The following is a 288,358-nucleotide window of genomic DNA, read 5'->3' on the forward strand; positions in this document are numbered from 1 at the left end:
TGATGCAAAAGCTATGAGTTCAAATCCTTTACAAACTTTTTCAGAAATAGAGCCTAAACTTAATTTAAATATATATATATATATATATATATATATATATACAGTTGTGTTCCAAATTATTCAACCCCCAATGCTGTAAAGGGTTTTAGGAAATTTAGTGTACATTTGTAATTGTGTTCAGAATGAAATCTTACAAGGACTTTTTAAAGAACCAAATGCAACTAAAATGACATCAATTGTTTTTGTAATACAGTATTAAATGTTTTTTTTGTGATTTCTTCATTGACACAATTATTCAACCCCTTAAAGACTACCACTCTTAAGAACAGAGGTTCATTCAAGTGTTTTCGATCAGGTATTGAAAACACCTGTGGATGTCAAGGAGCAGCAATCAAGCATAATAAGCACCAATTAGGCAGATTTAAAAGGACTGTGATACTCAGCTCCTTCTAGACATTTACTGGTGTGTTTACAAACATGGTGAAGTCAAGAGAATGGTCCAGGAAGACAAGAGAAGAGGTGATTTCTCTTCACAGGAAGGGCAATGGCTATAAGAAGATTGCAAATATGTTAAACATACCAAGAGACACCATAGGAAGCATCATTCGCAAATTCAAGGCAAAGGGCACTGTTGAAACGCTACCTGGTCGTGGCAGAAAGAAGATGCTGACTTCGACTGCTGTGCGCTACCTGAAGCGCAAAGTGCAGAAAAGTCCCCGTGTGATTGCTGAGGAACTGAAAAAAGATTTGTCAGATGTGGGTACTGAAGTTTCAGCTCAGACAATAAGGCGCACACTGCGTAATGAAGGCCTCCATGCCAGAACTCCCAGGCACACCCCCTTGCTGTCTCCAAAGAATAAGAAGAGTCGACTGCAGTATGCCAAAAGTCATGTGGACAAACCACAAAAGTTTTGGGATAGTGTTCTGTGGACTGATGAAACAAAATTAGAACTGTTTGGGCCCATGGATCAACGCTATGTTTGGAGGAGGAAGAACAAGGCCTATGAAGAAAAGAACACCTTGCCTACTGTGAAGCATGGTGGGGGGTCAATCATGCTTTGGGGCTGTTTTGCTTCTACAGGTACAGGGAAGCTTCAGCGTGTGCAAGGTACCATTAATTCTCTTCAGTACCAGGAGATATTGGATGAAAATGTGATTCAGTCCGTCACAAACCTGAGGCTTGGGAGACGTTGGACCTTTCAACAGGACAATGATCCCAAGCATACCTCCAAGTCCACTAGAGCATGGTTGCAGATTAAAGGCTGAAACATTTTGAAGTGGCCATCGCAGTCACCAGACTTAAATCCGATTGAGAACCTCTGGTGGGACTTAAAGAAAGCAGTTGCAGCGCGCAAGCCTAAGAATGTGACTGAACTGGAGGCTTTTGCCCATGAAGAATGGGCGAAGATACCCGTAGATCGCTGCAAGACACTTGTGTCAAGCTATGCTTCACGTTTAAAAGCTGTTATAACTGGAAAAGGATGTTGTACTAAGTACTAAGATTGAATGTCACTTGGGGGTTGAATAAAACTGATAATGATGTGAGCACAGAAAAGACATTTGTGGTTATTTCATTATAAATGTTATGTTATATTTGTCTGACTTACAAGTGCCTCTTTGATTTAATTGTAAACAAGATGACTGAAATGATCAAAATCAATGTCAAACTGGCCAAAACACTCAATTTCAGTGGGGGTTGAATAATTTTGAAAACAACTGTATATACACTGCTCCAAAAAATAAAGGGAACACTTAAACAACACAATGTAACTCCAAGTCAATCACACTTCTGTGAAATCAAACTGTCCACTTAGGAAGCAACACTGAGTGACAATCAATTTCACATGCTGTTGTGCAAATGGGATAGACAACAGGTGGAAATTATAGGCAATTAGCAAGACACCCCCAATAAAGGAGTGGTTCTGCAGGTGGTTACAACAGACCACTTCTCAGTTCCTATGCTTCCTGGCTGATGTTTTGGTCACTTTTGAATGCTGGCAGTGCTTTCACTCTAGTGGTAGCATGAGACGGAGTCTACAACCCACACAAGTGGCTCAGGTAGTGCAGCTTATCCAGGATGGCACATCAATGCGAGCTGTGGCAAGAAGGTTTGCTGTGTCTGTCAGCGTAGTGTCCAGAGCATGGAGGCGCTACCAAGAGACAGGCCAGTACATCAGGAGACGTGGAGGAGGCCGTAGGAGGGCAACAACCCAGCAGCAGGACCGCTACCTCCGCCTTTGTGCAAGGAGGAACAGGAGGAGCACTGCCAGAGCCCTGCAAAATGACCTCCAGCAGGCCACAAATGTGCATGTGTCTGCTCAAACGGTCAGAAACAAACTCCATGAGGGTGATATGAGGGCCTGACGTCCACAGGTGGGAGTTGTGCTTACAGCCCAACACTGTGCAGGACGTTTGGCATTTGCCAGAGAAAACCAAGATTGGCAAATTTGCCACTGGTGCCCTGTGCTCTTCACAGATGAAAGCAGGTTCACACTGAGCATATGTAACAGACGTGACAGAGTCTGGAGACGCCGTTGAGAACGTTCTGCTGCCTGCAACATCCTCCAGCATGACCGGTTTGGCATTGGGTCAGTAATGGTGTGCGGTGGCATTTCTTTGGAGGACCGCACAGCCCTCCATGTGCTCGCCAGAGGTAGCCTGACTGCCATTAGGTACGGAGATGAGATCCTCAGACCCCTTGTGAGACCATATGCTGGTGCGGTTGGCCCTGGGTTCCTCCTAATGCAAGACAATGCTAGACCTCATGTGGCTGGAGTGTGTCAGCAGTTCCTGCAAGACGAAGGCATTGATGCCATGGACTGGCCCGCCCGTTCCCCAGACCTGAATCCAATTGAGCACATCTGGGACATCATGTCTCGCTCTATCCACCAACGTTACGTTGAACCACATACTGTCCAGGAGTTGGCAGATGCTTTAGTCCAGGTCTGGGAGGAGATCCCTCAGGAGACCGTCCGCCACCTTATCAGGAGCATGCACAGGCATTGTAGGGAGGTCATACAGGCACGTGGAGGCCACACACACTACTGAGCCTCATTTTGACTTGTTTTAAGGACATTACATCAAAGTTGGATCAGCCTGTAGTGTGTTTTTCCACTTTAATTTTGAGTGTGACTCCAAATCCAGACCTCCATGGGTTGAAAAATTTGATTTCCATTTTTTTACTTTTGTGTGATTCTGTTGTCAGCACATTCAACTATGTAAAGAACAAAGTATTTCAGAAGAATATTTAATTAACTCAGATCTAGGATGTGTTATTTTTGTGTTCCCTTTATTTTTTTGAGCAGTGTATATATATATATATATATATACACTCACCTAAAGAATTATTAGGAACACCTGTTCTATTTCTCATTAATGCAATTATCTAGTCAACCAATCACATGGCAGTTGCTTCAATGCATTTAGGGGTGTGGTCCTGGTCAAGACAATCTCCTGAACTCCAAACTGAATGTCAGAATGGGAAAGAAAGGTGATTTAAGCAATTTTGAGTGTGGCATGGTTGTTGGTGCCAGACGGGCCGGTCTGAGTATTTCACAATCTGCTCAGTTACTGAGATTTTCACGCACAACCATTTCTAGGGTTTACAAAGAATGGTGTGAAAAGGGAAAAACATCCAGTATGCGGCAGTCCTGTGGGCAAAAATGCCTTGTGGATGCTAGAGGTCAGAGGAGAATGGGCCGACTGATTCAAGCTGATAGAAGAGCAACATTGACTAAAATAACCACTCGTTACAACCGAGGTATGCAGCAAAGCATTTGTGAAGCCAAAACACGCACAACCTTGAGGCGGATGGGCTACAACAGCAGAAGACCCCACCGGGTACCACTCATCTCCACTACAAATAGGAAAAAGAGGCTATAATTTGCACGAGCTCACCAAAATTGGACTGTTGAAGACTGGAAAAATGTTGCCTGGTCTGATGAGTCTCGATTTCTGTTGAGACATTCAAATGGTAGAGTCCGAATTTGGCGTAAACAGAATGAGAACATGTATCCATCCTCTAATGACTACTTCCAGCAGGATAATGCACAAAGCTCGAATCATTTCAAATTGGTTTCTTGAACATGACAATGAGTTCACTGTACTAAAATGGCCCCCACAGTCACCAGATCTCAACCCAATAGAGCATCTTTGGGATGTGGTGGAACGGGAGCTTCGTGCCCTGGATGTGCATCCCTCAAATCTCCATCAACTGCAAGATGCTATCCTATCAATATGGGCCAACATTTCTAAAGAATGCTAACAGCACCTTGTTGAATCAATGCCACGTAGAATTAAGGCAGTTCTGAAGGCAAAAGGGGGTCCAACACCATATTAGTATGGTGTTCCTAATAATTCTTTAGGTGAGTGTATATATATATATATATATATATATATATATATATATGTGTTTTTAGCCATAATATATTTACACATATTATTATATATTTAGAATTTACAATTACTGAAAAAAATATAAAATATATAAATCTAATTTCTGACGGGATTTGAACTCACAGCTTCTGCATCACAGTCCTGAACTTTAACCACTACATGATATAGCTGCATAGCCAGTCACAAAGAAATAATAATAATATGAGACTTCTACTGTATAGGTCTCAGTAGAAGTACAGTACAGTAAAGGTCGGCATATTTCTGTACACTCAGCCTATATATAACACTTTTGTGTACCCAGCTAGCACTAGGCACCTTATAGCAACAACAAAAACATCAATCACACAGAATTCCAACAATTAAAGAGGATCCTCCACCTTTGTTTTAACCTCCATTTTTTTACACCAATTGTATATTTTAAATAACATATCCAATAAGATTTTTAATATTTAACAAATAAAAACACATTTTATTACAATTGTACCCTACTTATTCTGTGCAGCAATAAGTGAGAGTATGCCTTTCATACTTACCTATAAGAACATTTTTCAATAATGGCTTTCCCCAGTTTTGTTTTGGACTCATTAGGCATTAGGAACAGTGAAAGATAATTCATTCAAACAATGGCCCATGTACATGGGCATAAAGCCTCATGCACACAACCGTTCCGTTTTTTGTGGTCCACAAACCGCAGATCCGCAAAAAATGGAAGTCGCCCGTGTGCCTTCCGCAATTTGCGGAACGGAACGGGCGGCCGTCAATATAAATGCCTATTCTTGTCCGCAAAGTGCGGACAAGAATAGGACATATTATATTTTTTTAGCGGGGCCGCGGAACGGAGCAACGGATGCGGACAGCACACGGAGTGCTGTCCGCATCTTTTGCGGCACCATTGAAGTGAATGGGTCCGCATCCGAGCCTCCAAAATGGCGGCTCGGATGCGACCCAAACAACGGCCGTGTGCATGAGGCCTAACTATAACAGCTGCTATGGTGCAGAGATGATGTCTCAAAATTAGTTTCAGAACCAGTTCGTCAAAAAAGACTCAGAGGACAAATATGAATCCTTTGGGAGCCCCTAATATGCTTCTCTGGGTTTTATAGAAACATATATATATGTGTTATCAGGTAGATAGTCTTTCTCATTATGGAAAGCACATAATATTTGTGAGACATATTGTAGGCCAGCTAATGTAGCATAGACATCCAAAATTCAATCTTGACCCTTTAAGCAAGCCTTCAAGCATAACTAGGATATCCCTTTATCAGAGCATAGCAGATGGCATTGTCTTTTTTTTTTACCTGAGATGCCTTGGTTCTGCAAATCATCTCTCCAGCAGAAGTAAGATATGCTAATTTGAATGTATTGTTCCCAGAAAGCAAGAGCATCATTGCCTGGCCTACTATACTCCACATGCATACTAGATGCTCTCCATAGTTAGAGAGAATAACCACCTCTCTCTAATCATATTTTTCTTTTCAAATTTGTGATGAATTCTAAATTGATTTGCTAATGTCTACTATGTTGGGGGGCTCTATCAGGTGCAGGAACATTTTTGTGAGGAATAGCAATATGGTGGTGTTTAGCCATTGTGTGGGTTTTCTGATATATGGTGATATATACATATTTTAATTATTGGTACTTATGCTGCTGTTTACATTTTTTATGCCAGATGGAGGAGGCCCCATGTTATGTTGCTTTGGGGCCCTATTAGTTATGGTTACACCCTTGTCCATGAGAGGTGAATAGTAAGAGAGTAGCAATTGTCATTTTTCAAAATGTGTCTATTGTAGTGACTTGTAAATTTATGACACATTGATAAGTCTCCTCTGTAGTTTTACAAGATCTATAGTATTGTTAAGTATATATATAAAAAAAAAAGTTTCTGACTTACAGAGCCATGTTTGTGTTAAAGACCACAGAAATGTTCTGTTGTAAGTAAAAAAAATTATATAATACTCTATACACTGACTGGCTGGGCAGAAAGTCCTATTTATAAAAGGTGTACAGCCATTACAATACATAAGTATCTACCGAACAACAGGATCATTATGTAAAGAAAGTCAAGAAAAACAAACCCACCTACACAAGTCTCAATAAAATATTTTATCAGTTTGAAAATGTCATGTTTTTGTGATAAATAGCTGCTTCATATAAACATGCTGTTTTTATGTAAATACTATACAGGCCCACATTGTGAAAAGTATGTGAACTTCATTATACCGGACTTACATGACCCACAGATCCCTGGCTGTGGCAAACAGGTCATTTATTTCAGTGTAGAATTCATAGAAACAATTATACTATACAAAATAGTCAGAGTTTTGATTACTGTAGATTCGGTTGGGCGATAAAATACCAAGGTTAGCTGTTTTCTCTTCCACCATTAAAAACCTATGTGGTTAGACGGGAATTTGATTATTTAACTAAAATAAAACGTGTTACTGTAACTGGTTTTATTAAATTGTAAGCCGTCAAATGGTGCATTCAAATTGCTTATGCCAATCCTTCTGGAAAATGTATACATTACATTCCCACACTGCCTTATACTTTTATCCGTTGCCAAAGCTCCAGCAGGCTCAAACTTTGTAGTTAGTCCTTTTTGTATATTATGAGTATTGACAGTTTATATAGTGATATGTAGCACCGATTTAAGGTTAGGTTCACAAACAACACCTCCATATACCTCCTGTGCATAACTATAGAGCCATCCATTGGCAAATGTTTGCCACTAGTGATGGCAGGCGAACCTGAAAAACCTTCAGGTCATACTTGCAGCCACCAAATATTTACTAGAAGTGCACAAATAGTCCCACAACATGGACAGTCCTTATTGAGTATTTGCTGGAAGCTGGTATATCAAACTTTTTAATCAATATTTGGTGGAAGCTGATATATCGCAGGCCTCAATCAATATTTGGTGGAAGCCGGTATATCAATCTACTCTATCAGTATTTTGTGTAAACAGGTAAAAAAACAAAAACCTTAATAAGTATTTGCTGGAAGCTTGTATATCAAAACCCTTAATCAATATTTGGTGGAAGCCGGTGTATCGCAGGCCTCAATCAATTTTTGGTGGAAGCCGGTATATCAATCCCCTCTATCTGTATTTTTTGGAAACAGGTATATAGAACCCCTTATTGAGTATTTGCTGGAAGCTGGTATATCAAACCCTTTAATCAATATTTGTTGCAATCCGGTGTATCGGAGGGCTCAATCAATATTTGGTTGTAGCCGGTATATCTATCTCCTCTATCAGTATTTTGTGGAAACAGGTATATAGAACCCCTTAATGAGTATTTGATGGAAGCTGGTATATCAAACACCTTAATCAATATTTGGTGGAAGCTGGTGTATCGCAGGCCTCAATCCACATTTTGTGGAAGTCGTTGTATCACTGCCCCATAATCAGTATTTTGTGGAAGCTGGTATATCAAACCCCTTAATCAGTATTTTGTGGAAGCAGGTATATCGCACCCCGTAATAAATTTTTTGGGGGGGGCAACAGGCATATCACACCAGTTGCAATTAGTTATTCCAATAGCGTTTGTCCCTCTATCTAGCTGCGGAATCTCAGCAAAACCGCACACAACTGCTGCATAATACAAATGCACTATATTATACTTTTTATGTTAGAAGGTATTCTATAGGCATATCATACCCCTCAATCATTTTTTTTTGGGGGGGCAACAGGTATATCACACCAGTTGCATTTAGTTATTCCAATAGCGTTTGTCCTTCTATCTAGCTGCGGTATCTCAGCAGAACAACACACAGCTGCTGCAAATTACAAATGCACTATAATATACTTTCTATGTTAGAAGGTATATTATAGGCATATCACACCCCTCAATCAGTTTTTTTTGGCCGGGCAACAGGTATATCACACCAGTTGCAATAAGTTATTCTAATAGCGTTTGTTCCTCTATCTGCAGTATCTCAGCAGAAACGCACACAACTTCTGCACAATACAAATGCACTATAATATACTTTCTATGTATATTATAAGTATATCACACCCCTCAATATGTCACACCTATCGATAGCACACCTATACCAGTCCTTAAAAGGACTTTTGTGACCCTATTAGCTAGCGTTTGGTGTCCCTAACAGTCTGTCCCTGCTCCACACAGCAACCTCTTCCTACACTGGCAAAAAACTGAATGTAAAATGGCTGCCAGATCAGGTTTATTTATAGGGTACGGGGTGTGTCCATGTGCTGGAACGTCTCAATTGGCTGTTCTGTCCCACCTGATGGATGTGTCATGGGTCAAAGTTCGGCACAATGCAAAAGAATATGGCGCTGGCGGACATCGCCATATGTTCGCTTGTTTGGCGAGCCACAAACTAGCAAAGTTTACCGTGAAACGACCGCCGAGCGAACCGCAAGGCCATCTCTATTGGCCACTGGACACTATGGATTGCCCATTGTATAGCAAATAACAGTCTACTGTTCTTTCCTATTCAGTAAAACTCTCTTGGCAGCCATTAGGTGAATCACTATAGATATTTTACTGTCATATATGTTAAATGTGCTCGCCAAATACAATATTTTATTTTAGAAAAATAAGAGCAATCTATCACCATGAGAATGCAGTACAATTTGCAGCCATTATGTTATAGAGCAGGAGGAGCTGGGTAGGTGGATATAATCTGGGGTCTTAATAACTGATTGACAGCTATTTCTGAATGCTTAGGCCTGCATTACACCAACAGATTATCTGACAGATTTTCTGACCAATTATTGGTCAGATGGCCGTTTACACACACAGATCTTTTGTTAAACACACCAACTATTGGTTTGATTGGACAGATATTGGTCAGATAGTCTGTTGGTTTAATATAGGCCTTAGTCACAGATATAGAGTTAGCTACTGATCGGTGAGCTGGCTTCTAAGAAAGGGTAGCAATTTACATGTAGAAATTACAAGTTTTAATAAATATTTTTCCATGTCTACTGTATATATCAATCTTCTCAGCTCCTCCTACTCTATAATATGCTGCCTGCATACTGTACTGCATTTTTATGGTGACAGCTTCCCTTAAAATTCTTCACAGATCTATTCATTAAAGGGGTTGTTCAGTTTAGAAACTCAATTTTCAAATACCTTATTAGGGAATTATGGCTTAAAGAAACTTTCAATGTAATTATGTAATTAAAAAAATAAATAAAAATGGGTGCATTTTTTTTTGAATATAATTTACTGAAGTCACTACTTCCTGTCCTGGCTTTTTACCTTCCTCTTTGTTTGGACTTTTAGCATGGCAAACAACATTGTTTGACTTTCTCAGTCACACCATTCACTCTGACCAGAGAGAGAAGGGGATGAGAGCATCACACATCACACTGCACAAAGTGTAATGTTCTTCTGTAGACATCTTTATCTACTAAAAACGTCTATCAAGAGAACAACACAGCTGTCATATTATTATCCCAATTATGCTAATCTACTATAAAACTAGCCGATAACTTCCCTTCACAGTAGCAGTGAAATAATAATGAGTTAACGATCTATATAGGAGTTTTATCTCCCTGTGCTGACTACTGCAGAAGGAAAATATTTTGTATTTAATTTTTAATAGCATAGTACTGGCAAAATGGGAAAGAAAAATTGCCATTCTTTAAAAATTTGTTTTCTATGAAGTGTCCATTTAATAGAGGAGGATTTCTATTCAGGATTCTCATTTCTTGGTTAAAGTGGAGAATGGTTAAAAAAGCCTCCCTATCTCTGGAGGTTGTATTCTGTCCTGCATTACAGAGAACATGATCTGAATAGGAACTGTGTTATCCTTAATTTCCCCTTTAACGGCACTGAAGGAAGATGGAAAGCGACTCACCCGTGCGTGCTGCAGCTGAATCTCCACTATCGCATGCTGCTGCTCTCACAGTCTATCCAGCATGTGAAAGGTGGAGTTCTACCTTGTGGGCATGACGCATATCAGGCTGTGAGCGAGAAGGCCGAATTTACGCTGCAGCGCAGACCGGCGAGCGGCAGCAGGGTGAGAATGCCGAAAGTGCGCACAGACGGACCGCACTGCAGCAGTTCTGACATATCAGGGTTATTTTTCAGGAATCTCTGCATTACCAAATTCAGCACATGCGCCAGGCAAGGGATGTGCGTCAAACTGGCTAGGCCCAGAGCTGCTACGAGTGTTAGCCCATTATTGCACACCACCAAGCTGGGCTTGAGGCTCACTGGCACCAACCACTCATCGGTCTGTTGTTCCATGCCCGTCCACAGCTCCTGCGCAATTTGGGTTTTTTCCCCCAAACAGATGAGTTTCAAAACAGCCTGCTTTATTTTCCCCCTGGCTGTGCTGAAGTTGTTACGCTGAAGGTGTTACGCTGACCTGATGAGGAGGCAGGGAGGCAGTAGAGGAGGAAGCGGAGTAGGAGAAGGAGGCAACAGGAGGTAAAGAGAAATTCCCTGCAATCCTTGGTGGTGGAAGGACATGAGCCAAACTGCTATCCGCCTCAGGCTCAGCTACTACTGCATTTACCCAGTGTGCAGTTAGGGAGCTATAACTTCCCTGCCCGTGCTTACTGGTCCACATATCGGTGGTTATGTGGACCTTGCCACAGATGGCATTGCACAGTGCACACCTAATTTTGTCCGCCACTTGGTTGTGCAGGGCAGGGATCACTCGCCTGGAAAAGTACTGGAGCCTGGGAACCACGTAAAGTGGAACAGCCACCACCATAAGTTTTATTAAAGTCTCCGTCTTCACCAGATGGAATGACAGCTTTTTTAAAGGCCAGGGATTTGAAATGCTGGCATTTAGGGCCCGGGACCGCGGATGGGTAGTGGGCACTTCCTCTTTCTCTCCAGTGTTTGCGAGATGGACAGCTGAACGCTTTCATGGGACATTGTGGAGATGCTAGGTTGTGGTGACGGACGTGGTGGCATTGCTGCCACATCCTCTGTTTGCGGGGTGGCAGGTGCCACTGTCACTCCAGAGGGGAAGGACGAGGCCAAGACTGCAGCGTAAAAGGGACCAGGAGGAGCCTGAGAACGTACTTTGCATTTAGATGCCTGGTCATGTAGGTGGTGCTCAGGTTTAGAACATTTATGCCTCGCTTCAGGCTCTGATTGCACAATGTGCAAACCACTCACATTTTATCGTCAGCACATTGTCTGAAAAACTGCCACGCCAGGGAACTCCTTGGAGCTGGCTTTGGTAAGCTCAGTCCCTGGGTGCGGTGGGCAGTAGCAGGCGTACTGGTTAGGGGATGGCCACTATGCTTTTGCACACTGCTCCCTCTTTTGCTGTGCAGCTGGTGCTGTGGGACCACCACTTCTTCCTCTGCACTGCACACATCACTCGCATGACCTTGATTCCATGTTGTGTCTAGGACCTCAACATCCTCCACATCATCTTCCACGCACTCTTCACCCCTGCCCTCCTTGCCGGTTTGCAAACTGCAGAAAGCCACAGCACTTGGCACCTCTGTTTCGTCATCATCAGAGATGTGTTGCGGTGGTCCTCCCATGTCCACATCCTGAAAGATAAGTGATTGGGCATCAGTGCACTCAATCGCTTCCACTTCTGGAGCTGTTCTATGTGGATGGCCCTCGGAAACCCTGACAGCAGAGCAATCAAAAAGCATAAGAGACTGCTGCATGACTTGGGGCTAAGACTGCTTGGCTGATTTGCAAGGGGGTGAGGAGAAAGACAGATGCCCATGGGCTGCAAGTGCCAATTCTGCGCTTTCAGCAGGGGACCGGGTGGGAGACAATGTGAAGGAACCGGAGGCATTGTCAGCCACCCAATCTACTACTGCCTCTACTTGTTCTGGCCTCACCATTCATACACCGGTATTCGGGCTGACAAAATAATGCTGAATGTTCTGTCACCTGTGTGCACCTGAGGAAGGTGCTTCATTTGGGCGTGTAGCTAGCACAGATCGTCCACGTCCTCTCCCTGCAACAGGAGCTCCACTAGCACCAGCAGCACCACGACCAGGGCCGCATCCCTTATTTGATGCTCTCCTCATTCTTTGAGGTCAGCCACTGAACTAACAGACAGATTAACTATATTATTTTCCCTGTCACTTATGCAGTGCAGGTGTACCTCACACCAAAAATGGACATATGTCACCCACCGATCTAACAGACAGATTAACTATATCAATTTCCCTGTCACATTTGCAGTGCAGGTGTACTTCACGCAATAAATGGATATATGACGTGCACCTAACTAACAGACGGATTAACTATTATATTTGTGTGTCAGGGGTACAAAGAACAATGTTGCATTGCACCCAAAATCGCTGTAGGTCACCCACAGAATTAACAGCCAGATTAATGATTATCTTTCTGTGTCAGGGGTGCAAAAATTGTGTATTTGCACCCACAAAAAATTGCACTAACACTGTCCCTCACTTCAGCTGCCTGCTTTCTGTCCCTTCACTACTGAGCTGATGGACGGTGCTACACGTGATCCAGCTTATATAGAGGCTGGGTCACATGATGCACCGGCCAGTCACAGCCATTCCATTAGTAGGCATGGCTGTGATGGCTACTAAGGGCACACAGCTTAAAAGCTTGTTGATTGGTTGTCATGCAGCCTTTCAACAAGCTTTATTAAATGCCCGAACACCGAACTCGAACCCAAACTTTTCCAGGAAACTTTTACAGTTCGGATTCGTTCAACACTAGTATTGACTAATTCCAATATCAATAATATTTTTATTTTTTCGTTGACAGAGTAATGCCAAGGCTTGTTTTTTTTTAATGGAATGAGCTGTGGCTATACTTCAGTACCATTAAATGTTGTTGAACTTGTGAAAATATCAATTCAACGCTATTATTTTGCTTTATTTTCTATTTGGACACCTGACCATGAAATACAATGATACAATACAGAGCATTACTTCTGTATTGCAGTTTTGTGTCAGTGATATTTATTAGGCTCTGACTGACATGGAATCTCACTAGCACCCTAAGATTGCGTTGTTGGATTGTGGATGGGGGTGACTGCTTTGATGCTATGGTCACTATTGCATGCGGCATCTTAAGGGTTAAGCAGTCATGATGTAGATCTGAAGCTTCAGTTACATTACATGGTAATAGCAATATCTGTAAATCTATGTACTGTACATAACAATTCAAGCAATTATCGATATACATCTTATAGCTAAGTCATCAAATCAAAAACAAAAACAAATTCCAGCAAAAATAACAGCCCTTAAAATTAAATACACTTTATTTTACCTTGCTAAAAAATCCCCAAGATATAATTCAAGTGATGGTCAATAGTCCATTTATTCTATAATATGACATATAAACAGATAAGCATATACTCCAGATAATACTCAATTATAATGCAGGTACAGATCTAGGTGTAGGATAGGGAATTATTTCCTTAAGATTTCCCTATAATCTAACTCAGCCCAGAGACGACCCCTAATGGTGGGGACTCCCTGTCCTTGTGCCTGGGCTATCACACCCTAGATGGCCCTAATGGGTTCTCGTACCCCAACACACCCTCACTAACCCTAACCGGGTCCTCATACCCCAACGTGTTTCCCCCAAGCAATGGGTTCCTCAGGGGGTCAATATAGTGGGTGGATCACATATAGACAAAAATAGATATAGATACATAGACGTATAGATATAAAGATAAGGTCAGACAGAGATGAAGAAGGATAATCCAGATGTAACAAGAGCGGTCACTTCAAATCAGAGAGACTAATCAGTGTACAATCATATCTAGCATGGCTTATATAGGCTTAAGATAACCAGATACCAGTCCCATACAGAAGGTCCGGAAGACAGGGAGGGCTCAACATGAATATAGGCGATAGCCAGTTGTGTAATGGTTAGTCAAGTCCATCAAACATATACAGACATGGAAAATGGAACAATTAAACCAGATGCCGCCAGAACAGTGGAGCAAGGATCATTGTATATTCAAGCCAGGATAAAACATCCACACTCCATTATCATTGAGTATTATCTGGAGTATATACATATCTGTTAGACAATTTATATGTCATATTATAGAATAAATGGACTATTGACCATCACTTGAATTATATTTGGGGATTTTTTAGCAAGGTAAAATAAAGTGTATTTAATTTTAAGGGTTATGTACTGTACATACATTGCTAAGCAATTTCACTCAACAAGACAACTACTGTCTATATATTTACTACTAAATAATTGCAATTAAAATTGTGCATTCAAGTTAATTCCATCTTAACTCATATAATAAAACTATGGCAAATTAATGTATGACCATTTAAGCTTCAGTTACTGTCACTGGTAGAGGCACTAACTGTGTTTTATAAATTAAAACAATACATCTTCTATGGTTCTATGCTAAGACACCGTTGAAGACTAAGCTTATTATAAATGAAAATAATTCCTCCTTTAGGCATTAGTGTAATGTAATCTAATAGGCCTTTATGTTTTACATCACTAGTAATACCGTTCTTGGATATAGAAGCAAATTCCTATGCATTGATTGCATTATGGCTGGATAAGTCATGCATACTTAAAATATTTTCTCAGATTTATTTGCCTATATTATGTTTATGCTCAAGTACCTAGTTGCTTTGTGAAAATTTTAAACTCCTATTTTAATGTAAGCTCTGTTGGGATTTAATACCAGTTGTCTAAAATCTGCATAAAACTGTTTCATTCTAGCTGTATCATGCATTTACAATGTAAATCAGCTCATTTTTTTTAAAATGATCCTACTATTTTATGTACTAAATTTCTATTACCTAGATTCACATCTTTCAATTCCCTCACTCTATTACACACACAGTATGCAGCTGAAAATTTTAATGGATTTCTCCCCTCAATATTTACCAGTTTCCTGAATGAATATTAAAATGACTTAGGAGGAGGTTAAATGTTCTATATATATATATATATATATATATATATATATATATATATATATATATAGTAGATAAAACCCCTAAAACATTGCTCTTGACAGACTAATGGACTGTAGCATTGTCAGTAAATTGGTATTGTTCATACTTAAAGGCAATATCATTTACATTTAGATGTGATGCTACGTTTTGTAAATTATGACATTATGAATTGTCATTATTGAAAATGGAAATATAATTTATAACAGTTATTGTGCAGGATAAAAAAAACTTTATCCATGTTATTGTTATAACTAGTGTTGACTGAAGTTATGAAAAATTCGATTCAGCTGCTTCGCCGAATTTCACAAAGAAATTTGACTCGTGACGAATTACTTCATCATAAAGTGCATTCCTTTGTATGTAGAGGACATAATGACGGGGAACGGAAATAGCACCCCTCCCCCCGACATTGAACCCCTCAGATGCCGCATTCATCGCTGATCACAGCATCTGATGCTACAATTAAGGCCTTTCAGGGGTTTAAAAAAAATACCTTATCCATTTGCTCACTTAGAGGCTGTCACGGCCATCTTGATTGAGGACACTGCACGAAATCTTGCGCAGTGACACTGATGACATCACCGCGCCTGGCCAGCGTGCTGGCGTGGTATGTCACATGGCACCCTGCGTGAGATTTCTCGCGGTATCTTCAATCAAGATGGCTGCGATTGTCTCTCCGCGAGAAAATGGATGAGGTGATTATGTTTTTATTTTTTAACCGCCATTTCAGGAAAAAATTATTTATTACCATGAAGCACGAGGAAATTTGGCTTTGTGGCTAATCAAATTTTTCCTGAAATTTGGATCAAAGTCAATTTTTGGCTTTGATTCATTCAACACTAGTTATAACACATATTGCACCTTAGTAATGAATAAAAAAAGGACTGTCCCATGAAGAAAATCCCTATTTGCATAGAAGCATGTAGCATACAACCTTATAGGGGCTTGGCCCTTATCTGTTAATCAGTCTCAAACTATATGTGCTAAACCTAATGTATAAAAACAAGTAACACATCAGAGTCAGTTGTCAAAATCAGATGACAAGGTCAAATATTGGACTCAATTGTCAGAGTGAGGTGTCGGAGTCAGAACCTAGTGGCAGCAGTCAGAATCAGGTGTAGGAGTTAGGTTTCACTTTTTGAAGTCAGGTATCACAGGCTCGGTTGTTAGATGTTAGATAGATTTGCTGCTCTGTAGCATGTGTAGCAAATCTACCAGATGGTTTTAGCATTACAAACGCATATTTTTTCCAAGTTTTTTTTTGAGACTGAGAGACTTTCTGTTCCCTTTTTAATTGCATGTTGCTGATTTTTTTCTACCTAAAGATGAAATTGATTTTTTTTCAATGTGAAATACATAGCTCTTAGTAGGGAAACATTTATAAAAGGGGACTAGAGTATAGTACTGTAAAGCTGGCCATATATTTGAGACAATTATTGGTCGCATTGCAGCCGATCAGTGACTTTTCACCAGCAACATGCCAGACTAAACTGGCTGACAGGGTAGTCAGCTTTTAAACAATGGTAAATTAACTGCCTAACATTGCCATGTGTGGTCAATTACATTTTTGCGGCCAGACAAAAGTCTGGCATCGGACATCAAGAACGATCATTCATGATAGTGTCTCAAATAACAGTCATGCAAAATGGCCATTCTGCCCAACTTTTATCTCATGTGTATGCCCGGCATAATACTATGTTCACACACTGTCTTAGTCACACAGAAGAACAAGTTACTTCAGAACACTGAGGTAAATAGCTGCCTCATCCCCCTCTCTGCTCTGCTTGTCAGGGATTATGATCCTGAATACAGCAAATAGAATCTTCAGCTGAATCTCTGCAGGAAGGGAGTCCATGAGGAGACATGAAGTACAGATGGGAGGGTGGGGATGTGGTTAATGAGCAGCAGCACTTGTATAAAGTCTCCATTACCACAGTCACACATTACCACAGTCTGTCCTGTTTGTCCTCTCTGTGCTTCAGGTTTCCTCACAAACTCCATTCCTACAGAGATTCAGCTGAAGATCGTATCATGTGTATTCATAATCCCTGACAAGCAAAACATAGAGGAGGATGAGGCAGATATTTAGCTCAGTGAAGTAACTTGTCCTCCTGTGTGGTTAGGGCAGGTTTCTTACGCACTAATAGTCATTTTATTTCTCCTAATGATTGCTCCCCAGACAAAATGACTCATTACAACTATTGAAAGGTATTTGGGAATATAGTTACAATAAAGCAACATTTACCGGTAAGTATTTTCATTTTCTTAATTCTTGGAGCAGCCTTTTTACAGAATCTACTGACATCAGCAATGCCTTTATGCTAGGGATTTTAAAATCCACAACATGCTTATTAATATACAGCACATACTAGAGTTTGCATAGAATAATAGGGGATTTGCTCTAATGAATTAAAGTGGGGTTACCTCCTTCCCCCCATGGATCTGCTGGCTTATCCAAAGCAAAAAAAAAAAAACTTTTCAGTGGATTTCTAAAAAATCCATGTCTGATATGACTATGACAAATCTGTTTTATGGGAACATAGGCTTAGTTTCATCATATACTTGTATATGTATGTATGTTGACTTTGCTTTACCATGCAGTAAAAAATAAGTCATCCTCATTGAAGGGCACTTTTTGAGCTTCTCAGCACTTTTCTAAATGGCAATTTTGTCCAGTTGACAGAATTTGAGAGGGGGGTGTTATGAGGTGTTTGGAGCAGTGGTTATACACACATAACAAACATGCTCCAGATGGCCCAGAGAGACTACCAGTAGAGATGATTGTTCAATCTGCCGACAAGCATAAGCAGCTCCCACAGTTTTGTTGTCCACCCTCTAGAAACAAGTGGCACCTTTATATTACACTCCTGTCTCTGCCCGGGCCATTTCAAGGTGCTTAGCACATTTTCCATTGACAGCCAACCACAATCGCATTTGATTTTAGTGATGTCATGAACGAGAAACCTGGACTGCTAGGGGCTAGAATGTGATGACTCTAGGTTCTTTTTGGTTTGGAATCTGACCTGATTTGAGGATGGAGGTGGTGTAATAATCTAGGGAACCATCGCATACGACAGTGTCACGGCCTTTTGTTTGCGCTGTGACACTTTTGCCACACTTGCAGTTGCCCGCGGCAACGTGTTGCTGTGAGAGCATGCAGTGGCAGTGTCTCAGCCTTCTGGGTGATTGTCGTGACATGGTTGCCACGCATGTGGCTTAGTTTGCCTATGTGTGCACTTCCCTTTTAAGTGGCTTCCTTCCTCTGTCTGGTGTTGGAAGGGTTAACTCCCTTCCTAGTGTTTTGTGAACACTGAGTTTATGTGTGTGTGGGTGGGTGCTGCTTGGGCTATTTAGTCTCTGCTGGATGCTTGAAGCTCAGTGTTCTACTCCAGCCTTGGTGTGTGCTGGAGTTAAGCTCCTTGTCTGGTTATTCCATCTTTCCAGTGAGGGCCACCCTTGTGGTCATAGATGTTCAATGTTATCCCGGTGTCTCCTTCCCTTCCTGTCTTTATTTGTATGGAGTGGGTGATGTTCAGGGTGTTTGTATTTCTTGTTTGGCGTTACATGTCTGGTGGTATTTGGTGTCCAGTATGTTTATTAGTCATTCCCCTGCCTCAAGTTATTGCAGCTATGGGAGTCCTGGGTTCCTGTGTGGTTTGTGGTGTGTGCTGTGTCCTTTAATGTTGGTGTGGACAGCAGCACTAGTGCACGGGTTCCAGTCAGTGTCTCTGTGGCAGGTAAGTGTGTTTTTGGTTTCTCTTACCTGCCATCTCCATATGCTGTATGTGTTCCCCTCTCCTTGCAGCCTGGCCTCAGACTCCTGTTCCTCCATGACTGGGATGAATAGGTCGTCTCTCCCCTGCTCCTAAGTGAGGGATTTCCAGGGCGACTCAGGATATTAGGTATCCAGGGTATGAGCCGTCCCACCATCAGGGTCCGCGCATAAGATGAGGAGTCAGGGAGAGGATTAGGGATGTAAATAGGAGGTGACCTGCTCCCTTATTACTCCTTTTTGGCCTGGCTGATCCCCTTTTATCTTCCCCCACTCCCCGGCGTGACAGACAGTCAGTCACCCCTACTAGTGATATGAGGGAAATTAACAGCTTAGCGATCTGTGCAGGACATCCTGCGGCCACATGTGTTGCCTAGAATGGCAGGGCTTCCAACTGACATTTTTCAGCAGGATAATGCTTGCACACACATAGCAAGGGTTCCTAAGAATGTTTCCCCCAGATTGTAACATTTAGTTTTCCTGACCAGTCGCCATAGTTATTGCACATAGAACATTTATGGGACCAGCTTGGATGTCAGCTTCAGCAAACTATGAGTGTGCAGGGTCTGCAGGCCCAGCTGCTTCATCTGTGGGCAAATTTTTCTCAAACTACCATACAGAACCTGTATTCCTCCATGCCCAACTATATCTAATCTTGTATCCAGGCTAGATGTGGCCCAACAGGGTACTAGAGCCTCCTTTCAGTTGTGTAGTTTTTCCCAATAAAAGTATTCTTTCATTCTAATCATGTAATTTTATACATATATGATCATTACATTCACAGATAGAAAGTTTAATTCGATTCCAACAACTCCATCTTGGTTTGTTATTTTTTTTGTCAATTGCTATATATGGTTATGGTAACTAATGGTAGTAGGTGGTAACAGATGGTTTGAAAACACACGCATTATTGGAGTTTTTTTAACTAAAATAACAAATTATTCCTTTTTGGTAGATGATGCCATCTTCTCTTGTCTTCTGAACTATAAAACAGCGGTCACCATTTTGTATAATTTGTGTGCGACTAACCCCCAAAAATTCAGCTTAGCTAGCCCTACAAGTCATTGTGCCTGGTTTACCAGTGAATTTCCTGTTGATGGACTGTCTTTAAGTAAAAGCAACATGTAAAAGACGCCAAAAATTGGTAAAGGTTACAATATAGAATATAATTGTAAAAAAAACTCTCTAATGAATTCAAAGCAAATAGATAAAAAATACATAGTTGCCATAGTAACTGAACATTATAATTATTATAGAACCAAGCTAACCAACCCTGGCATGGAGCCAAAGGGGTCACTATCTACATCTACTGTTGGTAAAATGAGCCATAGATACACATTTTTGAATAATTAAAATACTGGATCAGTGTAGACAGTAAAATCTCTACAACTGAACAGTTGCACATTGAACACATAAGAAATCATAGACATGGTGTTACAAATGTTCATTCCTAATAATATGCCTATCTAATAGTGCAGCCGATCACCTGATGAATAAGTGTTTCACTCGCGTGAAATTATTGTTCATGCAGGCAAGTTAATTATTATTTCTGGGTAACAGATTGTGGTCTCTAAATACTGTGGAGGTGATCGCAGCACTTCGCCCCCACTGAACAAGCAGCCAGTTGTTCAGAATGAACACCTTCTTCCTTATAATTGGCTGCTCCTTTGAGTGTGTAAACCCACCTTAAGATACACAAATTATAAATAGAAGAGATCAGCAAATGTTAAGATAAGCAAAATGCTACTAATTGAAAAAATTGTTGGGAATGACCAACCCCTTACACTAAAACAACAAACTGTTGCAAGGTTTATTCAAGATTTATTCTATAATTACAGATTACAAACAAACCCTGTGCAGTGTGATCCTTCAGCCTTTCAGTCTCATCATGCTAAGAAGAGGGGGAAGAGTAGGGCGTAAAGTCACATTTACATATGTAGCTTTGCATTTGAGAAGTATAAGAGATAATGTACACAGAAACCTAAAATAGCATATTTGGACCCTATTGCATGACCCTTGTTCAATATAGTATTAGGCCAGCCCATTCACAACTGAATAGTTCATGTATATAAAAAGAAAATATATTCAATATTAAATATGGTATTTTCATGGCATTATTATATGACATTAAAACAGGTTATCTGGTCTGTATATTTAAGATACTTGTAGCAAGAATTGGTCAGAGATTCATGGTTCTACAGATATGAATTTAGATAATTTAACATTCTGCTATGCAAGTAGAAGGCAATACCTCTAGAGATGAGTCAACGCTGACCTAATCTCCAGATAAGTGGAAGTCCTGGAAGTGGAAATGCCACCTATCAGACATTTTTAGAATATACCATACAAAATATACATAAATATCTCAGACAGTAATAGTCCTTCAAGTTTTATTGCAGCTTTTGGGATTGGGTCAATGTAACAGAAAAGATTGTGAACCCCTGATATATATATATATATATATATATATATATATATATATATATAAATATATTATTATTATTTTTGTTCTTGGCAGCTCTATATGCGATTCATGGAAACATTGTTTTGGGCTTCTTACCATTATGCAAGGTTCGTGGAAACATGGTCTTAGGTTTCTTGACATTATATAGGGTTGATGTAAACAATGTCACGAGCTTCTTAACACTATATGAGGTTCATGGAAACAATGTTTTGGCCTATTTACCACTAAAAAAGATTCATGGAAACAATTACATGGGCTTCTTACAATGAGGCTGAACACTGAACACAATGGGAAATAGATATGATTAAGCATGTAGATATTAGGGAGACTTCCAAGATAGTATGAGGTGATGGGATAGAAACCTGGTAATAATATCCTACAGAGCCTTTATTAAACATAAATACCATCATCAGTTTTATGGTTGCATCCACTCTTGAAAATGGAGCTTATGGGAGGTAAATGGTAAATTTAAGAGGATGTCATTTTTATCGCAATAGCTAATATGCCAGTCTATTGAAACAGTAATGCCGGATTTACATGGGTCAATTATTGGTCAAATTACCAGGAACAAATGTTAGTAGTATGAATACTCGTTCCCTATAATCAGACAATGTAAAGGTGTTGCAGATCATCGTTGATTCAGACACCAAAATGATCATTTCTGGGAAGCAGATCTGCTGCAAGAAACAATGAATCTATAAAGGGATGAGCCATTGCAGTAGCCATCACTTGTCAACATACAATAAAGGTGATTGCTGTATGTAAGTGCTGCTCTTTACCTCCGCTGATGAGCAGGTAATTATTGGGAAGGAACTGTTCCTTTCTGATAATTGCCTGCTCAGTTGGCACATGTAAATGATAGCGTTGTTCGAGCACCAAAGTGCTCGGGTGCTCTGGTGCTCTGGCTGAACACATCGGGATGCTCGGGTGCTGTACCGAGCACCCGAGTATAATGGAAGTCAATGGGAGAAATAGAGCATTAAACAAGGCACCCCCTGCTTTGAAGAGGGGAGGGTGCCTGGTTCATAGGAAAAGGTCAGAAAATGATGGAAACACCTCTTAAATGGCTCAGGAACAGCAGGGGGATGATGTCTGGATGTATCTTGGACTCCCAGGTCGCTGCTAGGAATGATGTTGTCCGAGTAGTACGCCACTGTTACAGACTGACAATAATGCACGTGGATAATTCGGAGGTGGAAGTGGAGGAGGAGGCGGAGCAGGAGAAGTGGGGGTTGGAGCCACTAACGTAGGTGCTGGCGGAAACCCTGATGGATGTAGGGCCCTCAATCCTTGGCGTCAGTAGCACCTGTGCCATCCCAGGGTACGACTAGCTCCTGGCCTGCACAACATTCACCCACTGTGCCGTCAGGGAAATGTAGCATCCCTGGCCAAATGCACTTGTCCATGTGTCTGTGGTTAAGTGGACCTTCCTAGTAACCGCGTTGGTCAGGGCACATGTGATGTTACGGGACACATGTTGGTGTAAGGCGGGCATGGCACACCTTAAAAAATTGTGGGGGCTGGGGACTGCGTAACGCGGGATGGCTGCCGACATCAGGCTGCGGAAAGGCCTCAGTGTCCACAAGCCTAAATGGCAACATTTCCAGGGCCAGTAATTTTGAAAGCTGCGCATTTAGTGCTATGGCCTGTGGGTGGGTGGCTGGGTATTTTCGCTTGCATTCAAAAGCCTGGGGTAAGGACATTTGGATGCTGCGCTGGGACACGGAAGTGGATGTGGTCGCTGATGGTGCTTGCGAAGGTCCAGGTGCAGGGCAGGAGGCATCCGGGCCTGCGCCTTCGACAGGGGATTAACCAGCACGTAACATAGGGGAAGAGGAGGCAGTGGTGTAACCCGCAGACACAGATTATGGACCCAGGCGTTCGTCCAACTTATTATGGTGCTTGGATGCCATTTGGCGGATCATGCTGGTGGTGGTGAGGTTGCTAGTGTTCACGCACCGGCTCATTTTCATATGGCACAGGTTGCAAAGTACTATTCTTTTGTCGTTCGAACTTTCCTCAAAAACGCGCCATACTGCAGAACATCTACCCCTTTGGCAAGGGAGATTTCCGCAAAAGGATTCTCCATGGAACAGTTGCAGGCCTGTTTAGTGTGGCCCGCCTTCTCCCTTTTGACACCCCACTGCCTCTTTCGGGCCCCATTCACTTTAATGGCAGGCGAACCTGAAAGACCTTCAGGTCATATTTGCAGCCACCAAATACTTACTATAAGTGCACAAATCATCCCACAACATGTACAGTGACATACCAGAGGGGGATCACAGGCACAAATTCCCACAAAAAATTATGTATTTTAATCAGGGGTCATTTTTATGCGTCTTAAAGGGAAACTCTCAAAAATGTGGCCGGCTGGAGACTAGAAAAAAATTATTTTAGGCCACGGGAGTACAGGCCCCAAACATTAGGCATTCACTGGACAGAAAACATCAAGTGATTATGTGGCTGAAAGTATGATTAGACGCTCATTGGATATCAATTTTATTGCAGGCCAGTGGAGTACAGGCCTCAAACATTAGGCATTTACCAGACAGAAAATATCAAGTGATTATGTGGCTGGAGGTACATTAGGCTGTCACGGTATAACAATTTTACTGTTGACCAGTTAGATTATAGGCCCCAAAAATTATGCATTCACCGTACATAAAAGATCAAGTGATTATGTGGCTGGAGGTATATTAGACGGTCAATGGATATAAATTTTACTGCAGGCTAGTGTACTATAGGACCAAGAAATTAATTATTCACTGGACAGAAAATATCAAGTGATTATGTGGCTGGATGTATATTAGACAGTCATTGGATATAAATTTTACTGCAGGCCAGTACAAATATATGTCAAATACATATGTTTATAAGAACTAAAAATATACAATTGGATTAAAAACGAAATCCCCCCTCTTGAATAAACCCCAAATGATAATAGGTGAAATTTGATAACACGTGGTCGTCATAGGTGTTGAATTCCTCTGAGGCCTCAACAATTAGGCATTCACCATACAGAAAATATCAAGTGATTATATTATTATTCATTCACCGGACAGAAAAGAACAAGTTATTATGTGGATGAAGGTATATTAGACCGATATTGGATATTAATTTCACTGTAGGCCAGTGGACTACAGGCCCCAAAAATTATTTATTCACTGTACAGAAAAGAACAATTGATAATGTTTCTGGAGCTACATTAGGCGGTCACCGTATAACAATTTTACTTTTGGCCAGTAAGATTACAGGCCCCAAAAATTATGCATTTACCGTACAGAAAAGATCAAGTGATTATGTGGCTGGAGATTCATTAGGCGGTCACCAGCTTACAATTTTACTGTTGGCCAGTTAGATTACGGGCCCCAAAAATTATTAATTCACCGGACAGAAAAGATCAAGTGATTATGTGGCTGGAGGTATATTAGACAGTCATTGGATATCAATTTTACTGCAGGCCAGTGGAATACAGGCCCAAAACATTAGGCATTCACCGGATAGAAAACATCACGTGATTATGTGGCTGGAGGTACATTAGGCGGTCACCGTATAACTATTTTACTATTGGCCAGTTACATTAAAGGCCCTAAAATGTATGCATTCAACATACAGAAGAGATCAAGTCATTATGTGGCTGGAGGTACATTAGGCGGTCACCATATAACAATTTTACTGTTGGCCAACTACATTAAAGACCCCAAAAATTATGCATTCACCGTACAGAGAAGATCAAGTCATTATGTGGCTGGAGGTATATTAGACGGTCAATGGATATTAATTTTACTGCAAGCCAGTGGAGTACAGGCCCCAAACATTAGGCATTCACCGTACAGAAAGCATCAAGTGATTATGTGGCTGTTTAAACGAACTAAATATATAAAATTGGATTAAAAACATGGCTAATGAAATCCCTCCTCTTGAAAAAAAAAACAATGGTAATAGGTAAAATTCAATTAAATGTGATCGTCACAGGTGTTGAATTCCTCCGAGATCAATGCCTCATTCATTTTTAAAAATGTGAGGTAGTCCACAGTGTCGTGAGCTAAACGAGTGCGCTTATCGGTCACGATCCCCCCTGCTGCGCTGAATGTCCTTTCGGACAGGACACTCGACAAGGGGCAAGCAAAGAGTTGCAAGGCAAATTGTGCCAGTTCTGGCCACAGATCAAGCCTGCACACTCAGTAGTCAAGGGGTTCCTCACTTCTAAGAGCATCCACATTGGCTGTTAACCCAATGTAGTCGGACACCTGTCGGTCTAGGCGTTACCTGAGGCTTGATCCGGAGGACTGCTGGTGATGGGTTGGATGCAATAATGATCTCATATCCGAAGTGACCAACACATCATTAAACCGCCCTCTTCTTACATGCACGGTAAGAAATGGTACCCGCAACTGTTTCTCTGTGGGTGGACATTCCTCTGCCAGCGCCCGCAATTTCAGAATGCAGCATCTCTCGAAGCAAGGCATGGAAATGCTGCATTCTGACAGCCCTCTGTGATCCTGGTAACATGTCTGCCATTTTGAGTTTGTACCAGGACTCTAAGTACGTTTCCACACCAGTACTGGTCCTTGCACTTTATGCTTTTTATACGTGGGTCCCTCTTCAAACACTGGAGCATTTGCACTAAATTGGAAGCGGTGGAGCACCCTGGCTCCTGCTCATCGCCCAGGAGAATGTCGTCCTCGGTCTCTTCCCCCCATCCACAGACACCAGGGATCCCAGAAAAGTTTAAAGCCTGCTCTTCTTGCTCCTCCTCCTCCCCCCAGGCACCATCCTCCTCTGACTTCTCTTCAGACTTCTGCTGACTTGTCTCAGATGGAGTAGCCCCCCTGGGAATTCATTTAGCATTGCAACTTCCTCATCTTCCAGCTCCTGCTCCTTGACGACTTGATTAATTACACAACGCAATGAACGCTCCAGAAAGAAGGCGTAAGCTACGATGTCACTTATAGCGCCCTGGCTGACCAGTTTTTTTATGTCATCAAATATCTGTAGAAGTCTGCATGTGTTAGCATGAGCAGCCATTGGCGTGGTGAAAAAAAAACAAGCTCCCAGAACCTGTCCTGCCGCAGCGTTCATACAGGGAGTCGTTATTGGCACATTTATGCTGGAGCAACCTATCAAGCATATACAAGGTGGAGTTCCAGCACGTTGGGCAGTCACAAACCAGACGTCTGACGGGCAAGTGGTGTCGCCGCTAAACATCAGCAAGGCGAGCCATGGCCATGCAAGATCTTCTAAAATGGCCAGAGATTTTCCTGGCCTGCTTTAAGATATCCTGGATCCCAGGGTGGCTGCACGACTAAGTTCAGGACGTGTGCCATGCACGGCACGTGTGTCATTTTGCCCTGTTTCAGCGTGCTCAGCAGATGGGCACTGTTGTCGCACACCACTTTACCAACTGTCAAATTGAGCGGTGTTAGCCACTGATCGGCCTGTGACTGCAAAGCTGAAAGGAGTGCAGGACCGGTGTGGCTCTTGGCTTCCAGGCACAACAGCCACAGCACAGCATGGCAACGTCTCACCTGGCACGTTGAATAGGTTCTGGGGAGCTGGGGGGGTGCAAGGGAAGAAGCGGTAGCAGTGGAAAAAGAGGAGTCAGCCGAGGAAGGGGATGGAGAATGGAGTAGGAGGGGTTCTGACAGTGTTGCTCCCATTGGGCTCAGTGATGGGAGGCCAGGTGCCTTCTTAAAGCGGTCGTCCCTGCAGATGGCAACACTATTGTCAGCAGCGGACACGTTGAAAAAAGCCCACACTGCGGAGCCATGTGCCGGCATCCTGGGAGTGCTAGATGTGATCGTTCATGGTGGATGGCTTGCTCCAGATACATTTTCAGTCTGATTTTTGCCTCCTGTGCACTGCAAGTTCTGTCAGCTTCTCCTACTTCTATCCCCTATCTGCTGCTCTGTCTCTCCCTCTGAACTCCCCTCCTCTTCCTCTCTTGTGGGCACCCAAGTAACATCCATCAACACGTCATCATCGTCACCTTAACCACCACTGATATTAGAGATCTCGGAGTAGGCAGCAAAAGCGGGGACCTTCGTCCTTGGGCTGATCTGGGTACTGTCGTCAGACCGCTGGGTTTTGGCCGTTGCTACCTCCTCTTCCTTATCCAATGCCAAGAATGGCTGCGCATCGGTATGGTCTGGGAATGGATGGGAAAATAATTCCTCTGACTCGAGTGGAGGGGCTATGGTGGTGGTGGTAGTGTATTTGGGGGTGCACACAGCAGAGATTGAGGAGGGTGCAGATACAGAGGATGAGGAGGGTGCAGAAGCGGAAGGCACAGTGAGCCACTCTGGTGCGTCCTTTGACATAATCGCATGCACCTTCTCCAACTTCCCACTTAGGTTCCAGCCTGGTGCACCTGCCCGACCTCTACCACCCCTGCGGAACGGCCTGCCTCTTCCTCTGCCTGTCATTTTCAAAATGACCCTGTGACAAAGTCCCTATAGAAGAGCAGTATTTGTGGAAGCAGATATATAGAACCCCTTAATGATTATTTGCTAAAAACAGGTATATCAAACCCCTTAATCTGTTTTTTGGGGGCAACAGGTATATTACACTAGTTGCAATTAGTTGTTCCAATAGAGTTTGTCTCTCTTTATAGCTGCAATATCATAGCAGAAGCACACATATCTGCTGCACAATATAAATGCACTATATAGAAAGTATATTATAGGTATATCACACCCCTGCCTCAATTAGTTATTTTTTTGGGGTAAATGGTATATCACACCAGTTGCAATAAGCTGTTCCAATAGCGTTTGTCCCTCTGTATAGCTGCGGTATCTCAGCAGAACTGCACACAACTGCTGAACAATACAAATGCACTATATAGAAAGTATATTACAGGTATATCACACCCCTACCTCAATCAGATTTTTGGGGGGCAACTGGTATATCACACCAGTTGTAATTAGTTGTTCCAATAGCGTTTGTCTCTCTGTATAGCTATGGTATCTCAGCAGAAGCAGCATATGTTCGCTGAACCGCGAATGAGCAAAGTTTGCCGCAAAAACGACCACAAAGGCCATCTCTACTCTTGTCCCTCTTCAATCGTGCTTAGCGAGAGGGCCAAATAAATAAGTAATGGCGATGAAAAGAGGTTCTCGGAATATCCGAAAGTGGGATCATTTGCTTGGCCAGACTCTACATGGTGGGAGGAAGGAGGATCAGGGTGAGGATTGTATTGACCAGATTTCTGGCTACTGAGACTGGACTTGGTGGAAGACAGGGTGGTGCTTAACCGACTCGAAGCATTATCTGCTTCAATCCAACCGACCACCTTCTCGCACTGGGCTGACTTTGAGCATTTTCCTGCACCGCCCTGCAAACTGGGACATGAAGCTAGGTATCGTGGATGATTGTTGTTCTTGTGCTCTGGCAGCAGGCACAGTTTCTCCGTGCCCAGTGCCACGGCTTCTGTGTGCACCATCAGCATCACGGCCACTGCCCCGTCCCTTACTGCTCGCCCTCTTTATAATAAATGTGATATATGCTTGAAAGTATGTCACACGTACAGTAGCGTAGGATTTGGAAGTGTATGCGCCAAAAAATTTACAAAGGTATTTGTGATGAGGAAACGTTTTACAGGGCAGGTACCACAGGTAATGTCACTGTTCGCAGTGTCTACGGAAAAATTACACTGGATGTCACTGATATTTTTGGGATCTGCACACTTTAAACAGGAGATGCGACGCAGATAATTTAACTGTCCACAGCAGACACCATCTACGGAAGAAGTACACTGGATGTCACTGATATTTTAGGGATGCGCAAACTTTACACAGGAAATGTGGAGCGAATAATTTAACTGTCCGCAGCGGCCTATTACACGGTATTTAGCGCAGGATGCGCTAAAAATATATATTGCTGCTGTCACACACAATAGTCCTTAAAAGGACTTTTGGATTTCTGAAAAGTTTTTTGTATAAAAATCTTCCTATATTACACTCCCTACACTGTCTTTACGTTCCTATGCACAGCTCTCTCTAACACTGAGCAATTTAGCGCACGTTGCACTAGAAACATACACTCACCTAAAGAATTATTAGGAACACCATACTAATACGGTGTTGGACCTCCTTTTGCCTTCTGAACTGCCTTAATTCTACGTGGCATTGATTCAACAAGGTGCTGATAGCATTCTTTAGAAATGTTGGCCCATATTGATAGGATAGCATCTTGCAGTTGATGGAGATTTGAGGGATGCACATCCAGGGCACAAAGCTCCCGTTCCACCACATCCCAAAGATGCTCTATTGGGTTGAGATCTGGTGACTGTGGGGCCATTTTAGTACAGTGAACTCATTGTCATGTTCAAGAAAGCAATTTGAAATTATTCAAGCTTTGTGACATGGTGCATTATCCTGCTGGAAGTAGCCATCAGAGGATGGATACATGTTCTCATTCTGTTTACGCCAAATTCGGACTCTACCATTTAAATTTTTCTCAACAGAAATCGAGACTCATCAGACCGGACAACATTTTTCCAGTCTTCAACAGTCCAATTTTGGTGAGCTCCTGCAAATTGTAGCCTCTTTTTTCTATTTGTAGTGGAGATGAGAGGTACCCGGTGGGGTCTTCTGCTGTTGTAGCCCATCCGCCTCAAGGTTGTGCGTGTTGTGGCTTCACAAATGCTTTGCTGCATACCTCGGTTGTAACGAGTGGTTATTTCAGTCAATGTTGCTCTTCTATCAGCTTGAATCAGTCGGCCCATTCTCCTCTGACCTCTAGCATCCACAAGGCATTTTTGCCCACAGGACTGCCGCATACTGGATGTTTTTCCCTTTTCACACCATTCTTTGTAAACCCTAGAAATGGTTGTGCGTGAAAATCCCAGTAACTGAGCAGATTGTGAAATACTCAGACCGGCCTGTCTGGCACCAACAACCATGCCACGCTCAAAATTGCTTAAATCACCTTTCTTTCCCATTCTGACATTCAGTTGGGAGTTCAGGAGATTGTCTTGACCAGAACCACACCCCTAAATGCATTGAAGCAACTGCCATGTGATTGGTTGACTAGATAATTGCATTAATGAGAAATAGAACAGGTGTTCCTAATAATTCTTTAGGTGAGTGTATATTGCTGCTGTCATGCACAATAATCCTTACAAGGACTTTTGGGTCTGTGAAACGTTTTTTGTACAAAAAAATTATTCAATTACACTCCCTACACTCTCTGTCCCTTCCTTTGCTCAGCTCTCCCTGACTACAAATGAGTCGAACATGCGTCATTGGGTGCTATATAGCACCCGATGATGCGTTCCGGCCAGCCAATCACTGTAATGCCAGTAGCCAACATGGCTACTGGCATTACTGTGAGAGCAGTACCTACCTGCACGTTTATTGGCTACGTAGCAGCCAAGAAATGTTCAGGGAGGAGACTCGAGCATGGCGCGAGTACCAGCATGTGCTGAGCATGCTCAATCAACACTAGCAAATGCACCTTAACAATTAAGATGCCATTAGGACAAATAAGTGATTAGGAAGAACTTTGAGGTATGAACAGTACAACTGACTACATAGATTGGGTGAAATACAGATGTAGCAGGGTTAGGACTCAAACTCTTAACTCAAATTTCTTAAATCATCGTGTTATCTTGAAACAAAAGCCATTGAAAAGCAATTGAAGGTGTTTGCTTAGTTTAGATAACAGATCTCAGAAATCTCAGAAAGCATGCGTGTTAACTCTACTACATTGGTAACTTCAAAACCAGAAGTGGAGAATTATTCATTTCCTAACTGCTGCATAAACCTAAATTTGCACGCTATAAACCCACAATCTCAATTTATCATAGATTCTACTATAAACGCAAAATCTTCATTTTCTATATTTTGCCCACATACTCTATAGCAGGGCTGGCCAACCTGTGGCTCTCCAGCTGTTGCAAAACTACAACTCCCAGCATGCCCAGACAGCCTACGGCTATCAGCCTACAGCAGGGCATGGTGGGACTTGTAGTTTTACAACAGCTGGAGAGCCACAGGTTGGCTAGCCCTGCTCTATAGAATAGTAGTAATGAAATGCATGGGACTTTAAATACATCGCAAATGCCATAAAGGTGCAGTAAACATCTAATATGGGACATAATAGACCAACAGAAATTTAACATGGAAACTCATGATGTCATTGCCATTCCCTGATTAAACATTTGATATATTACATATTAATATCAATACTGACTACAAATAAATCTTACATTGATAATAATACTATGAATTAAAATAATACAAACCACTTTTTTATTTTACTTTTGAGATACAGGAAAAAATAAATATAATAATCATCCAGAGCCCTTTCGTCTTTCTTGTCTGCCTGTGAAGCCAATTTCTTTGATTGCAGTGATGTGAGCATGCTGAAATGACTTGCCCTTGCTTGTGAGGCAAATGGAACATGCTAATAGAACTCATCGCATTACCCGATGCACAAGTGCCATAGCTCATTACCTTAAGATAAAAGGATATCATTGCAGACGGCAAGCAGAATTGACTTTCTGAGGCCCGACTTGATGATGATTTAATCAACTGCTCTCTTTCACTTCTCATCCCTGGGCCTGTCTGTTTCACAGGTGCTTTTGAATGAGACACTCCGAAAGTGAGCGAGGAGTAAGAAATTGCTGTCATTACTTTTCAAGAAAGAAGGTATGCAAATATGCGACAGAAAGATTGTGTTCATAATTGGCCCGCTAAGATACAACGATCATGCTTGACAGGTGAGGGCAAGTCATTTGTATGTCCTTAGAGTGAGGCAACCATTCTTATTTATGAATGCCGAACACAATAAGAAAATAAAGGAATTTAGAGGAGAAAAAGCACACTGTTCACCCCGACACTGCATCCATATACTGTACCATGGATGAATGTCAACAATATGATGCATAGGCTGTTTAAATGCACTCTATATTCACACACCATTATCTAATAAATCACATCTGCCGAATGCGACACCTTTATGTTAATTAGAAATGAATCTCCTTGAAGCAAAAATGAAAAGCTCATTTGTATCTGATGTTTGACTTCCCCAACATTTTTATTCCGCAAATCTCCCTTATAGAAGATACCCTGATTAAATTTAGATTATGGTTGGGATTAGAAGGCTTAGTTCTAATAAATTTAAAACATGATTTCATATTGGAATTAACTTGCGTTGAGCCAGTCAGACAGAGTCACAAGTAGGACCGCATCACACCACAGGTAGGATGTGGCCCTGGCTTTCACTTTCATAGGCCTCAGGCGTCAAGGCCTGAAGCCTATGAGGCAGTATAGCGCTCAGGTGGTCATCGCAACCTCCTGAGTGGGATTTTAGGCAGCACAATTACATCACATCTGCCTGCATCCTAGAGCAGGTGGACATGATGATATCATCGTGCCACTGAGACCCAGGATAGGAAGTCACAATGATCTCATAACACATGCACTGGGCACCAGGGAACTGAGGCTGCAGAATGAAGCAGTGAGTACTTTGTTTTAGTTTTTTTATTTCCTAGTAAAACTGTGGGCAATACAGAGGATTGGGAGGGGCATTATAAATGCTGGTGACTCTGCAGTGGGGAATTATAATACATGGGACATGACTGGTGGACATTAAATAGGCTAGGGTCATTATAAATACTGGTGGCTATATGGGGATGGGGGCATTAAACATACTGGAGGCACTACTGGGGTTTTATGAATACTGTGGGCACTAAGGGGGGGCTAAAACATACTGGGGGTAGTACGGAGGTCATTATAAACACTGGGGGTACTACAAAGGGTTATTATACATAATGGGGCACTGCGGGGGGCCATAAACACTATTATTGGGCACAATAAGAAGGGCACTACTACTAATAGGGACACTCTTGAGGACTATTATCATTGTAGGGGACACTATTACTAATGAGGTCACTCTGGGAGTGAATTATTACTATTGGTGGGATTTTTGAGAAAACTTTGGAGAGTATCTGTATGTCACTGTTATTTCATATTTCAAGTATAGCATTTGGGGGTATTGGAGAGCATGATGAACACAGTATTGTTGGTAGCAACAGTATGTAGCACTGTTGTGGCATCAGGAGAATGGAAAAGTGAGCAATCTTAAGATGTCTATGTGGCAAACTGTGCAGAGATGAGACGTGACTGAAATAATTTGGCATGGTGGTCTCCTTCGAATGGAGAAGATGAGGAAAGAGAATTTCTGCATCAGAGGAGACATCACTGCATGTAAGTGGTATGTAGTACTGTGTGTAATGTCCAAATCAAATATCCCTTTACTAGTAGGACAGGGGTGAGGATTGAATAAAAAAACTGGCATGGGGGGGCTACTACTTCAATTTTCACCTCAGGCAGCAGAAAGGCAGAATCTGCCCTAGCCACAATTTTCAACTGTATCTGTGTCCTAAGGATGCGGATACAGTTGTGGACAAACAGGGAACCTTTTCTGGAATTAGTGATTCCTGGATGGCTATCCTCATAACTTTGCTTGGGGCCCCAGAAATGTCAAGCCTGTCCCTGTAGGTAAGTCACGTTTGTATCTCTAATTTTCTATTTAGCATATTTCGGAAATTTCATATTTCTGACTTCAATTATCGGTACATAATAATAACTTTATATTGTAATGCACATAACTTTTGCTTTAAATATTGAGATTGTCTTCGTAAGAAAACTCAGTCACTGTGGAGCACCAATGTTTTCATGTCTCCAAAAATGCATATGGGGGTAATCATAGATAACATGCAGCTGCCGGCACACAGAATGTCTCTCCTGACTACAAGGGTGAATAAAAGAGACTCTTCTGAAAATGAAAGAGAATTCTAGACTTAATCATTTCTTTCAAAAGCCAACAGAACAATGGTTTGCTTAGCTGGCATCCACACAAAGAAGCCATCTGTGCCAATAAAAACGAAACTATCTAATCATTCACCTCTGTATGTATAACCTTCCAAGTGTAATCAGGGACCCAGCTTTAAAGTGCCGCAGAATGGCAGAACAAGATGGTAAACGTGACTCACATCTCATTAATGTCTATCGTGGTATATTTCATGTTATTGCATGCAGAGGGCTGTTTTCTTTGCTTCTTCCCCTGTATTTGCACACCCTGTTGCGTTAAATGACTGCCATCCCGCTCATCTATGTAGATGTATTTTTTTTTCTTTGTTACTAATGTATAGAAATACCAGTGCTTGATACATTGTTTTATATCTACCCTATTTTGCTATCTCTGCTTGCTGCAGGTGGCACTTTTTATGTAAGCACTTGGCTTATGTGATCATGCTAATTAGATTTTCATTTTACTCCACCCATCACTGAATTTTATGCCTGAGGTGTAACTATCATGCTTGTTATCTCATTTTACTGGGTAAACATCACTTTCTCCACCACACAGCAAGTCTTTATGAAGAACCAGGAGACAGAATTATATACTGTGCAATGAGGCTAAACCTAAAGAAAAGCCAATTTAAGATACATAATCCTAGCTGTTACTTTATTAGATTATTACTGATTCACTTAAAAAGCCTTTTAAAATGTTGACTTTGTGGAAATTGGGCTATCTATTGTCATGGGAGGGGAATCTAACCTTAAAAATTGTATTTTTCATTGATTCTACCAAAATGTCATCTCTAAGATTCACTGCAAACCCTGGAAAACAGATCCTCTAGTACCTATTATATTTCAATAACTTTATTTTATGGAATGTGAGAAATGACCACCAAAAAGCACTTAACGTTGCAGTGATCTTTTTTTATTTATAGGCAGATTGTAGATCCATCTTGAATAATGAGTTGATGGGTTATGCATGGTGTTTACACACTGTATAGCATCTACTAAACCATGGAACCTGGACCAGGAGTTCATGGCACCACTCAGTAGGTGGTATTTCACCCACTAACATTTTTAGGCCAGGTTCACATCTGACTAATATGGCTGCATTCGTGTGCAAGCCCTGACCTGACCACAAGCCTGAATTGAACTGGCTAGAGAATTTTTGAGTAATATACAAAGCAAGTTGACTGGACCAAAACATGTGCTTTTGTTGCTGTTGTACCTCAGCCAGGTGGGTATCTGGATGATTAACGCATTATAAAAAACCTGCAGAGCGAGAGCAGGACACTACACTCTGGACAAACTAACACGATACAAGAACACAACCCTTGCATGCTAAATAATTGTATTATTTGATTGTCATCTTATATACAGAAAGACACCAGGTCTGGAATCATTTGTTATAATAATATTCTGTATATATATATATATATATATATATATATACTTTTGAATGGATATGTGAATTTATATAAAAATAGCTTTTTTTTAATTTACATTTAAATTTGCCTTTGGATATTGAAAGCAATGAATATTGCATATTGTCAAGAAAATGTGCCTAATGCCTATCCATCTTTCTCCACACACACATGCATTTCAAGATATCCTTTCACAATGTACCTGCTGATAAATGTTACATTTACCAGTTGAGCATGTGCCCCTTGGGATGGTATGAACCACGGCTGCCATTTCCACAGTTAAAATCTAAACAGTGCCAATTTGATGTACTGCCATCAAGGACTTTCTAAGAGCTGAACACCCTGATGGTTTTGAGATGCAAAAATCTCATTGTAAAATGGGTTTCCTCTCCCCCTGCTTCTGCTTCCATCTGCTGCTGGGCCGAGGCACAGCCGGCTGCCTGCCTGTCACAGCATGTATTAAAATTAGCTGGGGAGGAGGTACTCAGTTGTGCTAATTACATTTTAATCATTGGAAATGTGTTGGCAAATCAAGCCTTGATTGCCATCTCCGAGTCTGCCTCTTCCAGCAGAGTGAAGGGGCTGTCTGCATTAGCTAAGACCTGCTGGGCTTTCTACTTTCATAGAAGATAGAATATGGTGCCTGCTGGCTCACCACAGAGACTGCTTTGGCACATTATTAAAAAGCCACAAGGCTTGTTGCAAATCAGCCCTGTGTGAGATCTGCTCATTCTCAAATCCCCAGGTATCGGAAGCCATTTGGAGCTTTTAACTATATATTTAGTACGCTGGTTTAACTTGTGGTCTTGTAGCATACAATATAAATGAATCAGCGTTTGAGGACATTGGGAGGAAAGTGGGAGGAAACATTTGTTAAAGCAATTAATAGGGGTATAACTCTCCTAATGCACCGCATGAAGGACAGCTTTTAACAGCAGGTGGGGGCTTTGTATTTTATGATAATGCTTTATACGATTGTTCCAGTTTAATAGGCTAAAATATAAGCTATCCATTTTGGGTTAATATTCATTTGATTGGGGCATGTTTTAAAATGTATAATACTATATCCTTTTTATATGTTATCAGACATCAAAGAGTGAAAAACGTTACAAAAATATAACCTGGCACAAAACAGATTCTGATACTTTCCATGCTGTGTTAGGTATGCATTATGGTTGAAATATTGCTTAGTTTTTTTTAACATGCAAGGTATAAAATGTTTTTATGCAATGCACATGTTCAGTGCATGATTACATAACAATTATGTTACGCATATGAACAAATAAAACGCAGCAGTGAGGTGTTCTCAAATGGCAAATGACAGCTGGGCCTCTGTGGTCACATATCACATGGGGGACATCACTACTGAGGCCAGTGAATGACTTCAGAGCTACATGTGATCATGGATGGGACGTCATGAGACTGGAAAGAGTGGGGAAGGGAGCCTTGCAGTGAGTGGCAGTGAATAGTTGAGTGGCTTTTGTCTTTATGATAAACTCATTACCAGCCCTAACTAAAATTGGTTTTGGGGTCAGACAACTTCTTTAAGCTTTAACTGTTTAGCAATATGCTTTATCTACATGGGAGGCTGCTACCACAAGCATAGAGAAGCACTTTTACGTTTTGAAGGTTACAATGCAAATTAAAAATTGTTGGTTTTGATATTTTTACATTATAGGGGAGATGTGTGTATCTAAATATTTCATAACATTGCATTGGTCTAAATTGGCTCTTCGATGTGATCTCCATATGTTGATTTATTTTATGTTATTTAATTTGGCTTTATTTTTTGTATTATTTCTATTATTTTCATTGCCTACTTCTCATCATATTCCACTTGGATGTAATGATACCTGCTATACATATAGGTCATGCTTATCATGGTGCATTTTATTCATGTACCATTGTATGTATTTTATGTGATGTGCACAATTACATTCATTTTGAATAAAATACTTTAAAACTAAAAATTTTTGGTTTATATTGACTATTTTCCAACAATTCTCAAGAAAAAGCCCAGTCATTTATTTGAACTACGCCGTAGAGTCACATACCAGCTAATATCCAGAGTAAATGCCATGTGCAGCATGGCCAACAGCAATTGGAGCCATGCTGACTGCAGTGCATCCCACAGCTCCTGGAGGGTGCATGGGGGAGGATCCATAGAGAGAATATGATAGTTGAGGTGCACAGATGCTCAACTGGGTTCAAGTCTGGGGAATTAGGGGGTAAGGTTAGTACTTGGAAATCTTGGTAATGGTCTTCCAACCAGTGTTGGCCATGTGACATTCCATCTGCCCCAGTGAAGACTATCAGCATGTATGGGTGTACAGGATCTGCAAGGATGTATTCATACCAAAATCAGTTGAGAATGCTTTCCACATGGATGAGTGGCCCCAGAGAATGCAATGAAAACATTCCATAGACCATAAGGTTCCAACCACTAGCTTGTGTTCTTCCAGCAATGGTTGTGGGGTGTTTGTTCTCTCACCTGGTGCAGAATCAGGAAACATGACTCATCAGAGAAGGCAACCCTTTGTCAATCTGTTGAGGTGCCACGAAATTGAAGTTTTTTCTGTCGATGGTGCATTGACCATCCATCTGATTTGGAGCCCTATAAGCAGTATGGTTCACTGAACTACTGTTTTAGACACATGGTGTGGTGAGCTGCTCCACTGTAGCTTGTCAGTCCACCCTCATAAACACTATGTAGCTGACTTTCACCTCTCATGACACGTGGTGCTCCAAAGTTTCCACATGGCTTATCCACAATGGTGTCATTTGTATACTGATAAAACACTTTCACCACGGCAGCATGCGAACAGTTCACAAACTGTGCCATTTCATAAATATTGACACCATTGGCTCGAAAGCCATCCCTCCATTTTTCTAACTCTGATAAATCACCCCTTTTACCCATGACAGCAACAAGGGATATGTGTGCAGACAGCCTATCACACAGTTTATATATCCACCAAGCCAACTCACAACATAGGACTTTCTTTAGTCGGGGGAACATTAGCAAGCTACTTTGCCTTGGCCATGAGATTTAAAGTGTGAGGGCGGTGAACTAAGCCTTTGAAGGAAAGTCTAGCTACAGGTATGCCTTATTACCACTATTTTGTCTACAACTTTGAGTTTATGATAATGTTTATAATACACTGCTCAAAAAAATAAAGGGAACACTTAAACAACACAATGTAACTCCAAGTCAATCACACTTCTGTGAAATCAAACTGTCCACTTAGGAAACAACACTGAGTGACAATCAATTTCACATGCTGTTGTGCAAATGGGAAGGACAACAGGTGGAAGTTATAGGCAATTAGCAAGACACCCCCAGTAAAGGAGTGGTTCTGCAGGTGGTAACCACAGACCAGTTCTCAGTTCCTATGCTTCCTGGCTGATGTTTTGGTCACTTTTGAATGCTGGCGGTGCTTTCACTCTAGTGGTAGCATGAGACGGAGTCTACAACCCACACAAGTGGCTCAGGTAGTGCAGCTTATTCAGGATGGCACATCAATGCGAGCGGTGGCAAGAAGGTTTGTTGTGTCTGTCAGCGTAGTGTTCAGAGCATGGAGGCGCTACCAGGAGACAGGCCAGTACATCAGGAAACGTGGAGGAGGCCGTAGGAGGGCAACAACCCAGCAGCAGGACCGCTACCTCCGCCATTGTGTAAGGAGGAACAGGAGGAGCACTGCCAGAGCCCTGCAAAATGACCTCCAGCAGGCCACAAATGTGCATGTGTCTGCTCAAATGGTCAGAAACAGACTCCATGAGGGTGGTATGAGGGCCCGACGTCCACAGGTGGGGGTTGTGCTTACAGCCCAACACCGTGCAGGACGTTTGGCATTTGCCAGAGAACACCAAGATTGGCAAATTCGCCACTGGCGCCCTGTGCTCTTCACAGATAAAAGCAGGTTCACACTGAGCACATGTGACAGACGTGACAGAGTCTGGAGACGCCGTGGAGAACGCTCTGCTGCCTGCAACATCCTCCAGCATGACCGGTTTGGCATTGGGTCAGTAATGGTGTGGGGTGGCATTTCTTTGGAGGGCCGCACAGCCCTCCATGTGCTCGCCAGAGGTCGCCTGACTGCCATTAGGTACCGAGATGAGATCCTCAGACCCCTTGTGAGACCATATGCTGGTGCGGTTGGCCCTGGGTTCCTCCTAATGCAAGACAATGCTAGACCTCATGTGGCTGGAGTGTGTCAGCAGTTCCTGCAAGACGAAGGCATTGATGCTATGGACTGGCCCGCCCATTCCCCAGACCTGAATCCAATTGAGCACATCTGGGACATCATGTCTCACTCTATCCACCAACGTCACGTTGCACCACAGACTGTCCAGGAGTTGGCAGATGCTTTAGTCCAGGTCTGGGAGGAGATACCTCAGGAGACCGTCCGCCACCTCATCAGGAGCATGCACAGGCATTGTAGGGAGGTCATACAGGCACGTGGAGGCCACACACACTACTGAGCCTCATTTTGACTTGTTTTAAGGACATTACATCAAAGTTGGATCAGCCTGTAGTGTGTTTTCCACTTTAATTTTGAGTGTGACTCCAAATCCAGACCTCCATGGGTTAAAAAATTTGTTGTCAGCACATTCAACTATGTAAAGAACAAAGTATTTCAGAAGAATATTTAATTAATTCAGATCTAGGATGTGTTATTTTTGTGTTCCCTTTATTTTTTTGAGCAGTGTACATTGTACCCATCACCATTAATTACATTACCATGGCATATCTTCTTAATCACAAAGGAATATACCGTACTATTGCACTCGTTCAGAGGTATGTACCATATTCAGCTCTGCCAAATCTAAGCACTCAGTAGTACAGTGTTCACAGCCAAACAAGAAATGATGTATGCTATTTCCATCATAGTAAGCTAATATTTTCATGTTACAGTCTCTGACTAAAATCTATGACCTATGTTTACAATAGCCAATGGTGCATACTGGACATAATCTAGTATTGTCCAGAAGGAATCTTGGCCTCCCCAGCTGGCGGTGGTTCAAAATATGTCTGTGCACTAGTGGGGCAAGGCATAATGTAGCATTCCTAGAACTAGATCCTTAAATAAAAGCTGTATCATTTGCAGTTAATACTAATAGAATAGTGATACTATTTTCTCCTGTCTTTAAAGGGGTTTCTGGGAGTTAAATATTTGTGACCTATCCTTATAATAGCTTATCAATATCTGATGGGTGGGGTTTCGACCGGCACCCCCAACCAATCGGTTGCTTGAAGGGACCACATCACCTCTTCATAGTATATGAAGCAACGTACATTGTATAGGGGTGGTGCTTGCTATAGCAGATCAATTCCATTTATTTGGGACTGAGCTGCACAAAATCTATTTGATTAATGGAAGTGACATGACAGGCCAAAAAAGAGGCCCCAGGGCTCACCCAAGTGCTATAGCCCTTTTCAATAGCTGATCGGCAGAGTTGAACCTTCACCTATCCTGAGGATAGGTCATCATTTTTTAAGCCCCAGAAAACCCCTTTAGATGATTTAGAAAATTCCCATGAATACAGGAAATAGTTTTTAAAAATATGATTTACATAATAATGATAATGGTTAATAACAATAATCTAATCACTAGAATTAAATTTTTTTGTGCTAATTGGTTAAATGTTGAATGACAAATTTTCTGATGGAATGCAAGTCTAAATGTCATACCTTCTGTGACTATTTTCACTGAGCACAATGGGAAATTGGCACAATGTGGTGTTATTTCCTTGATATCAGAGCAACACAGTGCTTATGACACACAACATATTCTCCAATTCCTGGTTTAAACAGGCCAGTTGGAAGAATCATGACATGCATGAGAATGAGTAGATCGGCTAATCTGGAGAGAATTTCCTGTCTGTCTCCAGGTGATTCAGAAAAATATGCCCACAGCACTTCCATGAATCATAAATCTGTCCAGGTTGGTTCTGACCATGTTGCAGAAGTAATTTCTACTGGCACATCTGATGAAAGAACAGATTTGAAAACAGTAGTGTGTGGAACCCTAGAGGGTTTTTTTTCTTGGCTAATATTCCATGCACCTTATGGCACTAGCTTATATCTCTGAACATTGCAAAAAAAGAAGTCATGACATGAGAATGTGGTTTGAAATGAACTAATAACATTTTCGGTGCTGTATCCAATCAAATAGACTAGCTACATTATTTTGATTCAAAAACACATATACGCATTTCTTTTGATAAGAAAATTTTGCTGCTTTAGTGCAATGTAAGTATCATTACTAAAGTAATTAAATGATGATCATGGTATTGTGATGATGAAGTTGAATAAAATGCAAGCCATCATTATGTTTTTAACTAGGGATTGTATGAGATTTAAAAACTAAAAGTAGCACCCCTTGTGTTCCTAGGTTGTATTTGGTATTTCAAACCCTTTTCATAATCTCATAAATCTCTTTAAAGGGGTTTTGCTGGCTAACAATATTGACCTATCATCAGAATAGATTATCAACAGGATCAGACTGGCACACCAGATCACCAGAGGATCCTCCAGTGGGCCTGAACACTGACAATAATGGACCCTTTTAAAAAAGGCCCTTAAGAGAGGGTTAGCCCTCAGAATAATTTCTTCTGTTAGGCCCAAGGGACTTCAGTCTGACGCTGATTATGAATATCAGATCGGTGAGGGTCCAACTACCAACACACTACCTATGAGCTGTTACCTTCAGCTGTTGGCACTGGGACTACCACTGAGACAGAAAGAGGAAGCACCGCTCCATTCCGTGTAGTGGCCATGTCAAATGACTGCAGCTCAGCTCTCATTAAAATGGAAGGAAACAAAGCTGCAGTAACCCAGTAAGGCTACTACACAAATCTGTGTTTTGACCCTCCATTCTCAGTGGTAGTTCAAGCATTGGCAGTTGCAGGTAACAGCTGATCAGTAGGGTGCTGGGAGTCGGCGCCCCACCAATCTGATTTTGATGACCTATGCTGAGGACAGGTCAGCAGCATTGTTAGCTTGGAAAATCCCTCTAATGGTCTAGTGATGAGGAAATCAAAAAATTTGATTCTGGTCCGATTCTACTGAATTGGATGTCTGATGTGATCTGAATAAATTGTACCGAAAATTGAAGTGTTATGAATACCTGGAGTACTCTCTCTAACTAACTTTCCCTTTTAATATCTTTCTCTCTTTGCAATTCTCCCTAATTGAATCACACAAAACTCTAGTTCATTAGAATCCGAACCTTTTAAAGCATTATCCTTGAATTTTAGAATCAAATTTGTTCATCTCTAATTATGACCATACATTTTTTTTATTATTAATGGAAGGGTTGTGGCTATGAACAAAAGTCTGACTATAGCCAACAAATTTCACTGTGAAATTGGGCAACTATTGCACATAATATATGAAAATTAGGTCAAATGAAAACAGTGGTCCTGCCCATTGCAATTGATCAAGTCTAAAAGCTTACCTTCTTGTAAGGCAGGATAGAAAATTGAAGCATTGACCTGACTGATTGCTAAGGGCATGCCTTTCATTGAACACATTTTTCAATATGACATTAAGGTAATATCCTATATAAAATGTAAGGGCAGATTGGTTGGCACAAAATTCTTAAATGGAAATTCTGTTTATTGGAATCAAATGACCTAATATAGCTTGTAGGTGTCACTATTGATTGAATTCATTATTCATTTCCCATTTTTTATACAGTACTGACAAACTACTCGGCTCTTGACAGACAGTGCTCTGAGCTCATACTCTATCTCCACTGTCTCACACAAAGGTAAAGTCCATTGGAAACCAATTAGCCAATCAATATGTTTTCAGAAGGTGTGAGGAAACTGGAGTAATTGGAGAAAATTTGTGCTAGCACTGGGAAAATATAAAGACTCCAAGCAGATGTTGCCATGGTCAGAATTATGCCCAATGACCCAGTGCTGTGAGTCAGCATGCATAACCACTGAGCCACCAATCAACGTCTTAAAAAAATTACATTAAATGGAAATAAGTGGATAATGTTTGGCAGATCTTGACATTTTTATGTAAAATGTGCAATTATATGTTCCTACACTCATTCAAAGAATATTATATTGCCAGTCTTATAACGTAAGCTATGTCAGTTCTCCTTTCACATAATCCTCATGTGACACACCATGTCATAAAAAGTCATGGAAGTAAACATGAGTTAATCCTGTGACTTTCTGCAGCCTTGTGAAGTAAATGATAAAGATGAATGCCTTTTATTGAGGCCAGGCTGCTATTGTACAGCAATTGTAATGTGATCACAATGAAGGCCTTCAGTGTCTAATAGTTTCCAGATACTGAATATGATCTTGAGGCTTTTATTGAATCTTTTGGGTTATTCTCCTGTTTCTATAGAAACTTCATTGGTACCTCAAGTAAATGCAGCACATGATTCCCAGGAGGACTCAATTCATACAATGGAGATGGGGAAATGAAAATCTAAATAGGGAACCAAGAGGCAAGGTGCTTTTTAATTTGAGTCAGATGTGATTCATAGTTAAACATCTGCGATAAAACATGTCTGACCTTGTAAACAGTGCCATTCACCTCCAGCTATGGTAATGCTTTCTTAATGCTCACTGTACTACAGGGTATCCAGTGTCGGTACAAATTAAAACCATTACCATATATTTTAAATGCTGCTAAGTTGACATTTTGATCTTGAAGCAATTGGTGTACGTGAAATAAATCATTCTAAAACATTAAAGGAACTTTAAAAAATATACTTAGCAACATACTTATAATATCCTCATTTTCATTCATCCCATCCTGGCCCATAAAGTATTGAAAGCATTGAAAATAATTCTGCATCTCTTTCAAGATATATCCATGTCTACAGTAGAGATGAACAAATTTCCTGACATTTGTTTTGGGTCCGATCCTAACCAATTGGTCGAATCAGGCGCAAATAAATTCCACTCAAATAAAAATAGAAGAATAATAAAGCATGATTCAGGACTCAATGTGATAGTTAGCCAGCTTCCCTCTAATTAGCTACCAAAACACAGCTTTATTAGTTCACATTAAAATAAAGAGCGTCAAGTCTAATAGAAAAAAAGTGCCTTAAAAGGGTACGAATCTGCACCCTACAGGTATGAGAGGCTTGCCTTAGTATCTATCTGTCTAGTATTTTATATATTAAAACTGGGTTCTGGATATCCACTTAATTACATTGTTTAGGGTGCTGTGGACAAACCCTACTCTCCGCACGACATGTTTCGCTGCTTAAGCAGCGTTATCAGGGGACTACAGACAAACACAAGATTGACGAGTAGAGATGGGCATATTTCATTCACTGAAATTCATTTCAGGTCCGATCCTAACAAATCGTTTGGCAGATTTGAATCGGGCACAAATGCATTTTACTCAAATCGAAAATGCTGCAATTACCCTAAAAGTTGCGTATAGCATTCTGAGGTCTCCCAGTAATATATGCAGCCCCTTTCAAGCAATATAATTCCAAGACAGCACTAGATTTTGAAGACTGTTTATAGATTATAGAACATAGTGTTAAAGAGTTAAAGGAGTTATCAATTTGATATTGATGGGCTATCCACAGAATAGGTTGTGAATGTCTGATTGGCGGAACCACCGCCATTTAGCTGTTTGAAGAGTCAACTGCACTTACCAGTGCTCCAGTGAGCTCTGCAGTCTCTTCATAGTTTACCAAGTACAGCACCTTACATAGCAGCTGTGCTTGATATTGTAGTTCAGCCCAATACACTTGAATTGGACTGAGCTGCGTCTAAGGCTATATGACTGATGTATTGTGATGTCACTGATCTAGGAAGAGGCCTAAGCGCTCACAGAGTTCTGTGGCCTCTTTGAACACCTGATTGGCAGGGGTCCCGGGAGTTACCACCAATCTGGCATTGATGACCTATCAAATTCCCGGATAACCCCTTTAATTACTACAACCCCCCAATGGAAATCAACATTTTAGGTTCTGTATATAACTCCAATAGTAAATGACTTCAGGGCTACTCTTAGTTTTTTGTATTTGTGGGAGAAAGAACAGCACAGCCTGCAAAGCTATGTATGACTTATTACACTGAGTGATACAGTATATTGACCTTCCTCCTATTCTACAACCTCCTTTTTACAACCTTTATATATTAAATTCCCTGCCTACTTTTACTCATCATTACTCTACTATCATTACATTAAAGTACACAGCTTGGCAATTTTGTATATAGTTTGTGCATATATTATTTACTTTATACTATTACTGTATATCTCATTCTGCCTGTACCAAATAAGAGATATAAGATCTCTGTGCCTAAAAATAAATTAACTCTCTGTTACACTACTCTGTATGATGCCTCTCCTTAAAGGGGTTGTGTCACCAAACATAGTCTCTGTTTTTCAAACCAGCACCAGGATCTGAATACTTTTATAATTGCATTTAATTTTAAAAAAATGCATATCCACTGAGTTATTCAATAAAATGTATCTGCATAGCGCCACCTGCTTTTTGTTCTTCTCCTTATTTTTTGTCCATCTCACTGAGCTGGTCAAACATGCTCAGTTTAAATCTTCAACTGTCACCAGCCATTTATTCTGTTATAGCTATAGCAGTTACAGGGAAAGATCTGCAGCAGACAGGCAATTTCCCCAAGTTGCCAGGCTATAGAGAATCTAGCAGAGCAATTAGAGCAATGAATGTGGAGATCTCTGGAACCATGTGTGGTAGAGGGTTTTAGCTTTGTTAGAAAGGTATTGTCATATACTATATGATGTCTGATTTTCATTTTGTACATCAATCATGGCATAACCCCTTTATTATTTACAATAATGAGATCTGGAGAACTGACTGAAAACCTACAAACCCTAATAAAAACAATAAATTCCGTTGGTGATTGTTTGGATCTGTCATAAAGCAGAAGCCATTACACTAGTGTAGACATAACCTTCCAACAGAGATGGGACCTACACCTTTCTCTAGAACGTGGGTCCCCTGACCCCTCTCACAGCTACTTGCATACACAGCCACTTTTTAATTCATGGGATTGGGGTTTGGGGACCCCTGTTCTTAATAAAGTTGCAGGTCCTACCACTGTTGTACATTTATGGATATCCTGTAGCAATCCTACTAATTACACAAGGTTGAGAAAAGTATTAAAAAGTGAAATTTTCACTTTATGCTGTTTGCTTTTGACATTTTTCCACAACTTATTGTTTTCAGAGATTTATTTTGTTTCCTGGTACTTGAAGACGTTAACATGTGATCCTCCTGTGATACCTCTCCCTGCCGCAAGCAAGGTGACAACTTAATAAATTAGTAGCTGTTGGCTACTTATGGACTAAATGGGAATGCACCAGCTGCTTGTCTTACTGGATGGAATGCATGATTAATTTATTTGTTTTAACATACGGCGCAGAGGAGGTTTGGCTCCCACAGTTTTGCTATCCTAGCAAGAGTTATGAGATATCAGCCATTGGTTGATTAATGTGAAATGCTCTTAACTGTGTGAGCACACACCACACATGGATTTGTCCATGTTCTGCAAGGTAAATACAAAAAAATTGTCATGCTTTACTCATTTCAACATTACCCTCACCTGCTGTTTTTATGACCTGTACTAATGTACCACAAAGGCATTTTCTTAACCAAATGTTATAAATTGCAAAATTTACAATGGTTACACATTATTATCATTGGTAATAGTAGTAGTGGCAGTAATAGGAACCATATAGTTTAAGGGGATCTGTCACCAGTAGCCTCCCTATCCAACTATATGCATAGACACATAGCTGTAGTTCACCTGATTAAAACACTGATTTTCTATGGCCATTTGGTACAATGAGGGTATCCCCATTGATTTTGTTTTACCCGAACTCTACTACTTTCTATGATCATCCCCTCCCTTGCAGATTTGATTGAAATAGAACATGCTAATGGTCCCTGTGAGGTAAGAGTTGCACAAAATTTTAGACTTCAGTGTTCATTCTTTCATTCATTTTCAGAAACTGATATACAGTTTGCAAACATCTCCAGGCTTTGCTGTGGATGTGTCCCTCCCAGTATTTCATGATGAATATGAGGTCTGTGTATCTAGGATGCTGCAGTATTTACTAGCTCTCATGTATATGCACAACTTAATTTCTGCACTGATTTCTCATTGTGAAGCTCATATAGGATCTGTTATCACTTGTAGTGACATACACTGATGCTAAGAAGTAGTTTTGAATAAATCAAAGTTAATGAGTTGGACTTCGATCTGAACTTCAGCAAATGTTTTATTCACCACAAAGCCAAATTTCCTCACGCTTCATGGTAACAATTTTTTTTTTTCTAAAAGTGCAGTTAAAAAAACAAAACTCAAAGGGCATACTCAGCCATCTTGATTGTAGAAATCACTCAAAATGTTGCGTGGGGTGACATATGACGCACCATGCCGGCACGCTGGCTGGGCATAGTAACATCATCAGCATGGCCAGCATGATGACGTCTTCAGTCAAGATGGCTGCAATGGCCTCTACACGAGCAAATGGATAAGGTGATAATTATATATATTTTTTTGCCCTGATTAACTCCTGAAAGACCTAAATTGTAGTCCCAGATGTCACAATCAGAGATGAACATGGCATCTGAGGGGGTCAATGACAGGGGGGGCAGGGCAGCACAATCGACATTCCCCGTCACTGCACCCACTTGTCAGGAATAAGCGGGAGTGAACCCACTGTGCCACGTGTCCTAACTCCTCTAAGGGCATTGTCTAAGTGAACCCCTGGACCTTCACAGTACTCCTGATGCTGGGATAGACTTTCCCAAGGGGAACAACAGGTCGTTACCTCTTGAGAAGGATAGGCACACGAGGCAGCTGGTCTAGGCGGACCAGAAGGTACCTGAGAAAAGTACCAGAGGTGCAGGACCAAAGGATGAGGCAGAGGCATAGTCAGACAGGCAAAAAGTCAGGGCAGGTGGCACAGGTACAGGTCAGGCAATCCAGGTCGGCAACAGGAGAGTCAAGGCAAGCAGATAGGGTAGTAGCAGAGTCCAGGAATACAGATACGAGTCAGGAACGCTGTAACACTAGTGGAAACCAGGAACCTTAGCAGGACACAAAGACCTTGACACTGAGGCATCTGGGAATTGGGATGAGCCACTTATATATGCGCAAGAGGGCTAGGATAGGTCAGCAAGGTCACATGACCTAACCTATAAAGCCCAGGAAGTGACGTGCGCCGGCCATTAAGGAAGTGCTGCAGGAAACAAGCAGCAAGCATGCTGTGGCCAGGGCTGAGAGCAAACTGTGGAGGGGATCCCAGAACAACAGCACCCACACAGATAGAGGCCAAGACTGCAGCGGTGAATGGGAATCACCGGCCGCAGATAACCGCTGAACACGGTACCAGGGACCGCGGCGGTAAGCAAGGAAACAGCGGCGCCTAGCAGCCACTGTTAGACCACCACATACAAAGGAATGCGCTTTGTGACAAAGTAATTTGCCATGAATCTAAGGCTACTTTCACACTGGTGTTTCTGTGTCCGCTTGTGAGATCCGTTTCAGGGCTCTCACAAGCGGCCAAAATGGATCAGTTCAGCCCCAATACATTCTAAATGGATAAGGATCCGTTCAGAATGCATCAGTTTGGCTGCATTTGGTATCAGTTCCGCTTTTGATGCGGATGGTGTCCGCCTGACGATGCGGAGCCAAACGGATCCATCCTGACTTACAATGTAAGTCAATGGGGACGGATCCATTTTCACTGACACAATATGTTGCAATTGAAAAATGATCAGTTTTGACTTAGACTTTTTTTTTGCAAGAATAATGCAAACTGATCCGTTCTGAACGGATACAAGCGTTTGCATTATCGATGCGGATCCGTCTGTGCAGATACAAGATGGATCCGCACCGAACGCAGGTGTGAAAGTAGTCTAACTTCTTTGCGATATTCGGCAAAACAGCCAAATCAAATTTTTCATAACTTTGCTTATCATGTATATAATTCCCCACTGAGTCTACGATACTCTCCTCTTTCACACAACCTATTTGATCTCTCCACCTGCAGACTGTCTTGTGTGTTTTTATCCTTATATACACTTATACAGCATGGTCTGTGTTGTGGTCTGTATCATCTGCCCACTCTCAAGATTTGGACGCATTTATCCTCTCCACAATGTGATCTGCCATGCTCAACCTGTCTCACTGAGAAAGTCAGTTGGATGACTAGCAAAAGTTCCAGTTGCTCTGACTTATTATTTCTTATCTACCTTGACCTGGATGAATGAGGACCTTCATAAACATATGTTATGCACAACCTCATTCTTCTAACATCGAGAAAAGGAAGGAGTAGAGCAGAACGATCAAGCATACCCACAAGCAGTGTGCTGTCAGTTATAAGCAGCAGGACAACCCGCTATGTGAAGGAGTTACACAGACTCTATGCAGCAAAATTATTGATTTTATTTTTTTTCCCAAGGAAAACGACACAGAAAGTAAAGGCTACACTCTACGCAACCAATGCTTTCTGCCAGCACACTACAAGAGCATAAACCTTTCAGAGGTTTGATTAAATAATTTAAATGATTGTTTTTATTGTAAAATATATATTTTCAGTTGAATAAAAGTAACCTACCATTCTAGGACTTACAGATCCATTAGGTACTTTTCTGTAATATGACTCTCAAACTGTAGATACCTACAAGCCTTTACCTTTGTGTGCCTTCACTTTATATGGAGAAGTATTAACATAGAAGGGGCCCCTTGTGCCAATTCCCCACTTGCTTGTTTGCTAACTGATAAAGATGGCAAATAACATGGAATCAACCAGGGATGGTGCTTTTGACTTCTAAAGGGACTCATAGTGATATCATGTACTTTCTCTTTGGTACATACTAGAGATGAGTGTATTTTTTAAAAATTCGATTTGATCTGAATTTATTTGCTGTGAATTGCGTTAAAAAATGGCTATTTCCGGGCTGCAGAGAGCCTTTGTAGGGGTGTAGAACACTTTGCCTTGCAGTAACATGCATAGGGAGTCTGCTGTGGTAGTAAAACAATACTGTGAATCAGTATGACAAGCACATGACAGGCGTCGCTCTTAGAATTACTGCATACTTCACTTATTTGGGCAGTCACAGGGCCAAAACTGACCAAATAACTCAAGTATCAACTCAGCCTTACAGGTCGATGTTAGCGTCAAGAAGAAGCGCACTCCTTTTACACCGTTGTCAGCTGATTCCGCATAGATGCTACAGACCCTGTTCTATAAAATGCTAATAAATGCAGAGCCCCCCCGGACAGAGTGGAGAGGGTGTCAACAGTAATTTGTGTTGAACTCACTGATTATTTTTCCCTTCCTCTGATCCGTCAGAACAATAACCTCCCAAAAAACAAATCTTGCCTATGGAGCATCTGCCTTCACTCGGTCAGCGTTTAGTCAGTAATCCATCAGTATTGCTAAAGCCCAAAAAAACAGGAGTGGATCTAAAACAGGGGTGACAAGTGAACCGAATATTTGCATGTCTTCTGTGTTTTCTACCCATTCCTGCTTTGGCTACCAATTCATAAGCCAATTCTGATGGGACTATATAGGCCTTAAAGCTGCTACACAGACAGGATCCATTGTGTGTCTCATTTTTCCTTCCTTCTGACAGATCATAAGAAGTGTCAAATAAATGATGATGTCAGCCAGGCCGAAAGCCAAAATAGTGGACCAGTCATGAAGTGGGGAAGCGTGGGAACAGCATGAGAAGTCCACAGAGGGGACCTTTGACATAGTGGTGAGGTGGAAGCAGCATGAGGAGACCACAGAGTGGCACAATAACAGAGTCTGGAGGTGGCAGCAGCATGAGTAGGCCACAGAATGGCACAATGACCAAGTCTGGAGGTGGCAGCAGCATGAGTAGGCCACAGAGTGGCACAATGACCGAGTCTGGAGGTGGCAGCAGCAGCATCAGGAGGAGGCCACCGAGTGGCACAATGACCGAGTCTGGAGGTGGCAGCAGCAGCATCAGCAAGAGACCACAGAGCGGCACAATGACAGAGTCTGGAGGTGGCAGCAGAATCAGGAGGCCACAGAATGGCACAATTACAGAGTGTGGAGGTAGCGGCAGCATGAGGAAGCCACAGAATGGCACAATGGCAAAGTTTGGAGGTGGAGTGTTGATCGACCAAGGTACTTCTGGGGGATCCTACCTGGCATGAACAGGCCTCTAGTAGCTACACACAATGACAAGACAAAGCGTCAATATAGCTTTGAGCCTGGAAGAGTCGCGAAGTTCATCAAGATACGTCACTAAAGATTTTACTGCATATAACCGCAGTGCTGACCAATGAATTAATTTAGTTTTTCGACCGACATACTTCAATAAAGATTTTACCACATATTACTACAGCGCTGAATAAAATTAGTTTTTCCACTGAAATAAGTCACAAAAGATTTTACCGCATATAACTGCAACGCTGAACGCAGATTAAAATGAGTTTTTCAACCAAAATATATCACAAAAGATTTTATCGCATTTTACTACAGCGCTGAATGCTGAATAAGATTTGTTTTTCTACCAAAATACGTCACTAAAGATTTTACCTCATATAACCGCAGTGCTAACAGCAGAATAAACTTTGTTTTTCAACCGACATAATTCAATAAAGATTTTACCGCATATAACCGCAGCGCTGACCACTGTATTAATTTTGTTTTTCGACTGACATACTTCAATAAAGATTTTACCACATATTACTGCAGCGCTGAACGCTGAATAAAATTAGTTTTTCCACTGAAATAAGTAACAAAAGATTTTACCGCATATAACTGCAACGCTGAACGTGGATTAAAATGAGTTTTTCCACCAAAATATATCACAAAAGATTTTACCGCATTTTACTACAGCGCTGAACGCTGAATAAGATTTGTTTTTCCACCGAAATCCGTCACTAAAGATTTTACCGCATATATCTGCAACGCTGATTAAAATTAGTTTTTCCACCAAAATATATCACAAAATATTTTACCGCATTTTACTACAGCGCTGAACGCTGAATAAGATTTTTTTTTTTCACCGAAATACGTCACTAAAGATTTTACCGCATATAACCGCAGTGCTGACAGCAGAATAAATTTTGTTTTTCGACCAAAATACTTCAATAAAAGATTTTACCGCATATAACCGCAGTGCTGACCACTGAATTCATTTTGTTTTTCGACCGATATACTTCAATAAAGATTTTACCACATATAACCGCAGTGCTGACCACTGAATTCATTTTGTTTTTCGACCGACATACTTCAATAAAGATTTTACCACATATTACTACAGCACTGAACGTGGATTAAAATGAGTTTTTCCACCAAAATATATCACAAAAGATTTTACCGCATTTTACTACAGCGCTGAGAATATATTTTTCTTTTTCTACTCAAAAAGGCCACTAAACACTTACATAGTGTCAAGACATACAGTATAACCTGTGATACTGCGCTTTGGGACATATTAAGATTAATATTAATATACAGGTATCACAGATGAGCTCTATTTAGCACATGGGTATATATATTAGTGTACAAGTATTTAGCTGGCTTAACCAGTATACCTGCAATGAAGACTCCTATTCGTGCGCTGATGCTCCTGCTCGTGCTCCCGTACTTGGTGTAGAAGTTTTACTTTCCTGCAATTAGTCCATTAGATGCGTGTTGCTCACCGGATCCTCAATGCTGGAGTTCAGAATCAGTCCAGGTGTTGAACACTCCCTGAGGAAGAACAGCGTCTGTTCGAAACGCTTTGGAGAAGAGATACCTGGTACCGGTGGTCATTGATGACCGCTGCAGTGACGTCACTCACAGCTCCGAGCGAGCGCTAATCACTTTTTGTGTATACCTCCACCTGCTGCAGCAGCGCGCCACGGGCCGGGGCGCGAGGCAGCACGCCAAGCTACACAACACCTGGACTGATTCTGAACTCCAGCATTGAGGATCCGGTGAGCAACACGCATCTAATGGACTAATTGCAGGAAAGTAAAACTTCTACACCAAGTACGGGAGCACGAGCAGGAGCATCAGCGCACGAATAGGAGTCTTCATTGCAGGTATACTGGTTAAGCCAGCTAAATACTTGTACACTGATATATACCCATGTGCTAAATAGAGCTCATCTGTGATACCTGTATATTAATATTAATCTTAATATGTCCCAAAGAGCAGTATCACAGTATTCAATACAATACATTGCCTCCTCTTGTGCGGCAGACTTTGTGGTTCTGCCGCGATACCGCTGCTGTTACACATAGCATTTACGGAGCGCCTCTGAAGCAATTCTTTACATACATACAGTATAACCGCCGCCGACATGAACTGAGAATGTATTTTTCTTTTAGTACTGAAATAGGCCACTAAATTCTTTAACACATAAAACCGTCAGCGACGTGAACTGAGAATGTATTTTTCTGTTTGTACTGAAATAGGCCACTAAAAGCTTTCAACAAATACACTGCTCAAAAAAATAAAGGGAACACAAAAATAACACATCCTAGATCTGAGTAAATTAAATATTCTTCTGAAATACTTTGTTCTTTACATAGTTGAATGTGCTGACAACAAAATCACACAAAAATAAAAGAAATGGAAATCAAATTTTTCAACCCATGGAGGTCTGGATTTGGAGTTACACTCAAAATTAAAGTGGAAAAACACACTACAGGCTGATCCAACTTTGATGTAATGTCCTTAAAACAAGTCAAAATGAGGCTCAGTAGTGTGTGGTGCAACGTGACGTTGGTGGATAGAGCGAGACATGATGTCCCAGATGTGTGCAATTGGATTCAGGTCTGGGGAACGGGCGGGCCAGTCCATAGCATCAATGCCTTCATCTTGCAGGAACTGCTGACACACTCCAGCCACATGAGGTCTAGCATTGTCTTGCATTAGGAGGAACCCAGGGCCAACCGCACCAGCATATGGTCTGACAAGGGGTCTGAGGATCTCATCTCGGTTCCTAATGGCAGTCAGGCTACCTCTGGCGAGCACATGGAGGGCTGTGCGGCCCTCCAAAGAAATGCCACCCAACACCATTACTGACCCAATGCCAAACCGGTCATGCTGGAGGATGTTGCAGGCAGCAAAATGTTCTCCACGGCGTCTCCAGACTCTGTCACGTCTGTCACATGTGCTCAGTGTGAACCTGCTTTCATCTGTGAAGAGCACAGGGCGCCAGTGGCGAATTTGCCAATCTTGGTGTTCTCTGGCAAATGCCAAACGTCCTGCACGGTGTTGGGCTGTAAGCACAACCCCCACCTGTGGACGTCGGGCCCTCATATCACCCTCATGGAGTCTGTTTCTGACTGTTTGAGCAGACACATGCACATTTGTGGCCTGCTGGAGGTCATTTTGCAGGGCTCTGGCAGTGCTCCTCCTGTTCCTCCTTGCACAAAGGCAGAGGTAGCGGTCCTGCTGCTGGGTTGTTGCCCTCCTACGGCCTCCTCCACATCTCCTGATGTACTGGCCTGTCTCCTGGTAGCGCCTCCATGCTCTGGACACTACGCTGACAGACACAGCAAACCTTCTTGCCACAGCTCGCATTGATGTGCCATCCTGGATAAGCTGCACTACCTGATCCACTTGTGTGGGTTGTAGACTCCGTCTCATGCTACCACTAGAGTGAAAGCACCGCCAGCCTTCAAAAGTGACCAAAACATCAGCCAGGAAGCATAGGAACTGAGAAGTGGTCTGCGGTCACCACCTGCAGAACCACTCTTTTATTGGGGGTGTCTTGCTAATTGCCTATAATTTCCACCTGTTGTCTATCCCATTTGCACAACAGCATGTGAAATTGATTGTCACTCAGTGTTGCTTCCTAAGTGGACAGTTTGATTTCACAGAAGTGTGATTGACTTGGAGTTACATTGTGTTGTTTAAGTGTTCCCTTTATTTTTTTGAGCAGTGTATAACCGACGCCGATGTAAACTGAGAATGTATTTTTCTGTTTGTACTGAAATAGGCCACTAAGCACTTTCAACACATACCGTATAACTGCCGCCGACTTGAACTGAGAATTGATTTTTCTTTTTGTACTGAAATTCAAAAAAACACATATAACCGCTGCACTGACTGACTGCTACCGCCACTACTTCTGTGGACCCCTGCACCACTACTTCCCGGGTAGGTAGACTGCTGCGAAACAGGTGGTCTACCCCAAGCACGTTTGGCTCCCGCCCTCCCACTGCTGTCACCCTACTGACTCCCAGCCATGCTTTCAACACATATAACCGCCAACGTGAACTGAGAATATATTTTTCTTTTTGTACTGAATTAGGCCAATAAACGCTTTCAGCAGAATCCAATGCACCAGTGAAGTGCATATATATTTTTATTTCTGTACTGAATTAGACCATAGAACATTTTTGCCACAAATAAGTGCACCAGTGAAGTGCGTATGTTTTTTTCTTTCTGTACTGAAATAGTCCATTAAACCCTTTTGCCACAAATACCTGCACCAGTGAAGTGCGTATATTTTTTTCTTTCTATAATAAAATAGGCCACTGAACGCTTTTGAAATAAGAATATATTTTTCTTGTTGGACTGAAATAGGCCACTATACGCTTTCACCAGAAATAACTGCAATTGTGCAGTGTGCATATTTTTTTATTGTTGTACTGAAATACACCCCTATACGCTTTCAACAGAAATAACTGCAGAAGTGAAATGCGTATATATTTTTCTTGTCGTATTGAATAAGATACTAAAATATAAGCCACTAAAGGCTTTTCAACATAACACTTGCAGCCCAATAACAAAAAGCTGGAATGACAGAGCTGTCTAATGACTATTTGGATCCCCAAATAATTGTTCCCAACACTTGTAAATCACTTTCCTACCAATGTCCTTACTGCCTTCTGATGTCTCTCCCTGCACTTATAAATTGTTTTTTTCTGTCTTTTTTTCCCACAATTGTTTTTCCTTTTGCTGTCCCTTGCGCCTTCACACGTCTGTCCCTGCACTCTGAACGCTGGAAAATGGCAGAATCTAAAATGGCTGCCGTATTTATAGGGGTGTGACATCACAGGGCTGGCTGGGTGATCCCGCCTTCCCAGAGTTCCTTGCCCCATGTCCTCAGTCATCACATGTGTAGCCGCCATTTTAGGAAAATTGTGATTCGTAAGCACAAGGAAATTCTGAATTTTTCCTGAAATTCAGATCAAATTCCACTTCCAGATTCGCTCATCTCTAGTACATACACTACTGCAGAGGTACAATAAGATCTTGCTTATGAATAGTGTATAGATTTTTGAGAAAAATCATGGCATCAATTGAAAACCAAATCATTGGAACTTTGAAGTAAAATTGTCACATTTAAAATTCTGTTTGATCAGGAGCCATCATGATATAAAGTAAGAAATTCTAAGCAGATTGATATGTCAGTAATTGACAGCCTTGCCTTATGTGCATACAGAGATAGCTGTAAATTACCTAGTAGGACCGCCCAAAGGACTGCTAAGCATAAAGTAAGCAGACATTTAATTGAATAACTTACAAGTTATACAGAATTTTTTCCCACAATATTATTCTATTAATTTCTGAAATTCTTTAAAGCCCAACCCTGTTCCACCTAGGAATACCTCCTAAAGGACGGTTGGCAACTATGGTTTCGCCTGATCCCATAATCACATAAAAGTACAGTAGTACACATTTCTTACATATTTGACAAGGATATGAATGGCAATATAGCAAAATAGTAAATTGTGGTTCTCCTCCTAAAACATTCTCTTCATTTTCCTCACCCTCACTTGTCATCAGGTAGCTGCTTTTCAAAAATTCCTTAACACATGTCACATGCGTTCTCATCTGCCCTCAATGACATGTCTTGACAATGACTATGGCATCGCCACTGGTGTTGCTCTGTTGCAATGGTAACCAGATGATAGATCTATAAGAGAGCAAGGGCGCTAGACCAATCAGGCTAATTTCTGCAACACATGCTTCCTGAAGGCAAGCACAGTTGCCTGTTATTCCTTCCTCATTAGCTAGTTTTCAGTTTGTTTCTCTGCATCGCTGACCCTTTGCCTATTTCTCAGACTTTGCCCCTTTATATAGATTTGCCTCTGATGTGACCTCCTGGTATTTGACTCTGCCTGTTATTTGACCTTGCTTTATGTTGGACATTGTTTGGTATTTATTTGACTCTGCTAGTTTGTGACGTTTCCTTTACCTGATGATCTTGTCTCTGATGTTATCTCCCGGTTCCCTCTGCTTTGTATTTGTATCAGATTTTGCATTCTGATCCGGTCCTGGTTTTGCCTGTCTGAATTTCACCTCCTTCTGTCTGACTACATTTTTACCATTCAGGTTTAGGCCCCTGCATTTAGTCAAGTCAGAGACTGTTGCCAAGTTGTGGGCCGCTATTTAGGTCAGATCATGCAAGTAGTTAGCAAACTGCAGTTCAGGGTTGCATTGTTCCCTACCCTTTCATGACAATGCAAATAACACTGTAGCTGTATACCAACCGATGTGGTTGTGGTGATGTCACTGTATAGAATACCCTTCTAAAGAATGCCCTTCTATATTGATGCACAAACCATCTTTCCTCTAGATGTACAGGATGTCCCCTTGTCATGGCCAAAGTCCTTGATATAAATAGATAATGAGAGAGATATCTGTACTGACCCCTGATATATTTAAGCAGGGCTATTAAATCTTCCCTTAGCCATCTTTTTTTGTAATCTAAATAACCCTCATTTTGATACTGTAGTCTACATCTTCCATAAAGTACTGTGTAGTTTTATTTTGTGGATAAAAATAATGCTGAGTTGGGATCCAGAGCATGCGCTCTTGTTCTCTTCCATATGTACTGCTTTCCATATGTATGTATGTATGTATAGATAGATAGATCATGTTCCAATATGACACAGCTTCCATAGAGAATGCAAACTATCTTTCTCTCAAGGTGAGGTTTGATAGACTGAATAGGATTAACTATACATTGGGAATATGTAGGAATATGTTTGAAGCAAATGCTTTGTTTTGCTTAGCTGTAAGAGGGAATTAAAATGAATAATTTACCAGTTTACTTTGTGATTTGGTTGTTGCTCACAAAGGGAGCAAGTATTAGGTGAAAAGCAGGAATAGGAAGATTGCCTTGGAATGCCTAGTGAATAAGCTGCTTTTTGTAGATGCGAAGACGATGTCTAATGTGGATTCTGGCAGAAACAGATGGTACCGCAGGGCAGCTTTCTGTAGCTGTGCTCCTGGGGGTTAGGCAAGGAAAGATAGAGGAAGGTACAAGGATAGAATAGGGATTATTTTTGTGCTGTTCCTTTCATATTGAATTTCTGCACTGTATTATTTCTTGTTTTTACCTATGTTGTTTAAATCTATTGTTCTCTGCTGCCATCTGCTGGCCGGAATTTGTATGCTGCACGCTTCGTTCGTTGTCTATAAAGTTTTCTCTGGGCGTGGTTTTAGCAGCCTTGGGCCTGGTCACTTCCTGTAGCCTTTTTCAGTGCTGCATCCTTTGTGACTGGAGACACACACCTCGGCTTGTGAAGGCATCAGTTTTTGACCAGCAGTTGCCTCAGCAGTTGCCTCAGCAGTTAGCCTCAGAAAAGACATCCACATCACAGCATCTACTGTATTGCATCACTGTATGTCACTGCTCTGGATCAAATAAACCCACGTTTGATTGCATCCTCATGTCTACGTCTGGATCCATCTAACCTGAGCATCTGCCGGTCCGGTCTGCTCCACTGCTTGGATACGAAGGTAGGACAGTCACAAAGTCATTATCAGTTACACCTTCATTCGCCTTCATGTGGGGACAGAACAGTCAAAAACTGCCTTAAAGCCTTATACCTCAGTCAATATCCGTCTGAATGTCCAATGCCCGGCTACAGGTTCCCTCAGAGCCCAGCGCCACACTCAGGAACCTCCCCTGCAACAGGCCCACTCCCAGCAAATCTGCCCAGCAACAGTGCACGTCCCATAAGCCTAAGGGGAAGCACGGCGTGTCTGCAGTAGATATACTCTCGCCTGGAAGTCCTCCACTACTCGCCAAGCCACTTTCTACATCCTATATTAACCCTTGCTCGCATGATATAAGAACTGTTCACGCACGCGGGGCCTCCCTTATACCAAAACCCCGCAATTCACTCAAAACACCTTGGGAAACTCATCGGGGTGCCTCATCTGAGCCGCACTGCAATTTTCAGCCCCCAATTCAAAAGTTTGATTTCTTAAAGAGACAGCGCACCTTAAATCAAAATGTCCGAAAAGGACCTTGTACAGTTCCCCAGCGATGAAACAAAGCAAATGCAACCTGATACTGATCATTATGAAGAGCTGGAGGTAGAACCCACACTTCCAGCAGACCAAGTCACGCGACCAAGGCGCTCTCTCAAACCAACTATAAAGGTCACGGAAAACTATCACACCAGGAAAGACGAGCTATGTGACAACCTGGAAGAGCTATGGGAACGAGTTTCCTCCCTCATATCAGGACTTAAGTCCTCCTCAGGCGATGCCACCAGCTTACTAGTTGCCGTCGGGCGGCTGAACGCAGCCCATGAAAGATACAAGAGACTGTCCACAAGGTATATAACCTTTCTAAAAGACTCTAATATTGAAGAAGCCCCGTCAGAATTGTGCAAGGCAGAATCAATAGACAGACAAAGAGACGCCATGGTGCTGGATGCTAAAGATAAAGTGGAACTCCGTATCTCTCATTTGCAAGAAACTAGATCACACAGATCGCATTCATCCAAACATTCCTCGCGGTCCTACAGATCATCATGCTCTAGAAGCTCCACCCTGAGCGAAAGATTACTAGAGGCCCGCATAAATGCAGAGCAATCCAAAGTGAGGCGTTCCTTCACCGAAAAAGAAGTCCTTGCGAGGGCAGAGGCACAGACGGCGGCCAAGAGGGCTGAAGCGGAGGCAGAAGCCAAGAGGGCAGAAGCAGAGGCGGCGGCCAAGAGGGCTGAAGCGGAGGCAGAAGCCAAGAGGGCAGAAGCAGAGGCTCGAATAAAGATCCTTGAATCAGAGAGGGAAGAGGAAATTGCATTAGCAAAAGTAAGACTACTTGAGCAAGCATTGAGCCAAGGCCTTGATTCAGTCTGCTTACCACCAGAGGAGATAGACGATCCAGCTGATCGCACCAGCGACTACATACTGAAACAGTTATCTGCACCACCCCCAGTGTGCAGTACTGTCCAAGCCAACAACACTGAAACCTCCAAGTCAGCTCTACCTGCAGGGCCAGTGACACCCACAGCACCCGAGCAATCCAATAACAGTTGCCCAGACGCGCTCTCTCAAGGGCAGTTATTACAGCAAGATGGCTACCAGGTGTTTCCTGGCCTACCTCCACAGCTCAAGCAGCAGTCATCAGAATCTACAGGGCCTGGACCACAGCTCAACCCTGCAGCAACATCATTCTACCCGGAAGCATCTCACCCTTTCACGCCACGCAGCCTATACGCCCCAGGGGCATCACAAGTTGTCATGGCAACAAGCAGTGAGAAATCAGATATGTCTGAGTTTGCCAGGTTTATGGTGAGCAGAGAGCTAATTAACACCAGTCTCTCAAAATTTGATGACCGTGCAGAGAGCTACAGAGCCTGGAAGGCAACCTTCAAAGCCGCCATCGCCAACCTCAACCTAACTGCAGAGCAGGAGCTCGACCTCTTGATCAACTGGCTGGGCCCAGGCTCCACAAATCGGATCAAGAGCCTTAGAACTGTCTATGTGGGACAAGCAGAAGCAGGTCTCGCTGCAGCCTGGCAGAGACTCGAACGCACCTTTGGCAGCGCAGAAGCAATAGAGAAGGCACTATTCAGGAGACTGCAGAACGTCCCCAAGATCAGTCTCAAGGATGTCCATAAGCTTCAGGATTTAAGTGATTTGCTCATGGAACTGGAGCTCGCCAAAAGAGACCCTCGTCTGTCTGGGCTGTGCTACCTGGATACAGCCCATGGGGTGAACCCAATTGTCGTGAAGCTACCATACAGCCTGCAAGAGAAGTGGGCGGCATCAGTCTCAAGGTACAAAAGAGTGCATGACGTCACCTTTCCCCCATTTATTCATTTCTGTAGATTCATCGATGAACAGTCCCAGATGAGGAATGACCCCAGCCTCGACTTCCTGGAGTTCAATACTACAGCCTCAGTGACACCATCATCAAGGTATGAAAGTATTGTACATAAACACAGAGACTTTAAGAGCAGCGTGAATGTTAGAAAGACTAACCTACCATCATCTGCAGTACCCACTGGTAGACAGTACCCTACCTCATCAGGAGACAAGGCCTTCAATCGTGAATGTCCCATTCATAAAAAACCACACTCACTGAACAAATGCAGAGGATTTAGATCCAAAACCATACAGGAGCGCAAGAAAGTCCTGACCGAGCTTGGGGTATGTTTCAAGTGCTGCGCTTCATTGGAGCACATGGCTAAGGACTGCAAATCCATTATCAAGTGTGAGGAGTGTCATAGTGATAGACATGCCTCAGCTATGCACCCAACTCCACTCACAAGGGATTCACCTGCTGCCGTCACCACCAGTCCTGCTCAAAGTCATGGCGGGGAGCCCCAGAACCACGCTAACACAGCCACTGCTGTTTCCTGCTCATGCTTGGACGTATGTGGGGAGGGCCAGAGTGAGAAATGTTGTGCCCGCATATGCCTAATCAAGGTCTACCCGGAGGGGCTACCAGAAAAGGCAGTAAAAATGTATGCCATCATTGACGACCAAAGCAACCGCTCCCTAGCAGGACCTAAATTCTTTGAAGCCTTTGGAATAAAGGGACCGTCAGAACCCTACATCTTAAACACCTGCTCGGGTCGCATAGAGACTAGCGGCAGGAGGGCACAAGGATTCATCGCTTGTTCCGTCAGTGGAAATACAGAAATACCTCTACCGACGCTGATCGAATGCGATCAAATACCCAACCATAGGGATGAAATTCCTACCCCGGAAGCTGCATTTCACCATCCACACCTAAGGCACCTAGCCAACGTTATCCCACCTATGGACAACAACGCCGAGATTCTACTCCTGCTTGGCAGAGACAATCTAAGGGTACACAAGGTGCGTCAACAGTGTAATGGTCCCGACTATGCACCATACGCCCAGAGACTGGACTTGGGATGGGTAGTCATAGGAAATGTATGCTTGGATCAACCAAAAATCCGCTCATTCAAAACGTACGTGCGTGGAGATGGACGCACAACTTGCATTAAGCCTTGCCCTCATCACTATGAGGTGAAAGAGAAGCCTCCAGACCTCATACAACCACCTGACGACATTCCTCCCTTTGCTGACAACTTGGGAAGATTAGTCTTTCACACAAGCAAGGACGATGATAAAGTAGCTTTGTCAGTAGAGGACAGAGAATTTATCAAGATAATGGACAATGAGTTCCTTAAAGACGAAACCAATCACTGGGTTTCTCCATTACCCTTCCGAGCTACCAGGGTGAGACTCCCGAACAATAGGGAACAAGCTCTGTCTAGATTTAACTCTCTTCAGCGTACCATGAACAGTAAGCCTGAGATGAGAGAACACATCGTTGCCTTTATCGACAAAATATTCCGCAACAACCATGCAGAACCAGCTCCATCCTTAGGGAAGAACGACGAGTGCTGGTACTTGCCTTCATTTGGAGTGTATCACCCACGGAAACCTAATCAAATTAGGGTTGTTTTCGACTCAAGTGCCAAACATCAAGGTGTATCTCTTAATGATGTCCTTCTCACAGGTCCTAATCTGACGAATAACCTAGTTGGAGTGCTGATGAGGTTCAGAAAAGAGCTCGTTGCCATCACCGCTGACATTGAACAGATGTTCCACTGTTTCGTAGTCAGAGAGGACCACCGGAATTTCCTCAGGTTTCTGTGGTACAAGAATAACGACACCAACGCAGAGATGGCAGAATATCGTATGAGGGTACACGTATTTGGAAACAGCCCTTCACCTGCCGTGGCAACTTACGGCCTTCGGCGAACTGCCTTAGAGGGAGAATCCGAGTACGGTAAAGACGCCAGAGACTTTGTAGAAAAGGACTTCTACGTAGACGATGGACTCAAATCACTACCCACTGAAGAAGCGGCTATCGATCTGCTCAAAAGGACTCAAAGTATGTTGTACCAAGCTAAACTTAGACTACACAAAATTGCTTCAAACAGCCTGGCCGTTATGAGGGCCTTCGAATCAGGCGATCATGCACCAGGATTCAAGGACATTAACTTGGGACTGGACAGTCCACCTGTGCAGAGGAGCTTGGGCCTCAGATGGGATCTCTCGGCTGACTCCTTCGGTTTTCAGATAAGTTGTGCAGACAAGCCATTCACAAAACGAGGCGTCCTATCAGTGGTAAACAGCCTATTTGATCCGCTGGGATTTGTAGCGCCCATCACCATACAAGGTAAATCTTTACTGAGACAGTTTTCTGAAACAGTCAAGGATTGGGATACCCCACTTCCCTCCGTGAAAGAGCAACAAACCGAAAGGATTGACTGGCCTATCGGACTAATTTCAAAGGTTTTCCCTAGCAAGGATGGCAAGGTCCGGAAGGTGGAGTTGAAGATCTTCAGGAAAGGCGAGCTCAAAACGTTCTCAAGACCAATCAACGAACTCATTTTAATATTGCCCATCGAGAACGTCCCTGCAGGGTGAACAGGACTGTATCAAGCTTCGCAGATCTTCTCCATTCCAAGTTGGAAAACAGGACTAATCTTTTTTGCATTCTAACATGTTTTTCTTTTACAGGTTGTTTATATTTTATGGACATTCGTCATAGTGAAATCCCCAAAGTGAATTTCAGACGGGGAGTGTGCTGTTCCTTTCATATTGAATTTCTGCACTGTATTATTTCTTGTTTTTACCTATGTTGTTTAAATCTATTGTTCTCTGCTGCCATCTGCTGGCCGGAATTTGTATGCTGCACGCTTCGTTCGTTGTCTATAAAGTTTTCTCTGGGCGTGGTTTTAGCAGCCTTGGGCCTGGTCACTTCCTGTAGCCTTTTTCAGTGCTGCATCCTTTGTGACTGGAGACACACACCTCGGCTTGTGAAGGCATCAGTTTTTGACCAGCAGTTGCCTCAGCAGTTGCCTCAGCAGTTAGCCTCAGAAAAGACATCCACATCACAGCATCTACTGTATTGCATCACTGTATGTCACTGCTCTGGATCAAATAAACCCACGTTTGATTGCATCCTCATGTCTACGTCTGGATCCATCTAACCTGAGCATCTGCCGGTCCGGTCTGCTCCACTGCTTGGATACGAAGGTAGGACAGTCACAAAGTCATTATCAGTTACACCTTCATTCGCCTTCATGTGGGGACAGAACAATTTTATAGTAGCAGGTAAAACCCATTTGTCATAGCAGCTCCAACTGGGCTTTCAGCACAAAAGTTAATATTTGAAACCAATGAGGCATTCCGCCCTATGATTTTAGAAAGGGAAGAAAAGAAAGATACAGCTCTGAGCGATCTTTCTTGTCTTTAAGAGGAAAACATGGCAGGCTTTGCTCTTCTGTGAAGAGCTTTGCTTCTTATTTTTGCTTTCTATTCTACTTTCATACATAAAGGACTAGTTATGGAGCAAATAGCACTTAATGGTATAAAACCTTGAGGGAATGAATAAGGAAACACAAAGAAAATAAATGCATTCTTATTCTGTTTTCCACAGAGAAACCTCACTAACATCAAAAGGCAATTCATATTATGCACTTACTTTCTGTCTTTTGACACATATTTCTCCTTCCCCTCCTAGTTTCAATGTGAAAGTATATAACAACTTTTCTAAGTTTTCTAATGTTTTAAGTAAGTCTGTGTCTTTTTCTGTAAGGCAACCATGAGGGCTAGAGACAAACACACAATTTAAAGATAGAAATTGTTTACTTGTAAAAGAGAAAAACAAAACTCAAAATTGAAATGTTAAAAAGATACAATTTATTGTTCATTCAACTGCAGAGATATTAAAAAGTCTATATTCCAAATAAAGGGTTAATTGTTATCATAATATTGCTGTTCTGCTGCATGAAATATCATGATTTACCATAATAGGATTGAAATTATAAATCCTACGATTTCATAATAGGACTGTAAAATATATATTCACTATTGATGCTTATGCTCTTAAATGGGTCCTTCCATCAAAAATATCACTCATTCAGAAACTGTGTGATTTTTCTCTGTAATTTGTTTAATAAAACCTTCTATACATCTCTATTATGCTACTTCCTGTACAGGGTCTTTAACTTCCTATTTGGCTGGATATTTAGCATGGCAAAGAGTCTCACTTAATCCTACTGAGTTAACTAGTCAGACAATCCCTATAGGTGCTCTCTTTAGAAAATAAATTTTGCAATCCAATTGGCAAAAAGACATTTATACTTGATATGTAGGACATGTTGTTAAAAAAAACATGCTGTCTGAATGTTACCTGTGTAGTTTCATCCCATTATGCAGTTTAGCATTCTCACAGGAATTAATATCTCCATAATACTGCACCATACGGAGTCACTATGTCAGCATAACAAGTGCACAAAAGCCTCAAAGATTTCATGTATTTCAGCTTTCCAATGTGCATGATGCCTCAGGCGGTCCATTCAGTGTGACTTTGAATCGCTGAGATGGCCCAAATCCATGATGCAAATTTGCATTGGATTACTAGATTTTGGAGAACAGATCGCTCAAACGCTCAAACTATAATCTGTTAATGACCACATAGTTTTCTGACATGTCCTGGACTTATTTTCAGAATGGAAATCAACATAATCCATATATAACACACAAAAATAACACATCCTAGATCTGAATTAATTTAATATTCTTCTGAAATACTTTGTTCTTTACATAGTTGAATGTGCTGACAACAAAATCACACAAAAATAAAAAAATGGAAATCAAATTTTTCAACCCATGGAGGTCTGGATTTGGAGTTACACTCAAAATTAAAGTGGAAAAACACACTACAGGCTGATCCAACTTTGATGTAATGTCCTTAAAACAAGTCAAAATGAGGCTCAGTAGTGTGTGTGGCCTCCACGTGCCTTTATGACCTCCCTACAACGCCTGTGCATGCTCCTGATGAGGTGGCGGACGGTCTCCTGAGGGATCTCCTCCCAGACCTGGACTAAAGCATCTGCCAACTCCTGGACAGTCTGTGGTGCAACGTGACGTTGGTGGATAGAGCGAGACATGATGTCCCAGATGTGCTCAATTGGATTCAGGTCTGGGGAACGGGCGGGCCAGTCCATAGCATTTATGCCTTCGTCTTGCAGGAACTGCTGACACACTTCAGCCACATGAGGTCTAGCATTGTCTTGCATTAGGAGGAACCCAGGGCCAACCGCACCAGCATATGGTCTCACAAGGGGTCTGAGGATCTCATCTCGGTACCTAATGGCAGTCAGGCGACCTCTGGCGAGCACATGGAGGGCTGTGCGGCCCTCCAAAGAAATGCCACCCCACACCATTACTGACCCAATGCCAAACCGGTCATGCTGGAGGATGTTGCAGGCAGCAGAACGTTCTCCACGGCGTCTCCAGACTCTGTCAGGTCTGTCACATGTGCTCAGTGTGAACCTGCTTTCATCTGTGAAGAGCACAGGGCGCCAGTGGCGAATTTGCCAATCTTGGTGTTCTCTGGCAAATGCCAAACGTCCTGCACGGTGTTGGGCTGTAAGCACAACCCCCACCTGTGGACGTCGGGCCCTCATATCACCCTCATGGAGTCTGTTTTTGACCGTTTGATCAGACACATGCACATTTGTGGCCTGCTGGAGGTCATTTTGCAGGGCTCTGGCAGTGCTCCTCCTGTTCCTCCTTGCACAAAGGCGGAGGTAGCGGTCCTGCTGCTGGGTTGTTGCCCTCCTACCTCCTCCTCCACGTCTCCTGATGTACTAGCCTGTATTCCTGGTAGCGCCTCCATGCTCTGGACACTACGCTGACAGACACAGCAAACCTTCTTGCCACAGCTCGCATTGATGTGCCATCTTGGATAAGCTGCACTACCTGAGCCACTTGTGTGGGTTGTAGACTCCGTCTCATGCTACCACTAGAGTGAAAGCACCGCCAGCATTCAAAAGTGACCAAAACATCAGCCAGGAAACATAGGAACTGAGAAGTAGTCTGTGATCACCACCTGCAGAACCACTCCTTTATTGGGAGTGTCTTGCTAATTGCCTATAATTTCCACCTATTGTCTATCCCATTTGCACAACAGCATGTGAAATTGATTGTCACTCAGTGTTGCTTCCTAAGTGGACAGTTTGATTTCACAGAAGTGTGATTGACTTGGAGTTACATTGTGTTGTTTAAGTGTTCCCTTTATTTTTTTTGAGCAGTGTATATACAGTACAGACCAAAAGTTTGGACACACCTTCTCATTCAGAGTTTTCTTTATTTTCATGACTATGAAAATTGTAGATTCACACTGAAGGCATCAAAACTATGAATTAACACATGTGGAATTATATACATAACAAACAAGTGTGAAACAACTGAAAATATGTCATATTCTAGGTTCTTCAAAGTAGCCACCTTTTGCTTTGATTACTGCTTTGCACACTCTTGGCATTCTCTTGATGAGCTTCAAGAGGTAGTCCCCTGAAATGGTTTTCACTTCACAGGTGTGCCCTGTCAGGTTTAATAAGTGGGATTTCTTGCCTTATAAATGGGATTGGGACCATCAGTGGCATTGAGGAGAAGTCAGGTGGATACACAGCTGATAGTCCTACTGAATAGACTGTTAGAATTTGTATTATGGCAAGAAAAAAGCAGCTAAGTAAAGAAAAACGAGTGGCCATCATTACTTTAAGAAATTAAGGTCAGTCAGTCAGCTGAAAAATTGGGAAAATGTTGAAAGTAAGGGCTATTTGACCATGAAGGAGAGTGATGGGGTGCTGCGCCAGATGACCTGGCCTCCACAGTCACCGGACCTGAACCCAATCGAGATGGTTTGGGGTGAGCTGGACCGCAGAGTGAAGGCAAAAGGGCCAACAAGTGCTAAGCATCTCTGGGAACTCCTTCAAGACTGTTGGAAGACCATTTCAGGGGACTACCTCTTGAAGCTCATCAAGAGAATGCCAAAAGTGTGCAAAGCAGTAATCAAAGCAAAAGGTGGCTACTTTGAAGAACCTAGAATATGACATATTTTCTGTTGTTTCACACTTGTTTGTTATGTATATAATTCCACATGTGTTAATTCATAGTTTTGATGCCTTCATAGTCATGAAAATAAAGAAAACTCTTTGAATAAGAAGGTGTGTCCAAACTTTTGGTCTGTACTATATATATATATATATATATATATATGCTGAAAATACGATTGAGTCACATTATTATGACCACCACTAGCTAATATCCAGAGTAGCCACCATGTGCAGAATGGATAGAGGCTAGACAGACTGGGAGTGACTTAATAAGGTCCTGTTAGGTTGTCACAGGTATCTGGAGCCTTGCTGACTGATCCATAGAGCAAACACAATATTCTAGGTGGCCCCACAGATGCTCAATTGGGTTCAAGTCTGGAGAATTAGGGGAGAAGGGTAGTACTTGGAAGTCTTGGTCAAGCTCTTCCAACCAATGTCAGATATTTCTAGCTGTGTCATATGTTGCATTGTCTTCCTGGAAGATTCGATCTGCCCCATGGAAGACAATGAGCATGTGTATATGATTTGCCAGGATGGATTCATACCCAAATCAGTTGAGAGTGCCTTCCAGATGGATGAGTAGTCCTAGAGAATGCCACAAAAAAATTCCCCAGACCATAACGCTGCTTCTATAATCTTGTGCTCTTCCAGCAATGGTTGAAGAGTATTTGTTCCCTGATGTTTCTTACCTAACAAGCCAATGCCCATCCTTTTGATGAAACAGAAAACATGACTCATCAGAGAAGGCAACCCTTTGTCAATCAGCTGAGGTCTAGTTATGACACTGCTGCGAAAGATTTTTCTGCTGATGCAACTTTTAACAGAGGTGGAATGACCATCTGTCTGCTTCAGACCCCCTGACACAGTATGGTTCGCTGAACTGTTCTTTTAGACACACATCTGGTAGCCCCCTGGTTAATTCTGATGCCGACTGTATACTTTCGGTATGTCCTTGTTCTCCTTCGTGGCCGATGTTCACCTCTCACATCAGTGGCATATGGTGATCTGCAGTTCCCACATCACTTATTCAGAATGGTGCCATTTGTCCACTAACAATAAACTTTCACCACAGTAGCATGCAAACAGTTCACAAACTGTGAAGATTTAGAAATACTGCCACCCTTGTCCTGAAAGCCAATATCTCTGATAAATTGCCCCTTTCACCCATCACAACAAGGGATGTGTATGTAGACAGCCTATTACACACCTTATATACCTGCCAAGCAATCTCATAACATCTGACTTCCTTCATGAGCTAAGCGCTGATAACGTCAGAAGTAGGAAGTTGTCATTATAATGTGACTCAACTATGTAAAAGTCACTTTGATCATGATTAGAATCCAAGCTTCTGGCCAAGAAAAAGAGTAGCCTCAAATAGAAGACACACAAATTTTGATGTACATAATTATTTTTCAAGTTCCGATTAAATTACCTTCTGTTAAAGGTAAACAATATACAATCAGGTTAATAAATCATTTATAAGGCTACATAATTTTATTAGAAAATGATAAAAATATTAATTTACCCATATTGTGCTGTGTTGTAGTCATTCAGTTATAATATGTGAGAAAAATTATAAGACCATGGCATAAGCTCCTCTATCTGGTTTTCTAGCAGACACAGAGACCCAATAAATCTGATAGCACTGGGGAGTTCTCAGATATACACAGCACTGAAGCCACTTCTTTAAAGTTTAGTCATTCTGATAGAATGTAAAAGCTTATATCAGTGACAGGTTGACAGAAAAAGCTGTTTTCATTTCCATTTCACAGACTTTTACGTATGAAAAACCATGAAACATGTCAGGTTTTCTAAAAGTCTATGAAGACAGAGATGGCATCTGTTCCCAATGGGGGCTCTTCTAGTCCGCGGTATTCTAAAATGTCCTGATTTTGAGTTCTATTTGACATTTCAAAGCATGGCAAGGAGGGTACTGTTAATGAGAATGAAAAGTATATCCAATGTATGCTATAACCGATTTACTGAAAATGTGTATGCATTCAAATTAATAATGGTATTTTAAGACAAAGCAAAATGTTATAGGTTGACCCTATAGTATAGCTTAATCAGGGTAAATTATCAAATTTTACAATATTATAGTTATGGATTATTTCAGTTGCAGAAATATATATCAGAGTATTAGGTATTAGCTTTAAACCCTTTGACAGGTGTAACACTGTTTGTAGAAGAAGCCCAACTTGTTTTTCTAATTCTGGATATCCCCTTAAGGACCCTTATGAGGAGACGAGTACTTAATATGGTGGGCAGTAGTAAGAGGTCCTATTATAATTGTTTGATTTGGACCCAGAAGCTCCAAGTTATGCATGTGCATACACAGTTTTTTGGTACCACATGTAGAAAGGGGACAATTTGGTTTTCATTTGGTTAGGAGATTTGTGTAATAGTGGAACCCTGTCAAATGTCTCAGAAATTACCGCTCACAGCCAAATTGACCATCTGATTCTGCAGATTTATGAGGGGACTGATCAACTATCTTATGTGTATTGGGAGATCCTGTCTCCCCAGAATAATAATGTTGGGGGAGGAAAGGGTTGGGAATTTGAATACCTGATAGTTTTGATTTCAGTGGAGATTAGCTGCCGCCAGAGGTGTCTGGCAGCCTCAAACTTCCCCTCTCCACATTGACAGCACATACAAACTTAGACACAGCGAACATGTACGTCTATGGGGGAATCGGGTGGAACAGCTCTCAACTAAAAGCTTTGGAACAAACATTAGGAAAAATCTTCAGGATTGTTATTGTTTTAACTGTGTACTATAAACAATTCATAAGTCACATCAATTTCAATCATGTACATTTAGAAATCAATAAACTTCTTGCTCATGTTGTGTGTAAGTCTACTTTTTAAACCTTGACAGCTATGCATATAAACACTGCCTAGTAAAAATCCTCATCAACTTTTGACTAGGAGAAACCACTCCTGGATATGCGGTAATATGAGAGCACATGGCATTACTGGGTGGTATTTGTCTGTCACAGATATGGGTCATTCTACTAAATGGGATTTTGGCAATTTTACTTGTTGAATCGTGATTGCCTGCCAAGACACGTAACCTGCATTCACTGTACGGGTTGGTTTGAATCCCTGATTTAATATGCCAATTTGCTACCATGTACAGTATTTCACTTGTGCTACTGCAAGTAATTATTTTCCACAACTGGAATAAAATATTAAATATGCTTACATTCAATATGAACCAGTGCTTAAAATATTTTGGCTTTTGGAATCTCATCCACATAAAATTATGTGACTTTATCTAACTGGTTTTACAAATACGAACTACGAAATTTTAAATCAGTGAATAAAATGAAAACGCCTGAATGTGGAAATGACTAATGTCCTTTTGTTGGGGTCAAATTAAATATCTGCAGAATGAAATATTTCATGGATTTGTTCTTTCTACTATACATATGGATTTGGGTAGTTAGATCTGTAACACCAGATTTATGAATATGTTTTCCATTTGCAGCCGATTACAGGATTCTCCTTGCTAGGAACCTAACATTTTCTATTGATACATCTGTTTAACCACCTCCGGACCGCTGTACGCAGATTCGCTTTCCGGAGGTGGCAGCGCTGCGCACAGTCACGCATATACGCGTCATCTCGCGAGACGCGAGATTTCGCTCCAAGCCGGCCCGCGCATGCGCATCGCGGGCCGGCAAAAGTTAAAGAACAAGTTCGTCACCAGCCTGCCAGCAATGATCATTGGCTGGCAGGCTGGCGATTTTTAAAAAATCCAATCACAAGCCATATAACAGATCATATTAGTAAATATGATCTGTTATATGGCTTCTCTGCTCCTCTGCTGGTCCTTTTCGTCGGTTGGATCCAGCAGAGAAGCAGACATCACTGTGAGTACACCAAACACTTCACTGTAGCCCCTGATCACCCCCCTGCACCCCAATTAACCCTTTGATCCCCCCTTTGATCGCCCCTGTCAATCACCAGTGAAAGGAAAAAAAGTGATCAGTGTAAACTGTCACTTTTTTTTTTTCACTAGTATTGGCTGTTAGGTTTTAGGGATAGTTTAGGCCCCTTGGTTAGGTAGTTAGCGTCAGTTAGCGCCCACCCCACCGCACCGCAGTCACTTTTATTCGCTGAATAGCGTATCGCTAATCAGCATTTGTACTTTTATAGTATCTGTAAGTGATCAAAACTGATCACGGTCAGATCTATAATAGTATTAGTGTCACTTTAGTTCGCCCTCCACCCAAAACGCAGTGTTTGCCTGATCAGGGCTGATCGGTCACCCACACGTGCGTTCACCCACGCCCGCCCCACCGCAGTGACAAAAAATATATATTTTTTGATCACTGCACATATTTTTTATCAACCGCAGCGGCCTCCGGTACTTCGCTAGCCTCCCCTTTGTAAGACAGGCTTGCTTTTTTTCTTGGGTAGTCTCAGGGAATACCCCTAAATTTAGTAGTCCAAAATGTCAAACAGGGGGTATTCTTCTGAAGAGGCCTACAGGATTCTGACCCAGTCGGATGAGGAGTGGGAACCCTCATCTGATGAATCTAGCGGGTCAGAATATGAACCTGTGGAAAGCAGTGGCTCTCTGACCCAAAGTTCGGATGAGGAGGTGGAGGTCCCTGGCAGCACCAGGCGTACCCGGCCCCGTGTCGCTAGACCACAGGTTATGCAGGATCCGCTTCAAGAGCAGCAGAGTGGGGCTGTCGCTGCCGGATCACGTGGTGAGGAATACACCAGCAGCGCAGCCCTCCCTGGACCTAGTACCAGCACTGCCGTACAACATGGTGACGTGGCGAGCACCAGAAGGGCAGTTGAAGCTGGTACGGTGGCACGTGCACTAGTTACCCCATCGCAGCCACCGCACAGACAGGCCCGTAGAGCCCTTAGAATCCCTGAGGTGCTGGCAAACCCTGATTGGCAGTCACCAACTTCAGCCGCACCTGTAGTTCCCCCTTTCACCGCCCAGTCTGGAGTTCGGGTTGAGACGGCTCAAATCGGTTCGGCCCTGGGATTTTTTGAGCTGTTCTTGACTGCGGAGCTCTTGGACTTAGTCGTGGCAGAGACCAACCAGTATGCCACACAATTTATATCCGCCAACCCGGGAAGCTTTTATGCCCAGCCTTTCCGGTGGAAACCAGTCCAAGTTTCCGAAATTAAATTTTTTTTGGGCCTTCTCCTCAACATGGGCCTGACAAAAAATCATGAATTGCGGTCATATTGGTCAACGCACCCGATTCATCACATGCCCATGTTCTCTGCTGCTATGTCCAGGGCACAATTTGAGGCCATCCTCCGTTTCCTGCATTTTAGCGACAACACCACCTCCCGTCCCAGAGGCCACCCAGCTTTTGACCGGCTCCACAAAATTCGGCCCCTCATAGACCATTTCAACCAGAAATTTGCAGATTTGTATGCCCCCGAGCAAAACATCTGCGTAGACGAGTCCCTAATACATTTTACCGGGCGCCTTGGCTTCAAACAGTACATCCCAAGCAAGCCTGCCCGGTATGGGGTCAAATTGTATAAGCTCTGTGAAAGGGCCACAGGCTATACCCACAAATTTCGGATCTATGAGGGAAAAGATCAGACCCTGGAGCCGGTCGGTTGCCCTGACTACCTGGGGAGCAGTGGGAAGACAGTCTGGGACTTGGTGTCACCCTTATTCGGCAAGGGGTACCATCTTTATGTGGACAATTTTTACACAAGTGTGGCCCTCTTTAGGCATTTGTTTCTAGAACGGATTTGCGCCTGTGGCACCGCGCGAACTAGTCGCGTGGGCTTCCCCCAACGGCTTGTAACCACCCGTCTTGCAAGGGGGGAGAGGGCTGCCTTGTGTAACGAAGAACTGCTCGCGGTGAAATGGAGAGACAAGCGTGACGTTTACATGCTCTCCTCCATTCACGCAGACACGACAATCCAAATTGAGCGAGCAACCCGTGTCATTGAAAAGCCCCTCTGTGTCCACGACTATAATGCGCTCATGGGAGGGGTGGACTTCAATGACCAGATGTTGTCTCCGTATTTAGTTTCCCGCAGAACCAGATGCTGGTATAAGAAGGTGTCTGTATATTTTATTCAATTGGCGCTGTACAATAGTTTTGTTCTCTACAGTAAGGCTGGGAGAACACGATCTTTCCTCAAATTCCAGGAAGAGATCATCGAGAACCTCCTTTACCCAGGAGGTTCCGTGGCCCCATCCTCCAGTGTAGTTAGCCGTCTACACGAGCAACATTTCCCCAGTGTCGTTCCTGGTACCTCAACCCAACCGTCACCCCGAAAAAGATGTCGTGTCTGTAGCAGGAGTGGAATAAGGCGTGACACCCGCTATTTCTGTCCTGACTGTCCGGACCACCCTGCCCTATGCTATGGAGAGTGTTTCCGGAAGTACCACACACAGGTACACCTAGCATAGGGATTGCATCTCACAGGACAGGCACACAGGGCTATTAGGGCCCTTTTACTCTCAGCTGCTGCAAACCTCTCCTTTCACCTGGGATAAAGTGCATAACGTACTTCGCCACATCTTTGGGCGATTTGCGCTTTGCACATTGTCCCATGGGGAAGGAGAGGTTTGTTCTATAAAGGTAAAAAAAACTAAACAAAAAAAAAATTACCGGTAAGTAAAAAAGTTAAAAAAGTTTAAAAAAGTTAATATGTTCTGTTCTAAAGTTAATAAAGTTATTGCTTTGCGGCCTGGTTTTTTCTTTTTTGTTTTGTTTTTTTTACCTTCCAGGTGGATCAACCGATCGACCAGCTGCAGCACTGATGTGCATTCGGACAGAAGCATTGCGCTGCTGTCAGATTACACGCAAGTCGGTGTATGCGGCGCTGCAAGACGAGATTTCTCCTCTGCAGTAAAAGATATGTTTGCCGAGGCATATGAGCTGAGGAGGTGGCGGTGTTCATATACTTTGGCAAACACTTTGTATATATAAAAAAAAAAATCCCGGCAATGATTTATTCATCCACATCGATTGATGTGAATGGAGAAATCTGGTTTGCCAGGGCATACGAGCTGAAGTGGGTATGGATGTTGGGCGGAGCTCCTATGTCCTGGCAGACGCCTTTCCCCTCCTTTTTCTTTTTTTGGCAGAGATTTTTTCATCCACATTGATCGATGCGAATGAAGAAATCTGTGCCGTTCATTTTTTTCTTTCAGCCCAGAGGCTGAACGGAAAAAAAAAATCTCATTACCCGTATGCTCAATATAAGGAGAATAGCAGAAACTCCTAATGCTGGGCATACATGTAATGATTGCGGAGACCCTCAAATGCCAGGGCAGTACAAACACCCCACAAATAACACCATTTTGGAAAGAAGACACCCCAAGGTATTCGCTGAGGGGCATATTGAGTCCATGAAAGATTGAAATTTTTGTCCCAAGTTAGCGGAAAAGGAGACTTTGTGAGAACAAAATCCAAAAAATCAATTTCCGCTAACTTGTGCCAAAATTTTTTTTTTTCAATGAACTCGCCATGCCCCTCATTGAATACCTTGGGGTGTCTTCTTTCCAAAATGGGGTCACATGTGGGGTATTTATACTGCCCTGGCATTTTAGGGGCCCCAAAGCGTGAGAAGAAGTCTGGTATCCAAATGTCTAAAAATGCCCTCCTAAAAGGAATTTGGGCACCTTTGCCCACCTAGGCTGCAAAAAAGTGTCACACATGTGGTATCTCCGTATTCAGCAGAAGTTGGGGAATATGTTTTGGGGTGTCATTTTACATATACCCATGAATGAGATAAATATCTTGGTCAAATGCCAACTTTGTATAAAAAAAATGGGAAAAGTTGTCTTTTGCCAAGATATTTCTCTCACCCAGCATGGGTATATGTAAAATGACACCCCAAAACACATTCCCCACCTTCTCATGAGTACGGAGATACCAGATGTGTGACACTTTTTTTGCAGCCTAGGTGGGCAAAGGGGCCCACATTCCAAAGAGCACCTTTCGGATTTCACAGGTCATTTACCTACTTACCAGACATTAGGGCCCCTGGAAAATGCCAGGGCAGTATAACTACCCCACAAGTAACCCCATTTTGGAAAGAAGACACCCCAAGGTATTCCGTGAGGGGCATGGCAAGTTCCTAGAATTTTTTATTTTTTGTCACAAGTTAGTGGAAAATGATGATTTTTTTTTTTTTTTTTCATACAAAGTCTCCTATTCCACTAACTTGTGACAAAAAATAAAAAATTCTAGGAACTCGCCATGCCCCTCACGGAATACCTTGGGGTGTCTTCTTTCCAAAATGGGGTCACTTGTGGGGTAGTTATACTGCCCTGGCATTCTAGGGGCCCAAATGTGTGGTAAGGAGTTTGAAATCAAATTCTGTAAAAAATGACCTGTGAAATCCGAAAGGTGCTCTTTGGAATATGGGCCCCTTTGCCCACCTAGGCTGCAAAAAAGTGTCACACATCTGGTATCTCCGTACTCAGGAGAAGGTGGGGAATGTGTTTTGGGGTGTCATTTTATATATACCCATGCTGGGTGAGAGAAATATCTTGGCAAAAGACAACTTTTCCCATTTTTTTATACAAAGTTGTCATTTGACCAAGATATTTATCTCACCCAGCATGGGTATATGTAAAAAGACACCCCAAAACACATTCCTCAACTTCTCCTGAGTACGGGGATACCAGATGTGTGACACTTTTTTGCAGCCTAGGTGGGCAAAGGGGCCCATATTCCAAAGAGCACCTTTCGGATTTCACTGGTCATTTTTTACTGAATTTGATTTCAAACTCCTTACCACACATTTGGGCCCCTAGAATACCAGGGCAGTATAACTACCCCACAAGTGACCCCATTTTAGAAAGAAGACACCCCAGTAGTAGTGTCCTTCATATTTTGCTTACTAATAATAACACCCACCCCAATACCCCTAATAGTAATAACGCAGCTATAGTTCCCCCAGTAGTTATAAAGTTCCTTTATAGCAGCCACTGTTGTTCCCCATAATTCCTTCCCCCCCCAGTGGTTCTAATTTCCCCCCAGTAGTTTTAATTTCCCAGAATAGTGCCCCCAGTAACTGTTATTTCCCCTAGTAGTACCCCAGTAGTTCTTGTTTCCCTTAGTAGTGTTCTGAGTAGATCCCATTTCTGTAGTAGTGCCCCCCAGTAGTTCTAATTTCCCCAGTGGTGCCCACAGTGGTTCTTATCCCCCCAGTAGTACTTATTCTCTAGTAGTGCCACCATTAGTTCTAATTTCCACAGTAGTACCCCCAGTTGTCCTACTTTTTCCCAGGAACATCCCCAATAATTCTTATCCCCCTAGCAGTTATTTTACCCAGTAGTTTGAATTTTCCTGGTAGTGCCCCCTGTAGTTCTTATTGCAATATAGTGCCCCAGTGGTTCTTATTTCTCCAGTAGTGACACCAGTAGTTATTATTGCCACAGTTGTGCCTCCTGTACTAGTGACAGATTAAAAAATATATATATACTCAACTCTTCTGGCCTGCGGCCTGAGTTGCTTGATCCCAGGGCAGGCGGTCATGATAACATAATTGCCCTGCCTTAGTCTAAGACCCAGCACAGGTGATTATGATGAAGTCATTGCATTGTGACCATATGCACCGATATACAGCCTCATAGGCTTCAGGCCTAATTTAATGTGGCCTATGAGAGTGAACAGAGGGGATAGGAGCCATTTGCTCCTGTACCCCACCATAGTATTCAAATGCAGGGTACCCATAGTCATCATTACTTGGAATAACTGAAAACTTTAGAAAGTTCATATAGGTGGCTTTCTTTATGGAAATTCAAGTTCTTATTTTATTTTATTTTTCTTATTGATGACCTAAAATATGTTTTTTAACATGTTCTCCAAGCTGATGCTTGGGAGGAGGATAACATGAAGGATGTCATGCATAATGGGAAAGAGCATAACTTTGCATAAAAATGGCTGGAGGAGTGCTGGTCATAACTATCATGGGTCAAAGAATTCTGGGGCACATGCACAATAATGCCTAAAGCTGTGGAAGCACAATTTGCAAATTCAACATAAAGGGGTGTAAATATAGTTTAACAAAGGTTGAGGACGATATGTGAGATGGTGGAAATTTTACCTATAGACTTTACCAGCACAGTTGGAAGGGCCCAGTTACTCTTGGGCAGACAAGCAGATAGACTAACTGTACCTTAAATGTATGATATTTCACATACTCATGCTTGACCTGCTTTCATCATTTTTTATGTTTTATTGATTAGGTGCAGTTTATTCTGTGCATTTCAGCCATTTTGATTTTTAGGTTGAAAGTTATAGGTGCCTAATATCGAATAGTGACATTTATACAGTGACATTGTGATTAACTAAAGTTCATGCTTTTGATTAATAGTATTTATATCTGCAGATAAGATTATTTTCAACTGAAACATTTATAAAAGACAAACTAGTGTATGCAATCACTGTAATAGGATGACAAGTCTGCAAGGTGTATAATTATTAACAAGGTACCTATTTCTGGTGCTATTTGTAATCTAGCAGTGCATATGATTTAATTACACCTTACATAAAGGTCACAATTCTCACTAGACCTACACAGATTACATTTTATGTTCAAGCACAAAATATAATCTCCATATTTTGTTTTTAGAATATCTAATTAGCAAATTAACATTTACTAGCATAGCAACTTGATTAATTAATGGTATGTTATGATTAAGTTGCTAATTGCTTAATTGAAAAAAAAATATGTATTGGGGGGGCGGATGTACGCATTACTCATTATTAACCCAAATTATTCATCTAACTCCCCCCCCTCATCCATGTATGGTTGGTGCCCATGGTGTATCTTTGCCCTCATAAATATTTAACATTTGCCAATATTAAAGGTTTGCAAATCACAAGAAAGGACCAATTTTTTCTGCTACAAAGCTCTCAACATGGTAAAGTGGTTTGTCAACCATAATTATTTCCCAATTACATGACTCAAAATATTATATTAAGAGCACTTTGTTTTCTGATTGCAGTCCTTTGATCATTTTAGTGCGAAATGTGCAGGAATTGTGGGCTTACATGATGTATGATCGCTGTCACTGTTGAAATAACACTAAATGCATCCGGGAGGCCCCACCTGCTAAGCAGTATGTTCTCAATCCCTTAGGCAGAGTTGTGCACCACTTGGCTAAGACAACTTCCTCCCACTGAGCAAATGGTAGCATAGCAAAATATATGCACAAAACAGAGAATACAGACAACGAGTGGGATGATGAGGACAAGCATGTCAAGCTTCATTTAATGGCATGCAAAAAAATGCCATCTTAGGCTGATTTCACACGAGCGATACAAAATGAGTCAGGATCTGTACTGGGAAAAACTGATGGTTTTGCATGCAGGTTTAATCAGTTTTGACTGCAATTTCATTGTGTTGTGTGGATGCAATAATTTTTTGATGCATTTTTCACTTGCGTGAAGAAAAATTGAGTAATAACACTCAACATCTCCTAGTAACCATCAGTGAAAAACAGATTGCATCCTTATGTATTCTGTTTATCACGCAGGCCCTACTCATATCCATGGGGCCAGATCTGCCTCAAAAATTACAGAATTCAGAACACAGTGTGATTTTTCCTGAATGCAGAGATGATCGGTTAAAAAACTATGCTCATATAAGCAGAACCCATTATAATGAATGCATCAGGATTCAGTCCAGATTCCATCCACTCAAAATGTGAAAGAGGTCTTAGGCCGAGTACCCTCAATCTGCTGACTCATTAGAATGGGACCCGAAATGAATTTCAATAAATTTACTCATCTCTATTTACTACAAATCTTACAAGAAATGAGATTTTTTGACTGAATTTCTGTTTTTTTTAAGCAGGCAAAGTTTTTAAAAAAAATATTTCTTCTTACATCAATCACCTGGAAATGTGCACTCCTTTAAAGTACGGCTCAAAGAAAGAAAACTGGTGTTTAAGATACTTTACACATTCAACTCTGTATTTGACAACTTACTAGTATTATCTTGTGAAATGTCTTTTGTCTTGCAGAATTCTAACATGGATTCATTCTTTTTCACCAGACAACTCTTTCCTCAGGCATAACAGCAGCAAACAATTTTCCTCAGGTTATAAATGTAGCCTGTAAAGTATTTGAATGTCATAAGCTTTTTGGCTTGAGGCATTACAACACAATCTCACAAATGTTAAGATTTATGCCACCCAGAGGCATGCGGTTTATAGACTGCAGCCATTTTATCTTGTTATGTATGAGATTTTGCATACAAAAATGGATGACATTTGCATATACCTACACATTAGAAGGTAAAGGTAAAAATATGCTTGTGTTTTGCATTATAGTTCTTTATCTAACTGCAATGAAATGTTTCGAGTGATAAATATGTTCCGGGAGCCAAATCACTTTGCTCGGCAACAGCCTTGAAAACGCAAAATGCTGTTGATGTTTGAAGCCCTGCTTTTAAAGTGATGGTTCATTCTAAGAGGAAATAATGGAAGAAAGGAAGAGTAGAGGTATCAAATACAGCAATGTCATTTGTTCGTTGCAGTTGTTTACATGGCCTTTTCACTCCTGCATTTTATTTATGTCTATTCATAGCAGTTTGGTAACTGTAATGACTAGAGATAAGTGAATAGAAGCTAACAAAGCGGAATTCGTTCCGAATTTCAGGAATAATTTTATTCGCACTGAATCCGAATTTTCTCATGCTCCGTAGCAACGAATCACATTTTTTCCTAAAATGGCTGCTGCACATGTTAGGACATGGAGCAAGGAACTCTGGGAATGAGGGATCACCCACAATGCCATGCATGCAGCCAATCAACAGCGAGCCATCCCTGTGATGCTTAGTGCAGGGAGAAACGTCAGCAGGCACTAGGGACAGTGCTAGGAAAGACTTGAAAACTTATATTTTGCTCAATAGAAGTTCAGGGGAAGAGCATTAGAAGGGTAGGGAAAGGATAGGGAGAAATTATTCCACAGTATTGAAGCAGAACAGGGTCTAATAGGGGTGTTTACAGCCTGGGTAATACGGTTCTTGTTATTGGGGTCTTATTAGCCCATGTGCGGTGCAGGTATATATACACTCACCTAAAGAATTATTAGGAACACCATACTAATACAGTGTTGGACCCCCTTTTGCCTTCAGAACTGCCTTAATTCTACGTGGCATTGATTCAACAAGGTGCTGATAGCATTCTTTAGAAATGTTGGCCCATATTGATAGGATAGCATCTTGCAGTTGATGGAGATTTGAGGGATGCACATCCAGGGCACGAAGCTCCCGTTCCACCACATCCCAAAGATGCTCTATTGGGTTGAGATCTGGTGACTGTGGGGGCCATTTTAGTACAGTGAACTCATTGTCATGTTCAAGAAACCAATTTGAAATGATTCGAGCTTTGTGACATGGTGCATTATCCTGCTGGAAGTAGCGATCAGAGGATGGATACATGTTCTCATTCTGTTTACGCCAAATTCGGACTCTACCATTTGAATGTCTCAACAGAAATCGAGACTCATCAGACCAGGCAACATTTTTCCAGTCTTCAACAGTCCAATTTTGGTAAGCTCGTGCAAATTGTAGCCTCTTTTTCCTATTTGTAGTGGAGATGAGTGGTACCCGGTGGGGTCTTCTGCTGTTGTAGCCCATCCACCTCAAGGTTGTGCGTGTTGTGGCTTCACAAATGCTTTGCTGCATACCTCGGTTGTAACAAGTGGTTATTTCAGTCAACGTTGCTCTTCTATCAGCTTGAATCAGTCGGCCCATTCTTCTCTGACCTCTAGCACACACAAGCCATTTTTGCCCACAGGACTGCCGCATACTGGATGTTTTTCCCTTTTCACACCATTCTTTGTAAACCCTAGAAATGGTTGTGCGTGAAAATCCCAGTAACTGAGCAGATTGTGAAATACTCAGACCGGCCCGTCTGGCACCAACAACCATGCCACGCTCAAAATTGCTTAAATCACCTTTCTTTCCAATTCTCACATTCAGTTTGGAGTTCAGGAGATTGTCTTGACCAGGACCACACCCCTAAATGCATTGAAGCAACTGCCATGTGATTGGTTGACTAGATAATTGCATTAATGAGAAATAGAACAGGTGTTCCTAATAATTCTTTAGGTGAGTGTATATGTTCTAAAGCCTTTTTTTGTCGTGTATTAGTAGGAAAAAAGTGGCTTATTAGCTATTGTGTGTTGAAGTGAGAAAATTATAGCCCTTTTTGGCGCGGATTAGTGGCAAAAAAAATATTTGCCCTTCATGGCCGCAGTTATATGTTATAAAGCCTTTTTTTTGGCATGTATTAGTGGGGAAAAAGAAAAAGGGCTTATTAGCCTTTGTGTGATGAAGTGAGAAAATAAAGCCCTTTTTGACGTGTATTAGTGGCAATAAAAAGTATTATTTGCCATTCACGGTTCCAGTTATATGTTCTAAAGCCTTTTTTTGGTGTGTATTAGTAGGGAAAAAGAAAAAGGGCTTATTAGCCGTTGTGTGGGGAAGTGAGAAAATTAAAGCCCTTTTTAGCATGTATTAGTGGCAAATAAAAGTATTATTTGCCGTTCACGGTTGCAGTTATATGTTCTAAAGCCTTTTTTTTTTGGCGTGTATTAGTGGGGAAAAAGAGAAAGGGCTTAATAGCAGTTGTGAGGTGAAGTGATAAAATTAAAGTCCTTGTTGGCGTGTATTAGTGGCAAAAAAAAACTTTATTTGCCATTTACGGCCGCAGTTATTTGTTCTAAAGCCTCTTTTTGGCGTGTATTAGTGGGGGAAAAGAAAAAGGGCTTATTAGCCATTGTGTGGTGAAGTGAGAAAATAAAGCCCTTTTTGGCGTGTATTAGTGGCAAAAAAAAACTTTAATTGCCGTTAATGGCTGCAGTTATATGCTCTAAATCCTCTTATTGGCGTGTATTAGTAGGGAAAAAGAAAAAGGGCTTATTAGCCATTGTGTGGTGAAGTGAGAAAATCAAAGCCCTTTTTGACATGTATTAGTGGCAAAAAAAAACTTTATTTGCCGTTCACGGCCGCAGTTATATGTTCTAAAGCCTTTTTTTTACGTGTATTAGTGGAGAAAAAGAAAAAGGGCTTATTAGCCATTGTGTGGTGAAGTGGGAAAATTACAGATCTTTTTGGCATATATAAATTTCCTTTATATTTACTTATTTGATCTAACAGTATGTCAGACTGAGAAGTGACAGGCCCTTTACAGGGGAGGGGCACAGGCCTAAATGTTTCTGGCGAGGCACAGGTCGCCGCAGAGTAAGGGGGGGTGGCAGCAGGGGTCACTTCAAGAGGCCTGACCTCCCAGTGTCAGCTAGCGGTAATGTCTTGACCAGCAACCCAGCGGTTCTTGAATGGTTGACTCGATCTTCAACTTCAGACACCCCCAGCCAATTTTCGGTGGGTTCGTCAGACACAACCCTTAGTTGGCATGGCCCGGGAGCAGGCCCTGTGCCCTCACCTCTGCTCAACCTGCCTCTGTCTTTTTATGTTCCCTCAGCCAGAGAAGTACTATATGCTGTGGGCTCAGCTCCACTATACAGTGAGGATGAGATACTAAAGGACAGTTAGCAGCTACTGCCCAGTCAAGATCCGGGGGAGACATCTGCCGCTTCCTGTGGTAGGCAGGCAAGCAGTGATGAGGACAGTGGCGTGGGAGCTGGTGTTGTGAGTGGTCAGGCTCCTGGCTCAGAGACCGTTGAGGTGGACATCAGTGACATGCAGACAGAACTCGATGATTTAGCCAATCGCAATTATTTAATTTATTTATTAATGATATTGAGGTCGGGGTTAATAGCACCATATCTATTTTTGCAGATAACACCAAGCTGTGTAGAAATGTAAAGTCTATGGAAGATGTTCACAAACTACAAGCTGACTTGAACACTCTGAGTGATTGGGCATCAACTTGGCAAATGAGGTTCAATGTGGACAAATGCAAATTAATGAATCTTGGTAGTAAAAATCTCTGTGCTTAATATGTCCTAGGTCAGTGGTGGGCAACCTTTTTTGTCAACTGAGCCAAATATCGCCAAAACCACGATTGGAATTTCTTTTGAGAGCCACATTTTTAAAACCTAAAATATTGCATCAACAGTACCAGTGAGGACTATTAGGCTCATGCACACGACCGTGTGCCCGCAAAAAAGTAGCGCATGCTGAAGTGAATGGGTCCATGATGCGGGCTGCACACGGCCGTGTGCAGCCCGCATCATGGACCCATTCACTTCAATGGGTCCAGGATCCGGGCGCATGCACTACTTTTTTGCGGTGCGGAGGCACAGCCAGACGCACAACGGAAGCACACTGTAGCACTCATATCCCGGATCCTGGACCCATTGAAGTAATCCCGCATCATGGACCCATTCACTTCAGCATGCGCTACTTTTTTGCGGTGCGGGCAGTCGGATGCGGATCGCGAACCCCATTCAAGTGAATGGGTCCGCGATCCTCATGCAGCTGCCCCATGGTCTGTGTCCGTGCATTGCGGACCGCTATTTGCGGTCTGCAGCACAGGCACGGCGCCCTTACATTCGTGGGCATGAGCCCAAAGTGTGTTTTTGAATACTTTTATATGTACTTTCTTTTATTTGGATCTTGATTATTATTTCATTATATCTTTATCATTTTTTACTTTTCTTAAACTTGTCTGCAGATGTGGATGTAATGTGGATGACGCACTTATGGGGGATATCTGTGGATGACGCACTTATGGGGGATATCTGTGGATGACGCACTTATGGGGGATATCTGTGGATGACGCACTTATGGGGGATATCTGTGGATGACGCACTTATGGGGGATATCTGTGGATGACGCACTTATGGGGGATATCTGTGGATGACGCACTTATGGGGGATATCTGTGGATGACGCACTTATGGGGGATATCTGTGGATGACACATATATAGCATAAGATGCTATATATGTGTCATCCACAGATATCCCCCATAAGTTCCTTCCACAGATATCCCCCATAAGTGCCCTCCACAGATATCCCCCATAAGTGCCCTCCACAGATATCCCCCATAAGTGCCCTCCACAGATATCCCCCATAAGTGAGCCATCCACAGATATCCCCCATAAGTGCCTTCTAGTAAGTAATGTATTAGTGGGGGGAAGGAAGGGGGCAGGGACACTTGCGGCGGGGCCGGTGCAGTGCACACACCGGGGGCAGATCCTACCTTTCTGCTGCAGGACATTTCGTTCCTCCTGAGCGGCGGCCTCTTCACCACTCCACCCCTCCTCACAGTGGGCATCCGAACTAGAGCCGCGTTGCCCGCCCTTCTGCTGCTGTGCGCAGCGTGACATCTCTCCCTCCGTCATGCGCCTCCTGCCCCGCCTGCCTGCTTCATTCATAAAGTGGAAGGAGCAGACAGACGGGGCAGCAGGCGCATGACGGACAATTTACAAGCAGCTTGAGCGGCGCGATATGGCTGCGCGGCCGCCCACCCGCCAGCCCGAACCAAAGAGCCGCAGTGAAGGATCAAAAGAGCCGCATGTAGCTCGCGAGCCGCGGCTTGCCGACCACTGTCCTAGGTGATGTAGCACTGGGAGAGTCACTTATAGAGAATGATTTGGGTGTCCTTGTGTATGGTAGATTAAATTACAGCATACAATGTCAATCAGCTGCTTCTAAGGCCACCAAGATATTGTCATGCATTAAACGAGGCATGGACTCGAGGGGCAGGGATGTAATCCTGCCACTTTACAAAGCGCTGGTGTGGCCTCATCTGGAATATGCAGTCAAGTTCTGGGCACCAGTACATAGAAAGGATGCACTGCAGCTGGAAAAAGTACAGAGGAAAGCGACTAAATTGATAAGGATAAGTGGAGGGTCTTAGTTATGAAGAAAGATTATTTAGGCTTGAGAAGAGACGTCTAACGGGGGACATGATTTACTTATACAAGTATATAAATGGGCCAAACAAAAAAATACGGCAAAAAGCTGTTCCATGTAAAATGTGCTCAAAAGACAAGGGGGCACTGCCTCCGACTGAAGAAGAAAAAGTTCAGTCTCCAGAAGCGTCAAAGCTTCTTTACTGTAAGAACTGTGAATCTGTGGAATAGACTTCCTCAGGACGTGGTCACAGCAGTAACAGTAGACAGTATCAAAAAGGGTTTAGACGAATTCTTAAAAGTAAAAAACATTAATGCTATGAAAACATGTAGAAATCTGAGTCTCACTTCCTTCTGGGATTTGCGTCCCCCCTATCTTTTGGTTGAACTTGATGGACGTACAGTACAGACCAAAAGTTTGGACACACCTTCTCATTCAAAGAGTTTTCTTTATTTTCATGACTATGAAAATTGTAGATTCACACTGAAGGCATCAAAACTATAAATTAACACATGTGGAATTATATACATAACAAACAAGTGTGAAACAACTGAAAATATGTCATATTCTAGGTTCTTCAAAGTAGCCATCTTTTGCTTTGATTACTGCTTTGCACACTCTTGGCATTCTCTTGATGAGCTTCAAGAGGTAGTCCCCTGAAATGGTTTTCACTTCATAGGTGTGCCCTGTCAGGTTTAATAAGTGGGATTTCTTGCCTTATAAATGGGGTTGGGACCATCAGTTGCGTTGAGGAGAAGTCAGGTGGATACACAGCTGATAGTCCTACTGAATAGACTGTTAGAATTTGTATTATGGCAAGAAAAATGCAGCTAAGTAAAGAAAAACGAGTGGCCATCATTACTTTAAGAAATGAAGGTCATTCAGTCAGCCGAAAAATTGGGAAAACTTTGAAAGTAAGGGCTATTTGACAATGAAGGAGAGTGATGGGGTGCTGCGCCAGATGACCTGGCCTCCACAGTCACCGGACCTGAACCCAATCGAGATGGTTTGGGGTGAGCTGGACCGCAGAGTGAAGGCAAAAGGGCCAACAAGTGCAAAGCATCTCTGGGAACTCCTTCAAGACTGTTGGAAGACCATTTCAGGGGACTACCTCTTGAAGCTCATCAAGAGAATGCCAAGAGTGTGCAAACCAGTAATCCAAGCAAAAGGTGGCTACTTTGAAGAACCTAGAATATGACATATTTTCAGTTGTTTCCCACTTGTTTGTTATGTATATAATTCCACATGTGTTAATTCATAGTTTTGATGCCTTCATAGTCATGAAAATAAAGAAAACTCTTTGAATGAGAAGGTGTGTCCAAACTTTTGGTCTGTACTGTATGTCTTTTTTCAACCGTATTAACTATGTAACTATGCAATTGGGAGCCGGGTGAAGGGGCTTCATCATCATCGGGAGAAGAGGGTGGCAGCTTGCATGTGAGGCAGCGGTGGATCCATCAAGTCAGTAGCGTGGCCAGGAGTCAGCAGGGTAGCAGCAGTGGGAGGTTGGTAGCCAAACGTGCCTGGGGTAGACCACTCACTTCGAAGGGGGGCCTACCTGCTCGGAAAGTAGTGGTGCAGAAATTCACGAAGGCAGTAGTGGTAGAAGTCAGTCAGTGCGGAATGTTGGAGGTAAAATCACCTACTCAGTGGTGTGGCAGTTTTTTGGTAAGCCACCGGGGGAAGTGAACATGGCTATTTGTCAAATCTGTGGGCAGAAGGTGAAGCGTGGCCAGGGTGCCAATGTTGGCACCACGGCCTTGCGTCAACATATGCATCATCACCATAAAGTGGCCTGGGAGAACCGTGGCTCTAATGTGCTGGTGGTCCAGCCTGCCGCAGCAACCGCTACATCACCCAGTGGCAAGCACTCGATTTCAGGCAGTCTAGGCTCCACCACCTCAGCCAAAGGAAGCTGTCTATCCTTCCCATTATCTGCTGGTCCTGATGCTCCTGCTCCTCCTCCTCCTAGTCAGTCATTCCGTCAGCAATCGATCACCAAAGCGATTGCCAAGAGACAACAGTATGCATGCACTCATCCAACGGCGCAAAAGCTGAACGTGCTCCTGGCCAAGTTGCTGGTACTGCAGTTCCTCCCTTTCAAAGTGGCGGACTCTGCACCTTTCAGAGAACTGATGGCTTGTGCCGAGCCGAGGTGGAGAGTCCCAAGCCGTCATTTCTTTGCCAAAAAGGCAGTACCAGCCCTGCACACATATGTAGAACAGAAGGTGGGCCAGTCCTTGAGCCTGTCGGTGTCTGCCAAAGTGCACAGCAGCGTCGACATGTGGAGCTATTACTACGGTCAAGGACAATATATGTCCTTTACGGCCCACTGGGTAAATGTGGTTCCTTCCCAGCCAAACTGGAGGTGTCATGCTGTTCTGCATCTAGTTTGCCTGGTCGAATGGAGTCACACAGGGGAGGAATTGCTCCACTTCCTTCTTTAAGAAATCGAATCCTGGCTTTCTCTGCGACAACTCAAAATCGGAACCATGGTGTCCGTCAACGGGAAGAACATGTTGTCGGCTAAGCCATGCGCCCTGCATGGCCCACGTGTTCAATCTGGTTGTCAAGTGTTTCCTGAAGTCTTCCACCCATCTGCAAGACATCCTAAAAATGGGCAGGAAACTTTGCATGCACTTCAGCCACTCGTACACCGCTAAGCACACCCTCCTTAAGCTACAGCGGCAGAACTGCATCCCCCAACATAGGCTGACATGCGACGTTTCCACCTGTTGGAATTCCACCCTCCATATGTTGGACCGACTGTACGAATATATAAAGGACATAAACGATTTCTTGATGATACAGGGACAAAGGTACTCCCCTGTGTAACTTCGATTTTAGCCAGTGGCAGCTCATGCGTGACACCTGCCATTTGCTCGAGCCCTTTAAAGAGGCCACTTTATTTGTCAGTCGCCAGGACTACGGGATGAACAACGTCATTCCACTGATTCATATCCTGGAAAAGATGCTGGTAAATCTAGCTGGTCAAGGGACTGGAGACATGGTGCCTAGATCTCACGGCCACATGAGCCCTGTGGGGGCTGAACTGGAGGAGAAGGAGGAGGACATTGGAGCAGAAGCAATGTGTAGTGAAATGGGTGGTTTTTCTACACAGGTGACAGGAGAGGAGGAGCACGAGCAGCCTAAGGAACAAGAGGGAGATGAGGAAGACGACACAGATGACCCAGAAACACCATAGCAGTATGCAGTAGAGATGAAGTCAGGGAGCCTCCCCGAGTCACTTGCGCAAATGGCACGATGCATGCTCACCTGCTTGCGTAGTGACAGCCGAATTGTCACCATTCGGAAGAGGGATGACTACTGACTCTCCACCATGTTAGACCCTCGCTACTGGTCCAAAATGGGGGCCTTTTTTACACCTGCTGAGAGGGAGGCAAACTGAACTACTATAGAGACATCCTATGTAGTCAGTTGGCAGCTGCCTATCTGCACCATCATCTATCCTCTCGCAGGTCTGACCAGGGGGCCTTCTGTGCTCACGTTCCACTGCCCTGGCTGCTGGGGGGGAGGTGGCAGAAGCAGTACCAGCTCCATCAGCAGCAGCCTGAGTTTATAGTTGCTGATGAGCAGCTTTTTTCACCCGCCTAGTGAAGAAACTACTCACCAGCAGCTAGACATAGAGCAGAACCTGAACCAGCAGGTGGTGGCATACTTGGAGTGCACCCTGCCAGCCGTCATTGAAGATCCTCCGGACTACTGGGAAGCCAAACTGGATTTGTGGCCGCAACTGGCTGAGTTAGCCCTAGAAAAGCTGTCCTGCCTGGCCAGTATTGGGGCATTAGAGTGGGTGTTTAGTGCAGCGGGAGCCATAGTTATTCCAAGGAGAACTCGCCTGTCCACCCAAAATGTGGAAAGATTGACCTTTGTCAAGATGAATCAGGCGTGGATCAGCCAGGATTTCCACCCACTAATGCCTGATGCATCAGATTAGATCATCCATGCTGCCTCACACAAACCTTGACAAAAGAGACTGTCTTCTTCTGGCTACCTGCCTCAGCTACTATTCTGATGCTGCAACCCGCCTGATGCCACACATCTAATGCCAATTGCTCCTTCTTACACCCACCATCGTCAGCGTGTACTATTATTTCCACCCACCTCCCCACTCTGTCACAGGGTCAATCTGTGGTCTCCTGATACTGCTGCTTCCAACTTCACGCTATGTCACCTTGCCACCCTGTGCTATCCTGATGCTGTTGCCACCTCCACACTATGTCACCTTGCCACTCTGTGGTCTTCTGATGCTGCTGCCACCTCAACACTATGTCACCTTGCCACTCTGTGGTCTCCTGATGCTGCTGCCACCTCCACACTATGTCATTGGGCCACTCTGTGGACTTTTCATGCTGTTCCCCCCCCCCACCCCCACCCCCACTTCATGACTGGGCCACTATTTTGTCTTTTTGGCCTGGTTGACATCATCATCTATTTGACCCTTCTTCTGATCTGTCAGAAGGAAGGAAAAATTAGACTAATAACGGATCCTGTCAGTGTAGCAGCTGTAAGGCCTGTATGGTCCCATCAGAATTGGCTTATTATTTGGTAACCAAAAGCAGGAGTGGGTACAAAATACAGAAGACATGCAAATATTCCATTCACATGTCATCTCTGTTTTGGATCCACTCATGTTTTTTTTCCGCATTAGCAATACTGATGGATTACTGACCAAATTCTGACCGAGTGAAGGCGGGTGCCTAACAGAGAGGATCAGTTTTTGGGGGGTCATTGTTTTGAGGGATCAGAGGAAAGGCAAAATAATCTGTGACGTCAATACAAACTTACTGCTGACACCCTCTCCACTCCGTCGGGGGGGCTCCACTTGTATAAGCGTTTAATAGAACAGGGTCTGTAGACATCTATGTGGAATCAGCTGATGACAGTGTAAAAGGAGTACGCTTCTTCTTGGCGCTAACATCGACCTGTAAGGCTGAGTTCATACTTGAGTTATTTGGTCAGTTTTGGCCCCGTAACTGCCCAAATAAGTGAAGTGTGCCGTGATTCTAAGAGCGACGCCTGTAATCTGCGTGTCATACTGACTCACAGTGATGTTTCACTACCACAGCAGACTCCCTATGTGTATTACTGCAAGGCAGTGTTCTACACCACTATACATGCTCTCTGCAGCCAGGAAATAGCTGTTTTTAACGCCATTTGACACAAATTAATTGGGGTCAAATCGAATCTTTTGGTAAAATTCGGCGAACTGACTAAATCGAATTTTTGAGAAATTCGCTCATCTCTAGTAATTACTTAACTACATATGAAATGTAATTTGAGACAAGGAAGAAGAATTTGTATCATAGACTAAAAAGGCAGATAATGTAAGAAAGTTATACTGTATTTGCAAATATACTTTAACGAGTCCATGCTTTGTCATAAAACGTTATTGGGCCTGTAGTATGTTTAGAGTGAATGTAGCACCAAGCAGATCTGCCAGAGTAATTTCAGAAGGGAGGTTTCCACTAGGTGCTCTCTATTCCTCTGACCCAGCTTTATGTTGGCTAGCTGAAAAGACTGGACTTACTTTACACCAGGGAAGCTGTGGTCATATGGGGGGCGCAAGTGCAGGACTCGGAAGCATGCTGGATACCACTGAGGTGGTACAGATATGCTGCAGGCATAATCACCATTGGGACCTGGGGAACAATAGAAGAACCCACAGGAATGGTAAAAATAGTGGACATGGTGTGGTCTCCATGGCTACAGTAAGAAACTGGAGGAACACAGAATTGTTGGGCAGGTCCAACTATAGGTCACATCCTGGCCAGTTGCTACTCTGTTTTTAGTTATCAAAATAAACTTGAGAAAGGTCCTGTGCATGACTGAAATGTTGTATAGATATGGGTAATTTAAGTAAAGAACCCCAACTTTTTTCACTGCAATGGACAGTGCTGCATATTTATTTTTATTTTTTACATATTGCCTGGAGGACACTGAGCTGGAGTACTGAGGATGGTACCCTACAGATAGATACATAGATAGATAGATAGATAGATAGATAGATAGATAGATAGATAGATAGATAGATAGATAGATAGATAGATTAATGTTTTTAGTAATCTTCATAAAGGTTTTATTGTGATTGGTTAAAATGCCCAAAGTGTTGAGTTTCTGCTGCATACAGCTTGGGTATACTGGTATCTCTTACATGAAAATATCAAAAAAAAAAAGCATTGTTACAGTGGCATTGATATGTATGTCAGGCTGTATTATATCGACACTAGACTCCTTCTATTATATGAGTACTATGAGTAGTATGTTTCTAATAATACTTGTTTCTAGTGTTATGTGTGTACTATAAGGCTTTGGAGGAGTTTTGTCAAAACTGGTGCAAAGAAAAATTTTGCTTAGTTGTCCATAGCAACCAATCAGATTCCACCTTTCATGTTTCCTTTTCCTTTGGTGGCTATGGGCAACTTAGCCAGTTTTTCTTTGCGCCAGTTCTGATACCTGATTTTGTACAATTACAGTATTTAAAAACCTGGATGTGGCTGACAGTAAAGAGGTTGTACATATACTGTATACATATACTACATGTATACTATGACTATAACTAGAACTGTATATGTACTGGAGATCTGGTTCTATTTTAAGAGGCTAAAGTATAGCATGCACTTTGATTAGAGCAGAGCAGACTTTTTCTTAAAGTGGTTATCCAATGTATAAATGCCCGTGCCCCTCATATAGATTATGCTTACCCTGCTCCCCAGCACCCATGTTGCTCCTAATCCCTGCATGGCCGACACTGCATCTCCCTGTCGTGCAGCTCAAAACATCCGGCGACGGAGGGGTGCAGGCAATAGCAGGCCTCGACGTGGACAAATATCCCTAACATCGTGGTGAGATGCATCAGAGGCCGCGCAGGGATCATGAGCAATGCGGGTGCCAGGGAGCAGGGTACAGTCAGGTCCATAAATATTGGGACATGGACACAATTCTAACATTTTTGGCTCTATAGACCACCACAATGGATTTGAAATGAAACGAACAAGATGTGCTTTAACTGCAGACTGTCAGCTTTAATTTGAGGGTATTTACATCCAAATCAGGTGAACGGTGTAGGAATTACAACAGTTTGCATATTGCCTCCCACTTGTTAAGGAACTAAAAGTAATGGGACAATTGGCTTCTTATCTGTTCCATGGCCAGGTGTGTGTTATTCCCTCATTATCCCAATTACAATGAGCAGATAAAAGGTCCAGAGTTCATTTCCAGTGTGCTATTTGCATTTGGAATCTGTTGCTGTCAACTCTCAAGATGAGATCTAAAGATCTTGCTAACTATCAGTGAAGCAAGCCATCATTAGGCTGAAAAAACACAACAAACCCATCAGAGAGATAGCAAAAACATTAGGTGTGGCCAAAACAACTAAAAAGAAGGAAAGCACCGGTGAGCTCATCAACACCAAAAGACCTGGAAGACCACAGTAAACAACTATGGTGGATGACCGAAGAATTCTTTCCCTTGTGAAGAAAGCACCTTTCACAACAGTTGGCCAGATCAAGAACACTCTCCAGGAGGTAAGTGTATGTGTGTCAAAGTCAACAATCAAGAGAAGACTTCACCAGAGTGAATACAAAGGGTTCACCACAAGATGTAAACCATTGGTGAGCCTCAAAAACAGGAAGGCCAGATTAGAGTTTGCCAAACGACATCTAAAAAAGCCTTCACTGTTCTGGAACAACATCATATGGACAGATGAGACCAAGATCAACTTGTACTAGAGTGATGGGAAGAGAAGAGTATGGAGAAAGAAAGGAACTGCTCATGATCCTAAGCATACCACCTCATCAGTGAAGCATGGTGGTGGTAGTGTCATGGCGTCGGCATGTATGGCTGCCAATGTAACTGGTTTTCTTGCATTTATTGATGATGTGACTGCTGACAAAAGCAGCAGGATGAATTCTGAAGTGTTTCGGGCAATATTATCTGCTCATATTTAGCCAAATGCTTCAGAACTCATTGGACGGCGCTTCACAGTGCAGATGGACAATGACCCAAAGCATACTGCAAAAGCAACCAAAGAGTTTTTTAAGGGAAAGAAGTGGAATGTTATGCAATGGCCAAGTCAATCACCTGACCTGAATCCGATTGAGCATGCATTTCACTTGCTGAGGACAAAACTGTAGGGAAAATGCCCCAAGAACAAGCAGGAACTGAAGGCAGTTGCAGTAGAGGCATGGCAAAGCATCACCAGGGATGAAACCCAGTGTCTGGTGATGTCTATGCGTTCCAGACTTCAGGCTGTAATTGACTGCAAAGAATTTGCAACCAAGTATTAAAAAGTGAAAGTTTGATTTATGATTATTATTCTGTCCCATTACTTTTGGTTCCTTAACAAGTGGGAGGCACATATACAAACTGTTGTAATTCCTACACCGTTCACCTGATTTGGATGTAAATTCCCTCAAATTAAAGATGACAGTCTGCAGTTAAAGCACATCTTGTTCATTTCATTTCAAATCCATTGTGGTGGTGTATAGAGCCAAAAATGTTAGAATTGTGTCGATGTCCCAATATTTATGGACCTGACTGTATTTATAATCTATCTGAGGGGCTCAGGCATTGGGGAAAATGTGTTAGACATTGGATAACCCCCCCTTAAAGGAAATTAAGATTCCATCTCTATTTCTTGCGTGGTGTACAATAGCTATCATTGCAAAAACACACCGACCACATTGACTTCCCATGTGTAAAGGGTAAAAAAAACTACTAACCCTGAATGATCTGACTTCTCCTTGGCTGCAGGAACGCTTTTATTACTTTTGCTGGATGAAGCAGTTGAAGGCACATATTACTATATTTGATCATTTAATTGATTCACCTCCTGAAAACGTTTTGTACCAAGCTTCTCATGTTGTTTACAAAGAAAAGGCATAATTTTCCTGTGGACAGGACATCACTTGCAAAATCCTGGACAACCCCTTTAAGTTTCATGGACAGAGCAGTATTTTGCACTCAGTTCTATACAGCTATGTAAGGATTGCAATAGGAATGAGGAATATAGACCCATAGGCACTCTCTGTGTCACCTATGGGGCCCCTGTATTCTTCCCTAGAAGCAATGGTTTTGCAAAGTGATGCAGCATGCGGCAATTTTTGACCTTGCAGAATAAATGAAAAACATCATGCGTACCTCTATGTAAAGCTCAGGTAGGGCACTGTATCCGTAGGACACAGATCCCAAACAGAGTTGTTGGCATAAGTATCTATGATAAGGAACAAGGAAAAATAGATATCACATTGCATTATCATAAGGCAATGACATAAATTCTATGTCTACCATCGGGTTTGAAAGCATAGATTATTAGAGATCATTGTCACACATATGAAAGGTTCAGGGGTGATAAAACCAGTCAGACATAACACAATGGTTCTCTCCAAAGAAACCATTTAGTTGCTTGATGTGTCCAGTTAGGTTTCTCATTGTATTTATCACCTATTTGTCTTTCAATTTAACCTTTTAACTGGAACAGAAATGTTTAGTAGAAAATAATAAAACTACTGAGATCTGAAGTAAGTGATATAAATGAGTATAGTGCAGCAAACCAAGCATGCCAACTTTGTGGGGAACTGCAATGAATCTCTGACCAGAATCACATGCCACACTTGTAAGCTGAGCTAAGGCCATAATATTTCATATGATAACCAGAATACTTGCTCAAATTACCAATTAAATAGTTTTTTTTAATATTATTTTACTTTGTATGTGATGGTTGCTAACTTATTGTTGGTAAAAGAAAAATATATATATTTATTTAATTTTTATGCTAATATAAAATATTTTCAAATAAAGATATCTAAAGCGGTTCCCCAATCCTATAATGACCCCCAGAATGCCTGCACTGCTAGGGAGACTGGTCACAGTTGTAGCCTGCTATTGGCTGCTCCCCCATTGTCTGAAGTTTTGATCCATGCGACAGGAAGATGCAGCGGCAGCCGTGAAGGGATCCAGAGGGACGTAGGTGTTGGGGAGTAGGTAAGTATGCTCTAGAGGAGGGGCCTAGGGGTCATTATAGTGATTGGATAACCTCTTTAGATCATATGCTGCTACATAGCCCATTCACTTGAATAGAACAGTGCTGCAGTTTCTTGTACAGCAGTATATTGAACTACAATGTATCTATCTTGAATAAAGCTGTGAATTGCAAAAGGCAAAAGAACTTGGCAATATATATTTATATGGAAAATATTGAAAGGGTTGTTATGTATCAGTTAAATCTAGCTCTTTATTTATGCATAGTTTTTAGATCTTATGTGGAAGCATATATACAGATGTGTCCACTCTTAAAGGGGTTGATGAAGTATGGGGATGTTTGGGAAACCCCCGACGTGGCTGGATCTGTAAAGGGAAGCTTACTTACCTGCTTCTCGGCACTGGTTCCTTTTCATCTGGGCTTTGGCTGCTCCACTGGACTCTCTAGAGATGAAAACATTCGGTTTGACATTGCTGCAGCGGAGCATCATGTGACCATTTGTCATCATGTAAAGGGGAGCAGGTCACTGCCATGGCCAGTGATCGGTTGTAGGCGATGTCAAGCAGGATGTTTACAGTGACGGAGCCCAGTGGAGTATCGCTGGTCGGGAGGAAAACGAACAGGGAGTCAGCACCGGGAAGAAGGTAAGTTAGCTTTTCTTTACAGATCCAGATCACTATTCTTGCACAACCCCTTGAAGGCTGCAATTGACATCACAACCAGTAGGGGCCACACATTCACAACTATTAAATAAACATTTCCAGGCAGAGTATTGTAAAATCATATATTTTTTTCTAAGCTGGTTATCTTATGCCGCATATCTTGAGTAGAGATGAGTGAATTGATTCTAAGCTAACCAGATTCTGTCATGAACCAGCAGGTGGGAACCCACTGTGCCATGTGTCCTACCTCCTCTAAGGGCATTGTCTAAGTGAACCCCTGCATCTTCACAGTACCCCTGATGGTGGGGATAGACTTTCCCAAGGGGAACACCAGGTCACTACCTCTTGAGGATAGGCAAATGGGGCAGCTAGTCCAGAAGGACCAGGAGGTACCTGAGATGGGAAACAGAAGTGCAGGACCGAAGGATGAGGCAGAGGCATAGTCAGACAGGCTAAAGGTCCGGGCAGGCGGCACAGCTACAGGTCAGGCAATCCGGGTAGGCAACAGGAGAGTCAAGGCAAGCAGATAGGGATCTAACAGGTAGCAGAGTCCAGGAATACAGATATGAGTCAGGAACACAGGAACACTACCAGAAACCAGGAACCTTAACAAGGACCTTGACATTGAGGTATCTGGGAAGGGGGCTGAGCCACTTATATATGCATAGGAGAGCTAGGATAGGTCAGCGAGGTCACATGACCTAACCCATAAAGCCCAGGAAGTGACGTGTGCTGGCCCTTAAGGAAGTGCTGCAGGAAACAAGCAGCGAGCATGCTGTGGCCAGGGCTGAGAACAACAGCACCGACACAGAAAGAGCCCAGGACTGCAGTAGTGAATGGGAAGCACCGAACGCAGAACACCGTGGAACATGGTGCCCGGGACCACGGCAGTAAGCAGGGCAACATCGGTGCACAGCACCCGCTGTTATAGATTCTAAAAGAATTTAGTAAAAATTTAACTTAAATCTGAATCCAAATTTTTGGTAATTAATTTGGGTGGATAAAGGAAAAAGTGAGAGACTAGGGATAAAAATTACAAGTCCTAAGAGACCTTAGGTTGTCATACACAAATTTTCAGGACAATTGGAGAACTTTCAATTCGGTTGGAATCAATTTGGACCCTAATTGAATCAGTTGATCGGTTTGGCCAAATAAAACCTGAACCTGAACCCGATTTTAAACAATTCTAACATCTCTAAGCTCTGGAGGAAAGGTAAAGAATGCCAAATCGGTATGGTAATCTTGTCTTGCTTTGTATTAAGATAGGCTAAAGGAACAGAATTATGTCTTGATTTTCTACTCATTCTGATTTGTTGTCTGATCAGTTGTGACTTCTAGACCATACCCTGCAACTGTGTCATAAAACTGCTAAAAGTGAAATCACTTCCCGCTTATCAGGCCTAGGGTCCACTAGAGTTTAGCAGGTAATGTCCCAGTGAGAGATATTTTAGATCCACCATGTTTGAGAACCAAAGCATATTTTTGAACACGAAGAACCATAATATTATTTTATAATGATTTATTTTCTGTTAATTTTAATTCCATCACATTGAGTGTGTTTACTTATAAGACTCAAGTCTTTAACCTGAATTTGCTAGCAAGGCAAATATGTTGAATTCTGTGCCTTTAAACCTATTTCTGTTTCTCTATTAACATTTTATCTCCAGGACTTGAACACAGTTTAACACCTACCCAGCTGTGCTATAGCACTTCTTTCCATCTGCCTTCTTTATTTATTTTCATCACATTTCCCTCCCTTAAATCGACAGAGAGATCATCCCTGGAACAACTACCATAAATTATTCACATGATATTACAGTGTATGTCAGCAGTCTTGCCAGTGTTTAAAAAACCTTAACTGCAAGCCAATTAAAATGTAAACTGAGAAAGACGGATGGGGCTGGGTCGTTGCGGTGTGAACTCGGGCAGCTTTTAACAATACACACTACAACTTCCAGAGCTGCTAATTTGACAGCTACTTTCATCAGTTGAGTTTTTTTTCTTTCTTGAATGTGGAGTCCCTAATAGGAGAAATGCTCCACAGGCAGATGATTAATCCCAAGTGTATTGATTTAATACACAGGAACAGATCAATCGCTTCAAGTAAAGTTATGAAACAATATAGTCAAGAAACTATTTTCTCATACTGGCATAGGCACAAAGACTATAATTGTTAATTGTTTGGGGCTTTAATTCTACCAAATACAGTTGAAATAAATATCTGATGTTTTCATTATGATTAAGATCGGGTCACATGGTCAATTTATTTGTTTACTCTTATCTTCTTTCCAGAAGATTTGACATGAAAGTAATTGGAATTTATAAAAGTCTGGCACATTACAGAGCCATACGGTTTGCAGTGATTGTGATATCCAATGTGTTGGTTTTTAGTTTATCCTTATTAACTCTAAAAGAGAGGGGGAAAAACAACACAAAAATGTGCCAATGATCTTGGCAAAACCAATGGTAAAACCAAGGATGGCCTAATATTATATTACTAGTCAGTCACAATTGTAGCTGTCTTCCAGTGACTCAGTATTTGACTTTGATTAATTTGTTTCCATGCAAGAAGCTTGACTGATATATACACAATATACTCTTCTTACAGATTTCTCTATATTAATGCAAAAGGTATCTGTGAGAATCCATAACCTAGAATATACTTAACCCTTAGTGGACCGGGAGATTTTCCACTTTTGCATTTTTGCTTTTCACTCCCCACTTTCCCAGAGTCATAACTTTTTTCTTTTTCTGTTCACATAGAGTTATGAGGGCTTATGCTTTTGTGGGACAAGTTGTATTCTCTAATAGCACCATTTACAGTTGCATATAAGGTAGTAGGAAGAAGGAAGAAAATTCCAAATGGGGTGGAATTGGAAAAAAATGCAATTCTGCCACAGTTTTTTGTTTTTTTTTCCTATGGCATTCACTAAGAGGTAAATTTGACCTGTTACGTTACCTTCATTCTCCAGGTCAGTACAATTACAATGATACCACACTTGTATAGTTTTTCTAGTGTTTTAATACTGAAAAAAAATAAAAACCTTGAAAAAAAAAATTATCACCATATTCTGACCACTATAACTTTTTTGTACCTGATTTAAAATTGCAACTTCTGCCGTACATATATGGCAGAGATCGCAAAGGCGTTAAAATAATTACAAAATAAAATAATTACCAAATTACTAAAGAGAGTTCTCATTCTTTTTAACTCCTTCAGGATGCAAAAATTTTCCCTTTTTGTGTTTTCGGTTTTTACTCACAGAACTATAGCTTTTTATTCTTCGATTCACATAGTCATATAATATTTCTATATTTTAATAGTATGGGGGTTTATGGATGTAGCGATGCCTATGATTTTTTTTTATTATTTATTAAAAATTTTATGAAAGGGGGTTATTTAAATTTTTTTTAATATATTTTATTTTGTTAATATTTTTTCATAATTATTTTTTTTTTAAGTCACCCTTGGTGATTATAACAACCAATTGTATTCTGTGATGGATATTTACTATATTCGAATGCAGAGCTGCCACCTGCAGGCCTGTATTGGAATATACAAAAGTGAAAAGTCAGTCCTGTGTCCCAACACGGACAATTACTTGCGCTGCTGCTGGTCCTGGAATAGTGTGGTAGGTCGTTCACACTGGTTTATGCAAATCAAAGGGTTTTGGAACCGCGCTGCTAGAGACTATGTCTCGCGGTCACAGTGGATAGCATAGGGTATCAGCCCCTCTCCTCGACACACCCAAAGGATCCGATCTTCCCCAGACCTCCTCCTCTACAGGGTTTAAAGAAGATAGGCAGAATAGTGAAGCACCCTTTGCAATCTTTTTATAAAAGGTTTTATTCTACTCACAAGAGTCGGTAGACAAAAAGCATATAGTACAAATCAGTCGACACGTTCCTGCCCGACCCGGGTTTCGCTGCCTCGCTTCTTCAGGGGCGATAACGTTATTTGGGTGTCGAGGAGAGGGGCTGATACCCTATGCTATCCACTGTGACCGGGAGACATAGTCTCTAGCAGCGCGGTTCCAAAACCCTGTATTGGAATATACCAGTAGTGGATCCGGGCTATAACTGAAATATAACATCTTCCCTAATTTCTGCAGGGGGAGGCTGTTAAGGGAACTGGAGCATGCGGCTCTTGTATTTTCACCTTTGACCTCAGCATCTGAAGGGTTAAATGTCTATGATCACCGTTATTGGTGGGCCCATCTTTAAAGACCAGAAACACATGCAAATGCCCTGGAGGGGTTAAAGGGAAAATGCAACGCAATCTGCAGGCAGAATGTTATGGAGCAGGAGGATCTGAGCAGATTGATATATATAGTTTTGTTGTAAATGATTCAATATAACTTGTAATTTATTCACAAACCTCTGTACTGTGTTATGTTTAGGAGTCATGTGGGCGGTACTAATCAATGATCAACAGCCTTCCTTGCTTGCCCAATCATGCAGAGTTAGTTGTCAATCAATGTCACCACCCACATGACTATTAAACAGAGATTTAAATGTATAAGTTACACGTTTTACTGAATCATTTTTCATAAAACTATATATCAATCTGCTCAGCTTCTCCTGCTCTATAACATGCTGCCTGCATTATCATGGTGACAGGTTCCCTTTAACACCTGTCTTAACTCTTGTATTTAAACTGCAAAAATAGCCATTTGAGTAGCAATAAGCATTTTGTAAAGGGTGTCAGATCATGGATGGTTGTGGGTGCTTTATTATATCTGAAACCACATAAACTACCTTAATCAGAGCTGATTTAGTGCAAGGCAGTAATTATCAGTCAGTAGGGCTCCACAGCCTGGTAAAAAAATGGATTGTATTCTTTCAGTTATTCCAACGTCTCGTACTGATAACTGTTTGGTCACTTGTCGACTGAATTAGAGTAGCCCTATGAGACCTGGATGCTCAGCCTGACTCGTTGCATCAGTCTGATCTGACCACCAACATAGTAAATTAAATACACATGTGGGTCTCTCCACCACTGCCTAAAATATTTTTTGCCGTATATGGGGTCACAATGCCTTACAAGTTTACAACAATTACGTTGCATCCGGGAATTAGAACAAAACATCTGGTGGACTGAGCATATGTAATTTTATGGGCATTTCTTCCATTACTCTCTAATAATTTATAAAATAAAGAGGAATATGAGCATTTTAAAATGACTATTTTTGAGACTGTCTTTACTAAAGTTAAGTTAGATAATATCAATACATGAGTATGAATATTTGTCTGCTATAAGAAATGTTAGTGAGGTTGAGGCTTGGATAACACTCTATTGCATAGATCCAGACAATGAAATTAGCCAGAGAACCTCTTGGGAGCCATTTGTTAAACCTACACTGAGGTGTCCGATGGTCACACTTGCTTCAATACTAAGATAGTGACGAAGTGCTACATGCTGATTTACATAAAGGAGCCTTAAGTCTGTTTATCCTCTACAACAGATTGGTTCTAAGGCATTACATCAATAAACGTTAGACGTTCTACCTTAGTTCTAGCAAGTGGATTAGAACTGACAGCAAGTATTTCATTTGGAATCTGAACCACATTAGATTTGACAGTATTTAACATTTCCTTATTAACATTGAAAGAACACGCAACAGATTCCATGTACTATGTTAAAGTGTTAATATAATAAGCCATATGCTTTGCCTCTTTAATATGTGCGGTGCTCGTTTCATAAATTATAAATGATTCAAAAAATCATCATATTGACTTGTCAGAAGGTTGCTGGAGATGTCGAATATGAAACTCTGAAAAATTATGCATTTCAATTGAAATGTTCTCCTAAAAACCATCTGGTTTTGAAGTTTTTACTTTACTTTCAGCAAGTTATGTACTTGTTAATAGGTTTTTGGAGTCAAGAAGGTCACAGGTAGAATAAAGTCACCTTGCCATATGAGCAATTAGTTTCTCTTACGAGCACAGCAGTAAAATTCACTTGACTTGACACCATAAGCAAGCCTAGTTTGATGATTTCTGTTCTTTCTATCTACTTAGATCTGACCAGATGGTTAACAACTGTATGTCTATCGCTTGAGGTGGTTAAGAAATGGTTTGTCTATGAAAATTTATAGATGCTCTATAACTTATTGTTCATGCTTCTTTAGGCAGTGAACTCACTTGATCAATGTTCAGCCATGTCCTTCCTTACCTTTCCTCTTGTCTCGATATATACCAAGATAAGTGACATGAGATGACCAGCTTTGAAAGAAATCATGGTCTTGCCAGGGGCATACACAGGGCTTATAGGGCCCATAGTAAATTACTATTTATTTTTTAAAAGCCATGCTTTGCTTCACCAACTGCTCCATGTATTGACACCAGATAACTAACAGAAATACACTGATAAATCTACCTCATTTAGCTCTAAATGCTATGATTCCCTGCATATAGTATGCAATAAAACTGCCTTCAGGCACCACTAGGTGGGCTCAGTGCATAGGAATTTATACAGATACCATTGACCTTAATGAAAGCTGCAAAAATGTGTATACACTGAGCTCCCCCTAGTGGTGGCTAATGGAAAATAGCTTGGATTTATTCTAGAAATAAAATAAATGTAACACTGAGCTCCCTCCCCCTTGGGGCCTAGCAGTTATGTGGTCTGTCTTCATGGCAGCTACACCACTGGATCTCGCTATACTCTGAAATTAGTTGTTTATGGTATATGTGTGACCACCCAATGGTTGTGATATGAATTGCAGCCTGTTAAGGGTTTTACTAGCATGACACAATAACCCATTGAATTTATATAGTTGGAAACTGAAGTGCTTAACCAAATTCAGGGAAAGATAAGGGTATATACATCTTTATCTCTACCTTTACAACATTTACTGACCTTGGGAATTCTAGAAAAATGATTATAGAATAAAAATGTATGCAGGAAAATTCTGCCACATGATTATACCCTGTGTCTTAATTGGGAAAACAGAAAAGCACTGCACATTAAATCTTATTTGAAACGTTCCATAAAAATTAATTTCAGTCTGGACTAAGAGGTAATCACACAATGAACAAGTTTGACATTCTGTGCATGTCATTGAAATGGCATGGGACCTTCACATCTCATTTGATTTTGATCATATGATTATTAATACAATGCCTCATTCAACTCTTCAACTCTTCAGTAATCAGAAAGTAAACATCTGCCTCATAATTCAGTGTCACTCTCCCTTAATTAACAATTTTATCTCAACTAAATATTAAGCGCATGAGCTGATTTACTTGTAATACACCTTATATTAGAATTCACCAATATACGAGCAAGTCTGGACTTTTTTTATATATTTTTTTTTTTTCTGAGTGAAAGTAAGAGGTTCTTAGATATTGACGGCCTATGCTCAGGTTATTTATATGTTTATAATTGTGAATATATACATATAATAAATAATAATGTGAATCATTTATTTTTAGCAATTAACAAAATGCAAAGTGAAAAAGAAAAGTGAAATCTAAATCAAATCAATATTTGGTGGGATTTCCCTTTGCCTTCAAAATAGTATCATCTGGGTACACTTGAACACAGTTTTTGAAGGAATTTGGCAGAGAAGTTGCTTCAATGCTAATAAATACAGGCAGATACTGATCCATCCTGCAGAAATACCAGGGAGGCATCTCATTGTCTCTAAATTTATTCTGCAGCAGGGCAATGACCTGTTAGGTCCCGTGCCACTATAAGAGACCTTGACTAGGTGCGCGGGGTCCGGTATGTTATTGATATAAGAATATATTGGTGAAAGTCTCATTTTTAATATCAGAGGGAGGGTTTAGCCATATATTGTCAATTGCATTTACCATTGTAGTGCGCACATTTTTGTAATTTTCTGTTTTATATAATCAATCACATCCACTCATTTGGTTACCCTGTCTAAGATGTCCTTGTGGTACATGTGGTCCGTTGTGGGCATCCTCCATTGTATGAATTTTTGCCGGGTATTGCTGTTAGCAATGGATCACATGTGCAGTATCTGCTCCCCCAGTTAGAAATGTGCAACAGCATTTGGAGCTTTGAGCATTTTCTGCTTTTTAAGACCGGTGTAAGATGTTTTTGTGGTTTTTGTATGCATGTTTGCTGGGATTGCTGTTAGCAACGGATCACATGTGCAGGATTTGCTCCCCCAGCTAGAAATGTGCAACAGCATTTGGAGCTTTTACCACTTTATTTTGTTATTTTGTAGGCTTATCAAGCTACTTAAAATGACTTTTCCCGAACTAAACCTCTGCCTCACCAACACCTCTGGCTTGAACTCGATCCTCTAACAGTCCCAAACACGAAGCAGATCGTCCGGCACCACTCCTTTCAGTTCAATAATGGCTCAAATCCTACTTATCACAATCAACTATCTTATGTGTCACCCCCAATTCCTCATAGATTGTAAGCTCTTGTGAGCAGGGCCCTGACTCCTAGTTTTTCAGTTGTATATTATAAAGTTACTTTTGTTTTGTACATGAACCCTATGAATTTGTAAAGTGCTTCGGAATGTGGTGGCGCTATATAAATAAATATTATTATCCTTATTATTATAAAAAATAGGACCCAGGACGGATCCTTGAGGTACATCACTTGTGACTTGTCTCTCTTCAGAATGTACCCCATTAAACAAAACAGTCTGATATCTATCTCACAGCCACCTACAGATCCACTGAACTATCCAGGGATTAAGTCCAATCTTCAGTAATTTAGCTATCAGCTCACTATGTGGCACTGAATCAAGGTAGGCAATATCAACTGCACCTTCTTTATCCAACACTTTTATGACAAAGTCAAATAAATCAATAAGATTAGTTTGATATGATCTGCCATCAGTATTTTGGGTCCAATATAGTTGGCCAATTAATTTATTTTTTAGGAAGATTTCCATTATTTTTACTACTACAGATGTTAAGCTCACTGGTCTGTAGTTTCTAACTTCCTCTCTGCTACCCTTCTAGTGGATGGGTACAAGACTGGCCATTCTCCAATCTGCAGGAAAATCACTTGTTAAGAGTGACTGGTTAAACAAATCCATTAAAGGAACAGCAATCACAGACTGGAGTTTTTTAAGGACACTGAGGTGGATGCCATCTGGACCCATGGCCTTGTTTCACTTCAAGCGTGCCATTTCACCTACAACCTCAGCCTCCAAAAAACACCAGAGCTCCTCTCCACCACTTATACAATGAATGGGACTGCCATGCCCATGCATGTCACGATTCCAAGAGCTGCCTACTAAAATACTGAAAAAAAGTAACTACTGAAATGGTCAGTGACAGTCTTATCCCCATCAATATGGGTTTTTCCATTTAAAATTTTTGTAATACCATAGTTCTTCTTCTTTCTATCTCTGATATACAAGTGTTTTCTCCTTTCTTAATATATTTGACTATTACTTCTTCTTTTGATGCATCCTTGATAACATGTTTGGCCTCCTTCTGTCTAATTTTATACAGCACTCTGTCAGCTACACTTATAGACTCTTTATACTTTCTTTATGCAGACTTCTTTTATTTTACTATATTACTTACGTCTCTAGCAAACTATAGTCCTTTCTTCTATATTTTACTTTTGCCGATCTGTCTGACATAGTTTAGTTGCCTATAAGATGGCCACTTTAAATAGTGCTGTGTTATCCCAACCTTTTAATTCCTTTTTAAACACTTTCTTGAAATAACTCTTTCTATAGTCTAATACTTTGGTTGTAGTCTTTTTATAGAAAACCATAAACATTAGTGGTAACTAGAACCCAGATTTTCTTCCACATTAACTTCTGACACCAGATCTCTATTAGTGAATACTAACTCTAGAATGCTATCTCCTCTAGTTAGTGATTTGTCAAGCTGTTTGATAGATGTTCCTGTAAGTACATCCATTAGATTCCTGCTCTTGCAATATTCCAATCTGCATCAGGCATATTAAAGTCACCCATAACTGCAATAAAGAGGCCTATACACCAGAAACATTCTAATAGCACTTTCCTCCTCTGCATACAAACCAATAGCGTTTCCAGCTGTGTGTGTGCTCTGAATTCTTGTAGATTTGAGAGTATCCTTGATATAAATGGCTATTCCCAAACCTCTTCTGTCTTCCCTCTTTCCTGTACTTGCTCAAAAAAGAAAGAAGTAGCAGCACTTACGAATCTATAGCAAAAAGTCTCTATGGTGGTGGTGCCTGCAATGTTGGATCCCAGTCTGTAGCATCCCCAAACCATTCTGAATAAATCAAAAATAAAACTGCAGCACTCGCCGGTCTTCAATTCATGCTGTTTTATTCACCAAAAATTGTGAAGTTTCGACCTCTCTGTCTTTCTCAAGCAATCAAACGTGTGTGTATACACAAATACATATACCAGGGATGGACAAACTGCGGCTCTCCAGCTGTAAAACTACAACTCCCAGTATGCCCAGTCTGCCTACAGCTATCAGCCTACAGCAGGATGATGGGATTTGTAGTTTTACAATAGCTGGAGAGCCGCAGTTTGCCCATCCTAAATGGTAACCTTAACATTATTCAAATTGACCACATGATCACCATAAAAATGGTCACATGCTCAATGCGATCACATGACCAATGGTCACATGATCATTATGCAAATCGGCCACATGGCCACTATGCAAACTGGTCACATGATCACCATGCAAATGGTCACATGATCATCATGCAAATCGGTCACATGATCACTATGTAACTCCATGATCAATCATTACCCTTTAACCACCACCATAGAGACTTTTTGCTATAGATTCGTAACTGCTGCTACTTTTTTTTTATTTTTTGAGAAATGACGGCACAGATTATAAAGAAGATATTGATTTTCTTTTTTTTCTCTGTGTGGCAATGTGGGGGTCAGAAATGGAATCACCAAAAAGGTCTGTTTACACCAGTGAAGAAGTGACACGGATCCTGGATGGCGAAGTGGGGAATGGATGCTTTTTGAATAAAACAACAATAGACCTGGTTAAAAGGAAATGGGATTTGGAAATAAAACAGCATATTAACTATGAACTGCACCTTTCCACCCTAAGGGAATATTATGTAGCAGAATGTATCCCGAGGGGTCTGAGGACACATTTAAGACCAATTTTATTACCTAATAATGAAGAGTTCTGTGCGAAATTTAAAAAGATCTAAAATCGCTACTCAATGGATCTAATTATTAAACATGGAGTTTCTACAAAAAGAACTAAAAGAGAGTGACAAGCATCTGGAATCACTTGAACAACAACTGAAAACTTTGATGACGACACAGGACTTTAGGGCATTGAAGGAACAAACACTAACAAAATTACAATCATATTGCTCTGGTATTGAAACCAAAAAGAGGCAAAAGTGGTTTAGAGACCAAGATGATTATATTAAAGGGGACATATATATAAAAAAAAAAAAAAAAACATCTGAAGGAAGAACAAGAAGAAAAGCGCAAGGGAGGCGGAAACATCCGGGGAAACAAGTGAGAATCCAAGTTTTTTTAGATCAGGAGAGGTCCTTGAAAGACAGAGGCAATGCCAGAAACAGAGACCAACAAGAATGGGAGGACATAGACAATATAGCAGAAGAAAACAACAAAATGAGGATCACACGTTCCAAGAAACCGCCACTGGACAACAGAGCCTTACAGACAATACTGGGACGCTCGGAGAAACAGATGCAATGGAAACAATGAAGATGGCACCATCATTAGTGGTAAAGGACAAACATCGGCCGGGACATTTCAAATGTTCGCAAACCGCGTGTTCACAGCGGGCCCCATTCACTTTAATAGCAGGCGAACAAGAAAAACCTTCAGGTCATATTTGCATCCACCAAATACTTACTTGAAGCGCACAAATAGTCCCACAACATGGACAGTGACATACCAGAGGGGGATCAATGGCAAAAATTCCTACAAAAAATGTGTATTTTAATCAGGGGCCATTTTTATGCGTCTTAAAGGGAAACTTTCAATAATGTGCTCTGCTGTAGCCTAGAAAATTTTTATTTTAGGCCACGGGAGTATGGGCCCCAAAAATTAGGCATTAACCTGACAGAAAAGAACAATTGATTACGTGGCTAGAGGTATGGCTAGAGGTATATTAGACGGTCAGTGGATAACAATTTTACTGCAGGCCAGTGGAGTATAGGCCCCAAAAATTATGCATTCACCTAACAGAAAAGAACAAGTGATTATGTGGCTGGAGGTATATTAGGCGGTCAGTGGATAACAATTTAACTGCAGGCCAGTGGAGTACAGGTCCCAAAAATTAGGCATTTACAGGACAGAAAAGAACAAGTGAAAAAGAACAAGTGATTATGTGGCTGGAGGTCCATTAGGCGTTCACTGAAAAACAATTTTACTGTAGACCAGTGGAGTATATGCCCAAAAAATTATACATTCACCTGACAGAAAAGAACAAATGATTAAGTGGGTGTACACCTAATTAGTGGCAGTGAGGGTCACACCCTCCTTTTTTGGATGTGCACATAGATTGCCTGAATTAGACAGCTGGTACGTTTCTTCAACAAAGTGGGAGATATGCCCCATCTCAGTCATGTGTGAATGCTGCCTATAGATCTGGGTCTCAGCAGCAAATTGTCTTTATACTATGACTTTGATCCCCCTCAATCTAAAACGTATCTTAATTACTGTATCGTACAATATCCTGAATGGTGTCCACCTTTTTAAAATGGTTAATCCCATCTATCCGTCTGGGAGCCTATGAAAATTCTAAAGAGGGTTTACTGCAGCGTTATACACTCACCTAAAGAATTATTAGGAACACCATACTAATACGGTGTTGGACCCCCTTTTGCCTTCAGAACTGCCTTAATTCTACGTGGCATTGATTCCACAAGGTGCTGATAGCATTCTTTAGAAATGTTGGCCCATATTGATAGGATAGCATCTTGCAGTTGATGGAGATTTGAGGGATGCACATCCAGGGCACGAAGCTCCCGTTCCACCACATGCCAAAGATGCTCTATTGGGTTGAGATCTGGTGACTGTGGGGGCCATTTTAGTACAGTGAACTCATTGTCATGTTCAAGAAACCAATTTGAAATGATTCGAGCTTTGTGACATGGTGCATTATCCTGCTGGAAGTAGCCATCAGAGGATGGATACATGTTCTCATTCTGTTTACGCCAAATTCGGACTCTACCATTTGAATGTCTCAACAGAAATCGAGACTCATCAGACCAGGCAACATTTTTCCAGTCTTCAACAGTCCAATTTTGTGAGCTCGTGCAAATTGTAGCCTCTTTTTCCTATTTGTAGTGAAGATGAGTGGTACCCGGTGGGGTCTTCTGCTGTTGTAGCCCATACGCCTCAAGGTTGTGCGTGTTGTGGCTTCACAAATGATTTGCTGCATACCTCGGTTGCAACGAGTGGTTATTTCAGTCAACGTTGCTCTTCTATCAGCTTGAATCAGTCGGCCCATTCTCCTCTGACCTCTAGCATCCACAAGGCATTTTCGCCCACAGGACTGCCGCATACTGGATGTTTTTCCCTTTTCACACCATTCTTTGTAAACCCTAGAAATGGTTGTGCGTGAAAATCCCAGTAACTGAGCAGATTGTGAAATACTCAGACCGGCCCGTCTGGCACCAACAACCATGCCACGCTCAAAATTGCTTAAATCACCTTTCTTTCCCATTCTGACATTCAGTTTGGAGTTCAGGAGATTGTCTTGACCAGGACCACCCCCCTAAATGCATTGAAGAAACTGCCATGTGATTGGTTGACTAGATAATTGCATTAATGAGAAATAGAACAGGTGTTCCTAATAATTCTTTAGGTGAGTGTATATTGTTATATCTGCCCCACTATGTAGGAGAATTCAGCACTGATGCGTTAATGTATTGCGCTGATGGTACATGCGCACTAGAGCTTCTTTGATATCACACTCGGGAGACAAGAAGGGCCGAGTGAACTGTTGCGCAGGCGCAGTGATGCACCGGACACGCAGAATCTGCAGTATTTTAATACATATGCACTCCGTTCTGTTGAGCGCACTGTCTGCCATTTAGACAAGCGATTGCTTGAGAGAATATGTCCACAGGAGCATCATGTCTGTAAGTTTATAATATGTACATTTATAATTATGTCCAGAGGAGCATCCTATAAGCTTAGATTATGTATATTCAATTACCACTGATGAATTGGGATATGGAATCACACTGGGGGTTAATATAATGTTCACTGTGTATCACCTGATGTATAGGTTCAAGGGTAATGATTAATCATGGATTTGCGTAGTGATCTTTTGACCAATTAGCATGGTGATCATGTGACCAGTTTGCATAGTGGTCATGTGGCCGATTTGCATAGTGATCATGTGACCATTAGTCATGTGATCGCATTGAGCATGTGACCATCATGTGGTCAATTTGCATAATGCTCATGTGACCATTTAGGATGGAATATGTATTTGTGTATACACACACATTTGTTTGCTTCAGAAAGATAGAGAGGTTGAAACATCACAATTTTTGGTGAATAAACCAGCATGAATTGAAGACCGATGAGTGCTGCAGTTTTATTTTTTATTTATTCTGGATGTCTTTCCTACACAGCATCTATCCAGGTGTGACTACACTGATGAGCAAAAGAGTAACAATGTGTTGAACTTTTGACTTTCAGGCTCCATACCCCACCATCTACTACAGCTTCAAATGTGAGACTACAATCATTTTATAGAAATTCATCTTGACTATCTCATACATAAATTGGACTTGCAACTATTTAGCATATGATTAGTTATGAAGATTCTTGTCATGTAACTGCATTGTTACTGTTTTACTCCAAAAATTCAATTATTATTTTTTTATTGTTTTGTTAGTATTTTGTAATTACACCTTTTGCTTTCAGCACTGCCTAAATCCTTCTGGGCATGCTCTCGATCAGATTGAAGCTTGTCTCGACCAAAATCTGTTCCCAGGTCTCTTCTACAAGTTCCCAGTGTTGGTGCATACTGGTCGACTTACTTTGGTATGACACAGATTTTTTCTTCAACTCTACCCACAAATGTTCTGGGGACTGTGGGGGTCAATCCAGCACCTCAACTTCATTATCATTGAACCATTTATTTGCCAATCTCTACACTAATCTGCTATGTTTGTAGAGAGGCACTTGTGTATAATGAGACATGCTGAAATCCAATTAGGTATATAGAATGGCCAACATAATTTTGTCTTATATTAAAAGAGGTATGGACTTGCGGGACAAGGATGTAATATTGCCACTATACAAAGCATTGGTATGGCCTCACCTGGAATATGCAGTTCAGTTCTGGGCACCAGTCCATAAAAAGGATGCCCTGGAGTTAGAAAAGTACAAAGAAGAGCAACTAAACTCATAAAGAGCCTGAAAGATCTTAGTTATGGGCAAAGCTTAAATAAACTTAATTTATTTAGCCTTGAAAAAAGACATCTAAGGGGGAACATGATTAACCTGTACAAATATATAAACAGAAGCTATTCTGTGTTAAACTCCCTGAAAAAACAAGGGGCCACTCCTTACGCTTGGAAAAAAATATTCTGTCATAAGAAGCGACAAGCATTCTTTACAGTAAGGGCTGTAAATCTCTGGAATAGCCTGCCACAGGAGCTGGTCATAGCAAATACAGTAGATGGCTTCAAAAAAAGTTTAAGATTACTTTTTAATTCAAAATAACATTGAGACTTATGAGAATGTATAGAAATCTTGTTCTACAAACCCTTTTCCTTGGGCCCAACCCCTTTCTAAAAGGAAGATGGACATTGATCCAGGGAGTTGTTTCATGGATCGATATAGCAGGATTACAGGTTGGACTTGATGGACTTTTGTCTTTTTCCAACCTTAACAACTATGTAACTATGTTACTGTGTAAGAAGAATTGTTAGTATACTCTGAGCTGTATCTCAGCAAAGCCCCAGTTGAAAATATATACCAGGGCCTCTCCCTAACCATGGTTAATTTGCAAAACTGGTGACTTTATAGGTGTTAGACGGGTCTTTGGGCCTCCACAGATGCCAGGGCTCAGATGTAGCTGCTACATCTGCAGACCCTCTAGCTACATTCTAATGCTTGCACATAGTAAATGAATAGGGCTTAAAGAGGATCTCCTGACATATCTGTTTTAAAAACAAATCTGGAGCATCTGTTCTTAAGATTCTTATGATGTACCTTTCCTATATTATTCCTGCTAGAAGTTATAAATTACTGCATAGACAGTTTGCTATCAAGGTCCTGGTGGGTGTTACCTTCTGGGGACAAGTAAACATTTTAGCTCAGTATAGAAAAATTTTCTTTTTGTGTCTTTTGGTCAGAAAACAAGGAGGAAAAAAAAAAGAAAAGTGAACAAGAGTTCTTTTGGTTGTGTATAAACTACACCAATTACCACATAACATTTTAACATTTTTATACCTTAATGAAACTTTTGGCCTTGTATTTAACTGAATCTGCTTATGCTATGAATAAGAAGACTAATACAACTTACCATTTAGTATTGAGGACCTGTCACCACTGATGACATGCCAGTTTTAATAGCTTCATGAGTTCCCCATGTAATAACAATTCTGGAGAATCTATTCTTGTAGCTTTATGTTCTGCCGTTCCTTTATTATTTCTACTAGAATTTATAAATAAATTGCTAGTAGTAAGGTTACAGAGGGGTGGTAACCAGTTGGGGGTGTGTACCTCACTCTATCCAATCAGTGCTGCCATTTTAAGACTGTGCAGGTACACTCCCCAACTGGTTACCTCCTTTCTGTACCCTTACTGCAGGCTGCTAGCAATTCATCCATAACTTCTAGTTGAAATACTAAAGCAACGGCACAACATAGAGACATAAGAATAGATGCTCTAGAATTGTTATTACATGGAAATTGCAGGAATCTAATCAAACAGGCATGTCAGGAGAGGTGAAAGGTCCTCTTTAAAAATCAAAGTGACCTAAAGGAGTACTTTTGCAATAAAAAATATGAGTACAGTATATACAAAAATGCCTCTATTTTCAAGTGTCACATTATGATCAAATGCAACTTACTTTTAAAAGTTTGCACTAGTCATTAGAATGACCAAATTAGCATTTTCAATGTCATTGACAAAGTTCATTTGATCTTCTATCTGAAAGTTTAGAAATTGTTCCAAAGTAAGGTGGCAGTGTGGTCATGCATAGTATTAGCCATACCTCTCTCCAGTGCACCAGTGTGAGCTTAAATACAGGTTGTCTAAGATCACACTTCTCACTGCACATCCTAATGACTGGTATACTCAGGTTAGCTTCTAAGAAAGGATCAAGTTCTCTTTAAAATACTCTGAGACTATAATATAAAACATCTGCAGAAGTGGCAATTATCCTTTCCTTTAAACGTTCCATTCATTTGTGCTGACAAGCAAGTTATAAGCAACAAAATGTATTATTAAATAATTAGTAACTAAAATGCAGAAATTAGAGGCCATTTCCTTTCTCATGAATCTCCCAACTACTTCAGACTATTGATTTAAGGTAAACCGATCCTCTAAAGAGACCAAGATGGAATCCAAGATAGCAGTTTATTGTTAGACAATTACAAGGCTAATGATTGTTCCCTGAAAACGAGGTAGCATAAAATCTAGAAAATGCCACATAATTCAGTTTGTTGATCTGTGTTTAAATCCCAAGCCAGCTAGGATTTCTTCCAATCTATACTTTGTATAGAGCTCATTAATTAAAGTGGTAGTGGCAAATCATTGATGTTTTTCTCATTGCCCTCGTATCTCCCCTTGGCCGATGCATGTAACTCACTCAACCCTAAAGGTATAGTGGCAGCACAAAAAGGCTAAAAGACCAATTAGAACATTTTCTTGGGATCTTCGAGGAAGACAAATGAAGACAGAAAGTAAGATTACAGGAAACCTTTGTGTCGATGTAAAGCAATTATAGTGGTCTCAAGAGTCTGACACTATAAGACATTCACATAATTCCACTGCTTGTTTAAAGTAAAGCAATCTAATTTTATTTTTAAGGTTTAAAGTGGATGTAACCTCAGCATCATATTTCTCCATTTACCTTGCATTGACTCCTGTAAGCTTTCTTCTACAAAGTGATATGTCCCTTATGGATACGATGGAATTAAATTTCATGTAAAAAAAAGTTTAAATTAACACCAGAGTTTATTTAAAATTTACTGTAGGTTCAGAACAAGAGGTGGCCATGTGGAAAAGATTTGGAGGTCTCTTTTAGCACAATGTTCTTTGTAGGTGAGGTGCAACAATCTTGACTGTTAAAGTTACCATAAATAGGACAACAGTAATGTGGAAACTTTTTTCTATGCTGTAAGAGAAATCAATATTTCTTCAATAGAAATATGTATCCATTGGATAGGAAAATGGAACTCCTTGAACTAAAGTTCATTAGCTTTATTTACCTTCAACACAATGTTAGTTGAATGATTTTGGTGGGATCAGCTAACTATCTAATTTCTAATGTCAGATGTCAACGTGCCTGATCCTTTTATGCTCAGAAGAGATAGGCCACCACCAAAGGTGTCCAGCAGCAGCTTATTCTTTTCTTTACTCAGAATATTTGTAAGCTCAAATGAGTGGGCATGTGCATGGGGCAGGATTGGGAGAGATTGTTGGCAGCCAAACAAGTGTCTAAAGTATATGGCTAGCATTAGAGAAAAACATTAACGGGGTCATTTATTAAGACTGGCAATTGAGACGCCAGTCTTAATAACTCCTATATATGGCGGTGGATCTGACAAAGTTAAGTATGAAGAGGCGCAGGCCTCTACATAACTTTGGCGCATCTAGTGCCAGTCTAAATGTAAGCCAGCTTCCTAGCTATCTTACATTTACACCATTTTCTATGCCTAAAACAGGTGTAGAAAATGAGACGGGCCGGCAGGCCCTTTCCCCACCCACACCACACACACTTTTTTAGACCTGGTGTATTTCTGGATAATAAATGATCCCCCTAAGTTTCCTTTTCTTATTATTTATTAGGTCTATGGCCCACACAGCTTGTTTGTAACAGTGTATAAAGTTGGTTGTAATACCACATAGCCATCTTTGTTATTTATGAATTGCGCTGTGAGAGAGGTTCTCTGCTTTGGAAATCCATTTTATTAGAAGTGTCTCCCAAATAAAAGCTGATGAAGGTTTGTCACTCTACTTTGACTACCAGAAATCAGCTACAGTCTGTGCAGTGCAGCAGCAAGTATTTAATTTCTTTTTAGAGTCACCACAGGCAAAATGGATCACTATGTATTTCCCTTTTTAAGGGATGCATGGATGTACTGCATCCTCTAGAGCAATAAATACCCTTGATAATAGGGGATTCTCCTCAGGATGAGAAAAACATGGCACTCTTCCAAAGACAGTTCCACACTTATCCACAGATTGTGTATAGTATTGCAGCTCAGTCCCTTACCCTTCAGTGAAAATGAGCTGCAATACTACTGTATATATTTTTGATAGAATGCAGCCCTGTACACCCCTTTAATTGGAGTTATATAATAAGGTATGTAAAAATGAGGCTTCTACACTAAACAACCCAAGTAAAATTAACAATAAATTTGTATATTTGAATTAAATGTTCTATGGGATACTATGTCTAAATCCTTAAGACCCCCATACACATTAGGGTATTGTTGGCTGAATCTACTAAGAATAGTGGGTTCAGCAACATTGTAATGTGTATAGGGAGCTCTCGACTTTTTCCCAACAGATGATGTCAGAGAAGAGGAGGATCAGGCCGAACATGTATATGTATGGGGGAGCTAGTAGAGATGGAAGCTATTGAATGTATATGTCCAGTTTAATGGCCACTTTTACACTGCCCTATACTAATACTTGCTACTAGAGATGAGCGAAGTTTACAAAAATTTGATTCGGCTGCTTCAACAAATTTCATTAAGAAGTTTGCTTCATGATGAATTACTTCGTCACGAAGCGCATTTCTTTGTAAGTAGCGGGCGAAATAATGGGGAGCGGCGATTGCGCTGCCCCCATCATTGAACCCATCAGATGCCGCGTTCATCTGAGATCACAAATGAGGGCTTTCAGGGGTTAACCGGTAAAAAAAAAAATTATCACCTTATCTATTTGAGCATGAATAGGCCGCCGCGGCCATCTTGATGGAAGATACTATGCGAAATGTTGCGCGATTTGTGATGATGCTATCATGCTAGCCATTGTGGTGACATCATACATCACCTCGCACAAGATCTTTCTCTGGAATTTCAAGCAAAAGGGCCACGGCGGCCTCTTTGCTCTCACATGAATGAGGTGAGTATGATTTTTTTTACCGCCATTTCAGTGAAAATAGATTTGTTAACACAAAGCACGAGGAAATTTGCCTTTCCAGAGAGTTACATTTTCCCAGAAATTCAAATCAAAATCCACTTCAGAAACTTAAATTCATTCAACACAACTTTTTAGCGATAAGCGGCCCATTTAAAGTTGCTAACGATTACAGAGACAAACACTCGTTCATCGGGTAATAGATCATTGGTGCGGTCTTCTAAATTATGATTTATGGGCCGCAGGTCATGCTGTCTAAAAAGCTCTCTGTTGGCCACAAGCAATGATTCTGTATTGGGTGAGCGACGGCATTAGTGTTCGCTCCCCCCATACTGTGGAGGAGACCGCTGCATATAAACTAAGAAGTCACCTCTACTGATGAGCAAACAATTGTCAGGAAGGAACGCTTCCCAACAATTGTCTGCTCCATCGAGCAATGTAATGGGGCCTTAAGGTTTTTTTATTTTTTAAAGCCACAGTTTCTGTGGTAGTTTTTATGCAGTTTTTTGAGCCAAAACCAGAAGTAGAATTAAAAAGATTGAAAATATAGAAGAATGACTTATTCTTCAACTTCCTGCTAAATCCACTTCTGGCTTTGGTTCAAAAACGACATAAAAAACTGTTACAAACTGTGATAAGCAGACAACCATCTTGTATCATACATCATCTGTTACATTATTTTATGAATTATGTCATATGTTACATTGTATGTCTAACGATAATACTGTATCTTACTAGGGAGGGATTCATTATTGACCTGGTCTCATGTATATGGTAATGTAAGCACCTTGGGCCCTACAAAGTCTGTGTTACTTTGCAGTTGGGAAATCATTTTCTTTTGTGACCCAATTAGCAACTGCCTGTCACATGCCAACACGATTTGTATGGTTTAATTAAAAATGCACAGTCCGTCACACATACAAATTACTCGATCGTATGGAAATTCATGAAGTGTCACTGACCCACCAGGAGGCCTAGAGACAGGCCTGGCTATACACTGGAATATGAGTATGAGTAAATATCTAATAGGCTGCAAATCATTCCTGTTAAGACCTATGTGTTAATCATTTTCATTAACATGTTTGGTACACCATGAACTTCGCGTGAAGAACAAAAACTCAATACCATGCTGCATTTGTTCCCACTTAATAAAGATCTGACCTTTATTAGGGCCTACATGGCTCATAATTAGTGTTTATATGATCTGTATTATGAAATATGAATTTTGTATGTATGCCTATGCCTGCACCTCCTTTGCTACAGGCTTGAAGTCATATTTTGTTCATATTTCATAGATGAGGAGGTGGGGGGAGCATGAAATAATGAACCGAAGCCCCAAAGGCTGAGCCAGGAGACTGCTTTCTCAGCCCACTCCTTTTTACTGAGGTGAGATAAAAATATGGGACCATGGACGTTTTAGCTGACACACATTGGGAAACCCAATCTGAGTGGACGGTGTATATCTTGTTCTCTGCCTCCGGGAGAGCAAAGGACTTTTACCATGCAACTAAGTGTTAGGCTTTCTGTTTTTACACATGTATGTATGTCTATTTCTTTATTTTTGTAAGTACTGTACCTTTTGTATTTTAAAACTTAAAACTTTAATTGTTTGCCTTGTTGCCCTAATGGACCTAGGCTTCTCTATAGAGTATAAGTGTGTCTGGTGCTACTGCTTGTCTGCTTGCAAACAGAGGGTATCTTCAAGTTTTGGCGGCAGCAAGCATGTATCTGGGATGTGTGGACTGTGTTGGGGGGTGAATAATGCTCAATTTGCAGCCTAAATTGAAAGTAATTGAAAGACTGGGTAGAGAAAATTAACCCATTGAGGTCACACTGTATCATGTAATAGGGTGGCCTGTACATAACACAAATACTGCAGCATTTCTAAAAAAATTATATTTGTGAAACATTGCATTTTTCAAAAAAAATACCATATATGAAACCACCGGTATGTACTTTGTTTATAAGTGGTTGAAGTCTATCTAGAATACATAATTATATGGGTATATGCTTATTATTTATTGAAGTTATTGCTATAAAACTTAAATTCTAACAAATCTCCAAATATAAACAACAATAAACGTTTTAAACCTGTAGTAAATGCATAAAAAGTAAAAGTGGCTTTCTAGTTACTGAACTTATAAACTGGAAAGAGCCTTTTAATCATTCTGCTTCACTGACTTGGCCAAACGAGACTTTAAATGTGTTGAGTTTCTTTAATAATTGCTTGATCTTCACTGATTTTCTTTAGTTCACCTCTATTAATTTCATTATATTTCATAAAACCTATTCAACAGACTGAAAAGTAATTAACTTTAATAGCTATACAGTGCAATGGGAAGCCAGTATGATGGTTGATACTGCAATGCTGATAAAAGCAGAAGATACAATTGCACATTAATTAGGCGCAAGCAAACAACCTCCTAAATAGCTCATGTTCTGATTCCCAAAATGACAACAAAAAGATATAAGAGCCAGATGTTACACTATTGTCTCTAGCCAACATAACAAACATAAGCACTAAAAATAAGCCTCAATAGGGCAATATGTTTTATCTTCTTGGTTTTTGTGGGCATGCAAAGAAAAGTGTGAGTTTGGTAAGAAATGATGCAACCTGCAATTTTTATTTTTTTTTGTGTATAATTGGGCTTTTGTTTACTAAAATGATCATACATACTAATTGAATAGAATCGATTCAACTCTTGGCAAATTAAAACTTTTTATGGAATTCTTAAGTAATGATTATTACTAAACAGGCAAACTTCATACTGATGTTGCATTTTAAAGGAATCTGTTAGCCCTTTTATGCTGCCCTCTCAGGGCAGCATAAATTATTAAGAGACAGCATATCACTTGTGTGCACATGTTTTAGTTTTGGATTCATTGTAGAATTTTTATGAAGAGTCTGATATATATTTATTATACGCCTTACAAATAATCGCTGATTGACTGCTTACTCTATTTTACTGGGCATAGGGAGAAATCTGTCAATCAGCTGCTAAGGGAGCTTGGATCTCTTGAAAAAGATATAGGATTCCTGCCTCATAACACTGGAATTATGCTGGAACATGCAAGTTCAACACAAGTAAAACATATAAACACACCAAAATCAGCATGTGTCTTAAAGAGGGCAGCATAAAGAGGCTGGCAGTTCCCTTTAACAACAGATAGCCATGCTAATTACTGTGCCACCATGTAGCTTGTGTTGTGCACTACCAGATTAACCATCTGCAGCATAATGATGGTTACTTTAGTAATAAGGTTGTTGATTTCTTCAATACTGAACTCATTAGAGGTACACTTTAGGGAACATGTATTAAACTGGAACCTCAAATGTGATGGGTTGCTCATAGGAGGGGCCGTTTAAATGTGGACAAAAAGATGGGCTTGGCTTATTTTTTTTTTAGGATTTTGCTTTCAACTCGATATTCCAAAAACTACAATATGTTTGTATTCATTTTGTATTTATAGCACTGTATTAAATCTAGTCTTTACTTAGCCTGGACCGCCGTAGACTTTATACAGTTGAGTGCATTTGATATTTATCTTTGCAAGGATATACCTGAATGTCCTAGAAGACATTGCGAACATGTCATATACGCAGCCACAGAAACACGAGAAATCAGCAGTAAAAAATGTTAAATGTTAATATCATGTTAAAATGCCCCCAAAGGTCTTATAAGACATTATAGAAAAATATAAGAAAGACAAAACAAAATAATAGTAATAATAAAAAAGAATGACTCCTATAGCCCACACCACATTTTCTATCAACGCATCATCTATAGTAATCTCCAATGTGTGGGCTGAAGCCTTATCCCGCGTAACCTTGAAGTATCAGCTGTAGAAAGCACCCCAGCTTTTTGCATGTTCCTGATGCTTCTGTTATCACTTCATAGTAGAATAAATAAGCATATGAATATAAAGTGCTGTCCTACTTGTAGTCCAACAAATATGGCCACTAATGGCGCAATTATGACAGATTTGTTATCTTGCTATATAGTAGAATTATTTTGACAGCCCTGATAATGGCTCCTCTGTACTAATGTGAACTTGACTTCATCATAGCTTTATCAGGGCTATCACTATATTCATGACAGTTAAGAGACAAATCTCTTCTCATTTGCCCTATAGCGCCATGTTTAGGACAGTAGAATAAGAGGACTCAAGCACTACTGTGCATGTCTGGGAGTAGTCCCGTTCACTTGCACAGTGCCATATAGAGGAGGCCAGGTGGGGAGCAATTGTGCATGATGCTCTAGCAAGGCAAACTCCAGAGAAACCAGGCAGTTTCTTAGATATATAAAAAGCTATACGTGTGGAAGTATTGCCACCCTTGCAGGATAATAGCAGGGGCCTTATGTATTGGAAAACCTGTAATAGCCAACATACTGGACATTGAGTGGATGAGAGAGGATAACTACAAAATGCTACAAAACTGAAAATAGAAGGTATTTACAAATATTATAATTTACATGCACACGTTTACATTTGCTACTTAATAGGATAGGATTGTTGCGATAAGACTACCCCTGTAGAGCCTATGTCCATATTCATCTTTATTGTTCCAGGGCATCTAAAATTGTGATTAATTTTAAATGTAAAAAAAAAATGATTAGTGTGAAAAATGAAATCAGACATCATATAGTACTGTACATGACAAAGTAGATCTTACAAAGCTAGAATATGCCCTATACCTCACAAGGATTCAGAGCTCCCTCCACTTATTTATTCTATTGCCTGGCTAGATTTATTTGAGGCTGGCAGCTCAGGAATGTGTGCTTTATCAGGATGTAGATAATTTCTGCTGCAACACTCTCCCAGTAACTGTCAAATGTTCTATCTGTAGATATGGCTGGTGGAACTGAGCATGTGCAACCACCTCAGTAATGTTACTGAGGTAGGTGAAGAAATATGGAAAACCATAAACAGCAGGCAGCACTATATAGCTACATTTATTTTTAATAACTTGGTGGCTATAATACATTTTAAGTATGTACAATTGCTGTACAAAAGTGTTTAGATCTAGATGGATGTTTTTTGGAGCGTGACTCCTTTAAGAATTTCTAATCTTTCATTTTCTATAGGTCCTATGCAGGCCATGGATAGTTTTGCACTGCAGTCATACTTTTTTCCATCAGTCCTCAACTACTTTCTACTATACATAAGTTAGCAAATGGTAGGTGGCAGATGTAGTGTAAGAGAGTATAATTGCTGGATTAGAATACTTGCTACTGATAACAGGTTCTCAAGCTTTGTAGCATCTAGAGATATTAGCCATGGCTAGCCCTGATAATCAGGAGTTATAGCACTTGGAAACAAGCCCAACCCGATTTCTAAAGACTATACCTGAATTAGAGTAGCTAGCAATGTGATCTTGATCTCATTTTAAAGCTTAGGCTGTCAGCTACGCCACCCAAGCCATTCATTCAGATGAGAAGTCAACCAGCCTAGAGGAAGAGAGGAAGGACCAGTAGGGGCCTGTCTAACTATACATACCCCCCACATTGAGGATAACATGGATTTCTATTCATGGTATAATCCCCCTTCCTCCATCAATCAGGAGCATAGTAATTCTCTGGTTGTCACATAGGGTAGGACATTTGTTTTTCTAGAAAAGGAGTGTGAAGATAGGTGCTTGTTCGTCTAATCACCTCTCTGCTCCTAATTAGGCCATTTATTGACACCATGACCCAGAATTTTACCAGCATCACCAATTAAGTCACACCAAACACACTACAGAGACACAAATATAAATCAAGTTTACATCTTATACTGTCCCTATCCTGTCCATACCCAATCTATTAAGTTGAATATGCAGACTGCATCTATGCTCATTAAACAATGCAGTAATAGCAATGATTATCACTCATTGATTTTGCCACAGATATATTTTTTTTTGCAAAAAAAGCAAAATAAAAGCCCTGTATTCAACTGTTTTTCAGATGGGTGTAATACGGGGACTTTTTTATGCCCATACTATTAAAGAAAAACTTGTACCTCCAATGATTCATCAGAACCAGAATTATGGCACTCAACTCATTTTCTGATGAACTGCAGGAGATTCAGATAGTGCGTCCATGATATATGAGGAACAAAGCTCTGATATTATGTACTTCTGAAATTTACCTTAGTTAATGCATTATATTAGATTTAGAAATGTATTGTTTTTTATTCGGATTGTAGTTTATATAGATTGATGGAAATTGTACAGTCGTGGCCAAAAGTTTTGAGAATTACATAAATATTGGAAATTGGAAAAGTTGCTGCTTAAGTTTTTATAATAGCAATTTGCATATACTCCAGAATGTTATGAAGAGTGATCAGATGAATTGCATAGTCCTTCTTTGCCATGAAAATTAACTTAATCCCCAAAAAAACTTTCCACTGCATTTCATTGCTGTCATTAAAGGACCTGCTGAGATCATTTCAGTAATCGTCTTGTTAACTCAGGTGAGAATGTTGACGAGCACAAGGCTGGAGATCATTATGTCAGGCTGATTGGGTTAAAATGGCAGACTTGACATGTTAAAAGGAAGGTGATGCTTGAAATCATTGTTCTTCCAATGTTAACCATGGTGACCTGCAAAGAAACGCGTGCAGCCATCATTGCGTTGCATAAAAATGGCTTCACAGGCAATGATATTGTGGCTACTAAGATTGCACCTCAATCAACAATTTATAAGATCATCAAGAACTTCAAAGAAAGAGGTTCAATTCTTGTTAAGAAGGCTTCAGGGCGTCCAAGAAAGTCCAGCAAGCGCCAGGATCGTCTCCTGCGAGATCGGAGTGCCACAAGTGCAGAGCTTGCACAGGAATGGCAGCAGGCAGGTGTGAGCGCATCTGCACGCACAGTGAGGCGAAGACTTTTGGAAGATGGCCTGGTGTCAAGAAGGGCAGCAAAGAAGCCACTTCTCTCCAAAAAAAACCATCAGGGACAGATTGATCTTCTGCAGAAAGTATGGTGAATGAACTGCTGAGGACTGGGGCAAAGTCATATTCTCCGATGAAGCCTCTTTCCGATTGTTTGGGGCATCTGGAAAAAGGCTTGTCCAGAGAAGAAAAGGTGAGCGCTACCATCAGTCCTGTGTCATGCCAACAGTAAAGCATCCTGAGACCATTTATGTGTGGGGTTGCTTCTCATCCAAGGGAGTGGGCTCACTCACAATTTTGCCCAAAAACACAGCCATGAATAAAGAATGGTACCAAAACACCCTCCAACAGCAACTTCTTCCAACAATCCAACAACAGTTTGGTGAAGAACAATGCATTTTCCAGCACGATGGAGCACCGTGCCATAAGGCAAAAGTGATAACTAAGTGGCTCGGGGACCAAAACGTTGACATTTTGGGACAATGGTCTGGAAACTCCCCAGATCTTAATCCCATTGAGAATTTGTGGTCAATCCTCAAGAGGCGGGTGGACAAATAAAAACCTAGCTAATTCTGACAAACTCCAAGAAGTGATTATGAAAGTATGGGTTGCTATCAGTCAGGAATTGGCCCAGAAGTTGATTGAGAGCATGCCCAGTCGAATTGCAGAGGTCCTGAAAAAGAAGGGCCAACACTGCAAATACTGACTCTTTGCATAAATGTCATGTAATTGTCGATAAAAGCCTTTGAAACGTATGAAGTGCGTGTAATTATATTTCACTACATCACAGAAACAACTGAAACAAAGATCTAAAAGCAGTTTAGCAGCAAACTTTGTGAAAACTAATATTTGTGTCATTCTCAAAACTTTTGGCCACGACTGTATACTATATAATTCCCAATACTTGAATGCAAACATTGGCTGGTGCCTTTTAACACACACAACATTGAAAGTAGGCATGAGTGGTATTTACGAACTTCTCACATTTTACAGTTTTTTGCAGACTACCATATTTTTCACTTTATAAGTAGTGATGAGCGGCTGGGGCTATATTCGAATTAGCGATATTTCACGAATATTTGGGTGAATATTCATCATATATTCAAATTAGCGAATACGTGTGAAATACAGGCGTGGGTCACTTTTGCTACATTTTCCAAGCTGCCAGAAGTTTCCTGATTATTATTTCCTTATAATGTGAATATTTTAGCGTAATTCGTGAAACTTCATACTTTAGCAGGTCTGCATGTATGTATGGACAGCAGAACCTATCACACTACCTAATACACTGCACTGGAACCTATCAGCTACACTATATCAGGATATAACCTACACTGACTATCTCCCACTAGCTATCTGTATGTTATATATATATATATATATATATATATATATATATATATATATATATATATATAGAAAAGAAAATAATGGCGGCACTGGAAAAAACACAAGGAGGGTTGAAAAAGGCTCTTGTATGAGCTGAAACGTTGCCATCCACATGGGTGAATAAACACCACTAGCTTTTACTTGGAGTGCTGTCCGTTTTTTCATCTCTATATATATATATATATATGAAAAAAAGCTATCTATCTATCTATCTAATGTAGTGTGGAAAGCACAGAGCACAGCAATGATACTGCTGTCTCTCTCAGAACTTTAAAAAACTGTATAAAATGGCTGCTGGGGAGTTTCTTATATAGTAAGGGGTAGACAACTTTCCTATTGGTTGCTAGGGATGTTGCTAAGCTCAGACAAAGACATTGCAGCCTTCTCATTGGCCCACAAGCAAGAAGGGAGGTTACTGATGAAAAAAAAAAATCTAGAATATTTGAAAAGTGCCGATATTCGCAATTAATATTTGTGATTCGAATATTCGCGCCCAACACTATTTATAAGACACTCTTTTTTCCCTCTCAATGTGTGTGTGTGTATGTGTGTGGGGGATGGGGGAAGGGTCAGTGCGTCTTATAAACCAAATGTGCCGAAAATCATTTTGGCCAGCACATTGTTTAAGTTAGCCTGGACCTTGATATGTGGGAAGTGTAGGATGGGCCACGGCATTGAAGCATTCAGTGAAGCTGAATGCCGCTAGCCTGCATGTTGTCACTCCATAGCCGAGGAGGGAGGAAAGCCATTGTCCTTTTCCTCTTATGCAGTGCATGGTGTGCTGATTGGTGGCAAGAGCTGGTGGGAACTGCTGCCGCCTACACCAGTCAGCTTACTCAGCTTGCTCCTACCTGGCCGCACGCCGCGGCTAAAGGAAGGAAGGAAGGCAGGGAGTGAATTACTCTGGCCCTCAATGGACTGTCTACTGTAGTACCTGGGTGAGTGAAAACTAGAACATGAAGGGGGACATGAAGGGAAGCTCAGGGAGAGACCTGGACATTAAATGATTATAATCCTCCCCATGCAACACATGGTTGTATTCTTAGGCATTAGGGGGGTTAGAGTTATATTTAATACAAGCACTCTCAAAGACTATACTGTAATTAGTCTGTGTTTATATTAAATGTGACTATAACCCCTACAGAATACGAGTGCATTTCTATGGATGAGAGGGGGTTAAAGTCATATTCAATATAAACAGTTAATATAAACACTTTTACAATTATAGTACAGTCTTTGGACAGAATTTATATTAAATGTGAATATAACCCCTACAGAATATGAGTGCATTTCTATGGATGAGAGGGGGTTAAAGTCATATTTAATATAAACAGTTAATATAAACACTTTTACAATTATAGTACAGTCTTTGGACAGAATTTATATTAAATGTGACTATAACCTCCCCTCATCCTTAAGAATGCATTCATGTACTGCAGGGCCTTAATACATTCCTATGGATGAGGGGGGTTATAGTCACATAACATAACAGTGAATCATCTGCAGATCTCTCATAACAGTGCATCATCCACAGATCCTCCATAACAGTGCCTCATCTACAGATCTCCTCATAACAGTGAATTTTTCTCCCAATTTTTTTACTTAACTACTCACTGTTGCTACAAAGTTGCATAAAGGTGGTTATGTGCATTAATTCATTAGGTTATAATTTGACACGCAATATGCTGTGCACTGTGAAAAAAATTTGGTGCCACAAAACTGACTTAATGTATTTCTCACAACGTATGGTGCACTTTTTTATAAAGCGAATACTAGTGAGCGCTTCCATTATGGAAGCGCTCACTAGTACACAATAGAACTAGGGATCAGTGAATACAACACTCTTTGTGTTGGCTGTACTCACCACTCCCTGGTCTTATTCTGCCGTCACTGCACGCTGTGCTATGACTTGACATTCCATAGTTTAAGCGTGCACTATCACCTGATGCTGTGCAATGTCAGGCCATAGCACAGAGCACATCGATGGTAGAACAAGACCAGGGAGCGGAGTGCAAGAAGGGTGCACTGAATCTGCGAGTGATGGCACCGTCTGTTTCAGTAGAGGTAAGTTATTTTATTTATTTTATGTATCTTCTGGGGGTCTGATCAGGAATGAAGCGCTGATAGGGGTCTAATCTAAGGTCTGATAGGGGTCTGATGGGGAATGGGTCTGATCTGAGGTCTGATGGGTGCCTGATCTGAGGTCTGATAAAGAATGGAGGCGTCATATGAGATCTGATAAGGAATGAGGTCTGATTTGAGGGGATCTGATGTCTGATGAAGATTGGGGGTCTGATCTCAGGTCTGATGAAAAATGTTTTTTTTATTATTTTCCTCCTGTAAAATTTAGATGCTTCTTATGGTCATGTGCATCTTATACTGTGAGAAATACTGTGAGGTACACTTTTTTGTGCCTTACTTTCACAAAGGGTATGGTTTAATGGGTAAAAGGGCATGATTCATGATGCACCAAAATTTTGGTAGAAAATTCTAGCAAAAAATAAGCCAACATGTATCCGGCATGAGTCATTTTAATATATTTTGCATATCTTCAGACTGTCTATTTTAGGTTTAAACTAACTATTAGTTAAGTCTGCTCAAATACAGGGAGTGCAGAATTATTAGGCAAATTAGTATTTTGACCACATCATCCTCTTTATGCATGTTGTCTTACTCCAAGCTGTATAGGCTCGAAAGCCTACTACCAATTAAGCATATTAGGTGATGTGCATCTCTGTAATGAGAAGGGGTGTGGTCTAATGACATCAACACCCTATATCAGGTGTGCATAATTATTAGGCAACTTCCTTTCCTTTGGCAAAATGGGTCAAAAGAAGGACTTGACAGGCTCAGAAAAGTCAAAAATAGTGAGATATCTTGCAGAGGGATGCAGCACTCTTAAAATTGCAAAGCTTCTGAAGCGTGATCATCGAACAATCAAGCGTTTCATTCAAAATAGTCAACAGGGTCGCAAGAAGCGTGTGGAAAAACCAAGGCGCAAAATAACTGCAAATGAACTGAGAAAAGTCAAGCGTGCAGCTGCCAAGATGCCACTTGCCACCAGTTTGGCCATATTTCAGAGCTGCAACATCACTGGAGTGCCCAAAAGCACAAGGTGTGCAATACTCAGAGACATGGCCAAGGTAAGAAAGGCTGAAAGACGACCACCACTGAACAAGACACACAAGCTGAAACGTCAAGACTGGGCCAAGAAATATCTCAAGACTGATTTTTCTAAGGTTTTATGGACTGATGAAATGAGAGTGAGTCTTGATGGGCCAGATGGATGGGCCCGTGGCTGGATTGGTAAAGGGCAGAGAGCTCCAGTCCGACTCAGAGGCCAGCAAGGTGGAGGTGGAGTACTGGTTTGGGCTGGTATCATCAAAGATGAGCTTGTGGGGCCTTTTCGGTTGAGGATGGAGTCAAGCTCAACTCCCAGTCCTACTGCCAGTTTCTGGAAGACACCTTCTTCAAGCAGTGGTACAGGAAGAAGTCTGCATCCTTCAAGAAAAACATGATTTTCATGCAGGACAATGCTCCATCACACGCGTCCAAGTACTCCACAGCGTGGCTGGCAAGAAAGGGTATAAAAGAAGAAAATCTAATGACATGGCCTCCTTGTTCACCTGATCTGAACCCCATTGAGAACCTGTGGTCCATCATCAAATGTGAGATTTACAAGGAGGGAAAACAGTACACCTCTCTGAACAGTGTCTGGGAGGCTGTGGTTGCTGCTGCACGCAATGTTGATGGTGAACAGATCAAAACACTGACAGAATCCATGGATGGCAGGCTTTTGAGTGTCCTTGCAAAGAAAGGTGGCTATATTGGTCACTGATTTGTTTTTGTTTTGTTTTTGAATGTCAGAAATGTATATTTGTGAATGTTGAGATGTTATATTGGTTTCACTGGTAAAAATAAATAATTGAAATGGGTATATATTTGTTTTTTGTTAAGTTGCCTAATAATTATGCACAGTAATAGTCACCTGCACACACAGATATCCCCCTAAAATAGCTAAAATTAAAAACAAACTAAAAACTACTTCCAAAAATATTCAGCTTTGATATTAATGAGTTTTTTGGGTTCATTGAGAACATGGTTGTTGTTCAATAATAAAATTAATCCTCAAAAATACAACTTGCCTAATAATTCTGCACTCCCTGTATGGTGAAAGCTGAATGAAAACAGGTGAATGCACTGCAATGGCTGCCATTTGTTGTTGCAAACTCAAAACTGGATGAACAGAATATTATAAGTCTTTACACGCGAAAACTCAGAAGCATATATATTATCTTTATACTATCCGCTGGGACTTCTCTGAGGCTAACATTGTGAAGACGAAAGTAAAACATCATAATTACAGGTCTAAAATGTAATTACCCTTATTCTAAGCTATACAGCCATTGTGAAACCATCAAACACAATTTTCTTTTGTACATTTAGGAGACATTTCTGGTTTCATTCATTTGCCATGAAGTAGTACAAGCTAAAAAGCATTAACTGCCTACTACTACTAAACACAAAAAAATGGAGAACCTTTGCCTGCTCTGCAAGCGAGGTACTGTAATTTAACAGTTAATCTGGCAACATGCAATTAGGCATTCACTTGGCAATCAAAAACCATGACTATATTCCATGTTTGCATTCCTTTTCAAAGCCTGTAGTAGAGGGGCACTTACTCTGTCAAATCTGCTATAGTAATCAAAACATTGAAATTACTCTTTCCACACTAAATACATTGGAACTGGTTGTTTGATTAAATGTAGAGTAGAGAGTGCAATTTGCTAAATTACAAGTATTCTGAACATGTAAATATAGTTTAATTACTGCAATTAGAGAAGATTACTGGAGATTGGCAGATGGGAATGTAATGCTGTTTTAATTAGAGCTTTTAATGCACTGTAACATAAGCATAATATTAACCCTTTTAGCATGAGACTGTCCTCTGGAAAAAAAATAAAAAATTTAAGTCAGTCTCTCTCATAGCCCTAGACTGACATTTGTAGAAAGGTAAGAATGGAATAGTTGAGGTTTTCTTACTAGCTAAGATTTTTATTTATTTTTTATTAAAGAGAAGGCATAGATATATACAATGTTCTTGAATAGGCATATTTAACTTTAATTATATTTATGCAATGGTGTGTTCTTGCCTTCTTCCAATTGTATATTTTTGAGATGCAAACCTGTTAAAGAAAAGACTGTCTTTGAGCCAGAGCAGAGAGCCATTAACAAGGAACAGCTTTTGCTCTGGCAAGCCAGCCTATTGAGGTATTATGTGGTCAGCCATTTATTTGAATGGAAGACATGTAATTCTACATTTCCCCTGCAGTGGCCACTATATAGCTGGCTGCAGCTTTCCCAGTGGATAGGGGGAAATTTGTAAAGGAGATGTTTTAATGACAAAGCCCATTTATGCCTCTCTTTTTCCATACTATTATAGTCTAAAAGTACCAATCACATATGCTCTTGCTAAACACTAGAAAAAGTCCATATGAAAGGAACAATATCTAGTGATATACAGTTATAGATATCTGTGCCATCTTAAAATTATATCTGAGGTTCACTTTTCCAAATAATCCAAGATGATTATTACATTGACGTGAATTTACTACACATATGGTAAAAATCAATATTCTGGTTTATAAGAGGAAATACAAAATCCCTAAATTCCCTTCATATGTTCTGTGATGTACAAAGTTCCATTCAAGATGAAAAATATGCACTTGAAATTGTATCCGTTTGTGAATGTGGTTAATATTGTCCACTGGTCTCACAAATTGAGTTAGGAAATAAAATAAAACTCATAAAGACTCCTCATTTCTCCAGAGACTTTATGATAGCAAATCCAGGCATATCTTGAGTTGAGGTTTCAAACATGTCCTCTAGGACTGAAAACAACCTAGCACAGTTTTGGAATTTTCTCTTAATATGCAATCAATTATGTTCCATCATGTGTTTATCGATAAGAATGTGTGCAGGCATATGTTTACAATTGTTTTGCAATTTGATTAATTGGTCTTTAGGGTCTTCAGGGGAGTGGCCATTGACTCAGTTTTCTGGTAAATTGTCTGGTAAATTTTGCAGAGCTTGACATTGCACACCTAACCAAGGTAAACCCAAATCAACCAGACTCAAACCGCTGTGCTCTTTAACATCCTTTTGGCTCGGACTTTCAGCAAGGCATCTTGTCTCACTTGACTTTTTGAGTCACACCTTCAATATGATCAGACAGAGCCCACCATCAATTAGAGCATTACACATTGTACTTTTCAATGAAATATTCTTCTGTGGGCATATTTATCTAGGCCTCTCAAGAGAACAATAGAGCTGTCATACTGTTATCCCAATACTGCACCTTCATTTATCATGAAGATCAGATTTCAGATATTATCTTCTCCTCAACACAGTTAATTGACAATGGATTACTTATCTATAAATGAGGTCTTATAATTTGTGTTGACTGCTACAAAATTATAGTTTTTTGTATTTGATTTTCATAGTATTGTCAGAGTAAAAAAGAACTGCCAAATATTCTAAAAAATATATAAATGGTTTCTATAAACATTAAGGGGGTCATTTATTAAGACTGTTTTAGCATTTTAGATGCTGGTCTTAATAACCCCTTGTGCTGACGGTAGATTCGGCAAAGTTATGAAGAGTCGCCGCCCTCTACATAAATTCGGTGCATCCACCGCTGGTCTAATTGTAAGCCAGCTTCCTTGCTGACTTAAAGTTAGACCATTTTCTATGCCTAAAATAGGTGTAGAAAATGGCAACTAAGACAGACTTTCTGGCCACACCCCCCCCCTCCCCCCCGCCTAGGCTTGCCCCCCCTTTTTTAGACCTGGCATGTGTGGGGAAAAGTTGCAGATTGTGGCGCAAATAACCTTTTCAGTACAATCTATGCCAGATATACTCCAGAAAACTGGCATATATCTGATAGAAAATGACCCCCTGAGTTTACAAAGTACCGCTTTCTGATTGAAGTATCCACTTGAAGGGAACATCCGATCAAGTCAATCTCTGTTGTTATAGTTATACTTAAGTCATAGTTAGGTCATAGTTAAAGCGTTTGCTCAAGAATCTCAGACAATGCCTACAAAAAATCATATGCTTACCTCTCACTCCATCACCATTCTAAGTGACACTCTTCTGGCTCTTCTGCTTCTGTTTGTTTTTAAACAACAGCCATGACATGCCTGGGTATGGCACATGACCACTGTAGTCAATCACCATCCTCAGTGGTTTAGGGCTGAGCACAGTAATTTGCTGCAGTAGTGAGGTGCAGAATCCATACATATCACTGTACACATCACCGATTACTGGGAGATGCGTAATGGGGTATCAGAGGACCATTGCAGAGAACAGCATTAGAATAAGAGATGAGGATATGATTTTTTTTAAACATATTGTAGGGGTTGTCTAAGATTTTTAATTATCCCAGACAACCCCCTTATGATTAGCCCTAGATGATAAACAAGTAGGATATACTTTTTAAACATATGTTTTAGATTAGTACAGTTACGTCTAAGCAAAAAGGGTAATTTTATTATTTCTACAGCATTCCTAATGCTGTCCATAGATCTATATTTTTGCTGTTGATGAGACATCTGTCCATTCTCAGAACCTCTAAACACCAATGAGAAAAGATTGATTAATTGATCAGAGGATGTGTTCATGGTCAAAAGCCCTCAGATCTCCTACTGATGTCTAGCTATATGATATGAAAGAAAAATAACCAATTTGTATGCCTTGTACCTATAAAATTAATCACACTGAAGCCATGGGAGTCTAAAAGTTACAGCATCAGTTAAGTACAATGGGTTAACATATTAATATAGACACTGAAAGGTCACTCAGCTTTTTGATAAATTCAAAAAATTATCTCAGATTATTTCAGAAAATAAAACACATGACTAGTTTCACAAAAGGGCCTTTCTAGAAGGGCAATGAATGCACGTCTTATCCCAGTACAGAGCACAGATAGACATATTTCTTGCTCACTGGCACCTGTGATTATCTCTTCTACATTGATTAGAAATGACTTTGGTGAGATTGACTGTTTAAAGACCTCAACATGAGCGGTAATGTGACTTCACCACTTTGATTTCATCCTCTTACAGCCAGCTATCATACTCATTTACTTTAAAACAAAGAACAAGAAAAGTAGCATGCTCCAGCAGACCACTTAGAGAAAATTGGAAAGCCATTATAGAGTGCTATATAGAAATCACATGTTACAAAGCATTTCATGTATGATCAAGCAATCCTGTACAGCAGAAACCCATCTCCTAAAAGATGCATTATTTATTTAATTCCTATAAGACTTTTTAGATAGGAAGATTGTATATAATGAAATAGCCAATAGGCTCAGTGCTAAGATTAACATGTTAAGATACAGTTCTAAGAATGTTAAGAATTAGGGTTGAGCGAACATCGGGTTCGCCGGGTTCGGCCGAACTTCGCCGGAAATTTGGGGTACGGGACCCAAACTTGACCCCAAACCCAAACCCCTTTGAAGTCAATGGGGACCTGAACTTTGGGGCACTAAAATCTGGATAGGGAAATTAATAAAAATAAAATAGAATAAAAAAAAGGAGAAAATAATGATCTTGAACTAGGAGGCCGAGGTCAAAGTGGGGTAGGAGGTTGAGGAGGCGGAGTACGTGGCAGTGTAGGTGGAATCGGTGGTGGAGGAGAAGGAGATAGCCAACACTATTTTTTATATTTTTTTATAAATTTGGGAAGACCCCAAAACTTTGGGAAACATAAAAAAGAAAAAAAAGAGAAAGTGCGCTGGAATATAAAAATGGCTGGGTGCGGTCTATTCTACACAAGGTACGGACAAGTCCTTTGGGATGCATGCCTGCTTCATTTTGATGAACGTGAGCTTGTCGACATTGGCTGTGGATAGGCGGCTGCGCTTGTCTGTGATAACCTCCCCTGCCGTGCTGAACACACATTCTGACAATACACTGGCCGCAGGACAGGACAGCACCTCCAAGGCGTAAAGGGCAAGCTCAGGCCATGTGTCCAATTTGGAGATCCAGAAGTTGATTGGGGCAGACCCATCAGTCAAGTACGTGTAGGCGTGTGCACACATACTGTTCCACCATGTTGCTGAAATGCTGCCTCCTGCTAAGATGTTCCATATCAGCTGGTGGCGCTGGTTGTTGTGGCGTGCTGACAAAGCTTTTCCACATTTCGGCAATGCTAACCCTCCCTTCTGAGGTGCTGGCGGTGCCCCAGCTACGTTGGTGACATCTTCCTCCTCCTCTCCCTTCGTCTTGTGCTTCGACTGAGCCCACAATGTCAGGTGGGAATGCCACCAGCAGCGTGTCTACCAGCGTGCGCTTGTACTCGCGCATCTTCTGATCACGCTCCAGTGACAAAATTAAGGATGGCACGTTGTCCTTGTAACGGGGATCCAGCAGGGTGTCCACCTAGTAATCAGCACTGGTTAGAATGTGGGCAACATGGCGGTGGTTGCACAGGCACTGCATCATGTAGTTGCTCATGTGTGCCAGGCTGCACAGAGGCAATGACAAGCTGTCCTCTGTGGGAGGTGTATCGTCTGTGTCCTCTGTATTCCCCTAGCCAGGCTCTAGTGATGGCCATGAGCTGCTTTGGGTGCCACTGTAGTACAGTCGATATGAACCACATGAAGTTTCACCAAATATCCAGTCTGCAGGTTTGCATCAGGGTTATACCAATATACAGGAGCTGCAGCAATGAGCACTTGTTAAATATAGTTCCATATATTCATAAGCTGGTAACAGAGAGTCAGGACATGCTAAATAAACCTCTTCAAATGTGCTATTAGATAACTGAGGAAAGTTTTAACAGACAGAGTCTTTACAGTGGACTCTTCCAGAAAGCCCCCTGTGTATTCTGCTACTTGGTTTGGTCTCCTCAGTGCAGACATTTACTGTGAAGGAGGTAGGATCTCTGTCTAAGTTCTCTAAAGCTAAAGTTCATTTATCTGTCGTAAAAAGTTATGATATATACCCATAATAGTTCTGTAGAATGTAAAGAGGTGACTGTATGTTTTTTAGCAGCCTTTAAACCCTGCAGCACATGCTAGGCTGAGTAGATGATGTACAGTTAGAGAGCCGTGTGCTCTTCCTAAAATGGCTGCAAGACATGCTGTATTCCAGGTCACCCTGCTGCAATATCTTTGTAAATGATTCTCTCTTGTTCATTTTTCTGTATGCTTTGTTATATCCTGTAACATGTATGTGGGAATGTAATATAATGACTGCCTGTTATGATATAGGTGGGCTGGTGACCTGGCTGTATACCACATGTGGCAGTGTTTCCCTGTTGTATTACAGGTATGTTGCTGTTATCTTCATATACTTGTTCAATGTAAAATCCACTATACGATCACTGTTTTATAATATATTTGGAGTGCAGACAATTACTGTGAAGGAGGTGGGCTGGTGACCTGGCTGTATACCACATGCGGCAGTGTTTCCCTGTTGTATTACAGGCTCCAGCCAAGTGCACTCCACCTCAATAAAGCTTTAAAACACAGAAGACCTGAGTGTCGTCCCTTAGAGTCCACTTAGAGTTTATGCCTGGAGGAGCTGGTGACCGAGTGAGTGTGAAAGCTGGAGGTGTCGCAGATGGTGCAAGGAAAGGAGGGTTACACCACCCTGCTGTGAACACTGTTCCTCCTCCTTATCATCCTCCTCCTCCAGAACTGTGCCGTGGCTGGACAATTGTGTAACTGTCCTCTGTTGGTGTAGGAACCCACCCTTTGAGCCACTTGTGAATGACTGGCCTGATAACCATGGAAATGACCCCTCTTCCTCCTGTGCCACATCTTCTTCCATCAGTTTTTTCAAGGAGACATAGAAGTAGGATAGTAACGCTGAGCACCGCATCATGAGCACTGGCCATTTGGGTGGAGTACTCGAAACGCATGCGTCCCACATGGAGGCCCACTCGTTGCTGGTGAAGTGGGGCTGTTCTGCAGAGCGACTAACCGGTGCGTGCTGCAGCTGAAACTCCACTATCGCCTGCTGCTGCTCGAACAGTTTCTCCAGCATATGCAAAGTGGAGTTCCACCTTGTGGGCACGTTGCATACAAGGCGGTGAACGTGAAGGCCCAGGTTACATTGCAGAGCAGACAGGCGAGCAGCAGCAGGGTGAGAACGCCGGAAGACGGACCGCACTTTCTGCAGCAGCTCTGACATATCGGGGCAATTTTTCAGGAACCTCTGTACCACCAAATTCAGCACAATGCGCCAGGCAAGGGATGTGCGTCAAACTGGCTAGGCCCAGAGTAGCTACGAGATTTCACCCATTATCACACACCACCAGGCCAGGCTTGAGGCTCAGTGGCACCAACCACTCATCGGTCTGTTGTTCCATGCCCGTCCACAGCTCCTGCGCTGTGTGGGATTTTTCCCCCAAACAGATGAGTTTCAACAGCCTGCTGTCGTTTCCCCCTGGCTGTGCTGAAGTTGGTGGTGAAGGTGTTACGCTGACCAGATGAGGAGGTGGTAGAGGAGGAAGCGGAGTAGGAGGCAACAGGAGACAAAGAAAAACATTGTGCAATCCTCGGTGGCAGAAGGACATGCGCCAAACCGCTATCCGCCTCACTCCTAGCCGCCACTGCATTTACCCAGTGTGCAGTTAGGGAGATATAACTTCCCTGCCCGTGCTTACTGGTCCACGTATTGGTGGTTATGTGGACCTTGCCACAAATGGCGTTGTGCAGTGCACACCTAATTTTGTCCACCACTTGGTTGTGCAGGGCGGGGATGGCTCGTCTGGAAAAGTAGTGGCGGCTGGGAACCACGTACTGTGGGACAGCCACCGCCATAAGTTTTTTTAAAAGTCTCCATCTCCATCAGACGGAATGACAGCATTTCAAAGGCCAGGAATTTTTAAATGCTGGCATTCAGCTAGGGATCGCGGGTGGGTAAAGGGGGTACTTCCTCTTTCTCTCCAGTGTTTGCGAGATGGACAGCTGAACGCTTCCATGGGACATTGTGGAGATGCTTGGTGACGGTGATGGACGTGATGGTGTTGCTGCTACATGCTCTGTTTTCAGGGTGGCCACTGTCACTCCAGAGGGGGAGGAAGAGACCGAGACTGCAGCAGAAGAGGGACCAGGAGGAGCCTGAGATCTTTCATGGTTTTTGAGGTGTTTACTCCACTGCAGCTCGTGCTTTGCATTTAGATGCCTGGTCATGCAGGTGGTGCTCAGGTTTAGAACATTAATGCCTCGCTTCAGGCTCTGATTGCACAGCGTGCAAACCACTCACGTTTTGTCATCAGCACGTTGTCTGAAGAACTGCCATGCCAATGGACTTCTTGGAGCTGGCTTTGGTAAGCTCAGTCCCTGGGTACAGTGGGCAATAGCAGGGGTACTGGCTAGGGGACGGCCACTCTGCTTTTGCACACTGCTCCCTCTTTTGCTGTGCGGTTGGTGCTGTGTTACCACCACCTCTTCCTTCGAACTGCACACGTCACTCGCATAACCTTGATTCCATGTGGGGTCTAGGACCTCATCATCATGCACATAATCTTCCACCTACTCTTCACCCCTGACCTCCTTGTCGGTCTGCACACTGCAGAAAGCCGCCGCGGTTGGCACCTATATTTCGTCATCATCAGAGATGTGCTGCGGTGGTCCTCCCATGTCCGCATCCTAAAACATAAGTGATTGAGCATCAGTGCACTCAATCTCTTCTACTTCTGGACCAGGGCTATATGGATGTCCCTCAGAAACCCTGCCAGTAGAGTCAACAAAAAGCATAAGAGACTGCTGCATGACTTGGGCCTCAGACTGCTTGGCTAATTTGCAAGGGGGTGAGATGAAAGACAGATGCCCATGGGCTGCAGGTGTGCTTTCAGCAGGGGACCGGGTGGGAGACAATGTGAAGGAACTGGAGGCACTGTCAGCCACCCAATCTACTACCGCCTCTAATTGTTCTGGCCTCACCATTCGTATACCGTATTCGGGCCTACAAAATAACGCTGAACGTTCTGTCGCCTATGTGCACCGGAGGAAGGTGTTTCATTTAGACGTGTAGCTGCACCACATCTTCTCCCTGCTACAGGAGCTCCACCAACCCCAGCAGCACCACGACCAGGGCCACATCCCTTATTTGATGATCTCCTCATTCTTTGAGGTCACCCACTGAACTAACAGACAGATTAACTATACTATTTTCCCTGTCACGTATGCAGTGCAGGTGTACTTTACGCAATAAATGTATATATGACTTGCACCTAACTAACAGATGGATTAACTATTATATTTGTGTGTCAGGGGTACAAAGTACAATGTTGTATTGCACAAAAAAAGATTGCTGTAGGTCACCCACAGAATTAACAGCCAGATTTATGATTAGCTTTCTGTGTCAGGGGTGCAAAATTGCACCCACAAAAAATCGCACTAACACTGTCCCTCACTTCAGCTGCCTGCTTTCTGTCCCTTCACTATTGAGAGCTGATGGGCGGTGCTACACGTGATCCAGCTTATATAGAGGCTGGGTCACATGATGCACCGGCCAATCACAGCCATTCCATTAGTAGGCATGGCTGTGATGGTTTCTAAGGGCGCACAGCTTAAAAGCTTGTTGATTGGCTGCCCTGCAGCTTTATTAAATGCCCAAACACCGAACTTGAACTTTTCCGGCAAAGTTTGGGTTCAGGTCCGGGTACCAAAAATCGTAAAGTTCGTGTTCGCTCAACACTATTAACCGCCTCACGTCCGCCCATAGGATATAAACGTCCTATGGGTGGACGTCTATTTCTGACAGCACGTTTTAAAACGTCCTGTCAGAAATAGCAGCTGCACGCTAATCGTGCAGCTGCTGATCGGGTTGCCCGCTGTCAGTGACAGCAGGGCAACCCTAAGACAAGGCAGGGACAGTGCCCAGGTGTCCCTGCCTTCACGATCGCTGCAGACACAGCGCTCACCGAGCGCTGTGTCTGCAGAGCAGGAAGCGCTGTGCGCTTCCTGTTCCGGCCCGGCGGTCATGTAACCGCCGTGACCGGAGAGTGCAGGAGCTGTGTGAGGTCTCTCAGAGACCTCGATCAGCCCTGCTGTGAGGCTGTACAGCGCAGGATTGCTGCTGTACAGCCTCTATAGGGGTGCATTTGTCCTGTAACTGGGGCTACTATGTCAGCCCCAGTTACAGGAGAAATCAACAGTGTAAAAAAAAAAAAAAAAGTGAAGTAAATGTCCCCCAGAGGTCTTGTATGACCTTATGGGGGACGAAAAGTGTAAAATAAAATAAAATAAAGGGTTGAAAAAATAAAATAAAAAAAAGTTTCACATGTAAAAAAAAAAAAAATCCCAAGTAAGGAATAAAAAAAAAATATTAAAAATAGAAAAAAAAAAATAAAATAGACATATTTAGTATTGCCGCGTCCGTAAAAACCAGCTCTATAAAAATATCACATGACCTAACCCCTCGGGTGAACACCGTAAAAAAATAAATAAATAAACTGTGTCAAAACAAGCAATTTTTGTCACCTTGCATCACAAAAGGTGCAACACCAAGTGATCAAAAACGCGTATGTCCCACAAAATGGTACCAATAAAACCGTCACCTCATCCCGCAAAAAATGAGCCCCTACATAAGAAAATCTCTCAAAAAATAAAAAAACTATAGCTCTTAGAACATGGAGACACTAAAACATCATTTTTTTGGTTTCAAAAATGCTATTATTGTGTTAAAGTGAAACAAATAAAAAAAAGTATACATATTAGGTATTGCCACGTCCGTAAAAACCAGCTCTATAAAAATATCACATGACCTAACCCCTCGGGTGAACACCGTAAAAAAAAACTGTGTCAAAACAAGCAATTTTTGTCACCTTGCATCACAAAAGGTGCAACACCAAGTGATCAAAAACGCGTATGTCCCACAAAATAGTACCAATAAAACCGTCACCTCATCCCGCAAAAAATGAGCCCCTACATAAGAAAATATCTCAAAAAATAAAAAAAACTATAGCTCTCAGAACATGGACACATTAAAACATAATTTTTTGGTTTCAAAAATGCTATTATTGTGTAAAACTTTAATAAATGAGAAAAAGTATACATATTAGGTATCGCCACGTCCGTAACAATCTGCTCTATAAAAATGTCACTTGACTGAACCCCTCAGGTGAACGCTGTAAAAATAAATAAATAGAAACTGTGCTAAAACAACCAATTTTTTGGTCACCTTGCCCCATAAAGTGTTATAATGAATGATCAAAAAATCATATGTACCCAAAAATAGTACTAATAAAACTGGCACCTTATCCCCTAGTTTCCAAAATGGGGTCACTTCTTGGGAGTTTCTACTGTAAGGGTGCATCAGGGGGCTTCAAATGGGACATGGCATCTAAAAACCATGTGGAGTTCCTTATCTTCTGCGCCCTGCCGTGTGCCCATACAGCAGTTTACGACCACATGTGGGGTGTTTCTGTAAACCGCAGAATCTGGGTAATAAATATTGAGTTTTGTTTGGCTGTTAACCATCGATGTGTTAAAGAAAAAAATTTATTAAAATGGAAAATCTGCCAAAAAAGTGAAATTTAAAAATTTGATCTCCATTTTCCTTTAATTCTTGTGGAACGCCTAAAGGGTTAACAAAGTTTGTAAAATCGGTTTTGAATACCTTGAGGGGTGTAGTTTCTACAATGGGGTCATTTATGGGGGTATCCACTATGTAGGCCCCACAAAGTGACTTCAGACCTGAACTGGTCCTTATAAAGTGGGTTTTGGCAATTTTCTTAAAAATTTGAAGAATTGCTTCTAAACTTCTAAGCCTTCTAACGTCCTAAAAAAATAAAATGACATTTCCAAAATGATGCCAACATAAAGTAGACATATGGGGAATGTTAAATAATAAATATTTTATGAGGTATCACTTTCTGTTTTAAAAGCAGAGAAATTGAAATTTAGAAAATTGCGAATTTTTCAAATTTTTGGGTAAATTTGGGATTTTTTCATAATAAAGGTGAAATATTTTGACTCAAATTTATGACTATCATGAAGTACAATGTGTCACGAGAAAACAATCTCTGAATGACTTGGATAAATAAAGGCGTTCCAAAGTTAATTACCACATAAAGTGAGATATGTCAGTTTTGCAAAATTTGGCCTGGTCAGGAAGGGGGCAAAGGGCCCAGATGGGAAGTGGTTAAGAATACATAGTTGTTCTTTAGTAGGTCGAAAAATTCAGTATGTAGGATCACGTTAGTGGAAAACACAAGCATAATAAGTATTAACATAGGGAAATATTATAATATTTATTATATGCCTCCACTACATAGTTACCTTTATCTCTTACAAATAGTATGGAACCTTTAAAACCTTTAAATATATACAAACATACAAATATGTTAGGTTGTCTCACAGCTTCACACCCCTATAGACAGCTGTCATTGCTAATGCAAGCCACATCAAGACACACATTTTGTCTAAAACATGGATGACAGGTATTGAACACACTGTAAAATAAAAATAAAAATAAAAAATACCTTTAAATGGTGCATTTATGACCGGTCAGCATGTACTATGTTCGGCCGAACTTCGCCGGAAATTTGGGGTACGGGACCCAAACTTGACCCCAAACCCAAACCCCTTTGAAGTCAATGGGGACCTGAACTTTGGGGCACTAAAATCTGGATAGGGAAATTAATAAAAATAAAATAGAATAAAAAAAAGGAGAAAATAATGATCTTGAACTAGGAGGCCGAGGTCAAAGTGGGGTAGGAGGTTGAGGAGGCGGAGTACGTGGCAGTGTAGGTGGAATCGGTGGTGGAGGAGAAGGAGATAGCCAACACTATTTTTTATATTTTTTTATAAATTTGGGAAGACCCCAAAACTTTGGGAAACATAAAAAAGAAAACAAAGAGAAAGTGCGCTGGAATATAAAAATGGCTGGGTGCGGTCTATTCTACACAAGGTACGGACAAGTCCTTTGGGATGCATGCCTGCTTCATTTTGATGAACGTGAGCTTGTCGACATTGGCTGTGGATAGGCGGCTGCGCTTGTCTGTGATAACCTCCCCTGCCGTGCTGAACACACATTCTGACAATACACTGGCCGCAGGACAGGACAGCACCTCCAAGGCGTAAAGGGCAAGCTCAGGCCATGTGTCCAATTTGGAGATCCAGAAGTTGATTGGGGCAGACCCATCAGTCAAGTACGTGTAGGCGTGTGCACACATACTGTTCCACCATGTTGCTGAAATGCTGCCTCCTGCTAAGATGTTCCATATCAGCTGGTGGCGCTGGTTGTTGTGGCGTGCTGACAAAGCTTTTCCACATTTCGGCAATGCTAACCCTCCCTTCTGAGGTGCTGGCGGTGCCCCAGCTACGTTGGTGACATCTTCCTCCTCCTCTCCCTTCGTCTTGTGCTTCGACTGAGCCCACAATGTCAGGTGGGAATGCCACCAGCAGCGTGTCTACCAGCGTGCGCTTGTACTCGCGCATCTTCTGATCACGCTCCAGTGACAAAATTAAGGATGGCACGTTGTCCTTGTAACGGGGATCCAGCAGGGTGTCCACCTAGTAATCAGCACTGGTTAGAATGTGGGCAACATGGCGGTGGTTGCACAGGCACTGCATCATGTAGTTGCTCATGTGTGCCAGGCTGCACAGAGGCAATGACAAGCTGTCCTCTGTGGGAGGTGTATCGTCTGTGTCCTCTGTATTCCCCTAGCCAGGCTCTAGTGATGGCCATGAGCTGCTTTGGGTGCCACTGTAGTACAGTCGATATGAACCACATGAAGTTTCACCAAATATCCAGTCTGCAGGTTTGCAATAGGGTTATACCAATATACAGGAGCTGCAGCAATGAGCACTTGTTAAATATAGTTCCATATATTCATAAGCTGGTAACAGAGAGTCAGGACATGCTAAATAAACCTCTTCAAATGTGCTATTAGATAACTGAGGAAAGTTTTAACAGACAGAGTCTTTACAGTGGACTCTTCCAGAAAGCCCCCTGTGTATTCTGCTACTTGGTTTGGTCTCCTCAGTGCAGACATTTACTGTGAAGGAGGTAGGATCTCTGTCTAAGTTCTCTAAAGCTAAAGTTCATTTATCTGTTGTAAAAAGTTATGATATATACCCATAATAGTTCTGTAGAATGTAAAGAGGTGACTGTATGTTTTTTAGCAGCCTTTAAACCCTGCAGCACATGCTAGGCTGAGTAGATGATGTACAGTTAGAGAGCCGTGTGCTCTTCCTAAAATGGCTGCAAGACATGCTGTATTCCAGGTCACCCTGCTGCAATATCTTTGTAAATGATTCTCTCTTGTTCATTTTTCTGTATGCTTTGTTATATCCTGTAACATGTATGTGGGAATGTAATATAATGACTGCCTGTTATGATATAGGTGGGCTGGTGACCTGGCTGTATACCACATGTGGCAGTGTTTCCCTGTTGTATTACAGGTATGTTGCTGTTATCTTCATATACTTGTTCAATGTAAAATCCACTATACGATCACTGTTTTATAATATATTTGGAGTGCAGACAATTACTGTGAAGGAGGTGGGCTGGTGACCTGGCTGTATACCAAATGCGGCAGTGTTTCCCTGTTGTATTACAGGCTCCAGCCAAGTGCACTCCACCTCAATAAAGCTTTAAACCACAGAAGACCTGAGTGTCGTCCCTTAGAGTCCACTTAGAGTTTATGCCTGGAGGAGCTGGTGACCGAGTGAGTGTGAAAGCTGGAGGTGTCGCAGATGGTGCAAGGAAAGGAGGGTTACACCACCCTGCTGTGAACACTGTTCCTCCTCCTTATCATCCTCCTCCTCCAGAACTGTGCCGTGGCTGGACAATTGTGTAACTGGCCTCTGTTGGTGTAGGAACCCACCCTTTGAGCCACTTGTGAATGACTGGCCTGATAACCATGGAAATGACCCCTCTTCCTCCTGTGCCACATCTTCTTCCATCAGTTTTTTCAAGGAGACATAGAAGTAGGATAGTAACGCTGAGCACCGCATCATGAGCACTGGCCATTTGGGTGGAGTACTCGAAACGCATGCGTCCCACATGGAGGCCCACTCGTTGCTGGTGAAGTGGGGCTGTTCTGCAGAGCGACTAACCGGTGCGTGCTGCAGCTGAAACTCCACTATCGCCTGCTGCTGCTCGAACAGTTTCTCCAGCATATGCAAAGTGGAGTTCCACCTTGTGGGCACGTTGCATACAAGGCGGTGAACGTGAAGGCCCAGGTTACATTGCAGAGCAGACAGGCGAGCAGCAGCAGGGTGAGAACGCCGGAAGACGGACCGCACTTTCTGCAGCAGCTCTGACATATCGGGGCAATTTTTCAGGAACCTCTGTACCACCAAATTCAGCACAATGCGCCAGGCAAGGGATGTGCGTCAAACTGGCTAGGCCCAGAGTAGCTACGAGATTTCACCCATTATCACACACCACCAGGCCAGGCTTGAGGCTCAGTGGCACCAACCACTCATCGGTCTGTTGTTCCATGCCCGTCCACAGCTCCTGCGCTGTGTGGGATTTTTCCCCCAAACAGATGAGTTTCAACAGCCTGCTGTCGTTTCCCCCTGGCTGTGCTGAAGTTGGTGGTGAAGGTGTTACGCTGACCAGATGAGGAGGTGGTAGAGGAGGAAGCGGAGTAGGAGGCAACAGGAGACAAAGAAAAACATTGTGCAATCCTCGGTGGCAGAAGGACATGCGCCAAACCGCTATCCGCCTCACTCCTAGCCGCCACTGCATTTACCCAGTGTGCAGTTAGGGAGATATAACTTCCCTGCCCGTGCTTACTGGTCCACGTATTGGTGGTTATGTGGACCTTGCCACAAATGGCGTTGTGCAGTGCACACCTAATTTTGTCCACCACTTGGTTGTGCAGGGCGGGGATGGCTCGCCTGGAAAAGTAGTGGCGGCTGGGAACCACGTACTGTGGGACAGCCACCGCCATAAGTTTTTTTAAAAGTCTCCATCTCCATCAGACGGAATGACAGCATTTCAAAGGCCAGGAATTTTTAAATGCTGGCATTCAGCTAGGGATCGCGGGTGGGTAAAGGGGGTACTTCCTCTTTCTCTCCAGTGTTTGCGAGATGGACAGCTGAACGCTTCCATGGGACATTGTGGAGATGCTTGGTGACGGTGATGGACGTGATGGTGTTGCTGCTACATGCTCGGTTTTCAGGGTGGCCACTGTCACTCCAGAGGGGGAGGAAGAGACCGAGACTGCAGCAGAAGAGGGACCAGGAGGAGCCTGAGATCTTTCATGGTTTTTGAGGTGTTTACTCCACTGCAGCTCGTGCTTTGCATTTAGATGCCTGGTCATGCAGGTGGTGCTCAGGTTTAGAACATTAATGCCTCGCTTCAGGCTCTGATTGCACAGCGTGCAAACCACTCACGTTTTGTCATCAGCACGTTGTCTGAAGAACTGCCATGCCAATGGACTTCTTGGAGCTGGCTTTGGTAAGCTCAGTCCCTGGGTACAGTGGGCAATAGCAGGGGTACTGGCTAGGGGACGGCCACTCTGCTTTTGCACACTGCTCCCTCTTTTGCTGTGCGGTTGGTGCTGTGTTACCACCACCTCTTCCTTCGAACTGCACACGTCACTCGCATAACCTTGATTCCATGTGGGGTCTAGGACCTCATCATCATGCACATAATCTTCCACCTACTCTTCACCCCTGACCTCCTTGTCGGTCTGCACACTGCAGAAAGCCGCCGCGGTTGGCACCTATATTTCGTCATCATCAGAGATGTGCTGCGGTGGTCCTCCCATGTCCGCATCCTAAAACATAAGTGATTGAGCATCAGTGCACTCAATCTCTTCTACTTCTGGACCAGGGCTATATGGATGTACTTTACGCAATAAATGTATATATGACTTGCACCTAACTAACAGATGGATTAACTATTATATTTGTGTGTCAGGGGTACAAAGTACAATGTTGTATTGCACAAAAAAAGATTGCTGTAGGTCACCCACAGAATTAACAGCCAGATTTATGATTAGCTTTCTGTGTCAGGGGTGCAAAATTGCACCCACAAAAAATCGCACTAACACTGTCCCTCACTTCAGCTGCCTGCTTTCTGTCCCTTCACTATTGAGAGCTGATGGGCGGTGCTACACGTGATCCAGCTTATATAGAGGCTGGGTCACATGATGCACCGGCCAATCACAGCCATTCCATTAGTAGGCATGGCTGTGATGGTTTCTAAGGGCGCACAGCTTAAAAGCTTGTTGATTGGCTGCCCTGCAGCTTTATTAAATGCCCAAACACCGAACTTGAACTTTTCCGGCAAAGTTTGGGTTCAGGTCCGGGTACCAAAAATCGTAAAGTTCGTGTTCGCTCAACACTATTAACCGCCTCACGTCCGCCCATAGGATATAAACGTCCTATGGGTGGACGTCTATTTCTGACAGCACGTTTTAAAACGTCCTGTCAGAAATAGCAGCTGCACGCTAATCGTGCAGCTGCTGATCGGGTTGCCCGCTGTCAGTGACAGCAGGGCAACCCTAAGACAAGGCAGGGACAGTGCCCAGGTGTCCCTGCCTTCACGATCGCTGCAGACACAGCGCTCACCGAGCGCTGTGTCTGCAGAGCAGGAAGCGCTGTGCGCTTCCTGTTCCGGCCCGGCGGTCATGTAACCGCCGTGACCGGAGAGTGCAGGAGCTGTGTGAGGTCTCTCAGAGACCTCGATCAGCCCTGCTGTGAGGCTGTACAGCGCAGGATTGCTGCTGTACAGCCTCTATAGGGGTGCATTTGTCCTGTAACTGGGGCTACTATGTCAGCCCCAGTTACAGGAGAAATCAACAGTGTAAAAAAAAAAAAAAAGTGAAGTAAATGTCCCCCAGAGGTCTTGTATGACCTTATGGGGGACGAAAAGTGTAAAATAAAATAAAATAAAGGGTTGAAAAAATAAAATAAAAAAAAGTTTCACATGTAAAAAAAAAAAAAATCCCAAGTAAGGAATAAAAAAAAAATATTAAAAATAGAAAAAATAAAATAAAATAGACATATTTAGTATTGCCGCGTCCGTAAAAACCAGCTCTATAAAAATATCACATGACCTAACCCCTCGGGTGAACACCGTAAAAAAATAAATAAATAAACTGTGTCAAAACAAGCAATTTTTGTCACCTTGCATCACAAAAGGTGCAACACCAAGTGATCAAAAACGCGTATGTCCCACAAAATGGTACCAATAAAACCGTCACCTCATCCCGCAAAAAATGAGCCCCTACATAAGAAAATCTCTCAAAAAATAAAAAAACTATAGCTCTTAGAACATGGAGACACTAAAACATCATTTTTTTGGTTTCAAAAATGCTATTATTGTGTTAAAGTGAAACAAATAAAAAAAAGTATACATATTAGGTATTGCCACGTCCGTAAAAACCAGCTCTATAAAAATATCACATGACCTAACCCCTCGGGTGAACACCGTAAAAAAAAACTGTGTCAAAACAAGCAATTTTTGTCACCTTGCATCACAAAAGGTGCAACACCAAGTGATCAAAAACGCGTATGTCCCACAAAATAGTACCAATAAAACCGTCACCTCATCCCGCAAAAAATGAGCCCCTACATAAGAAAATATCTCAAAAAATAAAAAAAACTATAGCTCTCAGAACATGGACACATTAAAACATAATTTTTTGGTTTCAAAAATGCTATTATTGTGTAAAACTTTAATAAATGAGAAAAAGTATACATATTAGGTATCGCCACGTCCGTAACAATCTGCTCTATAAAAATGTCACTTGACTGAACCCCTCAGGTGAACGCTGTAAAAATAAATAAATAGAAACTGTGCTAAAACAACCAATTTTTTGGTCACCTTGCCCCATAAAGTGTTATAATGAATGATCAAAAAATCATATGTACCCAAAAATAGTACTAATAAAACTGGCACCTTATCCCCTAGTTTCCAAAATGGGGTCACTTCTTGGGAGTTTCTACTGTAAGGGTGCATCAGGGGGCTTCAAATGGGACATGGCATCTAAAAACCATGTGGAGTTCCTTATCTTCTGCGCCCTGCCGTGTGCCCATACAGCAGTTTACGACCACATGTGGGGTGTTTCTGTAAACCGCAGAATCTGGGTAATAAATATTGAGTTTTGTTTGGCTGTTAACCATCGATGTGTTAAAGAAAAAAATTGATTAAAATGGAAAATCTGCCAAAAAAGTGAAATGTAAAAATTTGATCTCCATTTTCCTTTAATTCTTGTGGAACGCCTAAAGGGTTAACAAAGTTTGTAAAATCGGTTTTGAATACCTTGAGGGGTGTAGTTTCTACAATGGGGTCATTTATGGGGGTATCCACTATGTAGGCCCCACAAAGTGACTTCAGACCTGAACTGGTCCTTATAAAGTGGGTTTTGGCAATTTTCTTAAAAATTTGAAGAATTGCTTCTAAACTTCTAAGCCTTCTAACGTCCTAAAAAAATAAAATGACATTTCCAAAATGATGCCAACATAAAGTAGACATATGGGGAATGTTAAATAATAAATATTTTATGAGGTATCACTTTCTGTTTTAAAAGCAGAGAAATTGAAATTTAGAAAATTGCGAATTTTTCAAATTTTTGGGTAAATTTGGGATTTTTTCATAATAAAGGTGAAATATTTTAACTCAAATTTATGACTATCATGAAGTACAATGTGTCACGAGAAAACAATCTCTGAATGACTTGGATAAATAAAGGCGTTCCAAAGTTAATTACCACATAAAGTGAGATATGTCAGTTTTGCAAAATTTGGCCTGGTCAGGAAGGGGGCAAAGGGCCCAGATGGGAAGTGGTTAAGAATACATAGTTGTTCTTTAGTAGGTCGAAAAATTCAGTATGTAGGATCATGTTAGTGGAAAACACAAGCATAATAAGTATTAACATAGGGAAATATTATAATATTTATTATATGCCTCCACTACATAGTTACCTTTATCTCTTACAAATAGTATGGAACCTTTAAAACCTTTAAATATATACAAACATACAAATATGTTAGGTTGTCTCACAGCTTCACACCCCTATAGACAGCTGTCATTGCTAATGCAAGCCACATCAAGACACACATTTTGTCTAAAACATGGATGACAGGTATTGAACACACTGTAAAATAAAAATAAAAATAAAAAATACCTTTAAATGGTGCATTTATGACCGGTCAGCATGTACTATGGGTGAACTGAGCTTCTTTCTACTGCCTATACTTTTAACATTAACAACTGAGGTGGTTTAGTATGGATATTTAATGGGGTTATCCCAGAAATAAAGCAGATAAAAGTCCCTGGAGTAAACCAAATAATTTATTTAACTATATTAATGCTCTCCAGTGTTATTTTTATCCAGTTTTTGCTTCTTTACTCACCTTTCTGCAGCCACGGTTTCTTTGCTTTCTGTGGATGGGAAGCAGCTAATCCCATGTGACTGGCAAGCACTTTCATCTCCCAGGAGTACATTGCATTCAGCTCTCTGTTCTCCTGTCTGCTTCCTGTGCATAGGAAATAATCCCTCACACCTCGGCTTAATAACCTCCATTAATAAATAGCTATGTTATGTAATGCTCCAATTTCCTTCACTGTCTTGAGCGATATATAGCTGTGTAGTTCTATGAATTATAAGTAGTAATAAATAAATAAATGAATGGTGTCTGAGCCATTTGCCTACCTCACTATTAAATCACTACACCAGAACTGAGAGGAGGAAGGGAGCAGAGAAGCTTTTGCATGAAGATCCACTGCTAAATAGTAATGAGCGGCAGGGGCAATATTCGAATTTGCGATATTTTGTAAATATTTGGGCGAATATTCGTCATAAATTCACAAATTCGAGAATTCGCCATTATTTTCTTGATTGCAAAAATCAGCAATGTAATATGCATTTTTCAAGCTGCTAGAAGCTTCCTGAGACTGGAAAAAAGGGTTGGCACGGCTCCAATATATTTGCTATTGCGCAAATAAGCAACTAATGATGCGCATATTTTGGCGCAATATGTGCAACTTCACTTTTTATCAGGTCTGAGCAGATATTACTGATTGGTGCACTAAGTATTGTTGTGAACTTGTGACATCACAGCATTATGTCTGTATCATGTATGTATGGACAGAAGAACCTATCACACTACCTAACACCCTGTGCTGGAATCAGCTACACTATAACATGATCTAATCTACACTGACTATCTCCCACTAACTATCTGTATCTAATATATAAAGTCTGAGTGTTTATGTGTGTGTGTATGTATGCATGTCCGCTAAAGGAATCCGCACCATAGCAGTTACAATTACAAAATGTGGCACACAGACAGATCAGGTGTCCAGGAAGGTTTTAGATCAGGTCTCAGCTCTCTAGGATGTATCGTTCCTGAAATATTCCCAAAAATGTATCAGCCAATAGAAGCTCGCAGGCCGTTAGCTTCCACATACACAGTTTTACTCCAGGTTTTCATAACAACCCAGCCATTTTTTTAATGGCTGTTGGTGAGCTTTAAACGAAAGATGTCACCAGGATAATCGCTATTGAAGTAAATCCATGGCCGAATAGCACTTAGTACCTTATTTCAAGATGTGCCTTTGTTCCAGCAATAGATGTTTTTATCCTCTGAAAATCTGGTTTATTTGGTATGCAAATGAGCCAGTAAGGTGCCCAGAGGGAAATCACTCTTGCAGGAAAGAGCCCAGACACACCCCCTGCCACAATGTGTCCACCCTCAAAAGATTAACTTAAAACCCTGCCCCCAGGTCCCGCTAAGCCACGCCCCCAATTAAGTTAGGCCGAGCCCCCTCCCACTCCTCAGCCGACAGGGATTTAAAAAAAATGAAGTTAAAAATTAACTTCTGTCAGCTGCAGAGGTGGAAGGGAGGGTGACTTTCTCCCTGTAGCTCACACTCAGACAGCATTGCTCTGCTGTCTTAGAGTGAGTGTTCAAAAGGACACACCCCCGATCCAGTTAGGCCCCGCCCCTTCCAAATCCTCAGCCAACAGGGATTTAAAAAATGAAGTAAAAAATCTACTTCAAGGTCCCGCTAAGCCACACCGCCAATTCAGTTAGGCCATGCCCCCTCCCCCTCCTCAGCTGCAGGGGTGGAGGGAGAGTGACTTTCTTCCTGCAGTTAATACTCAGACAGCACAGTGCTGCTGTCTTAGAGTGAGCTGTTCAAAAGGACACCCTTGCGCAGGGCCTGGACGGAGTCTGTCCGGCCTAAAACTGGACCTCTAGTTACCCTAGCGGCAGGCTGCTGTGGAGGTCCAATTTTAAGGGATGGGGCACTGAATGGGGGGGCAGTGTTAAGGGGTGGGGGGCTGTGGAGGTCACTGTTAAGGGGGTGGGATGCTGTAGATGTCACTTTTATAGTGGATAGTGTTGATAGGGTCCTTCAGCTAGTTATATATATAAGCTAATTAACTAACTATATAATGTAATGACACAGCAAAGCACAGAGCACAGCAATGACCCTGCTGTCTCTCTCAGAACTGCAAAAAACTGCCGAAAATGGCTGCTGGGGAGGTTCCTATATACTAAGAGGTAAGCTCAGACAAATACATTGCAGCCTTCATATTGGCCCACAAGCAAGAAGCAGTGAGGGATCATGGGTTCAGATGAAAAAAAATCTAGAATTTTTGCGAATACGAATATATAGCACTATATTTAAAATCTTTGCTAATTCTCCAAGTGGCGATATTCGCGATTAAAATTAGTGTTTCGAATATTCACGTCCAACACTACTGATAAATACAGGAGAAGGTGAACAAATATTTTGGCTACAAGAAAAACCACAGGGACATAACAGAAAGGAAAAAAAAAATATTTAAAAACAAGCAATCTTTTTAAAGCATGTATATTGCAATAATACTTCACTGCACTGTGATTTTTTGTGGGATAACCCCTGTAATGTCATAGAGAGATGGGATAAGACATTGCTAAATGCATCTGGAAATTCTTATCTCCTCGATGAAAAAGGATATAATCTAACATTATGACTCTTATTATTTCCCCAATCGCAGATACCAGGGTAGATTGGAACTTCTCTCATATACCTTAGATAGTCGTCATGGTCTGTTGACATCTGCTAACAATTATCTGATGTGTATGGACAGTGTAAATTAGATATGTTTTACATGACACTACTACTGGGGAAGGAGTCATCATCAAAGCCTTCTCCAAGACCAAAGTTCAGTGAGGTTAATGATGGTCTGTCAATGTTCCTGACATGTTTGCTTTAGTAAATACATGTAGTCCCCTTAAAATAACAATTCCACAGTACTTCTCCTTTAAACTCTCTTGTATTCTGCTGTTTCTTTATTATTCCTCCTGAGAATAATAGAGAATGTATGAATAAATTGACATGGGGAATAGCAATCAAGTTTAAATAATTAAAAAAAACAACAGGAAACACAGATAAATAGACTACTGTAATATTTCTGGATCACAAATTGCAGCCATGTGTCCTTAGAAGACATGAATTTTGGGTAATGAGCGCCTAGATGGTAGCCAGTAACCTCCCTGCTCCACAACTGTCCACACGCTTTTAGCACCTGGTTGAGAAAAGCAAATTACAAATTTTTGTCCACCTGTTTTCAGTATATAAAGTACAAAGTTTTTATACCGTGAGCAAGTGAAGGGAATGGTCTGGAAAAACAGGTATGTGTAGCCCAGCAGATTGCATTGTGCATGGTGAAACCCTGGGTTTGTCTGCCTCAACCTGTGAGCCTGCTGAGACAGACATGGAAAGCAGGAAGAGGGTTAATCTATGTCAGGCATAGCTGCCATAAACCTTTTGTAAAGTCTGTTATGAACCTGCTTTTTATGGAGTGAAGGGTAGGTTGTAAGTGGGACTCTTCACACCATCCTAAGATTTTCCCCTAGCTCACAGTCGTGGGTCATGTGGCTCATTAGGAGCCTAATATAGTCTCCTTCAGGGAATCCGAGGCAAGCATTACCTGGGGACTTGCATATGCTCTGTTGCTGTATCAACCAAGGTAACCATGTGCCATTAGTGTTGATCGAGCACCAAAGTGCTCGGGTGCTCGGGCCGAACACCTTGGGGTGCTCTGGTACTCTGTAGATGAAAGTCAATTGGAGAACCTGAGCATTAAACCAGGCACCCCCTGCTCTGAAAGGTCAGAAATTGATGGAAATGCCACCAAAATGGTTCGGGAACAGCATTTGGTGTCTGGATGCATCTTGGACTCCCAGGTCACTGCTGGGACCGATATTGTCCAAGTAGTACGCCACTTTTACAGACTGACAATAATACGCACAAAAGCAAAGATAAAATCGATTTTAGAGGACAAATTGTTACATTGAAACATTCTTTCCTGTATATTTACTTGTATATAAAGTGCAAGTGCTGCCTAAAATTACAAGGAAGAGGCACTCTGATACAACCTGCATATAACATAAAGGAGGGCCTCATTCACATTGTGGTACAATTGTTCAGGTAGTGGGACTGCTACACTCAAAGCCTATGCACTAAGTGAAATGGCTGCCAAAAATCACAAGGAACCTGCACTCCAATATTCCCTTTATTACACATAAAGGAGGGCATCATACACCTTTGAAAAATTATGATTGATGGCCTGCGGGTGAGCTGACCCTATAAAAAAATATATCTGAAGTCCTGCAGGTGAGCTGACCCTATAAAAGATTGTAGGTGAGGGTCTGCTTGTGAGCCGACCCTGTAAAACATTATATCCCAGGGCCTGCAGGTGAGCTGACCCTCTAAAAAATTATATGTGAGTGCCTGCAGGTGAGCTGACCCTGCAAAAGATTGTAGGTGAGGGCCTGCAGGTGAGATGACCTTGTAAAAGATTGTAGGTGAGGGCCTGCTGGGGAGCTGACCCTCTAAAAAATTATATGCAAGGGCCTACAGGTGAGCTGAACCTCTAAAAAATTATATGCGATGGCCTGCAGGTGAGGTGACCCTGTAAAAGATTGTAGGTGAGGGCCTGCTGGAGAGCTGACCCTGTAAAACATTATATGCGAGGGCCTGCAGGTGAGATGAGCCTTTAAAAGATTGTAGGCGAGGGCCTGCTGGTAACCTGACCCTGTTAAACATTATATGCGACAAATAAGCATGTTGATATGATGGAAGAGGAGGATGATGATGAGAAAAGGAAGATTCAACCATATACCATTGTTTGTAGTGGAAGGGGTGCATGGGAATACAGTGTATTCAGTACATTATAAACAACACATTTAAAGTGCCTTTATGTTCATTAGCTTTCCTCTGGTAGAGTCGAGTAATCATGGTCAATTCAGGCCTTGTTCATTTTTATAAGAGTCAACCTGTCAGCATTTTCAGTTGACAGGCGTATACGCTTATCTGTTATAATGCCACCAGCAGCACTAAATACCCGCTCAGACAAAACGCAGGCGGCAGGGCAGGCCAAAACCTCCAAGGCATAGAGCGCCAGTTCATGCCACGTGTCCAGCTTGGACACCCAGTAGTTGTAAGGCACTGAGGGATCATTGAGGATGCTGACACGGTCTCCTTCACCATCTTCCAAAACTTTTCCCTCCTTGTGACAGTAGGCCACGCATCAGGGTGAGGGTGCTGGCGGGGTGTCATGAAACTGTCCCAGGCTTTGGAGAGTGTTGCCCTGCCTCTGTTGGAACTTCTGTGTGTTCCCCTTGTCTCCCCTCCTCGGTACTACGGACTCTGCCGCCAGCATTGTCAGATGTAAATTTGTGGAGCAATTTTTCAACAAGGACCTTCTGGTATTGCACCGTTTTGCTCGTCCTCTACACCACAGGAAAAATATGAGAAGTTCTCTTTGTACCAGTAATCTTTGTTGTCTAAAATGCGTATAACGCGTGGGTCACTGAAAAGGCAGCCTAACATGAAGTCAGCCATGTGTGCAAAAGTACCAACAGGCAAGACTTCGCCATCGTCATCAGGTGTATGACTCTCAATCTCCTCATCCTCTTCCTCCTCTTCTGCCCACCCACGCAGAACAGATGGAATTAAACTTTCATGGGTACTACCCTCTGCAGCGGAGGCAACCGTCTCCTGCTCCTCCTCCTCCTGTTCATTGTACAATTTGCGCTGAGAAGACGAACTGAGGGAGGTCTGGCTATCACCCTGTGTAATGTCTATCCCCATTTCCACCTTCCACATGCAAAGTGTCATCCTTAATTGTGAGCAGCGAGCATTTGAGTAGACACAGAAGTGTGATGTTACGGTAATTATAGCATTATTGCCTCTCATCATCTGTGTTGATTCCTCAAAGTTTCTTAAAACCTCACAGAGGTCAGACATCCATGCCCACTCCTCGCATGTGAATATCGTAAGCTGACTGGAAAGGCGACGACCATGTTGCAGCTGGTATTACACTACTGCCCTCTGCTGCTCACAAAGCCTGGCCAACATGTAGAACGCCGAGTTCCAGCGCGTGCTTATGTCGCACAACAGTCAGTGAGCTGGCAATTTCCAGCGATGCTGCAGCGTTGACAGACTGGCTAAAGCTGTCGATGATTTGCGGAAATGTGCACACACGCGGCGCACCTTCACCAGTAGCTCAGGCAAATTGGGGTAGGTTTTGAGAAACCACTGAACCACTAAGTTTAAGAAGTGGGCTAGGCATGGGATGTGTGTGAGCTTGGAGAGCTCAAAAGCCGCCACCAAGTTATGGCCATTATCAGACACAACTATGCCTGGTTCTCAGTCGAGTGGCAAAAGCCACAGCTCTGTGGCAATGTGCTGTTTGTCCCCTAAGCATATCAGCTTCAGCACGGCCTATTGCTGCTTCCCCACTGCAGTGCTACACTGCTTCCAGCTACCGACTGATAACTAACTGGTGATGCACGCGGATAAGTCGGAGGTGGAAGTTTCGGAGGAAAGAAGGAGAAGTGGGGGTTGGAGCCACTAGCATAGGTGCTGGTGGAAACCCTTATCGATGTAGGGCCCGCCATCCTTGGCGTCAGTAGCACCTGTGCCATCTTAGGGTACGACTTACTCCCGACCTCCACAACGTTCACCCAGTGTGCCGTCAGTGAAATGTAGCATCCCTGGCCGTATGAACTTGTCCATGTGTCCGTGGTTAAGAGGACCTTCCCAGTAACTGCGTTGGTCAAGGCACGTGTGATGTTACGGGACACATTTTGGTGTAAGGCTGGCATGGCACACGTGGAAAAATAGTGGCGGCTGGGGACTGCATAACGAGGGACGGCCACCGACAACAGGCTGTGGAAAGCCTCAGTGTTCACAAGACTAAATGGCAACATTTCCAGGGCCAGCAATTTGCAAAGTTGCACATTTAGTGCTGTGGCTTGTGGGTGAGTGGCTGGGTATTTGTGCTTGCATTCAAATGCCTGGGGTAAAGACATTTGTACGCTTTGCTGGCACACGGAAGTGAATGTGGTAGCTGATGGTGCTTGCGAAGGTCCAGGTGCAGGGCGGGAGGCATCCGGGCCTGCGCCTTCGACAGGTGATTGGCCAGCACGTAACACAGGGAAGAGGAGGCAGTGGTATTATCCGCAGACACAGATTGTGGACCCAGGCGTTCGTCCCACTTCTTACGGTGCTTGGATGCCATGTGGCGGATCATGCTGGTGCTGTTGAGGTTGCTAGTGTTCACGCCCCAGCTCATTTTGGTACGGCACAGGTTGCAAACTATTATTCTTTTGTCGTCCGCCCTTTCCTCAAAAAAGCGCCATACTGAGGAACACCTACCCCTACGCAATGGAGATTTCCGCATAGGAACAGATGCAGGCCTGTTTGGTGTGGCTCGCCTTATCCCTTTTGCCACCCCCTGCCTCTTCCAGCCTGTTGCGGTGCAGCAGATCCCTCCCCCTCTGTACTGCTGTCCTCGCTCGGATTTCTACCTTCCCAGATTGGGTCAGTGACTTCTTCGTCCACCACCTCCTCTTCCACTTCCTCACTGTGCTCATCCTCCTGACTTGTTGACCTATCCACAACCTCAGTGATTGACAACTGTGTCTCATCCTCTTCATCAACCTTTTGAGACAGTAATTGCCGTAGACTTATTGGCAACTGTGTCTCATCATCATCCACCTCATTAAACAGTTATTGCCATTCCCCACCGCTATCTTCTTGTGATTGTGGATGCTCAAGAGTTTGGGAATCAGGGCACAAGATCTTTCTCTCTTCAAGCGTGCTTGGAAAGAGGGCTAAATCAAGGATGGGCACTGAAAAGAGCTCCTCGGAATATCCGAGTGTGGGATCACTTGTTTGCCCAGACTCTCCATGGTGGGAGGAAGGAGGATCAGGGTGAGGGAAGTGTTGAACAGACTCTTGGCTACTGAGACTGAACTTGGTGGAAAACAGGGTGGTGCTTAAGCGACTGGAAGCATTATCTGCTGCAATCCAACCGACCACCTGGTCGCACTGATCTGACTTCAAGATTGGTGTCCTGCGCCGCCCTGCAATCTGGGACATGAAGCTAGGTATTGTGGATGATTGTTTTTCATGTGCTCTGGCGTTTCACCGCAGCCAGGGCCACGGCCACTGCCCCCTCCCTTACGGCTCGTCTTCTTCATATTAAATGTTGTATATGCTTGAAAGTCTGTCACACGTGCAGTAGCGTAGGATTTGGAAGTATATTTGCAAACAAATTTAAAAAGGTATTTGGGATGTGGAAACATCACACAGGAGATATCACGCAGATAATGTCAATGTTGTCACCAGCTGCTAATAAAAATTGACAGGGAATGTCACAGGTATTTGGGATGAGGAAACGTTATACAGGAGAGGTACCTCCGATAATGTCACTGTCCGCAGCGTCTACGAAAAAAGTACACTGTATGTCACAGATAAAAATTTTCAGCGCACACGTTACACTGCAGATGTGGCACTGGTAATGTCACTGTCAAAAGCAGACATCGTATATTGAAAAAGTACACTGTATGTCACAGATATTTTTGGGATGCACACACTTTACACAGGAGATGTGGCGCAGCTAATGTCACTGTCCACAGCGGACACCGTCTCCGGAAAAAGTACACTGGATGTCACAGATATTTTTTGGATGTGCACACTTTTACACTGGAGATGTGGCCCAGCTAATGTCACTGTCCACACCGGACACCGAAAAAGGACACTGGATGTCACAGATATTTTTGGGATGCACACACTTTACTCTGGACATGTAGCGTAGATAATGTCACTGTCCTCAGCGGACACCGTCTATGGAAAAAGTACACTGGATGTCACAGATATTTTTTGGATGCGCACACGTTACACTGGAGATGTGGCACAGCTAATGTCACTGTCCGCAGCGGACACCGTCTACCGAAAAAGGACAATGGATGTCACAGATATTTTTTGGATGCACACACTTTACATAGGAGATGTGGCCCAGCTAATGACGCTGTCTGCAGCGTCCTAACTGGTGCACGCTATTTAGTGCAGGATACGCTAAAAATAGATATTGCTGCCACGCACAACAGTCCTTAAAAGGACGTTTGGGTCTGTAAAGTTATAGCTATTTAGCGCAGTTTGCGATAAAAATAGATATTGCTGTTGCCACACACCACAATAGTCCTTAAAAGGACTTTTGGGTCTCTGAAAAGTTTTTCTAATAAAATTATTCCTATATCACTCCCTACACTGTCTGTCCCTTCCTCAGCACAGCTCTTCCTGAGTAAGACTAAGCCGAACACGCGTCATCGGGTTCTATATAGCACCCGATGACGCATTCCTGCCAGCCAATTACTGTAATGCCAGTAACCAACGTGGCTCGAGCAAATGCAGTATTGGTGTTCGGCCAAGCATGCTCGATCAACACCATGTGCCATATGATTCAGTGGAACCATAGCGTGGGTCTGGCAGCCAGGCCTTCATATAGAGTGGTTCTATTTATTAGCTAGTGGCTAGACGGGCCAAGGTGTTTATTTGTGCCTGAGTTAACTGCACTGTTTTTGGACTTTAATAAGGACCTGTCACCACTCTTGAGTACATCAACGCTCCTTTTTTAATAGCCACATACACTCCCGTGAAATAACAGTTTTGGAGCATCTCTTCTTATGGCTCTATACTGTGCCATTCTTTTATTATTTTTACTAGAAGATATGAATGAATTGCTAGCAGTTCGCAGTAAGGGTACAGAGGGGTGGCAACCAGTTGGGGGGGGGATGTCCCAGCACAGTCTGACATGGCAGCACTGACTGGATAGAGTAAGACAATGCAGAGACATACCCCAACTGGTTACTACCCCTCTGTACCTTTACTGCAAACTTCTTTTATAACTTCTAGTTGACATATTAAGGAAAAGCACAACATAGAGCCATAAGAATGCTTCAGAATTCTTATTACACGGGGAAGGGGAATGCAAGTAGTTACTAAAACAGACATGTCATGTGCATTGCTACCACCTGCCTACCAGAGCAAACCCCACAATACATATAGAAGGAATCTACATAAAAAGTTGTGTACTTTTGTAAATCCTTTACTTAAACTTGTACTAATCATGAGAAACAGCCTGTAGTTCTAATAGTTTAGCTTGCTTTCTAAATTGTGTTTGACCATTTAGGGGGTCAATTACGATCAGAAATACACATATATTAGACACATTTCTGGTGCGAATTGCAAATTTAGGCGTAGAAAATGGTCTAAATGTAAGTCAGCAAGGAAGTTGTCTTGCATTTAGACCGGCGGTGGATGTGCCGAAGTTGTGTAGAGGCCAGCGCCTTTTTCATAACTTTGAGGATCCATCGCTATCGTAGGGGCTTAATAAAATCAATGTCTAAGACCGGTCTTAATAACTGACCATCTTAGTTTTCCTACTGTACATCAGATTATGGCACAGTACCTGGCATGAAGATAATACTACTAAGAATGTATTAGTCACCAAAGCAAGGAACAAATCCTGGAAGATATTAGCTTTAAGGCCCACAGTATTATGAATACAGGTCTGAACTAGAATAAATGCTGTGTGGTTCAACCTTTCATGTACATTCTATATACAAATTATATAATGGTGAACCTATACTTTAAAGCAACGCTAAATTCACATATTCCAACAATTCTGGATATATTTCAAACATGTATTGTTCACAGGCATTAGTTGTTCTGGTGAATTTTAAAGGGGTTTGCTGGCTACTGGTGACCATTGTGTATGTAAGATGTCTATATGGCACTTACTAATATAGCCTTTGTTGATATTCTGTGCCTTTTTCTATATTCCATAAGCCATTTCCCCTTGTTGGACTTATCTTCTGTGCAGTCTACACAGAGGTCCTTTTCATAAGATGGTAGCTGATGGAGGATCACATGACCAGAAAAATCACTCAGCTTCCTCCATTCTAACACCCTGCACCTGCATGTAACTCCTAACTCCAGGCAGATGGCAAGTGCAGTGCATTTGAATTGAGGAGACAGAGTGATTTGCCTTGTCCCATGACCATCCATCAGGAACCACTTTATGGACAGGATCTCCATGAGGCAGCACAAAAAACTTGGCCAACAAGGGGTCATACCTTATAAAATATAGATGATGTAGAATATCAGCAAAGGCAAATGCCATGTAGCAAAGCAAATTTCCTAAAAATTCATTTTGGTCCAATTTGTCTGATTTGGCCATGAAATTAGATTTTGGTGCAAATCAATTCAAATGCCTTGAAAATCTCTGACGCCTAGCCCCCTCCCCCTTTCTGGAAATTTTTTATCTAAACAAATCTGAGGAAATTCAGATTCTGCCAAGCAAATGGCAATTATAATGTAGACAAAGTTAATACAAGGCAGTTACTAATGTATTGTGATTGTCCATATTGCCTCCTTTGCTAGCTTAATCCATTTATTCATCCACCGTGACCAACCTGACCATCCTGGAATTCAGCATCAGTGGCCGTGCTTGTACACTATAGGAAAAAGCACTGGCCTCTTTGGTGGTCAGGACTGCGGCAGTGTGCATGGTCCAACACTTTTTCCTATAGTGTGCAAGCACGGCTACTGCTGCTGGATTGTATAACCCTTGGCATTGAGCAGTGTATAATGTGATGGGAAAATGAATCCAGCCAGCAAAGGAAGCAATATGGACAATCATAATACATTAGTAAGTGCCTTGTATTAACTTTCTACATAATAAATGTGATTTGCCGAAGTGAGACAACCCCTTTAAGATTATGTATAAGATTATGTATATGATTTCCGGATTGTGCATTAACCATTTGAATCATTTGACTTCACCAATTCTGGCAACAGCAATGCAATTTATAATCGTAAAAATTTGACAAAAGAGGGAAAGACACTGAAAGGACTTTGAACTGGCCTACTTGAACTTATCATTTTTCCAAAAAACTAAAATTGACAGCACAAACCTCCGAATTTGTTGTATGTGTGAAGATTTATTTGCTGCTGTTTTTTTTTTTTTTTCAATGCAATATTAAAAAGCTAATAAAAATCAGTCTGTAAAACTAGTCCCATGTGCACGATAAAAGCTGTAGATTTCTGAATGATTCTGGGCTCAGCGGGGCATCTTCTGTCTCAGCTACAGCTACCCACTAGGGGATTAGCATGGATCATCTCTCTCCTCTAAGTCACACAGCTAACAAATGAAGCCACAGTGCCGAGTGGGCAGACAGGAAACCACTAAAGCCCGAGCGGTGATTATGTACATGCTGTGTGAAATGTATTCAGCAGTGAGCCAAAATGTTTGTGTGTGTCAGAGCAATCTTTTTACTGACCAGGACAGCTGTACTCACAGGGGGATCACCAATCAGCCAGCAAGGAACTGCTTCTGTCCTTCAACAGGCAATTAACGGGAGTCCATTACAGCTCCCTGGGGGCACCAGGGGGGCACTGAGGGGAACTGCAAATGACATCGATGGAAAGGTCACAAACCCCATGAGGATAGAAAGGTAGATGTACTTGGTGAAATGGAGTGGAAACTAGTAGCTATTTGTCATCCACTAGCAATTCAAAGGGGGAGCAAATGGATTCAGTTCCATTTCCAGACTGCTCATGAATTTCAATTTTTTTTCTCCGCTTTCTGAAGATGAGGTTATACAAGGCTCCTTACACCAAAGCCAAGATCTTTCTGCCAGAAACCTACCCGTGTTCTACCCTGGTACAAGACGTTCACATAGCTTGCATTATAATCCAGCTCTTGTACACTTATATGAGCCATGATTGTGTTGTATGAACACTGACGCAAACGATCCACCAAAGCAGATGAATATAAATGAAGCATCTAGCAGTTGTGTCATGTAGTCTTGAAAGTAAATCCACAAAAGCCAGGATACTGTATACGGGCTGTTGACAGCTCCATTATGCCATACTTTTACTGTAGAGGGGCATTCACTTCTGAAACAAACAAATGATTAAAACAATCAGATTATTATCAAATGTTCTTGAAAATCAGTTGGCAGATGGCTGCTGCCAGCCAGTATGTAAATGTTATCGACTGGCAAGATAAAACATGTGGCCTATCTCCAAAAAAACTGAATAACATTGCCAGGCTCGAATCTTCAAGCCTAGTAACAAGCTTATTTGATTCAAATGCACTCAAGTAATGACTAAAGTTGGCAATAAATTTAAAATAGCTGTTGATCCTCCATACACAAGACTAGTAGACAAAACCTTAAAAATAATCCTATAAAGTGTCTATGTGATGCTGCCACACATAGCCTACATAATGCCACCATATAGTGCTCAAATTATACGCAGTATCCAAATAATACTATCCCAAACATGGACAATGGGCAATTGCCCAATTTGCCACCCCCTAAAACCATCCCTGACTTCAGACTCCTAATGTTTTCATTTGTTGTGAGCACCACTGTATCTTCCTAGGCTTGTGACGTCCCATTAATTGGTCTCAGGGCTGATTTGCAGTTTGGTACCTTTCAAGTGAATGGACATGGGCTGCAATTTCAAGCACAGGTGCTATATGACACGTGGTGCTGGGCTTGTTGAACTGTGAGGAGGCTGCAGTGCTTACTGTAGCACCGTAGCCTCTTCAAATAGCTGATCAGCTTTGGTGCCGGGAGTCAGACCCCCACAGATCAAGTATTGATGACCTATCCTGTTTATCCTGCCATCAATATTGAACTCCTGGAAAATCCCTTTAATGTATTCAAAATTTTTTACCCCAAAAAAGTTATCTAAAGCATACATCTGTGAATCTACTTTAAGATCTACTTAAACTATGTAACAGTGGTTACTGTCCTCCAATGCCCCCCTGCTTACCACCGCAGTCCCAGGCTCCGTGTCTGCCAGTGAATGCGCTCCATGGTTTCCTTCCAATCCTGGGCACAGCATGCTTTCAGCTTGTACCTTGTAGAACTTCCTGTGATTAATGGGTTTAGCACATGTGACCGTGCTGACCAATCCTAGTCCTCCTGCACCTATAGTGGTCCAGCCAGCTTTCCAGGTGCCTGAGCATCAAGATCCTTGTGTCTTGCAAGGGTTGCTATATCTCTCTGCGTATGTTCCACATGTGGGTTCGCACATAGGCGTGCGCATGGGGTGTGCCGGGTGTGCCTGGGCACACCCTAATCAAGCCGACTTGAGGTTCTATTTCCTCCGTGCTGCACTGCTGTCTTGTTTGTAATTAGGGACTTTAACTTTTTTTTCACATTTTTCGGGTTTAACATGCAAAAGCCGGATCCGGTTTGACGGAACACACGGCGCCGGATCCGGCATTAATACAAGTCAATGGGGAAAAGGCCGGATCCGGCGTTCAGTCAAAGTGTTCCAGGTTTTTGGCCGGAGGTAAAAATACAACATGCTACGGTTTTCTGAAAAGCCTGATCAGTCAAAAAGACTGAACTGAAGACATCCTGATGCATCCTGAACGGATTACTCTCCATTCAGAATGCATTAGGATAAAACTGATCAGTTATTTTCCGGATTTGAGCCCCTAGGACGGAACTCAGCGCCGGAAAAGAAAAACGCTAGTGTGAAAGTACCCTTACATATGCAAATCTGGGGTATTCTTTATGGTTTATATTTACAGTACGTTGGTGTAATAAGGAAAGCATGCAATACTTTTAGATCTCTATTGAGTAACACAGTGCGACAGACCTTTCCTTTAAGACTGCAAACAGCATGACTGGTTGAAGGGAATTTCATTTATACACAGATTAACAATAGAAGAGTTTTTCTATTTATACACATTACTTGTGAAATTGTTTTTTTTTTTTTTTTTTTTTTAATTAAAAAAGTCTTTATTACTGACTGCACGTAGGCTTCACACTAAAATCTAATTAAATGCATTATAATCCAAATTAAGAATTGGCTTCCATACCCTGGATAATGCAGTTTGGGTGTAATTTGATCTGTAGAAAATGGAGGGGAAAAAAGGTAGGGATCAACACCTACAATTAATACACAAATATCCAGCAGTTTTTCAATATATCTCTGCGTAGCATAATTCTCCCAAGGGCTCATTTTATGAGGTTGTCTATCCCTCCAGGGAAATGTTTCTTGAATCCTAGCCCCTAATAGCATACGTTAATTTTGTCTGGAGATAAGAGGAGACTGGCTGTTTCTGCCTAGTAATTTAATAGAAACTTGAATCTAATTTAATAGATCCTTTATGTCTCTGTCAGAGACTGTTAAAATGTATTGATGTAATATCTCATAGAAGTTAGCAAATACATTAATCTCCAGGGATCTTGTGATAACAGTTTGTTATCAGCATGTGAAGTAGATAAAGGACCCTGTGGAAACCAACTGATACTATGCAATCAAAAATAACATTTGCTAGCTTTGCCCAGAAAATCTAACATTTTTTCTTTGAGTTTGTAAGCCCGTGAGCATCAGGTAGCAAAGCTTTATTTTATGGAAATAAAGCAGTTTTTACCAAATACAGATTATAAACATTACATCCTTTTACCAAGAGGCACAATGTCTACACAACAATCTGAACATTTCCTTCTTTAAAAAAAAATAAAAATCAAACAAAATGATCATTACCCAAAGTGAATAAACAGATTTCAGTGGCTGAAATTCAAGAACAATGCTTTTACTAAACATGCACATGTGATATTAATTTTAGAATGGCCATATTGGCGAGATCCACTGGCAATCTAATTTGTCTCCAAATTGGCCAGTCCTTTGTTCTGAAGTGTCTGGCAGCTGCTAGTCCAGATCTCTCTAATGAAATAAACATGCATGCTTGATTAAACCAAGTAGGCATGTTTATGATAAGGTTGGGGGGTAGCTGTCTGCTGAGCTAGTTTTCAGCAGACAGCTATCTAATCGGTATGGCCTGTTAAATGCCAACTATAGAAAATAAAATGTTTGAAAGACAGGATTGTTAATGCAGAGTGGTATATGCTGTATCCTTTGTGCAATGTGCACAACTGATGAGGTTGTGCATAGAGACACTAGATTCTTAGGCAAAGTCTATCGTGGGACTGATTATTCCCAATTACATTGGCTAGAATTGGTGTTAGAAAACTAGTCATAGAGAGGGAAGATAGAAATTTTCCTCAGCACTGCCCCAAACATAGATTGTGAACATATTACTGTCTGTATAAATTTAAGATTATATTCCTACAATGTATAGATTTTCTTAGCATTGGGTAACTATTGCTGTGTATGTGAAGATTCTTCTTAGAAAATAACTTGGCTGTGAATGCTACCATCTAGCAACCACTTATGTCATTTCGATCTTGTTGAATATGATCAAATATCCTGCTACTTGAGCATTAGATCAAGTGGCAGGGTCATTGGTATATATGTGTCATAAAATGTCCAAACTTCTAAAATATGAAAAATATTTATCATAGGTGGTGAATGATATAATGCAAAAAAAGTCTCATGTGCCATTTTTGTAATCTCAACCCCCCCCCAAAGGAACTTGAATAAAAGCAATAAAAAAGTCATATGAACCCTAAAATGGTACCAATAAAAATATTCACTACTTGCCCCACAAACAACAAGCCCCAACTCTCTAGATAGAAATCTAATCAAAGCTAGTATGATAATGTAAAGAAAAAAATAAAATAAGGTTTTTTAGAATATTAAAACATAAAAATATAAATTTGGCATCACTGTAATGACCCATCGTGTCCTTTTTAGTCCACAGTGAGTGTGTTAAGAGCAAAACTTTAAAAACAATGTTGGAATTGCATTTTTATTTAATTTAACTCACAAAAACAAACATCAGTTATGTGAACAATTTGTGGTACAGATCAGCTTGTGTAGACCCACTGTACCAAATAACTGGTTTTACTTTGGGCTAAACTCCAATGGCGTTATACATTCTCCTGGTATTCACCCTTTAACCCCTGTACAGGGATCTGGTCTTTGCTGTGGGAAGGCAACCGGACTGCTACCTCCTGGGATTGTCTGAGAGTAGTTTGCAGCTAACCCACTGAAACTACAAATGAAACTGAAACTGGAAGTGCTAGAACACATATCTAGGGCAAGTAAAATCTGGAGCACAGACAAGTACAAACAGAGAATAAACACAGATAAATTGCAATAGCACTACACTATCAGAACGACATTGCTGGTCACCAAGGAACATACAAACCGGATTCCAAAAAATACATATATACAAATCGTGAATACAGACTGAATGCAATGATGTGGAGGTGCCAACTTCTAATATTTTATTCAGAATAGAACATAAATCATGGAACAAAAGTTTAAACTGAGAAAATGTACCATTTTAAGGGAAAAATATGTTGAATCAGAATTTCATGGTGTCAACAAATCCCCAAAAAGTTGGGACAAGGCCATTTTCACCACTGTGTGGCATCTCCCCTTCTTCTTACAACACTCAACAGACGTCTGGGGACCGAGGAGACCAGTTTCTCAAGTTTAGAAATAGGAATGCTCTCCCATTCTTGTCTAATACAAGCCTCTAACTGTTCAATCGTCTTGGGCCTTCTTTGTTGCACCTTCCTCTTTATGATGCGCCAAATGTTCTCTATAGGTGAAAGATCTGGACTGCAGACTGGCCATTTCAGTACCCGGATCCTTCTCCTACGCAGCCATGATGTTGTGATTGATGCAGAATGTGGTCTGGCATTATCTTGTTGAAAAATGCAGGGTTTTCCCTGAAAGAGATGACGTCTGGATGGGAGCATATGTTGTTCTAGAACCTGAATATATTTTTCTGCATTGATGGTGCCTTTCCAGAAATCAAGCTGCCCATGCCACACGCACTCATGCAACCCCATACCATCAGAGATGCAGGCTTCTGAACTGAGCGTTGATAACAACTTGGGTTGTCCTTGTCCTCTTTGGTCCGGATGACATGGTGTCCCAGATTTCCAAAAAGAACTTCGAATCGTCTGACCACAGAACAGTCTTCCATTTTGCCACACTCCATTTTAAATGATCCCTGGCCCAGTGAAAACGCCTGAGCTTGTGGATCTTGCATAGAAATGGCTTCTTCTTTGCACTGTAGAGTTTCAGCTGGCAACGGCGGATGGCACGGTGGATTGTGTTCACTGACAATGGTTTCTGGAAGTATTCCTGAGCCCATTCTGTGATTTCCTTTAGAGTAGCATTCCTATTTGTGGTGCAGTGTCGTTTAAGGGCCAGGAGATCACGGGCATCCAGTATGGTTTTACGGCCTTGACCCTTACGCACAGAGATTGTTCCTGATTCTCTGAATCTTCGGATGATGTTATGCACAGTTGATGATGATAGATGCAAAGTCTTTGCGATTTTTCGCTGGGTAACACCTTTCTGATATTGCTCCACTATCTTTCTGCGCAACATTGTGGGAATTGGTGATCCTCTACCCATCTTGGCTTCTGAGAGACACTGCCACTCTGAGAAGCTCTTTTTATACCCAATCATGTTGCCAATTGACCTAATTAGTGTTAATTGGTCTTCCAGCTCTACGTTGTGCTCAAATTTACTTTTTCCAGCCTCTTATTGCTACTTGTCCTGACTTTTTGGGGATTTGTTGACACCGTGAAATTTTGAATCAACGTATTTTTCCTTTAAAATGATACATTTACTCGGATTAAACGTTTGATCTGTCATCTATGTTCTATTACAAATAAAATATTGACATTTGCCATCTCCACATCATTGCATTCAGTTTTTATTCGCAATTTGTTTAGTGTCCCAACTTTTTTGGAATCCGGTTTGTAAATCTCAGGCACCTTCCAGCTAGTGAGGGCACCTTAAATACCCAGGGACCCCCAGTCATGGTTGGGGGAAGATTTAGAGACAGAGGCTGGAGCACACAGAAGAAGCATGCAGGTAGCAGTATGGTGAGTACCGCGGGTATCATGCCCACAGGGAAGAGCAGTGAAGTGGCAGACATAGACAACTGACTAAACAATTTGTAAACAGTTAAGTATAACAAAAGAGGTAACAGGTAATTCTGAATATCTTAATTTAACTTACTAATTTTAGGGTATTAATCCTGCTTTCTGAAACCGGTAGTGCAATATTACATGTGTGTACAGTCTGAGCTGTGGGTAACAGCACCCATACTGGATTTCCTTCAAGAAATGTTAACTTTGTTAGCAACTAATTTTAATTATGAGGGATGGATCTATTTCTTGACAAAGGAAAGACGATAGGGCAGATAGAACAAAGGCTAAGCATGTCTCATGTGTCATGCTTGAAATTAACAAAAATATGCATGTTGTGAAGTCTCACTGAACTTTTTACATCTGTGGATTAAAACTAGCACAAGCCTTAGGTATTAGTTTTCTCATGCTGCATCACACACAGTAAAAAATCAGAATCCTTTAATGTCTGCACTGGAACATTTGTAAATTTATATTTTTATTACAACAGGCATCGAGATTCTATTAGAGACCTCAAATATTTTGGGATAAATAAGCAGGAAACTAACCCTGAAAAAACAAGAAATAATAGGGGAAAAAAATCTCCTTCTTAGGATCTTTAGTCTAGTCCCCCATTTCATATTGTATGATGTTTATGAACACATTTTCATCTATTTGTGTAGTTTTCATTTAATGTGAGGAGTTAATGTTATTTTGTTCCACAATTTTGAACAGAAACAAATGCTACTACAAAATATCTAAAGACTGAGGTAAAGTAACTACTAAGTCAAAGAGCTCAACATAAAAGTAAAAAAGGATGGCACAAGTTAATTAAAAAAATATAATGGGCTCAATGTAGGAAAGGACTTTTGAAGTAAATGACAGGCCTTAGATTCTAGAGGACGATTTTTGAAAAGTAGAAATAAGGCACCCTTGGTAAAAATGACTATCACTATGAACAGTTAAGCACATTAAGGATTAAATGATCTGCCAAAGGCATAAAGTTAAAGATTACACATTACCTTTGTATTTTAAGCAAAAACTTTTTTTTTCACATCAAAAGAAAAAGAAAAGAAGAGTGTCCAAAGTAAAAGTTTGGGCACCCTGCATGGTTAATACCTAGTTGTTCCCCCTTTGGCAAATATTGCAGCTCATAAACACTTTTTGTAGCCAGCCAAGAGAGATATTTGAGAGATTTTCATCCATTCTTCCTTACAAAAGTATTCCAGTTCTGTGAGATTACTGGGATATCTTGCATAGACTGCTCTTTTGAGGTCTATCCACAGATTGTCAATGATGTTCAGATCAGGGGACTGTGAGGGACATGGTAAAACCTTTAGCTTGCTCCTTTTGAGGTAGGTTCAGGTCACCATTTCCTCAGTTTGAAATGTAATTGTAACGAAATCTGAGGTAGATGGACAGATAGATAGATAGATTTTAGATTTTCCTAAACTTGCATTATCAATAGCTGATTGTATGTCAGTGTCTTTTGATCTATTAAGGACTTATGCAAATTGTGCCTCTAGATGCCAAAAGGTGAGACACTCCACATTCTCAGAAGAAACTCAATTTAGCACTGGCCTATTACTTACAAGCCATATGGGCATACTAATTTTGTATTGCACTGCACTATTGTGTATTAAATAAAAAAATTGATAAGTCCCTTTCTTGTTGTCTTAAAGAACTTACTCTTTCGGAGGGAATAACGTTACCGGTAGTGTTTCAGAGGATTTTAGGTCCCATATAGATAACTCGTGTTATGGTGTTAATTTTGGGTTGAGAGAATATGTGAGTATAGGCCCCTATTGCCTTATAGTATAGGTGGTGGCAGCAATTGCGATAGAAAATATTGGGGTGTTAGAATCTAGGAGAGTTAGTTAGCATAATTCTGTCATCTACAATAGGTGGGCAGGAATTTATGTGGTAAATTGATGATATCAATAGTTTAAGTCACCCCTGTGACGTGACCTGAGAGTAGGGATCATCACAGTAATTAAAAAATGGCAGTTAACAAGAACAGTGGAGGTTATGAGAAGGTCTGGAAGACTAAAAAAAATTGCTCGTAGGATTGCTAAAAAGGCAAATCACAGCCCCTACTTGACTGCAAAAGACCTTCAGGAAGAAATTGCAGACTCTGGAATTGTGGTACATTGTTCTACTGTACAGAGACACCTGCACAAATGTGGCCTTCATGGAAGAGTAATCACACGAAAACCTCTCCTATATCCTCACCATAAAATCAGCGGCAGAAGTTTGCAAAATAACATCTAAACAAGCCGGATGCATTTTAAAAACAAGTCTGGTGGGCCAATGAGGTTAAAATAGAACTCTTTGGCCACAATGAGAAAAGGTATGTTTGGGGAAAAAAAAAGGTGCAGAATTTCATGAAAAGAACACCTCTCCAACCATTCAGCATGGGGGTGGATAAATCATGCTTTGGGGTTGTGTTGTAGCCAATAGCATGGGGAGCATTTCATGGATAGAAGGAAGAATGGATTCAATGAAATTCCAGCAAATCCCAGAAGCAAGCATAACACCGACTGTAAGAAAGCTAAAAAAAAAATAGCTTCTACAAATGGATAATGATCCTAAACACACCTCAAAATCCACAATAGACTACCTCAAACTGCACAAGCTTAAGGTTTTACCATGGCCCTCACAGTCCCCTGATCTGAACATCATAAAAAAATCTGTGGACAGACCCCAACAGTGCATGCAAGACAGTGGAGATGAGCAAAGTTTTGAAAAATTTGATTCTGCAACTTCATTGTAGTTCGCCAAGAAATTTTATTTTTTCCAAATTAATGAATCACTATAAATCAGGTATACCCAGGCCTTAGGTTATGTCCACACAGAGCGGCTGTGCTGCGGTTGGGTTCCAGCCAGCCATGCTGCAGTGAAGAACAGTGCATACAATTAGCCTGAAGCTGCATTTCATTTAATAATGAAGACTCCTCTTTATTAATGGCCATGCTGCACCTTTAATGCACCTTTAAATAGGGGCTGTTGCTGGTATGGGGTTTGGCTTGTTAGGTAGGTGCACAATATGCAAATTATTGCTGTTCTGGCCTGCAATCGCCTGCAGGTTTTTTGCCAGTAAACAATAAATATTAATCAGCTCTGGCATACCTCCTCCAACCCCAGTGCTCTCCTGCCCTACAGGTGGGAGCCCTTCTTCTGCCTTCTGCTTTTCTTTCTTTTCTACATCATCTAATATCATTGAGAATATGTCATCAGGAAAATCCAGCTCCTCCTCTTTCTGCATCTTATTGGTGTCAAATTACATTTAAGGCTGATGTAGGAATTAGTAAATATAGGAATAAATAAATAAAACTGACGCAGAATAAGTCTTTCTGCTCTCTCCCTCTACAATATTCTTCTTTTAATAGTTTTCAGCAACACTGTCCCTAGCGCATGAGTGCTTGCAATGTCTCTCTCTATGCTCAGCTCAAGGGACAATGGAGGAGACCGCGTGGATAAGGGCTTTTATAGAGCTGTGACATCACAGGGGATGGCTATCTACAGATTGGGTATTATGGGTGATCTTGCGTTCTCAGGCTTGTCTTTTCTACACTTAGTTTTGCTTTGTAACACGTGCAGCCACCATTTTATGAAAACCTGATTCATTACCACGAAGCATGAGAAAAATCTGATTTGTTTCGAATCTAAGTTTTCCTAAACTTCGGACTGAATTCAGCTTTGAATGCTTCGCACAACACTACAAGACAGCACAGGAATCTGACAGAATTGGAAGACTTTTGCAAGGAACAATGTATCAAAATTCCTCAAACAAGAATGGAAAGATTCTTGCATGGCTACAAGCTGTTATACTTTCCAAAGTAGGTGCTACTAGGCACTAACCATGCAGTGTGCCCAAACTTTTGCTTCGGGCCATTTTCCTTTTTTGTTATTTTGAAAACGTAAGAGATGATAATGTTAAAAATAGTTTTTGCCTAAAATATTATGGAAATGTGTCCTCTTTTACTTTATGCCCTTTGGTGATCATTTCATCTTCAACTCGCTTAACTTTTCGCAGTAATAGTAATTTTTACCAGGGGATACAAACATTGTGTTCACTTTACTGGTAGATTTCTGGAACATCTTTTGACTTAAGAGTACATCATCTTGACGCACAAACATGTCATACTGCAGTGGAATATACTATACTGCATGTATATAAAATATCTCATGGAATTGTGCACAATGTCCTCCTCTTTCTACTTGAGATACATAAAGCATATAGACATTAATTTAGACTAATGTATCATAAATGTAGCATCATTTTTGGTGTCCAACAATGTAAAATTTTTCTGGGGGATATTATGTATTTCTAGCATCTTCTAACCGTTTAATTTATTAGATTATGGGTCAAAATAGTTGTAGCAATTATGTAATACCTTGGAATCCTTAGTGATATAATACCTGGAAATGTTTGTGAGGGATCCCATTCATAGGTCATGGTTATATCAGTAGAAATAAGTCAAACAGAAAAAAATGGACTTGAATTTATTTTCTTGAAGATGTTTCGCTAGTCATCTTACATCTTCTTGTTAGTGAATGAGTTGAATTAAAGGATGGATGAGAACTTTCACAAACATATTGCAATTCATTTTGGCGTTAAAATGCTCAAACTAGTATGAGAATATGAGAAAACAGCAAGAAAATTGGCATTGATAATGCCAGTAGGATAACTAGTGAAACATTTTCAAGAAAAATAAGTACAGCTGTTTTGACTTATTTCTACTGAAATACGTAGACATCATTACTAACGTTATACCGACATATCCCAAGTGACATGATATCTGGAAACCCTTACTAACTACCTTCAATGGAGATTGATAAATAGAATGTCACTGATGAAAGTTTTTTTTTTTTTTTTTTACATGTTTAGCTTGTGTAGCAGTATGTAAAAGCATTATGAAGCTGCATTTATAATTGACTGTGATATGAAACAAATCATTGCAAAAAATTGTTAAAAGCCAAGTAACTGTCCTTCACATTGCTACAGATTCACTAACAGATTCCTGAGACATCTGTAGCCTCTTGTTCATCTGAAGATAGAATGTCATGTTCTCCGTCAGTGCATATATTTCTATCTGTCAAAAATCATGACAAAAATCTAGAAATAAGTGGCCTCTTTGAAAACTGTACAAATAAATTAAAAAGGCACTTTTGCTTAGCTTTTAAAGATTATAGAGAAGTATTAAAGTCTAAGTTCATCTCAATAAACTGCATGTTAGGGGGCAGGGGGATTAAATTGAAGAAACATTCCTGGTACACTTTATTTTGGTTTGTGAAGGACATGTCTCTTTTGTGTTCTGTAAAACCTTATGGCATGCACCATAGGCACTAGGCATATCATAGTGTCCTAGATTTAGCAATGTGTTTGCACCTAGAATCTGTCTAACAAATGGTGCAATTTGGCTCAAGTAGAATTTCTACAGTTTTTCTGGCTCTGGGTGAGGGTTGACGGAAAGGGATGTAGCTGTGTGGGAAAGGGGACATGGTCCAAGATGCTGAATGGGAAAGGGGACATGGTCCATTCATGTATGTTTTCAGTTATGATTAAATGGGTGTTAGCTACATAATAGTACCAAACTGATACTTTTCATCCTGTTATTTAAACATTATAAAAATTATAGTAATATTATTTAGGCAGAGTTCACACTTCAGTTATTTGATCAGTTATTTCCATCAGTTATTGTAAGCCAAAACCAGGTACAGGTCAAAAACACAGAATAGGTGCAGATCTTTCCATTATGGCTTAGTTCTGAATAGGCTTCACTACTGGTTTTGGCTCACAATAACTGATGGAAATAACTGATCAAATAACTGAAGTGTGAACTCAGCCTTAGGGGTTGTTCACATCACCGTTATGTATTCCGTTATGGCTTTCCGTTATATCATGGTTATAACGGAAATTAACGGAATCCATAATACGTATTAAAAAAGGAAACCTTTAGAGGCATTCCGTTTTGATTTGTTTTCCATCCAGCATAACGGAAACCAGATGGATCTATTATGCTTGCCCATAGACTTCAATTATGATGGATCAAAATGAAATGGCTCTAAAGGTTTCCGTTTTGATTTACGTATTATGGAGTCCGGAAAGCCATAACAGAATACATAACGGTAATGTGAACAAGCCCTTACTTGCAAATTGTATTATATTGGGAATTTAATGGGATAAATGACCTGCGGGCAAGCATATTTCTCTTTAATGGTGGTTGCATTTTCAAAACATAAAAAAAGAAGAAGAATGCAAACCAATAGGACACTCTTTTGACTTACAATTAGATAATATATTCTATGATTACACTGAACTATACATTGGGAGAAAAAAAACAATGTAGCAAACTCTGTCAGGCAGAGCAAAGGCACTGAATTTTAAAAAGGCTAATTTCCCTGGGTTTAGGGCAGCATTTCAGGGCATAGACTGGGAGCAGCTACTGTCACATAATAATACTGTGGATATATGGGAGAGCTTTAAATCCACATTGAGTAATTGCACTAAAAAATCTATCCCTTTAGGTATAAACAGCTAGTATAAACAGCTAAAATTAAACCCCCCATGGCTTACAGTTAATGTAAAAATGGCAATAAAAGACAAAAAAGGCATTTAAAAAATACAAATCTGAGGGGTCAGCTGTAGCATTTGAAGATTGCAAGGGCTTAATAAAATCTGTAAAAAGGAGTTAAAATTAGCAAAAATACAAAACAAACAGCAGGTGGCAAAAAAGAGCAAAAAAATCCCTCAAAATCCCTTAAATATATAAATGCTAAAAAAACAAAGTCTTGATGGACTTATGTCCCTAAATAATGGTAAAGAGGGGGGGGTAGTTACTGAGGATAAGGAAAAGGCAGAGTTACTAAATTGTTTTTTAACTCTGTATATACAAAATAATAGAAACTAGCTGATATCTGTGGTGCTGGGGCTGTTAGTACATCCAGTAATATACTCAATTGGATAACTGTAGATATGGTCTAAGATAAGTTAAATAAGGTAAATGTAAGGCTCCGGGTCTAGATGTATTACACCCAAAAGTGCTTAAAGAGCTCAGTTCAGTCATTGCTGTACTGGTACAGTGCCAAATAATTGGCACAAGGCAAATGTGGTGCCCATATTCAAAAAAGGATCTAGGTCCTTCACAGGTAATTATAGACCAGTTAGTTTAACTTCTGTTGTGGGAAAAATCTTTGAAGGCCTCTTGAATGACTATACACAGGAGTATGTGACTGTAAATAATATTATAAGTGATAGCCAACATGGGTTTACCAAGGACAGAAGTTGTCAGACTAACCTGATTTGTTTTTATGAGGAGGTGAGAAGTAGCCGGGACAGAGGGGCAGCTATGAATCTAGTGTTTCTGGATTTTGCAAAGGCTTTTGATAATGTCCCTCAAAGACGTTTAATAGGTAAAATAAGGTCTATAGGCTTGTAAGGTCTATAGTTTGTAATTGGATTGAAAACTGGCTGAAGGACTGTGTCCAGAGAGTTGTGGTCAATGATTCCTATTCAGAATGCTCCTGGGTTATAAGTGGTGTACCCCAAGGTTCAGTGCTGGGTCCTCTATTATTTAATTTAATAATTATATCGAGGACAGGATTATTAGAACAATTTAAATTTTTTCAGATGACACCAAGCTATGTAGTTCTGTACAGTCTTTGGAAGATGTTAATAAACTACAGGCTGACTTGAACACTCTGAGTGATTTGGCATCAACTTGGCAAATGAGGTTCAATGTGGATAAATGTAAAGTTATGCATCTTGGTAGTAATAATCTCTGTGCTTCATATGTCCTAGGTGATGTAGCACTGGGAGAGTCACTTATAGAGAAGGATTTGGGTGTCCTTGTGGATGGCAGATTAAATTATAGTATACAATGTCAATCAGCTGCTTCTAAGGCCACCAGGATATTGTCATGCATTAAACGAGGCATGGACTCGCGGTGCAGGGATGTAATATTACCACTTTACAATGCATTGGTGTGGCCTCATCTGGAATATGCAATTCAGTTCTGGGCACCAGTCCATAGATAGGCTGCTCTGCAGCTGGAAAAAGTACAGAGGAGAGCGACTAATCTGATAAGGGGCATGGAGGGTCTTAGTTATAAATAAATATTAAAGTAATTGAATTTATTTTGTCTTGAGAAGAGACGTCTAAGGGGGGACATGATTAGCCTATACAAATATATAAATGGGCCATACAAAAAATACGGTGAAAAACTGTTCCATGTAAAATGCCCTTAAAAGACAAGGGGGCACTGCCTCCAACTGGAGAAGAAAAAGTTGAGTCTCCAGAAGCGTCAAATCTTCTTTACTGTAAGAACTGTGAATTTGTGGAATAGACTTCCTCAGGACGTGGTCACAGCAGGAACAGTGGACAGTTTTAAAAAGGGTTTAGATGAATTCTTAAAAGTAAGTAATTAATGCTTATGAAAACGTGTAGAAATCTGAGTCTCACTTCCTTCTGGGATTCCCGTCCCCACCTATCCCTTGGTTGAACTTGATGGACTTATGTCTTTTTTCAATCGTATCAACTACGGTATGTAACTATATGCAAAGCGCAGAGTCCAAGTTTATTATGAAAATAGCCTATGGTCACATTTTTGAGTATTGGAACTTCATTAAAAATACATCTTCAGTCTTCAAAAGGTCTTTAAAGTGTAACTGTACTTTCAAAAAATATTTGCTATTTCATTGTAGCATATCAAAGGTTTTGGATCATTGGGGGTCTGAGAGTTGAGACTCTCACCAATCACTAAAATAAGGCGATAGAAGCACTCGGAGAGCTGTCTCTCCTTGATGCTGGAGATATACTGGAGAATGGTTCTGCTAAGCCCATCTTCAGCAGCAAGGAGAGACAGAGCTCAAATGAATGCTTCTATATTTTCATTTTAGGGACTGACAGGGGTCTCAGCATTCAGATTCCTACCAATCAAAAGCTTTGATATTTTGCTATGACATATCAAAAGCTTTTCTGTAAGTACAGTTACACTTTAAAAAATACTTGAGTGGTATTTTATCACATTAATAAATAGAAAAAATGAAAATGGTTTCTACAGATGTAGCAGGGTTAACACACAAACTCTTAACTCAAATTTCATAACTCGTCGCGTTATCTTGAAACAAAAGCCATTGAAAAGCAATTTAAGGTATTTTCTTAACACATTAAGTTTAGATAACACGTCTTATAAAGCATGTGTGTTAACTACATCTGTATACAGTGAAATAGTATAGTTCAGTGAATTGCACTGTAAGGCTACTTTCACACTAGCGTTAATATTTTCCGGTATTGATATCCGTCATAGGGTCTAAATACCAGAAAAAACGCTTCAGTTTTTTCCCCATACATTGTCAATGGGGACAAAACATAACTGAACAGAATGAAATGTTTCAAAATGCATTCAATTACGTTCTCATACCGGAGAGCAAACCGCAGCATCTTACACAATAGATAACGGATCCGTCCTCCATTGACTTTCAATGGTGTTCATGACGGATCCATCTTGGGTATGTTAAAGATAATAAAACTGGATCCGCTCATAACGGATGCAGATGGTTGTATTATCAGTAACGGAAGCGTTTTTCCTGAACCCTGCCAGATCCAGCAAAAACGCTAGTAGCAAAGTAGCCTTAGATAAATGAATGGGATAAATGAATAGAGCATACTATGGCATTAGTCATGTGACAAACAGGTCATGGCACTCAATTAGTAATAAAATCATAGGACATAGAGCAGGGATCAGCAACCTCCGGCTAGTGATGGATAAACATCTGCCGGGACGGTTCGCGAACACGATCGCGCAAACGCGATCAAATGTTCGCGAACTGCAAGTTTGCGGCGGGTCCCATTCATTTTAATGGCAGGCGAACCTGAAAAACCTTCAGTTCATATTTGCAGCCTAGAAATAATTACTAGAAGTGCACAAATAGTCCCACAACATGGACAGTGACATACCAGATGTATTATTCGAATTTGCGATCTCCATTTATTATTTTTTTCTTTGCGAAATATCGGCAATATAATTTTCCCGTACGCGCATGATCAAATGCACTATACAGTACCCAAATGCATAAAGAAAGTATATTGGTATATAACACCCCGCTTTAATCAGTTTTTTTGGGTGGCGACTGGTATATCACACCAGTAGAATTTATTTGTTCCAATAATGCTTGTCCCTCTATATACCTGCAGTATCGCAGCAGAACTGCACACAACTGCCGCACAATACAAATGCACTATAATATACTTTCTAACATAGAAAGTATATTATAACATTGTACAAGGAAGGCAATACATTATACAATACATAATAATTTTACTATGAGGGTCCATTCACATGTCCGTTTTTGCGGATCCGCAAAACACTGACACCGGCAATGTGCATTCCGCAATTTGTGGACCGCACATCGCCGTCACTATAATAGAAAATGCCTAATCTTGTCTGCAATTGCGAACAAGAATAGGACATGTTCTATTTTTTTTGCGGAAACGGAAGCACAGATGCAGAAGTGTGGATCCGCAAATGCGGATGCGGACAGCACATTCCGGCCCCATTGAACATGGATGGGTCTGCACCCGTTCCGCAAAATTGTGGAACGGATGCGGACCCATTTTGCAGACATGTGAATGGAAAAGATATCCCTCAAAATGAAAATAAATTAAATTATTAAAGTTAAAGGGGTTCTGCACTTTGTTTTAACTGATGATCTATCCGCTGGCCCAGTGACGTCACGACTAGTGTCAACTAGCATAGGCGGGGCTAAGCTCCATTCAAGTGAACAGAGCTTAGCCCTGCCCACGCTAGTTGATACTAGTCGTGACGTCACTGGGCCAGCGGTAAACAGCGAGAAGGCCGCGGTGCTGCTGAAGCGCCGCTGCCTTCTCAAACAGCTGATTGGCAGGGGTCCCGGGTGTCGGACCCCCGCCGATCAGATGCTGATTATCTATCCAGAGAATAGATCATCAGTTAAAACAAAGTGCAGAACCCCTTTAAGCAACAAGCATAGATGTGGTAGGCAATAACAAGTGCTCGGCGGCACCAAATCAGAAACCATATGTCTTACCACAATCCGGGGGGTTCCAGTGCACATCCATGAATCCCGGAGGAAAAGCAAAAACCATCTATCCCTGGGCTAGATGATGATGTGATATTGAAGGACAGGGTGGGCAAAGAACTGTCCCTGATATTGCCCTACAGGGGAGTGCTATTCTGGCCCTGATAGCCTAATCACAGACCACCCACCCTGATAAGAGCGACCCCGTCCGGAAACTTACCCTAAATAAAAATGTCTCTAGTAAGCCTCTAGCCCCTAGGCCCCTGACTTCCAGGTGATCACTATATAGATCTATGTGTTTTTGACTCATTATAAAAGTATAATTATATCGCACCCCTCTGTGTATCACACATATAGATAGCACACCTATACTAGTGCTTAAAATGACACACAGCAAGCTCTCCTTACACTGGCAAAAGACTGAATGTAAAATGGCGTCCAGATCAGGTTTATTTATAAGGTAGGGGGTATGTCCATGTGCTGAAATGTCTCAATTGGCTGTCCTGTACCACCTGATGGATGTGTCATGGGTCAAAGTTCTTCATAATGTATAGGAATATGGCGGGCGCAAATTTCTCCATATGTTCGCATGTTTGGCGAATCACGAACACGCAAAGTTCGCCGCGAAACGACCGCCGGGCGAACCGCAAGGCCATCTTTACCTCCGACACTCTAGCTGTTCTGAAACTACAACTCCCAGAATCATCCATTCACTTTTGTGGGAGTTACGAGAACAGTTGAGTAAGTTGGCAGGCTGGAAGTTGTAGTTTCATAGCAGCAGGAGTGCCGAAGGTTGCTGATCCCTGACATAGAGAATTATATGAGACGAATATCCCTTTAATGTAAAGATTGTCCTAAATAGAATTCTAACTGCAAGTTGTGTGTCTTGCAACCTTACTGGTAGTATCAAACTCCGTAGATTGGGATAATTCAATATGAAATTTGACAGGATATATTATCATACTATGAAGCTTACATTAATCAATAAAAGGTTGAAAGTGAATGTCAATTTAAATCTGTATATCAGCTAGTGAGTTTATGAGAGGTTAGATTAGTTGAGTGCTGGACCGGAAAGGCAGACCTTTAAGTTTAATTCCCTTTGAGTCTACTCCATTAGAAGAGACTAATGGCAATATGCATTGCTTTTATTCTTCCCATGTAAGCCATTAATGTGTGTCATAAGGTTATGAGTCGAGAATTTGTTATGGCATGTGCATTACACTCTTTTTTTAAGATGTTTTCTATGGTTATCACAAACAATCGATTTCTGATTGGTGGTGAGTGACTTCATTTCATGAAAATAATATAAATTGCACCCAGTATTGTTGCAAAGCTATTTTCACATCAAGAAAACTTTTTCAAATGAATCTGGCTCAGAGATCAGCTGATTGCCAAATAAGTGGTTGGCTACATAATACTTGGATGGGCCTGCCAGATGTAGAACCTGTTATACACTCTAATCTTTGGCTCAGGGTATATTGAGAGAATTAGTATAGACAGCCCAAACCATTAATCAATAACATTAACAGAAAAAACGGGACCCCATAGCAGAGATTTTAAATTGGACCCTCATTATGGTGTTGGGTTTTGTCCACTCAGGACTGGGGGTCTATTGGTTACTTCCCCCATCACATCCTTTCTATGAAACTTAGTTGGGTTTTTCTAATTCTCCTACTAAGCCTTTAAAAATAGTAGCAACAGTAACAATGCCTGGCTCTCTTTTTTTTTTTTCAAGGATCATATGGAAGTCATCTCTATGGTATGCAGGTTTGCCCTTAATAAATGCATAAAGACTACAATAAAATGTTATTCCCCATTACTAATATATTTAGCTTACATTAGCATACTTTACTATGGACTTGGGTGTCAAATGCTTACTAGACCTAAATCGCCTCACTCTCAGCAGAACACCTCAGAGGCCTCTTACACTCTAGATCAGTAAAACTGGGTCTATGAAATCTAAGCCTTGGAATCAAATCAGTAGTTTGTGTCTCTTTAGTTCAGAAAATCATTCGAATTTCCATTAAGTTTTATCTATAGTATGTTCTAACACATTGAAGTGAAGCTTGTTGTCTGTATTAGAGTCTTAAAGTCTTTATAATGATTAAGATTATATATTATTATTCATCTTGTCAGGTTTCATAAATGATTATACTTATGGAAACATTCACACCAGTACTTTATACATTTGCTTTTATTGAAAGCTTCAGGGAACCATTTACCGGTCGTTTGCTATAAGCAAATTGTGTACAGTGGCAGTGACAGTCCACTAAATCTAGGAATATCTGAGAGGTGCTGATATAGAAGAAGTATTTTTTAACATTAAAATGAAAAATTCTGCATGAATGCAGCAACAAGTCTATATCAGAAGTCATATTCTTACAGCTTCAAAGTTCCATAGATCTAAGAACAAGCTCTCAAAATTGCTTTCATTTAATCAGTTGTTGAAAACAACATGGCTGAAAAGATTTAACAGCAACATTTATCAGCCTAAGCAATGCCACTAAGAGAAAACAAATTTCTTTTTAGATTTAATAAATTCCATATGCTTCTGGCAAGCTATTCTTTTACAGTGTGTTTACCCATTTACAAATCAATTTCTCCCACAGTAAAATTGGACGTGTGTTTACTGTCACTCTTAGTATATTTTGCTATGAATTTTTTGAAAACCTTTATACAATTCATAAGCTGTGCAATGCAGTATATTTTCCCTGCTTTATGTACATAGAAGATAAGTCTTAGAAGTAAAGAAATTTGGACATACACTGCGTGCAGAATTATTAGGCAAATGAGTATTTTGACCACATCATCCTCTTTATGCATGTTGTCTTACTCCAAGCTGTATAGGCTCGAAAGCCTACTACCAATTAAGCATATTAGGTGATGTGCATCTCTGTAATGAGAAGGGGTGTGGTCTAATGACATCAACACCCTATATCAGGTGTGCATAATTATTAGGCAACTTCCTTTCCTTTGGCAAAATGGGTCAAAAGAAGGACTTGACAGGCTCAGAAAAGTCAAAAATAGTGAGATATCTTGCAGAGGGATGCAGCACTCTTAAAATTGCAAAGCTTCTGAAGCGTGATCATCGAACAATCAAGCGTTTCATTCAAAATAGTCAACAGGGTCGCAAGAAGCGTGTGGAAAAACCAAGGCGTAAAATAACTGCCCATGAACTGAGAAAAGTCAAGCGTGCAGCTGCCAAGATGCCACTTGCCACCAGTTTGGCCATATTTCAGAGCTGCAACATCACTGGAGTGCCCAAAAGCACAAGGTGTGCAATACTCAGAGACATGGCCAAGGTAAGAAAGGCTGAAAGACGACCACCACTGAACAAGACACACAAGCTGAAACGTCAAGACTGGGCCAAGAAATATCTCAAGACTGATTTTTCTAAGGTTTTATGGACTGATGAAATGAGAGTGAGTCTTGATGGGCCAGATGGATGGGCCCGTGGCTGGATTGGTAAAGGGCAGAGAGCTCCAGTCCGACTCAGACGCCAGCAAGGTGGAGGTGGAGTACTGGTTTGGGCTGGTATCATCAAAGATGAGCTTGTGGGGCCTTTTCGGGTTGAGGATGGAGTCAAGCTCAACTCCCAGTCCTACTGCCAGTTTCTGGAAGACACCTTCTTCAAGCAGTGGTACAGGAAGAAGTCTGCATCCTTCAAGAAAAACATGATTTTCATGCAGGACAATGCTCCATCACACGCGTCCAAGTACTCCACAGCGTGGCTGGCAAGAAAGGGTATAAAAGAAGAAAATCTAATGACATGGCCTCCTTGTTCACCTGATCTGAACCCCATTGAGAACCTGTGGTCCATCATCAAATGTGAGATTTACAAGGAGGGAAAACAGTACACCTCTCTGAACAGTGTCTGGGAGGCTGTGGTTGCTGCTGCATGCAATGTTGATGGTGAACAGATCAAAACACTGACAGAATCCATAGATGGCAGGCTTTTGAGTGTCCTTGCAAAGAAAGGTGGCTATATTGGTCACTGATTTGTTTTTGTTTTGTTTTGAATGTCAGAAATGTATATTTGTGAATGTTGAGATGTTATATTGGTTTCACTGGTAAAAATAAATAATTGAAATGGGTATATATTTGTTTTTTGTTAAGTTGCCTAATAATTATGCACAGTAATAGTCACCTGCACACACAGATATCCCCCTAAAATAGCTTAACTTAAAAACAAACTAAAAACTACTTTCAAAAATATTCAGCTTTGATATTAATGAGTTTTTTGGGTTCATTGAGAACATGGTTGTTGTTCAATAATAAAATTAATCCTCAAAAATACAACTTGCCTAATAATTCTGCACTCCCTGTATTGGCCCAGATTTACTAATCCTATAAATGACATAAGCGTAAACAGGCTGTCCAGAACTGCACCAGATGTATCACAGAGGCTGAGGATGGATGATGAATGTGGTGCAAGGATAGACACTTTTCTTTCACTCTATACCAGTGATGGCTAACCTCTGGCACTCCAGATGTGGTGAAACTACAACTCCCATGATGCTCCTTTTATTTCTGTGGAGGTCTGACAACAGCCAAGCAAGTGTGTATCTTGGAAGTTGTAGTTTTACCACAGCTGGAGTGCCGAAGGTTTGCCATCATCACAGCTCTATACCAACTATTAGTTGGTATATTTTAGCCAGAATTTTACAGCAGAATTCTGGCACAATTTTGGTGCAAAATGTTGCATCTTAGGCCATGCCCTTTTCTGCAAAGCTCAAATCCTTTTCTGCTAAGCACCATCCCTTTTGGAACAAGTTGAGTAAAAAGGTATAGAAACTCTAGTTGTACAAAATTGCGCCAATTTGTGCCAGCCTTAAGACAGATTTTAGGTGTAGACTGTCACGGTAGGTAAGATAAGGGAAGGAAACAAAACACAGCAAGGCAAAAAACAAATGACTAGGCCCCAAATGCTAGGGAACAAAGGGGTCACCTCCTAGCAATCGCTAAAACACTTTCCCTATGCTGCTATGCCCATGTGCATATCTCGATGGTAGATATGCACATGCCCACGTACCTAAGACTGTAATACACTGAACCAAACCCTCAGCTGTAGGGAAGAGGGAAAGAGACACAAAAGGAAAAAGGGAAAGGGACTTATCTAGAGATGTGTTGGAGCAGACGATCCACCAAACTTCCAGAGCTCACATAAGGCAGAACTATAACCCGCAAAGGCTATAGGGAGTGGGGGGAATAAATAGCCTCACCAATTACCTAAAGAACAACACCTGGGAGGAGGTGGGAATCTGTTCAAACCCACAACAAAACAATCTGTCAGATCGAGTCACGTGTAGCAACTCTGACAGATCTCCTCAGAACACCCACAGGGCAGGGCATGACATAGACATATTAGTAAATCTAGGCCACTGTGTCACACATTGTGTGTCTGTGTGTGTGTGTGTGTGTGTGTGTGTGTAAGGTGAACATAAATGTTTGGCTAAGATTCAGAGTCCATGCATTGAAAATAAATCTCAATAGATAAAGACAATATTATCCAGAAATATGCCATATCTGGTACTCAGATTTGGCACATTTGATTGTTTAGTAGATTAAAGTAGATTAACAGATAAAACAATATTAGAATATTTAATATTTAATATTTATGTGCTCCAGGATTTGAATATTAATGGCCTTGCTCCGGATAAGCCATCAATATATGATTTTCAGGTGTTGGACCCCTTATATCCCCACCAATTATATGCTTCAGAGTAGCTCTGGAACTGGAAGTCAGTAGCAGAAATACACAGCTCTGTCCATTGTGCAGCAGATGGAACATATAATTATAGCACTTACCGCACAGGAGCTACTCTGAAACAGCTGATAGTTGGGCGAGGGGCACGTTGGGGGACCGACCCCCCAACCCAATCTGAAAATAATGTCTATCCAGAGATTAGGCCATCAATACTAAAATCCTGGACTACCCCTATGGACAATAGTTTACCAACATAGTACTATAGTTTGACTACAAAGAGGCTCACATAGTGCCATATAATGCCCATAGAGTGTCAGACATAATATCCAATGAGTGCCATACATAATATCCAAAGAGTGTGATACATTGCTGCACAAATCTGTACTGTGAACACTCTACAACACTGAGCCCTACTATGCCCTCTTAGAGCTAAAGACTGTGAATATATACAATCATAGTGCCTACATAGATTAACATTAGGCCCACAGAGTGTCATACAATGTCTGCATAGAATTATACTGTGGTGAGTGAGGGAGATACTCCATACATAAGCCAAGGTTTATTGGTCTTTAAGGGTCCAACCTTCAGGGCCTCTAAGAGTTGCATTGCAGGGATTTCCTGCACACTTTGAATGCCTGAATTAGTAGGGATGTAAACTTTGTTGCTTGGTGTTCTTTAGGAATGTGGTTTGCCTCATAATATGTACCCTCATAAAAGCCTGAAAGCTTCTTGGTATTGCCACCTACCATGAAATAAGAAAAAAAAATACACAGTTGCACACTATAAACCGCAGACAAATGGAATATTAAGATGAATCCATCCACCATGACCATTCTATTGTCCAAGTTGTTGACTTCTTTTCTAAATTATAATTTTAGAGCTAGGAGGCTATACTTTTCTAAACAGCGACAGAACATATATGCTTAATAATTACTAATCAACAAAGTAGACACATGGTTAGGCGAAATTAATGCTATGTGTTGCTCTTTAGCCTTGTTGGTTGCAAATAGTCATATGAAAAGACATCAAACAGTGAGGACCATGTTTACAAGTAATTAGGGGGAATGCAATTAATTATGTTAAGTATAAGTATATGCATAACATGTAGTGACTGATCAACATAATTATAACCTATTCCTCTTTTCTGCTAAGCACTTCCCATGGTGACACAGCATCACATGATGTTAATTTTAAATGATGGCCTTTTATTTCTCCTAATTATTAAGAGAGTGTATTCACTAATATGAAAATCATGTAATTATGTTACTGTAGTTTTTTGTGGTGAGTTTGGTCAATCATGGCCATTAAATTCTATTCTAATATTGCTTAACTTCTTTTCTGCTATGATGATTTGGAAATTAAAGGACATCTGTCAGCAGATTTGTACCTATGAACCTGTCTGACCTGTTGCATGTGTGCTTGGCAGCTGAAGGCATCTGTGGTGGTTCCACAGATGGTTTTTATATATGCAAATGAGCCTCTAGGTGCAACAGGGGCGTTGCCGTTACAACTAGAGGGCACATATGTAAATGGAGCCAACGCCAATGCCTTGAGCTGCCAAGCGCACATGCAACAGGTCAGACATTTTCATATATATTGCACAAATCTGCTGATAAATGCCCTTTAAACTCATATGGTTTACAAAAATGATTGTGTGTATATACAACATATATATGACAATGTATGACACAAACACAATTACTCAGTTTACAGAACCCACAGCTCCTGGATTTTTGCTGTATGCAGTCATGCAAAAGATGAGGATTACTAAAAGTATGGAAATTTTGCTATTCTTCTGGATGAATTATTTTACACTTTGTATGAAATTGCACACAATTGCAGTTGTCTAACTCCCAAGCATATCACTAGTGCACTGCTGATGTTAATTTAAAGCCTATACATTTAGTATAAAATAAAAATATTGCTATGGTCTTAGATCTCACATCACTGTTCCTACATATCTCATCGCAAACATCAGAGGTACCATTCCTCCCCTTTTCCCCATTCCCAATATAGTGATTGACCCAGTTTTAATGCTGCTGCAATTATATGACTTAGGCCCCTTTCACACGAGCGAGTATTCCTCGCGGATGCGATGCGTGAGGTGAACGCATTGCACCCGCACTGAATACCGACCCATTCATTTCTATGGGGCTGTTCACATGAGCGGTGATTTTCACGCATCACTTATGCGTTGCGTGAAAATCGCAGCATGCTCTATATTCAGCGTTTTTCACGCAACGCAGGCCCCATAGAAGTGAATGGGGTTGCGTGAAAATCGCAAGCATCCGCAAGCAAGTGCGGATGCGGTGCGATTTTCACGCACGGTTGCTAGGAGACGATCGGGATGGAGACCCGATCATTATTATTTTCCCTTATAACATGGTTATAAGGGAAAATAATAGCATTCTGAATACAGAATGCATAGTACAATAGTGCTGGAGGGGTTAAAAAAATAAAAAAATAATTAAACTCACCTTAATCCACTTGCTCGCGCAGCCCGGCTTCTCTTCTGTCTCCTTCTTTGCTGATTGCAGGTAAAGGATCTGTGGTGACGTCACTCCGGTCATCACATGGTCCATCACATGATCTTTTACCATGGTGATGGATCATGTGATGGACCATGTGATGACCGGAGTGACATCACCACAGGTCCTTTTCCTGCACACAGCAAAAAAGAAGACAGAAGAGATGCCGGGCTGCGCGAGCAAGTGGATTAAGGTGAGTTTTTTTTAACCCCTCCAGCCCTATTGTACTATGCATTCTGTATTAAGAATGCTATTATTTTCCCTTATAACAATGTTATAAGGGAAAATAATGAATTGGTCTGCACCCGTTCCGCAAGCTTGCGGAACAGATGCGGACCCATTTTGCGGACGTGTGAATGGAAAAGATATCCCTTAAAATGAAAATATATTAAATTATTAAAGTTAACCAAAAAGCATAGATGTGGTAGGCAATAACAAGTCCTCGGCGGCACAAAATCAGGTGCTCGGCGGCACAAAATCAGAAACCAAATGTCCTACCACAATCCGGGGGGTTACAGTGCACATCGATGAATCCAGGAGGGAAAGAAAAAAAACATCCATCCCCGGGCTAGATGATGATGTGGTATTGAAGGACAGGTGTGGCAAAGAACTGTCCCTGATATTGCCCTACAGGGGGGTGCTATTCTGGCCGTGATAGCCTAACCACAGACCACCCGCCCTGATAAAAGCGACCTCGTCCGGAACCTTACCCGATATAAAAATGGCCCTAGTAAGCCCCTAGGCCCCTGACTTCCAGGTGGTCACTATATAGATCTATGTGTTTTTGACTCATTAAAACTAGCGCTTAAAATGACTTTTGTGGCCCTATTAGCTAGAGTTTGGTGTCCCTAACAGCCTGTCCCTGCTCCACACAGCAACCTCTCCCTACACTGGCAAAACAATGAATGTAAAATGGCGGCCAGATCAGGTTTATTTATAAGGTAGGGAGTACGTCCATGTGCTGAAATGTCTCAATTGGCTGTCCTGTACCACCTGATGGATGTGTCATGGGTCAAAGTTCTTCACAATGTAAAAGAATATGGCGGGCACAAATTTCTCCATATGTTCGCATGTTCTGCGAATCGCGAACTCGCAAAGTTCGCCGTGAAACGACCGCCGTGTGAACCGCTAGGCCATCTCTATAGACTAGTAAGGCCCCAAACATTAGGCATTCACCGGACAGATAAGGCCTTTTATGCCACTATATATACATAAGACAAGGACCATTCTTTGTTCTGGGTGGTGGCAGATAAGTGTGGGCATGATGAAATTCAATTACACGTGGTCGTCTTAGGTGTTGAATTCCTCCGAGATCCATGCCTCATTAATTTTTAGAAATGTCCACACTGTCGTGAGCTAGGTGAGTGCGCTTATCGGTCACGATCCCCCCTGCTGCGCAGAACGTCCTTTCAGACAGGACACTCGACGAGGGGAAAGCCAAGAGTTCCATGGAAAATTGTGCCAGCTCTGGCCACAGGTCAAGCCTACACACCCAGTAGTCCAAGGGTTCCTTGCTTTTCAGAGAGTCCACATCGGCCCTTAACCCGATGTAGTTGGACACCTGTCGGTCTAGGCGTTCCCTGAGGCTGAATCTGGAGGGCGGCTCTCGATGGGTTGGCTGCAAGTATGATCTCATATCCGAAGTGACCAACACATCTTCAAACCGCCCTCTTCTTGCAGGCGCGGTAGGATTGGTACCCACACCCATTTCGCTGTGGGTGGAAATTCCTCTGCCAACGCCCGTAACAGCAGAATGCAGCATTGCTAGCAGCAAGGCCTAAAAATGCTGCATTCTGACAGCCCTCTGTAATGCTAGTAACATGTCTGATATTGTGTGTTTGTATCGGGGATCAAAGTAGATTACCACCCAGTACTGGTCCTTGCCCTTTATGCTTTTTATACGGGGTTCCCTCTTCAAACACTGGAGCATGAAGGCCCCCATATGCACTAAATTGGAAGCGGAGGAGTGCCCTGGCTCCTGCTCATCGCCCAGGAGAATGTCGTACTCTGTCTCCTCCCCCCAGCCACGGACAACACCAAGGATCCCCGAAAGTTTAAACTCCCCCTCAAAGACTGCTCTTCTTGATCCTTCTCCTCCTCCTCCCCCTGCCACCATCCTCCTCTGACTCCTCTTCACACTCTTGCTGACTTGTCTCAGATGGGGTAGCCCCCCCTGGGAATTCATTCAACATTGCGACTTCCTCATCTTCCAGCTCCTGCTCCTCGACGGTTATATCAATTACACGATGCAATGCACGCTCCAGAAAGAAGGCGTAAGGTACGATGTCACTGATGGCGCCCTGGCTGCGACTGACCAGTTTGGTGATCTCATCAAATGGCGACAGAAATCTGCATGCGTTGCGCATAAGCAGCTACTGGCGCGGTGAAAAGAAAGCAAGCTCCCCAGAACCAGTCCTGCTGCAGAGTTCGTACAGGTAGTTGTTAACGGCATGTTGCTTCTGGAGCAGCCTATCAAGCATATACAAGGTGGAGTTCCAGCACATCAGGTTGTCACAAATCAGACGTCTGACGGGCAGGTGGTGTCACCGCTGAACTTAAGCAAGGCGAGTCATGGCCGTATAAGATCTTCTAAAATGACCAGAGATTTTCCTGGCCTGCCGTAAGACATCCTGGACCCCGGGGTATTTGGCAACGAATCGCAGCACGACTAAGTTCAGAATGTGTGCCATGCACGACATGTGTGTCATTTTGCCCTGTTTCAGCACGATGAGCAGATTAACACCATTGTTGCACACCACTTTACCAACTGTCAAATTGAGCGGGGTTAGCCACTGACCGGCCTGTGACCGCAGAGCTGAAAGCAGTGCAGGACCCATGTGGCTCTTTGCTTCCAGGCACAACAGCCGCAGCACAGCATAGCAATGTCTCATCTGGCACGTCAAATAGGTTCTGGGGCGCTTTGGGGGTGCAGCGGAAGAGGCGGTAGCAGTGGAAAAGGAAGAGTCAGCCGAGGAGGATACAGAGGATGGAGTAGCAGGAGGAGCATGCAATCCCTGGCGGTAAAACCAAATACACATGGATGCCACGGGTTTCAAGCTTGACAGCTGTCAGAAGGTTCACCCAGTGGGCAGTAAAAGTTATGTACCTTCCCTGCCCGTGTTTGCTAGATCACGTGTCTGTGGTCAGATGTATCTTGGCACCGACACTGTGTGCCAGAGATATATTCAGTTGCCGCTGAACGTGGCCAAATAGCTCTGGGATGACCTTCTGGGAAAAATATTTCCTTCCGGGGACCTACCATTGCGTTGTGCCAATGGCCACCGAGTCGACCAGTTTATGACAGTAGTTGGTGGGCTAGCAGTTCCAGCAAGTACAAGCCTGCAGTGAGCCGTTTGGCAAGAGGGTTATCTGGCGTCATCAACTTTTTACGCTCCAACATCTGGGCCACAGAAGCCAGCCTTCTGTCTGATGAACGCGACAACGGCACGGTGGAAGGTGAAGTGGAGGACAAATGGGAGGAGAGATGAGAAGGAGAAGTATTTTTTAGAAGCAGGTATATCACACACCTCAATCAGTATTTTGTGGAAACAGGTATATAGAACCCCTGAATAATTTTTTGGTGTAAGCAGGTATATAGCACAACTCAATCAGTATTTTGTGGAAGTTGGTGTATTGCAGGCCTCAATCAATATTTGGTGAAAGCAGGTATATAGAACCCCTTAATCAGTATTTTGTAGAAGCAGGTATATCCCACCCCTCAATCAGAATTTTGTGGAAACAGATATATAGTACACCTGAATCAATATTTGGTGGAAGCGGATATATCACACCCCTCAATCAGTATTTTGTGGAAGCAGGAATATAGAACCCCTTAATCAGTATTTTGTAGAAGCAGACATATCGCACCCCTCAATCAATATTTTGTAGAAGCAGGTATATCAAACCCCTGAATCAATATTTGGTGGAAGCAAGTATATCGCACCCCTCAATCACACCTGTTGCAAATAGTTGTTCCAATAACACTTGTCCCTCTACATATCTGCGGTATCGCAGCAGAACCGCACATAACTGCTGCACAATACAAATGCACTATAATATACTTTCTATGTTAGAAAGTATATTATAAGTACAGTGGGATGCAAAAGTTTGGGCAACCTTGTTAATCGTCATGATTTTCCTGTATAAATCGTTGGTTGTTACGATAAAAAATGTCAGTTAAATATATCATATAGGAGACACACACAGTGATATTTGAGAAGTAAAATGAAGTTTATTGGATTTACAGAAAGTGTGCTATAATTGTTTAAACAAAATTAGGCAGGTGCATAAATTTGGGCACTGTTGTCATTTTATTGATTCCAAAACCTTTAGGCTGGGTTCACACTTGAGCGTTTTACAGCGCGTTCAAACGCGCTGTAAAACGCTCAAGACATGAAAACCAATGTTTCCCTATGGCCCTGGTTCTCACTTGAGCGTTTTACAGCGCGTTTGAACGCGCTGAAAAACGCCCTACGCTCAAACAAGTTCTTGAGCTTCTTTGGGGCGTTTTGACGCGCGTTTGTGGCCATAGGACACTGCAGTCAATCACACAAACGCGCGTCAAACGCGCGTTTACTATTGCAAAAAACGTGCATAAAAACATGCGACAAAAACGCGCGTTAAACGTGCATATCAAATACGTTCAGGTTTGAACCCAGCCTAAGAACTAATTATTGGAACTCAAATTGTCTTGGTAAGCTCAGTGACCCCTGAACTACGAACACAGGTGAATCCAATTATGAGAAAGAGTGTTTAAGGGGGTCAATTGTAAGTTTCCCTCCTCTTTTAATTTTCTCTGAAGAGTAGCAACATGGGGGTCTTAAAACAACTCTCAAATGACCTGAAGACAAAGATTGTTCACCATCATGGTTTAGGGGAAGAATACAGAAAGCTGTCTCAGAGATTTCAGCTGTCTGTTTCCACAGTTAGGAACATATTGAGGAAATGGAAGACCACAGGCTCAGTTCAAGTTAAGGCTCGAAGTGGCAGACCAAGAAAAATCTGGGATAGACAGAAGCGACGAATGGTGAGAACAGTCAGAGTCAACCCACAGACCAGCACCAAAGACCTACAACATCATCTTGCTGCAGATGGAGTCACTGTGCATCGTTCAACCATTCGGCGCACTTTTGCACAAGGTGATGCTGTATGCGAGAGTGATGCAGAGGAAGCCTTTTCTCCGCCCACAGCACAAAAAGTGCCGCTTGAGGTGGGCTAAAGCACATTTGGACAAGCCAGCTTCATTTTGGAATAAGGTGCTGTGGACTGATGAAACTTAAATTGAGTTATTTGGCCATAACAAGGGGCGTTATGCATAGAGGAAAAAGAACACAGCATTCCAAGAAAAACACCTGCTACCTACAGTAAAATATGGTGGTGGTTCCATCATGCTGTGGGGCTGTGTGGCCAGTGCAGGGACTGGGAATCTTGTCAAAGTTGAGGGACGCATGGATTCCACTCAGTATCAGCAGATTCTGGAGACCAATGTCCAGGAATCAGTGACAAAGCTGAAGCTGCGTCGGGGATGGATCTTTCAACAAGACAACGACCCTAAACACTGCTCAAAATCCACAAAGGCATTTATGCAGAGAAACAAGTACAACGTTCTGGAATGGCCATCTTAGTCCCCAGACCTGAATATAAAGTTGTCCATGCTCGGAAGCCAGCAAACCTGAATGAACTAAAGATGTTTTGTAAAGAGGAATGGTGCAAAATACCTTCAACCAGAATCCAGACTCTCAGGAACCTAGCTCTCTGGAACCTACAGGAAGCGTTTAGAGGCTGTAATTTCTGCAAAAGGAGGATCTACTAAATATTGATTTCATTTCTTTTTTGTGGTGCCCAAATTTATTTACCTGCCTAATTTTGTTTAAACAATTATAGCACACTTTCTGTAAATCCAATAAACTTCATTTCACTTCTCAAATATCACTGTGTGTGTCTCCTATATGATATATCTAACTGACATTTTTTATCGTAACAACCAACGATTTATACAGGAAAATCATGATGATTAACAAGGTTGCCCAAACTTTCGCATCCCACTGTATATCACACCCCTCAATCAGTTCTTTTTGGGGCAACAGGTATATCACACCAGTTGCAATTAGTTATTTCTATAGTGTTTGTCCTTCTATATAGCTGCAGAACCGCTCACCACTGCTGCACAATACAAATGCACTATAATATTCTTTCTATGTTAGAAAGTATATTATAAGTACATTACACCCCTCAGTATATCACACCTATCGATAGCACACCTATACCAATCCTTAAAAGGTCTTTTGTGGCCCTATTAGCTAGCGTTTGGTGTCCCTAACAGTCTGTCCCTGCTCAAAACAGCAACCTCTCCCTACACTGGCAAAAAACAGAATGTAAACTGGCTGCCAGATTGGGTTTATTTATAGGGTAGGGTCCATGTGCTGAAACGTCCCAATTTGCTGTCCGGTCCCACCTGATGGATGTGTCATGGTTCAAAGTTCGGCACTATGCAAAATAAATTGGCATGTGCGAATATCACCATATGTTTGCATTTTCGGCAAATCGCAAACGAGCAAAGTTCGCCGCAAAACGACCGCCGGGCGAACCGCAAGGCCATCACTAATGTTCAATTGTTTATCGCTTGCACATGAAAACAGACACATATGCCCTGTACTTATTAAATAAAAGATGAGAACATTAGATTTAATGTTTTTCATTGATAGTGAATTCTCCATGGAGCAATGAAAGATGTATTACAATCTAAGTGTGCATTCCCAACGCTCATGTAGCTGAAAGATTTGAAATGCATTAAGACAATCAAAAACACAAGAGGGAAGAAAGCATTGCATCAGGAAGCTCTTACAATATAAGGGTCCTCAATCTCTATGAGTTCACTGACAGCTGATGAATCCCCAAGTTATGATCTGTGGTGCTGTATGTGTATTGCATGCGTGCACAGCTGATGCAGCTTAATTGTTCCTTATGTGTTCAGTTAATTGTAACTAAATGATTATACAATCAATCCTGCAAGCTTACTTTGTTGATTACACCTCCTTTTCATAAGCTTTTTAAGCTTTTATAAGTTAGAAAGATCCCAAAGTTATTTTTGGCCTATTTTACACAGGTAGATCTTGAGTGTATAGTTTGGTTCTTATTATCTAGCAAAAGCTAATATTTGTACTGTATATAAAACATTTTTATGCCAAATGATATTGGATTTGGGTACTATGGGCCCACCAGAGGAAATTATTTTAAGTATCCATTATCATTTTGTCAGAAATGTCAGTTTCTGTTTACTAATTAATAGGAAGATATTGATGTTTTCGGAAATAGGATACCAAATATATTTTCTGTTTTCAATTATTCCTAATTCCACTTAATATTCAAAAATCCAACACAGTTCTATGGGTGTTATGATACATAAAACATAGTGTTGATCGAGCATACTCAGCCGAACACCAGTGCAGCTCAAGCATCGCGATGCTCGGCACATCGTGGTGTTCGGCCGAATACCGTGTGTGCTCGAGCGCGATGCTCGAGTCTCCTCCCCGCATGTTTGTTGGCGGCTACGCCGCCAATAAACATGCTTGTAAGTACTGCCACTCACTGTAATGCCGTAGCCATGTTGGTTACTGGTATTACAGTGATTGGCTGGACAGAACGCGTCATCAAGTGCTATAAAGCACCCGATGACACGTGGTTTGGCTCAGTCTTAGTCAGGGAGAGCTGTGCTGTAGAAAGGACAGATAGTGTAGGGAATTTAATTATATTTTTTTGTTAGGCAGGGTTGGTGTTAGAGACCCAAAAGTCATTTTAAGGACTATTGTTGTGTCTGGTAGCAATATATATTTTTAGCGCAACCTGCGCTAAATTGCATGCAATTAGAGACCCAAAAGTCCTTTAAAGGACGATTGTTGTATCTGGCAGCAATATATATTATTAGCGGTATATTATACCAGTCCTTAAAAAGACTTTTGTGGCCCTATTAGCTAGCGTTTGGTGTCTCTAATAGCCTGTCCCTGCTCCACACAGCAACCTCTCCCTACACTGGAAAAACACTGAATGTAAAATGGCGGCCAGATCAGGTTTATTTATAACGTAGGGGGTATGTCCATGTGCTGAAACATCTCAATTGGCTGTCCTGTACCACCTGATGGATGTGTCATGGGTCAAAGTTCTTCACAATGTAAAAGAATATGGTGGGCGCGAATATCTCCATATGTTAGCATGTTCGGCGAATCGCGAACGCGCAAAGATCGCCGCAAAACGACCGCAGGACGAACCGCAAGGCCATCTCTACTCAGGACCAAACACCAAAAGGGTCAGACTAAATCTGGCGATTTCCCTCCACACCGGCGAAAGATGAAACATTTGGTCAGTTAATAACTCAATGGTGGAGAGAATTTCTCCAAGATAATGAGGGGACAGAGGACAAACAGCAACTATGGGATACGGGAAAGGCAGTATTGAGAGGACACATAATAGCCCACATGACACACCGTAAAAATCTGATCTTCTCCCAATTTCAGAAATTAAGTTTAGATCTTGAGACGGCATACATGATATTCTGCACAACCCCAAATCAAAAAAATAAACAGTCACGGACAAGGCAAAAACAGGAATATGAACACTGGCTGAATAAGCGTGAGGATTAGTGTTGATCGAGCACCAAAGTGCTCGGGTGCTCTGGCCAAACACATCGGGATGCTCGGGTGCTCTACCGAGCACCCAAGTATAATGGGAGTCAATGGGAGAACCCGAGCATTAAAACCAGGCACCCCCTGCTCTGAAGAGGGGAGGGTGTCTGGTTCATAGGAAAAGGTCAGAAATTGATGGAAACACCACTGAAATGGTTCGGAAACAGCATGGGGAGGATGTCTGGATGCATCTTGGACTCCCAGGTTGATGCTGTGAACGATGTTGTCCGAGTAGTACGCCACTTTTACAGACTGACAATAATACGTACAAAATAATAAAAAGATAAAATCGATTTTAGAGGAAAAAATTGTTAGGAAACGTTCTTTCCTGTATATTTACTTGTATATAATGTGCAAGTGCTGTCAAAAATTACAAGGAAGAGGCACTCCGATACAACCTGTATATCACAAAAAGGAGGGCCTCATTGACATTGTGGACAATTGTTCATGTAGTGGGACTCCTATGCTCAAAAAACCTATGCACTAAGTGAAAGGGCTGCCAAAAATTACAAGGAACCGTCACTCCAATACACCTTACGTTACACATAAAGGAGGGCATCATACACAGCCTTGAAAAATGATGATTGATGGCCTGCTGGTGATCCTCAAAAACATTAGGAGCAAGGGCCTGCTGATCTGACCATCTAAAACATTATGGGGGAGGGCCTGCTGCCGCTTTGGTGACTCTAGATAACCTGGGGCCGATCACACGTCCCCATGACGGCGACGATCCATTCAGATGTCTGCCCTATCTACTTTTAATGTTATTTTCAGCTCAAACCATGGTGACCATGGGTAACGGTGTATCAGTGTTCTATTCCAGAGAGGGAGACTGAAAAACGACTACGTCTACCACATCCAAGCACAAATTACCTATTAGGTATAATTAGGTGAGGGCCTGCAGGTGAGATGACCTTGTAAAAGATTTTAGGTGCGGGCCTGCAGGTGAGCTGACCCTGTAAAAGATTTTAGGCGCGGGTCTGCTGGTGAGCTGACCCTGTAAAAGATTATAGGTGAGGGCCTGCTGGTGAGCTGACCCTGCAAAAAATTATATGCGAAGGCCTTCAGGTGAGCTGACCTTGTTAAAGATTGTAGGGAAAGGCCTGCTGGTGAGCTGACCCTGTAAAACATTGTAGGTAAGGGCCTGCTGATGAGCTGACCCTGTAAAGCATTATATGTGAATGCCTGCTGGTGAGCTGATCCTCTAAAAAATTATATGCAAGGGTAGAGATGTCGCGAACATAAAATTTTCCGTTCGCGAACGGCGAACGCGAATTTCCGCAGATGTTCACGAACGGGAGAACCGGGCGAAGCGCCATAGACTTTAATAGGCAGGCGAATTTTAAAACCCACAATAGTGATGGAAAAGTTGTTTCAAGGGGACTAACACCTGGACTGTGGCATGCCGGAGGGGGATCCATGGCAAAACTCCCATGCAGAGTCGGGTTTTAATCCATAAAGGGCATAAATCACCTAACATTCCTAAATTGTTTGGAATAACGTGCTTTAAAACATCCATTGTGTGTATACGATAAGGTATGATGTTGTATCGATCAGGTAGTGTAAGGGTTACGCCCGCTTCACAGTGACAGACCAAACTCCCCGTTTAACGCACCGCAAACAACCACAAACAGTCCATTTGCACAACCCCAAACTCTCCATTTGCACAAGGTTGGATACCAAGCTAGCCATGTCCCGTTCCTTGTCCTCACTGACGTCATTGAAGGTCTCTTCCTCCACTTAGCCACATACAACAGCAAGGGTCCCCGAAAGGTGACAACAAGCCCCTTGGGACGCCTGCTGTGGTTAGTTTTCCACCTCCTCAAAGCCACCTTCCTCCTCTGACTCCTCTTCTTCAGACTCCTCTTCCAACGTTGCCGCAGGTCCAGCATTCGACAACGACAAGGCTGCTTCTGGTGGTGATGGTGACCACAACTCTTCCTCTTCATGCTCATCTACTGCCTGATCCAGCACTCTTCGCAGGGCACGCTCCAGAAAAAACGCATATGGGATGAGGTCGATGATGTTGCCTTGGCTTTGACTGACCAGGTTTGTCACCTCCGCAAAAGGACACATGAGTCTACAGCCATTGTGCATGAGCGTTCAGTAACACGGCCAAAAAATACCTAGCTCTGCAGAGGCTGTCCTCTTTTTTTTTTAATTAAAAAAATCTGTTCTTACCAGCTTAATCTCTGTTTTGTCCCCTATCAGGGGCCGGTGTATGGAATAGATTTTAGGAACCAGGAGATGGAAAAAGATGGTTGATCGGTCCTCTTACTTCTAATTTGGGGCACTGCGCGTGCGCCGTGCAATGTACTGTGCCACCCTATATGAGTGGTGTGTTGAGTGGTACTATTCCTATCAGTTTAATCCCTGTTACTTCCCCTATCAGGGGACGTGTATCGAATAGATTTTAGGAACCGGGAGATGGAAAAAGATGATTGGTCGGTCCTCTTACTTCCAATTTGGGGCACTGCGTGTGCGCCGTGCAATGTATTGTGCCACCCTATATGAGTGGTGGGCAGTGGGCACAGCACAGTCTGTGGGCCTGACACTCACTGGCAGGCAACTGCAATTATATTACAGAGAAAAAATTAAATGACTTTTTTATCTGCAAGGTGCTGTGCCACCCTATATGAGTGGTGGGCAGTGGGCACAGTACAGTCTGTGGGCCTGACACTCACTGGCAGGCAACTGCAATTATATTACAAAGGAAAAATGTTATGACTTTTTTTTCTGCAAGGTGCTGTTCCACCCTATATGAGTGGTGGGCAGTGGGCACAGTACAGTCTGTGGGCCTGACACTCACTGGCAGGCAACTGCAATTATATCACAGAGAAAAAAAAATATGACTTTTTTATCTGCAAGGTGCTGTGCCACCCTATATGAGTGGTGGGCAGTGGGCACAGTACAGTATGTGGGCCTGACACTCATTGGCAGGCAACTGCAATTATATTACAGAGGAAAAATTAAATGACTTTTTTATCTGCAAGGTGCTGTGCCACCCTATATGAGTGGTGGGCAGTGGGCACAGTACAGTCTGTGGGCCTGACACACACTGGCAGGCAACTGCAATTATATTACAGAGGAAAAATTAAATGACTTTTTTTATCTGCAAGGTGCTGTGCCACCCGATATGAGTGGTGGGCAGTGGGAACAGTACAGTCAGTGGGCCTGACACTCACTGGCAGGCAACTGCAATTATATTACAGAGGAAAAATGTAATGACTTTTTTATCTGCAAGGTACTGTGCCACCCGATATGAGTATTGTTCACTGGCAGTGGGCACAGTACAGTCTGTGGGCCTGACACACACTGGCAGGCAACTGCAATTAGATTAAGGGTAAAAATTAAATGACTTTTTTATCTGCAAGATACTGTGCCACCCGATATGAGTGGTGTGCACACAGTACAGTCTGTGGGCCTGTGGCCTCTCACACACTGGCAGGAAACTGCAATATAGATATAGAAAAAATAAAATAAAAGCAGACTGATGTACCAGCCCTAAAAAGGGCTTTTTGGGGTGCTGTCAGGACGCTGTCCTTACAGCAGATGAGTATTTGAGGACTGGAGTGGACACAGAACACTGGCCTAGCTAATGATTTCCCTATTAATTCAGCAGCAGCAGCACTCTCCCTGCTCTAACGAACACTGCAGCTTCAGAATGAATCTAAGATGGATGCTGTCCTTGCTTTTGATAGGAGGTGGGAGGAGGTGGGAGGGTATGCTGATTGGCTGGAATGTGTCTGCTGACTGTGAGGTACAGGGTCAAAATTTGATCAATGATGACGTATAGGGGGCGGATCGAACATCGCATATGTTCGCCCATCGCGGCGAACAAGCGATGTTCGCCGGGAACTGTTCGCCGGCATATAGTTCGGGACATCTCTATGCAAGGACCTGCTAGTAAACTGACCCTCTAAAAAATTTAATACAAGGGCCTGCAGCTGAGCTGACCCTGTAAAACATTATATGCAAAGGGCATATATGCGAGGACATTATATGCGATGATTAAGCATGTTGATATGATGGAGGATGAGAAAATGAAGATACAACCATATACCCTTGTTTGTGGTAGAAGGGGTGCATGGGAATACAGTGTATTCAGTACATTATAAACAACACATTTAAAGTGCCTTTATGTTCATCAGCTTTCCTCTGGTGGAGTCGAGAAGTCGTCAATCCAGGCCTTGTTAATTTTTTTAAGAGTCAACCTGTCAGCATTTTCAGTTGACAGGCAGATACGCTTATCTGTTATAATGCCACCAGCAGCACTAAATACCCGCTCAGACAAAACGCTGGTGACAGGGCAGCCCAGCACATCCGAGGCGTAGAGCGCCAGTTCATTCCACATGTTCAGCTTGGACACCGAGTAGTTGTAAGGCACTGAGGGATCATTGAGGACACTGACACGGTCTGCTATGTACTCCTTCACCATCTTCCAAATTTTTTCCCTCCTTGGGACAGTAGGCCACGCATCAGGGTGAGGGTGATCTCCAAGGCTTTGGAACTGTCCCAGGCTTTGGAGAGTGTTGCCGTGCCTCTGTTGGAACTGCTGTGTGTTCCCCTTGTTTCCCCTCCTCAGTTGGCCAAGGAAGTACGGACTCTGCCGCTAGCGTTGTCATATTGAAATATTTGGAGCAATTTTTCAACAAGGATCTTCTGGTATTGCACCGTTTTGCTCGTCCTCTGCACCAGAGGATTGAGAGATGAGAAGTTATTCTTCTTAGTGGGGGTCGAGAAGGGTGAACAACCAGTAATATGTGCTGTCTAAAATGCGTATAACGCGCAGGTCGAGGGAAAGGTAGCATAGTTGCCAGAGTACCAACAGGCAATCAGGAGGATGACTCTCAATCTCCTCATCCTCTTCCTCCTCTTCTGCCCACCCATGCAGAACAGGTGGAATTAAACTTCCATGGGTACTACCCTCTGTAGCGGAGGCAACCGTCTCCTGCTCCTCCTCCTCTTCATCGTCCAATTCGCACTGAGTAGACGAACTGAGGGTGGTCTGGCTATCACCCTGTGTAATGTCTTCCACCATTTCCACCTCTCCACATAAAAAGCATTGCAGTTAATTGTGACCAGCGAGCGTTTCAGTAGACACAGAAGTGGGATGGTTACGCTGATAATAGCTGATAATCGCCGCTCACCATCTGTGTTGATTCCTCAAAGTTTCTTAAAACCTCTCAGAGAACAGATATCCATGCCCACTCCTCGCTTGTGAATAATGGAAGCTGACTGGAAAGGCAACGAGCATATTATAGCTGGCATACCACTACTGCCCCCTGTTGCTCACAAAGCCTGGCCAACATGTGGAACGTCGAGTTCCAGCGCCTGCTCATATCGCACAACAGCCAGCGAGCTGGCAATTTCAGGCACTGCTGCAGAATTGACAGACTGGCTGAAGCTGTTGATGACTTGCGGAAATGTGCACACACGAGGTGCACCTTCACCAGTAGCTCAGGCAAATTGGGGTAGGTTTTGAGAAACCGCTGAACCACTAAGTTTAAGTGGACTAGGCATGGGATGTGTGTGAGCTTGCCGAGCTCCAAAGCCGCCACGAAGTTATGGCCATTATCAGACACAGACATGCCTGGTTCTAGGTTAAGTGGTGAGAGCCACAGCTCAGTCTGATCTCTTATCCCCTGCCACAGCTCTGCGGCGGTTTGCTGTTTGTCCCCTAAGCATATCAGCTTCAGCACGGCCTATTGCAGCTTCCCTACGGCTGTGCTACACTGCTTCCAGCTACCAACTGATGATTGACTGGTGCTGCATGTGGATAATTCGGAGGAGGAAGTGGAGGAGGAGGCAGAGGAGGGGAAGTAGGGGTTGTAGCCACTAAAGTAGGTGCTGACGGAAACCCTGATCGATGTAGGGCCCGCAATCCTTGGTGTCGGTAGTATCTGTGCCATCCCAGGTTATGACTCACTCCCGGCCTCCACAACATTGAACCAGTGTGCCGTCAGGGAAATGTAGCGTCCCTGGCCAAATGCACTTGTCCATGTGTCCGTGGTTAATAGGACCTTCCCAGTAACTGCGTTGGTCAGGGCACAGGTGATGTTACGGGACACATGTTGGTGTAAGGCGGGAATGGCACACCTTGAAAAACAGTGGCGACTGGGGACTGCGTAACGCGGGACGGCCGCCGACCTCAGGCTGTGGAAGGCCTTAGTTTCCACAAGCCTAAATGGCATCATTTCCAGGGCCAGAAATTTGGAAAGCTGTGCATTGGCTATGGCCTGTGAGTGGGTAGCTGGGTATTTGCCCTTGCGTTTAAATGCCTGGGGTAAGGACATTTGGACGCTGCACTGGGACACGGAAGTGGATGTGCTAGCTGATAGTGCTTGCAAAGGTCCAGGTGTATGGCGGGAGGCATCCGGGCCTGCTCCTTCGACAGGGGATTGGCTAGCACGTAACACAGGGGAAGAGGAGGCAGTGGTGTGACCCGCATACACTGATTGTGGACCCAGGCGTTCATCCCACTTTTTGCGGTGCTTGGATGCCATGTGGCGGATCATAATGGAGGTGGTGAGGTTGATAGTGTTCATGCCCCGGCTCATTTTGGTTTGGCATAGGTCGCAAACTACTATTCTTTTATCGTCCGCACTTTCCTCAAAAAAGCACCATACTGCAGAACAACTACCCCTTGGCAAAGGAGATTTCTGCAAGGGGGTGCTCCGTGGAACAGTTGAGGGCCTGTTTGGTGTGGCCTGCCTTCTCACTTTTGCCACCCCACTACCTCTTTCAGCCTGTTGTGGTGCTGCAGATCCCTCCCCCTCTGTACTGCTGTCCTCGCTCTGCTTTCCACCTTCCCAGGTTGGATCAGTGACTTCATCGTCCACCACCTCCTCTTCCTCTTCTTCACTCTGCTTATCCGCCTCTTGAGACAGTAATTGCCGTTGAGTTTTTGGCAACTGTGCCTCATCATCATCCACCTCATTAAACAGTAATTGCCATTCCCCACCATCATCTTCTTGTGATTGTTGATGCTCAATAGTTTTGGAATCAAGGCACAAGATCTGTCCCTCTTCAAGCGTGCTTGGCAAGAGGGCCAAATCAAGGAATGGCGCAGAAAAGAGCTCCTTGGAATATCCGAATGTGGGATCATTGTTTGCCCAGACTCTCCATGGTGGGAGGAAGTAGTATCAGGGTGACAATTGGGTTGAGCAGACTCTTGGCTACTGAGACTGGACTTGGTGGAATACAGGGTGGTGCTTAACCAACTGGAAGCATTATCTGCTGCAATCCAACCGACCACCTGGTCACACTGGTCTGACTTCAAGAGTGGTGTCCTGCGCCGCCCTGAAAACTGAGACATGAAGCTAGGTATCATGGATGAGTGTGTTTCTTGTGCTCTAGCAGTAGGCACAGTTTCACCGTGCCCAGGGCCACGGCCTCTGCGTGCACCATCAGCATCACAGCCACTGCCACGTCCCTAACTGCTCGCCTTTTTCATTTTAAATGTTATATATAGTAGTGTAGGATTTGGAAGTGTATGCGCAAACAAATTTAAAAAGGTATTTGGGTTGTGGAAACGTCACACAGGAGATATCCCGCAGGTAATGTCAATGCTATCACCAGCGGCTAATGAAAAATTACAGGGAATGTCACTGATATTTGGGATGAGGAAATGTTATACAGAAGAGGTACCAACGGTAATGTCACTGTCCGCAGTCTATGCAAAAAAGCGCACACGTTACACTGCAGATGTGGCCCTGGTAATGTCACTGTCCGCAGCGGACACCATCTACAGAAAAAGGACACTGTATGTCACAGATATTTTTGGGATGTGCACACTTTACACAGGAGATGTGGCGCAGCTAATGTCGATATCCACAGCGGACACCGATTGCAGAAAAAGTACACTGTATATTAGATCTTTTTTTGATGCGCACACTTTACACAGGAGATGTGGTACAGCTAATGTCGATATCTACAGCGGACACCGTCTACAGAAAAAGGACACTGTATGTCACAGATATTTTTTGGATGTGCACACTTTACACAGGAGATGTGGTGCAGCTAATGTCACTGTCCTCAGCGGACACCATCTACGGAAAAAGTACACTGGATGTCACAGAGATTTTTTGGATGCTCACACTTTACACTGGAGATGTGACGGAGCTAATGTCACTGTCCGCAGCAGACACCGTCTATGGAAAAAAAAGGACACTTTATGTCACAGATACATTTTTGAAGCGCACACATTACACTGCAGATGTGGCCCTGGTAATGTCACTGTCAGAAGCAGACGCCGTCTATTGAAAAAGTACACTGGATGTCAGATCATTTTTGGATGCGCACACTTTACACTGGAGATGCGCCACACAGCTAATGTCATTGTCCGCAGCGGACATCTTCTACAGAAAAAGGACACTATATGTCACAGATATTTTTGGGATGCGCACACTTTACACAGGAGATGTGGCACAGCTAATGTCACTGTCCACAGTGGACACCGTCTACGAAAAAAGGACACTGTATGTCACAGATACTTTTTGGATGCTCACATTTTACACAGGAGATGTGGCGCAGCTAATGTCACTGTCCTCAGCGGACACCGTCTATGGAAAAAGTACACTGGATGTCAGATATTTTTTGGATGCGTACACTTTACACTAGAGATGTGGCGCAGCAAATGTCACTGTCTGTAGCGGCCTAACTATTGTACACTAACTGTTGCGCTAAAAATATAGATTGCTGCCACACACAATAGTCCTTAAAAGGACTTTTGGGTCTCTGAAAAGTTTTGGTGGTAAAAATATTCTTAAATCACTTCCTACACTGTCTGTCCCTTCCTCAACACAGCTCTCCCTGATTAAGAATAAGCCGAACATGCGTCATCGGGTGCTATATAGCACCTGATGACACGTCCTGGCCAGCCAAACACTGTAATGCCAGCAGCCAACATGGCTACAGCATTACAGTGAGGGCATTACTTACCTGCATGTTTATTGGCTAAATAGCAGCCAAGAAACGTGCGGGGCAGAGACTCGAACATTGCGCTCGAGTACATGCTGTATTCGGCCCAATACCGCCATGTGCCGAGCATCGAGATGCTCGAGCCGAACTGGTGTTCAGCCGAGCATGCTCGATCATCACTTGTGAGGATATGTATCGCACACAACTAGAAGCTCAGATGTATCGCCACAGGAACAGGACAGGGAAACTACTTGCACGCTTAGCTAAAGGTAAATTAATATCTTCTTCCATAATGTCATTAAAAGACTCTCTAGGTGTACTCTCACCATAAACATCATCCTGATGGAATTTTACAAACATTTATATTCTGATTCCACACAAACAAATCCATTGGCCAGACAGTGGCTGGACTCATTATGTATGCCTAGTTTGACAGAAGAAGAACTCAACTTACTTAATGCACCTATTACAAAGCAATAAGTGACTAATTGTATTAAGATGCTACATATGGGAAAGGCCCCGGGACCAGATGGATACACAGGAGAATTTTACAAAACACGAAACACTGATCTGACCCCACTTTTAACAAACTTGTATAATGGCTATATGTTAGTGAAGACGATTCCCACGACATCCAGTACAGCCTATATTAAGATCCTCCTGAAATCAGGAAAAGACAACACATTACTATCCTCTTATAGACCTATCTCACTGATAAATGTGGACCTCAAAATAGTTTCTAAAGTACTAGCGGACAGACTGGCTAATGTACTACCACGACTCATCTCACCCCATCAGGCAGGTTTTGTTAAAGGAAGATGCTATCCAAATCGAACCGAATAATTAGACACAACCAGGCATATTGAGCATTGACAAAAAAGTGTTTGATAACGTCATATGGCCGTGGTTACAAGAGGTACTCAATTGCGTGGGTCTCAGATGACCTTATAGAACATACCTGAATTACTTATATGCTACACCACAAGCCAGAATATACACACCAGGTTTTCTGTCTCCCACTTTCACACTACAAAAAGGTACGAGACAAGGATGTCTGTTATCTCCTTTGCTATTTAATTTGGCACTGGAGCCCCTTTCTAAGGCGATACTGCTAGCAACTAACATCAAATGTATTCAGATAGGGAAATCGGAAATACGGCATGCTCTATTTGCGGATTACATTTAGTTTTTCCTAGCAGACTCGGGTAAAGATATAATGGGTATACTAATCCTACTGGAACACTTTGGTACTATGTCAGGGTTCAAGGTCAATCAACCTAAATGCAAACTACTAAACCTGACTCCGCCATCCTCCCCTATGTACAGGAAACAAGTAATAAGCCCAATAACTATCACAAATGCATCAATAAAATATTTAGGGATATTAATAGGTAAAACACCAAACTATATATATATTTTAAACTATCCCCCACTGATTAAAAAGTAATGGGAAATCTAGACAGATGGATGCATCTCCCAATATCCATCTTAGGGAGATGCCACCTTAACGCCCAAGTTACTGTACTTCATGCAAACGATCCCCCTACTCATTAAACACCAAGATGTTCTAACACTGGAAACATCATTTAGATCCTTCATATGGGCTACAAAAAGACCAAGAATATCTCTAAAAACCCTACAACTGACTAAAGCACATGGTGGCATCAACTTTCCTGATATTCTCACATACAATCTGGCAACCCTAATGAGACATTGTATAGATTGGATAAAAAAGAGAGACAAACACTCAAACTATTTACTAGAAACAGACCTCCTCAGTCCGTGGAAACTAAATACCTTATTACACACCAAATTTACAGATATTCCCCCTAAAGCTAGGCGTAGTTACTTAAAGACACATATGCGACTTGGAAGACAGTCAGAAAACTCTTTGGTCTATCTTTCCAATGCTCCAAACACATTGATATCAAACATCTAGGCATACCAGTAGCGGGAAAGACAATGAGCTGGCAGGGTACTCAAACCCTATCTGATTTTTGGAACTCGGAACAAGGAAGATATCGCACCGTCCAGGAATTTAGCTTGAAAATGGGAGTGAAAGTTTCCTCTTTCCTGTCCTATTACAGCATCATTAGTTTACTCAAGGCCATACTACGAGATTGCTCTACTGAACTCTCCTAAAACGACTTTGATCTAATGATTGGACATACGGACTCAACCGTCACTCTTGCGTCTCTATACAGAGACATAAGAAGCAATATATCAAGGAAACAAGTCACATCAAATTTCATGATTAGAAAAAAGAGGTACCTCCACATATACGGTATTTATACCCAGAAAAACCAGACAGACAAAATGACCAGATGTCCCAAATGTCAGATAGAAAACTTCAATCTATTCCATGGTCTCTGGCAATGCACTAAGGTGGGTGCATTTTGGGGGAAGATGCGTCAATTATTGCTAGACAAACTATGCATGCAGTTACCAGATTCACCAATACTATCTATTTTCCAAAGCACCACACCTCATCATCATGCCCCAATAATAGCACACCTAATACTATTAGCAGCAAAATGATGCTTGCTAGCTCAGTGGCTAAAGATGGAATGTCCACAATCCTTTGAAGTGGTCTCTCAGTTAAAGAGGTGTTTAATGTTGGAGTTAGTGGAGGTGGAACATAGAAAAACAAAACTGACAACCACATAAAAAAAAAAATATGACAAGCCTTTATTGAAGCATTCTCAACGGATGAGGGTATACAAACAATAGTATCACCCTTCCGACTGACAACATGGTACCTTATAGGGAAACAAGCTAGCAATCTAGGTAGACTTCAGATAGATGAAAGGGCTGTTATATCTTAGAGACACATGATAGAGACGAGATAGGCAAAATCATAATGTCTACCAGGTGGGGCTACTTACCATACCCGATAAACCCCATATGCTAGCTTAAGTAACCAGCAGGCCTAATTGAGGTTGATTGAAAAGAAGTGTAGCGAGATATACCAAGTCTAGTTGGACAGTCTGTGCCGAGAGAAGGGGAGGTGTGGAGGGAGGGAGCTTTGGGGGGGAGAGTTCATGAAAATGTAACTGATATTAATTCCATATGTCTTTTTCTTCATGCAAACACTGATTACATTACTAATGTATACATGTCATATTTTTTTTTTTTTAAAGGCTATATTAGTAAGTGCCAGGTAGTCATTTTACAAACACATTGGTCAACAGTCACAAAAAAGTGGCCAACCCATTTAAATGCCAGTGACCTATAATCAAGTAATCAATACCAGATTTGGGGTCTGACTACCTGCACCCGTATTGACAGGGGCGGATCGGGAAACTAAAGTGACCCTGGAAAAAAACAAAAAACTAAAAGTAGCCCCATATTGTAGGAATGTCTAAATTGACAGGAAGCTGCGCAGTAAAAGTAGGGTCAGCAATACCATAGCGCAAAATATCACATACCACAATATATTAATAGAGGCCATTTTCTCTCCTGTCTCTAGTTAAGATATGGTGTAGGGTTCTTAGGATGTGAGATGCCAGACACAGTTGAGGATACAAGAGTACCTGATTACCACAGAGTTAATTACCAGTGATAACTTATTATGTTTCCATCCAGCGGCAGATATGGGGGTTTGGGCGCCCCCCCTGGTCATCGGACCATAGGAAATTTCCCCTGTAAGGTCTATGGACAATTTGCCTCTGCATATCGATCAGCTGTTTTAAAGGGGCTATGTCTCTCGAACAAGTGATTCAGCCTCTATACCAAGTAGAGCGCTGTACATTGGATAGCAGTTGTGCTTGGTGTTATAGCTCAATCCTATTCCCTTGAACCGAACTGAGATTCACAAATACTATGTAAATGATAAACATGATGCCCCAGGACAAGAAAGACGTCTTGGCACTCAACCAAGTGCCATGGCCTCTTAAAAAAAAACAAAAAAACTTTACATTGCATTTATATAAAATGTTAAATGCCAAGAAGTGATCAGTTAACTTTTTCGTTTTTTTGCTCACCTCTCAATACTGTAATATAAAGCATTGCGATGAAGCAGAACAAAGGACACAAAGAGAACAATATTCCCCATAGCTGATAAAATGTGACATGGGTCTTTAAGACATTTTTTTCTCTACCATTTGTCTCACACAGACCTGATTAGTTTGCAATAGAATAAGACACATCCGTTCCAGGTGGAATTGCTGCTCCCCAATGATTTTTGTCACTTGACTTTCATCTTCAATATTTTTAATTGGTTCTCAAATGGGTACAGAAAAGGAACTGAGATTATGTTAAGGTGTTCAGACATTAGAATAACCCTATTCAGTCCCCTAAAGGCACTATGTCTGTATTCCGCTTGCCTGAACAGCATATCACTGTTTTAATGCATATGTCATGATTTCTCTTATCCTCTACTTCCCTTAATGGTTGCCTGCATGCTTTTGCTGGATTTGGTTTTGAAGTAATGATATAAAATTCATTTCATCTATACCCCTCCCCCGAAGGCCTCCTCCCTCCCCCTGAGCCCGAGTCTTTCATACATAACATCAGGCTTGTCATATCTGAGGAATTATTAAAATAAGACAGAGCTTGCTATATCTGAGCAGAAAAGCTCCTTTGAGCAGGCATCCTCAGGAGGGAAGCAAGCTCTATCTCATTAGTCTGTGCTGAGAAAGCGTCCTCGTCACTTGGTTCAAGGTGATAAAAGATTAGGGCGTTTGGCCTTGCCTTATTCAGTATGCAGAGCACACTGCTCTCTGCCTGTGAACATGAAATTACATTGAACCTGGGGAGTCTAACTCCATTAATTTTAAATGGAAGATTAATTTAACAATATGCGGCAGATATTTGTTACAAACCTATCATGTAAAAAGTGACGGCTCGCAATAAATTGCAGCGCCTCACAATGGTCTGTGGCCTGAGCTCCAATAAATCATAAAGCATTTACACATAATTGCTATTTTTAAAGACACGGATACAAGAAGTGTGCCTTGTTTGAGAAAAGGTTGGCAAGATGACAGGACAACTTTGAACTTCAATGCGGCTTTTGATCAGAAGCAGCGTCAAACACTGGACACGGACACCAGCATTTCATGACACAAAGCTATAGCTTCGATTTATTTCCCCCAAATAAATACCTAAATATATTTAGAATTTAGATTGTACATTAATGAATGCACAGTAGAATGTATTTCTCTTTACTATATAGCCTTAAATCTGCCTGGCACATTATCTGAACATTAGCCGAACCTGCCAATTTAGGCTTAGCCGAACCTGCCAATTTAGGCTTGACCGGCTGACCATCTAATATATATGGGGATGTTCTGACTTTCCCCCTGATCAGGATTTCATCACACACAATGCTTTACTCTCACCAAAAAGGATAAGCCACTGCAAGTGTCAATGAAAGTACATTCCCTTTAGTGTGCATTCACACAACTGTATATACAGTAGGTGTTTGTGAGATTGTGCTTTTAGCACGACAGCGTCGCGCTGATACTCGGCAACATGGTGCCGAGATCTCGCACTCACTGGAATAGTGACAGCACATCCCAGCAAGCGCGTCATAGAAGCAACGGGAGATCCGACTTGGATTCCCGCCAATTCTACACGTGTGCGGCGTTTGTTATGAATCCTGAGGGGGGATTTTAAATAAAAATCCGGCCTGGGTCCCCCCCTCAGGAGCATACCGGGCCCTTAGGTCTGTTATGGGTTGTAAGGAGAGCCCCCCCTACGCCGAAAAAAACGGCGTAGGGGGTCCCCCTACAATCCATACCAGACCCGTATCCAAAGCACGCTACCCGGCCAGCCAGGAAGGGAGTGGGGACGAGCGAGCGCCCCCCCCCCCCCCCCTCCTGAGCCGTACCAGGCTGCATGCCCTCAACATGGGGGGGTTGGGTGCTCTGGGGCAGGGGGCGCACTGCGGCCCCCCCACCTCAGAGCACCCTGTCCCCATGTTGATGAGGACAGGGCCCCTTCCCGACAACCCTGGCCGTTGGTTGTCGGGGTATGCGGGCGGGAGGCTTATCGGAATCTGGGAGCCCCCTTTAATAAGGGGGCCCCCAGATACCGGCCCCCCACCCTAAGTGAATGAGTATGGGGTACATCGTACCCCTACCCATTCACCTGCAAGAAAAGTGGTAAAAACACAAATAAACCACACAGTGTATTAAAATATTTTATTTTTCTGCTCCGGAGGCCGCCCCCTGTCTTCTTTATTAGCTCTTTTACCAGGGGGGGCTCTTCTTCTTCCGCTATCCCGACGGGTCTTCTCCGCTATCCGGGGGGTCTTCTCAACTCTCCGGGGTTCTCCTTCTGTCTTCTCCGCTATCCGGGGGGGTCTTCTCAACTCTCCGGGGTTCTCCTTCTGTCTTCTCCTTCTGTCTTGTTGACTCGGCGCACCCCGGTTCTTCGTCTCGCGAGACTCGGCGCACCCCGGTTCTTCGTCTCGCGAGACGTCTCGCGAGACGAAGAACCGGGGTGCGCCGAGTCAACAAGACAGAAGGAGAAGACAGAAGGAGAACCCCGGAGAGTTGAGAAGACCCCCCCGGATAGCGGAGAAGACAGAAGGAGAACCCCGGAGAGTTGAGAAGACCCCCCGGATAGCGGAGAAGACCCGTCGGGATAGCGGAAGAAGAAGAGCCCCCCCTGGTAAAAGAGCTAATAAAGAAGACAGGGGGCGGCCTCCGGAGCAGAAAAATAAAATATTTTAATACACTGTGTGGTTTATTTGTGTTTTTACCACTTTTCTTGCAGGTGAATGGGTAGGGGTACGATGTACCCCATACTCATTCACTTAGGGTGGGGGGCCGGTATCTGGGGGCCCCCTTATTAAAGGGGGCTCCCAGATTCCGATAAGCCTCCCGCCCGCATACCCCGACAACCAACGGCCAGGGTTGTCGGGAAGGGGCCCTGTCCTCATCAACATGGGGACAGGGTGCTCTGAGGTGGGGGGGCCGCAGTGCGCCCCCTGCCCCAGAGCACCCAACCCCCCCATGTTGAGGGCATGCAGCCTGGTACGGCTCAGGAGGGGGGGGGGGGGCGCTCGCTCGTCCCCACTCCCTTCCTGGCTGGCCGGGTAGCGTGCTTTGGATACGGGTCTGGTATGGATTGTAGGGGGACCCCTACGCCATTTTTTTCGGCGTAGGGGGGGCTCTCCTTACAACCCATAACAGACCTAAGGGCCCGGTATGCTCCTGAGGGGGGGACCCAGGCCGGATTTTTATTTAAAATCCAGCGGGGACTTCCCCCTCAGGATTCATAACAAACGCCGCACACGTGTAGAATTGGCGGGAATCCAAGTCGGATCTCCCGTCGCTTCTATGACGGCTCTGTCTCCATCGCGGCAAGCCAGCTCGGCGCTGGCTCCCGCGATGGGGCTCGTAGGTGCTCAATCTCGCCGAGAAAGAGAGCGAGATTGACACAAAATCGGGTTCACCTACTGTATTTTGTCGGTCGGCAAAATGCGGATCCACAAAAAAAACTGATGACGTCCTTGTTACGTCTGTGTCGCATGCATTTTTTTTTTTGGGCAGACCCATTGTAACAATGCCTATTCTTGTCTGCAAAACGGACAAAAGGACCGCGGAACGGACATATGGATGTGGACAACACACAGTGTGCTGTCTGCCTTTTTTGTGGTCCCATTGAAATGAATGGGTCCACATCCAATCCATAAAAAGTGCAGACCAAATCCATTGAAAATAATGTGGTCAAAACAAAGAAAGCAATTTTTAGGAAACCTTCACATATTCTGTTTGGGGAGACTATTCCCTCAATTAGGTGTGTAATGTTGGTAAATGGTAATTCATTATTTCACCCAATATATTGCTTATTCTTTCATTTTGTGCATTTTTTGCACCTTTTCCCACAGTGACTTACTGTCGGTAGGAAAAAATCATATGGGTGATTCACCATGTGTGAATTCACCCTAATAAGGAAATTAGAACAGAATTAGAACAGATACTAGAACATTGTGAAAAACCTATGTAATTGATGGAAGTCACCAGAACAAGTCTATTAGCAGACAAGAGACCACAAACACCTTTGGGGCCCTTTTTTTCATTAGTCTTTGTAAAAATGTTCAACAATCAAAATGGCTTTATCAGTAGCCCTCATTTCTTCACTCCTGTGAGCTGATAAACACTCATTGGCCAAGTAAGACCTTCTTACTTGGCCTTATGTAGCAAGCAATTGTATGGAAAGAAGAGTTCATTCCTGCCAATCGTTTGGTTGTCAGTGAAGGAGACTGCTACATTTACATGCAGAAATCTTCTCAACAGTAAGGGGAGGAGCGGTCGCTAATGCCATTGCTTGTCCCCATACATATTCATTGTTAGAGATTTGTTTAGATCCCCCACTGTGTTATGTCACAGATGTAAGGAACAGTGCATGACACAGGAATTCAAAGTACACCAAAGAGAGAATCCCTATGTCATGGCATTTATTAGTTTTGCCTTGACTGTCCCTTGGAGTTGCTGGCTGAAAACGATGTCATGGCAAGAATATACATAGTCTGTGTCACTGCACATGAATTTCTTTCACTCTGATTATTTAGCTAATAATTATTACTACATGCATCTGTTCAATCAAACAAATTAAATATTCATGTTTTATCATATTTCTCAGCATGTGCAAACAGCATATAATGAGTTTCCAATTAACAATATAAAAACAGTCATAATGACAATTTCACTTTGTATGAAACCAGGATGGGGATTTTATAGTTAATGAAAGTAAAAATATACTGTATTTATTGAATAGTGTAAAATTGGGAAACTGGTTTTCTAAAAAGTCCACTTTTGCATAGGGTCTGTGTCCGGTATATAAATTAGGCTATAATATCAGGTACAGCCTAAGAGCAAGAGTGGAGTGATTCCAATATAAAGCATGGCAATGTGCTGGAAATCAAACTGCCTGCCACTATGCATGTTAGAATACAGCTGTCACTTATAAGGTCTTTATGGAGCTGTCATTATATCCATAAGCGACTTCTTCAACATATAAGATGCCATACATAATGCTGCCATTCTGATGATGGTATCTCCAAAGATGTACCAAGGAAATTAAAGAGGTTGTCCACGCCAGTGGAATTCTATAGATCCGCTTTAAATAATGCAAAAGAAAAATAAAACCCCTACAAGTCTAATATTAACATTTTCATAAATGATTAAATTTGTTGAAAAAAGGCATATCAACATCAACATCAACTTCAACCAAAGGATGGAATGGGATATGAATTAGGGGAAGGGGAGTGAAAAAAAACTGAATTCTACCCATTTTCATGTTTTAATATTATTTAATATTATTTAATATTATTTAATTATAATAATTTATCTACAGCTTTATGAAATTGTCAACTGTTCCTGCATTGACCATGCCCTCAGGTAGACTTTCCACAGATTCACAGCATGTCAATTCCGAAGACTGAATATTTTGTTCTCCAGACAGAGTGATTGACTTTTTAGGGGATTTTATATGTGACAGCTTTTCAACATATTTTTTTGGGGTCAATTATATTTATAAAGGTTAACCATGTCACTCTTAAAGACCTCCTCTCAGGACTAAATAAAATAACTTCATTTAATTGTTCTTCATAACTAAACCCATGTCCTTTATTTGTTTAGTTGCCCTTTGTTTGGTTTGTACTTTTACTAACTCCAGGTGCTAGAAATAAACTCAAACAATAATGACCATTGTACACACATATATAGTTATAATTAGAGTTGAGCGAACACCTGGATATTCGGGTTCGAGAAGTTCGGCCGAACTTCCCGGAAATGTTCGGGTTCGGGATCCGAACCCGACCCGAACTTCGTCCCGAACCCCATTGAAGTCAAAGGGGACCTGAACTTTTCGGCACTAAAAAGGCTGTAAAACAGCCCAGGAAAGAGCTAGAGGGCTGCAAAAGGCAGCAACATGTAGGTAAATCCCCTGCAAACAAATGTGGATAGGGAAATGAATTAAAAAAAATAAATAAAAAATTACCCAATATCAATTGGACAGAGGTCCCATAGCAGAGAATCTGGCTTCACGTCAGCAGAGAATCAGTCTCTTCATGCCATAGCAGAGAATCTGGCTTCATGTCAGCAGAGAATCAGTCTTCATGTCATAGCAGAGAATCAGGCTTCACGTCACCCACCACTGGAACAGGCCACTGTCACATATTTTTTCCCAGGCACCCAGGCAGAGGAGAGAGGTCCCGTAACAGAGAATCTGTCTTCATGTCAGCAGAGAATTAGTCTTCATGTCATAGCAGAGAATCAGTCTTCACGTCACCCACCACTGGAACAGGCCACTGTCACATATTTAGGCCCAGGCACCCAGGCAGAGGAGAGAGGTCCCGTAACAGAGAATCTGGCTTCATGTCAGCAGAGAATCAGTCTTCATGTCATAGCAGAGAATCAGGCTTCACGTCACCCACCACTGGAACAGGCCACTGTCACATATTTAGGCCCAGGCACCCAGGCAGAGGAGAGAGGTCACGTAACAGAGAATCTGGCTTTATGTCAGCAGAGAATCAGTCTTCATGTCATAGCAGAGAATCAGGCTTCACGTCACCCACCACTGGAACAGGCCACTGTCACATATTTAGGCCCCGGCACCCAGTCAGAGGAGAGAGGTCCCGACCGTCCCGTAACAGAGAATCTGGCTTCATGTCAGCACAGAATCAGTCTTCATGTCATAGCAGAGAATCAGGCTTCACGTCACCCACCACTGGAACAGGCCACTGTCACATATTTAGGCCCAGGCACACAGGCAGAGGAGAGAGGTCCAGTAACAGAGAACCTGGCTTCATGTCAGCAGAGAATCAGTCTTCATGTCATAGCAGAGAATCAGGCTTCAAGTCACCCACCACTGGAACAGGCCACTGTCACATATTTAGGCCCAGGCACCCAGGCAGAGGAGAGAGGTCCCGTAACAGAGAATCTGGCTTCATGTCAGCAGAGAATCAGTCTTCATGTCATAGCAGAGAATCAGGCTTTACGTCACTTGCCGGAAATGTTCGGGTTCGGGATCCGAACCCGACCCGAACTTCGTCCCGAACCCCATTGAAGTCAAAGGGGACCTGAACTTTTCGGCACTAAAAAGGCTGTAAAACAGCCCAGGAAAGAGCTAGAGGGCTGCAAAAGGCAGCAACATGTAGGTAAATCCCCTGCAAACAAATGTGGATAGGGAAATGAATTAAAAAAATAAAATAAAAAATTACCCAATATCAATTGGACTGAGGTCCCATAGCAGAGAATCTGGCTTCACGTCAGCAGAGAATCAGTCTCTTCATGCCATAGCAGAGAATCTGGCTTCATGTCAGCAGAGAATCAGTCTTCATGTCATAGCAGAGAATCAGGCTTCACGTCACCCACCACTGGAACAGGCCACTGTCACATATTTTTTCCCAGGCACCCAGGCAGAGGAGAGAGGTCCCGTAACAGAGAATCTGTCTTCATGTCAGCAGAGAATTAGTCTTCATGTCATAGCAGAGAATCAGTCTTCACGTCACCCACCACTGGAACAGGCCACTGTCACATATTTAGGCCCAGGCACCCAGGCAGAGGAGAGAGGTCCCGTAACAGAGAATCTGGCTTCATGTCAGCAGAGAATCAGTCTTCATGTCATAGCAGAGAATCAGGCTTCACGTCACCCACCACTGGAACAGGCCACTGTCACATATTTAGGCCCAGGCACCCAGGCAGAGGAGAGAGGTCCCGTAACAGAGAATCTGGCTTTATGTCAGCAGAGAATCAGTCTTCATGTCATAGCAGAGAATCAGGCTTCACGTTACCCACCACTGGAACAGGCCACTGTCACATATTTAGGCCCCGGCACCCAGTTAGAGGAGAGAGGTCCCGACCGTACCGTAACAGAGAATCTGGCTTCATGTCAGCACAGAATCAGTCTTCATGTCATAGCAGAGAATCAGGCTTCACGTCACCCACCACTGGAACAGGCCACTGTCACATATTTAGGCCCAGGCACACAGGCAGAGGAGAGAGGTCCAGTAACAGAGAACCTGGCTTCATGTCAGCAGAGAATCAGTCTTCATGTCATAGCAGAGAATCAGGCTTCAAGTCACCCACCACTGGAACAGGCCACTGTCACATATTTAGGCCAAGGCACCCAGGCAGAGGAGAGAGGTCCCGTAACAGAGAATCTGGCTTCATGTCAGCAGAGAATCAGTCTTCATGTCATAGCAGAGAATCAGGCTTCACGTCACCTACCACTGGAACAGGCCACTTTCACATATTTAGGCCCCGGCACCCAGACAGAGGAGAGAGGTCCCGTAACAGAGAATCTGGCTTCATGTCAGCACAGAATCAGTCTTCATGTCATAGCAGAGAATCAGGCTTCACGTCACCCACCACTGGAACAGGCCACTGTCACATATTTAGGCCCAGGCACCCAGGCAGAGGAGAGAGGTCCCGTAACAGAGAATCTGGCTTCATATCAGCACAGAATCAGTCTTCATGTCATAGCAGAGAATCAGGCTTCACGTCACCCACCACTGGAACAGGCCACTGTCACATATTTAGGCCCAGGCACCCAGGCAGAGGAGAGAGGTCCCGTAACAGAGAATCTGGCTTCATATCAGCACAGAATCAGTCTTCATGTCATAGCAGAGAATCAGGCTTCACGTCACCCACCACTGGAACAGGCCACTGTCACATATTTAGGCCCAGGCACCCAGGCAGAGGAGAGAGGTCCCGTAACAGAGAATCTGGCTTCATGTCAGCACAGAATCAGTCTTCATGTTATAGCTGAGAATCAGGCTTCACGACACCCACCACTGGAACAGGCCACTGTCACATATTTAGGCCCCGGCACCCAGACAGAGGAGAGGTTCATTCAACTTTGGGTTGCCCTGCAATATGATGGTAAAATGAAAATAAAAATAGGATTGAATGAGGAAGTGCCCTGGAGTACAATAATATATTGTTAAGGGGAGGTAGTTAATGTCTAATCTGCACAAGGGATGGACAGGTCCTGTGGGATCCATGCCTGGTTAATTTTTATGAACGTCAGCTTGTCCACATTGGCTGTAGACAGGCGGCTGCGTTTGTCTGTAATGACGCCCCCTGCCGTGCTGAATACACGTTCAGACAAAACACTGGCCGCCGGGCAGGCCAGCACCTCCAAGGCATAAAAGGCTAGCTCTGGCCACGTGGACAATTTGGAGACCCAGAAGTTGAATGGGGCCGAACCATCAGTCAGTACGTGGAGGGGTGTGCACAGGTACTGTTCCACCATGTTATTGAAATGTTGCCTCCTGCTAACACGTTCCGTATCAGGTGGTGGTGCAGTTAGCTGTGGCGTGGTGACAAAACTTTTCCACATCTCTGCCATGCTAACCCTGCCCTCAGAGGAGCTGGCCGTGACACAGCTGCGTTGGCAACCTCTTGCTCCTCCTCTGCCTTCGCCTTTTGCTTCCACTGGTTCCCCTGTGACATTTGGGAATGCTCTCAGTAGCGCGTCTACCAACGTGCGCTTGTACTCGCGCATCTTCCTATCACGCTCCAGTGTAGGAAGTAAGGTGGGCACATTGTCTTTGTACCGGGGATCCAGCAGGGTGGCAACCCAGTAGTCCGCACAAGTTAAATTTTGTGGGCAACTCTGCTGTCGTTGCGCAGGCACTGCACCGCAGGCTCATGTGTGCCAGGCTGCCCAGAGGTAAGGACAAGCTGTCCTCTGTGGGAGGCGTATCGTCATCTTCCTGTGTTTCCCCCCAGCCACGCACCAGTGATGGGCCCGAGCTGCGTTGGGTGCCAGCCCGCTGTGAACCTGCTTCATCCTCATCCTCCTCCACCTCCACCTCCTCCTCATCCTCGCCCTCGTCCTCCAGTAGTGGGCCCTGTCTGGCCACATTTGTACCTGGCCTCTGCTGTTGCAAAAAACCTCCCTCTGAGTCACTTCGAAGAGACTGGCCTGAAAGTGCTAAAAATGACTCCTCTTCCTCCTCTTCCTCCTGGGCCACCTCCTCTTCCATCATCGCCCTAAGTGTTTTCTCAAGGAGACATAGAAGTGGTATTGTAACGCTGATAACGGCGTCATCGCCACTGGCCATGTTGGTGGAGTACTCGAAACAGCGCAACAGGGCACACAGGTCTCGCATGGAGGCCCAGTGATTGGTGGTGAAGTGGGGCTGATCCGCAGTGCGACTGACCCGTGCGTGCTGCAGCTGAAACTCCACTATGGCCTGCTGCTGCTCGCACAGTCTGTCCAGTATGTGCAAGGTGGAGTTCCACCTGGTGGGCACGTCGCATATGAGGCGGTGAGCGGGAAGGCCGAAGTTACGCTGTAGCGCAGACAGGCGAGCAGCGGCAGGGTGTAAACGCCGGAAGCGCGAACAGACGGCCCGCACTTTATGCAGCAGCTCTGACATGTCGGGGTAGTTGTGAATGAACTTCTGCACCACCAAATTCAGCACATGCGCCAGGCAAGGGATGTGCGTCAAACCGGCTAGTCCCAGAGCTGCAACGAGATTTCGCCTATTATCGCACACCACCAGGCCGGGCTTGAGGCTCACCAGCAGCAACCACTCGTCGGTCTGTTGTTCTATACCCCGCCACAACTCCTGTGCGGTGTGGGGCCTGTCCCCCAAACATATGAGTTTCAGAATGGCCTGCTGACGTTTACCCCGGGCTGTGCTGAAGTTGGTGGTGAAGGTGTGTGGCTGACTGGATGAGCAGGTGGAAGAAGAGGAGGAGGAAGCTGAGTAGGAGGAGGAGGAGACAGGAGGCAAAGAATGTTGCCCTGCGATCCTTGGCGGCGGAAGGACGTGCGCCAAACAGCTCTCCGCCTGGGGCCCAGCCGCCACTACATTTACCCAGTGTGCAGTTAGGGAGATATAGCGTCCCTGGCCGTGCTTACTGGTCCACGTATCTGTTGTATGGTGGACCTTGCCACAGATGGCGTTGCGCAGTGCACACTTGATTTTATCGGATACTTGGTTGTGCAGGGAAGGCACGGCTCTCTTGGAGAAGTAGTGCCGGCTGGGAACAACATACTGTGGGACAGCATGCGACATGAGCTGTTTGAAGCTGTGTGTGTCCACCAGCCTAAATGACAGCATTTCATAGGCCAGTAGTTTAGAAATGCTGGCATTCAGGGCCAGGGATCGAGGGTGGCTAGGTGGGAATTTACGCTTTCTCTCAAATGTTTGTGAGATGGAGAGCTGAACGCTGCCATGTGACATGGTTGAGATGCTTGGTGACGCAGGTGGTGGTGTTGGTGGTACATCCCATGTTTGCTGGGCGGCAAGTGCCAACGTCCCTCCAGAGGCGGAGGAAGAGGCCGAGGCGGCGGCAGCAGCAGAAGAGGTAGCAGGGGGAGCCTGAGTGACTTCCTTGTTTTTAAGGTGTTTACTCCACTGCAGTTCATGCTTTGCATGCAGGTGCCTGGTCATGCAGATTGTGATAAGGTTCAGAACGTTAATGCCTCGCTTCAGGCTCTGATGGCACAGCGTGCAAACCACTCGGGTCTTGTCGTCAGCACATTGTTTGAAGAAGTGCCATGCCAGGGAACTCCTTGAATCTGGGGTGCTCGGTCCCAGATGGCGGCGGTCAGTAGCAGGCGGAGTCTCTTGGCGGCGGGTGTTCTGCTTTTGCCCACTGCTCCCTCTTTTTCTACGCTGTTGGCTCAGTCTCACCACTGCCTTTTCCTCCGAACTGTGAAAGTCAGTGGCACGACCTTCATTCCATGTGGGGTCTAGGACCTCATCGTCCCCTGCATCGTCTTCCACCCAGTCTTGATCCCTGACCTCCTGTTCAGTCTGCACACTGCAGAAAGACGCAGCAGTTGGCACCTGTGTTTCGTCATCATCAGGGACGTGCTGAGGTGGTATTCCCATGTCCTCATCATCAGGAAACATAAGTGGTTGTGCGTTAGTGCATTCTATCTCTTCCACCCCTGGGGAAGCGCTAGGTGGATGCCCTTGGGAAACCCTGGCAGCAGAGTCTTCAAACAGCATAAGAGACTGCTGCATAACTTGAGGCTCAGACAGTTTCCCTGATATGCATGGGGGTGATGTGACAGACTGATGGGCTTGGTTTTCATGCGCCATCTGTGCGCTTTCTGCAGAAGACTGGGTGGGAGATAATGTGAACGTGCTGGATGCACTGTCGGCCACCCAATTGACTAATGCCTGTACCTGCTCAGGCCTTACCATCCTTAGAACGGCATTGGGCCCCACCAAATATCCCTGTAAATTCTGGCGGCTACTGGGACCTTAGGTAGTTGGTACACTAGGACGTGTGGCTGTGGCAGAACGGCCACGTCCTCTCCCAGCACCAGAGGGTCCACTAACACCACCATGACCATGTCCGCGTCCGCGTCCCTTACTAGATGTTTTCCTCATTGTTACCGTTCACCACAATAAGAAAAATATTATTCGGGCCAATGTATTGAATTAGAATTCAGGCCTTTTTTTACAGACACCTAACACTATCTGGCTATCTATTTAGGTACCGTATTAGACTAATACAGGCACACCAGTAATGACAGATTTAGCTGAATATAAATGTGAGGCCTATTTTTTAGGCGCTGGGTGACAGGTATACGTTTAATCACAGAATTAGACTTGGATCTGCACTGTAGCGTGTGTGTTAAGTTTTTCAGAATGACCCTATCAGCACCTTGAATCTAATATACCCTTTTAGGGACAGATTTAAAGTAGGCCTGATACAGCAGAAACCACTAATTTTGGAAATTGCAAATTTGGGAATTGTTTTTCAACCCAGAACAAAAACTGTGCTTTGACGGTCACAAACAATAACTTGACCAGCTAAAACAGTACAGATTTGGTTGAATATAAATGTGAGGCCTATTTTTTAGACGCTGGGTGACAGGTATACGTTTAATCACAGAATTAGACTTGGATCTGCACTGTAGCGTGTGTGTTAAGTTTTTCAGAATGACCCTATCAGCACCTTGAATCTAATATACCCTTTTAGGGATAGATTTAAAGTAGGCCTGATACAGCAGAAACCACAAATTTTGAGAATTGCAAATTTGGGAATTGTTTTTCAACCCAGAACAAAAACTGTGCTTTGACAGTCACAAACAATAACTTGACCAGCTAAAACAGTACAGATTTGGTTGAATATAAATGTGAGGCCTATTTTTTAGGCACTGGGTGACAGGTATACGTTTAATCACAGAATTAGACTTGGATCTGCACTGTAGCGTGTGTGTTAAGTTTTTCAGAATGACCCTATCAGCACCTTGAATCTAATATACCCTTTTAGGGATAGATTTAAAGTAGGCCTGATACAGCAGAAACCACTAATTTTGAGAATTGCAAATTTGGGAATTGTTTTTCAACCCAGAACAAAAACTGTGCTTTGACGGTCACAAACAATAACTTGACCAGCTAAAACAGTACAGATTTGGTTGAATATAAATGTGAGGCCTATTTTTTAGGCGCTGGGTGACAGGTATACGTTTAATCACAGAATTAGACTTGGATCTGCACTGTAGCGTGTATGTTAAGTTTTTCAGAATGACCCTATCAGCACCTTGAATCTAATATACTCTTTTAGGGATAGATTTAAAGTAGGCCTGATACAGCAGAAACCACTAATTTTGAGAATTGCAAATTTGGGAATTGTTTTTCAACCCAGAACAAAAACTGTGCTTTGACGGTCACTAAAAATAACTGGACCAGCTAAAACAGTACAGATTTGGATGAATATAAATGTCAGGCCTATTTTTTAGGCGCTGGGTGACAGGCTCAACTTGCCCCTGATGTAGTATATGGCCAAAAAATCACCACACTATTGATGGTTAAATGCACTTGATGAAAGCTTGACCCTGATGTAGGATATAGCAAAAAATAACCACACTATTGATGGTTAAATGCACTTGGGTGACACAGGCTCAGCCTGCACCTGATGTAGTATATGGCTAAAAAATCACCACACTATTGATGGTTAAATGCACTTGATGAAAGCTTGACACTGATGTAGGATATAGCAAAAAATAACCACACTATTGATGGTTAAATGCATTTGGGTGACACAGGCTCAGCCTGCACCTGATGTAGTATATGGCCAAAAAATCACCACACTATTGATGGTTAAATGCACTTGATGAAAGCTTGACCCTGATGTAGGATATAGCAAAAAATAACCACACTATTGATGGTTAAATGCACTTGGGTGACACAGGCTCAGCCTGCACCTGATGTAGTATATGGCCAAAAAATCACCACACTATTGATGGTTAAATGCACTTGATGAAAGCTTGACCCTGATGTAGGATATAGCAAAAAATAACCACACTATTGATGGTTAAATGCATTTGGGTGACACAGGCTCAGCCTGCACCTGATGTAGTATATGGCCAAAAAATCACCACACTATTGATGGTTAAATGCACTTGATGAAAGCTTGACCCTGATGTAGGATATAGCAAAAAATAACCACACTATTGATGGTTAAATGCACTTGGGTGACACAGGCTCAGCCTGCACCTGATGTAGTATATGGCCAAAAAATCACCACACTATTGATGGTTAAATGCACTTGATGAAAGCTTGACCCTGATGTAGGATATAGCAAAAAATAACCACACTATTGATGGTTAAATGTACTTGGTGGTAGCCTGTGCTGGCGCACAAGCAAGCCACAAAATGGCCGCCGATCACCCCAGAAAAAAGTGACTGAAAAATGCTCTGGGCAGCCTAAAAACACTGAGCAATTGAAAAGCAGCAGTTCAATGATCCACAGCTGTAGATCGATCACTGAATGAAGTCTTTTGGAGGAGTTAATCTGCCTAATCTCGCCCTAACGTCGCAGCTGCAACCTCTCCCTACACTTATATCAGCAGAGTGACGTGCAGCGCTACGTGACCCAAGCTTATATAGAGGCTGGGTCACATGCTGCACTGGCCAATCACAGCCATGCCAATAGTAGGCAAGGCTGTGATGGCCTCTTGGGGCAAGTAGTATGACGCTTGTTGATTGGCTGCTTTGCAGCCTTTCAAAAAGCGCCAAGAAAGCGCCGAACACCGAACCCGAACCCAGACTTTTACGAAAATGTTCGGGTTCGGGTCCGTGTCACGGACACCCCAAAATTCGGTACGAACCCGGACTATACAGTTCGGTTTCGCTCATCCCTAGTTATAATGTGTATATATATATATATATATATACACACATTATAACTATATATGTGTGTACAATGGATCAGATGTTATATCAGGAATGGTGAGAAACACTAAAACAAAAAATAACAAAAAAAAATCAAAAAAAATATACATTTTTGAACCAATGCTACATTTTCATATTTAAACCTGCTTTATTCACTTTTCATCCAAAAAGATTTTTAAATTACTTTCCCAGTTTAATGCAGGCTAAAAGAGCTAGACCTGTATTATTTTGCTAGCCATACAAGTATATTGTGACATCAACTGATATCAATTTAAGGCTGGCTTCAGGCTCCTTGGACATATTACAAAACAAAGGATTTGTACTTTAAATGAGATTCATGTTGTTGGTTTCTATGTAGCAGCCTTTGAAATCAATGACAAGCAGTACAAAAGTTTTATATACCTAGCATTGAAATCTCATTTCCTTTAGAAAAATCAGAACTTCTGAGGTATAGCTCATTAATAATGCCAAATTCTTACTAAATATTTAATTTAAATAACAATTTTTCTGAGATTGATATAAAAGACTAGGGAATTCTTTTTTCTAAGTCATGTTCAGAATAGCTGAATTAAAATCAACTGTTATACTCTATGTGACATTCTTTACTTTCAAATGAAAAATTCCTGTAAATATAGCTAATAGAAGCAAAGGGGGAGATTAAGGCTAGTTTCACACCTCTGGCTACCTCTCTGGCAGTCTGTTTTGGCATAAAACAGCCTGCCCGAGTTTTCCAGATTTGACATTTCCAGATACTGCGCCTGCCCCCCAGATCCCATTGACTATAATGGGGTCTGGGAGAGATCCGTCCGCTACCTGGCAAATATGTATGCAGTGTTTTTTCCATCGGATTCCTCGCATTCTCTGCCAGAACAGCCAGTTAGAACATCCAGCCGCAGATATAAAAGTAGCCTTAAGAAGTTGTCTAAGAGAAAAATTGTCTTTGTTGCCTATAGCACCAATTACACTCCATATTTGAGATTGGATGCTATGGACAGCAGAGAGTTTTCATTTAGGCAATTTAAAAAAATCTTTCATATTCCTGTCAATCGGTACTTCATAATAGTAATTACTACCCATGTATACCAAGGATATTCAAGTTGGCATGAAAAGTGATAATCAACTATCATGGCAAGATATGTGTTAGTGTTATTGATAATCAGTAGCGATGAGCGAAACATCCAAAGTCGATTTGCATAATACTTTGTTTAAATACTGTACGGAGTACAGCGAGCGCTTTGTACAGTGTTTCAGTGTTTGAATGTATTGGCTCAGATTAGCCGAAGTTATTACTTTACGAAGTCTCGCGAGACTTTGCATAATAACTTTATAAATTAATTTCTACTGTAAAAAAACATTTCCTGAACCAAAAACTTCTAAACAACTTTTTAACACTTTTAACTCCCTTCTCCGTCCCCCAGCGCCCCCACCCTCTCCTCTCATCTCAGCTAAAGACTTTGCCACATACTTCAAACAAAAGATAGTCAACATCAGAGAAAGCTTCATTGCACAGTCCCCACAGACCCTCTACACAACTGCTCAGTCCTCTTCTCGCAAAACCCGCTTCTCCACCATTACAGAAGAAAAACTCTCCACTGTACTCTCCAGATCACATGTCACCACCTGTACACTTGACCCTATCCCACCCCACCTCATCCCTAACCTCACCACAGTGTTTATCCCAGCCCTAACTCATCTCTTCAACCTATCACTAACCTCTGGTGTCTTCCCCTCTAGTTTTAAACATGCTACCATTACACCCATCCTCAAAAGGCCTTCACTTGACCTGTCTTCTTTGTCCAGTTATCGCCCCATATCACTTCTTCAATGAGCCTTAAAGCTACTTGAGCAACATGTCCATTCTGAACTGTCCTCTCATCGCTCTTCCTTCTCCCTCTTTGACCGGATAATATCTGGCTTTCGACCCCACCACTCAACTGAGACTGCCATCACTAAAGTCACCAATGACCTACTAACAGCCAAAACCAAAAAACATTACTCTGTCCTCCTTCTCATTGACCTGTCCTCTGTCTTTGACACTGTAGACCACTCCCTTCTGTTACAAACTCTCTCATCTCTCGGCATCACTGACCTGGCCCTCTCCTGGATCACATCATACCTCACAGAACATACATTTAGCATCTCCTACTCTTACACCACCTCCTTGTCTAATTCCCTCTCTGTTGGTGTCTGCAAGGCTCTGTCCTAGGACCCCTGCTCTTCTCTATCTACACTTTCGTCCTGGGACAGCTTATAGAGTCCCATGGCTTTCAGTATCACTTTTATGCTGATGACACACAAATCTACCTCTCTGGTCCAGACATCACCACCTTACTATCCAGAATCCCACAATGACTATCTCCCATACCCTTCTTCTGCTCCTCTCGCTTTTGAAAACTTAACATGGATAAAACAGAATTCATCATCTTTCCCCCATCTTGCTAAACCCCTCCAACAGACCAATCTATCACGATCAATGGCTACACACTCACCCCAGTCAACCAAGTCCACTGACTTGGAGTGACCTTGGAATCTGCCCGCACATCCAAGCCCTTCACACCAACTTCCGCCTCCAACTCAAAAACATCTCCCGCATCAGCGCTTTCCTCAACTTTGAGTCTGCGAAAATGCTTGTACATGCCCTTATCATCTCCCGCCTAGACTACTGCAACATCCTCCTCTGTGGCCTTCCATCTAGCACTCTCGCATCCCTTCAATCTATTCTCAACTTTGATGTCCGACTAATCCACCCCTCATTCTGTTACTTCTCTGCCTCTCCCCTCTGCCAATCCCTTCACTGGCTTCCTATTGCCCAGCGAATTCAGTTCAAAATGCTAACAAATACATATATGGCTGTCCACAACCTGTCCCCTCCCCACATCTCTGAGCTACTTTCCCGATACATCCCCACACGCAATCTCCGATCCTCACAAGACCTCCTTCTCTCCTCTTATCACCTCTTCCCACAATCGTCTCCAAGATTTCTCCCATGCATCCCACTCACTCTGGAACTCGCTACCCCAACATATCAGACTCTCACCTACAGTGGAATCCTTAAAAAAATAAATATGAAAACCCACCTCTTTAGACAAGCCTACAACCAATCTTTCTGCCTCTATACCACCATGACCAACTCTACCCTCACCTACTGTGTCATTCTCCCATACCATGTAGATTGTAAGCCCTCATGGGCAGGGCCCTCTCTCCTTCTGTAGCAGTTTGTAACTCGTCTTGTTCATGCTTAGAGCAATTGTCTGTATTATGTATGTATACCCCTTTTCATATGTACAGGGTATGGAATGAATGGCACTTTAATAAAAAATAATAATAAATACTATACAGCGCGCTCACTCCATGCAGTATTCAAACAAAGTATTTTGCGAATCAACTTTGGATATTTCATCCAAAGTCGATTCGCTCATCCCTAATAATCAGCTACAATCGAAAATTTAGAAAAATCATTTCTAATTTCTCTTTCTAAAAACTTTCAAATTTTTCCTATTAGGTCTCTCTAAACTTTCTATAAACTTTGATAATGACACAATCTAAATTTTCCATCTTGGACTGAAAATTGTGGTGATATATCACTGTACTATATTAGTGTCATGGTCTTACCTTCTTGCTGTTCTCCTTCGTTTGACATGTGCTGGCGGCCATCTTGGTTTCTGGGTTTCTTGTAGCCTCCCACCCTGCGGCTCCTCCTTCCCACTGGGAGGAGCTGGATGCCTAGCTCATATATATAGGAGGTCTGTGGCTTCAGTTCCTTGCTTGGTCCTCCTGTGTTCACATGCTTCTAGACTGCTGCTGCTTCTGGTTCCTGATCCTGGTTTCGTCCGACTACCCTGCTGGTTCCTGATCCTGGTTTCGTCCGACTACCCTGCTGGTTCCTGATCCTGGCTTCGTCTGACTACCCTGCTGGTTCCTGATCCTGGCTTCGTCTGACTACCCTTCTGGTTCCTGACCTCTGGCTTCGCAAAGACTCTGCTTCGGTTTCGCCATCCGTTTGGACTTTTGCTTTACAGCTTTATTTTCAATAAAGCCTTCTTATTTTCACTTATCCCTTGTTGTACGTTTGGTTCATGGTTCCGTGACATTAGGACCAAGCCATGAATTCTGACGGTACAGGGCCATCCTCGCTACCCACGCTGGTTGCCAGACTTGATCAGCAGGATCACCTGTTGGGTCGGTTCGCTGTGGCGTTGCAAACCCTGCTTGAACGCACGGCTCATTTCGCTCCCGTTGCCGATGGGTCGGTTGTCGCTCCTGGGCCCGCTCCTACTGCTGCTCCGGTTGTTGCGCCAGAGTCTACCCCGACACCTGTTGTTGCACCTGCGGTGTTTCGGGGTATGACCGGTTCTGCCCCTCTTTCACAGCGCTTTGGGGGAGAGCAAACTAAGTGCCGAGGTTTCCTTAACCAGGTGGGCATTTATTTCGAGTTGCTGCCACATGCCTTTCCCACTGAGAGATCAAAGGTGGGCTTCTTGATCTCGCTGCTCTCGGACAAGGCCTTGGCCTGGGCCAGCCCTTTATGGGAGAACAACAATCCGGTGGTTGCCGAGTTTTCCGGTTTTGTTGCTTCTCTTCGGAAGGTATTCGATGTGCCGGCTCGTGCTGCCTCTGCTGCGAAGCTCCTTATGTCCATCAGACAGGGTTCACGATCCGTAGCTGAATACGCCATTGAGTTTCGTACCCTGGCAGCAGAGGTGGGCTGGAATAATGAGGCTCTGGTCGCTGCTTTCTCTCATGGTCTCTCGGATGCCTTGAAGGATGAGGTTGCAGCTAAGGACCTACCAGTGGAGCTCGAGTCTCTTATTTCTTTCCTGATTTTGATTGACACCAGACTCAGGGAGAGACCTTCCTTTAAGGAGAGCCTGCGGAGGTTTTCTAACAGATTGGCGCCTACGTTTGTTGTCCCACCCGTGCCTCCCTCTCCTCCCACGCCTCCTGGGGATGACTTGTCTGGGGGTGAACCCATGCAGCTGGGGTTTGCTTGCCTGTCCGAGGGGGAGAGGGTACTCCGGAGACGCGAGGGCCGATGCATGTACTGTGGTCTCGGTGGGCATTTTCGGTTGGCATGTCCGAACCGTCCGGGAAACGCTCGCACCTGAGATCCTGTCGGGGGCAGATCTTGGGTGGAGTCTCCTCGTCCCCGGTTTCCCGTGTTGACAAACCACTGATCACTGTTGTCCTCTCCTGGGTCGGGGGCTCGGTGACGACCCAGGCGTTGGTGGACTCTGGTGCCGGTGGTTTGTTCATTGATAATGTGTTCGCTGCCGCCAATTCCATTCCTCTGCAGGCTCAAGGTTCCCCACTGGCTCTTGAGGCAATAGACGGCAGACCCCTTCTGCCGCCACACGTGACTCATGAGACCCTTCCAGTGGGGATAGCCATTGGTGCCGTTCACAGAGAGTCGGTCTGCCTCCAGGTTATTTCATCTCCACACTACTCGGTGGTCTTGGGGTACCCCTGGCTCCGGAAGCATAATCCGACTTTCGATTGGAGATCGGCCGAGATCCTCTCGTGGTCACCGTAGTGTGGGGCTAGTTGCATCCATGGGTCTGTCAAGTTGCTGTGTACTTCCTCGGACTCTCTGTTGCCTCCTGAATACGAGGAGTACCGGGATGTATTCGATAAGGTGCGCGCGGTTGCCCTACCTCCGCCCGCCCATACGATTGTGCCATAGAGTTACAATCTGGTGCCGTTCCTCCTCGTGGCAAAGTCTATCCACTGTCGGTAGCGGAGAATGAGGCCATGGAGGAGTACGTGAGGGAGGCGCTTTCACGCGGACACATTCGCAAATCCTCGTCCCCGGCAGGGGCTGGATTTTTCTTTGTGAAAAAGAAGGGCGGTGAGTTGAGGCCTTGCATCGATTACAGGGGTCTCAATCGCATCACGATCAAGAACGCTTACCCGATACCCTTGATTTCCGAGCTGTTCGATCGCCTTAAAGGGGCCACGGTCTTTACCAAACTCGACCTGAGGGCGGCATATAACCTGGTAAGGATCAAGGCGGGCGATGAGTGGAAGACCGCGTTTAACACCAGGACCGGTCATTATGAATCCTTGGTTATGCCCTTTGGGTTGTGCAATGCGCCCGCAGTCTTTCAGGAATTCATCAACGATGTTTTCCGTGACCTGTTGCAGCAGTGTGTGGTGGTCTATTTGGATGACATCTTGGTATATTCTGAATCCATGGAGGCCCACATTCTGGATGTCAGACGAGTGTTGCAACGGTTACGAGAGAACAAGCTGTTCGGTAAGCTTGAGAAATGTGAATTTCACCGATCCCAGGTAACCTTCTTAGGTTACATCATTTCCGCTGAGGGGTTCTCCATGGATCCTGAGAAGGTTTCGGCTGTCTTACAGTGGCCCCAGCCCAGTGGTCTTCGTTCCCTGCAGCGCTTTTTGGGCTTCGCCAATTATTATCGGAAGTTCATCAGGGACTTTTCCATGCTAGCCAAGCCTCTCACGGATCTGACCAGGAAGGGCAGTAATTCCCAGGTCTGGCCGCTCGAGGCCATCCGAGCTTTTGAGGCTCTAAAGTCCGCCTTTGTGTCGGCTCCGATTCTGTCGCATCCCAACCCTGGGTTGCCCTTTGTCCTCGAGGTGGACGCGTCTGAGACGGGAGTAGGCGCCCTTCTGTCTCAGCGTAGAACACCAGAGGGTCCTCTGCTTCCTTGTGGGTTTTACTCCCGGAAACTGTCTTCCGCGGAGTGCAACTATCAGATTGGTGACAGGGAGTTATTGGCCATCGTGCAGGCCCTTAAAGAATGGAGGCACTTGCTCGAGGGTTCGGTGGTTCCGGTCCTCATCCTGACGGACCACAAGAATCTGACCTACCTTTCTGAGGCCAAGAGATTGACACCACGTCAGGCCAGATGGGCTCTGTTCTTGTCACGTTTTAATTACGTGGTCTCCTACCTACCCGGTTCCAAGAACATCAGGGCGGATGCCTTATCATGGCAGTACTCCGAGCTGTCCAGGGAGGAGTCGATTCCGACTTCGGTCATACCTCCGAATCAGATCTTGGCCGCCATTCGCACCAGCCTGACCTCTCCCCTGGGTGAGCAGATTTTGGCGGCTCAATCTGGTGCTCCCTCTGGGAGACCCAACGGCAGATGTTTTGTGCCTGAGGAGTTGCGCACTCGGTTGTTGCGAACCTACCATAACTCCAAGACCGCGGGGCATCCTGGAAAGAATCATCTGTCCTGGGCTGTTTCACGTCTGTTCTGGTGGCCTTCCCTACGTTCCGACATCGCCGCATATGTAGCGGCATGCTCCGTTTGTGCCCAGAGTAAGTCCCCTCGGCACCTTCCGTTGGGCCTTCTGCAACCCATAGCCACCGGGGAGCGCCCATGGTCACACCTGGGGATGGATTTCATTGTGGACCTCCCTGCATCCCGAGGCCATACGGTCATTCTCATGATTGTGGATCGGTTTTCCAAAATGTGCCACTGTGTTCCTCTCAAGAAGTTACCCTCTGTCAAGAGTTGGCCACGATTTTTGCCAGGGAGGTCTTCCGGTTGCACGGTTTGCCCAAGGAGATTGTGTCGGATCGGGGGAGTCAGTTTGTGTCCAGGTTCTGGCGCGCCTTTTGCTCCCAGTTGGGGATTCATCTCTCCTTCTCCTCGGCCTACCACCCTCAGTCCAATGGGGCCGCAGAACGATCCAATCAGGCCTTGGAGCAATTCCTTCGTTGCTATGTCTCCGATCACCAAGACAATTGGGTTGACCTCCTGCCTTGGGCTGAGTTTGCCAGGAACACGGCGGTGAACTCTTCCTCTGGGACGTCTCCCTTCATGGCCAATTATGGGTTCCAACCTGCCATGTTACCGGAGGTATTCTCTCCCCAGGATATTCCGGCTGTGGAGGATCACCTTTCCGTCCTACGTGCTTCTTGGGTACTGATCCAGAAGTCCCTTGAGGTCTCTGCACAGCGCCAGAGACTCCAGGCTGATCGCAGACGAGCGCCTGCTCCTTCCTACCAGGTCGGAGACCGTGTATGGTTGTCCACCCGCAACCTCAACCTTCGAGTGCCCACTCCCAAGCTGGCGCCTCGCTTTGTTGGTCCCTTCCGAGTGCTTCGCAGGGTAAACCCGGTAGCCTATGCCCTTGCGCTTCCTCCTGGCATGCGGATCTCCAACGTGTTTCATGTCTCCCTGTTGAAGCCACTGGTGTGTAATCGTTTCACTTCCTCGGTTCCTCGGCCTCGTCCGGTCCAAGTGGGTAATCGTGAGGAGTATGAGGTGAGCAATATCCTGGACTCACGCCTGGTCCGCGGTCGGGTGCAGTTTTTGGTCCATTGGCGTGGTTATGGTCCAGAGGAGCGTTCCTGGGTTCCCTCCGCAGATGTCCATGCTCCTGCCTTGCTCCGAGCCTTCCACGCACGCTTCCCTCAGAAACCGTTCTTTACTCCGCGGAGGAGGGGCCCTTGAGGGGGAGGTACTGTCATGGTCTTACCTTCTTGCTGTTCTCCTTCGTTTGACATGTGCTGGCGGCCATCTTGGTTTCTGGGTTTCTTGTAGCCTCCCACCCTGCGGCTCCTCCTTCCCACTGGGAGGAGCTGGATGCCTAGCTCATATATATAGGAGGTCTGTGGCTTCAGTTCCTTGCTTGGTCCTCCTGTGTTCACATGCTTCTAGACTGCTGCTGCTTCTGGTTCCTGATCCTGGTTTCGTCCGACTACCCTGCTGGTTCCTGATCCTGGTTTCGTCCGACTACCCTGCTGGTTCCTGATCCTGGCTTCGTCTGACTACCCTGCTGGTTCCTGATCCTGGCTTCGTCTGACTACCCTTCTGGTTCCTGACCTCTGGCTTCGCAAAGACTCTGCTTCGGTTTCGCCATCCGTTTGGACTTTTGCTTTACAGCTTTATTTTCAATAAAGCCTTCTTATTTTCACTTATCCCTTGTTGTACGTTTGGTTCATGGTTCCGTGACAATTAGGCCACACGCATATACCACATAATATATATAAGAAATATTCTCCAAGAGAAGCAATATTAACAATTATCCAATATGTGCTCATTAAAATGTGAAATTCGGGTTTTCCTTAAAGTTCCTCTTTCATGTCAACTATAAGTAGTTTGCTTAAAATAATACATAAAATTAAATAAAATAAGTATACGTATATAGGAAGACTTTAATTCTTTAAGAGAAGAGCTGTAACCCTATAGAAGTCACCTTTAATTAAACAATTTGTCTTTTGATGAAGAACAACAATGTTAACTGTGATATCCAAGACTTAAAAAAAATCTGAGACTATATAACCAAATAAAAAAGTAAAAACAGATTTTTAACTGTTAAAAAAAAGTTGACCCACTATAGCCACTGAGTTACTCAATAAAATGTATATGTATAGCGCCACCTGCTGTTTTTTCTTTTTCTTATTTCTTTGTCCGACCCACTGAGAAGGTCACACATGCTCAATTTTATTCTTCAACTGCCTCCTGAGCTGTGATAGGGAGAGAGGGCTGGTTCTAATTTTTTTTTTTTTAAGGAGATTGTCATGTACTATATGATGTCTTATTTTCATGTTTTGCATTAATCATAGGATAACCCCTTTAAATCACACACCAGCTACACTCGGTAACATGAACTTCAATCATAAATCATGCTTGCATTCTCTTAATTTTCCCCCCCAAAAACGAAGTTAGATGAGGTACTTGCTCATCTAATCACTCCTCTGCACATAGTTAATCCATCAATTGACTCTATGACCCAGATGATTAACCCCCTCGGATGCTATTGTCAATGCTGCTGGTGGTAGCTAAGTGATTTTACAGAACAAAAGCCTTTTCTCCTATACAACAGTTTATTAATTAAAAATAAAAACTGCACAATATTGGTATTGCCACATCAATAATCAATAGTTATTTATTGTGCCATAATCAAAAACTAAAATAAAAAACAATGCCAGAATATCAGTTTTTTTGTTCATTTTGCCTGAAAAAAAAAATAAATGAACATTAATCAGTGTTATGTATGTCAATGGTACCCATGAAAAATACAAAGCATCCCACAAAATACTATATCTCCTACAGCTACATCGACAAAAGAATGAAAATGATGTGAGTCTTTAAATGCAGTGACACAAAGAAACAAATTATTTTGTAAAAAAAATAAAAAATATTGTCCAAAAATGACGTTTTCATGTTATTTATTTACAAAATTGGTGCTTGTTCCCATCCTCTGCCAAAAAACAGTAAAAGTTATTTTATTTATAATAGGTAATAAGATGCCTTAAAAATACGAATTATCTCGCTGTTAGGCCTCTTTCACACTTCCGTATGGCTATTTCAGTGTTTTGCGGTCCGTTTTTCACGGATCCGTTGTTCCGTTTTTGAGTTCCGTTGTGTTTCCGTTTCTGTTCCGTTTTTCCGTTCCGTTTTTCCATATGGCATATACAGTATACAGTAATTACATGGAACAAATTGGGCTGGGCCTAACATTTTCAATAGATGGTTCTGCAAAAAACGGAACAGATACCGAAGACATACGGATGCATTTCTGTATGCATTCCGTTTTTTTGCGGACCCATTGACTTTAATGGAGCCACGGAACGTGATTTGCAGCCAAATATAGGACATGTTCTATGTTTGCACGGAACGGAGATACGGAAACACGGACACGGAATGCATACGGAGTACATTCAGTTTTTTTTGCGGACCCATTGAAATGAATGGTTCCGTATACGGACCATATACGAAACGCAAAAAATGGCCCACAAAATGAAAATAAAAACCTGTAGTGTGAAAGAGGCCTTAAGGGTATAAAATGCCTTTAAGGGTTTGTGGGAAGTTTTATACTTATCCCGTATCTGCATGCTTAATCGCTGCTTCATTTATATGTAGAAACACAAGACTCCCCTTTCCTTTTCATTGGATCATGGGGGTTTCCGTGGTCAGACCCCAGTGGATCAAACAGTTATCCCCAATTCTAAAAATAGGGGATAAGTTAAGGCAAAACTATTATATACCAACTATATTTACTTGAAACATAAATTCAAAATCTATAATAATAAAAGTTTGTGCAGTAAGTATATGACCGTTACAGTAAGTTTGCTCATTGATGTAACCAAAAAGTCCTTATAGATATATTATACTGAGATAGTAATAAAAACTGATTGTTTCAACAACCATGTTCAAACCTAGTGCTGTGCTACATAAAGAATAGCTATAGGGGATGCAGAGGTAGCAGTTTCACCAGGGTTCTGGTGCTGAGGATTAGTGATGGCCTTGCGGTTCGCCCGGCGGTCGGTTCGTGGTGAACTTTGCTCGTTCGCGATTCGCCTGAACATGCGAACATATGGCGATAGTCCAGCCCACCATATTCTTTTACATTGTGAAGAACTTTGACCCATGACACATCCTTCAGGTGGTACAGGACAGCCAATTGAGACATTTCAGCCCATGGACATACCCCCTACTTTATAAATAAACCTGATCTGGCCGCCATTTTACATTCAGTCTTTTGTCAGTGTAGGGAGAGGTTGCTGTGTGGAGCAGGGACAGACTGTTAGGGACACCAAACGCTAGGTAATAGGGCCACAAAAGTCCTTTTAAGGACTGGGATAGGTGTGCTATCGATAGGTGTGCAGTACAGAGGGGTGTGATATACTTATTTTATACTTTCTAACATAGAAAGCATATTATAGTGGATTTGTATTGTGCAGCAGTGGTGAGCGGTTTTGCAGCGATACTGCAGCTACACGGAGTGACAAACGCAATTAGAAAAAATAATTATAACTGTTGTGATACACCAGTCGCCCCCCAAAAAACTGATAGAAGCAGGGGTGTTATATACCAATAATATACTTTCTACAGGGAGTGCAGAATTATTAGGCAAGTTGTATTTTTGAGGATTAATTTTATTATTGAACAACAACCATGTTCTCAATGAACCCAAAAAACTCATTAATATCAAAGCTGAATATTTTTGGAAGTAGTTTTTAGTTTGTTTTTAGTTTTAGCTATTTTAGGGGGATATCTGTGTGTGCAGGTGACTATTACTGTGCATAATTATTAGGCAACTTAACAAAAAACAAATATATACCCATTTCAATTATTTATTTTTACCAGTGAAACCAATATAACATCTCAACATTCACAAATATACATTTCTGACATTCAAAAACAAAACAAAAACAAATCAGTGACCAATATAGCCACCTTTCTTTGCAAGGACACTCAAAAGCCTGCCATCCATGGATTCTGTCAGTGTTTTGATCTGTTCACCATCAACATTGCGTGCAGCAGCAACCACAGCCTCCCAGACACTGTTCAGAGAGGTGTACTGTTTTCCCTCCTTGTAAATCTCACATTTGATGATGGACCACAGGTTCTCAATGGGGTTCAGATCAGGTGAACAAGGAGGCCATGTCATTAGATTTTCTTCTTTTATACCCTTTCTTGCCAGCCACGCTGTGGAATACTTGGATGCGTGTGATGGAGCATTGTCCTGCATGAAAATCATGTTTTTCTTGAAGGATGCAGACTTCTTCCTGTACCACTGCTTGAAGAAGGTGTCTTCCAGAAACTGGCAGTAGGACTGGGAGTTGAGCTTGACTCCATCCTCAACCCGAAAAGGCCCCACAAGCTCATCTTTGATGATACCAGCCCAAACCAGTACTCCACCTCCACCTTGCTGGCGTCTGAGTCGGACTGGAGCTCTCTGCCCTTTACCAATCCAGCCACGGGCCCATCCATCTGGCCCATCAAGACTCACTCTCATTTCATCAGTCCATAAAACCTTAGAAAAATCAGTCTTGAGATATTTCTTGGCCCAGTCTTGACGTTTCAGCTTGTGTGTCTTGTTCAGTGGTGGTCGTCTTTCAGCCTTTCTTACCTTGGCCATGTCTTTTGGGCACTCCAGTGATGTTGCAGCTCTGAAATATGGCCAAACTGGTGGCAAGTGGCATCTTGGCAGCTGCACGCTTGACTTTTCTCAGTTCATGGGCAGTTATTTTGCGCCTTGGTTTTTCCACACGCTTCTTGCGACCCTGTTGACTATTTTGAATGAAACGCTTGATTGTTCGATGATCACGCTTCAGAAGCTTTGCAATTTTAAGAGTGCTGCATCCCTCTGCAAGATATCTCACTATTTTTGACTTTTCTGAGCCTGTCAAGTCCTTCTTTTGACCCATTTTGCCAAAGGAAAGGAAGTTGCCTAATAATTATGCACACCTAATATAGGGTGTTGATGTCATTAGACCACACCCCTTCTCATTACAGAGATGCACATCACCTAATATGCTTAATTGGTAGTAGGCTTTCGAGCCTATACAGCTTGGAGTAAGACAACATGCATAAAGAGGATGATGTGGTCAAAATACTCATTTGCCTAATAATTCTGCACGCAGTGTATATAGTGCATTTGGGTACTGCAGCATTTGTTTGCTCTTTTGCTGCGTTCCCTCTGCTACACACAGTGACAAACGGTATTGGAAAAAATAGATATAACTGGTGTGCACATGCGCGTACGCAAAAATTATATTGCCGACATTTCGCATTGAAAAAAATTATGAACGGAGATCGCAAATTTGAATAATACATCTGGTATGTCACTGTCCATGTTGTGGGACTATTTGTGCACTTCTAGTAAGTATTTCTTGACTGCAACTATGAGCTGAAGGTTTTTCAGGTTTGCCTGCCGTTAAAATGAATAGGAAATCACTACTGAGGATGGCTAAAGCCCCTCTGCCACACAAAAAACACTAGTTTTATAAATGTCACATGGTAGTTGGTGACCCTGTTACACATTTTGCAATGGGGAACAGCATTTTTAAGATATACTACTGCTAATGTATGCTGTTGTATGTTTTGGTCACAGTGGAGGTTAATCTTAAAGAAACGTTTCTGTAAAATCCTGTCACTGCTTCTATGGAAATCTGCAGACGCAGTACCAAATGCAAAAATGCTGTAGCCTATATATACATTAAAGGGGTTTTCATAGAGTAGAACATTGACAACCTATCTTGAGCTCACCTCCACCAATCAATGCTAAGGCCTCCCCACAGCATTCTAACCACAGCGCCATACATTGTATAACATCTGTGCTTGGTATTGCAGCCCAGGGACATTCATTAGCACATAGGCCATATGATCAATGGATATGATGTTTTTGGCCTAGGAAGAGGCCTCATTACTCACCAGAGTGACAAAAGTTATTCAAATAGCTGACTAGCGGGGGTGCTGACAGTCAAACCCGACTGATCAGATATTGATGACCTCTCCTGGAGGACAGGTCATCAATTTTTTGCTCCTGGAGAATCCTTTTAACACAGAATGAAATATGAATAAAGTTTAGCATTTTAGATTAATATAAATTATTTCTACTTCATTTTTATTTTCAAAAATAAGTCATTGTAACCACTTTCATTATTGTAGAGTATCGCTACAAAAGTGAAGGTCTGTCTTGACTATAGTGAATACATGAAGAGCTTTTGACATGGTAAGGTATCAATTTTCAAGTCTTGATGTGTCAACTTGTGAAATTAAAAATAGCTCCAAAGTGAATGAAATCTGGAAGAACATATTGCAACATCAAGTAGCTAAATTGTAATGTTCTGAGAAAATTCATGTAGCAGTGTGCCGTAGCAAAGTGGACTACTTCAGAAATACTTATTATATGACATTGGAATCATAATGCTCCACTAAATGCATAGCTATCATCTGGATATTTTTGCTCGAAAATTCTGCTAGACTCTATTTATGTAATTTTATAAAGTAGCAGAAGATACTATTTAGGATCAGAGAGGTTTAAATATTTTTACTATTGAAAGAGACTGTAGTGGTATGTATGTTTCACAGATCTAACCCCCTCCTGGGGGATGTTGGGTCCACTTAGGAGCTGAGAGAGTGCCATAGCTGACAGATGCCCTCCGTTTTATAAAGCAAATACCCACTGGCAATGTATGTGATCAGAGGCAACTCCAATCATGGATATTTAACCCCTTTGATGCTGTGGTCATTTGCAACCAAGGCATCTGAGCAGTCAATTGGTGGAAGCTGGGTTCTCCTGGTGATCCAGTGCTCCCCTACCTCTATAGATAATGGGAGACGTTCAATTGCTATGGTAGCTGGTGGCATTGTGAAAGGCTTAATAGGAACACAGCATTCTTCCTAGGTGAGGGTTAAAAATAAAGAATATAAAAGAATAGAACTAAAAATGCAAATGAATCCCTTTCCACATTTTACATGCAAAATAAATAAACCATCCGCACAAATGCTGAAACTATTAAAATAGAGAAAAATTAAATCCTCCTGAAAAAAATAAAATAAAAAGTGAAGGTTACAAAGTCATACATACCCCCAAAATGATATCAATAAAAATAACAGATCACTCCACAAAACCAATCCCTTACATAGCTTCATAGATAGGAATATAAATAGTTGTGTCAGAGGATTTTTTTTATGTTAGAAAATAAAAATTATATAATGACATAAAAATTATTTTCCAGATTTCCAATACATGGTATGAAATATTAAATTATGCTATTAGAAAAACTTGTCCTGAAAAAAACAAGTCTTTATATCGCTATGTGAACAGAAATATAAATTAAGTTATGGCTTTTAAAAGGCAGGAAGCAAAAAAAAAAATGCAAAAAAAAAAAGAAATATTCTGTGGAGGGAATTGGTTAAAAAACAAATCATTATTTCAAAGATCTTTAAATTAGGGAGTCAGTGCAATGTCCTAACAGAGCTCCACTAGAGATGGCTACTAAATTATTTCAATATCCTCCAAAGTGCCAACAGGGGGAATCTGATTGCCAGTATCTGGCTTAAATTATAATGATACTGTCGGGCTGTGGGATGTCTCTTTCTCGCTATGTCCTGCCAACTTAACGGAGTTAAAAATATGACACAAATATTGTAATGCCATATTTTGCAACTTTTTGCTCCACAGACTCTATCACTTGATCTGTTTCATAGCTGCTTACCACAACACTCTATAAACTAGGAATTCTCGGAACTGCAAAGCATTGTACAGTGGACTAAGGCTACTTTAACACTCGCGTTTGGTGCGGATCCGTCATGTATCTGCACATACATATCTGCACTGATAATACAACCGCATGCATTCGTTCAGAACGGATCCGTTTGTATTATCTTTAACATTGTCCAAATGGATCCGTCTTGAACACCATTGAAAGTCAATGGGGGCGGATCCGTTTTGCATTGTGTCAGTCAAAATCCATCCCCATTGACTTACATTGTGTGTCAGGATGGATCCGTTTGCCTCCGCATCGTCAGGCAGACACCAAAGCTGCAAGCAGTGTTTTAGTGTCCGCCTCAAGAGCGCAATGGAGGCAGAACGGAGGCGAACTGATGCATTCTAAATGAATCCTTAACCATTCAGAATGCATTAGGGCAAAACTGATCTGTTTTGGACCGCGTGTGAGATCCCTGAACGGATCTCACAAGCGGAAACCAAAACGCCAGTGTGAAAGTAGCCTAAGTTGGTTGGTAAATGCAGTAGTACTACCACTGGAGTGAATGGAAGCAGTACTGCATTTACCAGCTTAGTCTACTATACACTGGACAGAACTGGGTAGTTCTGGCGCTGGATCTACAACTATACAGATTATAGGCGGGGACGTGCAAGGTGTGGTCCCCTGCTGCTCTAATCTTAATGGCCTATCCTGAATATAGGTAATCATTATGAAAATACCAAAAAACCCTTTAAAGAGGTTATCCAGTAATAGAAATACAGTACATAGCTCTTCTAAAAACAGAGCCCTGCCTGTCCATGGCTTGAGTGTGGTATTGCAACTTAGAACTTCACTATAGTGGAGTTGAGCTCTAAAATCAGACAAAATCCATGGACAGGTGAGGCACTGGTTTTGGCAACGCAACAAACCTAAACAAGTTATTTAAAGGGGCGGAGAAGTGTCAGAATACCAATGACCTATTCTTCTAGTGCAGGCATGGCCAACCTGTGGCTCTCCAGCTGTTGTAAAACTACAACTCCCACCATGCCCTGCTGTAGGCAGTCTGGGCATGCTGGGAGTTGTAGTTTTTCAACAGCTGGAGAGCCTCAGGTTGGCCATCCCTGTTCTAGTGTTTGCCTGCATGCCGTCCAGGTTGTAGTAGCAGAGGAGTGTAATTACAACTAATCCGATTCATTTGAAACAGCTGATCGGAGGAGGTGTCAGGAGCCACTATGATACTGACAACCAATCCTGAGGACAGGTCATCAATATCCTGATACTAGACAACCCCTTCAAGGAACTGTGTTGAACTCATGCGAGATAGTCTAACTAAGAATAGATTATAAGAACCTACAAGAACTTTAAAATCCATCTCATTCAGTTTAAAATAATAAACTTTTGACCAAATCACATGTGCAAACTATAAAACTGCAAGCTTCCATGGACATTTTCCTGATAAGGGATTCTATTGTGAAAATTCTTATGGGAATGTGTCAGCTAATTGGAGAAATTGATAAGTGTGCTGTTCCATAATAAGACCAATACATTAAAAAGCCATTATAGATAACCAAGACAATAAGTCTGCATTAGAGAAGCGCTTCTTTGCATTTCACAGCCTACATGTTCCGAGCATGGGGAAAAAAAGCAATCCTTGTCTAGTGAACTGTAAATGCTGGGTTATTGGAATCCTTAAAACAAGCGGCAAGGAGAAAATTACATGGTCAAATCTCCGTATTCCTATTAATGAAGAATTAAGACTCCCATTTACCATATTAGAAGGTTCATCAGAGGTCTCTACTTTGCCTGGCTTGTGTTTGACGGCAGTGTCAATTTATCTACATCTGAACTCAGAAGTGTGTGACAGTACATCATTCATAACTGTCACATCTACTTATCTCTCTCATTGTCACACTACTAACCAAATTCAGGCCACGCTTTCTCAAAGCATTTTAAATGAAAAACGAACAACAGAGCCTATCCAGTTTATTAACTCTAATCTCAGATGTTCTAAAGTGCAGGCTACCTACTATGGGGACTATTTATTAAAGTGTGCCAGCTGAGTATCAGGATCCATACTACAAAATCTAGCCTTTAACGGATTGTCACTCATATCATATGGCCCTTATTGTGTACCCTTTTTCAGTACTGTAAATATCCAATTTTTATTAGAGAGTCTTAGCATTACAACCCATTTCCATATGCTCTATGAAGGTTTATGACCATGTCTTAGGACTCCTCTTCAAAGTGGAGAATCCCAACAACATAGTGCCCTGGCTGACCTGGCCCATGCATGACATAGTCGGTCATTCATTTTACTAACTGGCAAATAATGCTCCATTTCATCTAAAGTGGCACTTCAAGGGAAACATATGGGGAGTTTCTTCTTGGCCTTATCAACTGTTCACCAGGGGTTTCAGAAGACAGACCCAAGTCAATTAGCTGACCCCATTGTCACCTTCAATTGAAAAATGGGTTTGTCTTGATTAGACAGAACATTTAAAGCCTCTAAAATTGTCAATAAAGGGCATCATATTTTTTAAAAGAATGGTTAATATAATAGTACATGACTGCAATAAGAAGCAATGCCAGCGTTCCTCAGTTATTCGACTTTTCAATGCCAACAAAAAGAAATACCTCCTGCTAAGTGAATGTAAGCAGGTTGGAAATTCATCAGGCAGGTAGCAAATGTAGAAACAAATGGTTCAGATGATTTCCTTACAAGGAACGGTGTCAATTGCTATGGAAGTCTGATTACAAGTGAGTGATTAATGCAGGGAACTAATTTGAATGGCAAATGTTGAAGAACTTTTTTCTTTTTCTTTTTTGAATTAGACTGGACAATGAATTCCTAAGAGTTTTGTTTCTCTAGACTTTTAAGAACACATTTAGAATAAAAAAAACGATAAAATGTCAATTGAATTTAGAACATGATTTAGAAATGGTCATATTTGATGGACAATAATGTGTAAAAAAAAAAGAACTACAGAAAAATTCCAAAGTTGTGTTTCCTTTAGAACTTATTTGGTAAGTTATAATTAGAGATGAGTGAAGTTATGGAAAATTTTATTTGGCAGCTTTACCTAAATACTTAATCACGAAGCGCATTTCTTTGTATGTAGTGGGTGCAATGAGAGGGAACAGTAATCGTGCCGCAGCCATCATTGAACCCCTCAGGTGCCGCGTTCATAGCTGATCGTGGCATCTGAGGCTGCCATTTAGGCCTTTTAGAGGTTAATCAGAGTAAAAAAAGAAATACTCACCTTATCTATTTCATTGTGTAGAGGCCGGCGCAGCCATCTTGACTGAAGACACTGCGCAAAATCTCGCGCGGTGAAGTGATGACATCATCAGGCCGGCCGGCTTGGTAATGTTATATGTCACCGTACGTGAGATTTTGTGTGGCATCTTCAATCAACCTCTTCATACGCAAATGGTTGAGGTGAGTATGTATTTTTTTTTATTTTAAGGCCATTTATGGGATAATTGATTTGTTACCACAAAGCCTGTGGAAATTTGGTTCTGTGGCGAATCAAATTTTCCCTGAAATTGGGATCAAAGTAATTTTTTTTTACTTTGATTTGCTCAACAATAATTATAATCATATGCTATAACAGGGGTCAGCAATCTTCGGCACTACAGCCGTTGGAAAACTACAAATACCAGCATGCTCCATGTGTTTCTATAGGAATTCCAAGTACAGCTGAGTAATCAGCTGCATGTAGTTTCACCACAGCTGGTGTGCCAGAAGTTGCTGATCCCTATGCTACATCAAATGTCTAATGTGCTAATTATAACACAGGATATTATTTATTTTGATTGCTTACATAGCACCAACATATTCCAAAGTATTGTACAGATATATTGTCATCAGCCCCGTCCCAAATGTGCTCACAGTCTAAAGGTCAATCTCACATATACACTGGGTTCAATATACTGGTGTATTTTTGCAGGGAGAAATGTAAAAATCACAGGCCAGAAAATAATGTTAATGTTAAAATGTTAATGCTACTGACCTCCACAAATCCTTAGTCCTGCCATTCATGTGTTGCTGTGGTCCAGCTACTCTACACTTCCTGCCCTACCTCAACATGTCAGAAATGCCAGGAAAGGCAGTGAGTGGGTGAGCAGCCCATTTCTGAGTCTAGACAGAAAATAGATAGGAATGGGGACTGGAGCAGTGTTGGAACAGCAGTAGCAGGAAACACCAGTAGCAGGAGATCAGTGGAGGTGAGTAATGCTTCTTTTTTATTTTTATCATTTTCTGGGCCATTTTTGTTTTCCTTAGAAAAATTAGGACTGAAGTACATAAAGGAAATCTGAATAATCTCAGAGTATATACAAACTCCATTCAAATATTGCACCCTTGGTGAAACTCAGACTTAGGGCCCCTGTTTGACAAGGCAATAGTGCTAACCACTGAGTCATCTACAGTATTAGAAATTACATCCTCAGTTCTCTATGACCCAAATTCTAAAAAAGGCTATAATCTGTAAACCAAACAAATTTTATTCTATCTTTTATCTATGTAGCTGAATTTAGAGCTAAATTGATTTTTTTCTATAATCTACATAAATTGTAGTAATTTCAGTACAAGAAAATTTAGACTAGCACTAGTGTAGTATATATTGACGGTAGCAACCTCATTTAGACTAAGCAACGGCCATCTGCCTGGGGCTTTTGAGCAGAGAATAAGGGCCCTTTCACACGGGCGAGTTTTCCGTGCAGGTGCAATGCGTGAGTTGAACGCATTGCACCCTCACTGAATCTGGACCCATTCATTTCTATGGGGCTGTGCACATGAGCAGTGATTTTCACGCATCACTTGTGCGTTGCATGAAAATCGCAGCAAGCTCTATTTTGTGCGTTTTTCACGCAACGCAGGCCCCATAGAAGTGAATGGGGCTGTGTGAAAATCGCAAGCATCCGCAAGCAAGTGCGGATGCGGTGCGATTTTCACACACAGTTGCTAGGAGACGATCGGGATGGAGACCTGGTCTTTATTATTTTCCCTTATAACATGGTTATAAGGGAAAATAATAGCATTCTGAATACAGAATGCATAGCAAAATAGGGCTGGAGGGGTTAAAAAATAAATAAAAATTTAACTCACCTTAATCCACTTGTTCGCGCAGCCGGCATCTCTTCTGTCTTGTTCTGTGAGGAATAGGACCTTTGATGACGTCACTACGTTCATCACATGATCGGTCACATGATCCATCACCATGGTAAAAGGTCATGTGATGGACCATGTGATGAGCGCCATCAAAGGTCCTATTCCTCACAGAACAAGACAGAAGAGATGCCGGCTGTGCAAACAAGTGGATTAAGGTGAGTTAAATTATTTTTATTTTTATTTTAACCCCTCCAGCCCTATTGTACTATGCATTCTGTATTCAGAATGCTATTATTTTTCCTTATAACCATGTTATAAGGGAAAATAATACAATCTACACAACCTTGAACCCAAACATGAACTTCAGTGAAGAAGTTCGGGTCTGGGTACCACATTCAGTTTTTTATCACGCACTTGCAAAACGCATTGCACCCGCGCGATAAAAACTGAACAACGGAATGCAATTGCGTACCTACTCGCGCGGGTTTGCCGCAACGCATCCAGACCTTATCCGGACACGCTCGTGTGAAAGAGGCCTAAATGTAGCTGGTTCCTACACTGCCCTGAATATTGTAGGCTTACGTAAGTCCAAGAGAGGCAGTTCTGTTAGTGTTAGGTACCCATCTGCGGAAGCCACCTTGACGCCTGGTAGATAGGCCCTACACCAGTTTGATAACAAATGTGCGCAAAGAGCTTCTATTTTTTCAGTTATAGTAGGTACAATACCATTAAAATTTTGAATGATCCCCATTTCTCTGTTCTATTGTTTGCATGTGAAATGTTGTGCAGCCATGCTTTTATTAGTTCTCTGTAGTAATTACAAGTTAGAATGGTTTAGAGTATAAGCTGTTTTGGCTATATGTTTGTTCCTTCCAGTAGATACTTTTTGGTGTATGTAGCACATGTAATGTTGCAAACACGTATAGCACTTGTTTGTATTTGGCAACAATCTGTCTATCAAGGGCTTTCAATACACAAACTGAATGTCCAAAGAGTCTGTTTGTACATCCTACATTAGATCAGATCATGGTTAATGCATAAGAATCAATAATCTTGGACAGGATCAAATTGAAGCCAAAGATAATTACTGTTATCATTCATGAGGGATTGTCTTTGTTGATTAATATATTCTACGAAAAGGGAAACTAGCTAGAGGAGTATAACACCCATCATGATTATTCTCCACCACTTCCACTGGAAAAGTGGTTACAAAAGTAATGAGGAAATCCACTCATCTCATGGGTTCATGGGAAAAAAATCTCTCTAGTCTCACATTATTTCCTGACATTGGTAGGAAGCTTATGAATATATTGACAAGATCCACCTGGGGATGTGTCCCTGCACAGTCTGGCAATGTCAAATCACTGCTGACATTGATTGTGCCAGTGCACACCTCTTTGACAGAGAGAATGGTAATACCCAGTTGTCTACTTATTCATACATTTCTAGTCCGAATAATAAAGAAGCAACACAAAATAAAGTTATAAGTAAAGATGCTCAAGAATTGTTATATCATGGGGAATAACTAGTTACTAGAATAGGTGCACTACTGTGGTGGATGAAACAGTAAAATCTGACTAAACCCTAAACAGCAGCTCCCACACATACAATGGGAGGAGGGAGGAGGCTTAGAGGCTTAGAGTCCCACCCATGGCTGGCTGATATGCTGCAGGCCTTATAGGTGCAAGTAAATGCTGCCTCTGAATGGTAATCAAGGTGTAGGAAGGCTCTGTGGCACTTGCTGTTTGCTGTGAGTCGGACCTCACGCTGCTGTAATTTGCCCACTGGCTTCTGGTACTACCCATATGGTATAGGTAGGTTTAGCGTTAGGTCCCGTGCCACTTGAGAAACCTTGGCATGATGCGCGGGCTTAGGTATGTCCTTAATATATATATATATATATATACTGGCTAAAGTCTCATTTTTAACAACAGTGAGAGGGTTTAGTCAGATCTTACTGTTTGCATCCACCACAGTAGTGCACCGATTCTTGTAACTATTTATTCTATATTTCATTCCACATCCACACATTTTACCACCTGGTGTAGGATGTCTCTGTGGCACTTGGGGTCTGCTGCAGGCATCCTCTACTGTATGCATTTTTTGCTGGGGATCGCCCTTAGCAACAAACCACATGCGCAGTTTCTGCTCCCCCAAGCATAAATGCACAACTGCATTTTAGGTTGACCATTTCCTGCCTTTTGAGACCACATATTTTTGTCTTTTATATCATGGGCAATGCAAACAGTTACCAAACAGACAGGTGCTCTTTAAAAAAAAAGACAAATAAAACAACTGCAGCCATTTAAAAGGCAAGTTAAAGTTTGCTGTAACTGTGTATTTGATCAAGTGTTTGCTGCATCTGGACCAGCCCTGTTCATATAATGCTTTGAAAAAGTATTCATATTCCTTAACTTTTCAAAAAAAAATCACGTTACACCCACAAACTTACATGTATTTTATTTATAATTTATGTGATAGACCAACACAAAGTAGCAAGTATGCTATATTTATTCTCAGTATAACTACAGCTGTTCTGTGAAGTTTGTTAGAGAACATTAGTGATGAAACAGCATCATGAAAACCCAGGAACACACCAGACAGGTCAGGGATAAAGTTATGCAGAAGTGTAAAGCAGGGTTAGGTTCTAAAAAAAATCTAAAGCTCTGAGCATCTCACGGAGTACTGTTCAATCCATTATCCAAAAATGGAAGGAGTACGGCATATTGCAAACTGAACAAGACATGGCCATCCCCCTAAACTGACAGCCCAGGCAAGAAGAGCACTAATTAGAGGCTACCAAGAGGCTCATGGTCATTCTGGAGGAGCTGCAAAACTGGAGCTGGACAACTATTAGTCATGTACTCCACAAATCTGTCCATTATTGAACAGTGGCAAGAAAAAAGTTGTTTTTCAAGGCAAGCCATAAGAATTACCATTTGCAGATTGACAGAAGTCATGTAAGGGACACAGCAAACATATGGAAGAAGGTGCACTGGTCATATGAGACCAAAGTTGAACTTTTTGGCTTAAATGCAAAACCTTATTTGTGGTGGAGAACTAACATCACCCTGAACACACCATCCCCACTGTGGAACATGGTGTAGCAGCATCATGCTGTAAGGATGTTTTTCTTCAGCAGAGGCAGGGCAGCTGGTCAGAGTTGACGAGAAGATGGATGGAGCTAACCACAGGCAAAATCCCGGGGCAGGTCCTTTCTCTGGCGATCCCCTCCCCATACATTAAAAAAAAATATACCCCCCACAGTAATATTGCCCTCATTGTACAAGCTTCACAGTAGTTTTGTCCAGATATGTGCCCCCTCATGGTAGTTCTACCTACACTGTGCCCACTCACAGTATTTATGCCCTAATTGTACAACTTTCACAGTAGTTATCTTCACATTGTGTCCCCTTAAAGTACTTATCCCTTCACTGTGCCTCTTCACAGTAGTTATGCCTTCAAGTCCAGACCTAAATCCCATTAAGAATCTGTGGCAAGACTTGAAACTTTCTGTTCACAGACATTCTCCATTCAATCTGACTGAGCTTGAGCTATTTTTCATAGAAGCATGGGCAAATATTTCAGCCTCTAGATGTGAAAAGCTTGTAGAGACATACTCCAAAAGATTTGCAGCTATAACTGTAGCACGCTACTCGATTTTTATTTCTAAAATATTTTGAAAACCCTGTATCATTTGCTTTTCACTTCATACATACTTGCTACTTTGTGTTGGTCTAGCACATAAAATCCCAATGATAAAAATGTGGAAAAGTTCAAGGGGTTTGAATACTTTTTCAAGGCACTGTACATGGGGCTTGCATAAATCTTGTTCTTGATATGCAAATTATATTGTTGGAGCTCCGAGAGGCTGTCCCAAGCCTTTAGAGCACTAGTTTGTCATCACCCTACAGCTCCAGACGCTCCCTATCCTCCTTGATTGACATGTTTCTATAAACATACTTTCCACAGTACTCATCCAACTTGGGACGTTTGCAGGGTGATAGTCCTGTTCTGGTCCTACTCCACCTAAAGACCTTGTACCTTGTAGCAACTTCAGACAGCACTCCGATTGCAATTAATTAGTGTTGAATGCGAATATTCGAATCACGAATTTTAATCGCGAATATCGCCACTTTGAGAATTCACAAATATTTAGAATATAGTGCTATATATTCGTATTTGCGAATAGTGTTGATTATTCTAATCGCAAATTTATTGCGAATTTATCGCAAATTTATTGAGAACTTATTGCAAATTTATTGCGAATTTATCACAAATATATTACATTGCCGATTTTCGCAATCAAGTAAACAATGACTGGAGATCACGAATGCTCGAATTTGTGAATTTATTGCGAATATTCAGCCCAAAATTCGTGAAATATCGCAAATTCGAATATTGCCTATGCCACTCATCACTACAATTAATCAGTTTCAGGCCATAACATAACATGATCCGGCCCTTTGTCAAGCCTGTTTGTGTTTGAACCCTGCTTAGGCACGGCTGCCACATGTGACAGGGCCAGACATCTTGCCTGGCCCTGTTCTCCTGCACTTGCGCCGTTGGTCCGAGTATCATCACATGTGCAGAGGATTATTTTTCTGCTTCCTAAGCAGCAGAGATACCTACTGTGCATGTGTCAGTGATGTCAACGTACACCTAGAATTGGAGGTGGCTGCTTCAGAAAAGTCTGACACATGGTCTTTGAAAACTCCCATAATGTTTAAACAATGCCACCATCTAAACAAAACCTCCCTAATATTGTACTTTACTTCACATGGATATAGCGGCCTCCATTCATTGCTCCAAATGCTCTGCTAGGTTTATTTCAAACTGACAACTCGGGGGCATGACCTTTTTGCTACAATGCTCTTCATGTAACTATTATAGCTTCTAACAGAAGATTTGACTGGTGGCAGTTGGTAGATAGATCTGAGCGTGTCTCTCCACCTCAGAAAGGTGGACAAAGAAATAAGGAATATAACTAACAAACAGCAGGTGGCATTATACAGATTATTAATATTGAATAAAACAGTGGCGGTGATCGGAACATGGTGCCTGCTCAAATTATTTTGGCTAAATGCGCAGGTGGGTCCCGTAACTCCCCCGTGTCGGCGATCGCCGCAAACCGCAGGTCAATTCAGACCTGCAGTTTGCGGCTTTTACCTGCGTTAGCGGCGGCGGCGGGTGGTGCTATCGGGTCCCTATGTGGCTGTAGGGGGGACCCGATGGCATGGAAGGCAGTGCGATGCCTAAGGAAGGAATCGCGCTGCCTTCTGGTGACGAGCCTGTGAGATCCAGCCCTGTGAGATCCGGAAGCTGTATGAGTAATACTCACTGTATTACTCATACAGCCAATGCATTCCAATACAGAAGTATTGGAATGCATTGTAAAGGATTAGACCCCCAAAAGTTCAAGTCCCAAAGTGGGACAAAAAATAAAGTGAAAAAAAAGTTGAAAAAATAAAGTTTTCCCCCCCCAAAAATTAAAAGTTTCAAGTAAAAATAAACAAAAACGGCATTTTCCCCAAATAAAGTTAAAAAAAAATTGGTAAAAAATAGGGGAAAAAGAAAGTATACATATTAGGTATCGCCGCATCCGTATCGACCGGCTCTATAAACATATCACATGACCTAACCCCTCAGATGAACACCATAAAAAAATAAAAATAAAAACTGTGCTAAATAAACCATTTTTTGTCACCTTACATCACAAAAAGTGTAATAGCAAGCGATCAAAAAGTCACAAGCACCCCAAATAGTGCCAATAAAACCATCATCTCATCCCGCAAAAATCATACCCTACCCAAGGTAATCTCCCAAAGACTGAAAAAATTATGGCTCTCAGACTATGGAAACACTAAAACATGATTTTTTTTTTGCTTCAAAAATCAAATCATTGTGTAAAACTTACATAAATAAAAAAAAAAGTATACATATTAGGTATTGCCTGGTCTATAAAAATATCACATGATCTAACCTGTTAGATGAATGTTGTAAATAACAAAAAAATTAAATGGTGCCAAAACAGCAATTTCTTGTTATCTTGCCTCACAAAAAGTGTAATATAGAGCAACCAAAAATCATATGTACCCTAAACTAGTACCAACAATACTGCCACCCTATCCCGTAGTTTCTAAAATGGGGCCACCTTTTTGGAGTTTCTACTCTAGGGGTGCATCAGGGGGGCTTCAAATGGGACATGGTGTCAAAAAACTAGTCCATCAAAACCTGCCTTCCAAAAACCGTATGGCATTCCTTTCCTTCTGCGCCCTGCCGTGTGCCCGTACAGCGGTTTACGACCACATATTGGGTGTTTCTGTAAACTACAGAATCTGGGCCATAAATATTGAGTTTGGTTTGGCTGTTAACCTGTGCTTTGTAACTGGAAAAAAATTATAAAAATGGAAAATCTGCCAAAAAAGTTAAATTTTGAAATTGTATCTCTATTTTCCATTAACTCTTGTGGAACACCTAAATGGTTAACAAAGTGACTTCAGACCTGAACTGGTCCCTAAAAATTGGGTTTTTGAAAATTTTGTAAAAATTTCAAGATTTGCTTCTAAACTTCTAAGCCTTGTAACATCCCCAAAAAATAAATAAAAAAAAAAGTATACATATTAGGTATTGCCTGGTCTATAAAAATATCACATGATCTAACCTGTTAGATGAATGTTGTAAATAACAAAAAATTTAAATGGTGCCAAAACAGCAATTTCTTGTTATCTTGCCTCACAAAAAGTGTAATATAGAGCAACCAAAAATCATATGTACCCTAAACTAGTACCAACAATACTGCCACCCTATCCCGTAGTTTCTAAAATGGGGCCACCTTTTTGGAGTTTCTACTCTAGGGGTGCATCAGGGGGGCTTCAAATGGGACATGGTGTCAAAAAACTAGTCCATCAAAACCTGCCTTCCAAAAACCGTATGGCATTCCTTTCCTTCTGCGCCCTGCCGTGTGCCCGTACAGCGGTTTACGACCACATATTGGGTGTTTCTGTAAACTACAGAATCTGGGCCATAAATATTGAGTTTGGTTTGGCTGTTAACCTGTGCTTTGTAACTGGAAAAAAATTATAAAAATGGAAAATCTGCCAAAAAAGTTAAATTTTGAAATTGTATCTCTATTTTCCATTAACTCTTGTGGAACACCTAAATGGTTAACAAAGTGACTTCAGACCTGAACTGGTCCCTAAAAATTGGGTTTTTGAAAATTTTGTAAAAATTTCAAGATTTGCTTCTAAACTTCTAAGCCTTGTAACATCCCCAAAAAATAAAATATCATTCCCAAAATGATCCAAACATGAAGTAGACATATGGGGAATGTAAAATAATAACTATTTTTGGAGGTATTACTATGTATTATAGAAGTAGAGAAATTGAAACTTGGAAATTTGCAATTTTTAAAAATTTTTTTGTAAATTTGGTATTTTTTTTATTAAAAAAATTATTTTTGACTTCATTTTACCAGTGTCATGAAGTACAATATGTGATGAAAAAACAATCTCAGAATGGCTTGGATAAGTCAAAGCGTTTAAAAGTTATCACCACTTAAAATGACTCTGGTCAGATTTGCAAAAAATGTCCGGGTCTTTAAAGTGAAATAGGGCTTAGGGGGTTAATGTTCTTACCATTACTGGGTAGCATCTGCATTGCAGTTACACTCTCAGCTACCCATTGTATCTTGGCAGAAGTCACTCGGATAAAATGTAAATATATTGAGGCATAAGTGGGATATTTCCAGATTTTTCAGTCTGATACCATTGTTTATTCTGTGCTAAGCAAAGTAAGGTCAGGATTTGTATCCTTCGGAGAAAAAAATCACATTTGATTAAATAGTTTACATAAACCCAATCTATTTTTTTTCTGCTACATGCATTATAATCTCTCATATTATTCATGTTGATATTCCTCTGTGAACCATAAAATGTTCATTTCTCTAAAATGAATATGAAGCTCAAAGCATTAGTGGTCTTAAGAGCATAAAAAGTTTATTGCTTTGTGCTTAAAATTTTTCAAGTAACTTTTGAAAGCTGAAGCAAATTTTGCATTTAAATTAATGGAAGATATTTTCCATCAGAACGAGTAAGTGAGGGAGCAGCAATAACAAAAAATAAAATAAAAAATCCCCCAAGGTTAAAATGTAGTGCTTTTGATTTTTACCAGAACTGTGTTAGCTGAACAATCATTTCTCAGCATGGAAAGGTAACATAATTGGTCTATACAGTGGCAATATAGGAAACGAGTATGCTTTAGAGAAAGCTAATATGACTCTACTTAATAATTTCCGTCAAGAGCTTGAATTTGAATGTATATTTCACCCAGCTTGAGGCAAACAATTTGTACCCATATGAATTGAGTGGAAGTTACCAGGGGGTCATGCAATTTATTTTACTTCTTGAAGTTTTCAAAACTGTGAAGCACTAAAGGCATATTCACTTACATTGTTCGACTAGTAATTTGATCCAATTGGGCATCAATTCTATTTTCTTTCAGTTTTTTTAGTGACTCTATTATATTGCAGGAGAAATTGTCAGAATATGTGATGATGGAAAATACTTTTTTTTCTTGCTAAGCTGAATGGGTTTTCATGTAGGACTCAAATCTGCCACAGTGATTGAAAGTGGCTCATAATCTGGCAATATTAACCTTTACTACACAAGGATAAGCTTACTTTATGATGTTAATGGAAATACAGACAAACATTCTTTAATTTAAAGGGGTTCTCTGTGAATTATATAAAATGGCCACTCACAACCTGAATGTAAAGGGTGGGTTGAGTCAACTTTCAAGCTGATTAGGAGAGGGGGTGAGGTTGGGTGGCCATGGCACCTGCAATATAGTGGTGAGTGTTCCTGTCAGGATATGGCATATACTGTAGGATGTCCTCATTACTATCTGTTGTAGATCAGAAACTCAGCTCTACAGTAGATAGTGGTGATGCAATTCTGCCTACGAAATGTCATTATGGCTGAGCAGCCTAGCGGGAACAGAGAGTAGGACTAATATCTACTGTAGACAGTAGACTAGAGTTCCTGCTCCACAATCAATAGTAATAGATAGCCATGAGGCTGAGCAGCCTGACAGAGAGCAGCATAATGACCTCCCCTTCCCCCAATATAATTCGGTAGCTGCACTCAACCAGTTCTGTTCACATTTTAGGATGAGTTGCTAGAGGACATTTTTAATTATTCATAGATAACTTGTTTAATACATGTTTTGTCTACATATAATGCTCAATATAAAGTATGTTCAACAATTGGCAGTGTGTGACCCCATCATAGGGAAATATTGTCATGTGACACATTTTGATATATATCTGTCATTAGCACTCACTTGCTCACTTTGAGTTTGGGAAAAGTTATTTGGCCATTTTGTCATTAGACAGAAGGGTTGCACAGGGTTGTGCTCAATACCAGACATAATATATGCCCTACTCACTCTTGAAGCCAAACCAATCAAGGGGATCAGTCAACCTGGTCCCACCCAGAGAATGTCACAACACAATATCTGAACAACACACATCCTGTGATGGGACCTGCGATTAACAAGAAACTCCTGCACATTGGTCGACCTGATTCTGCATCCTGGCCCCATTCCGACACACATAAATAGGAGCTTTTGACCTAAATTTGTCACCCAAGTTAACCCTTTTCCCAGGATACCAGCAACATTGTTTAACAGTCAGCAACAGTGCAATAAATATATACTACAAATATACAAATTAGTGAATACAATATTTCAAATCTGCCGCACATTTATCTCATAACAAATCAACACAGAAAATAGGAAGCCCCCGATAGAAAAGTGGGACATAGTGGGTCATTTATTGTATAAACAAGGTTTAACACAATTTAAAACATAATTATAGTGCAACAAAGAGATTGTTATGTGCATACATGTTTGGTACTTTTATTCCATCACTTAAGTATTCCTTAAAGAGGACCTGTCATTAAAAAATGCAATACAATCTGACAGCACCATGCAATAATTGTGGCACATTTCAGGCCACTGATGCACACAAATTGTTAAATTTGTTGAGCAATAAAAATCTTGCTTGTGGCATTCCCCCACCCGCCCACACCTCACTCACTTTATGGTAAGAGAGTCAGAAAAAGGGGAGAAAACAAACCAGTCACCAAAATTATCAATTTGTGTATATCATAAAAGGAATAAAAGCATAATAAATCTCCCCCTAGGTCAATGAGAAGCTTCTTGCTGGAGATTTTAATTTTAACCAACCACATATGCATACTTTCCCTTCCCTTCACTGTAGGGTCCTTGCTTCTTTATCTCTTCCCCATGCTCACATTTCACATAAACTTAAGCTAGTAAAATCTCTTTGTCTTGGTCGGAGGTTTTTGGTATCTAATGTTGAAGGTCTACTAACTCTCTTACTATCTCAGAATGGAGAGCTAAAGAAGACCTTAATCATAGAAATTAGAGATGAGCAAATTTCTCAAAAATTATATTCGGCCGGTTCGTCTAATTTTTTAAAAAAAATTGGTTTGATCCAAATTTATTTGTGCCGAATCATGTTAAAAACAACTATTTCCTGGCTGCAGAGAGCCTTTATAGTGGTGTCGAAAAATGTGCCTTGCAGTAACACGCATAGGGAGTCTGCTGTGGCAGTGAAACAATACTCTTAGTCAGTATGACATGCAGATGACAGGCGTTGCTCTAAGAATCACTGCACTCTTCACTTATTTAGGCAGTTATGGGGCCAAAACTGACCAAATAACTCAAGCGTGAACTCAGCCTTATAGGTCAATGTTAGCGTCAAGAAGAAGCACACTCCTTTTACACCCTCGTCAGCTGATTCCACATAGATGTCTACAGAACCTGTTCTATTAAATACTTTTACAAGTAGAGCGCCCCGACAGAGTGGAGAGGGTGTCAGCAATAAGTTTGTGTTGACGTCACTGATTATTTTGCCCTTCCTCTGATCTGTCAGAACAATAACCCCCAAAAAACGGATCCTGTCTGTGGAGCATCCACCTTCACTCGGTCAGCATTTGGTCAGTAATCCATCAGTATTGCTAAAGCCAAAAAAAAAGGAGTGGATCCAAAACAGAGATGACACGTAAATGGAATATTTGATGATGTCAGCCAGGGCGAAAAGGAAAAATAGTGGCCCAGTCAAAAAGTGGTGAGGGTGGGAACAGCATAAGTAGTCAACAGAGTGGACCTATGACATAGTGGTGAGGTGGAAGCAGCATGAGGAGACCACAGAGTGGCCCAATGACAGAGTCTGGAGGTGGCAGCAACATCAGCAGGAGGCCACAGAGTAACACAATGACAGTGTGGAGGTGGCAGCAGCAGCATTAGGAGGCCACATAGCGGCACAATGACAGAGTGTTAAGGTGGCAGCAGCAGCATCAGAGGGAGGCCACAAAGTGGCAGCAGCATCAGGCGAAGGCCGCAGGGTGGCACAATGACAGTGTGAAAGTGGCAGCAGCAGCATCAGGAGGCCACAGAGTGGCAAGGTGACATATTGTTGAGGTAGCATCAGCATCAGGAGATCACAGAGTGGCAAGGTGACATAGTGTTGAGGTGGCAGCAGCATCAGGAGACCACAGAGTGACCAGGTGACATAGTGTGGAGGTGGCAGCAGCATCAGGAAATCACAGAGTGACCCGGTGACAGAGTGGGAAGTGGATGGCAATACCAGTACCAGCTGAAGATGGTAGGTGAAAGAAGGAGCACTTGGCATCAGATGAGTGGCATCAGGTGGGTGGCAGCATCAGAATAGTAGCTGAGGCAGGTAGTCAGAAGAAACCGGTCTCTTTTGTCAAAGTGTTGGTTTGGTACCATGGATGATCTAGTCTGATGCATCAGGCATTCATGGGTGGAAATCCTGGCTGATCCACGCCTGATTCATCTTCACAAAGGTCAGTCTCTCCACATTTTTGGTGGACGGGTGAGTTATTCTTCGGGTAACTGTGGCCCCCGCCGCACTAAACACTCGCTCTGATGCCACACTAATGGCAGGACAGCTTTTCCAGGGCACACTCTGAGAGTTGCGGCCACAAATCCAGTTTGGCTGCCCAGTAGTCCAGTGGATCTTTAATGTGAGGTGGAAGGGTGCTGTCCAAGTATGCCACCACCTGCTGGTTCAGGTACTGCTCCAGGTCCAGCTGCTGCTGCTGCTGCCGATGATGATGATAAATAGTTTCTTCACTAGGTGGGTGAATAAAGCTGCTCATCAGCGACTCTAGACTCAAGTTGCTGCTGATGGAGCTGGAACTGCTCCTACCCCCCCTCCCCGTCAAGGCAGCCATGGCAGAGGAACGTAAGCGCACATTGCTTGCGCTCCAATGTCCCCTCCTCCAGTTCAGCTCCACAAGGCTTATGTGGATCTGAGATTTAGTTGCCATATCTCCAGTCTCCTGACCAGCCAGATTTACCAGCATCTGTTCCAAGACATGAAGCTGTGGAATGACATTGTTCATTCTGTAGTCCTGGCGACTGACAAATAACGTGGCCTCCTCAATGGTCACCAGCAAGCGGCAGGTGTCACGGATGAGCTGCCAATGACTGACATTGAAGTTACACAGGGGAATACTCCTGTCCACTTGGATCATCAATAAATCGTTTATGGCCTTTCTCTGTTCGTATAGTCAGTCCAACATATGGAGGGTGGAAATATCGCATAACAGCCTATGTTTGGGGATGTTGTTCTGCTGCTACAGCTCAAGGAGGGTGTGCTTTGCTGTGTACGAGTGGCTGAAGTCCATGTAAAGATTCCTGGCTGTTTTTACGATGTCTTGCAGATGGGTGGAAGACTTCAGGAATAGTGTTGATCACGAATATTCGAATTGCGAATTTTAATCGCGAATATCAGCACTTTGAGAATTTGCGGATATTTAGAATATCCCAAAATATATTCGTAATCGCGAATATTAGTTTTTTTTTTTAAGTACCAGTTCATGCTAATTTTTATGCGAAAATGTTTATGCGAATTTTATGCGCAATCAAGAAAATAATGCCTGGAGATCACGAATTCGCAAATTCTCGAATATATGGCGAATATTCGCCCAAATATTTGCGAAATATCGCGAATTCGAATATTGCCCCTGCCGCTCATCACTATTCAGGAACCGCTTGACATCCAGATTGAACACTTGTGCCATGCAGGGCTCATGGCTCAGCCCTCCTTGATGCATCCCCGACACCATGTTCTTCCCGTTGTCGGATTCAATTTCATGATGAAGGACACGGAGCAGTTCCTTCCCTGTGTGACTCCATTCACACAGGCAAACGAGGTGCAGTGCAGTGTGACACCGCCATGCCCTGCACATGTGTTATGCTGGAGGGGCACTGTGAATTGTCCCTGCAGTGGAGGCTAAGGACACGGTGGAGGATGAGGAGGCAGAGGCAGACATTGTCACAGGACCAACGGCGTGAGAACGTGGAGGCGGAAGCGGCGTCACCTGGCCAAGTTGCTGGCATGGCTATACAGGAACCATATTCACCCAATGGGCCATAAAGGACATGTATTGTCCATGACCGTAGTTATAGCTCCACACGTCGGCGATGCCCTGCACTTTGGCAGACACTGACAGGCTCAAGGACTGGCCTACCTTCTGTTCTACATATGTGTGCAGGGCTGGTACTGCCTTTTTGGCAAATAAATGACGCCTTGGGACTCTCTACCTCAGCTCCACACAAGCCATCAGTTCTGTGAAAGGTGCAGAGTCCACTACTTGGAAAGGTAGGGACTGCAGCACCAGCAACTTGGCCAGGAGCACATTCAGCTTCTGCGCCGTTGAATGAGTGCATGCATACTGTTGTCTCTTGGCAATCTCTTTGGTGATCGATTGCTGACTGAATGACTCACGAGGAGTAGGAGCAGGAGCATCAGGACCAGCAGATGATGCGAAGGACAAAAAGCACCCTTCGGCTGAGGTGGTGGAGCCTTGACTGCCTGAAATCGGGTGCGTGCCACTGGGTGATGCAGCGGTTGCTGTGGCAGGCTGGACCACCACATCGGAGCCACGGTTCTTTCAGGCCACTTTCTGGTGGCACTGCATATGTTAATGCAGAGCTGTGGTGCCAACATTGGCACCCTGGCCATGCTTCACCTTCTGCCCACAGATTCTCCACATCTTGGCTGTCCAGTAGCTGCTGACTGTCTTCAAGTAGCTTGTCTTTGCTGTATAGTGGAGCTGAGGGAACAGAAAAGGATAGAGGCAGGTTGAGGACAGGTGAGGGTACATGGCCTGCTCCCGGGCCATGCCAACTAAGGGTTGTGTCTGACGAACCCACCGACTCTTGGCTGGGGGTGTCTGATGTCAATTGGGATGAAGTGGATGACCGAGTCAACTATTCAAATATTTCTGTGGTTGCTGGTCAAGACATGACCGCTAGATGACATTGAGAGCTCAGGTATCTTGCTGCGATTCCTGCTGCCACGCCACCTTACGCTGCTGCGACCTGTGCCTGCGCCAGAAACATTTAGGCCTCTGCCACTCCCCAGTGCAAGGTCTGGCACTTCTCTGTCTGACATAATGTTAGGTCAAATAGATAAATCAAAATGAAATTAAAACGCCCCAAAAAAGTCTGTAATTTTCTCACTTCATCACACAATGGCTAAAAAGCCCTTTTTTTACTAATACACGCCAAAAAGGGCTTTAGAACATATAACTGCACCAGAGAACGGCAAATATATATTTATTTTGCCACTAATACACACCACAAAAGGTTTTAGAACATATAACTGCACCGCTGAACTGGCAAATAATATATATATATGTATTTTTGTGCCACTAATACACGCCAAAAAAGGCTGTAATTTTCTCACTTCACCACAAAATGGCTTATAAGCCCTTTTTTCCCCCCACTAATACAAGCCAAAAAATGCTTTAGAACATATAACTGCACCACACAAGGGCAAATAAGACATAAAAATATTTCCTTGTAATAAACCCTGTTAATGGCTGTATCAAACAGCACTTGCACCCTAAGAACAAGAACGGTTTGCTGGAGTTACAGAGCTGTATAATGGAAATTTGGGTCCCCAGTCAGTGCAGTAATATGTAATAGGATTGCTCCTTTTACCCAGGCTGTAAACTCCCCTACTGAACCCTATTCTGCTTTAATACTGTGGAATGATTCCTCCCTATCCTTTCCCTGAACTCATATACAGCAAATATAAAATTTAAAGTCTTTTCTACCACTGTCCCTAGTGCCTGCTGACGTCTCCTTGCATTAAAGGGAACCTGTCACCTGGATTTTGGGTATAGAGCTGAGGACATGGGTTGCTAGATGGCCGCTAGCACAGCCGCATTACCCAGTCCCCATAGCTCTGTGTGCTTTTATTGTGTAAAAAAAAAATGATTTGATACATATGCAAATCATCCTGAGATGAGTCCTGTCCCTGACTCATCTCAGGTTCATTTGCATATGTATCAAATCGGTTGTTTTGAGACAATAAAAGCACACAGAGCTATGGGAACTGGGTATTGCAGATGTGCTAGCAGCCATCTAGCAACCCATGTCCTCAGCTCTATACACAAAATCCAGGTGACAGGTTCCCTTTAAGTACACTGGAAAATGGCAGAATCCAAGATGGCTGAGGCTATTTATAGGGCTTTGACATCACAGGGCTGGCTGCTGATTGGCTAGATGCATGGCATTGTGGGTGATCCCTCGTTACCAGAGTTCCTTGCTCCATGTCCTAACACGTGCAGCAGCCATTTTAGGAAAAAATGTGATTCGTTACCACAAAGCGTGAGGAAATTCGGATTCGTTGAGAATCAAATTTTTCCTGAAATTTGGATCGAATTCCACTTCGTCAACTTCGATTCGCTCATCTCTAATAGACATGAAAAACTAATATATTGTCTGACAAGAAATCATAGCAAGTTCTTTATTCCAGCCATCTTCACGCTATATGTACAAGAAGTTGTTATGATACTACTAGTGATGAACGATTCGAAGTTGACAAAGTGGACTTTTGGCCAAATTTCAGGAAAAATTAGATTTACCGTGAAGCCAAATTTGCTCATACTTTGTGGTAAAGAATCGATTTTCCATGAAATGGCAGTAAAAATTTTGAAAATTATACTCGCCTCATCCGTTTATCAGTGCGAAGAGGCCGCCTTGGCCATCTTGCTTGAAGATCCCACGCAAAAGTTTGTGCGTGGTAATGAATGATATCACCACGCAGGCCCATGTGATGATGTCATCACGCGCCTTGCTTGATTTTGTGTTGGAACTTCAAGAAAGATGGCCACGACAGCCACTTTGCGATCAAATGGATGAGATAAGTACAATTAAATTTTTTTAATTAAAAACCACTAAAATGCATTAATATGATGCCACAATTAGCTACGAATGTGGCATCTGATGGGTTCAATGACAAGGGGTGGTGCAATCACAATTCATCACAAAGCGTATTTTTTTGTAGAATTCGGCAAAGCAGCCCAATCGAACTTTTGAGAAGTTCATCTCTAGTCACTACCACTACTTTATCTAACCAAGACATACAGCTTCAACGTATGGTTTCTACTCAATCTAGTTTACAAGCCATTTTAAATTTTGTAGTTCAGCATGAACAACTTACTTTGGTAAAATTGTTCCAGTTGTGAGATATTCTCTTTACTTCATTATAATGGCAACCCCTGGTGTTTAATCTGTATAGTAATCTGAATGTCCGCCTACTGAGATGGTCATATATGCTCAATTCCATCCTTTAACTTCCACCAGCCGTATCTATTGTTAGAAGTTGTGATAGTTACAGGGAGAGAGCTGTGGTAGAAAGAACACACCCCTAAAAAAGGGACATACTCGATAAGCTGTGAAAGAAAAGACATACCCCCTGAGCTGGAACAGAAAGGGCACACTCCTTGGGAAAGGACAAACCCCTGAGCTTTTGTCCTGAAGAGAATCAGAGAAGTTCAAACAATGAATAGCTAGAGCTCTGGATCCATGTGAGGTAAAGGGCTGGTTCTAGCTTTGTTAGAAAGAGATTTTCAGATACTGTATGATGGCTGATTCTCATTACTTATATCAATCATGACGGATTGAGAAAACAGGGTGCACACCAAATAATACGCAGAGTGCAAAGGGTGGTGAAAAAAGCATGAAACAATATCACCTGACCCAAGAGAGAGTCGCAAGAACCACCCCATATATGCACACCCGACAATCAGTCAATATAAAATATATATAAAGTTTATTGGACACACCAACAGATACATATTAAAAATTGTATACAATTAGAAACAAGTGCGGTATGCACTGGGTTGCCACAGAATGGGCATATACACTATAAACCAGCATATAAAAATCAGATACAAAACATATAGCAAATATGAAATGAGGTGAGACCACTAGAAATGCAGACAGACCATGATGAGGTCTAAATTGAAGAATCAAACCTACATAAACCTGCTGGTGCAGTGGACCTGGAAGAGTGAGAGAACGCCCAACGCGTGTCGCCGGAACAATCCGGCTTCCTCAGGGGGACTTATATCAATCATGACATTATCCTCCTAAATTCTGTTCAGGTGTCGAACTTGTATTTAATTTTAAGAAAAAGTTTTTAAAAGAAAAGTAAACATTTTAAAAATATCCTTCAATTAGTATGATCTGGGAATGAAACAATGTAGCAAAATTTAATTAATGCTGATTATCAGCTACATTTAACACACAAAAAGCATGTAAATCATTCTGTAGACATGGCCTTCTGACACATTGTGCATACAATCAAATTGTGTATGAGTAACATTTTATATGCATATGTCTTCTTTATCTGCCAATGCTGAATCGTAAATGACATGTGAACTTAAGCCTGCAGCGTACTAACACTGGCATTGTAAAACCCATTGTAAAAATGTGCCACGCACTGACTTTGCATGACATTTGGAAGCAACGTAGCCCATGGTATTTCGAAGCATAGATCTTCCGCAATAGCGTCTAATGCATAACCTTCCTTGACCTTTGTAGTTGTTATTGGTTAATGTAACTACACTATCAACATTGTCAAGCACTTTCACAATGGCACTGCCTCTCAGGCAACGCTAGGCTGCAGCCAACAAATTGTGAATAACTGAAGCTGACAACACATTACAGCCTTGCCATAACCAATCACTGTCTCTGCAAGGCAAAATGGCAGCTAAATTACGCAAGTATATGTAACAACATGTCTCTTAAATTGCCATGGCGGCCCAGTCAACTTTAAAAAAAATTGCATATAAAAGAAACAAAGCCCAAAAAGTATTACACATTTCATCAGTACTTTTCTTCATCAGCCTTCATAAGTGTGGATACAAATATTCTGCAGATAATGGTTTCTAATTCCAAGCTACTTCTTAAAAAAAACAAAAAACCTTTAGGATATTGACAACATATTCTACAACACTATACGGATATTGTCGTCAGTTAAAGGGGTTGTCCAATCCCTGTAAAATCCCTAGAAAAATTTAAATTATGGCATCTTAACTGCTAAACCTGAAGAAAGAAAAACAACTCATCCATTCACTGGAGTTCTGTTCCAGCAATGTGGGTTCCATCTCTACTGCTTCCAGTTGGTGGACCAGAAGTGTGATGCTTCAACTATTGTCATGTGCACTGCTGCAGCTTCAATGGCCTCAGCAGTGATGTGTCATCAAATGGCGTATGACTGCTAAGGATAGTGAATGGCTACAACAGTGCATCTGATGAGGGATGAGAATACAAAAATTCACAGTAAATGAGTTTAACCGTAGGATACCAGCACCGTACATGTTTAGCAATGCAGGACGTAAATGAAGTTCCAGCGCCATACAGGTATGACGCACTGATTGAGCTAGTGTAAGGCTATGGACTGGCCCGCCCGTTCCCCAGACCTGAATCCAATTGAGCACATCTGGGACATCATGTCTCGCTCTATCCACCAACGTCACGTTGCACCACAGACTGTCCAGGAGTTGGCAGATGCTTTAGTCCAGGTCTGGGAGAAGATCCCTCAGGAGACCGTCCGCCACCTCATCAGGAGCATGCACAGGCGTTGTAGGGAGGTCATACAGGCACGTGGAGGCCACACACACTACTGAGCCTCATTTTGACTTGTTTTAAGGACATTACATCAAAGTTAGATCAGCCTGTAGTGTGTTTTTCCACTTTAATTTTGAGTGTGACTCCAAATCCAGACCTCCATGGGTTGAAAGATTTGATTTCATTTTTTTATTTTTGTGTGATTTTGTTGTCAGCACATTCAACTATGTAAAGAACAAAGTATTTCAGAAGAATATTTAATTAATTCAGATCTAGGATGTGTTATTTTTGTGTTCCCTTTATTTTTTTTAAGAGTGTATTTAACCTAGGAGAAAAATATGCAGGAAAAAATGTGTGGTCTTTTTCTGCCATCATTCTCCTATAGGGCCCTACTGTACCTTCTTATGCATTTGATTCAGAAGTATACAGAAAATTTTTCTGATGGGCTTAGTATGATTCTGAAAAAATTAATTGTGGCATGAAACTGCAGCGGACCCACGGGGTCAGTGTCTGGGGTATCCCTTGCTTCTTGGGAGATTTCTGCAAAATATGTCCCTCTTATAGAGCAAGTAAACGTGACGCCAGCTGCTGTTAAGCAGCAGAAACACAAGGATCCCTTTGTGTCAAGGTGTTCCTACCTGGATATTCTTGGATCCTAGACGTGATGTGGTCCGAAGCAGTGCAAAAGGGGTAGTTGAACTTGGATGGTGGATGAGAAGAATAAATGGAATCCAGACTTTGTAGTAACGTTGAACAGTTGCTTTTATTTGGCATAAATTGGTAATTCAAACAGCTTCCAAACGATATCTTGGTCATCGGCATGTATTGACATTAACTTTGGCAGGCCAAAACTCCTCTGCAACAATCTCAGCTCTGCTATGCTTGACTGGATAAATAGGAAACTCTTCCTCTTCTGCTGGAACTTAAGTTATCTGTGGTCTGTACTCTTACTTAAAGTCCTAGGAACTTCTTGTCTTGGCTTTAGAGTACCTCAAGCTTCGGCTCAGCTTGGACGTGCACAACCACCAGTAATAAGGTTGGCTTCCCCTTACAGGAGCTAAGCTAGACTCCCTCTCTAACTAAAACTCCTCCCTCTAGCTACAGAGGGCTGGGAGGAACCAGAAGGTTCCTCTCCAGAGAAGCTAAAACTGCCAATGTTGTTGCTGCCATCTGCTGGTGGACCAGGTCATCACACCTGAACACAACAATTTCAAGAATAAATATGCACATTATAGGAAATACATTAGATGATATAGATTAGCACATAGAAATGATAGCATGGTGCCAAAAAGAAGTGGTAATGGCACTCCGGGTAAAACCTAATGCTGTCAAACCCCCATATGTTTTATTGTTATTCTTACTTTTTATTTCTGTTGTACTAAAATTCTCCAGAGACGCAATGGCCATATGTCACTGCAGCTAAAATAATAGAATAGAACCACTAAATGTCTATGGGTACCATTTTTCCCACATGACTGCAAAACTACCATTAACCTCTATTTCTGTGCTAGTACAGAGAATAACCTTTTACCTCTCCTTCATGGAACTGGGAGTTACTACTGCTGTAAACGGAAACGCAATTTTATTTCCTTGCATTTGTTATAATATATATTGTGCATTTAATTAAATTGAATTGAACAAAATATACACTCATTAATATCCAAAGATTCTCCATAGGAAGATGAAGAAAGCACAAGGCAATCAGGGAGCGCAACCACAAAGGCAACCAAACTCCTCTTGTGGGACATACACCTTATTATGCGGAGCTCATTATCGGCACTCTAGTGTAGAAAAGAAACACCTAGAGAGCACATCATTAGCTTCCTACACATTCATTACTCTGCAAATGGAAAAGCTATTACAAAGCCACAGGGATAAAAAATATCAGATCTGTGTGTTTGGCTAGCACAAATACATTTTAAAATTAATGCAAAGTCCCACACAATGGTAGAAATATAGAAAGATGGAGGTTGTTAGCCTGTAGCACAATAAAAGTCCACAGATTTTCGTAGTGTTGGGCGCGAATATTCGAATAGCGAATATTAATTGCAAATATCGACACCGAGAATTCACGAATATCGACACAGAGAATTTGCGAATATTTAGAACATAGTGATATATATTCGTATTTTCTAATGTCTTTGTCTGAGCTTAGCAACATCCCTAGCAACCAATAGGAAAGTTGCCTACCCCTTACTATATAAGAACCTCCCCAGCAGACATTGTCTACAGTTTTTAAAGTTCTGAGAGAGACAGCAGTGTCATTGCTGTGCTCCGTGCTTTCTACTCATTACATTAGATAGATAGTTAGATAGTATATATATATATATAGTATATATATATATATATATATATATATATATATATAAAGCCATTTTTAATGTTCTGCCGTGCCAACGATTTTCTCCAGTCTCAAGAAACTTCTAGCAGCTTTAAAAATGTAGCAAAAGTGACCCACGCCTGTATTGTGCGCGCTTTACACGAATATTACATTGGCGATTTCGCAATCAAGAAAATAATAGTGAATTCTCGAATTTGTGAATATATGACGAACATCATTAGTTTTTGTTAGGTAATAAATAAGTAGAGGAATAAGCATGCTCAATTTATTAGTTTTTTTATGTTTTTTTGCTTCCGTGGCTTTCTTAATTTACAACTAAATCGAAATTAAAGCATTTCTTGTTTTAAATCAACTTCACCAGCTGGCATTTGAGGCATAAACCTGCTAGATCTCATTATAGTGAAGGAACAGACTACAGGAGTTATCAAACACACATATGAATTTACCCTTACTGACCAATCTACAATTATGGGTTACTCCAAATAACTATTTGAGCAGCAGTGAACGGAGTAGGAGATATGATTTGGTAGAGATTTAAAGAGTTGCCCAGTTCTTGTTAGACAGGTCTAGGGATGGCCATTTTTCCCAAAACTTTGGTTTAATGCTGTACAGAGATCTGTCTCCGTATAGCATTAAAATTTAAGTCGGAGGCAAAGTCAGTTATTCCCAAAGTTAATAACTTAAGTATTTGATTTTTAAACTTAAAAGCCATTTTAAAACTTGAAACCAAGTTTGGATCCAAGTTTTAAAATGATTTGGGAATAACTGACCTCGCCTTGTCGAAGGCCATGCATTTTAATGCTGCACGGAGACGAATCTCCATACAGAATTAAACCAAAGTTTTGAGCAAAGCGACTTTGGATATAGGGTCCGAAGCTCGCTTTGCACATCCCTAGACAGGTCTCCTAAAAATAAGCTAATCATAGGTTCTTCATAGAAACATGGGGTAAACAAAACTGGAAGTGTTAATTTTCCTTGCACTGTCACTATTGATTACTGTAATCAGTAGGTGTCCATGCAATGTATGGACATGACAGGTCCTCCTGAGAGAAGGATACTCTTTGCAACCACTCTCAGTTCTGGCAAACCAGCATAGTTTCCAAAGTTAATACTCCTCTATATTGAATAGGGTAGTGATGGCTAACCTCTGGCACTCCGGCTGTGGTGAAACTATGACTATCATAATGCTCCATTCATTTCTGTGGAGTTCTGAGAAGAGCCAAGCAAGTGTGCATCTTGGGAGTTGTAGGCTTACCAAAGCTGCAGTGCTGGAGGTTAGCCGTCACAGGAATAGAGTATTTCAGCTGCAGGTCTTCTTATTCATTGCAGTGTATAGAAGAAGCGATCTGAAGATCACATATTCAAGTCCCCTAAAAGGACTTAAAAAAGGTAATAAAAAGTAATTTTTTTAAATATAAAAAATGTATAGACTTTTAAATCAAATTAAAAAAAATATATAATAATTTGCACTACTGTGTCCCAAAATACCTGTGCTATTAAAATATAGACATATTTATCCTATATGGTGAGCACTATAACGATAAAAATCTAAATAGCAGATTTTCCCTTTTTTGTTGTTGCTTCACCTCCCAAAAAATGCCAAGTGATCAAAAAGTCATGCACATTCCAACGCTTTAAAAACTAAACCCATGAAACTGCCGGAAATGCGTTTTTATATATTTTTTCAAATCTACCCAATTTTGGAATTTGTTTTTCCAGGCTTGCACTATTACATATGAAATATTAAATGATGCCATTAGAATGATTTTAATGCTATGGCTCTGGATGGCCGGTAGTGAAACATGAAAACGTAAAATGGAAAATTACCTGGTACTGAAGCAGTTAAGAAATATTTAAAAACAATAGAGGAAGGAATTTTATGACAGTTTAAAGGATAAACACAGACATTCGCTAAGGGTCCATTCACACGTCCGTAGAATGGGTCCGGATCCATTTTTCAATGTTGCAGAATGAATCCGGTGTCACACCGGTGACAGGTTTTAGAAGGTCTGAAAGATTATCTGCATATTAGTGATCTGACAGCCTCTTTTGGTTTTGGTTTCACTTTGTGTGTTGCTTGTATGTCCACACCTCCTGTTCAGGTGTGGATCATGTGACCTTCACTTCCCCCTATTTAGTCTGACTCTAACCATCACTCCTTGCTCTGAATAGCTTCATTTGGTTTTTGGAAGAGCTGGAGTGTGGTTCTAGTTGAAGTCCTGTTCATCCATCATCCATCAGCCTCAGAAGTTAAATGTCACGGATGTAGTAGGGGAGAACACCAAAAGACAACAAGAAGGAAGGGAAAAGACACTAGGCTTCACCGCTATGGAAGGAAAAGGGTCATCACCTATAAAACCCTGCTCCTGGCCCTAACTCACATCCATATGGGCACCTCTCGATGGTAGAGATGCCCATACACAGGAACCTAGAAAACCCTGGTGGCCCTCGGATGCCCTAATGTTAATGACAGGGCAGAGACTACCTGCTCCTTCCCTGGTGAAGGAACCAGCGTCTCGCTGAGGCCTAGTAAACAACAAAGGTGGGGGGAATACAAAATACAACAAACGGAACACTTAACTTCTGGGGCTGATGGATGATGAATGAACAGGACTTCAACTAGAATCACACTCCAGCTCTTCCAAAAACCAAATGAAGCTATCCAGAGCAAGGAGTGATGGGTAGAGTCAGACTAAATAGGGGAAGGTGAAGGTCAGATGATCCACACCTGAACAGGAGGTGTGGACATACAAGCAACACACAGACAAAGTGAAACCAAAACCAAAAGAGGCTGTCAGATCACTAATATGCAGATAATCTTTCAGACCTTCTAAAACCTGTCACCGGTGTGACATCTGGACCCATTCATTCTCTATGGGGCCGGAAGAGATGCGGATAGCACACAGTGTGCTGCTCGCATCTGCACTTCCGGAGCGAGGTCCCTGATATTCCGGTCCGCGGCTCCCAAAAAAAATAGAACATGTTCTATTCTTATCCGTAATTGTGGACAAGAATAGGCAGTTCTATGGGGGTGCCAGCAGGGTGTATTGCAGAGCCGCAATACACTACGGACATGTGAATGGACCCTAATGCAAATTATGTGTCATGTAAGGTAGGGAACAGGGAAGCCCTTTACTCCACCCACACCACTGTCCCTACCAAAAGTACTTGCACAATCCTCCTCAACGGTGGCCCACAACTTGGAGGCAGTCCCTAACTTGACTAAGTGCAGAGTGAAACCTAGAGGGATAAAAAGTAGTCAGACAGAAAGAGATCAGAACCACACAGCCAAAACCATTAGCAGATCAGAATCCAAAAAGCTAAGTCAAAAACAGGCAAGAGTCCAGACCATAGAGACACACAAGATACAAACACAGAGTCAAAGGCAAATTCAGAGGCAAAGTCCAAGCAGAAGTCAAGATGGAGGAGTTCAAAAATGTACAAACACTAGCGTGGCAAAGAAGATCAATCACAGGCACCTATTGCCAACCGCTGCTTTTTTAAATATCCAATCGCCAGGAAGCATGTGATGCTAAAACTGAGCCTGATTGGACTGTCATCAGTACTCCCTGATAGGCCGACCAGCCCAACTCTCAGCAGGGCTGGTTGCCATAGCAATGGAGCAACCTCAGCTGCGCCACAACAGAGAGGCCAGGTTTACTGCCTGAGCATGAACAAGTAAGTTCCTGACAGTATTCAGTCAGGTTTTCCACATTAGGCAAAATCTCAGCTATCAGCCCATTCTTGTGTTGAGAATGCCACCAAACTAATGATAAAATTTCCCCTGTCAGATAAGTATATGACAGGAGTGATTATATAGACAACAATAAGCCAAACCATAATTAAATTACAGATAATTGTAAACCCATAAAGTAAAAGTGTAAAGGAGATATTGATATCTAACAAAGTGAAACCTTTTAGTACCTACTAATATTAATGAAAATTAGTCATGGTATGAACACTCTAGTAGCACCCTAAGCTTCAAATGTAGACATAATTTGTTATTAAAGGCACATTTACATGCACTGACCTAGTAGGCAATTATCAGCAAGGGACAGTTCCTTCCCAATAACTGCCAATTTAGGACAAGTCCCAAACTGGGGAACTTCACCTTGTTGTCTGTGGGTTTCAAATTGGTTAATGTGTTTTCCCTTGTGCCAGGGCATGTGGCCGGCCTAAAAAATTAAAGACCCAGACACTTTGCCGGTTAATGAATTCTCTCCCAGGTGATGCCTGTACAGCCGGTTTTATTAGTTAATCACTCAGAACAATTCGAAATATTGGCAAAAGCCTAATTTCTACTAATTTCATAATATATCTTGCTTATTTCTTAACAATGGTTTTTATTGGGTTTTATCATAAAACAGGCATAAAGTACCACAAAATAAGGACATTATTTACAAATAATGACAGAGGTATACAGGAGTCAGAGTATGATCAAGTAAACAATTATACCATACAATAATGCATAAGAGCATGAATGTAAGTCTCGTAGCATGTGACCTGAAAAGTTTCAAATTGAAGGAGATTTGAAAGAAATAAAAGTAAAGTAAAAAACAAAACAAAAACAAAAAGCATATATAAATATCAAAAGTGTACAGAATAAACACTTGGATGTAACAACATTCAGTGGAACATTGCATATCTCTCTCAGTCCGGTCAAGGGTGATCAGAATATACACTAGTCTAATTTTTGATCAGGAGGTATAATTAGGATGAGAATGCCAAGGGGCCCAGGTAGTTTCGGTGAGAGAGGGGTTTAGAATGGTGCTTGGGAGTGACCTCTCATATTTATAGGTGATGTTTAGGACAGCAATTACTTCTTGGATATTTGGAGGATCAGATTGTTTCCAATGGCATGTAATTACCAATTTGGCACTCAACACTACATATCCCAAGAGGCGTCTAATGCTTGGCGGAAAGCGGTGGATACCTTGGAACAACAATGCCAATGCTGGTGAAGGTACAATGGATTCCGAGCTGATATCAGATATCAGAGCAAAGACCTGGTTCCAGATGCTGGATAGTTTTTTACAGGACCACAGTATGTGGAGAAGAGTGCCTGTGAAGCCGCAGCTCCGCCAGCAGCATGGAGACGCTCCAGGGTACATGTGGCTCAATTTAAGAGGGGTAAAATACCAACATAACAGGTTTTTTTATCCCCGCTTCGTAATGAGTTACACATTTAAATGAAGCAACCAAGAACTGTGAGGCCTTGGGCCACTCCTCCACCGAAAATGACATCCCCAGATTAGAGTCCCAGGCAAGAATTGGGTTTGATTTGACAAAGGTGTTCTTGTTGCCCAGTACATTGTAGATATATTTTGTGGGGTGTTTAGCTAGCGACGGGGCTTGCAAAAGTCTAATAATGTCATTATTGATCCTAGGGTGGAGGTGAAGGAGCTGGCCAAGGCAATGAAGCACCCTTAGGTAGTTAAATATTTCCCATTGAGGGAATGGAGTATGTGATTTTTAGGTCTTCAAAGGGGAGGATTTATTGATGTTGCAATAACTGGGCCACATGAATGATCCCTTCTGTCCGCCATTGTGTTAGGTCTAATACTTTTATGGCTTCCTCCAGTACCTTTATGGAGGCATATGAGGGTAAGAATGAATTGGATGTACTGTTTTGGGTATGAATCTGTGACCATAGGGAGTAGGCATGAGACATGGTGAGGAGATGGTGTGAGGGGGGTAGAGTATTCTAAAGAATACCAACAAATTGGTCTTTTAAGGAATATCTGCCTGCAATATGTAACTCAACTTGTACCCACATTTTTTGAGAGTTAGGGGTCCACCAGTCCCGCACAAAAGAGAGTCCTATAGATTTATAATAGTCATTGATGGAGGGGAGGCCAATACCCTCTGCTCTTCTTCTTTTAAAAAAATAGTGAATGTGCTATTCTGGGTCAACCAGATTTCCAGAGGTAGTCGTTTAGAAGTGCCTGTGCTTTTTTTCTTAAATATTTCTGGGAGAGAGATGGGAAGGGCCCAGAAAACATAAATCAGTTTCATCAGGGTCATCATTTAAAAGTCCCAAGCCATAGTAAGAAGGAGAGGTTCAAAGTTGTGTTTATATGCAGTAATAGTGAGCATGGGTGAGTGAGATTGATCCCTAGATATGTCAATTCTGAGGTTTGCCAATCTAGCGTGTGAGATAAGCGGAGTAATCCCAGGACCTCCGCGGATAGGTGGATAGGCAATGCTTGGGATTTAGAGTCATTAATTTTATAGTAGGAAAGAGATCCAAAATGAGAAATAATATCTAGTGCCTTTTTCAAGGAGTGTGTAGGGTTGGTGACTGTGAGAATGATATCATCTGCGTAAAGCGTGATGACATGCTTCTCATTCCCAACAGTGACACCCTCTAGGCCAGGTGTGTTCCTAATATGTTGTGCCAACGGTTTCAGAGCTAGGATAAAAAACACCCTGGCCGAGGGGGAAGAATATAAGCTAGTTATAGCGTTTAAATTATGACCTTTGAAGCCCATTTCCGCCAATGTCGAGAACGCAAATGACCAATGTAAGCGGTCAAACGCATTTTTGGCATTAAGGGTGACTGCGAGTAGAGGAGTGTAGTGGATTTCTGCTAAATTGAATATATCCAGGAGCCGCCTAGTGTTGTCCTATGTCTGCCTTCCTTTAACAAATCCAATTTGGTCCTCCTTTATCAGAAAGGGAAATATAGGAGGCAATCGATTTGCTAGTAATTTATCAAAGATTTTCACATCTGAATTGAGCAATGAAATAGGATGGAGGTTTTGTGGAATATTGTCTGGTTTGCCAGGCTTAGGGAGGGTTACAATCAAATCTATTAGCATATCAGGAGGGAACGGGGACCCATCCGACGCTTTTTGGAAAATAGATACAGAATGGAATTGTTTATAGTATTCATAGGATAACCCATCTGGACCTGGATATTTACCCATCTGTAGGGAAGGTAGCAGGCGTTTGATCTATTCTTCTGTGATGGGGCTATTCAGTATTTGTAATTGGGTATCTTATAGAGAAGGAAAGGATGCTGCAAGTAGGAAGTCTTTGACTAAGGAAGAGTGGTCATCTGGCAAGGTTGTGTGGTCCTTAAGGTTATAGAGGTTGTTATAGTAGAGTCAAAATTGCTCTGCAATATCCCTGGGATCTATAAGTTTAATTTTGGAGCGTAGGATGTATGGGATTCTAATATAAACTTGCTGCGATGTGAGTTGACGGGCTAGTAGCTTACCCGCTTCATTACCTTGGGCATAAAATCAGTTTTTCAAGCATAGCAGGGTTTTATCATGGTTATGAAGAAGAAGTCCCTTTAATTTCGTTCAGCAGCTAGGTCTCGAGAACGTGTAGGTGTAGGTTGCTTTTTTGGCTGCCTCAAGTTGTGCTATTTTCTCCATTAAAGAGGATATCTCCTTTTCTCTAGATTTTTTGTTAATATGGCCTATTTTTATTAAATGTCCTCTAATGAAGGCTAGGCGGGTGAAGAAAGCTGCTCATCAGTGACTCCTAGACTCAAGTTGCTGCTGATGGAGCTGGAACTGCTCCTATCCCTGTCACAGGTTAAGGAGAAGGGTAAACATCAAATACAATCTAGGCCTCAAAAGCTAAGGAAGAGAAATGGTGAGTTCCTAGTAATCCCTAGGCCTTTCCCTAACTCCTGCCAGTATGAGCAGATCCTTAATACTCATACACCGGATACCTAAAGCCCTGCTAGAACTGACGAGCCCTAGGATAAGTATCAGGGGATGAGAAAGCTGGTTCCTGCTAGAATGAAGGAACCTGCGTCTCCCTGAGCCCTAGAAACAACACACACCAGATAATTGGAAACAGCGAAGGCAACAAGTACTTAGCTTAGAGATATATGGAGAAGCAGGAGATCCAAGACAAACCAGCACTAGCAACTCCAAGCAGAAACTATCAACCGCATGGTCAGCATTGTGAGGCGGATCTAAATAGAGCCTCATCACTGATAACGAGTGGCACCTGAGGAGAGGTGAGATCCTGCCAAACAACAACATACATAGAGGAAAACAAAGAGTCCTTTCAGATAGCCTCACATGCAGCAAGTCTATCCGATCTTCTCACCTCTCTCACAGGAGGGACTGTGACAGTACCCCCCCTTCTACGGGTGGCCTCTGGACACCCAGGACCGACTTTATCAGGATGTGCCCTGTGAAAGGTCCTCACAAGGTGACTGGGATTCACGTCGGTTGCAAGAACCCACATTCTTTCCTCTGGACCGTAACCCTTCCAGTGCACGAGGAACCGAAGAATACGTGAGTTCACTATCCCGGCAATCTGAAACTCAAGATTACCATCCACCATGACAGGAGGTCGTGGTAGGGAGGACGGTTCAGCAGGTTTAACATATCTTTTCAGCAATGACTTGTGAAACACATTATGAATCTTCAAAGCCTGCGGAAGCTCAAGATGAAAAGCAACCAGATTAATAATGGCAGAGATCTTGTATGGCCCAATAAACCTTGGCCCCAACTTCCAAGAGGGTACCTTCAACTTAATGTTTCTTGTGGACAGCCACACAGAAACACCCACTCTCAGGTCCGGACCACTCACACATCTCTTGTCAGCCATACATTTATACTTTTTTCCCATTTTATTTAAATTGTTTTGAATCTTCCGCCAAATAGATGACAAAGAAGAGAAGAATCTTTCCTCTTCAGTTATACCAGATGTCTCAGTACAGGAAAATGTGGCAAACTGCGGATGGAGCCCATAAGCACCAAAAAACGGTGACTTATCAGTGTACTCTTGTCTACGGTTATTTATGGCAAACTCGGCCAATGACAAAAATGAAAAACACTCCTCTTAATTCTCAGAGACAAAACATCTCAAGTATGTCTCCAGATTATGATTAGTGCACTCAGTCTGCCCGTTCAACTGAGGATGAAAGCCCGAAGAGAAGGACAATTGGACCCACAGACGAGTACAAAACGCCTTCCAGAATATGGAAACAAATTGAGTCCCTCTATCAGACACCACATCAGAGGAAATGCTGTGTAGTTTCACGATGTTATCGACAAAAACTTGAGCAAGAGTTTTGGCATTAGGTAAACCTGATAAAGGAATAAAGTGTGCCATCTTGCTGAAGCGGTCAACTACCACCAGAATCACAGTTTTCCCAGAAGAATTAGGCAAATCTGTGATAAAGTCCATGGACAAATCAGTCCAGGGTCGGGATGGGATAGACAAGGGAAGTAGAGATCCTGAAGGCCGAGTATGAGCCACCTTAGCATGCGCACAAATCTCACAAGCTGCCACATAGCCCTCAACACATTTACGTAACCCTGGCCACCAGAATCTTCGAGAAATTAGATCCACAGTGTATCTGCTCCCAGGGTGTCCCGTAAGAACAGTATCGTGATGTTTCTTAAACACCTTGTGTCGTAGTTCCGAAGGGACAAACAACTTCCCTGGAGGACAGGAATCGGGTGATTCCAACACCTCGGCCTCAAGTTCAGGATAAAGGGCAGATACAACCACCCAATCAGCCAATATTGGAGCAGGATCTTCTGAATCACCCCCCACGGGAAAGCTACGCGGCAAGGCATCCGCCTTGACGTTTTTAAACCTAGGATGATAAGTGACAATAATATTAAATCTAGTAAAAAACAACAACCATCTTGCCTGCCTTGAGTTCAGACGCTTAGCTGACTGCAGGTAGGCCAGATTTTTGTGATCAGTAATTACCGTAATGGGATGAATAACTCCTTCCATCCAATGATGCCACTCTTCAAAAGACAATTTAATGCCCAACAACTCTCTATTGCCTACATCATAATTTATTTTGGCAGAAGAGCGTTTTTTTTGAGAAAAAAGCACAAGGGCGCCATTTGCTAGGAGAAGAACCCTGCGACAAGACTGCTCCAACCCCTACCTCTGATGCGTCAACTTCCACAATAAATGGTTGTGATACATCCGGTTGCACCAGAATAGGAGCAGAAGCAAAACATTCCTTTATTGCTGAAAAAGCATGCAATGCTTCTTCCGACCAGACTGAGAAATCTGTGTGATCCCAGTCCAACACAGCACTGCCTTTTTCCGGATCCATACGAAAACTCGAAGATGAGAGTAGGTACCACAGGAATTGCACTTCAGTGACTGCAAATACACACTTCTCCATTTTGGCATATCATTTATTCTCTCTTAGGATCTGTAAGACCTGTCTCACGTGATCCTTATGCTTCTCCATATGAGGGGAATAAATTAAAATATCATCCAAATAAACCACCACAAACCTGCCCACCAGATGATTAAAGATGTCATTGATGAAGTGTTGAAAAACCGCAGGAACATTGGACAAACCAAGAGAAATGACCAGATTCTCAAAATGACCCTCAGGAGTATTAAAGGCCGTTTTCCATTCGTCCCCTTTCTTGACTCTTATCAGATTATATGCCCCCCTTAAATCCAACTTAGAGAACACCTTGGTGCTGACAATCTGATTAAATAAATTTGGGATCAAAGGAAGGGCATATAGGTCACTGATAAGTGATGCGATTAAGCTCACGGAAGTCCAAACATGGCCTAAGAGTTCCATCCTTTTTTTTAACAAAGAAGAACCCCGCTGCCATTGGTGATTTGGATGGTCTATAATATGACTTTTAGCCAAACTCTCGATGATATACTCTTGCATGGCTACTCTTTCTGAAAGGAAAGAAGGTAACAATTTAGCAGTTACAACTGAAAGCGATGTGCTAAGACAGTTGTCAAGGCAGAAATCACTCCAATCGAGAATCTGTCTCGCTTGCCAATCGATAGTAGGGTTATGTTTAGTTAACCATGGTAAACCTAACACCACAGGAGCAGGCAAACCCTCCAGCACAAAACATGGAAATGGATTCAATATGAGAATCTTCCACCTTTAGGCGAATGTCCTGCACCATTTAAGACAGACACTTTTGAGAGAGAGGGGCAGAATCAATCGCAAACACAGAAATATTTTTGTCTAATGCGCTTGTTGTCAAACCATGCATACGGACAAACTGGCCATCCACTAAGTTAACCCCTGCCCCACTGTCAATAAATTCTTCCATTTTCACAGTTTTAGAATCTAGTGCCACCTTGGCAAAAGACAAAAGTACATTCTTAACTTTCCCATCCACACTACCAAGAGTGAGAAGAGGACTAGACACATTAGGACTTTTTTCCCTTTTCACCTTGATGTTTATAGGAGTTCTGCAGTTTGTTTTAACTGATGATCTATCCTCAGGATAGATCATCAGCATCTGACCGGCGGGGATCCGACAACCAGGACCCCTGCCTATCAGCTGTTTGAGAAGGCAGCGGCGCTCCAGCAGCGCCGCGGCCTTCTTACTGTTTACCGCTGGCCCAGTGACGTCATGACTAATATCAACTGGATATTTGAATGGAGCTCAGCCCTGCCCAGGCCAGTTGATACTAGTCGTGATATCACTGGGCCAGCGGTAAACAGCGAGAAGGCCGTGGCGCTGCTGGAGCGCCGCTGACTTCTCAAACAGCTGATCAGCGGGGGTCCCGGGTGTCGGACCCCACCGGTCAGATACTGATGATCTATCCTGAGGATAGATCAGTTAAAACAAACTGTAGAACCCCTTTAACATAAGGACATACGTTAACAAAATGTCCTCCTTTCCCACAGAAAAAGCTAAGTCTTTTCTTAACCCTAAAGTTTTTATTACCTGGTCCAGGTGTGACCTGACCCAATTCCATTGGTTCATCACCAGACACGAGCTTGAGTGTCTCTTACCCATAGTGTCAGAAGAGACCGCTTCCCTGTATTATAATACGTCCGAGCGAGAGGAACTTTAGATCTCTCCCTCAGGCGTCTATCAATACGCACCGGCAGACATGGACGCCTCCAATGACTCTGGATTTGTGTGAAATGCCAAGGCGTCCTTCAGGTTCTCAGACAGTTCTTGACAAAATTCACTACGGAGAGCTGGGTCATTCCACTCGATATCAGTTGCCCACCTCCTAAATTTTGAGCAATAGGACTTAGCTGAACGCTCTCCCTGCCGCAAGCAACGCAACTTACATTCTGCCAGGGAAACCCGATCTGAAAGGTGCAGAGTCCACCACTTGGAAAGGGAGGGACTGCAGCACCAGCAACTTGGCCAGGAGCACATTCAGCTTCTGCGCTGTTGGATGAGTGCATGCATACTGTTGTTTCTTGGCAATCGCTTCGGTGATCGATTGCTGATGGAATGACTGATGAGGAGTAGGAGCAGGAGCATCAGAGCCAGCAGATGATAGGAAGGACAGACAGCTCCCTTCGGCTGGGGTGGTGGAGCCTTGACTGCCTGAAATTGGGTGCATGCCACTGGGTGATGCAGAGGTTGATGAGGCAGGCTGGACCACCACATCGGAGCCACGGTTCTCCCAGGCCACTTTATAGTAACACTGCATATGTTGACGCAGGGCCGTGGTGCCAACATTGGCACCCTGGCCATGCTTCACCTTCTGCCCACAGATTCTACAAATGGCCATGCTCACCTCCTCCTCCAGCGGCTTAACAAAAAACTGACATGCCGCCGAGTAGGTGATTTCACCCCACCACTCCGCACTTTCACAGCTGCTTCCGTGAGCCCCTGCACCACTACTTTCCGGGCAGGTAGGCTTCTGCAAAGCATGTGCTCTACCCCGGGCATGTTTGGCTCCCGACCTCCCACTGCTGCCACCCTGCTGAATCCCGGCCACGCTAGCGACTTGCTGGCTGCCACCCTCTTCTCCCGATGATGATGAAGCCCCTAATTTACCCGGCTCCCAAGTGCGATCAGTTACATCATCATCATCGAGTACTGTCTGCACATCACTGATGTCCTCCTCAACGGTCTCTGGGTAAGGAGCCTGACCGCTCGCAACACCAGCTCCCATGCCACTCTCCTCATCACTTTTTGCCCGCCTACCAGAGGAAGCAGTAGTTGTCTCCTCCACATCTTGGCTTGCCAGTAGCTGCTGGCTGTCCTCTAGTAGCTCGTCCTCGCTGTATAGTAGAACTGAGCCCACAGCATATAAAACTTCTCTGGCTGAGGGAACAGAAAAGGACAGAGGCAGGTTGAGGACAGGTGAGGGCACAGAGCCTGATCCCGGGCCATGCCAACTAAGAGTTGTGTCTGACGAACCCACCGACTCTTCGCTGGGGGTGTCTGATGTCACTTGGGATGAAGTGGATGACCAAGTCAACCATTCAAGGACTGCTGGGTTGCTGGTCAAGACACGACCGCTAGATGACACTGAGAGCTCAGGCCTCTCACTGCGACTCCTGCTGTCACTCCTACTGCCACGCCCCCTTACTCTGAAGTGACCTGTGCCTGCGCCAGAAACATTTAGGCCTCTGCCACTCCCCTGTGCAGGGCCTGTCACATCTCTCTCTCTGACATACTGTTAGATCAAATAAATAAATAAAAAGGAAATTAAAACACCCCAAAAATGTCTATAATTTTCTCACGTCACCACACAATGGCTAATAAGCCCTTTTTTTTCCACTCTTACATGCCAAAAGGGCTTCAGAACATATAACTGCATCCCTAATGGAAAATAGGCCCTTATTTTTTCCACTTATACACGGCACAAAAGGCTTTAGAACACATAACTGCACCGCTGTATGGCAAATATATATTTTTTGCCACTAATACACTCCAAAAATGGCTTTAGAACATATAACCACTTCACTTCACCACACAACGGAAAATATTTTTTGTGTCACTAATACACACAAAAAAGGGCTTTAGAACATATAACTGCAGCGCTGAAGGGCAAATATATATTTTTTTGCCACTAATACACACCGAAAAGGGCTGTAATTTTCTCACTTCACCACACAACGCAAAAACTTTTTTTTGGGGGCACTAATACACTCCACAAAAGGCTAAAGAACTTATAACTGCACCGCTGAACGGCAAATAATATATATATTTCTTTGCCACTAATACGTGCCAAAAAGAGCTTTAGAACAAATAACTGCACCATTGAATGGAAAATATTTATTTTTTGAGACTAATACACATCAAAAAGGACTGTATGAAACAGCACTTGCATCCCAATAACAAAACGGTTTGCTGAAATTACAGAGCTGTATAATGTCAATTTGGATCCGCAGTCAGTGCAGCAAGGTTTATTAGGATTCTTCGTATTACCCAGGCTGTAAACTCCCCTACTGAACCCTGTTCTGCTTCAATACTGTGGAATGATTCCTCCCTATTCTTTCTCTGAACTTCTAGATAGCAAAATAATAGTTTTAAACTCTTTCATACCATTGTCCCTAGCGCCTGCTGACGTCTCTCCCTGCACTAAGTACACTGGAAAATGGCTGACTCCAAAATGGCTGAGGCTGTGACATCACAGGGCTGGTTGGTTGCTGATTGGCTCCATGCATGGCATTGTGTGTGATCCCTCATTCCCAGAGTTCCTTGCTTCATGTCCTAATACGTTCAGCAGCCATTTTAGGAAAAAATGTGATTCGTTACCACAAAGTGTGAGGAAATTCGGATTTGGAGCAAATCAAATTTTTGCTGTAATTCGGATCAAATTCCACTTCGTCAACTTCTCATCTTTAACAGCTTTTATAGTTAGCAGGGATCAGCATAGCTGCAGAGTGACAGCTGAGAGGTCAGTGAACAGGTTAACATTTTGAAAGGCAGATGTTAAAGTCCCAATTTTCCTGGTGGCGGGCATTAGGGCTTCTTTGATGAGGTAAAAATGTACCCGAGCCAGTTTGTCCAGGGGGACATCTGCATCTAGGTATTTTGGTTATGGGACCCTGTGTGCCCTATCAACAATCATGTCCTGGGGGGAGATAGTCAGTTTTAGAAAAATAAACAATTTGTGTAGGTAGGCCTGTAACTCTGAAGGAGAGACCATCTCTGGTATGCCCCTGAAGTTGATATTGTTGTATTTTGGTTTTCCCCATGATGTCTGTGGGGTCTGCAGACAGGCAGGGAGCCATTGGGAGGTCAGAGTAACACTTTTTTAAGTCGCTGGGTGGTGGAGCTCTCTGTTAAAACAGCCATTCTACCCGGCAGCCTAGCCCCAATATCTTGCTTATTTCATCTGTCCATTCTATTTGCAAAATACAGTATATAGCATAATCTAGGTTCCTTATAAATGATAGTTGCAAAACAGACGATATTACTAAAGCAAAGGTATTTAGAGGAACTAGACAAAATAGATGTCTATTAAGCACAGCTGTGTTCAACCCAAACCAATTTTTTCCACACCTGCTTGTCAGTAGAGGTAAGAGCTGCTTTTGTCTAACTCAATCACCACCACTGTATAGGAAAGAGCAATAGCTAGTACCATCACTTGTCCCCATACAGATTCATTGTTTCTGGGTAGGACATTGCGGTTTTCCATGATCTGCTGCGCAGAAACAGTGCTTTAGGTGTCTGCAACACAAGGACCGGAAGCTATAAGAGAAAAGGGTAGTTGTAAAAAAAAGTTTCTAAAGCGCTAAATAAATGGAGTGTACTCAAATACTTTTGTTGGGGCATTGCGCTTTGTATATTTCCCCAGTATGACTCAGATTTCACTCACATAAATGAAAGTTTTCAAACAGCCAAAAAAATATCTTGATCCCTTTTATTCTAAAACACCTTACTGTTACAGTTTTGAGTAGGTGGCATTGTATGAAATGCATGTTGTATGTAAAAACAGCAAGTGACAACTCTGAAGCTATCACCTTCTATAGCTTTTGGCTACGTGCTTTGGCAAGCCACACAGTTAATGAAGATTTTTCATCAGCTTCTCAGTTCTCTTTGTTTCCCATCACTACTTAGCGAGCAATGCAAATGGTGTTATGGTAGGGTTATGGGGAAGTCTTGCTTGTCAGAGAGCAATTTTTCCATATTTTAAATCATGGACAATTCCTTTTTAAAGCTAGTAAAATAATTGTATTTTTGTCTGTATTCACATAAGATCATTTGTATTTGTTTCGAGTAAAAGTATCAAAATTACTAAAACTAGTTTTCAAGTAATTTTTTTAAATCAAACTGCTAATAGGAAAAAATAGAGTTTTGATAATATGTAATTATGTTGAGAGGATGAAGATAAAAATAAAGGCCCACATTTATTAATCCTGTCTAATTTGCAGACAAAATTGGCAAAAGTGCCTGATCTGGATGATAAATCTGATGCTTCTTTAAGGTCCTTTTACGCTGCTTAATTCCTTCCCAACAATCACCTGCTCGTCAGTAAAGGAGACCACTGTATTTACATGCAGAGACCTCCTCCACAGTATGAGGAGAAGTGATCACTCATGCCATTGCTTGTCCCCATACAGAATCATTGTTTGCCGGCAGCAGAGGGCTGATTTAGAAGACCGCACCAACGACTCTTTTACCCAATGAAAGGGCATTACGATTGTTCATTGGGTATTTGGCAATGCCTTTACATCTGTAGACTATCGCTATTGAGCGTTTATACAAATATCTAATGTGTAAGGTTGGCCTAAGACACAAAAGTGGCAAGTAAAGTACTATTGCGATTAGCTATGCCAATCTCATTAGGTTTTATAATCAAAATAAGGATATAGTCAAAAAAGACACATAAATTGATATGATTATAAAGTGCCTTAGCTGTGTCACAAACAAGATATAACACAACTAACATGAAGAGTTTGTGTGTATTTATTTTTGAACACATAGTTATCTGCTTTTTCTCTTCTGCAGTTTGCGTTGAGTACCACAAAACAATGTCTTCCTATCTCTTGTATTATAAGTCTAGCCTTGAAACTGTTTAATCTTTGTGGCTCCTGAAGGCAAGGAATTAGACAAATTGCCTTAGGAAAACCACAAACCATTAACAAATCTGCCTTTTTCTCTTACGAGAGCATCACTGGGACTATATTTGCCTATGAAATCTAAAAGTTTGTCAGAAATAGTAACACTATGCCTTAACATGATGGATTGTTTCCTACAACCCTTAAATTAACATTACAAAGCCTTGACCTTGTGTGCATTAAGTATTCCCCTAAGATCTTGAGGAATATTTTACGAGTTGTTTCATTTTGCTGTCTTGCTTCTGATTTCCTTTGGGGCTTATTAAGAAATCCACTAGTTTTGTCTTGCAGGCACTAGAGAAAAGCAGAACGCCAACCAAGGTTCGGAGATATTGACGCTATAAGATGAAAGAGATTTATTTACAGAAAACAGATTTGGATAAAGAAAGGACTGCAATTACTTCACACAAGGAATTATTAAAACATTGCAGATGAACAAAAACATTTTCAGCTGGAAAAATAAGCAAGAAAAAAAATATCTAGTATTGTACAAATATGCACAAAGTATCTAAAAAGCTGCAAAAGCAGTTGATGGGTAATATAAACAACTATTACATAAATAAATAGCAGTAGTATATAAACCGATAGATTGGTATTGAAATGTGGTGCATGCATTGCATATTGTATACCAATGCATACATCAGTCATAATATTAAAACCAAATGTCTAATATAGGTTTATTTTCATGCTGCCAAACCAATTCCAACCATTGAGACACAAACTCTACAAGACTCAATAGGATTGAGATCTGGGGAAGCTAATTCAATACCTTGAACTCCTTGTCATGTTTCTCAAACAACTGCTCAAGGTTTAAGTTCTGAGGCTCACTTACCTATACTAGGTGTTATATGTTTGGGACAAGGGTCAGCATGAGGTATTCAGCCCCATACACAGCATACTGTCATACTCTGTGTTCTGACACTTCATTGTCAGCATTAGCGTTTTTAGCAATGTGGGCTATAGTAGCTCTTTTATGGAAAGGACCAGGCAGACTAGCCTTTGCTTCCCATATGAAACAGTGCGCCTTTGGAACCCATGACCCTGTTTCCAGTTCACCAGTTGTCCTTCCACAGACCAATTGTGGCAGGTCCTTACCATTGCTTAATAGTCGTCTAGTCGTGAAAATTTGACCCTTATCAAACTCACTCAAATACCTATACTTGCCCATTTCTTTCTGCTTCCAACACATCAACTTTGAGAACTGAATGTTCTCCTGCTGCCTTGTCCGGTGGCCCTTAACAGGTGCCACTGGACATATCTATATTGGTCACTTATCAATGGTTTTAATCTTTTGGCTGATCTGTCGAAACTATTTACATAAAAAATGTATCATGGATGGAAGATGGATTTTAAAGCAATTATTCCAACTAGACAACCACACCTTCAAGTGATATGACACCCTTCTATAACATTCATATGCCCTAGTATTCTTTCTCCTTCCACTCAGTGTCATACCTGCTTTCTCTCTCCTTCCTCCTTACAGTAGGTAGTCTATTTATGAGCCAAAATCTGTATCATAATAATCTATTGGGCTATTCTGACCAGACAGGTCAATCCGTAACAGTATTCCCCATCATGAATAAATTCTAGTAGCGGTTTCTTTACACGATGTAGTGTGACCTTTCTATACTCCTTTTGGCTCTAAAGCTAATATTACACTGGCCACATGTCTGCCAGATCATCACTAACGAGTGTTCATAGGAACGCTCGTTAGTGATGATCTGCCTGTATACGTTGCCTATTAGAAATCATTTGCTGGCAGCAGATCGTTCTGTCTAATCACAATCTTCTGCTGGCAAACAATTATCCAGTATGAGGACAAGTGATGGCATTAGCGATTGCTCCTCCCTATACTGTGGAGGAGATCATTGCATCTAATAGCAGATGTGTCCTCTGCTAATCAGCAGGCAAATGCCAGGAAGGAATTCTTCGCTCTCAACAATCGCCTGACCGATGTACTAGTATAATATTAGCCTAAGTCTGGGAAAGAGCATACCCTATAAATGCATGTCTCTGTTAAATGGTGCTCTGGGTTGTAGAATGAAATATCACAACATACTATATAAATAACATAACACAGATATATAGACTAGGAGATGTCTCACCAACCGCAAGTGCCAGTGAAACATCTCACATTCTATGGCCAGCAAAACATTTATAAACGGACTATTTACTAAGCAGATATATATGCAAAAAATCTAAATCCCTATCCCTTAATTTCATTAAAAAGTTTGGTATTTAAAAATGACTATTTTGTAATTGCATCTGTATATAGCATTTAGAGCCAACTTCTTATTAATATGTAAAATTTAAAACCATATTAGCTTATTGTTTATATGCTACCTAATGACTCTATGAAAGAAAGAAATATTCTGCAAGTATCCCTCATTCAGCAGGACAATTTACTGTTCCACTGTATGAGGACACCACGCTTCTGCTCAAGCAGGGGCAACAACATTGTTTCTGTGAGGCAGAAATCAAGTTGCCTGTGAGCAGTTGGATTGACCGCGCACATGCTACATATTCCTAGTGGCAGAGAACAGCAAAAGGAGCATGGATGGGTCAATGACACCAGCAAATTATCTGAAAGATTTCCGGACCAATCATTGGTCAGATGGCCATTTACACACACAGCCCTTTTGTTATACACACCAACTATTGGTCTGATTAGACAGACATGGTCAGATAGTCTGTTGGTGTAATACAGCCTTAATAAACCTCTGTGTTTGGCACTATACAGTATGTACTCTCGGGATGGCTAGGTAACTTTTTGCAGAAGAGTAGTACATTTTACTGGCACTGTTAAATGGCAATGCCACTATCTCTGGCCTTATGGCTGCTTCTGTTTTGAAGGAGTTGTGCATTAGCTAGCACTATTTTGGTGGCTGTGGCTCGTTGTGTAACTGAAGCACCCCTGGAGCTGCTGGATTTGTTATGGGGATACAGTGGATAGCAATAGTGTGGGAGCATGATGGTTGCCTCTGTTAAGTTCCTCTTTTGCCGTTGGATTTCAAATAATAATTGTGCAAAGGCAAAATACATCTTTGAATGTGTTGTCTTCTGCAGCCTGCACCTTTTCACATATATTGCACACTGTTCCCTCCCTTCACAGTGAAATCCACCCATAGAAAGGTCATCTCAATATAGTATCGCCACACAACCCCTTATACAGTTCATCTTAAATAAATATTTATGAGCTTTCAGGTGTGTAGAGATAAGGGCTACAGACTGAGCCATTAGACAGCTTTTCTGATGGCGTTAAGGCACACGAACGTTGTTTTGGTCTGCATCCAAACCGCATTTTTTGCGGATCAGATGAGGACCCATTTACTTCAATGGGGCCGCAAAAGATGTGAACAGCACTCCGTGGGCTGTCCGCATTCGTTGCTCCGTTCCGTGGCCGCGTTTGGCGGACAAGAATAGGCATTTCTATTAAGGGTGCCCATTCCACAGATTGCAGAATGCACACGGGCGGCATCCATGTTTTGCGGATCAGAAATTTGCAGACCAGAAAACAGGGCATGGTCGTGTGCACAAGGCCTTACTGTGATGGAGTCAAAGCAGCCTGCAATATATGTGAATGCATACAGAAAATAAACAGTTGATAATAATTTTTTTAAATATTTTTTATTTTCTTTTGGGCAAAATAAGTAGAATACAATGATAGTAAATGCCCACAAATTTGTCCATAACCTTTAAACTACCAAGCATATTTTATACATAACATTTTTGGTAGCATTTAGTCACTCACTATAGCTAAACAAGGAATATTTTTACAAGGGTACCCCAAGATAAAAAATAACAAAATCACTGGTTTGACTAATGTAATTCCAACCATTGAAAAAATAAGTTTCATTTATGCATTAAGACAGTATAGTAACTAGAGAAATGTATGTATTATTTTCCCTCCAAACAGTTTCTGGATAAGTATGCATCATGTAAGAACTGTTTAGGTCGAGTTTTTAGGCTATACATAGGCTTTTTACCACTCATTATAAAAAAAAAAAGAAAAAAAAAAGGGAATTTGCATTCTATATGAATGCATTGAGGATCCTAGACATGCTATCTGGTCATTTCCTCTAATTAGCCCATATTACTAACCTGTGGAGAAAATATGTTTCCCATAGCAATAACCCTACCTTGCCTTCTGTATTGTGCTAGCACACGCTACTGAATCTGTGGCCTGTGGCCTAACCAGATGTAGCCTCTTCTTTTCCTGTTCAGCTGCATTGAAGTCA

The sequence above is a fragment of the Bufo bufo genome, chromosome 3 (assembly GCF_905171765.1).
Source record: "Bufo bufo chromosome 3, aBufBuf1.1, whole genome shotgun sequence".
Taxonomy (NCBI): Eukaryota; Metazoa; Chordata; class Amphibia; order Anura; family Bufonidae; genus Bufo; species Bufo bufo.